Source organism: Sminthopsis crassicaudata, chromosome 3, assembly GCF_048593235.1.
Source record: "Sminthopsis crassicaudata isolate SCR6 chromosome 3, ASM4859323v1, whole genome shotgun sequence".
NCBI lineage: Eukaryota > Metazoa > Chordata > Mammalia > Dasyuromorphia > Dasyuridae > Sminthopsis > Sminthopsis crassicaudata.
In genome coordinates this window covers 257,939,895-258,228,252 of record NC_133619.1, presented here as the reverse complement: position 1 = coordinate 258,228,252, position 288,358 = coordinate 257,939,895, and the positions used below count along the sequence as shown (strand labels likewise).

The following is a 288,358-nucleotide window of genomic DNA, read 5'->3' as shown; positions in this document are numbered from 1 at the left end:
CATCTGTGTTAGTAACGGCTGACTTGCAGTTCATTTAAGTGTGTTTTGATTCACAGCTTTGAGGGCTTTAAGAAGAACTTATCACCCCTTTATCGTACTGTCCACTTTAACCCTTTACAAGCTTCCTGGGTTTCCCATTTAGGTGTGGTCCTCAATAGTTATATTTTAAAAATATTAATTGAATGTTCTCTAAATAAAAAGCTATTTTTAAAAAAGAAAACTGAATGGGAATAGAAGAAAATATTAATTGAACACTATCTTTGAAAAAGATATTAAGAAAATCATAAACAAATTCCTTAAAAACAAACTTTAAAATTAGATAGACTTACAAGTGAATTTTATGAAATATTTTAAAAACAGTTCATTTTAGTACTAGGTAAACTTAAAAAAAAATTAGTTAAAGAAGGAGTACCATAACATTCCTTCTATTTGACAGACATGATCTTGGTACCAAAGAGAGTCAAAATAGAAAAAGAAACCATAGACCAATTTCCCTAATGAATATTGAAGTACAAGTTAAAAAAAAATGCTAGCAAAGAACAAATATGTATCTTAAAGAGCATACAATATAACCAAGCTGGATTTATATTAGAAATGCTAGACTGGTTCTGTATTAAGAAAAATACAATCATAATTGATTACATTAATAAAAACATCATTAAAAGTATATGATTATTTTAATATATGCAGACGAATAACATTTCTGTTAAACAACAACAACAGTAAACATTTGGAATAAGTGGAACTTTCATTAAAATAATGAGCAGTATCTATCTAAAGCCAAGACTGTTGGAAATTTTTCTAATAGAATCAGGAGTGGAACAACAGTATTTATTACAAATATTGTACTAAAGTGATACAGGAAAAAGAATTAAGCATAGATAAAAGGAAAAAATTATGTCTTTTTTGCAGATGATATGATAATTTCCTTAAAGAAACGTAGTCAACTAAAAAATTAATTGAAATAACAATTTCAATAATGTTGCATGATATAAAATCAATCCCCAGAAATCATCTCCATTTCTAGATATTATAAACAAAATTCAGTAGGAAGAAATAGTAAGAGAATTCTATTTTAAATAGCTACAGACAATATGAAATGCTTGGTAGTCTATGTCTCAAGAGACAAGGAAGTAAAGGAACATACTACATACAATGAGAAAACAGGTTTGTTAATGTTCTATTAACAGATGTGAACTAGTTCAACTATTCTAGCAATCAATTAAGAACTATTTCCCAAAAGCTACTAAATTTTGTGCATTTGATCCACTGTTACTAGGTCTAAACACCAAAGAGATCAAAGACAAGAGGGACTTGTGTCCCAAAATATTTATAACAGTTATTGTTGTGGTAGCAAAGAATAGGAAACTAAGAAGATGATTACTGATTGATAAATGACTAAACAAGGTATGGTGAATAAATATTTTTGTTCTATAAGAAATTATAAAGGAGAGAATTTGTTTAAAAAATTTAAAAATTTAAAGATTTGTATGAACTATTTCCATCACAGCAATATTGTAAAGGTAACCAACATAAAGGGTTTAGTAAGTTTGGCCAATCCAGTGATCCACCATAATTTTAAAGGACTTCATAAAAAAGTGTTATCCACCTCACAATGTATATAGAGTGCAGATTGAAACATATTTTTTTTCTTTTTCTCTTTTTTTCCCCCTTCAGAACATGGCTAATGCAGAAAAATGTTTTTCATGACTTTATATGTTTAAGGGATATTATATTTCTTGCCTTCTCCATGAGTGCAGAAGGGGTAGAGGAAGGGAGAGAATTTAGAATTGAAAACAAAACAATATTAAATTTAAAACAAAAATAATTCACTATTCAATAAAATCTCAGGAAAACTGGAAAGCAAACTAGGTATAAACTAACACTTCACACCATTACCTAAAGAAACACTCCAAATGCCTATATGACATGATAAAAATTAAAGGATGAAGGAAGATTTTTGTCAGATCTTTGGTTAAGGGAAGATTTCAAAACCAAAACAGAGATAAAGAGGATCACAGAAAGTAAAATGGATATTTTTGATTACATAAAATTAAAGCTTTTACACAAATAAAATCAGTTTAGCTAAATTTAAGGAGAAATAGGTAAATGGGGGGTAAGCTCTGCATTATGTTTTTCTGAGGAGTGTGTGTGTGTGTGTGTATATTTGTGTGTCTGTCTGTGTATAATTTAAATTAATGACTAAGAATTATTCTCCAATAGAATGAATAAGAATTCAAAAGATATAAAAATGTTCTAAATTACCCACAAAGGCAAATTGAAACAATTCTGATATTTTAATTATTTAGATATGACTTCATTGTGTGAAAAGTATCTTGTAATTGTTTTCATTCAGTCCCTAGGTTTGTCTTGGCAGATAGATTCCCAAATACTTTATATTGTCTACAGTTATTTTAAATTTCTCTATCTCTTGCTGTTGGGCTTTGTTAACAATATATAGAAATGCTGATTTATATGGATTATATATATTGTATTGTATCAATTATTTATTTTGTTAATTTTCAATTACATATTAATCTCATTGGTTATCAGTCAATAATATTGTGGGCCTCATGCAGTTCATGAATTGCATGTTTGATATCTTTGATCTATAGCACATTAAAAAACAACAACAGCATTTCCCCTTTTATCTCTTTTAATTAAATCTATTTTTATCACTTTGCCCATGATCACTAGTGATACTCTTTCATTTTTTACTTTTGTTGAAGCAGATTTCACTTCTGGATACTTATTTTACCTATCTGTCAATTTTTTTTTAAATTTTTCAAGTGCTTCTTGTAAATAAAATATTGTTAGATTATACTTTTTGATCCATTATGTTATCCTTTTCTGTTTTATGGGTGAATTCATCCCATTCACATTCACAATTGGAGATCATTAATTAGGTATTTCCCTCTATCTTATTGTTTTATATTTTTTTCTTTAATTTTTTTCTTGTCCCATCTTTATTTTTTTAAAAATGTGGTGAAAGAGAAGAAATATTTTTAGAACCATCATTCTAGGCTAAATGTAATCAGCCTCTACTATCCTACCCTTCTTCTCTTGCCACTCAGAACCCAATCACACTTAAATTCTCCTCTTGATTCAACGTTAATAATTTGAATTTGATTTGCTTAGGATTAATCTTTCCCTTAATCTACTTCCACTTTTATTCTCTATTCTTCCATCTCCCCTCTTCTTCTTGTTACCCTAATTTATTTCTATACCCAACTGTGGAATGTATTCTTTGACCAGTTCAAATTTTTGTCTTTTTCCTGACTCTTTGCTTATTTGTTAGTCTTCTACTTCTATTCTGTACCCTAATAATGTGAGGTAACTTTTAAGATCATGAAAAGAAAACAAAACCACATCTTAGCTATGTGGAACTTTCCTCTATGACTACCTCTATGACATGTCTTCTTCATCTCTACCTCCTAGCTTCCATGACTTCTTTTGTGCCTTAGATAGTCTCATTTTCTGTAAGTTTTTGATTGTACAGTTGATACCAATGCCTTCTCTTTCAGATTACCTCTGATGTACCCTGTATATATCTTGTTTGTGTATAGTTGTTTTCATTTTACCTCCTCCATTAGAATATGAGGTCCTTCATGTTAAGAGCTATTTTCCCCTTTTTCCATATCACTAGTTCTAAGTACAATACCTAATACATAGTAAATGCTTAATATATTTTTGTTGACTTGATTCCTATGAATAGAAATTCACATATTGGCAATACCTAGAACCACAAGGAAGGTCACAGTTTCAGAATAAATACTGACAACTGGGGAAAAACGCCTCCCAAGGCAGTCTGCTAACATTATGAATTATGAATACATGGTAAATAAAAAACAGAAATCTGGAATTAGTATAAGCACCTGGACCCTCAGGATAGGGTTCTTGGTCATTCCATTTACTGACTTTCATGGAAAATTGGGACATTTGACCCAAAAGTGCCCAGCAAGATTTCATTAACTGTGATGTAAAACACAGCATTTTACACTAGGGAGCAAGTTACAGCAAGTTCAATAATGTTGAAAGTCAGCCATATACTGACATTCTTACCAGAAAATTATGTGTTTAAGTGTGGTAGCAGTAGTATCTACTAGAGTATCTGCTACTGTGAATAACTGAATTTCCATATAATTATTTTCTTTTTCTTTATTTTGATGAGGCAATTGGGATTAAGTGATTTGCCCAGGAGTCATATAGCTAAGAGGTGTTAAATAGCTGAGGCTGGATTTGAACTCAGGTTCTCCAGACTTCAGGGGGGATACTCTATCAATTGCACCATCTAACTGCCCCTTATATAATTATTTTTCATTTTAATTTGTGCATTTAAAAATATTCTTCTGAAAAGGGGTCCATAGACTTCACTAGACTGTCAAAATGACCCAAAAGACATTAATAATACATGGAATGGAACATAAAAAGATCAATCCATGAGTTTCCCTCAGATCTGATGGGTGCCTTAAAGCTTTGCAAATTAACATAGCCCTTTCATCCAACACACCTTTTGGATCAACACTTTTCCATGTGGAAATGGGAAGGCGGTTTCTAATTAAACATGTACTATATTCTTGCTGAGTATCTTTTCCATGAAATTATTAATTTCTCTCTTCCTTCCCTCTTCTCTCTCTTTTGTTTGTCTCTCACATATTATCTATAAGTTTTTCATTTTATCCTGAGCAAAGATCTGTTCCACAACACTACTCAGGAGAATGATGAATCAAATATCTTTTTGGGGTGCTATAATGTTTTTTCTATTCTCATTGGTAAATTTCATTCACATTGGGCCAGCCTTCTTTAACCTATTAGGTAATCAGTAGCATATATATTGACCCACAGACATTGTAAGTTGGGGAAATTAAAGAAGAATTTTCCTTTTTTTTTTTTTTTTTTTGGCACTGAACACAAGAAAAGTCCAGTGTTATATAATTGTGGTCAGTCATAAAAGTGCATTTGTGGTAGGACTGACATAGTAGTATCTCAATCTAGTTAATACCTCTTATAATCACTTACTAAGCAGTACTAAAATTACATCATATAATTCCCTAGGCTCCATAATCTTGTGCCCTTAAATCAATGGGAAATTATTTTCTTTTCTCAAGAGAAGGGAGCTTGAAATGAAGATCCATCTTTGACCCTGGAAGTAGAAGGAACTTAAAACAAAGAATAGAATATAAGTATCATTGTTCTCACGTGCCTATTATTTATTGTTGTTGTTGTTGTTGTTGTTGTTGTTGTTGTTGAGGCAATTGGGTGACTTGCCCATGATCACACAGCTAGGAAGTGTTAAGTGTCTGAGGCCAGATTTGAACTCAGGTCCTCCTGACTTTAGGGTTGGTGCTCTATCCACTGCGTCACCTAGCTGCCCCTATTATTTATTATTTTTAAAAATGCTTGAATCCCTTATAGTACCAAACCAATTCTGTTTTGTTAAAGAGTTATGTGGTGATACCCACAAATTGAGGAATAGCTGAACAAATCGTGGTAAATGATTGTGGTAGAATACTATTGTGCTATTAGAAATGATAGTCAGGGTGTTCTCAGAAAAACTTGGAAGACTTACATGAATTAATGTAGAGTAAAATGAGCAGAACCAGAATAACATTGTACACAGTAATAACAGTATTGTAATGATCAACTATGAAAAATTTAGCTATTCTAAGTACTTCAATGATCCAAGACAGTTCTGAAAGACTTATGGTGAAAATTTCTATCCATCATCAGAGAAAGAACTGATTTTGGCCGATTATTTTCTGGAAAATGCTCTAAACAGTTCCTGAACTTTGAGATATTACAGCAAAATCACTTTTAGAAAAAAGAAAATATGAATTTTCTTATCTTTTCTTTGATAAATGGATGTCAATAATTTGCTACTTAGGACAACAAAAACAAAAACATCTTAATCTATCCTTCTAGTATAAGGTAAGATTTTTAACTAGGACTTGAAGGAAGTCAGAAGGCATAAAGGAAGAGGGAAAAAAATTCCAGTATGAGGAACAACAGTGAAAATGGTTTGAGGAGGACTGAAAGTTCATTTTAATCTCCCTGTTCTTCCTAATATTCTTCATATTCATTAATTCTTATTTTACAATCAAATTTTATACCATAATCTATTTAGTCATTCCCCAGTTATGGGCATATATTTCCTTTCAGTTCTTTTTCTGTTATAATAAAATTTTTCTATAAATATTTGTAGATAATATGTATCTTTCTATGTTTTATCCCTAGTATATTTGGTTCTATATCAAAGAGAATGGATATTTCAGTTACTATATTTATAAATTGCTTTACAAAATTATTGGACCAATTTTTATTTTCACCAAATATGTATTAGTGTACATTTGTTTTCATAACATAGCAAAACATTGACTTTTCCCACTTTTGGCCATTCTTTGTCAATTTGCTGACTATGAGGTGACACCTCAAAATTGCTTTGCTTTGCATGTCTTAGTGATTTGGAAGCAATTGTTCATGTAGTTGTTAATATTTTATAACTCTTCTTTTAAAAAATACTTTCTTTATATCCTTGTTTACTCATTCATTGGGTAATGATTTAAGGGAATTTCATATTTGCATACCCTATATATTTTGGATATCAAAAATATGTTTTAAAAATGAGTGAGAAAGAATCTGCTTTTTGGAAGAAATTCATGCAATATAGATAGCATTTTGGAATTGGATATTTAGAAATGTTTTTTATCATTATGTGATTTTGTTTCCATAAATGAACTATATTCCACCTATTTTTAAAAGAACCTCATCTGCACACTTTAAAAACATGGAAATATAATTTTCTAACCTATTTAAGAATTTTCCAATTTGTTAACATTTGTTAAAAATATAAACATGCAGCATCTTTAGATTTGTTTATAAAAATTAACATGTTAACATCAGAGATGACAAGAAGTAACTAGCCATATATATTTTTTTAAAAAAAACTTTGCATAATTTGTAGATGGGTTCAATCAATAATTATTTTGTAGTTAATGCCATATATCTTCTGGGAACTATTCTGTGAGTTGTAATTTTCAGATATGATAGCTATTGGCACCAAGTATCAACATACTGCTTGCTCATTTCTTTTACTAGTTAGACATGTGATCAAAAAAATTTGAAGATCAAAAAGAGCTCTCATGCTAATATTCTTTTTCTTTTCTATGTAGCCTTTAACAAGGATAAAAAAAGCATTTGGAAAAAAAATTAAAATTTCAAATTTTAAAAAGCATTTTTTGAGAAATAGTATTCAAATGGTTCTCCTAATTCACTTAGCAGCATATTTCATATTTTACTTTTGTCATTTTAATGCTTTTTTCCCTAAATATTATTTTGGAGATAATTTATAATAAGAATTTAGCCAACTGGCATAAAGGAACAGATATGAGCACATTAGCTGGTCAACAAGGATTTATAGCATATACATATACATATATATATATATATATATATCATATACATATATACATATATAGCATATACATATAGCATATACTATATGCTAGGAACTATGGTAAGCACTTAGGATATTAAGGATAAATAACTCCTATTCTCAAAGATTCTACAGTCTAATGGAGAAGACATTGTGCATAATTATATACATAAAATATACACAAGACAAATGGAGATATATCAGAGGAAAAGCCAAGCATTGTGGGGGGATTGGGAAAGGCATCTAGTAGAAGATAAAATTTTAGTTGTGACTTTAAGGAAGCCAGGGTAGTCAGTAAGAAGAGATGAAAGGGAAATATTCCAGGCATAAGGGATTATAGAGAAAGTCCAGAGTATTTCTTTTTTTTTTCTTTTTCTTTTTTTTCCCCCTGAGGCTAGGGTTAAGTGACTTGCCCAGGGTCACACAGCTAGGAAGTGTAAGTGTCTGAGATCAGATTTGAACTCGGGTCCTCCTGAATTCAAGGCTGGTGCTCTAACCACTACACCAACTAGCTTCCCCCAGAGTATTTCTTAAGAGAGGAATGAGGATGAATATCCTATGTAAATAATTTTAAACTTTTGTTTTCTATGCTTAAATGTCAATGATAGTGGACTCTTAAAGAGTCGGAGTTCGTGTTGTAGACCTCTTTGGTTGATGAATCCTAAGGACTCCTCTGCATCATGTTTTTAAATGCATAAAATAAAATAAATAGAACAAGAAAATATAATTTTATTAACATAATTATTAAAAAAAAAATTAAAAATCATAGACTCCAAGTTAAGAATCCCTTCCAGAGAACTGATCCAAAACTGTAACATATTTCACTAATAAACTAGCTGTCAGATCTTCTTGGGATAATTTATTATGACTGATTCATATCTATTGATTGTGTTGTCCTGCCATGATTCTCTTGAATGAGTTCCGTATCTCTAGACCTCATAAAAAGAAAGAAAAAATAAAACTAGGATATTTGAATACATGACCTCTCAGGTTCAATAAATGAGTATGGAGATGAGCCTTCTCTCTCCATAATGACTATTAAAAAAAAAAAAAAAAAAGAGGGGGAGTAAAGATCCTTAAAATTTGATTTGATTTGATCCTTAAAATTTATAAAGAACTTTCTTAGCCAAGACTCTTTGGGAGGGAGATATACTTTGAGAGTGTGGGTATTATTCTCATTTTACAAATGTGAAAACAAAAGTTCAAAAATTAAAGTGATTTGTCTAAGCTCACAAAGGTTGTTTCTTAACTTAGGTCTTATACTCTTTCCATTGTAGTTGCCTCAGTTATGCCTTTTACAATCTATTTAAGTTCAGTTTTCAGTTCAGTTCAATTAAATCAACTTTCAGTAAATCGCTATTTGCAATAAGGAAGACATTATGTGCTAGACGAAATTACAAAGATTAAATAAAATGGGATTTCTGATATAATGAATTGCCCAAAAGTTGCATGACTTGAAATTTTTTTAAGGTTTTAACTATTTTAAGTGTAGTAGAGAAGTAGGCTATTTAAAGGAAATTTGTGGTGAATCCCTTAGTAAAACAAATAATCATCTATGTTTTATATGAAGTTCAGTTTTGTATGTATGGTATTAAAATAACATATTCCTGAGTACATTCATTTTTAATGGTATTTTATTTTTCCAAATACATGCAAAAATAGTTTTCAACATTTACCTTTGCAAAACCTTGTGTTCCAAATTTTCTCTCTTCTCTCCTCTTCCATTTCCCCACAACAGCAAATAATCTGATATAGATTAAACATGTACAATTCTTCTAAACATATTTTCATATTTATCACACTGAGCAAAAAAAAAAAAATCAGATTAAAAGAAAAAACAAGCAAACAGATGACAACAACAACAAAAAGGGAAATGCTATGCTTTGATCCACCTTGAATCTTCTTAGTTCTCTCTCTGGATATGGATGGCTTTTTCTATCACAAGTTTACTGGAAATGCCTTAAATTACCTCATTATTAAAAAGAATCAAGTTCATCACATTTAATTGTCTCATAATCTTATTGTTTCTATATACAATGTTCTCTTAGTTCTGTTCATTTCATTTAGCATCAGTCTTTCCAAAAGGCTTTTCTGAAATCAACCTGCTCATTATTTCTCATAGAAAAATAGTCCATTAAATTCGTATACCATAACATCTGTAGCCATTCCTTGATCTCTCTCTCTCTCTTTCTCTGTCTCTTTTCCTTTCCCCCCTCTCTTTCTCTCTCTCCCCCTTTCCCTCTCTTTCTGGCACTCTCCCTGCCCCTCTTTCTCTATCTCTTTCTCATAAACACACACACACACACACACACACACACACACACACACACACACACACACACACACTTACACTCTCTGATGACTCCTCATCACTCCTAAAATCAAATATAAAATTTTTTCTTTGGAATTCAAAGACCTTCAAATCTGTTTCCCTCCTACTTTTCCATTCCTGTACACAAAGCCTGTGTAACTGGCTTCTTTATTGTTCCTAGAACAGGAAGACATGCCATCCTCAAACTGTAGATTTCTCTGCATACCTGGAATTCACTCCTTCCTCCCCCTCTGCCTTCTGGCATCCTTTACATCTTCCAAGCCCTATCTAAAATCCCATTTACTACAAGAATCCTTTCCTGATCTCCTTTAATTCTAGTGGCTTCCCTCTACTGACTATTTCCAATTTAGCCTGTATATTTATAGAGATAGATAGATAGATAGATAGATAAATGGATGATAGATTTATAAATCTATATGTATATATATATATATATTTATATTTTATGAGACATTTTTAACTCTTACATATGTACATTTAAAATGAATGTAGCACTTACAAATAGATTGAGCTAAGTGATGTTTCATTCAAGTTTCTTGTATTTTTCATACTCTACCACTGTTTTGTGTTACAGGTACAGGGCCTTCATTTTTATCTTGACCTTTTTGCTGTATGCAAGTTTCCACTTATCTAGGAAACCTATCAGCATAGTTAAGGTAAGAAACTATTAAATGAGTTTATTCTGTTGTCTACTATCTATGAGTCATAAAAGGAAGTAGTTGCCATCATTTGTAAGGGTTGAGGAAATAAGATTATTAAAAAAATATTTTTGTAAAGTTTTCCTGTTCTATACTTTTAAAAATTTACATTTTGCATATGGCTTACATAGTGGTGATAATATAGTGCTATACTGTAAGTGGAGTTGTCTGGGGGGGGGGTTAGTCTTTGCCTTTCATTTAACCTCAGTTTTGTGTGGGATTTGTTACTTCTTGTCAGCCACTGCCTTAGTTTTTCTCCTAGGTTTAATAACCATTTTTCTGCCACTACCTTGGCTCCCACCCCCATGGAACTATTTCCTAATGACTGTTAGGGGAGGGGAAGAATGGGAAATGGAAGTGTCCAAAACCCCATCTCCCACAACATTCTCAGATCTTCATAATTTCCCCTAGCCAAAGCAGCTGACTCATTTGCCTAGTTTATTTTTTTCCCCCTCTGACCTGAGTTATTAAAAATAAATTGACATTTGATAGCTCAAGCCCTAGTTAATCTCTGGTGAAATATATATCCTAGTTTGCTTGTGGCTCAGCTTCATGGATGTCACATAGAATTTTTTTCTTTGCTGAGATATCAACATAGCTTTGTTGTCAGATGGCCTTTTGGACAATATCTGCAGGCATTTTAGTCTTTCCTGGCTGGTAATAAATGCTGAATTCTGTAGATAGTTTGACTACTAATCTCTAGCAAACAGGATTAAATTTGGCCCTAATCAGCTATGTCAGAGCATTGTTTTTCCTCCTCAACTTGGAACTTTGCTGCAGGCATAAAGTGAACTCATTGACAGCCTTCTTCAAAGCCAACAACTCCAGGTTGAGGATAAAACAAGTTTCACTGTCACTTAAATTTCTGCTGGTAAAGGCAACTGTTATATTGTGACTGTCACAATTTTTATACAAACTGTTCCTGAGTCCTACCAAAATGTGTATTCACTCATCCCCAAAGGAATTTTTCAGCTTTAAGACAAAATCTTTTTTTGCCCATCAACTTCCTCTTCTATTTCATAAGTACAATTAGGATCAGAAATTTAGCAGTAAACTTGTTCTAACAACCACGAATCAAATTCTTAAAATGTTCAGAAGATTTAGAAGATATATGCATGACAAAAATTCTTCTGTCTTCTCTGGGGAGCTCACTAAGAAATGAACTCATGCACTAAGGAGATGCTATCATTTGGAGCTGGCTTAACAACAGCACCCTCTTTGAGTTTGATGTTGGGAAGAAATGAGGCATTCTTAAATCATTAAAAAGTTAAGAAAACAAGATTTATTTTCATTAAAACAGCAAATATTTTTTAAAAAAAGAATTAACAAAGAAGAGAATTAGCTTCTCTACAAGTGATCCCCCTTGTCCTTATGTGGAAACTCATTTGCTTTAGCAGGGCACTGTGTGACTATGAATGGCATAAGCATTGGGTAAGCAGAGGTCAATCAAATCCCACTATACCACTATACATGCTACTGTTTCTTGGAGCTACAGGTAAGAGTTAGGTGGATCTGGTGGACACCAAAGGTGGGAAGCAGCCCGTAAAGGGCTTGGCAGCCTTCACACCAGAGGTACTAGTCTTCCCTGAACACACTCCATGCCCCATTACATAGTAGATATTAATAAATGGTTATTAAATTAAATTGAACAAAATGGAAAGGCCCTAAGGACCTTCTATCATTTAAATTCTTTCAGAACTTTTATCCACCTAGCACAAAGGGGGAAAAAAAAAACCAAAAACCTACCACCAAGAATTAACAAAAAAAGACAAAGAAAGAGAAAAAATATGGAAACTCCAGAAATCTAAGCTTTTTTCTTTCACATTGGAAGATCCAAGTCTCAGATATCAACAAACTATTCCATAAGTTAGGTGATTTCATGATCTCTGAAGTTCACAAGTTGGCCTCCTAAGGCAAATCAGTGACACTGAGCTAATAAACCAGAGTAGCATCAGCAACATATGCGTCAGAATGATCTTTAGAAAAGTGAAGAAAAGATTACAAACCTCATATAGGTAACCTATTCCAGGATCCAAGTTCATATCAAGATTACCCCAATATTGCCATTCGGTATTCCCTAACTCTCCCATCAAAATCTCCTCCTCCTCCAAATTCTTCAACCTCTTAGAGACCTCTATAGAATGGTTGCCTTCTTTTGCTAAGGCTAAATAAGGACTTGCCTTCATTCTTCCAGTGACTTTACCACCCTAGTTAGGTATATGATCACCTTTCTTCAAACTAATTACAGATCCATCATAGTTATGCAGTGACAGTTTTACCTCCCCAATATTTTAGAAAGCAGTAATATCCTTTCTGGAAAGGAGTTGTTTCCTAGAAAAAAGGAAACATATCAATTAAGGGAGACATGAACTAATTCTCAAGAGCATGTAGAGCCCTCTGAGAGACCAAGGATCTTAAAGCCAAGATTATTCTGCACCAAGAAAGAAATAAACAAAGAATCAGAGGGTTGATAAGTCAACAAGACTTTAGGAGACTGGACACTTCCATGTGTCCAATGCAACTCTTGATTAGTTGGGCAAACTTCTTTCCTTGAGATAGGAGCATTACACTTTGCCAGTTGAGAACAAGTTGGAAGCTTCTTGAGTTAGGTAGTTACTCCAATGAGCAAAAGAAAGCCAAATGGCCAGGATTAGCTTCTTTGTGCTTAATGGGATCATTAAACCTAGCCTAAGCCTAGCTTAACATGGCATCATTACCATAATGTTCATATTGACACTGGACCTACTCACCAAAATCTATTTTGATTGTAGCAAGTCCAACATGGTTCAGTATATTATACAAATACCTGTATGTAGTTGATTGCCCAATCCTATGCTCTCCAGGCTCCAGATCATTTGGCCATAGCTGTGACCAATCTCCAGAAAATAATGCAGCTAAAGATCTCTGCTTCATCTCTCAGGTTCTCTTACATGCTATCTTTGGAGCTTAGAGCTCAGTCCACTGAGAAGATTTGCTAGGACCCTTAGGGCCCTAGGGTATCCTTTGTTACCAGATTAGTCTATTAAAGTACAATTAGGAATTCCTCTCCAGTATTGAATAGAGCCATTGGTAAACCAAAGAGAAGATCCTTAAGAGCCATCCCTTATAGGTGGGGTCTCATTTAGCCAGCAGAAGAAACAGGAATCTAGGGCCTAGACTAGAATTTTCAGTGTTTGGCAAAGTCATCATGTATGTATTTGTGCAGGACACTAATGCCAAAGAGACCCAAGAAAGCCTGTTTTTTTAAAGTTTAATCCTCATGCCCTCTACCTATCTTGTTAAGAGGATTATCTTACCATCAATCTATTAAAAAAAAAATGTATCCCCTCTCAAATCTGAATAGAGGATTGGGTGGGTCTGAACAAAATTGAGGAAAGTATATTTAATCTCATTATCTGAAATATCCTTCTAGAGACTAAAGTTTGAATTGAGAAAAAAATAGAAAACTGAACATGTTATTAATAATTATTACTCTCATAAAGCATAACAGACAGCTCTTAAAGAGTTGACTGCATGACCTTTTTTCATCTGTTCAGTTGTGACTAGGGCTCTGTAACAGGAAAACAACTGCTTTTCAAAAGTATTGTAACAGTTTTGCTTAGAGGAACTTGCAATTCCAGAAGACTAACTTGTCCTGATCACATTTTGATTCTTATCAGAGACTCCACTTCAGTTATTTTTTACAGTCAGATTCCTTGAGAAACATGATCTTTGCAGAATTATAAGGACCCACTGCTAGAATGTCTGAAAAATTTCAATGTTGTAACCTGTTCTGGTTCTTTTGAAAGAAGCAGATTTTTCAGCTGATTCAGTAAAGTAAAGTAAGTAGGATACAGGTTTGAAAATTTCCATATTGGCTCTCTTCTTATGACTTGGAGAAGTATCAGTAACTCATTCCAAACTGTGCCAGTAATCATCTAGGTCTTTTCCGTCTACTGTGGTCCCCAAAATTTGACTGAATGAGCTAAGATTCAGGGTTTATTAAGTTAATTTCCCAACTCTTGTTCTTCATGTGGACTACTACCATGTGCTCTGGGGCCCCTATAACTCTGATCTTATCTGGACTAGTCAACATTAAGTTATCAATATAATAGTGTAAATTAACCCTCTTTTGGTGCTGGAAAAAGTGAAGTTCACTTGATGTCTACTTCTCCAACTTTTTCCTGAGTAAACTTACATAGTCTCGTGAATTTGAATTATGAGAAATTTTAAGTTCTCTATTGTTTTTCTTCCTTCCAAATGAAAATCTGATTTTTCTTCCATTTTATTTCCATTCTGTCAGAACAGAATCAAATTCCCCATAGATCTTCTATTTAAATTCTTCATTTCTTTATGAAGGTATTAAGGTTTTAAAAGGACACTTCTTTCTCCTTTCCCATTAGATTGTTTATACTTTTTGTTTTTAGGCATTTTCAGTTGCTCTAAAAAAAAAAAATGTAGATTTTCCTGAACTCTTTTTTTTTTTTTTTTGTATTTCCAAGTTTCTACTAGCTCTGGTCTTTTTATCAGAAATTCTTTCTATTGCATTAAAATTTTTCCTTTTCTCTGCAAAATTATATTCCTCTTTACAAGGTACATTGTTTTTTGTTGTTGGACTTTTCTTTTAGCCTTTGTAGAAAATTTCCCAAAAGTTTCCTCTGGATTTGAATAGAATCTGCCACAACTTATATTATCTTGTTTCTGGTTCCATGGTATGTGAATATTTTTTTCTGGCTTCTTAAAGAATTTTTTATTTGATCTGACAGTTGTGGATATTTCTTAGGAGTTTTCATTTTGAGGTTCCTTCCCAAGAAGTAGTCATTGGATTCTGTTTTCACTTAGCTATGTAGAGATCTGGTCAGTTTTCATTTATTATTTTTTATATATGGTATCTAGTCTTTTTTATTTGATCGTGGTTTTCATGGAGTCTGGTATTAATTAAGTTTAAGTAGTATTGTGCTTGTTATTACATTGATAGAGCTTAATTTATCTTCTTTACATATAATGTTGGCGTTTATTTTTACATATATACTACTTGCCACATTAAGGAAAGGTCCATTTCTTTCTTTTTGGGGGGAAGGGGAACGAGGCAATTAAGGTTAAGTTACTTGCCCAGAATCATACAGCTAGTAAATATTAAGTGTCAGAAGTGGGATTTGAATGAACTCTGGTCTTCCTGAATCTAGAGCCTGTGCTCTATTCTACCCATTTTGCCATATAGGTGCCCTAGGTCCATTTACTTCTATGCTTTTTTAATGATTTGGGTTTTTTACACAAATAGGTACTGTATTTTGTCAGAATGCTTTTCTGTATATATTAATAAAAATCACAATTTTAATGTTCTTTATTGATTCAGTCTGATGTCTCGATTAATATGCTATTTATATTTTCCCAAGTATTGAACCAAATCAGTATTGATATTATAAATCCAAACTGATCATGGTGTATAATATTGTGATATTGTGCTATATTCTTTTTGCTTTTATTTATTTATCTGCATCACTATTTATTAGGAATATTGATCTATAATTTCAATTTTCCATTTTGACTCTCTCTGGTTTAGACATTAAGATCCTATTTATACCATCAAAAGAACTTTGTAGGATCTCTTCTTTTTCAAATTTTGTAAATAGTTTTATAATATTGGAATTAATTGGTCTATAAATGATGTAATTTGTAGTATGGGCTGGGGAGCTACAAACATTCAATGATCCCTATGTGGTCTCAAATCTTTATTTTTCTACTTTATTCTCCCACTTTATCATCTTGATCAGTCTCATGAATCTAAACCTTAAATTTATTTATTTATTTTTTATTTATTTTATTTAGAATTTTTTTTTACAGTATATATGCATGAGTAATTTTTTTAATAATATTATCCCTTGTATTCATTTTTCCAAATTACCCCCCCCTCGATTCTGTCTCCCCCCCTCCATGACAGGCAATCCCATACATTTTACATGTGTTACAATAAAACCTAGATACAATATATGTGTGTAAATACCATTTTCTTGTTGCACATTAAGTATTAGATTCTGAAGGTATAAGTAACCTGGGTAGATAGACAGCAGTGCTAACAATTTACATTCACTTCCCAGTGTTCCTTCTCTGGGTGTAGTTATTTCTGTACATCATTGATCAACTGGAAGTGAGTTGGATCTTCTTTATGTTGAAGATTTCCACTTCCATCAGAATATATCTTCATACAGCATTGAAATGTACAGCGATCTTCTGGTTCTATTCATTTCACTCAGCATCAGTTGATGTAAGTCTCTCCAAGCCTCTCTGTATTCCTCCTGCTGGTCATTTCTTACAAAACAATAGTATTCCATAACCTTCATATAACATAATTTACCCAACCATTCTCCAATTGATGGGCATCCATTCAACTTCCAGTTTCTAGCTACAACAAAAAGAGCTGCCACAAACATTTTGGCACATATAGGTCCCTTTCCCTTCTTTAGTATTTCTTTGGGATATAAGCCCAGTAGTAGTGCGGCTGGGTCAAAGGGTATGCACAGTTTAATAACTTTTTGGGCATAGTTCCAAATTGCTCTCCAGAATGGCTGGATTCTTTCACAACTCCACCAACAATGTATCAGTGTCCCAGTTTTCCCACATCCCCTCCAACATTCATCATTATTTTAAACCTTAAATTTACTTCTTATCAGGTCAAGTTTTTTTTTTTTTTTAATCACATATCTTAAATTTTATCAATCTTTTGATTTGTTTCCAAAATATTATCTTGCCTCATAGAGTCATTGATTTATATTTGGCATATCTTAATTTCAGAGTCTCTGTGTGAACAAGGTTTGCCAGTTTCTGCTTTGTGCTAGTTAAAGAATTGGAAATCAAAGGGATGCCCATCAATTAAAAAATGTCTAAAAAACCTGTAGTATATGATAATAATAGAATATTATCATGCTATGGGAAATATCAAATAGGATTAATTCAGAAAAACCTGGACTTCCGTGAACTAATGCAAAATGAAGTGAAAAGAATAAGAACATAATATACAATAATATTAATATTGTTCAATAAAGAACTATAAATGACTTAGCTAAATTAACTAATTAACTACTATTATGGTAGCTTGCTCTACCCATGAGAATTAATATTTTTCCAATTACTTAATTTACCCTTTTTTTTGTACAAAGAATGTTTTGTAATATATCCTTATAGTTCCTGTGTATTTCTTGAGAGGTATACTCTCAAGTATCTTATTCTGTTTGAAGTTATTTTAAATGTAGTTTCTTTTTCTATCTCTTCCTGATAGATTTTGTTTTTAATATACAGAAATGCAGATTATTTACTTTAGTTTCTAAGTTGACCTGATGGAGTTCTCTAAATAAATTGTTATTTCATCTGCAAAGAGTAATAATTTTGTTTTCTTTATTGCCAGTGCTTATTCCTTCAATTAATTTTACTTATTGCTAGCTGGCATTTCTATTACCATATTTAATAGTAATGGTGATAATGAATATCCTTTATGCTTCATCTTATTAGAAAGGCTTCTAGTTTTTCTCCATTATAGATGATGCTCCTCTTGTTTTTACATAAATAGTACATTTCATTTTAAGGAAAGTTTCATCAGTCTCTATATAGTCTCTAGTGTTTTTAATAGGGATAGAATTTATATTTTGTCAAAAGCTTTTTCTGTACCTATTGAAATGATTATATGATTATTGTTATTAATATGTTCTGTACCTCCCAAAAATATAGCTAAGAAGCCCCTTTGAGCTCTCTTTTAATAGATAGCCTATAAAAATAATTACCTCAAAGCCTAGGTATTTACTAATATGCTTCTTATGTATATGTAGTTAAGGCACCTTGTTTTTACTTTGAAATACATTTTCCCATAAATCTGCATGGTCCATGGAAAGAGTGAACACATTCTAGTACAAAGACTCTTGTAGGAAACACATGTTTGCACGCAAATCAGGTTTCTGATACTATAAGGTCTTAATTCTTTTCCTCCTCATGGAGTCCACTTGAACCCTCTCTTCCCTTACATTACACAGTTCTGCAGGTCAGCTCCTAAATGCCAAAGCTAATTTTTTGTGAGGTTTTTATGTTTTTATCTCTTCCCTGTTACCTAACTTCTTAAAGCTCCTGTTTATACCAGAATAGTATCTGTTATTGGACAAATGCAAAGGGATAGAGGGGAGAAAATCATATTCTTTCTGCTACTCTCTGATATAGAGGTCGTGGTCCCACTCCACAAAGTTGCTCTTAGCCTCAAATGATTATTAAACTGGTAAATTCAGCTTTTTAATGGTCCATAATGGGTAGTCCTATATTCTGCAACCCATAACTGTCCTCCTCCTAGTTCAGTCAAAGAAAATTCCTTCACACTTCTTAAAGCAAGGTTCCTTAACTAGGGGTCTGGGAGAGAAGAAAAGATGGTCTGTCAATAAATTTCAGGGGTCTGTGAATGTGAATTGAGAGGAAATTACATCTTTATTTTCAATAACCTCCAATTAAAGTTTAATATTTCTTTCAATTATTTTTAAATGGTATTCTAAGGATTTATAGGCTTCAGCAGATAACAGTCTGCTGGTTAAGGTTAAAGTTAAGAATTTTAATGAAAAAATATGATTAATTTGATTAAGAAAAGACTTTTTCATTTTTTATGAAGTGGTGCAAGTAATTACAGTTTATTAATATTCATTACTCATTGTCTCTGATATCTGCCTCTTGCCTTGTATGATTACTTGAGTTTTATCTCTTTGTAGGGAGAAAGGGGAAAGGTTTAATAAAGCTTCACACATAATGCCAGATTGATAGTTGCATTTATATTACTATATATTTTCTAATTTTTCCTTTGTACACATTTTCTACTCCTTTACATATTCTTTCCTTTAATTCTCTAGGGTGAATTACATAAGCAGTGTGCTTCTCATAGTAAGGATAAACTCAACATTCTTAATGAAAATGCCTTCCGTGATTCTGCTGGGAAAATATCAGATAATGAAACTCACTGCGGTTGGGCACCATTTGGTAAGCTCACTATTCTAACAGTTCCTTACTCATCTATTTTATTTGTCATTTGTAATAGCTTGATTTTGCATATGAAGTAATGGCAAAAATTACATTTCTTTTCTATCCTTACTGTATGCAATAAGTGTGGTTGTTGTTAAGTTAAAGTGATGTACTTTAACTTCAAATACAGAGGGAAAAAAAATCATCATTTTAGACATTGCAGCAAATAAATATTTCATTTGCAATAATTTAGGTCTAAAAAGTCTAAATTTTTAGTTGTCTTTTAAGAAATGTTAATTTTAGAACATATCCCTTATATTCACCTCTGCTTGGGGTACTTTCTCCAAAGGTTTTTTGAAAGAAAAAACCAATCAACACATCAGCTGCATTTGACAGCAAATACAGTATTCAATATCCATAAACCTCCATCTCTACAAAGAATGTTGGGGTGAGGGACACATTTCTCAAGTCTTCTTGGAGGTCAAGCTTGGAAGTGATAATTAAAATTTACTGTTTCCATTTATTGTTCTTTCTATTTACATTATTGGAGGAATTATACATATTGTTTTCCTAGTTATGTTTCCCCCATATAAGTTCATAAAAGTTTTCTCATGTTCCCCTGAATTATTTAGATGAATCATTTTTAGGACATAATAATCTGCAGTATTTATATGCCACAATTTGTTTAGCCCTTCTGTATTTGATGGATACCTATTTTCTTTTCAGTCCTATATTGAGATAATTTGTATTGCAATTAGTATTTTGACATATCTGAAACCTTTTTGTCTGTCTTTGATCACCTTGGAATAATATACCTAGTATACTGGAGAGATACAATGGTACTTATATATCACTATTCATAGTGGCATTTGGGGGCTCCAGATATAGATGTATCATTTTCTTCAGGTAATTCCATATTGCTTTCAGAATGATTAGACAAAATAACAACTTTACAATCAATATATTAGTATTAGAATGGACCTGACACCAATATTCTGTTAAATTTCAATGCAGTAAAGAGTCTTTACTTAGCCTAAAATATAATTGATTTTTCTATCATATGATAGTATTTTATTTATGAAGACCAAAGATTTCACCACCATCCCTATTTTCACATGGAACTATAATTCATCTACAGAGAAGTATATGATAATAAGCAGGTAGAAATTTCAAGTGAGATCTCAAGTGAGGTACTTTTGAATAATCCTGGTTGACCTGTAATCTATATCAACATAGCTTTAGGCCACAAGGAATCTGTATTGGAGGCACAGCTTGAGCTTTCCTGCACCTCCAAACTAATCAATTCTTGACTATATCATTTTTTCTTAAAGTATGTTAGGTTAAGGAGGGAAAGAGAGAGTAATGGAGAAAGGGGAAACCTGGTAGATATTCTCTCCTTTCTGTTCTAGCTTAGCTTCAATGTTTTAAGTATCTTCCAGAGCAATGGTGTCAAACTCAAATAAGAATAGATCCCTTCATGGGGTGGGATGGAGAGCATACTAACTTTAAAAACCACAAATTTATATTGTATTTTAATTTATTTTGTTAAACATTTCCCATTTGCTTGTTAATTTGGTTCCAGCCACGCTGAGAAGTCTAGGTCCTGCTGGCCAGTACTCTATCAACTTTCTTCTAGAGGACCTTCATCTATTTAGGATTTTTAATTTCTAATTAACATCTAATTTAGGAATTTTTAGGATTGTTAACTTTTTCTTTTAGCTATAACCTTCCTATTCCCAAAGAGTAAAGAAAAATAAAAATAAAAAGAGAAAATATGAAAAACAAAACCAAGAAATCTTGGGTTTTTTCATTTACCATTCATATCTCAACAACATGATCCAAATCTTTGCAATTCTTAGTGGATCTCCTAATGAAAGATAAAGGTAATAAGCCAGAGCAGCACCAAGAATATCTAGAACATAGCATAGATGATAACATTTCTGGCACAGACACAGATTCTTCATCATTCACAGGCAAGTTGGTTTAAATGAGCTCTTCAACTGTCTTAAGAAACCCAGTTGGACAGAATTAGCTACACTGTTCTTAGCTAGATCTTAGGAACCCATGTCCAAAACAACATTGTATTATTACCCACAATGTGCATATTGACTCTGGAATAATTCCCCAGCCTCTATTATTCTTGAAATAGTTCCAACCTACTTAGTAGAAGATATTTACAATGGGTGCTAATATGGCCCACAAACTTTATAGTAATTAATGTAAATGATAGAGAAATATCTTTTTTATGACATCCTTCAAGGCTCTCTCTCATTTGCAACATGGAGCCTAGCCCAGTGGAAAAAGTTACTAAGATCTTCATTATTCTGTTAATTAGCTTAGTAGATCAATTATGTATGCCTCTCATAGTAGTTGGAGCCATTGATAAACTAGGCAAAAAGCCATTCTTCTGGAATTAGGTCCTTAGAAGTGAGAGTTCTTGGACCAAGAGAGAAAGTAAGGTTCTAAGACCTAGATTAGAGAACTCAGCTTCTAGCATAGTAGTCATTTGTTAGTGATGAGCATTTACCAAAGAGAGACCCAGGAAAGTATGGTTCTTAATGTCATTTCCCCTTAACAATAGAAGCCTCCTGAGCTCAGCCCAACTTCTTGGAGGGACAATCAAATATTACCCAATTCGTAATTCAGATTTATGGACAAAGGTTGAATTGTATGATCCTGTGTCATCTGTTAATATCAACAAAGGCCTAGTAACAAGGAAACAACTGCTTTTCTGAAGTGATGTATTAAATGCCTGCTTTCAGGAATTTGGAGGTCCAGTAGCCTAACAGTAGCTTATTCTTGCCACCTCTTAGTATCTGCCAAAGATTATATTTAGGTTAGACTTTATGGACAGACTTACTGTCTGTGGGTTTTATGGAATCAAAAGATACCCAATGGAAGAACCTACTGGAAATCCTTTTTTTGAACTTGTGGAGCTGAATTTATTCTGAAAGAGATGAATTTGCAGTTGACTTGTAAAATAGGTTCCGATAGGAGACCCTGATAGAGAATATTCTTTCTTTAAAACCTGAAGAATGTGATAATTCTCTGAGCTTCCTTTTTACATTATAGGGAAATGTGAATCAGTAGTTTATTTTTAGCTGTTCCTGGAATCCTCTGTGAGTTCCCCCCCCCCCTATTTTTATACAAACGAAATTGGACTAGACTAGATTTTATTGGGTTGATTTTCTACCTTTATCCTTCAACTAGGCTACCATGTGATCTAGGGCCTCTGCCATTGTGGCCTCATCAGAAATGGTCAGATGTAGTGGTATATATCAGCACCCTCAGGAGGGAAAGGCTTTTTCAGATCTCTGCTCACCATAATGTAACAGTGCAGAGAGAGAAAGACAGAGACAGAGACAAGTGACAGAGAGAGGAGTATGGCTAGCCTTGGGAAAGAACAGTGAAAGTATACTGGACTCTATCCCAGTGAAGACAACCTCTTCCGGGCTAATCTCATTGAGGTCAATAACCCCATATTACTTTACCTGAATCTGTCTACTTGGTCTGTAATGCAGATGAGATTAAGGACAGTTGTAGTGATGAGTATGATAACTTTGTTCTGCTCCCTGCTATCCACTTTAAGCTGCTGGATATCTTGTATCTTTTCCTAGTGAGCTCCCACCTCTAAGGACCTAGTTCCAGAAAAATGTCATTTTGCCTAGTTTACGAGGGGCTCAATTGCTATGAGAGAGACATACACAATTAAACTACTAAGCTAAATAATAGAGGAATGAACTTTTTCCAATGGGCTGAGTTACATGGTACAAGTAAGAAATCCTTGATTGAAACAGAGAAATATCTTCTGTTATCTATACAGAGTTTCTATAAGGGAACTATTATAGTGAAGCACTTTAGCTTCCCTTATCTTCATCACTAAAGAAATATCTTCCAGCCCTTGGAGACTTAATATTGTTAGACATTATTTAAACAGGATAATTTAGGCACCTCTAAAGATTTCTACTTTGACCTACTCATAATCTCCAGCAAAGAAGTTGTTGAAAGGAACTCACAGTAACTGACTTCTAAAAATGTAATTTATTTAGCTAGCTTTGCAATACTAAATGCTCAGATAGCTTCATAAGCTTATGAAACTAAAATGCAGAGTGCCAGTGTATTGATGCCATCAGGCTACACCTTCATAAAAGCTATTGATCCAGTAATTCATCAAGTTCTGTTTGAACTTCTCACATATTCATCCCAGTTCCTTGATGGTGAAAGGCTGCTCACTCCTCTCAGGTGAAAAAACCCTCACCCTCAGAGCAGTAATAAATCCAGAAAGTTTTACTATTAGTGGTGATTCCCAAGTCTCTTCCTCATTTCTATTATTATTTTCCTGGTCCACTTTCAATGGAATGCAATGAAACCTCTGGGTCAGAGAACATATTGTGAGTTGACTGTGGTCTGTCAGTTTGCACCCGCATCAGGAGAGATCTCTTCACTGCTATCATCAATTCTATTAGCTGTCCCTTGGCTTACTCTGCACCTTCCCTAAAAGTTAAATGAAGCTCTCTAGTTACTGAATGTCTGGGCCAGTTCACTTCCAGTCTTACTATACTGGCAATCCAAGTTGGTTAAAAAAACAAACAAAAACAGGTAAAGCTAAATATGGTACCTTTGTTACTCTCTTGGGCAACTTCTTCCAGCACTCACTAAATGTGGAAGAAAAAACTTTTCCATCAGGACTTTCTATGCTTTTTCTTTAAGATGATTCCTCCTATGTCACCAGAAGGGTCGTTGACAGTGAGTGGGTGCTACAATATCTGACCATCTGATCACCTCACACTCCATATCTGCAGTAATCTATCTCCAACTCAACCATGAGCCATGAAATTGTTTTATCTCAATTGTTAACTATAGTAAATGTATTTGTTCCATATCCTTGCTATTTTAGAACTAGGTTAACTGTTCACTAATTTAGATGTGTCTCATATAGTCCTAAAATTAAGCCTGAAGTAAAAGGGTACCAAAATTAGGCTTTACAAATAGATATTTGTTTGCCTTCTACTGCTATTGCAACATTTTCTATTTCTGTCTTTTGTAATTTTTGCCAATTTGATGTATATAAGGTGAAATGTCCATGTCATTTTTACTTGTTTTTCTCTTATTATCAATTTGGAGTAACTTGTAGTTGTAAATAATTTGAGTTCTTCTTTTGAAAACATTTTACTGTTTTGTCTATTTGTTATCACTCTTGGTGATTACATATTTATGTTTATATTTTGTGCTATATAGATGTGTGGCATTTCAGATTCATATCAGAAATATATGATGCAAGATTTTTTTCCTATTAATTTTCCTACATTATTTAAGCCACTTCTTGAGGAATGAGACATCCTAACAGCATTTGAGGGTCCCCAGGGTTGTCACAGGTTTTGGGAAAGAATTTGCAGTTCCAATCTCCCAGTGAGGTTTTGGGAAAAATGGGTTTATTGGGGGTAGTTAGGTGGTGCCGTTGAAATGCCAGAAAAATTGAGGCAAGATAGAGATTAGAGAGTTTTTAATATTTTATTTGAAATGGAGAGATTTACAGGGACCAAATGGATCCATGGTTTGGTCCCAGGGCTCAATGAGACTATCTTCTCTAAGAATCCAGCACGCCATGGAGTTCTCAATGACATATATACACATGGCTCAGCTACAGGGATAGACAGAGAGAGGGGCAGAGTCAGAGCGCTGAGAGTGGGAATGGGACTATCAATTCGGTTTTGACCGGGTGGGGGTAGGCACCGGAGTTGGAATGGGGAGAGGCACCAAACATTCTGATGATATCTAAGATAGAAGGTCCCTCTCCTTATCTGGATCATCAGGATTGAACAGAACAATTAGGAACTGAGGCAGAACAATTCTGGGAAACCGAGGCAGGACAATTAGGGAAACTGCGTCAGGACAATAAAAAGGAATCCACAACACCGTGGATAGGGCACCACCTGAAGTCCGGATCAAATTTGTGTGACCCAGAGCAAGTCCCGTAACCCCATTGCCTCAAAAGAAAAAGGGTGGGGTGGGGAGTGGGGTTTATTGACTTTGAGCAGCTCTTTCTCTCAGTGGACTCCTGATTAGAAGATAGCAAAGATTTGGGTTACAGGATTTGATTTTATTTAGCTTTCTATGGCCTGAGGCTGGGGGAGTAATCTCCAGATGAATTGAGGAACTAATTTGCTGGTTAATAATGGGTGGTGATTATTCCTGAGGCCAAGTGAACCCTTAGGAATGGGGAGGGGTTGATATTCAGGTAAGAATTATTTTAAGAGTTTCCTGAGGCCAAATGAAAGGGTTAGGAGGGGTTTTCTGAACCAGGCCCTCCCCCACAAAGATCAGAGGACCACAGAGCCCTATTACATTACACTCATTTCAAAGTTGTGAATTGTAGCTCATTTTTTTTCTTTGTTTCTTTTGTATCAATTTTTTCCTATGTCTTTTAAGTTATATTTTCATTTCTGGTATTACCTTTGCTTACACTACTTCAACGAATACATATTTCTAAAGCTATTTTCCTTCTTGTTAATCTACCCCAAATTGTATTCCTTTAATTTAGATAACTTTCTCTTTTTTTCTTTTTTTCATCCTTCACTTTTACCTGTTTCCTTTTTCCCTCCCTCTCTTTTTTTTCCTTCTGTTTCCTTCTTTTGATCTTTTCTTCTTCATGGTCTTGCCAAGTTTGCATATTCAGGTATGTGCTAGAGCTAGCTCATACAGCTCATGAAGCCAATTGTTAATATACTTTTGTACTTTATATTTATTTTTTTAAATTCTGAATTCCAAATTCTTCCACTCCTACTTCTCCTACAGCACGGAGAAAGCAAGTAATATTAGGTCAATTTTACATGTGAAGTCATGTAAAGTACAATTTTTCTAAAAAAGCAAGAAACATAAAGTTAGGAAAAATATGCTTCAATCTGCACTCAACAACTTATTTTTATAGTTCTCTCTTTGAAAGTGGATATTATTTTTCATCATGGGTCATTTAGAATTTTCTTGGCTCACTTTTAAGAAACAAAATAATTGTCCTTTAGAGTTGATAATTGTTATAATATTACTGTTAACCAGATTTTTCTAAAATAGTTCTTCGTGTCATTTCTTATATTGTTTGTATACATAGATATATGTGTATTTATGTATACATATTATGTTATGTATGTCACTGTATTTATGTATGAAATGATTATCTAAAATTATGGCACAGATATGCAAATTCTAGATATATCAATTTTATCTTTCCTTACTAAGAAATCAAGGAGATATTTCAAAGTCACATTTCCTAGGCTCACACTCACATCTTTCAGACTCAAGTGTTGCCCAGGCTTTGATGAGGAGAAATTTTTGTACCTTTTAAAAACTATCTTTTATTTTGAGGATGGACACTAATAATGAATTTTATCTCAATGTTTAGATAAAAAGAACTATCAGCAATTACTGGGAGCATTGGATTATTCATTCCTTTGTGCTTATGCAATTGGAATGTATTTAAGGTAAGTAATTTTTAATTTTTTTTTTTTTTAAGATTCTTCTCTATTTATAACTGACATTTCTGTTAGACCTCATGGACCTCATCTATCCTGTAACCACAGCCTCTGCAGAAATAGAATTACTTGGATACTTCATGCTCTGTGATACAGCTTTATTTGCCCTTGAGAGATAAGAGCAATGCCTGCCCTATACCTAATTCCAGTCTTATTCACACAATGGACTCCATTCTCAAATGCATTCTGCCCTTTCTTTTGTCCCTGTCCCAGCCAGAAGACAAATCTATTTTCTACACAAGGAAAATTCTTTTTTAAAATTGTGGCTTTGATGTGATCAAGGATCACTGCTTATCTATATGACTCTTAATATTTTTTCACTGTAAATAAGTGTTATTGAGTAGGAAAGTGACAAGGTCAAAATTGAGGTTTAGAAAAATAATTTTGCAGTTGCTATGATCTATATCAGATTGTTTGCTCTAGGGAAGAGGGGAGATAAGGAAGTGAGGAGGGGAAATGGAACTTAAAATCTTACAAAAACGAATATTGAAAACTATTTTTACATGTAAATTGGAAAAATAAAATACAATTGAGATTTTTTTTTTTTGAGGCTGGGGTTAAGTGACTTGCCCAGGGTCACACAGCTAGGAAAGTGTGTTAGGTGTCTGAGATCAAATTTGAACTCGGATCCTCCTGAATTCAAGGTTGGTGCTCTATCCACAGCGCCACCTAGCTGTCCCCACAATTGAGGTTTTAAAAAGTAAAAAAAAAGAAATCTTTTTGGCAGCTCAGCCCAGGATAGTTTGGCATAGGAAGATGCTGGGGAATCAATTAAGTTATGTCAATAGTCTAAGTGAGAAGAAAGGAGGGTCTAAACTAGGCTGATAGCATTGCAAGTGGAAAAAATTAATTATGGGAGAGATTGTGGAGATAGAAACAATTTCACAACTAATTCAATATATAGGATAAGAAAGTGTGGGGAGTAAAGGATAACACTGATGTTGAAAGCTTGGGTGAGAGCTTGGGAAAATTGAGAAGATGTTGTTGCTCTGGATAATAATAGGAAACTTGGGAACAAGGGAAGCTTTGAGGAGAAAGATAAGTATAGTTTTAGAACATGTTGAGTTTGAAATACCTTTGAAACATGCAACAAATGTACAATAAGCTGGAGATGATGCAAGAGGTTTCTGTGGGGTATATGAAAGCTTTATTGGTATTTTTTAACCTCTTAAATACAGAAAAAAAGATTCTTTTTGAGAAAAAGAGATGTTCTGTCAGTTTTTCTAATAATTCCAGGCAGCCCCGCCAGACCAGGAATACCCAGGGTTATAATCTATTTGTCCAAGGGTTGGCCTTTAGTTTTAAAGGAATTGGAAGTAAAAAAAAATGTGAAATTTTAAAAAACATTTTTAGAAATTAGGAAGTAGTAATGAGAGGACTTAAACAGGTACAAAATATCAAGTTGGGGAGTTAGTTGCTAGAAAAATATTTTGGCTGAAATGCTAAAGTTTTTAACTCCTGAGCTCTAAAATATGTAAACAACAAAAGAAGTTTTAAATATCTTGGAAGTTCTTTCTTCTGACTGTCTGTATATATCAGCATCATCTTTCCTTGAAGAATTGCAAGTATTTCTTCCCCAGAGAGTCAGTTCCATACAATTCAGGAAGAGCTTCATACATGTTGTGTAATTCCAAATACCCAGGGGCTATTTCCTTTCCCCTTCCCTCTTGCAGTCATACATATATTTCTACTCTCCAGCTTCTTGAAACAGATTAGCACTGCTGCCCATTTACATTCTTTTTCTTCTTTATGTTCTCCTTAATCACTTACTCCATTCCTTCCTGATCATTTTTGCTTTCTTCTCATATTGCTATAATAACTTGCACTCTGTGTGTATGCATTCAATACACATATAATTTTCATTCACTTGTTTAGCCCTGTATTCTCATCCAAAATATTAGGATGTTGGATTAGATTGATGCTCTTCTAACTGATTCTGCATGGTACTAACCAAATGTTTGGGGGCAGGGGAAAAATTTGATAACCCCTAAACTTTTTTTCTCAATTCTAAACTAGGCCAGACACCAAACTCAAGGTAGATTTCTTTTATTTTAGAACTCAAAAAACAATCTGTTTGATAAACCTTTCAGTGGGTTTATAGACTAAAGAAAGGATTGGAATTCATTGTGGAATTGTGGAAGTCATCCACAACTGAATAGAACTACACTGCTTTTCCTAGATAGATTGTTTAATCTCTCTTTTGTTTGCATTATTCCAAGCATTTTAAAAGCCTTTGGTTTTTGAAAAGAGTTTAAACCACTCATTAGTTTTTCTGCTTTCAGGATGGAACATAAGGTGATAATTTATTCAATAAGTAATTTAAAATGGTTCTGTATTCCTTAAGGTTTTTCTGGTAATGTTACTCTGTAGCACATTTGGCAAGCACTAATTAAAGTAAATTGAATGGAATTAGTTCCCTGGAAATATATTGTGTTGTGTTTCTGTGTCATTATATGTTCCTTTAGTTATGATAGTCTGTATTTTAAAATGTACATCTGTTATATACTATTAGCACTAAAAGATTACCTCCTATTAAGATACCTATTTTATTTACTAATTAATAAACAATATTCATGATAGTTAATGTTTCACAATTAAGTTTCATGGAGAAAGTATCTCATAGCTTACTATCATTTTTTGGTTAATAAATGTTTTATAGGAAAAGTTATGATTTATATCCTTAAAATTTATTGTTTCATAAAGATCAACTAACAGCTTAAAAATATTTTGAAAATTATTGCTCAGTGGTTTGTCTTATGAATTTTTTTGCCCTCTGCTTCCTCATTTCTTTTTCAGTGGCATAATAGGGGAACGTCTGCCAATTAGATATTACCTAACATTTGGAATGTTTGCCAGTGGAGCCTTTACAACCCTTTTTGGATTGGGGTATTTCTACAATATTCACAATTTTGGTTTCTATGTCATAACTCAGGTAAGCAATTCAGCTTAAATTTGATGCTATGTAGATTATACACATAGGTATATATATTTATAATACCTCCTGTATTATGTGCTCTGGTAACTGATAAAAGTGAAGTACTTTAGTTATTCTATAGAATATATATGTCAGTATATATTCTATGGAATATATACTAAATCCTAGTAGTGTTGGAACTGAAGACAAATGCTGCTTTTAAGTTTCTTGGTCCTATTCTGAAACTAAAATGATCCCTTCAGCCTTTAAGATTCTTTTGATTTGGGGCATTTGTTCTTCAAGAAATTTCTTTCAAAATGAAGAGGTCCTTGGCAAAGGAGTAGTAATATAGCTAGAGAAGGAAGGTGGAAGTAAAAGTAGGCAAACCCCTCTTCTTGAATAAATGATCCCATTGTCTGCTCCAAAAAATTGCCTCCTGTGTCATCTCTATTCTCTCACTAATTTTCAATCATTCCCAATCCACTGAGTGCTTCTCTACTTTTTAAAAATCTACCTATATCTCCCCCCTCTCCGTTGATCCAGGTTTCCCCACCCATGTCTCCTCCCTTTTGTGACTAAACTCCTAGACAGGCTTTCTATCAATGTGAGTCCATTCCTTTTCAATTTACTTGCTTAACTCTTTCCCGTCTGACTTCTGACCTCATCGCTCAACCCAACCTGTTTTCTATAAAGTTATCAATGATCTGATCTCTTAATTGCCAGGTTTAGTAGCACTTTTCTCAGTCCTCATTCTTTTTAACTTCTCTGCAGCCTTGGTTATTTATGGTCCATCATTCCTTGACATTCTTTTCTAAGTTTTCATGATACTGCCTTTTCCTGATACTTAATGATATTCTCCACTCTTCCCTGTCTGAACATTCCTTTTCTATATTCTTTCCTGGGTCATACATGTCTCTTTACCATAGGAGTCCCCAAAGTTCCATCCTCAGGCTTTCTTCTGTTTTTTCTCTATATGATTTCATTTTGGTGAATTCATCAGCTCCTGTGGAATCAATTATCTTCTCTTTGTAGACGATTCTTAAATTCACTTGTCCAGTCCTAACCTTAACTAGATAGAACAGTAAATAGAGGACTGGTCCTAAAGTCAGGAAGTTCTGAGTTCGAATTTGACCTCAGATACATACTAGTTTTAATCTTAGGCAAGTCATTTAAGGTCTTTCTCCCTTAGTTTCTTCCCTTGTAAAATGGGAATAATAATAGAACCTACCTCACAAAATTGTCTGTCGTGATGATCAATGAGATAATATTTATAAAGTGCTTAACATAGTGCCTAGCACATAGTACACACTTAATAAATGTTTAATCCTTTCTCTTTCTTCCAATATCCAATCTCATATTTTAAATTGTATATTAGATGTATATTAAATTGTATATTGGATGCCCTTTAGACATCTTAAACTCAACATGTCCAAAACAGAAATCATTATGTTTTGCCCAAAATCTTTCCCCCTTCCTAACTTCCTGATTACTATTGAGCTTGCAAGCTCAGTGTTACCTTCAATTCCTCACTCTCTCACTCTCAATTTCTAGTCATTTGTCATATGCTGTCATTTCTATCTGTGTAATTTCTCTTGTTATGCTCCCTTCTTCCTCAAATACTAAAACCACCCTGATGTAAATCCTCACCCACAAATCTGAACTAGTACAACAGCCTACTAGTCTCCCTGTCTCAAGTTCTGCCCACCTCACTCCAATCCATCCTCTCTATTCAGCTTGATCTTCCTAAAGTATATATGTGCATATATGCATGTCTGTATTTACACACATAACAATTTAAAAGCAAAACCCAAACATGTATACATATATGTATGCATATGGACATGCATATGTTTATTGATAGAGGGTGTATAGTATAATAGTGATATACTCCTGGTCTCAGAGTCAGGAACCTTGGTGCTTCTGAGGAATATTAGTTTTGACATTATGGATAAATTACTTAACCTCAACTGTCCCTAGGTAACCTAAATTTTTAATTTTTTTTTTTAAAGTGAAAGTGGTAAAATCACATTAGACAACCAAAAAAGAGAAGAAAAGAAAATCCAACACTATATGTTTGATCCTAAGTGCTGGACTTGGATTCAAGAAAACTTGAATTTGAATCTCACCTCAGACACTTGCTATAGCTATGTGACACTTCCTCCCCCATATCATGGTCACACAATTACATGGGCAGCTATTTACCTTCTTGGCATCAGTACCTGGTCTATAACATAAGGACTTTAGACCATGTGCTCACTAAGGAACTTTTATCTTTGAATCTATAATCCAATGACATATAATTATATAATTATAATATAATAATAATATAATTATATATACATTAATTGATAGGTGTTTGAATGTATATATTATGTATTTATCCTATGTTCTTAGGTTTTTTCTAAAAATGAATAGAAGAAATCAGTATTCTTTCAGCTTTTCATTTATATGCTGTTTTTGTTATTTTCGGTTCCTAGTTTTTTAGTAAGGAAGATAATTGCTACAAACCTATTGTAGTGTTTCAAACTCAGAAAAGTTGAAAAATCACTATTCTTATGTGAAATAATCTTTTTTGAGCATTTAGATATTTAAGCATCTGTGATCTAAAAGTTTTTTTTATTAAATACTGAGCCAAAATTTATGGGGTTCTGCAAAGCAAGATGAGTTAACATAGTCCCTGCCTTAAAAATGACCGTATTCTAAAACAGATTGATATTGACATTGACATTAAGATCTCAGATATTGCTCTAGAGCCAAATAAACCTAAGAGATATAGGTGTTTCTGGGGAATTCTTTTGGGTCAAAAGTATACTGGGAGAAGCTTACCTTGTATGGATTCTAGACATCCTGGAAAGGTGAAACACTTTTGATAGCATTTTAATCTTGGTAACAAAAAGAACCTGATCAAATTCTGCTCTCCTAATGAAAAACATTAGGGGAGCAGAAACAAAAATCAAAAGCAAACAAAATGTGTTTCACTTAACATTAAACAAACATTTGTTAAGATTACTTGGCAATAAACTTACTGAAATTATTAACAAATAAATAAGCTTACTGGAAATTAAGCTCAGGGTACTTTCCAAAAGATAAGAAAGGTTGTCTAAATTTTCAGATTCAGTGATGTATCTGAGTGACCAACTAGAAATTCATAAAAAATACAGTTAAAATCAAGTTTTCTCCCATGCTACATGCAAGAACAAGCTATCTGTCTATCTATCTATATCTTCCTTACCCAAATTTAAGAAAAATAGATAACGATAATCCTATAATAAATCATAAATCATTTTCTTCTTCTTCTTTTTTTTTTCCAGATAGCTAATGGGTTGGTGCAGACCACTGGCTGGCCTAGTGTGGTGACCTGCATTGGTAACTGGTTTGGAAAAGGAAGGTAGTAGAAATAAATGGTATATTATTTATTAAACTCAAATCAATCAAATATTTACCAAATTCCTACTCTGTGTAAAATACCATGCTAAGTTTTAGGGCTACAAAGACAAAAAAATTAGTCCTTGCTCTCAAAGGTTTTTCCACTGGAGGGACATAAATAAACATATAGATGTAAATAAAAAGATAAATAATGAGATGGAGGAGGGGGAGAGGAAAGTGATAGAGACTGACATTCTATAGGAGAGTTTGAGAAAGCCACTGGGGAGAAATCAGGAAAAACTTCATAGATAAGGTGAACTTGAACTAACCTTTAAGGGCAGTCAATATATAAAACTATATAACCAAGTCCATCCAAAGACCAGCCTAGGAAGAGTAGCATAACATGATTAGGAGTACTGAAATAGATAAGGAACCACTGAATTAAATTGAATCGGAAGAGACATGATCAAGCAAACCTACACTTCAAGAAAATCAGTTTGATAAGTGGATGCAAAATGGATTGGAGTGAAGAGAGACTTGAGGCAAGAAGACCAATAAGCAAGCTCTTTTGACATTGAGTAGATGAGAGTCTGTACCAACATTGTGGTGGCTTCAGAGGAAGGGTAGTGGAATAGAAGAGATGTATAATTAATTAATAATTTAATCCATGGGAATTGATAAGATCACTACAGCTGAAGAGGAAAAGGAAAAAGGATACAGAACAGCCTTGGGGGATATACATGCTAATCAGGCAGGTTTTGGCTTAAAATTTAGCAAAAAAAATTGGCACTAAGAAAAAGTAGTCAGACAGGTAGGAGGAGAAACAGGCAAGCACAATGTAAAGAAAATCTGGAAAACAGAAAGAATTAAGGGGAAGAAAATGATCATTGTAATCAAAGCTGTAAAGGGGTTAACAAGGATAAAGATCCTTCTATTGGTTTGGACACTTTAAAAATCAATGGAAATCTTGGAGGGAGTAGTTCTCTCTGTTGAATGATGCCATTCCTACCAGACTGGAGAGGAAAAGGAAATAGAGGTAGGTAGTGATTATAGATGCTTTCTCAAGGAATGGAGAGGAGAAATGTAAGATGAAATCTGCTAACAGAAAAAGCAATATTTTTTGAGGATGGGAAACATTAGTATGTTTGTAGATAGAAGGGAAAAAGAAGAAATTGAACATTAGTGTAAGAGTAGGAATGATAGAGTAGGCAATCTGCTTGAAAAGATGGGATGAAATGGGATTGATTATTTGGGTTTCTGTCAAGAAGAAGGAGTACCTCTTCATGTGAGACAGGAGTGAAGGAGGAGATAGATAATGTTAGAGAGAAGGAAGTATCCCCAAATAGTCACAATTTTTTTCAGTTAAATATGAGGCAAGGTTCTGAGCTGAAAGAGTAGAGAGAGGGGAAACCATAGGACATTTGCAAAAAGAAGAAAAGATTTGGAAGAGGTGCTCTGCTGAATGGGATAGGGAGTTCTAAAGATTGTCTTGAAGCAGAGAGGACCCAATAAGGTTATAATATAAGAAAAATTTGTAGTGAACACAATTAGCAGTTTGATGATCTTTGTTTTCCAGTTTTGTTCAGCAGTATATGAATAGGAGCAAAAGCAACAGATGGTAGAAGTAATTCAAGACTGAAGAATGGCAATACAAAATTTATAATACCATAGGGAGCCAAGAGACTTGAGAGAAGAGTTCAGTATAGAAATGACCTGGTTCACTGAGGAACCAAGATGAAGAAGGGAAGAAAGAGTAGTCACTGTAGGGGTGACAGCATAGGAAAGGACTTTGAGGTATCCATTTCTCCATGTAACTTATATAACTTGCTTTCAACATTTAGTTGCTATGATAGTTAGAGACTACATGTTTAGCATTAATATTAATTTATATTCTGTGTTACCTTTCAATAATGTATTTACCTTGTTTATCTCTTAATCAAGTCTATTTTTGGTGGGGGAAGTTTTTGTGTGAAACTGTCAATGCTACCCCTGCTTTTATGAGTTCAGCAAAAGCAAATAGATTTTTTTCAGTATTTAAGATATAAATATATTTCTTACAAACTATATTGTTAGACTTTTCTTTCTAACCTATTCTACTATACAGAATTCCTATTTTATGGTAGAATACATTGCATTCACGTTATAATTTTTTTCCCCTTCATTTTATTTTATCATATTTTCCCTTCTCTTCAAGGGTAGTGAGGATTATGTTCAACACCAGTATTTGAGGTTTTTTACATACAGGTGTATTCTTTTGCCTTTTTCCTCTTTCCATCATCTAGAACTCAATTTTAATCTTTTCTATCTTTTTAAAATCTCTTCAGGATCTACCCTCCATAATATAAATAATTTTGTTATGAATAATCCACTCCTTAATATACTTTCCCTTTTTTGGTTCCTTCTTCTCTCATTTATCTTCTGTTTCCTTAAAGAGTTAAATGTTTATCTGCCCCAAAATGTGTTTATACGGATCTTTCCCTTATCTGACTTCTGATAAAAGTGAAATTTAAGTCTGTCAGTCTGTCTGTAAGCATTCATTAAGTTCCTTCTATGTTCCAAAGATTGTGCTAAGCATTAGGGATACCAAGAAAAGAAAAAGGCAATCCCTGCTCTGGCAGTGCTCTCAACTGAATGAGAAAGACAATGTGAACAATTATGAATATACAAGATGCATATAGGATAAACAGTAAATAATCAATAGAGGGAAGGCACAAGAATTAAGAGGGATTAAGAAAGGGTTCTTGTGGAATATAGGAATTCAGCTGAGAATTGAAGGAAGCCAGAAAAGCCAGGAGGCAAAAATCAGGAAAGAGTGCATCACATACATGAAAGACTGCCTGTGAAAATGCTTAGAGCCCCAAAATGAAATGTCTTATTTGAGAAACAGCAAGGAAATTAATGTAACAGGATTGAAGAATCCATGGGATAGTGTAATGTATAAGGCTGGAAAGACTGGAAGAAGAGACTACATTATTATCGAGGACTTTGAATGCCAAACAGAAGATTTCATATGTGATCTTGGATCTGATAGGAGGTCATTGGAGTTAAATATAGGTAGCATGTACTTTAGAAAAAAAGCTAAAGGAAGGATATAGTGGACGAAGTTAAGAAAGATTTATGGCATATAGAGCAAACTGCAGATTGTTGCATCAATATAGGTATTACACAAAGTTGGTAGCATTATCAGAGAAGAGAAAGGAAGAATTTGAGAGATGTTGCAAAGATGTAATCCATAGGCCTTGGTAACAGATTAAAAGAAAGTAAGAGCTAGGTTGCAATTAAGCTAGATTGGAAGCCGTGGGGACTGGGAAGATGATATTATCCCCAACCATATTAAGAAGTTTGGAAAAGAAGAGGGTTTCAGAAAAAGATAATTAAGTTCATTTTTAGTTATGTTGATTTTCAAATGTCAGTAGAATATTTGATTCAAGACATCTAAGTACATCTAAGACATCACCCATTCTTCCTTAACACTTCCTTCTTATTTGCATATTATTTTACTTGGGTCTCTTGAATGGAATTTCTCCCCTACTTCCCATCACTTTTTTCCTTTAACTATTACTTCTTCCATTCCTGCTTCCTTTCTTCTATTATTATCATCAAATTATCACAAAACCATTTGCAGGTTTTATTTGGTTTCTTCTATGATCCTTGATAATTTTAGAGTTCTGATAACTCTAATTTACTCCAATTTTTAAACATTTTATCCTTGTTTATTTATTTATATTTGTCAACTCATTTACTTATTTATGTCTTGTATTTCAAGAGTTTTGCTTAGTTCTGATCTTTTCATCAGGAATGCTTGGAAGTCCTAGGGTTTCTTTGAAGTTCCATTTTTTTTTTTTTAACCTGAAGGATTATATTCAGTTTTTGTTTTGTTTTATTCTTTTTTTTTTTTCAATTCATGGAACAAAACAAGCATTTGCATAACACAGTTCAACAAAAAAGAAAATTGCATATAAAACTACAAATCTGCTGGATTTTCCTCCCAACTGTACAGCAAAATTATCTTAAATTTCTTTCTCCCCTCCCTTTTTTTCCCTGACATCCTAGAGATGTCTACCTTTAGGCATAAATAGTTGTGTGTATATATAATGGAAATTATTATACACATATTCCTATTTATTAGTCCTTTCTCTGGATACAGATAACACCTTTCTTCATATATCCTTACATTAATTTTTATTTGTATATTTATAATAGTCAAAATGACTTAGTTACTAAAGTTATTCTTAAAACAATAATGTTTTCACTATCTACAATGTTCTCTTAGTTCTGCTCACTTTATTCTTCATTATTTCATGCAATTATTTCTCCATGCCTTTTTAAGATCATTGATCTCATCATTTCTTAAAGCACAGTGTTATTCCATCACAACTAGACACTCTGCAATTTCCTACAATTTCAAAGAATCTCTAATTTCCAGTTCTTTACAACCACAAATAAAGCTGCTATAAAAATCCCATTCACATTCAAATTTTTTTTGAATTACTATTTTTGACTTTCTCTCCATCTTGTTTTTATTCACTATTTTCTTTCTCAACATGTCTTTTTAATTCTATCCCTGTTACCATATCTTTTTCTTTTGACTTTATTTTAATTTTCCTTGTAGTCTTATAAAATTACTACCTTCTATTTGATCCTTTCTAATTTTCAAATAATCTGTTGTTTGGATAAGGTTTATTTTTAACCTATTGTGCTAAACTATGAGTTCTATTTCCGAGTCTTTTCTCCTATACTTTCGATTCTTTCTCTCACTGCCCTAATTTCATTTATAAGATCATTTTAATTATTAAAAAAAAAATTCTTCCTCAGTTATTCCTACAGTTCTAGTGAAACATGCCCAAACTGTGTTTTTTATTGAGGCTTTACTTTGTGATGTTTTGAAATCATTCTCTTCTTGATTTATGAATAGTATAACCTATTCTTCATGATGTAAGTTGGTTTTGATCTTCTTGCTTACTTATTCTATCCTTATTTTCATACTTGGGACTTTGCACTAAGGTCAGACTGTGAATTTCTGCAAGGAATGTCTAAGGCCTACTTGGTTCTATTCTCTTTTCCCTTAAGTCTCGTTTTTTGTTTTGTTGTTGTTGTTGTTGTTGTTGTTGTTTTTTTAATAACTAAATGTTGCATTCTTCAAGGATATCAAATAAAGTCCAAAGTTGTGCATCTTCAAGCTTTTAATGCACCTCACATATTCTAATTCAGGCTGACATCTGATTGTTTTCCTCCCAATTTGGGTTTTGCAATTTTCAACCTAGGTTTGGGTCTAAATAACAGAAGTGTATGATTGCTCTTGATTGAAACTTCTGTTTGACCCAACTACATTTGTCTACCTAGAAAACTCTGCAGATTCAGAGGCACAGAACTTTGAGTTTCATTTGGCTTCAAATTCCTGCCCTTATTTTTTTCACTGTAGACTTTAGATGAGGGTTTATGGCTAGATCTGAGACTTTATTCTACTTCAAGGATCAGAGGTACATAGTTGATGCTTCTTTCTCAGTTAACAATCTCTCTGCTCCATCATCAATTAACACTGAATCTTTGTTCTCCTTGTTGTAGAGATTGATTTATAAGAATTGATCTTCCTTAGGAAATATTGATAAATAAGGCAATATTTTTCATTATCAACATCTTTTTTACATGGGGCAAGTTGTAATTGTGCCTAATTTTATGCCTTTTTTTTCTCCTTACTATCATTTGAGCTTGAAATAAATGTTGATGATCTTTGCTAAAATAAATCCACAAACATATGAAATTCTGATATAGAAATAATGTCCAGTGTTTTTGTGTCTTTTCATATGTAACCAATAATTTGTATGTTCACATATGAGAGAGAGACTGAGAATTTTTATTTAATGCTTGAGATTTGTGTCTACTATTTCCCCATTTTCTTCTTGAAAACAATGTTTATGATTCATAGATAGTTCTGTGTTGGTTAATTAGATTTTGGCATCTTTTGCTTATAAATCCCAATCATTCATCTTTGCATTGAGTGTACATTTAATTTGAGAGATCTTCCTAAATTATTCATAGAATTTCACTCATTTTGTCTCATACAGTAGATGTTGGTAAACAAAGTGTAATTGTCTTTATGGCAATCTTTTTACCAATATTCATTTTTGATATAAATTAACTAGATGTCCAAAAAATAGGTGTCTCTTGGAAGTTTAGAAAGGTTATTTGCTGATTATATGATGATCAATTTTGATGGACATGGCTCTTTTCAACAATGGAATGTTTCAGGTCAATTCCAATAGTTTCGTGAGGAAGAGTCATGTGCACTCAGAGAGAGGATTATGGAAACTGAGTATGAATCACACCATTGCATTTTCATTCTTTTAGATGTTGTTTGCTTGGATTTTGTTTTCTTTCTCATTTTTTCTTTTTTGATCTAATTTTTCTTGTGCAGCATGATAATTGTAGAAATATGTATAGAAGAATTGCACATGTTTAACATATATTGAAATGTTTTCCATCTAGGAGAGGAGATGGGAAGGAGGGAGAGAAAAAATTTGGAACACAAGATTTTGCAAGGGCAAATGTTTAAAATTATCCATACATATGTTTTTAAAATAAAAGCTTTAATAAAAAGAAAGAAAGGTATTTACTTATCCAAGAAGGTCTTATAAGTCTTATAAGTCATCTTTCCATTTAGTTCCTTAGTTTCTTTTATATGCCAAATATAAGTCCCTCTTTCTCAGGACTTCCCTATTCTTTCTTAATCCAATGCTTTCTCTCTGTTAATTATTTCTTATTTATCCTATATGTAGCTTGTTTGCACATATGAATTAAATAGTCTGTTTCTTGAAAGTAGGGACTTTCTTTTGCCTTTTTGTATACCCATGGCTTAGCACAGTATCTGGCACTAGGTCCTTGAGGCTTATTGATGAATTAATTGCCACTTCCTTTTGTCTTTATTTGTCTATTATTTGTAGTGATAATGTAAATATCAATATGATTCAGTTCCTCTCAGATCACCCTTTCTGTCCCTATCTCCCAACATTCTGCTACTATCCTGGCAGAAATTAAAGGGGGTTACACAGGATTTGCAAAGACCAAAGAATTTATCACCTAGTCTTGGTGATCACCATCAGCTTACTGAAAATTTCAGTAAGTATTTTTTTTAACAAAAGCTATAATTATATTCTAAGCTCCATTAAAACATTTTAGCCAGCATTCCTTTATCTTTGCTAATTGTAATATAAATACATTTCTATTGAACAGTAGCTTTGTTCAGTCCTGAGAAATGTACATTGTTGCAATTGTTTAGGTACTTTTTATACCTGTATGTTTTATGAAATTGAATGTAGGATTGTTCTTAGGAAAACACACACAAATACCAAATATCTTGTCAAAATAAATGTATGTATTTGTAATATATTGTTTTCCTTTTTTCTTTTAAGAAAAGCAGTAACCATCTTGCTTTTTTTGTTTGTTTGTTTTCTCTTTCAGGAGAGGCTTAATTATGGGCATATGGAATTCTCACACCTCTGTGGGGAATATCTTAGGATCTTTGATTGCTGGCTATTGGGTGTCTACCTGTTGGGGACTATCATTTGTAGTACCTGGTATCATCATTGCTTCAATGGGGACAGTGTGTTTTCTCTTTCTTATTGAACGTAAGTATAGAGTTCCATGAAATATAAGTTGTACAGAAAAGCACTTCATAAGTCTAATCATAGTTTAATTTTACTTGTAAGTCTTCCTTTGATGGTTCTTCTTCCTGGTCATGCATTGGTCTCCAGAAAGTCTCTGTTCTAAATCCTCTTCTCTTCTTTTTCTATGCTATATTTCTTGGCTATATCCCTCATCAACTACCATGTTTTTAATTATCATCTTTCTGCAACTGATTCTCTGATCTATATATCTAATGCTTACCTCTCTTCTGAGCTAATGTCAAGGTATCATCAGTTGCTTTATGGACATCTTTAATTGTTTGTCCCATAGCATTTAAATCTTAACATGGCCAAAACAGAAATTATCTTTTATCCAAAATCCTACCTTCTTCTGAACTTTCTTCTTACAGTCAAGTGAACCATAATATTCTATTCACCCACACTGGCAGCCTGAGAGTCAGCCTCAACTTCTTATTCTTAATTTATCCTACAGAACCTCTCTTGCCAAAAACTTTCATTATGACCTTCATGACTTCTTTAATATGTGCCCTTTTCTTCATTTATACAGCCACCATCTAGTACTACTCAAACTACCTAGTGCTTGAAAATTTTACAGCAGTCTTCTAGGTTCATCTTCTTGCTGCAACTCTTTGCATTCTATTCTATCCTTTATCTGGGCTGCCAAAGTAAATTTCTTAAACCACAAAACTGAGCATGTCACTTCCTTGCTCAATAATCTCAACTGATTCCTTTTTACTGCCAAAATCAAATATAAAAATTTTCTGTTTGACTTTTAAAGATTCATAAAAAGTTTTATGAAGGCTAGCCCCTTCCTATCTTTTGACTCTTCTTACACATAATTTCCCCTCACATACTTTAATATCTATATATGGTGACCTGCTTGCAAATTCTTAAATACAACAAGCCTTCTTCTGACTGTGCACACTTTCACTGGCTGTCCCTCTTTGCTTCCCCACAATATTACCTTTTTTACCTCACTTTCTAGCTGTCATGGTCTATTCAGCACTCATATGGGATCTCAATTTCCCAAGAGACTTTCTCTGTTGCCTCTTTTGCCCTTCTTCCTAGGATTGCAGTTATTTTTCATTAGTACAATTAATGTAGTTACATTATTCAGAGTCACACTACGTATTTCTATTAGGCTGTAACTACACCATATTTTACATAATGATAACTTTCAATAGTATTAATCTGAATACATGTGGCTCCTATAGGAAATTTATTATTTTGCACTAATTGAAACCTATATAGATTTCCAATTTACTTTATATATCTTGTATGTACATATATTGAGTGTTGTCTCTCCTCTTAATAGATGAGTTCATTGAGGGCAAGGATTGTGTTCTTGCTTTCTTTGTCTAGTCAGCACTTAACTGTCTTTATAATAAATGCTAATTTCCATAGCACTATTTCCATTTGCTTAAAGCATATAGTAATCTTATTGTTTCTCCTATACTTCTGTTGGGCAAATTTTTCCTTACCTATTTGCAGACTTTCTCAAATTTCTTCCAAAAGCAAGTGGAACCATTAAACAGATAAGTAATAGAGCTTTAGTGGTATCTTTACAAGGAAAATAACCAGAAAGGATGAGTAAATGCAAATTTGCTTTCCTCCTTGTGAATCACCTTAAGCCTAACTATTTTGGCTTCTATTTTTATTCTCATCATTTTTAGCTCATCATCTAGCAGGCAAATCTAAGGAAATGTGATTGGCAAATATTAAGTATTACTAAATATTCATTGCTCTCTATATACTGAAGTTTATAACTATTTTCATATCATTAAGGATAGCCAAACTGATATTCCTTTACTCTGTGATGACCATTAAAGTAACCTTCCAACCTCCCCTTCATGCCCACAGGAGCCTCTCCTCTTTTTTTTTATGTTCTGCCCCTTCCAAGCCCCATGCGTACCACATTTTTCACATTTCACAAATCTCACATTTCTCTGGTTACTTTATTACTAAGTGAAAATTATATTATACACCTGCCACTTTCTAAGATGTACAGTATCATAGACTTGCAGATGATCTGATTGTAAGCTGTTTGAGGTCAGAAACTATTGAATTTTATCTTCAATCAAATGCAATTTTACTCTTTGTGGTGCCTACACTACTTCATATCATCCATCCCCCCCTTCGAGGCAACTGTGGTCAAGTGACTTGCCCAGGGTCACATAGTTAGAAAGTGTTAAATGTCTGAGACTAGATTTGAACTTAGGTCCTCTTGACTTCAGGGCTGGTGGTCTATCCACTGCGCCACCTAGCTGCCCCTTTCATATAATTTTTTAGGTTCTGTTGTTTGGATTAATGATTTCATTGCTGTATGGAACTTCTAGGAAGGAAATTCTCTCTACCAATGTAGATCAACCTTTTTTTTTTCTGCAATTTATAGACTTGAGAACTGAAAAAGAGACTGAAAGATTAAATGACTTATCCAATATCATATAGTCAATATGTATCAAAGCTGGATCTGGAGTCCTGAAGCTAAAGCAGATTTTCTATTCATTATATCAGTAGGTCCCAAATTTTTGTTTTCAGCATATACTATTAAAAATTATTGAGGATCTGTCAAGATTTTCTGTTTATGTGTGTTATATTTATGGATATTTACCATATTAAAAATCAAAACTAATTTTTAATTTGTTAGACCCTCAGAAAGGTTTTGGAGACTCTGGGATTCACCAAACTACACTTTTGATAATCACTGCAATATATTACCCTGCTGCTTACCTTGAAAATGAGTTTAATGATAGTAGTAACTTAACAGTTTGTTGTATTTTTATTTATATATACATGAAATACATTTAATTAAAAATAAAAATAAGAATATGGAAAAGTATACCTTTCTCCCACACTGAAATTTCAAAAGATGCATACAAGATATATTTAACTATCATTTATACACAGACATGTTGATAATTCCATAATACGAGACAGATATAGATAGATACATAGATAGATAGATATACACATATACACATTGATAATTCCGTAATATTTCCAGGAGACATGGGTAATAAATATGTTAACAGAAAGGGAGAGTAATGTTTTAATTACCATCGGTAAAAATTTAACTCATCATTTATTTAGTTCTTTAATATAATTCAAAGTAATAATATCAAATGCAACTAGAAAGCTTCCTACTGACTATTGCAAATGAGAATTGATCAAGAATAAAAACTCCCTTGTTTCAGTAATATTCCTTAGTATTTCAAAAGAACTGAAATATATTTCTAATTAAAATGACAAATGAAACTTGTGTCCATTGTACAAGTTCAGAGCTTATTTCTCAGGCTCTAATCTATGGTATGTATACTTGAATATTATTTTTTTTTCAATCACAAAATAAGGATTGGTTCTGAAAAGAACAGAAATAATGAATTATTTTTGTAGTTGTGCTTAAATTTAAGATTTCTTTTCAGCTGTTACTATACTAACTACTTATTGTAAAGGGATTCTTTACATCTTACAAAAGAAAAAAAAATAGTTTCTTAAGAAGCTCTTAAGAAGCTTATCATCCAACTAAGGAAACAGAACACAAAGTATAAAATAATTTTTAAAAGTTTATGGAGGAATGTATCAACATTAGAAATTGGTTATATACTGTAGCAGTTCAGTTTTGTGTTGCTTCTAAGTAAAGGCTACAATTGTAAAATAAGGTGTTTTTTTATTTTTTTATAGCTTTTTATTTATAAGATATATGCATGGGTAATTTTTTAGCATTGACAATTGCAAAACCTTTTGTTCAAACTTTTCCCCTCCTTTTCCCATCCCCTCCTCCAAATGGCAGGTAGACCAATACATGTTAAATATGTTAAAGTATAAGTTAAATACAATATATGTATACATGTCCATACAATTATTTTGCTGTACAAAAAGAATTGGACTTTGAAATAGTGTACAATTAACCTGTGAAGGAAATAAAAAATGTAGACAGACAAAAATAGAAGGATTGGGAATTCTATGTAGTGGTTCATAGTCATCTCCCAGAGTTCTTTTGCTGGATGTAGCTGGTTCAGTTCATTACTACTCTATTGGAACTGGTTTGGTTCATCTCATTGTTGAAGAGGGCCACATCTGTCAGAATTGATCATCATATGGTATTGTTGTTGAAATATATAATGATCTCCTGGTCCTGCTCATTTCACTCAGCTTCAGTTCATGTAAGTCTTTTAAGGTTTTTTTCTGAAATCATCTTGTTGGTCATTTCTTACAGAACAATAATATTCAATAACATTCATATACTACAACTTATTCATTGATTCTCCAATTGATGGACATCCACTCAGTTTCTAGTTTTTGGCCACTACAAAGAGGGCTGCCAGAAACATTTTTGCACATATGGGTCTCTTTTCCCCCTTTAAGATCTCTTTGGGATATTAGCCCAGTAGAATCACTACTGGATCAAAGGGTACGCACAATTTGATAACTTTTTGAGCATAATTCCAAATCGCTCCCCAGAATGGCGAATTGTATTCACAATTCTACCAACAATGTATCAGTGTCCCAGTTTTCCCACATCCCCTCCAACATTCAGCATTATCTTTCTCTGTCATCCTAGCCAATCTGAGAGGTATGTAGTGTTATCTCAGAGTTATCTTAATTTGCATTTCTCTGATTAATAATGACTTGGAGCATGTTTTCATATGGCTAGAAATAGTTTCGATTTCTTCATCTGAGAATTGTCTGTTCATATTCTTTGACCATTTATCAATTGGAGAATGGCTTGATTTCTTATAAATTAGAATCAATTCTCTATATATTTTGGAAATGAGGCCTTTATCAGAACTTTTGACTGTAAAAATGTTTTCCCAGTAAAATAAGGTGTTTTTGAAAGGGGAAAAATACACTTTATATTGTCATTGTTCAGTTGTTCAATCATCTCAAACTCTTTGTAACCCCATAGACCATGGCACACCAAGCCATTCTGTCCTCTGCTATAGCTGTTGAAGTCTGTCCAAGATCATGTTCATTGTTTCTATTTTGCTCATAGTTTCTGTAATACCTCATCAACTGCCATTCCTTTTTCCTTTTGCTTTTAATCTTTCACATCAGGGTCTTTTCCAATGAGTCCTGTCTTCTTATTGTGTGGCCAAAAAAGCTTCACCTTCAATTTTGACCTTCCAGTGAGTAGTCTGAATTAATTTCCTTTAAGGTTGACTGATTTGATCCCCTTGCCTATACAAGGGATTCTAAAAAGTGTTTTCAAACACCACAAGTTGAAAGCATCAGTTCTATGGCTTTCAGCTTATTTTATAGTCCAACTCTTATAACCATGCATTGCTACTAAAAACTATAGCTCTGATTATACAGAACTTTGTTGGCATGGTGATGTCTGGTTTTTAGTATACTGTCCAGACTTTCCATAGTTTTCCTTCCAAGAAGCAAGCATCTTTTAATTTCATAACTATAGTCACCATCTGCCGTAATCTTTTGAGTCCAAGAATATAAAATATTATAATGCTTCCATTTCTTCTCACTCTATTTTCCAGAAAGTGATAGACCAGTTGCCAAGATCTTAGTTTTTTTTTGATGTTAAGCTTCAACCAGCTTTTACATTCTCCTCTACTCTTATCAAGAGGTTTCTTAATTCTTTTTCACTTTTTGCCTATCAGAGTGGTATCATCTGTATATCTGAGATATGAAGTCTTAATTCCAACTTCTGGTTTGTCCATCCTGGCATTTTGCATGGCATACTCTACATATAATTTAATGGTGACAATATACTGCTTTGTTATACTACTTTTCCAATCTTAAAACTAATTAGTTCCATGTTCAGTTGGTTTTTAACACACTTATCAGTTCCTTAGGAAATAAGATGATCTAATATTCCCATCTTTTTGAGGACTTACCATAGTTTGTCTTGTTCTCTATAATATAGTCAATGAAGCAGAAGTAGTTTTTTTGTTTTGTTTTGTTTTTGTTTTTTTTCCTGGAACTCTCTTGATTTCTTGATAATCCAATTGGCAAAATGGTCTTTAGTTCTTTCACCTCTTTAAAAACCAGCCTAACTTGCAAAATCTTAAGCATAATTAATGGGGTGTGAAATTAGCACAATTTCAGTTTTTTTCAATATTAAAAAAAAATAATTTCAACATCTTTGCTGTTGTCCTTCTTTAGGACTGGGAAATAAATCAATCTTTTTTCAAAATCAAGTGACCAAATTTGCTAGCTTATTGAGTACAAAACTTTAATTGCATAATTTTTTTTTAAAGATTTTAAATAGCTCAGGTAGAATTCTCTCACCTTCACTAGCCTTATTAGTAGCAGTGCTTCTCAAGGCTCTCTTGACTTCATTCTCCATGATGTCTGACTTTTAAGATCAATAACCATATCATCTTGGTTATCTGAAATGTTAAGATCTTTCTTTTATAATGATTTTGTGTATGCTTACCATTTCTTCTTAATCTTTTCTATTTTTACATTTTTGTCTTTTGTCATATCTTTTTTGCATTAAATGTTCCTTTGATATCTCAATTTTCTTGAAAAGGTTTTTTGTCTTTCTGATTCTTCTGTTTTCTTCTGTTTCTCTGGAATTCTGCATTCAATTGAGTATCTTTCCATTTTTCCTTTCCCTTTTGCTTTCATTCTTTCCTCAGCTATATGTAAAACTTCATGAGATGTCCATTTTGATTTCTTGCCCTTCTTTTTCTCTGGGATTTTTTTTATTTTTGCAAATTCCTTTGTCCGTAGTTCTTCAGGCACTCTCATCTACTTTTATTGATTCCTTAAATCTATTTTTCACTTCCACTTCATCTTCATAAGGGATGTTATTTGTATCATTCCCATATGGTCTGATGGTTTTCCCTACTTTCTTGAATTTGTCTGAATTTTTCAACAAGAAGCTCTTGATCAGAGCCGCAATAGGGCAGTGATGCAGCAGTGCAGTTTTTATAAGCATCAAAAAATAATTATGCAAACTTTCCATATAATACATATATATGTATGTCTTATATCATAAAAGGTTGTTTTTAAATATTATGTTCAACAGATACCAATATTTTATTCATTTTATAGGTACAAAATAATTCTCTTAATAATTCCATTGTCCTTTTCTGACTAAAAGCAAAATAACAAACCACACTTAGTTTTTGCATAAGCAAGATTCAGAAGAGAAATTACAGTATTTGGATCCATATTGTAATTATAAAAGGGATTTTTAAAAAAAACCCTACCTTCTATCTTTCATATACCCTTTAAGTGGCTTAATTTAGAGCCTCTTGGAACTAACCGATTCACTTCTTCCTAAAAAGGTAAAATTTCCCTTCTAAAATTAGCAGTATTATTAAAAAATTATAACCTAGTCTTTAAATATTTATAATGATTTTTCTTTTTAAAAAATTATCCTCTTTGGTCTTAAAAGAGATGTATGCAAATGAACTTAATAGCATCTCAGCCTCTGGGGTGTAGGTTTAGAATCTGGCTCATTTCCTACAGAGCATTGTTCCTGTGAAGTTCATGTTCAAAGATAACATCTCTCTGCCAGATGAGTCCTTCTTTAGGCCTTGACAGTGTGCTGACTATAAAATATGGATTAGGCTCTGAACCCCAGGTTCCTGTGGCTTTCCCAACTTTTCAAAACCCGAAGAGGGTCATTACAGTCTCTTTCACCTAAAAGGGAAAAGAACATAGTCCAAAGACTGAAGTCTGTTTCTAAGGCCTATATGACTTCAGTAGGGAAAAGACCTCCATGAAGTCTCTTCTCTTATGGGATAATATCCCATGGATCACTGTGAACCAAATGGATCACAACAGAACCAAATGAAGCAAAAGAGTAATGGACTGAATATAAAGCCAGTCAAAGAGCCTCTTCAACAGGTGGTCACCCAACTCAAACCAATAAAAGAATCTTCATATATGATCCAGTTTCTCTAAAGAACTTCCATTCTATTTCTTTACTACTCTCACCAGAAGCAAAATCCTTAGCTCCTCCATCTAGAGAGGTTGTATCAATAAAGCAAGCTTATGGGATTCCACACCATTCCATAGCAGAGTCCAGTTAAGATATAATTAAAATTTTTACAGGAAAAGTCAACCCATAAAGATTGAATAAATCAAGAATGAAATTCTAGAAACTCGGTTTCAGTAAGGGAGGGAAAGTGTGGCAGAAAAATCTACTCTTGAATTTTAGACAAACTATAAAATATATATTTTTAAATTTATGCACAAGTATTTTGCTCAAAGAGAGAGCTTCTTAGTTGGCAGAGTTTCTCCTTCTGAATCAGAAAAACTTCCTACCCATGAAATTTTTGGCTTACTCTTTATAGTAATTATAAAGCAAAAGTAAAAATTCTACACACAAAAAAAGAAGAATTAAAGAAAACATAAATATAATTATATGTTCATAGTTTGTGGTGTATCAGCTACAACAGTTGTACTGCTAATTACAATATGCCCTTGGAGAAGGATCTGACTTGCTAGAAAATTAAAGCTAGATGGCACAGTGCCTGGAGTCAGAAGGACTAGTTTTCAAATTCTGCCTGAGATACTTACTAGCTATGTGACTCTGAGCAAGGTACTTAAACCTATTTGCCTCAGTTTCCTCATCTGTAAAATGAGCTGGAGAAGGAAATGGCAAATCACTTTAGTATCTTTGCCAAGAAAACCCCAATTGGGATAATGAAGAATAGGACATGATTAAGCAACTTAATAATGACATTCTCTTGATCAAGTTTAGTTGTTGTTCTAGCCACTAGATGGTAAACTCTTTGAGAACAGGGATTATCTATTGCCCCTTTCTGTATCCTCAGGTCTTAACACAGTACCAGGTACTAATAGGTGTTTAACAAATATTTACCAACTGAACGACAGTAATTCTCAATTTATTAGGTTTTTAATAAACTAAAGAAAACTCCCTCTCTGAATTTTGTTAATAAGACATTTTCACTTTTATTTTGATCAACAATAAGTAAGATGTTTCTATTGCTGGTATAGTAAATTTCATCTATTGACTTTATTTTCTGTTTTCTCATTGCTTCTCTTAAATTAAGATTTCTATTCAAGGGAAACTGAGTGGGTTTTTAATTCAAGTATTCCAACTGAGTATACATTAATTCCTAATTTTTTATGGCAAATTGAATTCTTAGTCCACTATTCTTCCATAAAACAGAGTATTTGAAAGAGCCATATGGAATTCCATAGCAAATTTTGATTTTCACAAGATATATATACATATACACATATACATATATATATATGGACAGATCACAATATGAATACATTAATATATGCCCTGTAAGAATAGTGTTGAAGGAGGATTCTGGGAAGATGGTGGAGTAGGTCAGAAAATTCCAAGCTCTCCAAATTTCCCCCACAAGTGAGACGAAATGCAATTCTTGATAACTATAGAATAATTAAAAACAAATAAAAGTTGGGGCAGAACAGTAGTCCTCCTGTGACAATTGGAGATCTGAAAAAAGATTCCAGGACTCAGGTTTGGCTTGTTTGAAGTTTAAACACCACCAATGTAGTTCCACTGAAACAGCTAGAAATGAGTCCTGGGGCTACCTGCATGGAGAGGTAGCCTCAGTCCTAATCACAGAAATTTTCACCTCCCAGACAGTTTCAAGAGTTGGACATCTGAATCAGAAAAAAACTGAAGGAAAATCTGTTGATAAGGAATACCAGGCCTGACTGTGCTGTTAAGGAATTCTGGGTGAGAAGGAACCAGCACACACCCAGCAGTGGGGCAAAGATACTGCTGGCTGTGGGCACATACAAGAAGGTGGAGTTTTTGGTTTTCAGTTCCAGATCAGAGGGGAAAACTGAAGGACACCAAAATGTACCATCTCCTATGCCTCAGGACTAGAGGTTATCATACCAACAGTCTGTTTAAAAAAATTTTTTTTAATGACCAGGCAAAGGAGAAAGAATCTAATAATAGAAAGTTACTATGAGAACTGGGGAAGCCCCCCCTTCATTTTCAGAGGAGAATACTGAAGTGTAAAGAAAAAAGTTTCTCCTACTCCAAAGAGTAATATCAAATGGTTGCTTGCTCAAAAAAAATCCATAGAAGAACTTAAAAAAAAAAACTTTAAAAATCAAACCAGAGAAAAAACAGGTGGAGGAAAAAGAAAAAAGAGAAGAGGAGGAGGAGAATCATCATCTTAAGGAATCCTGGGAAAGGTAGTGTAGTTATAAAATACCAAGAAATAATGAAATAAAATATAAAGAATGGAGGGAAAATTGTTCTGAAGTATTAGAAAAAGTGGGGAAAACAAATGGGAAAAATCTTTTATCACCAACTGAAAGCGCTCCTATGAAGAAAATCTTCGAAACATCATAGCCAAATTCTGAAACTACTAGGTCAAGAAGAAAATATTACAAATTCAAATACAATGGAGCCTCAATTAGAATCCAACAAGATCTTGCAGAAGTTACATGAAAAGACCACAGATCTTGAAACACTATATATAGAAGAACAAAAGAACAGAAGGCCAAAAAATATCATACCCAGCAAAATTAAATATAATCCTGAATTGGAGAGGGGGGAATTCATATTCAAAGAATCATTAGATTTTCAGGCTTTTGTTGCAAAAAAAGACCTAAATTTAATAGAAAATTTAATATATAAGATCCAAGAGAAATCAAAAGGTAAACATCAAAGACTAATTTTAAGGGACTCAATAAAGAAAAACTATTATATGTGGAAATGTAAACTCATTTCTAAGATTGTCATTAATAGTTGGGTAGTTCAAAAAAAAGATTGAGGTATAGTTGAATATGATGTGATTCTAAAAACCAAAACCATGTAGGGAAAAGTAAAAAAATTAGTTATATTAAACAAATGAGGCATAAGGAAGAACTGAAACAGAGGAAATAGATGGGGGAAGAAATCTGGTAGTTATAGAATCCTATTCACATCAGCAATGGGTTAATAAGAGAACAATACATATATCTAGAATCTTCTAAATTTATAAACAAATTATAAGGAGAGGGAACAAGATAGGATGGGGCATAGAATTAAGGGAATAAAATAAAGAGGGAGGGAAAGGGTGGATGAAGAACATAAGGAGAGGGGAATCCTTGGGCTATGGGGGAGAGAGAGAAACAGGATAAGTCATAGGCAGGCAAAGTAACAAGTAGAAGTAAAATAGAAGAGCCAGCATGTACAGGAAATAAAGATACACACAAACACAATGATCATAAGTAGAATTTATTATAACAAAAGCAATGATTAGTAATAATTGATCTCAAGGTCAAGGCTAAAATAGATTTAATTAAAAGAGAAAAATAGGGAAACTATACTGTATGTCAGCCACATTAATATTGTTTTTGAACTACTTAAAATTAGATGAGGTAAGAGTGGAATGATACTGTGGATGTAGGAAACGATGAGTTAATGGATTTAGAAAACCATGAAAAGATTTATTAAGGATGATGTTATCTACAAACACGGTACATACCCTTACATAGATATATTTAATGTATGTGTGCATATGTGGGTAATTCTATATAATATATATGTTTGAGGGGTGTATGTATCCATGTTTAATTATAGTATTTTTGTGGGAAGTGGAAGAGGGGAGGAAAAGGAAATAAAAAAGAATAAAGTAATAAGTATAGGAGAGAACAAAAGAAAAATAAGGAAGCAAAGAAATTATGGACAATTCTGAGCACAATTACATAGGCTTTCTTGAAATGGAAATTTTTTATCTCATATTTTGAGTACTCATATTCTGCTTTGCACGTGGCAATGAGGACCAAAATAACATCATTCTGTTGGAGTAAGATATGGTGTGACCAGCTGTGACTGATTAAGCTGTACAAGCTCAGAATACTCTACCACAGGTCAGTCATAAATAGTTTATGTGATGATTTTGGGTGGAAATGTAGCTCATTTCTTTTTGGAGTTACTGAAATTCTTTGCTCATAGAGCATTCCATGCTGTGTGGTCCTTTGGAAGTATTTCCCATGACATGCAATTGATTCTAAAGATCTTCAGAGACAACTTGAGAGAATCCTTATATTATATTCTGACCACCTGTCTTGTGTAGGTTCTTCATGAAAAAGTCTTTTAGCCAAATATCTTTTTTTAAATTATTATTAATTTTTAATTATTAATTTTTATAATTATAACTTTTTTTTGACAGTACGTATGCATAGGTAAATTTTTTTTTTTACAACATTATCCCTTGTACTCCCTTCTGTTCCAAATTTTCCCCTTCCTTTCCTCCACCCCCTCCCCTAGATGGCTGGCATTCCCATACATATTAAATATCTTATAGTATATCCTAGGTACAATATATATGTACAGAACTGAATTTTGTTGTTGTTGTTGTTGCAAAGGAAGAATTGTATTTGGAAGGTAAAAATAATCTGGGAAGAAAAACAAACAAACAAACAAAAAAAAGCATCTCTATATTCTCCTGTTGGTCATTTCTTACAGAACAATAATATTCCATAACATTCATATACCATAATTTACCCCACCATTCTCTAATTGATGGACATCTATTCATTTTCCAGTTTCTAGCCACTACAAAAAGGGCTGCCACAAACATTTTGGCACATACAGGTCCCTTTCCCTTCTTTAGTATTTTCTTGGAATGTAAGCCCAGTAGTAGCACTGCTGGGCCAAAGGGTATGCACATTTTGATAACATTTTGGGCATAATTCCAGATTGCTCTCCAGAATGGTTGGATTCTTTCACAACTCCACCAACAATGCATCAGTCTCAGTTTTCCCACAGCCCCTCCAACATTCATCATTATTTGTTCCTGTCATCTTAGCCAATCTGACAGGTGTGTAGTGGTATCTCAGAGTTATCTTAATTTTCATTTCTCTGATCAATAGTGATTTGGAACACTCTTTCATATGAGTGGAAATAGTTTTAATTTCATCATCTGAAAATTGTCTGTTCATATCCTTTGACCATTTATCAATTGGAGAATGTTAGCCAAATATCTAGGATTAAACTGTTAGTTTCTCTAGCTCAGGGTTCACACCTTTAGTTCACTCCTTTAAAAGGAGTTTACACCTTTAGACTTCTGAAAAGGAGTTTACACCTTTAAAGAAGCAAATTCATTGGCTGTAGGAGTTCCCACAAGCTCCTGGGAGTACTCACAAGCCCATTCTCTGGGAGGATAAAAAGAGGCAACATTAAGCCTGGAGAGCAGTCTAGACTGGGGAAGATTGAGTTTGGACGGCAGTATAGACTGGGCAGTCTGGATTGAGTCAAAGAGAAGACGTCCCATGGATTCGCAAGTCCAGCAATCCCACACTTTTGGAGGGATAGGCTCCAAAAGCCTCCCAAGAAACTTGCTCACAGAGGAAAAGATTATACAGAAAAGAAACCTCCTCCCAGAGAAGGATTATAATTGAGAGACAATCAGAACGTTACATTAAACAATGTGGCCAGTCCATTCAGTCTCTGTGACAGAGTTTGAATGCTTGGCGGCTTAGCTCAAGAAAATACCTCAATGTCAGGTACCTTATCTTGCCAAGAGATCTTTTGAATCTTCCTAAAATAATTCAAATGGAAGTGATTCAATTTCCTGACAAAAATCTGATATACTGTCCAGGTTTCACAGGAGTACAACAAAAAAGTACAATGATTCTGTAGAACTTCAGTTTGATAGGCAGTCTAAAACATCTTTTCCTTTCCTCTGGAACCTCCCAAACACTGAACTAACTCTGGGAATGCCTCATCATTTGTGAGGACATCCCTGGAAAGTATACCGCCAAGATCAGTGAAGTTATCCACAGCATTTAAAATTTCTCTATTTGCCTTAATGGTTCCTGGTTTCTAGGGGAAGGAGAAGGGAATTTCATAGCCATCGGGAAATAAAGAATATTATGTACAAGAGAGATTAGACTTATTACTGATTTCGGCAGGCAAAACTAAAAGGAATGGGAAAGATGTTGGAAAGAGGCCAATTTAGACTAGAAGTGAGAGAATTCTTCCTCTTTAAATATGACTTTTTATTTTTCAAAATATATGCAAAGATAGTTTTCAAAATTGCAAAACCTTTGTGTTTCAAATTGTTGTCCTTCCTTTCCCACCTTTCTTCCTCCCTCCCCACCTCCCATCTTCCTTTAAACAGCAAGTAATACAATATAGATTAAACATGTGCAGTTCTTCTGAACATATTTCCACATTTATGATGTTACACACACACACTCTCACATAATCAGATCAGAAGGGGAAAAAATGAGAAAAAAGCAAGCAAACAACAAAAAAGATAAAAATACTATATTGTGATCTATATTCAGTCCCCATAGTCCTCTCTCTGAATGCAGATGGCTCTCTCCATCACAAGTCTATTGGAATTGGCCTGAATCACGTCATTGTTGAAAAGAGCCAAGTGCATTACAATTGATCATTACCTAATCTTGTTGCTGTGTACAATGTTCTCTTGGTTCTACACACTTCACTTAGCATCATGGAAGTCTCTTCAGGTTTTTCTGAAATCAGCCTGTTGATGGTTTCTTATAGAACAGTAATACTCCATTACATTCATGTGCCATAACTTATTCAGCCATTCCTCAACTGATGGGTTTCTACTCAGTTTCCAGTTCCTTGCCACTACAAAAAGGGCTGCTATAAACCCTAAGTGCTAGGTTACCTTGCATCTAGGTTAAATACATCTGCTCAGTTCTAGCCCTTTACACATGTGGGTCCTTTTTCCTTTTTATGATCTCTTTGGGATATAGACCCAGTAGAAACACTGCTGGATCAAAAAGTATGCATAGTTTGAGAGCCCTTTGGCCATAGTTCCAAATTGCTCTCCAGAATGGTTAGATCATTTCACAATTCCACCAAAGTCCCAGTTTTTCCACATCTTCAACATTATCTTTTCCTGATAATCTGAGAGGCGTGAAATGTTGTCTTAATTTGCTTTTCTCTAATCAATATGACTTTAATTTCTTCATTTGAAAATGGTCTATTGATAACCTTTGCCCATTTATCAGTTGGAGAATGGCTTGCATTCTTATAAAGTTGTGTCAATTCTCTATATTTTAGAAATGAGGCCTTTATCAGAAATCTTGGATGTAAAAACTTTTCTCCAGTTTTCTGCTTCCCTTCTAATCTTGGCTGCATTGGTTTTATTTGTACAAAATCTTTTAGATTTAATATAATCAAAATTATCCATTTAGCATTTCATAATATTTTTTAGTTTTTGGCCATAAATTCATTCCTTATCTATAGATCTGAGAGGTAAACTAACCCTTGTTCTGATTTGCTTATAGTATCATCATTTACATCTAAATCATGAACTCATTTTGACCTTATCTTGGTATAGAGTGTCAGATGTTGTCCAGTATCTGGTTTAAGCCATGCTATTTTCCAGTTTTCCCAGCAGTTTTCATCAAATAGTGAATTTTTAACCCAGAAGCTGGAGTCTTTAGATTTATCAAACACTATATTACTATAGTTATTGACAATTATGTCTTATGAATCTAACCGATTTCACTGAGCCACTACAGTATTTCTTAGTCCCAAATGATTTTGATGACCACTGTTTTATAATATAGTTTTAGATCTGGTACATTGAGGCTACCTCCATTTGCATTTTCCATTAATTTCCTTTTATTCTTCCAGATGAATTTTATTATTTTTTCTAGCTTGTAAAATAATTTCTTAACTGTTTGAGAGAACTTTTTTTTTTTTTAACAATTCTATCTATGCACAGTCAAATAGATTATCTTAAGATTCTTTAATATGAATGTGTTCAAGAATATGCTTGCCAAGTTATTGAAGAATGAATTTTGTTCATCATTGAACTGCATGGACATTGAAGTCGCTCCCAGCTATGAAATTCAGTGATCTGCCTGTCCATCTTTAAGGGCGGTTGATGTCTTTTAAATAGTGCCTGAGACAAACATCTATCAGGAGACAATTGACATTTAGAACTGAGTTCAATGGGACCAATGCAATGTAGAAACTTGCTATATAGAAATAGTATAGACAAACTAGGCTAAATCTAATTCCATTCTTCCCAGAGACAGAGGTAATATAGGGGACAGTTAGCTGCAGATATCTTGGCGGGAAATGTTCATGCTTTTGTCATTGCTGCATCTTCAATATTCCTTTGTAATATTTCATTTATAATAAGTGCTGAAATCTAACTGATGAACCTTAGTTGGTATATACAGCTGCTTGGGACTTGGGCTGATAGAAGTAGAGAAAAGATACTCCACCATCTGAGGGAGCCCCTAGTATCTAATTCTGAAACAGTGAACTCAGAGTATACATGTTATATCTGGTTTAATGTAAACTTGGTTTTCTATTGACTTTTTATATTATTTTTACACTCTTTACTTTGAAAACAGTGATTTTAATAAATAGTCTCTCATTATAAACTTTGAAAAATTCATTTCATGTTTTCATATTACAGATCCTAAAGACATAAAGTGTTCTTCCACACCATTAATTGTGAGTACAATTGTTTCATTTCTTTCTTTCTGTGAATTAAGGTTCCTGGTTTCTGATGACTCCCAGTAATCAAAAAATTCTATTCCCATATTCAGAGAACTATTGTGTGTATTTAAAGAATTATGATGAATGGCTGTTATTATTAAGGTATTCTAATTTAAATTAATTAAGGTAGTCTAATTTAAATAGTTAAGTTCTTAAAGAAATCTATAATCTCATTATTTTGCATATTCCCTTCATACTTTTCTTGGCTTGCACAATTCTCAACCTAGTTTTCACTCAATTCCTTCCAAGAGGATTAAATCAAAATATTGATGCTTTCCTCCAGGTCTTTCAACATTCTCCCAGTACAAAGACAACTATTTGCATTAAATATGACAACCTTACTATCTTTATCAGTCTTCTATATAACATGAAAAAGTGGTGTAGCCAAGTCTGAAAGACATATGAGTGTTTTAGTGAACTACAAATTCAAAATGTCAAAAGTACATCATGGCAATCAAAAAAACTAATGTACATTTACTATCCTTTGCAAAGTATAGTGTCCACAGTGAAGGAAGTGTTCTTCCCAATGCACTCTGGCCTTCACTGAACATTATGTATTATTAAGTTCAGTTATGTATGCCACATTTCAAGTATACAGAAGAAATGATAGCCAGGATTATGTAGGACCTCAAGAACATGTCATACAAGCACCAGTAGAAATGACTGAATGTGTTTAGCCTTGAAAAGAAAAGGCTTACAGTGATTTCTTACCTATCTTCAAATCTATGAAGGACTGTTATTTGAAAGAGGTTTTAGACTTATTCCACTTGGCTCTAGACAACAAATCTAGGAGTCATAAGAAAATGTTGCAGAAAAGCTTGATAAAATATCTTTTTAACAATTTAACTATACAAAAGTTTTGGATGACCAGTTTGGGGAAAAAACTATTTTAGTACTGAATGGAGATAAATCTTGTAGAGTTGAATTTCAGTCTGATACTGATTAGCCTAGAAGGCCTCTAGAGTCCTTTTAATCTTTGAGATTTGGGGACATGGACACTAGAGTCAAGAGATTGTTTATACATACATCTTTATTTCATTATCACTTACATATTCACTACAATAGGGCAATCCTTTTGCAGCTGCCAATAAATATATTATTCCATTCACCACAGCAGCCCTTCTAAACCTTTTCATCTCTTATCAGGTCTTCTTTAGCATCTCACCTCCAACAGAAAACATTGTCTCCTTTAATTATTAAATTAATAACAATACTAAACACATAAGCACCAAATGATATAGCATTCAAATACTCAAAACAAAAATCCAAGAGTTAAATGGAAAAAATCAATATCTCCCCAGTTCTTCCCCAGTGTCTCACCTTTAAGCTGGCTTCTCTCTCTCTCTCTCTCTCTCTCTCTCTCTCTCTCTCTCTCTCTCTCTCTCTCTCTCTCTCTCTCTCTCTCTCTTCTCTCTCTCTCTCTCTCTCTCTCTCTCTCTCTCTCTCTCTCTCTCTCTCTCTCTCTCTCTTTCTCTCTCTTTCTCTCTCTCTCTCCTTCTCTCCCCCTCTCCCTCTCCCTCCCTAACTGACCCTATGATTACCCAGTTTTACTCTACATTGTTCTCTTGAGAACCTTGGTCTTACAATCCTGAGCCTATGATTTCTTAACAGGCATACCTTTTGGCTAATTCTCAATTCCCATTCTTCTTTGACATTTGATCACCCTCTTCTCTTGGATATTCTAAACTCTTGCTTTGTTTGGAGAGGCGGATATGTGCATGTGCAAGTGATTTTGAGAGAGAGAGAGAGAGAGAAACAGAGACACAATGAGAGCAAAGAGAGAGATCTATAATTTAGGTGATCCCATCCAATCCAATAAATTGAATTATCTTTTCTATATAGATGATTATGAATATTTCTCTAACTTAATTCCTCTTCACACTTCTACTCTTACATTAATAACTACCTTTTGACATTTTGAATTGGATATCCCCAAAATAACAAATTTAATATCCAAAACTGAAATTAATATCTTTACTGAAATCCTTCCCCTCTTCCTAATTTCCTTATGATTGTTAAGGGTATCACCATCCTTCCAGTCACCTCTGCTTACACCCTACATATCCTATTTGACTCATCCCTCCCTCTTATCCCACAAAATTCTGTCAGCTATTAAATCCTTTCTTTTTTTGTAACACCTCTCATAAATGTGCCCATCTCTCTACTCACTTATCTTTCTATTATTGTAGTTCAGGCCTTCATCAATTCATTCTTGAACTATTACAATAGCCCTTTGGCTCATCTTGCGGCACTCTATTCTGTGCACTACTCAGCTGCCAAAATGATGTCACCCTACTACATACAATGGCTCCCTATTACCTCCAGGATCAAAAATCCTTCTTGGCTTTTATGGCTCTTTATAATTTGCTCCTTTCCTATCTTTCTACTCTTAACTTTGTTCCTCTAAATGCTATTCCTTGATAATGATCTTTCATCTCCTAAATCTGTGTCTCTTTACTGGCTATGTTTGCAATGTATACAACCTCTTCATGTTACCACCTGGATTCTCTGACTTCAAAACTCAGCTCAGCTTCACATTTCATAGATCTTTGCTGATACCCTCATTAGTATTGCCATCTCTCTGAGATTTTTCTCCCATGTACATTATATTTATCTTGTATATGCATAACTATTTGCATGTTGTCTCCCCCATTAGAAGTTGTGCTCTCTGAGGACAACATATCAGGTTTTTGCCTTTCTGTATATAGCCAGAACTTAGCACAATGTCTCATTCTTAATAGATGATTAATACGTACTTATTGATTGACTTACTGGACAGCATTTTTTTAAATTTTCAAAACTATTTTATTTTTCCAATACATGCAAAGATAGTTTTCAACATTCATTTCTGCAAGTCTTTGTGTTTGATTTTTCTCTCTTCTTCCCTTACATACTCTAATATAAGTTAAATATCATGCAATTCTTTTAAGTATATTTTTATATTTGTCATGCTGTGCAGAAAAGAGATCATGTTAAAAGGGAATAAAACATAAGAAAGAAAAGAAACAACTAACAAAAGGTGAAAATATTATGCTTGGATCTATATTCAATCTCCATAGTTCTCTCTTTGGATGCAAATGGCATTTTTCATTCCAAGTCTATTGGAATTGCCTTTAATTTCCTCATGCTGAGAAGAGTCAAATCTATCACAGTTGATCATCCCATAATCTTGTTGTTATTGTATACAGTATTCTTTTGATTCTGTTTACTTCACTAAGCATCAATTTATGTAAATCTTTCCAAGTTTTTCTGAAATCAACCTATTCACCATTTGTTATAGAAAATAATATTCCATTACATATAAATATTGAAAGTACGGTATTTTTTTAAAAGATCACATTATTGTTCTTTCTTATTTTCCCTTGTGGCTATATAGTGTTATAGTTGTCTAAATCCATGTTTTTCTTCCTTTTTTCTCCCCACTAGTTATAGAGGGTTCATATGCCTGCTTCCATCTACACTCCACTTAATTTGTCATGTAACTATGGGCAATTTATTTTATCTTTGTGGACCTCAATTTTTTCATGTGTAAAAGAAAGGGATAAACATGTTAAGCTCTAACTTTTATTCTGACTTCAAATTTATGTTTCAGTGTTTCATTGGTAAATCTGTTAAGCTAGTTTGAGAAGAAGCTTATACTATTCTATATAAAGACCAGTTTCCAGGGCCTCAATTCCAATCCCTTCCACTCATCTTCTTTCTTATCCAATAAGGAATTTGCAAAAGTATTAATAAAACAACAAAACAAAAAATTATAGATGACAAATATTATATTCATTGGGAGACTGGTTTATATACATGGATTCTTTTGAAAGGGTAATTATATAATATATAATTTGCTTGTTATTTTATAGATTTCTAAGTATTTAATATCAAACAAATGTCTTTTCTCATTCTAAAATGGCAATATTTATCTAAATTGCAGTAAATGTCTACTTCATTGATTTGATAGTACCTTATAGCTAATACTTTAGGGAAAACTGAACTTCCAGAAGAGAACTTAATATAGGGAAAAGACCATTTGACTGTATAGAATTATAATAACTCTCTTCCCAGCTCAGTCACTACCTTATTTGACCAAGTCACTTCAAGCAAGCAAACAAGCAAATCATAAGCATTTATTAAACATGTAATGTGTGTTTCACATATTGCACTAAGCATTAGGAATATAAAGACGAAAGAGAGACAATCTCTGATGGTTAAGGTGCTTACATTCCAATTGAGGAGACAACATGTTTATACATAATATTTAGAAAATAAGTCCAAAGCAATTTGGAAAAGGAATATACTAGTAAGTAGATTGATGAGAATAGACTTCATTTAAAAGATGATGCTTGAACTTAGTTTTAAAAGTAATTGGAATTACAAGCAGTAGAGGTAAACAGATATGTATTGCAATTATGAGGGATAGTTGGTACAAAAGCAAGGAAAAAAGAACATGAGTGTTGTGTGAGGGGTATACCACAGCAATCAGAAGGTCAGAATAGGTGAATCATAAAGTGCAAAAAGGCAATTAATATATAAGAAGTTAGTTCAAAAGGGAACAAAACGTAAAGATTTTTTGTATGTAAATGTAAAGATAAAATTAATAGCATCTAATCGCTTCTAGAATAAAATGTAAGCACTTCTGTTTGGTATATGTATATGTGTGTTTCTATATATCTATATATATAATAAAACATCATTATAGCGTATAATTATAACATATATAATTATATGCCAAACAAAAGTGCTTATATTTTATTCTAGAAGCAATTAGGTGCTGTTCATTTATGTTTTTAAAATTGTTTTTATTGCTGTCTTTTATTTTTACATTGCCTATATTTTCTTCTGTATCTTCATCTCCTGTCAATGAGAGCTATTTCATATATCAAGGAATTTTTTAGGAGAAAAAGAAAAGAAAAAATTAGAAACACTGTTTACTACTATAGAAAAAATCTAACACATACATTTTGTATCTATGAATCCTCCACTTCAATAGATAATTTTCAGAAAGTATTTTCTCTCCTTTGAGGCCTAGTTTTTAATCATTTATTTTTTATTGTTTTTTTGGTTTTCGTATTTCCATTTACACTGTTGTAGTCATTGTGTAAATTTATTTTCCTGGATCTGCTTGCTTTACTTTATACAAATCTTTCCATGTTTTTCTATTTATTGTTTCTTATGGCACACTAATATTTCAATACCATCATGTACTAAAATTTGTCTAAGTATTACCCAATTGACAGGCATCTATTTTGTTTTCAGTCCATTTCTATGACAAAAAGCACAGCAAAAGAAATTTTGACATATGGAGCCTTACCAGTGACTTCCTTAAGGTTATACCTAGCAGAGGATTTTCAGGTCAAAGAATATAAATATTTAACCGCTTCATTTGCATAATTATAAACTACATTCTGGAATGGGTACACCAGCTTATAATAGAACCAAAAATTCATTAATCTTTCCACATTCCCAGTTTTGTCATCTTAGCTAATTTGTTGACATAATCCCATGATTGTATTGATTTACATTTCCCTTATTATTAATCATTGGGAATTCTTTTTAGAGCTATTTATTCATATTCTTTGACAATTAATCTATTAAGGAATAACCTTTCATCTGTTTGCCAATTTCTGAATTTCTATATATTTTAGATACTAAGTTTTTATCAGAGATATATGATATAAAGATTTTTCCCTTTCTTTTTTACTTTCCATCTTTTCCTGGATCCATAAATTTTGTTTTCAAGTTCCATTTATGCTATTTTTTGTGCTTGCTTTATTTTTCAAGTCCTAAAATTGGGGGTACCTGAGTTCATATCTAGACACAATAAAATAGAGATAATAATCATAATTATCTTCCAGAGTTATTGTGAGAATGAAATAAGGTAATATTTATAAAGCACTTAGCACAGTTCCTAGAACATTGTAGGTGTTTAACAAATGCTCATTTTCTTCTTACCTTCCTCCTACCCATGGCTGTGAAAAGTATTATCTACCTCTTTGCAATTATTTTATAGCATGATCTTTAAAGCACTGAAACTTATTGAACTGAAGAACGCCAAAACAGTTCTGTTCTACCTGACATATATAAAGAGGGGAGAAAGGCTTGAGTCAAGAACACTGAATTGGGAGCTAGTTCAGTAGTTCAAATGAAAGGTAATGAAAGCCTTAGTAAAAATAGTTTCTGGGTGAATGGAGAGGAAGATACATATGTGACAAATATAGAGGCAGGTCTTTAGTCCTCAGTTTTTTCATCTGGAAAAAAGAGATCATAAAGGCAGAGCCTATTGAATACTTCCTTCTAGTTAAAATTATTTGCCTTTGTTAAGAACTTTGATTGATTTAGTCAATTGGAACTGAATGGGAATAGAGCTTATATCCCAGCTTTAATGTAGGGATTTAGCTATTCCCTGAGGAATTTATATTAGGGGTGGGGGGGAAGAGAAGAGATTATTTCAGAACCAATGAGATTTAGAGAGGAAGTAATAAAGAAAACTTGAACTGAACAGAAGGTACCCAGAAACAGCTAGTGGAAGAAGAAAAGGAAGGAGAAGTGAATTATATCAAAGGAAATATTAATGGTCATAGGTCCTGTAAAGCATCTCAGAACAGAAAACTTGCAGTGATTCTACCAGTTTTATGTACTTACCCAAGAATAAAGGAAAGTTCCTAGAAAAGGTCTGCTCTCAGAACAGAAGACACAGTAATTCTACCAGTTTTATGTACTTACCCAAGGATCGAGGGAAGTTCTTAGAAAATGTCTGCCCCATCCCCACTTCTCCCACAATACATGTTTATCAATAGAAACTACAATGTCCTTTGTTGCTTTGTTGCCCAAATGTTTCCAGTAACCAGAATTTTGCTTTAATCTTAAAGAGGAAGAAATATATAACTAGAGGAAGAAATAAATAAAAATGAAAACAGGAAGCCAGACCTGTATATGAATGTTAGGAATTTTCCTAACAGGGGATTCAAAGTGAATCTGACTATATGCTTAACTTTTCATCTAAAACAGGGTAAAGCATTTGGGTGTTAGGGGCCATTATTTTGTCTATAGACCTGCAATAGGTTACTGTGAGAGACTCTCATGTCTCATATTGTAATTCTCTCTGAAATCATAAGAGAAATTCCTTTCTGAAAAAAGTTGGTGGTTCAAGGAAAATTGTCCTGCTGTGCCCATATTATTAACTTCAAAACATCTTAGACAATATCTTAGGCAGAAATATTTGAATTATTTGCCAAGTGAAAAGAAACAGCCATACTGCTTTTAGAACATAAAGACATTTATAAATCTTACAGAGAAGAATAACTGATCAGTACAAGCAGTACCATCTCATTAACCAAAGAAAACAGTGGAGGGTAGAACCTGTTTGGCAAAAACTTGGCAAGAGAGCCAATGAAGCAAAGGCATTTAAGCAAAGGTTATTTAAGGTCAAAATGGGAGAACAATAAACAAAATGAAAAAGATCTACAAAGATGATTATAATAAATTTTTTTTTCAACAATGAGAAAAATAGGACTACCTCAATTTATTGGGTACACAATTCAAATTGTTCTTGTAGGGGAGTTAGGGTACTAAAGAGAACAAAGATAGAAAAAATAGGCAAACCGGACTAAGTAGAAGTAGAAGAGATTCATGCTGGAAAGGATGAATTTGTAAAGGTGTTGAGTGATTATAGTATTATTTATCTGAGGAGATAGGCTTAGAAAAAAATTCAAAAAGCACGTAAAACAAAAGCAGACCTTGTTAAAATTATAAAATGAGTCTGAGGAAAAGATCAACAATTACTGACCTAAATGTGTGCCCAATTTGCAATACATACAAAATCTTGATCTTGATAAGAGTCATCTATACATGAAGAATCCTCTTAATGATGCCTAAATCTCTAAGGACCAGGGAACAAAATGAAACTAGACATAATCCATTTGCCTCATCCTGAAAAAAATCTCAAAATGAAAACTCCTAGAAATATCATAAGTAAAATAGAAAACTTCCAGATCAAAGAAAAAGCTTATAATCAATCAAGAAGAAAGAGTTCAACTTCTACCAAGAAGCAACAGCAGTCACTACACAAAAGCAGCTCTGACTTTTGAAAACAGGAGACTATAGTATACCTTTTGAAAGGCAAAAGAAAAAACTTATAACCAAAGAAAATTAATAATCCAATGGGAGAAATGGATGTTTCATGGAATAAAGATGATAGATTTATGGAAATTAATAAAGGGAAGTAAAAAAAAAAGTTTACATACTGCTATACTATACATTACTCCTTTACAAAAGTTGATGATGTATTGGTGCATAAAAACTTCACCAAAAATGTAGAAAAGTAGAAACATGTAATACATGATTTAGTGATCACAGTGCAATATTAGATTCAGTAAGGAACCTTTAAAGAACTAAAAGTTGTTGGAATCTAACTTTAAAGACTTGGTGGGTCAAGAATAAATATAGGAATCATAGAGAGTTTCATCAAAGAAAATAACAATAATGAGATAACATACCAAAATTTTCAGCATTCAGTTAATGCAGTTTTTAGGGTAAAAATTCATGTAATCAAACGTATTCATTAACAAAATAGGGAAAGAAATCAGTTTATTGGGTACACAATTTTAAAAAATTTAATGACAAATCAAAAGTCCTCAACTGAGCAACAAAGAAAAATTTGAACATTGATAAAGATTTTAAAAATTGAAGACAAATCTATTTAATTGATAATCTATAAACTTTTTAAAGAAACTAATAAAATAAAGAACTAATCTCATTTTTAAAAAGGGAAAAGCTATAGTTATCAAAAAAAATTAAAAAGAACTCACAACAATTGAAAAGAATATAAAAAAGCATTAGAAATTATTTTGTCCAGTGGTTTCTTAATATTCTTATTTTTAGCTGTTCTATCTCTTTCATAAAATAGTTGACTTAGTTTTTTATTTGAAGACCCTAGTCTTTCCAGCAGAATATAACCTCATTATGAGAAGATTTTGTTTCATTCTTTGTATTTGTCCCCCCAGCTCTTTACATAGTATTTAGCATATAATTGGCATATTTGATAAATACTTCCTAATTGATTGTTTGATTATGCCATACACTGCCTTTCAGGCAAATATTATTTTCACTGTATAATACATGAGCGAGCTGAGGCTCAGAGACATGTAAATGATGTATTTAGTCATGCTCATAAGAAAAGTAAGCAATAGAACTGGAAACTGATACCAGGACTCTCCTGACCAGAAGTCCTGCTCTCTTTCTCCTATTATGTGAAGCCTCTCTTGAAAAGAGGCTACTCTGTATGTATATCTCAACTTCATGTTGGGTGTTATTACTTTCTTCATGACATTACATCAAGTTTATGGATAAAAAAGGGCAGTATCATTGAGATGGAGTTAGCAAAATGGTGTAGTAGATAGAATGATGGGCGTGGAGACAGAAAGACCTATGTTAATTTCTGGCCTCACATACTATCTGTGTGAACCTGGGAAAATCATTTAGCCCTATTTGCCTCAGTTTCCTCAACTGTAAGATAAGCTAAAGAAGGGAATGGCAAATTACTCTAGTATGTGTGCCAAGAAAACCCTAAATCAGGTCACAAAGAGTTGAACATAACTAAAACAACTGAATAAGAATGTCAGTAATTTAAACAAATATGGGGAAACAAATGCATAATGATTCTCTATTTGTTAGACCTTAATTTTTATTTTAAGAACATACACATAGATAATTTTCAACATTCACCCTTGTAAAACCTTGTGTTCCAAATCTTTTCTCTCCCTTTCCCCTACTTCCTCCCTCAGACAGCAGGCAATCCAACATATGTTAAACATGTGTAATTCTTCTATACATATTTTTACAATTATCATGTTGCACAAGAAAAATCAGATTAAAAAGGAAAAAATTAGAAAAAACAAAATTCAGAGTTTACATTCTATTGGAGAGTAACATGTACACTAACTATACAAGGCAAAGTGGGGAGACAAAGAACTAAGAACTAGAGGTTGGAAAATGCTTAATTGAATAGATGACCTGAGTTGAACCCTGAAGGAATATAAGAATTCTCAGAAGTGGGGATAAAGGAGTCCATATGACTTATCCAGGGAAAAGTAGGCTATGAAGTATTGTGTATGAGTAATGTCTAGTAGTTCAATTTGGCAAGAATATAGATTGTAAGAGGATAATAGAATAAAATAAAGTAGTATCAGCTTGTAGTGTGCTTTAAATTCCAGGCAGGAGACCATTGAAAGTAATAAAAAAAAGTCCCTGGAGACTTTTAGGCAGGAAAATGACATGATCAGAACACTATCTTTGGAAGATTATTTTTTGATGCTTTTGAAAGATATATTGGAGAGTGAAGAGTTTAAGAACAGGGAGTTTCATAGTTTTATAGCTTTAATGTAATTGTTCTCATTCTTATGCTGCATGATTGATTGTGGATCTTGGCAACTCTTTAAAGTATAAAAATAGTACTTGACCCAAAAGGCAAAGGGTAAGGCATGAGGTACCTCCCTTGTAAGTAGAAGTTAACATTTTTAATGATGAGCACATGAAAGTGACATAAAAGGTATTACTAAGAGAGTGTATGGGTGCCAAAGACAAAAACATAGGCATGTGGCTTTTTTCCACAATGGCCTGAAATGAAATAGTGGACAAAGACATAAGGAGCTATTTTCCTGTCCCAGTTATTGTAAAGCTTTGGTTCCCAAGATTTCAATACTTGTCACCAAATCAAGGAATAAAGGGAAGTGACCACAAAAAGAAAATTTTAAATCCTGACTTCTAACATTAGGCTCAGGAGTTTAGAGTTATATAGCTTTCTCCCAAACATTTCATATCAAGATATAATTGGAAAGTATTTACAATTTGACTCAATACTTTTTTAGTTACTTTGCACTTTTTTATTATTAAATGCTTTTTGTTAAAGGGTCATGTCACCTTTCTCAATCTGGCAAAATATCATAATATCATAGGATGTGAGTGGGAGGAGAGAGTTAGACTGTGACTAGATACTAATCCAAACTATGACATCAAATATGGAAAATAGTAAGTAGTCTTTGGAACTAAACAGGAATTTGTGAAGAATTTGTTCATTTGATTGTTTTATTGATGTTAGTAAGTTTAAAATAAAATGGGATGATATGAGCAAGAAAGAAGACATTTGAGAGTTTGTGGATGATTGGTGATCTGCAGCAATGTCCAAACACCTTTATCAATTTGATGACTATCTATTAAGATAATATGACTTTAACTGTCTCATTACTCTCCCTATCCCTCTCCAGTACAAACAGATTTAAAGTTCTGTTTTCTATTCATGGCCATATATTTATATACACTGTTCTTTTAGAGCTTAATGTTCTTAAATCATTATTGTATCACTTGTAAAAAAAAAAAAAAGTGAGTTTGGCTTGAATTTTGTTTATTGGTTCAAGAGCTGTTTTAATTTAACATGTAGAATGCAGTGTTTTGTTTTGTTTTTCAGAGCTCAAAAGGCTTTGAAAATGGTACTAATAGATTCAGAGTGCAAAAACAAATTCTGTACACCAAGGAAAGTAGTAAAAATCTGGTAAGTCATGAGTTATATTTTCTCACCACTCTGCAGCCGACTAAACCAAATCTATTACTGAAACATCCATTTTTAAATGAGTAACACTGTATTTATTTGTCAGAATGAAGTTTTAAATTTAACAATAAATATCTATTGAGTACATACCATGCTCCTGTTCATTAAGCACTCAGTTCATCTTCTGGGGAAAAGATAAAAGTTGAGGAAAGAATATTCTTGTCCTCAAAAAGTTTGCATATTGGAATGAAGAAGGAGTAAAACAAGTCAAGTACAGAAGTAAAGGACAGAATATGATAAGATCCATGATAAACATTGTTCTGTGAGAGAATAAACTCCAAAATCTGAAACCTTTTTAGAAAGAAATTTATTAATTATTTGGTAAAAGAGAGCTAGCTGGAAAGCGGGTGTAGTTCTAGAAAATTTACATTGGAAAGTACTAACGATAAAATCATGAAAAATAAAATTAAACAATTTTGTTGAGAGAGCAACATCAAAGCAAGGTAAATTGAAACAAATATGAGTTACTGAAAACATCCAATAAAATTTGGGCAAAAACAAATCACAAAGGAACCTAAAACTTGAATGAATTCTAAAAAGACCTAAGGAAGGGGGAAGAGAAAACAAATGCTTTGGGTGGATCTAAGACCTAGGATTACCCAAAATACTTAGCTATCTCCAGCATTCCTAGAGTTACTGGGATCAGGTTACATTCTGGGTGTGGATAACTCTTAATCACATAGAATTTGATTTTAAAAATGTAGTAAGTTTTCCCAAAGAATATAGAAAATAATTTTTTCACAATATGCAGAAGTTATATATAGAGTAGAAAAAACATGTATTAATTATGGTTGGGGCTATAAAATTTTTTTTAAACATTGGATTAAAAGCCAATAACAGCTGTGTCAAATGCAATTAGAAGCCATACATAAGGAATGTTATTGCTGCATGGTGACTTTGTTTTAAAATATGTTACCAAGATTTTAATTCTCTTACTCTAGTCTGTTTTCATCTTGTGTTTCCATTTAAGTAGGAAACTTGAAGTTTCCATATACTTAATAAGTCTATATTTATACATGCAAATACTCCATTTGTAAAGGAAATTTAAGTGTAATGGCTTTTGCACATTTTGAAACTGAGATCTAAAGCGAGTCCCGGTGGTGATTTGTATCTCAAAGGTGATTCTGATTACAAGAGATTTAAATATTTAAATCATTTGGTCAGAAAAGGAAAAAAACAAATAATAAAATCAGTTTTTCTTTTAACTGCTACTGCTTTATTTAATGCTAAAGTTAGATATTTTTTTATAATATACATAAATATTACCATAATATTTATTATGAAGCTATTTAGAATAACACCCGCCAGACTATTGTGATTTTTCTAAACTGTAAGAATATAACTAATTTACCTTTATACTGTAATATAATTTCTATGCTTAAACTAGAAACCATGTCTTACTCATCCTGATAGCCTAGCATAGTGATCTGCACATAGTAGGAGCTCAATAAATATATATTGAACTAAATATACATGTTATGTTTTAAAGGACTGCAGTAAATATTTCATAAAGATCATTACATAAGATTATCTGAGGCAGCTTAGCATTATACAGTTAATGAAAAGAAAATCTGTTTCATGGGCTGTATGACACAGTATAAATCATAATTTTTCAGTATTCTAGAAAGCTTTCAAAAATGTTACATAATAACTGAGAGTATACATTGGTAACAGAAGTTCTCTACAATAAATCTCTAGAATGATGAAATCTTAGGTCCAAGAAGAAAAGAAAGAAAAGAAAAGTAAGCTATTGAGAAAAATTTAGGTTCTATTATGAGACTACTGCTAAAGAAGTTTACTCAACTACTGCATTTATTAAGCATTCACTATGTGCTAGGCATGAGGATACAAAATGCTAAGAATAAAACAATTCCTACTGTCAGAGAACTTGCATTCTAAATAAAGAAAAAACATGGATAAGTCTGGAATATAAAATGAGAAAATTCAACATAAATAGCTAAGGACTCCATCATCATGGAAGAATCAGGAAAAGTTTCTTGTAGAAAGTTGTCCATGATCTGTGACCTAATGGAAGAAAGCATCCTGTGAGAGGAAAATATATTCCTGTCATAGGAGACAGTCAATGCAAAGTCCCATAGAGGGGCATATATGAAAATCAGAAAGGTCCCATTTGCCAAATTATGAATATAAATTATGAGGTGGTATACTATGCAGCTGGAAAGATAGATTGAAATCAGGTTGGGTAGCTAAGTGGCACAGGGGATAGAGCACTAGTCCTGGAATTAGGAGGACCTGAGTTTAAATCCAGCCACAGATAGTTGATACTTAACTAGCTATTAGCTATGTAACTAAACCCTGATTGCCTTGCCAAAAGAAAAAAAACAGAAGGAAAGGAAAAGAAAACAGGTTGGGAAGGACTTTAAAAGCTAAATATTTGATCCTGAAGGAGTTACAATTCATTGAACTATACAAAGATGTTAGTGTTTAATTAGAAAAATATTTATATGGAATATATTTAGAAGGGGAATGATAATAATCAAATTCGTGATTTAAGATCCTCACTGTGGCTTTTGTGTGGGAGATAGACTAGAAGATAGAAAAGACTTGAGGCATGGAGACCAATTGGGGGAGTACTGAAATCATCTGAAGACTTGAATAAAGTGAGGAGTTGAGTAGGATTCCTGGATTATAAACCTGAGAAAATGAAAGAATAGTGATGTCATTGACTGAAAGAGGGAAGTTTGGAAGAGGTATGAATTTGGAGGCATTCCCAGATAATTAGTGAGAAACCTACAAACCTATTTTGAAATAACAGATATATCTTGCATCAAGCCCCATAATAATGGAAAAGCTCCTAAGTGAGATTTAGTCATGCAAAAGAATTATGCCTAATTACCCAGGTTGCAGAAACCAAGAATGTAGAAAGTATATTTTCTAGATAGAATGGCTATGGATAGAAAATTAATTGAAACTCACTTTTAAAAAATGAACAAATTTTTTTTGGGAAATCAACAATGTCAAGATTTCCTTGAAACAAAGGCTCCAATGTTTTCCTAGTAATGATATAGTGCTACAAAGCATAGACTACCAGTTTGTGAAAATTTAAAGTTTTAAGTCACCTACAGGGCAATAGAAAGATTTAAGACAGAAGAGAATTTTATGGAACATTTCAATAAGAAATGTTGTAAACAATATTATCCAATAAAGGTATGGTTAGAGAAAAAAGTTTAACTAGTGTGAAAGGGAGGTTTCACTAATGTACCACCTACTTGTACTCACACAAAGCCAAGTAGAGGAAGATTGCCAACATATTAGATAGAATCCTAATAGAGGATTTCCTGGAAGATATGGACGAGAGCCTCAAAAAATAAGTGTATGTATAGATCATGATGTTCATGTTTGAAGAGAGTTTATGGAGTAAATCATGAATCCATAGCATTATAAAATTATTCTAATATAGAACGGGCTACTTCCTTAGCCAGCATTTGCTTTAATATTCAAAAGATCCATTCATTAACATTGTTATATAGTTTATACTCCATCCCATCTCCAGCACTATTAAGTGCTGAATACCCATCACTCAAGTAGGCTGCTTTGGGGGACATGTAATTTATTGCCCCACCTATACTCAATCTTCATAGATATTAAAATTTTCTAACCTTTAAATTCTACACAAATAGTCCACACAAAAAAGAAGGTAAGGCCACTTCTACCCCATAATGAGATATTTAAAGGGGAACTTTAATGATAGAATCAATGTTTGATAACTATTAACTAGAATATCTTTTTTCTTTAAATTGGATTTGTAAACAGGATCCAGAGATTCAGAGTTTGTTATCAGATGGTGAAAATGGTACAATTCAACCAAAATTTGTCACAGTGTTACATGGTGATGGAGGAAATACGATGGCAGCAATCAGTTTCCTAGGTGCCTTGAGAATTCCTGTGAGTATTTTTCTGAAAGGGGTCAAAATCTATTCATCTGATATGATTTTATGATGCACATTAATAAAGTTTTGTCCTACTAAAATTCATATTTTATGAATTATGTAGAACATAGAAAATCATTTTAAAAATAGCATATTATAGTAGTTAGACACACTCAAATGCATGTAAATATATATACTTAAGCATTTAATTTTATTAATGTAATGTTTAAAAAGGAATATAAAATTATTAAATAACAACTTGAAGAAATGTTTAAGCATTCAGCATTTTTTTTGTCACACTTATTTTTCCTTGCCATCTTAGAGCACAATTTCTATTTCTTTCTTTATGGCAATTGGGGTTAAGTGACTTGCTCAGGATTACTATGTACTTTGACAGAGGCTGGACTTGAACTTAGGTCCTCCTAACTTCAGAGGCAACACTCTATCCACTGTGCCATCTAGCTACCCCTTAGAATACTATTGAAAAGAAATAGGAAGCTATGAAGTTGTAGATAAATTTAAGAAGGAAAAAAATTCTAAGGCAAGAAACCATAGTAAAAATGTTTTAATTAGTATTGAAGCCTAATAAATACCCTCAGATTCTTTTGGCACACTTCCAAAGGAAAATTCCAAGGGAAGCAGATGAGGAATGGAGTAAAATAATGAGGCAAAGCAGGATTCTTTTTTTAAATCTTAGTAACTTTTTTCCTTGTACATACTGAGGAGCTCTAAGAATGGGATGAAAAGGAATAGGGAGGAGAATAGTTACTCATATATCAGAGAATGCGTTTCTGGTGGCTTAAATTTTTATTTTTCAGAGCTCTTTAGCTAGATCAACAGAAATTTCTGGGATCAATAAAAAGACATTTCAACATTATTCAAGTACTATAAACTAGAGAATGGGGAAAGAGTCAAAGACAAAAATGATACATAGAGGACTAGCATGCTTTTTTGAAATCAGCAGTTAGATGATAAAGGAATTTACTTCATACTTCATACTTATATATTTACAAAAGTTCTATTCTTTCCTTTGGGAATTTAACACATTTAAATTGGGGAAAACATTAACATAAACTGGGAAAACATAAAAGATTCTATTTAAGAGCAGAAAATTCTTTTCATGACAAATTGAAGCTAGAGATGGATTGTTACTTTTTTCCTTATAAATATTTATTGAGGACCTCATTTTTGCTAGGCACTGTGCTAAGTGCTGAGTATGGGGAGAGGACAGAGACTCTGTTCAGGGAGCTTATAGTTGATTTGGCTTTATTATGACAGGTACAGAAAAATACAAGACGCAAAGAAATATGAACATAATACTCTAAAAATAATCAAAGATGGAAAACACTTTCAGCTAGTGAGGTCAGTGAAAGATAGATAAAAGAGATCACATTTGAATTGAACTTTAAAGGAAGATAAGGTAGTAATGAAGAGGACAAGCATTACAAATTTGAGGGGTGAATCTGTACATGAGAAGATTGTAGTCAAGTTTGAGAAATAGCTGGTGGTTCAGTTAGATTAAAACCTAGACCATATAAAAGAGAATAATGTGAAGTAAGTGAACTAAATAATAAAATACTCATAAACAGGTTTTAAACCTATATATATTTTTTTTCTCTATATTGACATTTGTCTTTCAATTCCTAACAATTATTTCTAGGTCTTTTTATCCATTTAGGCTGTCTGTTGAATAAACTCAGGTACCCTGTGTGAAGTTATATAGAGATCAGAATTTAGGTCTTATCAGGGAGAAGAGAAGGTTGATTATGTGTATAATTTTTTGGTCATACTCCATTGAAGGAGTATGATTATTAGGAATATATTGTACATTGAGTACTGTTAGGCATTGGGGAAGACAGAAAATCTAGAGAAGCCTTCATGAAGTTTATAGTTTAGCAGGAAGAAGACACAAATACTAAAACTATAACATACAATATTATAAAATAACTTAAAGCATAAAAGTGAAGTTATATATGATGTTCGAAGGAGAAGGCTTCAGCCAGAAATGAATTTACATAAAAGGTAGCATTTATATTAAAATTTAAAGGATGGATAGGAGTTCTATAAGAAAAACAAAGGTAGGATATTAGACGTAAAAGAATAATCTTAGCAAAGATATATTCTGAGAAAAAAGAATTATATAATTTATTGGAATATTGAGTATATGAAGGGAATTTATATGCGATAGGATTAGACCTCTGATTTCATTGGTATATAGAAATCTTAAATGAGGTTATATTCTCATCTAATACAAGTCAGCACCTTCTCTGCAATTTGCAGCTTTAGAGAGCTACCTGGATCACTGAGAGGTTAAATGAATTGCCTAGTCATAAAGCACTATGTATTAAAAGTAAGACTTAAATCCAGGTCTTCCTGGGTCATAAGCTAATTCTCTTCACAACACTTAATTGCCTCTCTAAAATGAAATAAAATTGAGCTGTGCCTAATTAGAGAGTACCTTCAATTTTCATGCAAAGAAAGTTTAACTTTACTTGATAGCCAATCAGAGACAACCAAATATTTTGAGCAAAAGTTTAAAAAATGATAGCCAGAGCTATCATTAGAAAAAATTAATGTCAGCAACTTGAAAACAAAATTGGAACGGGGTTAAGTGAAAGGTGAAATATCAATTGTCAGATTGTTGAAATAGTCCAAATAATAAAGTCATATACTAGAGTAGTAGACATAAAAATATGAAATATGTGGAGATATAATTAAAAAGGCTTGATAACTAATTCAATATAAGATATGAGGAAGAAGAGTAAAAAACAATTCCCAAAAAACTGGATAAATGAGTGATCCGAAAGAAGATATAATAAGTTTGAAGTCCTGGATAGGAAATTGTAGTAGAGATGTCCTTAAGTATTTGGCCATATAGATCCAGAGCTCAGAAAAGAGTTCATAAATAGAAGGAGTTGTCAAGGAAACAAAGAACACTTAGAGAGATAAAGAGAGAGAACCAGAAGAGTCTCTTAAACCAAGAGAGGACAGAATTTCCAATAGCAATTAATGATCATCAGTGTAAAAAAAAAAAAAAAAATAGAGATGGGAGCAGCTAGGTGGTATAGTGGTTAGAGCATCAGCCCTGAAGTCAGGAAGACCTGAGTTCAAATCTGGATTCAGACACTTAACACTTTCCTAGCTGTGTGACCCTGGGCAAGTCACTTAACTACAATTGCCTTAGGGGGGAAAAATTAGAGAGAGAGAGATCAAGGAGGATAAGAATAAGAATTTAAAAAATATTATTTCATTTGGTGATTTGAGGGTCAATAATCACCTCTCATGACATCTGGTGGAAGACTTGGAGACATAAAGTATACAAAAAATTAGGAAATTAGACAGGGAATGGGGATAGTGATAAACTGTTAGCAAGATAATGTAGAAAGGTCAAAGAAGACTTTTATTGTTCAAGTATTTCATGATCAAAATGTAATATCCATTGAACATATAATAAGTAGATTTGATTCTCAAAGACTAGAAATTTAGCTGATAGCAAAGTTTACATACAGTTAATTGAAATGAAAATTAGGGTTACAATCTTCTATAATGATATTGAGACTGGTCCCTTAAAAGTAGCAACTAGTTCAATGTTAGCATATATCATCCTTTGCTTGTTACAGTTTTCTGCATAGATTTATGCTATGTTTTGTTTGTATTTGTGTGTATTTGTTTGTATTATTGATTTATAGAAAGATGCTTTAAAATCAAATCTCAGAAGAAATTATTTCCCCCCCCCGAGGCTGGGGTTAAGTGACTTGCCCAGGGTCACACAGCTAGGAAGTGTTAAGTGTCTGAGACCAGATTTGAACTCAGGTCCTCCTGAATTCAAGACTGGTGCTCTATCCACTGTGTCACCTAGCTGCCCCACAGAAGAAATTATTAAAGGAGGAAAATAAAAATGTTATTTACTAAATTTATATAAACCTGCTAAAATGCAAGAAAAATACCATTAGTTTTCTCTTTTTCAGGGAGTCATAGAGTTTTCTCTTTGTTTGTTATTTGCCAAGCTGGTGAGCTATACTTTCCTATTTTGGCTACCACTCTATATCACAAATGTAGGTAAGTATCCATTTTGCTGAAAGTAGACATTTTTTAAAGGCATACATCATTCTGATGAAACATAAATTTGAAATTAAGATGTTTCCAATTCATGGTTTCTGCATAGAGGATATTGCTAGGACCTCTCAATGTGAATTTGTAATACTAAATATTTAATGAGTTTGGCATGGAGACTAGCCCTTGAGAATAGTATAATTGATCTACTTCCTTGGCTAATATTTTTTTGAGTAATTTACTCTGATTCTATTCTTCCATGTGCAACATATTTTTTTAAAATTTGTAACTTAGATTGATAGTTTCAATTTAAAAAGTAGTCTTGATTAAGTCAAGATAAACAATATAATCTTAATTTCTATATCATGCTTGTAAACCAAGAAAATCCACATAGCTCTAAACATTGATGGGTTTTTAAGGACTCCCTTGTTATGAATTCACTCTTTGATTTTTGAAAGTCAGCACATTAATCAAATGTTCTCTCTATTATTTAACTAGATCATTTTGATGCCAAAAAAGCTGGGGATCTCTCTACTTTGTTTGATGTTGGAGGAATCATTGGTAAGTTTGTTGGTGTCCCCCCACCTCTTTGGTGACTAAGATGACTAAGAGACATTTTATGGTCTCTCTTTGTGTTAGGTTTGGTATTAAAGGAGTGAATGGACTTGGGATGAAAAATATCACCTGCATCCCAGAGAGGATAGAGACTGAATGTGGTTTAAAGGATAGTATTTTCACCATTTTGTTTGGATTTTTTCTTTCTCATTGGTTTTTTTCCCCTTTTGGTCTATTTTTTTTTTTTCTGCAACATGACAATATGGAAATATGTTTAAAAGAATTGCATATATTTAACCTATATCAGATTGTTTGCTGTCTTGGGGAGGGGAGAGGTGAGGGAGGAAGAAAAATTTGGAATGCAGTCTTACAAAAATTAAAGTTGAAAACTAGATTTAAATATATTTGGAAAAATAAAATACTATTAATTTTTTTAAAAAGCCCTTTCTAAAATTCAGATAATAAATACTTCAAAAATAATATTAAAGGGGTGAATGTTTTCCTTAATATTCTGTACTGTTGAACTAGTATCTTAATCTGATTGTACCAGAAAGTACTCAGATGGTCTTGAGAATGATTTTTTGTAGGATTTCTTGGAACTGAGAAACAAAGTGGGCATAAAATTTTTCTGTGCTTTAAAAATATTTCATTCTAAGTTGCACTAGGACAAACATGTGAATATTCATGCTTAGCCTATTTTGAGGATTTATATACATGAGAGTAAATGTTTCCCCAAAGTTAAAAGCACTTTCCATTTAATGTACATTTAAACCAACTCTGAGTGTCCTACCAGCTTGGAATATAAAACCTAATCTACTTGATCTTTATATATTTTCAAAATAAACTGGCTAGGTATAACATGACACAGTGGGGAGGGGGAGGGGAGGAAGAGAAGGGAGGAGCACTCAATTTCAAGTTGAGGCATAGGTTCTTACCCCTCTTTGCAACTAACTAGAAGTGTGAAATTAGGCAATTCATAGCCTTATTTTCTTTACTTGCCAATTAAGGAGATTTTATTAGATTAATTTAAGAATTCCTTCAATTTTCAGAAGTCATATTTCTATTATATCCCAACATAAATGCCATCTATGGTTGAGTGTCTAACCACTAAATTTAATAGAATAAAAATAGAAGTAAAAAAGCAAATAATAATGGAGGGCAGTTGGATTCCTACACAAATCCAATTTTTTAAAAATTATATTTCAAGTAAAAATAAAATTATTGCATTATTAATGACCTCAAGTAGAGATGTTAAACATTTGGAGATCTACTATCCCACTCCTGAGCATGGGATCAAACCAGATCAAAATGTAATCAAGAAATATTTAACAACATAAATGAAAATACAGTAAAATACAGATAGCATTACATTTTAAAGCTTAAGTCAATGTGTGGCCCTCAGACACCCTTATGTATAGCTTGGTTGACCCAATCCTATTTGAGATTGAAATCACTGTTCCAATGCAATTGTTTTAAGTTGGGTAGCAATTTTTTCCTTCACTCAGAAACTACATATGACTTGATTTAGCCAGAATCAATAATCCAATTTTCAAATTGCTGCCAGATTATTTTTTCTAATTCATAGATATAGTCATGCTACTTTTGATCAAAATATTTGGTAATCTCCATTTGCCTACCTAGTAAAGTTCAAACTTCTTTGCATGGTATTAAGAACTCTAAAACCTGGCACAACTCAACTTTTGTGTTTCAGGGGCAACATAGTGTTGTGAAGAAATTTGGGTTAGGAGCCAGGAAGACCTGGATTTGAGCTCTATCTTTAACACATAGTAGCTATATAACTTGGAAATTAATTTAATCTCTCAGCTCTCTATAACTATAATCTATGTTAAGAATTGTATGCTTTTAGATTACTAGGTAGTTCTATATAAATTTTTTTTTTCAGGGAATATATTTGGAAATGAAATGGATATTGGAGTATTTTTTAAATGTCTGCATTGTCAAAACAAAATTCATCAGTTAAAAAAAAAAAGAATGTGCTTAATAAGAGCTAATTGTCCTAAATAAAGGTTTGAGGAGTAAAATCCAAAAGATTTATTAAAATAATTTCAGTGACTTTTTCTTCTACTTAGTTCTGGATTTAAATAATCCAAATGTGTGAATAACAGTTCAGTAAAAATAATTGTTTCACCAGAATTGATTCCCTGCATCTTGGCTTTCCCATTTAGAACACCTCAATTTCTGTCATCCTATAGATTTTTGTTTATACCTACCTTTAAACTTGAGCATTTTAAAAGTACATCTGTAACTACATAATGGAAATGTATCCATGTAGGAATGAGGAAAAATCTCATTTTAATGTGGTATATTTCCTAACATCTCTAATCTACCCACTTTTTATGACACCTCTACATACATTCTCCAATTAAATCATTCATTGATTCACTCAACAAAGATTAAGTACCCATTATATAACAATAATAATAGATAGCATTTATTTAGTGTTTGAAGGTTTGGAAAATTTCATTTCATACTCATAGTAACTTGAAAATGCCTGCTGTTATTATCTTTATTTTACATCTGAATGAACCAATACAGAAGTTAAGTGGCTTACCGTAACAAGGTCACATAACTAGTAAGTGTCAGAGGCTCTGGATTAGAACTCCTGTCTCCCGGCTCTGTGTTCAGAACTCTATCCACTGTGCTGTTTAGCTGCCTTAATATGTGTGAGAAAATGTAAATTCTTTTGGTTTCATTCCTCAGATCTGCTGATCCTGCTTCTCCTCCTGGGACAGTAGAATTGTTCTTATGCTACAACATCAATTTTTTTCTCAGTAAATAATTGGTGATTTCATTTATGTAGAACTCCCAAATGAGGATATCTGCTATCAAGGCAGATATAACTATTATATCTATAACTAATTATGAGCTTGTTGTCTTTGAATTGTCTGGGGTACCAGGAAGGTAAATGATTAGCACAGGAGTCACATCCAGTGATATGGAAGATAAAATCTTCCAGGATAAACATCCTTTCATTTGCTCCTCTTTCTTTCATGCTCAGTCAATCATTAGCAATCTCTTAGAGTTGACTTATTGGGCTGACTCTCCAACGTTGGTCATCCTTTCCAGTCTGCATTGCTCCTAACTCATAAGTCATGGTGGGATAGTTGGAATAATCTTTGGGTTTCTTTGCCACTTTCAGATTTTCTCTCCCATCATCATTCAGCAACTTCTCCTTTGAGTTTCATTATATCCAAATTGGTCAACTATTTCAAATGTTGATAGTCTTTCACTTTGCCTTCTTTTCTCAATGAGTTTGAGATTCACAATCAATATTTGATTGACAATCTGTCACCACTACTAATACCCACAACTCCTGTCCTAATATAAGGAAATTTTGACATACACTTTGATGTTTCTTTGAGTACTCTATCTTCCCTATTCTCCATTCTATGCATTTGCCATGATTTACTCCTCTACTCTAATTACAGACAAGAGTCACAAGGTTGTGATCTTACTATTAGACACAAGTTTTATATTCACTTTTATGAGCTGACACATATTAATTATGACTTAGGAATGTTTTAGGGCTCTATACAACTTATTAAAATCAGAAATTCTTGGGAAGATGGAAGCCTACAATGGGTAAAATGAATTCTCTTATTTGGGAATTTCTATACCAATTAAATCACAAATCCAATCCCAATTCCTAATGGTTCGTGTGTCTGTGTCTGTTTATACACCTATACACGCATGAATACACATGTGTACATACATACATATGCATATGCGAAACACATAAAAAATAGATTCCAGATAAACTTAAGAGAGTAAGGTACTACAATGATAAAAGGAATTCTCTTACTTAGGAATTTTCTATACCAGTGAAATCACAAATTCTATCCCAATTCCCAATAGGTACATGTGTCTGTGTCTGTTTTATATGTGTGTGTGTGTGTGTGTGTGTACCTAAATACATATGCATATATGATGTAAAACACATAAAAATAGATTCCAAGTAAACTTAGAGAGTAAGGTACTGGCCGCTAAAAAGACTAAAGCCTCCTATAGAATGGGACAATGATTTCTTTTTTTTTTTTTTTTTTTTTTTTTTTTTTGAGGCTGGGGTTAAGTGACTTGTCCAGGGTCACACGGCTAGGAAGTGTTAAGTGTCTGAGATCTGATTTGAACACAGGTCCTCCTGAATTCAAGGCTGGTACTCTATCCACTGTGCCACCTAGCTGCCCCCTGAGGCAATGATTTCTAAAGGAAATTAAGAATTCTAAGAGGTGAGGAGAAGAGAGAGGGGCATGGAGTACAGCTTGTGCAAAGACAATTGAATGGGATATAGACTGTTGTATCTGATTAACAAATAGGCCATAATTATATTGCTGGAACATAAAATTGCTGGAGTATGGAGGGAAGTAAGTTTTCAAAGTTACAAATAACTTTAACTGATATAAGTTTATATTTCAATAGGAAGTCAGTGTTTATTGAATGGGAGTATAACATGGTCAGACTCATGCTTTAGGAAAAAATCACATTAGCAACCATATGGAGAAAATACTGGAGTAGGGAAAAGTTGGAGTTAGATCCATTAGAACACACTTGTAATAGTCACATGAGAAATTATGAGGGTCTAATGAAGTCTGTATAAATAACGAGAAGAGAGTATAAAGAAAACATGTTATTGAGAAAGAAACAACAAGTTTTGTGAATTTTTTTAAATATGTGGAGTCAGTAATAGTAAGGAGTTAAGGATTACATTCAAGTTGTGAACATGGGTGAATAGAAATATGTTTGTGCTCACAATAACCAGGAAGTTTGGAAGGGGATTATGAGTAAAAGATGAGTATTGTTTTAGACATGTTAAATATACATTAGCAATGGGATATCCAATTCAAAATGTTCAAAATGTGTTTTGGAATTGTAGCTTAAGAGGAAGACTAAGGATGAAAATATGGATACAGTGATCAAATCTGAGTTGAGATGAGTGTTGAATTATGGGAGCTGATAAGATTACCAAGTGAGAAATTATAAGAAGAAAAAAGAGAGGACCTAGACAGAGTCCTGGGTCAGTGGGAATGGTATAGATGAGAATCCAGCAAAGGCTGACAAGACAGAGTTGAAATAGGTAGGAGAACAAAGAAAAAGCCAGGGAAGTTAAAATAACCAGGAGAAAAAGATGACAGTGTCAAATGCTACAGAGAGATCAAGAAGGGCAAGGATGAGAAAAGATATTTGACAGTTAAAAGACATCATTGGTAACTCTATAGAGAGAAATTTCGGCTGAGTGATGAAAACAAATTATAGTCTGGGAAAGAGTGAGAGGAGAGAAAGTAAGAGCAAGCAACTTTTTCAAGCTTAGTTGGAAAAAAAGAAATATGACTAACTAGAATAGATGATAAGAACAAATGACAATCTTTTAAAGATAGAAAAACACAGAGCATGTTTATAGATAAAAAAAGATCTATTTTAGAAATCATCAGACAGGGAGAGATTGAATGGTGGGAGGCTAGGGAGAAATCCATGAAGATCTATGAGGAATCTGTGGAGAACTCAGATAGGAAGAGATTAATGAGAAATTTCAAAAGTGCTATGTTATCAAGAAACCTTATAACCTAATAAGAATTATATGAAGAGTGTTGAGGGGCTGGCAAGTAGGATGTATTTTAGAAAGAGAAAACAAATATAAGGGCTATGTGTATTGCCCAAGTAAATTAGGGCAATGTAAATAAGCAAAGTAAGTAAATGTCTGCCCTGTTCTCCCTTAAGAAAGGTACTAGAGGGAAGGTGAGAAAGAAATAAGCATTTATGCAGTACTTACTATATACCAGTTATTCTACTACTAATTACTTTTATATATATTATTTCATTTTATACTTATAAGCCATGAAACATAGGTGCTATTATTATCCTGAGACAGAGGTTAAGTAACTGAGCTAGTGCCTCATAACTAGTAAGTATCTGAGGTCAGGCTTAAAAATAAAACTTCATGATTCTAGGATCAATGCTTTAATCACTGTGCCAATTAGGCTAAAATTTCATTTATTTTCACAACTCCACTTAAATAAAGCCAGTCAAGGGGAATTTTTGTTTAGGTCTAACCTTTTTTACCAGTTGCTTTTCCTTGTAAGAGAAGGAGAACCACAAACTTCTATCCATAGGCTTAATTCTTGCCCATAATATGGCACAAAAAGTCTACACAGTAGCTAGGGAAGAAAGTTAGAAATTAGGGGAATGTTGAGAAGCTGTTTTCCCCTATAGGTTCTTTGTCTCCATGGGTATCTCCCTGAAGAGGGTCTGGAACCATGTGTGTCCTCTCTTGAAGGAGGAATCAAGAAGAACGTCTCTCCCTCTCTAAAGCTCGGTGCCAACTTTATCTTTCATGTAGGTATACAGCATTGGTTCACCATTCTATTTATCAGCTACAAGCCTTATGCAAATGGCTTAAAACCTGGGTTACACAAGGCCAATCTAGGATACTTTCTGAGGGTTTAAACCCTTATCATGAAGACAAATATTTTTTTCAAGACTTGAAATGTAGCATGATGAATAACTTGAGATTGTGTTTCCAGACAAGTGAAGAAGAGTCATATATTGTTATATTGAGAGTTTGAAATGGTTCAGTCTGTAACACTGGTCAAAGCCAAAATAATGTGAATGATTATATATATTTGCTTTCTTTTTGATTCGACTTAATAGATTTTAGACACTCCACAAGTTTAACTTTGGAAAAATAAGAATGTTACTAATGGAAATTTTTCCCAAACTAAATAGCAATTATTTAATGAACTAGAATGGGAGCATGAGCTAATTAAGTAATTGATGAGAATGAGATTGAAAATATATTAAGAAGAAATAAATTAGCATAAATACCATTAATCATTTAAAAATCTCAGAAGGTTAAAAGGAAATAAGAAAATGATGTGACAAGCTGAGTTTGGATAGCCTACAAATAAGTATGGTTTGACCTCAGACCTTATTTAATCTTTCAGTGATAGCTAATTGTAATAATAACGTGTCAGGCACAACATTAAGTTCTTCATTTGAAACTCATAACTATATCATGGAGTGTAGGCATTATTATTAGCTCAATTTTTAGAGATAAGAAAACTTGCCTAGGATGTTGAGATTTGATCATACAGCTGATAAATGTTTAAGGTCAGATTTGAACTTAGCTTTTGTTGAGTCAAAGCCTTATGATCTATCCACTCTGCCACCTGCCTGCTCTATGTGAAGGGGTTGCCCAGTACATATTTCTAGTAGTGTGTCACACTTTTTTTCCTTTTTTTCCAGGTGGAATCTTGGCAGGTGTGATCTCTGATAGGCTGGGAAAGCGAGCTTCTACCTGTGGATTAATGCTGCTGCTAGCAGCTCCAACGGTAAGACTTTATGAACCTATTCTGCTTCTGCTGTCGTGGTACCTTAGTAATTGAAATACTATACTTTTTCTTTACAGGTTTTTAGTATAATTGAGCATAATTGGCTATAGACTCTAAGTTGATATACTTAAAGGCAAAAGCAAGATGATGTTTGAATAGTTTGCTAAGTTACTTACTAAGTAGGATTTTTTCCTTATAGTTTATTGCCATTACAAATGACAATTGACATATAGACACAAATTAAGAAGAGGTTCAGATCACATTGGAATAGCTTGCCAATAAAAGTGGTATTCATAGACTCACAGCATCTAAAAATTTTAACTCCTCAGATAGCTTATAAAAGAATATACTAGTCGCCACATGTCTAGGATTGCATAAGTGTTTCCTTTCAATTGTTTTTCTTTGAATTTCACTTAAAAGTATCTATTTAAAATAGAAGTAAAAACTATTAATGTTTAACATAGAGGGGAAAAAAAGTCTTACAGATTTTTTTCAAATACAGACTGTTTTCACTTTACATAAATTTGCATTATGCAAATTCAATTTTACATAAAGAAGTTGAAAGAAATCCACATTCCAAAAAAACCCCACAAAACTATGTTAACTTTATTGTACAATATTGTAGTTTCCCTTATTCTGCCCCTCAGCTCAGCAGTCTACCATGTCCCCCAAAAATAAAAATAAAAAACCCTTAAAAAATAAACACCTCAAGTAGAAGGGAAAAAAAAGACACACAGAGAGACTGCCATTAGTGCACCACATTAAAAAAAGATACCTTTCCCCTGTTCTACTCACCTGCTCATATGACCAGTCCCCACATGTCTGTATTCCATTTAGTCCATATTTGGTACCATGTGTCTTTCCCCACATCTCTCATGTCACTTGTACTCTCCTATCTGTGTCTATGTCTGACCTCCACATTTCTTCATAGCCTCCCCCCCTTCTTCCTCTTGGTTCTAATCAAGCCTTCATGTGACAGACACCAGTCCCCTCATCTCCCACCTCCTACTCTTTTTTTCTCTGTCTCTCTCCCTCCATGACCTTAAACCATATGTCAGCCCCTTTATTCCACTGGAACCTGCTTCTCTTCCTTCCTCTCTGCTTTCTTCCCTTCCCCACATCCAGATAAATTTACATTACACAAAAATTGCTTCCTATAAGGGTATGAATAATGGTCCACTTATATAAAGCAAGAACTGTCTGTAGTTAGAAGTTTTTCACATGAAAGAGAATGAAGATTTTGAATCCCCAATATGAGACTATAGGACCTTACATATATTGGGTTTGCACTTAGTAATCACACTTTAAGTTGATTCAGATCAGAGTTGTTTTTCATAACACAGTAATTATATCATGTTTTAGGTTTCAGCTATGAAACATAACATTAAGAAAACAATCCAAAAAGCAACAAGAAACCCTAAAATTAAACAAACAAATAAATAAAAACAACCAAAAAATGAAAATAAAATTTGGCAATGTTTCTCATTGATTTCCTCTTGTAGTAATTATAAATGAGTGCTCTTCATAAGTAGTCAAGGTTTCATCATCATCTTGCGTAGCTAGCCTATTTTAAGTGTTCATGATATATAACAATATAGGAAGGATGTTAGAAAGAATATAAGAGTTTAATGAGTCTCTGCCTCTGTAAACTTCCCCTAGCTACTGAATGCAAATTTAGGGGAAGTCCATAGATGAATTGGGGATGTGGACTGAGAAAGAGAAAGTCTAACAATTCAATCTGTCACATCCTCACTAATTGGTCATTATCTTAAGCTTATGGATATAATGCAAATCAAAACCCCTCCTTACCTTAGCAATTTCATAATTGAGCGAGTCCAGAAAACAATCATCACCTCATGGCTGTCTTTTTGGTGGTAAGCTGAGAGTCTCTCCAGACTTGTCTTCATCTAATCTGAAAACTACAAACACATAGTCTGTCTCATACTCAAAATTAGAAAAAGAACAAAAAAGTGGCTTGTAAAAGGCATCATGAATTTATTTTTATAGCTTGGTTTCTAAAATACATACACATATGTATTATTTAAATTTAGCACAAGAGTTCCAATGCTTCTTTGCTTCTTTAAGTTTTCTTTTGAAATTCTTTCTCCTGTGTATGCTTTTAATATTTGACTTTAATTGATATAAGGCATCGTATTTTTAATTATTATCATTATTCCCCCACTCCCGAACTCCCCCCCAATTCTCTGCTTTCCAAAGAAAAAGAAAATCCTTTCCTTGTAGTATTGTCAACTAAAACAAATCCTTGTATGTGCTAAAAATGTCTAAAAACTCATGTTACCTTTCATCTGTCTGCCAAGATATAAGAAACAGTATTCCTTATCAGTCTTTTATAAAGTTTGTATAAATTTAAAAAAGGAATAAAATAGCTAAAACATAATGACAAAGCCATTTCTCTTCAAACCATCTCTTCAAATAAACTTCAGTGGCCATTTAGCCTAACCTGTAGCTGACTAAGAATCTCTTCAACATTACCAACAAATTGTAATCTAACTTCTGAAAGACAAATTACATTGAGAGTCCATCTACTATCTTCTGAAGAGGTTATCTTTTGGATAATTCCTAATTTTTAAGGAAAATTCTTTTTATATCAAACTTAAATTTAATCATTCTGTCACTTTTTAAAATCCCCATAGTCATTTTCAGATTAACTCTTTTCTAGTTATGCGTCTCCTATTTTATATGTAAAGTTGATTTTTAAAGGTAAAATGAATAATTTTACATTTATTCCCTTTCAATTTAATCTTATTAGATTTAGCCTATCATTGATACTTACATGTAAATTTAAAGGTTACAAAGTATATATATACTTTAAAATTGTAGCATGGTGGGAAAAGTCCAGGATTGGTAGTCTGATGGCCTGGATTCAAATCCCAAATATGTCACTACTACCTATCTGACTACCTAATCCTTCTGAAAAATTAATTTCTTTATTTGTAAAGTGAGGGTGTTAGATTAAATAAGCCTGTAAGGTGCCTTCCAGCTCTAAATATGTGATCTTATGAATCCTAACTCTTAACTTTTCGAATCCTAAATCTATTATCCAACAGTTTTGGATATCTTCTCAGTTTGGGTATCATCTCAAAATTTAATAAGCATAGCCACTTGGTCTCCATACAATTTCATTAATAGAAATATTGAATGCCAGAGTGCCAAGGAGAGAGCTCTTGGCTATTCTACTAATTACCTTTCTTCAAGTTAATATAAACTCACTAAGCACTATTCCTTATGTATAGTTATCCAAAGAGTTATAACCCTATCTAATTATGTACTATCATCTATCTGAAATGTTTTCATATTTTTTACAACTATAACATAGTAAATGTTATCAAATGTTTTGCTGAAACAGAATATCAGCAAGATAGCAGAAAAATATGTTGTGTTTTATTCAAGTATACCTTCAAAACATAAGAAATTGTTCAAATGAAGCGAAGGAACAATCAAAAAGGAGAAAGAAAAGGAGCTCTGAAACAGGAGAGAAAAAAAATTTATGGCCTCCACACTATGAGTTCTTTGTGCTCACTCACACTACCCCATCTCCACAATTGGCAAGTAGAGGTGGCACTAGTGACTCTGGAAACAGATGAAACATAAGAATAACAACATGTGTTATCCTTCACCAGTGACCCTGTTTCTAACTGATCATTCTTTTTGTTCTAGTTCTGCATGTTGGTCTTTCTGTTCCTTTTTATCTCCTTTTACCTATGATTTTAGACCCTTATGCAATGGACTCCATGTGATGGTATCTCCCATGGTTCTAAAGACTGTGAAGGCCAAAATGAACAGCAAGTTAGTTGATCACTCACTAAGGGCTTTTCCTAGTCATTCCAACATCAATCATTACTGCTGGCTCCTTTACCTCTATGCCCTGAACTCTGGTCTCTTACCTCATCCTACTCCATCTACACTCCATGTAATAGTAATTCCAAAAAGAAGTGAAGTCTGGAACTAAAAGCTGGGGATATATATTTACCAAGCTCTTTACCAGTTACCTCAATGTCTTTTGTAATCCAGATTCCACCTCTCAAAAATTTAGGAGGGAAATCCCAGGGTAGGGGGATGCACATAGAATAAAGCTTTTAAAAAATGATTCAACAGAAAAGACTACTAGTACAATGCGGACAAACTGTAGGTAAAAGTAAAACTAGGATAAAATTCTGAAGTTTTTTGTCTTCCCAAAGCAACTCATTTCATTTTTGGATAGCTCTATTTCTTAGAAGTTATTTTTTATATAAAGACTTTGTCCAGTCTTCTGATTGCATATAGATATTCAAAGTCATGGCTTTTTGTTGATTTTTTTCCCTTAGGTAATTTATCCTCAAGTTCCCAAGCAAATATATTTTTATTGTTCTTTATTAGCTATATTCTCTTCTTGCCGAGAGGCTTTCATTTCTATACTTTAAGCCAAAATCCAGTACAATGCAGGATATAAATGTCATTATGCCCATTTGAAAATATTTTTTCAAGATCACATACTTAAAAAGCAACAGAGTCACTGCTGAACTTAAATCTCTTGAACAGAAAACTAATATATTCAAATGTATGTAATGATTAACTGTCATAATATTTCATTTTGTACACCCTAAAAATGGCAAATTGATTGAATACATACTATCTCTTCTCTCACAGTTCTAATTATGAATTCTATTCCTTTGCCATAAAATAACTTTGAATTTTTTTTTTTTTAATTTGACAGCTCTATATGTTCTCTATGGTCAGTAAAATGGGCCTAGAAGCTACAATAGGTGAGAACATTATGGTATTTTTCTCCTAAGCTTTATTCGTAAGTTTGGAGTGCTGTTCACATGGGGATAAAATTTCAAAATAACAAAATCCAGCAGTTATAAGCAAGGAAACAACTCTCTTTAGTTTGAAGGACACCAAAAATTCATCTCCTAAATTTATTCATTTTCTGAGAGTTGGGACATCTATACTATTAGAATAGATTGCGATAGCTATTGTGATACATAGAACATAGTCCAGGACAGTTATGAATTCGAGTGTCAGATGACCAAGGGAAAATGTGGAGTAGAGATACTTTTTTATTTAAAGGGGAAACTGAATTTTTTCAGAGTCAAAAAGTTAAGCTTAGATTATGAACGGTATTTTTGTTTCTTCCTAGACTGTAGCTCAGTACTATATGAAGGTAAATTTATATCAGTTAGTATAATTAGTGCATCATTTGGCTCCTGCAGTATGGCCAGCCTTATCAGGAGCCTCAGGGTGTGACTTCTTCAAGAATCAGGACTTCTACACTCATTGTTCTTTCGGTTGCTGTCATCAGTTTCTAGTCTACTGTATGCTGTTCATATTCAACATTCTGAGCCAGTTATATAAAAAGAAAGCTATTTTTAACTTTTTGCAGGCAATAATATCAAATTATGCCTCTGTCACTTCTTAAATATTTCTCTGTTCCTAATGGGGAAACTTAATGAATGTTTATGATTTATTATTAAAGAACAGTCATTAAAAGTCTTCTGAAAAGCAAATCATATGATGTTATATCCTTGAGTAACCCTGCTTGACCAATGTTCAAATCTCCAAAAGGCAAAAATGAAGTTACTCAAACACTTGCCTGTGGTAACCATTTTTTCTTCCTTTTACATTACTGTCCTTTAGGTTTTTCTACCACTAAGTTATCATAATAGTGGTTAGAATAATATGCAATAATAGAATATTACATAGAATTTACATTATTTTTTGTTGCTGCTATAGTTTGCTCAATTTCAATAAAACTCCAAACTTATAAAAACCTCCATCTGACAAATAAATATATTTTGGGGTGATGGAGAGGAGTATTCATATTATTAGATTGTTCAGAGATACTACCATTTAAAAATCAGAATGAGGGGGAATGAGAGTTAATTTTTTTTTACAACACAATTTTGGTTAAATGATTTGCCCACAAACACATAAATAAGAAGTATTAAATGTCTGAGTTTGTATTTGAACTCAAGCATTCCTCACTCCAGGACTGGTGCTCTTATAATTTCTACAAAGATAATCCTCCTCTTATTTCGATTATATACATAATATGCAATTCCACTGCAGAGAATGAATACTGTATGTTAGAGATAAAAAATGGTTAATTTATGGAATTATTACAAATTACACATTTCAATTGGGAAAAGGCTTTCCCCTCCTATTTTCTAATTTGTTCTTATTGATTTTTTTTTATCAGTTATGCTTCTTATTAGTGGAGCTCTTGTTAATGGTCCTTATGCATTGATTACTACTGCAGTCTCTGCTGACTTGGTAAGTTTTTCTGTGCATCTCATACAATTGCTAAGTCTCAATTATGTGTAGCATTTGAGAAAATGCTAGTTTTGTGGTTCCCAGAAAAAAAAAAAAAGTAGTTATGAGTAAATTAAATAAGAAACATAGTTGCCTTTTATTTCCTTTTTTACATTATAAAAATTACCTTTAAAATTTATCTTATAAAAATCTTTTCATTTTTCTTCATAAAAATTTTGTAATGTAGAAAAAAGAAAGAAGTTATGATTTATCATTTTCCAAAACAGGAAGATTAGGCTTTATGAAGTGACTTCTTAAAATCAAATGACCCTTTTCTGAATACAAATCTGTACAAAACTAACCTGGTTATCTTTTATGTTATAGGGACAAAATGGCCAGCCTTGAGACTGATATTTACCATCCATGGAATAGGTATTCCACAAGACTAGGCTAGATTCCGTTCCATGATGCCTTATTATAGAGGTATCAAAGTACCCCTGGGAAGGGGTACCTAAATCTTTTTGACATAAAAGACAGTAAAATTGGATATCACATAGATCCACTCATATAATCTCTCAAGCACTACTCTACTTTTCATTGATTATATCCCCATCCATATTCTGAATTCTTAGGCTTCTCTTACAAACCTCATTTCCTTTGTGGAAATCACTAGAAAATCAAAGCCATGTTGATAAAGATGTGTCAATCTATATCTGTCAGGAGATACTCATCACAATCCCAAAGCTTCCTTGGTGACCTATCTCAACTCAAATATATACAAATTGACTCCATATTTCCTCTTCCTAATTCCTCATCTCCACCAAGGGTTAAGTTGCTGAACTGAAATGAGGATATGGATCTAGTCATTGTCTCTATGCTACTAGATAGACAAGGATTACTGCTTCTGCTTTATCCTAGAGCCCATTCTCCATGCCCATATAGCTTAAGATCCATTCACTCACTTTGATCATAGAACAGGCTGTAAGATCCTTCAGTTAGAAATTCTTTTTCTTTCATCCTCATTTATAGTCAACACTTGTTCTATATGACTTAATAAGTGATTCACAGCCCATTGCCCTTTCCCTCCCTATCCTTTCTCTTCTTAGTCTTCATTCACTCAGTAACCTTCTCCATGAGTAGTCATAAATCCACTCAAGGCCCCAGTTCTCATATTGCTATACCAAACAACTACCAATATCTAGAAAACATCTTCCTACTTTTCAAATGAACCATTGCAAACAGTTATACAAATGTTATTATCTTCTTCATATCATTGTATATCTTTACCAAGGTTTGTCATTCCTAACAAGATACCCACAGAGTTGTTTGGAATGCAGGATTGAACTATAGTACTGTGCTATAAGAGGCAAATTTTTTTTTTTTTTAACGAAAATATCTCATTTATTTTTTAAAATATTTAAATGTTCCAAAAAGTATTATGCAAAGTCTATATTCTATTTTGAATATCTGTGAAGGTAATGGACTACAGGTCTGATGGGAGATTTCATGCTGAAAGTATATTTGTCTTAGTCTTTGTTTCATTACTAGAAGTCTACAAGAATAACTTGCTTTTATTTTCCATTGGGTTGGACATCTTTGACTCATGCCCAAGAGCCTAAAATTGACACATTTATCCCTCTCACAACCCATGACAAATTACCTCACCATTTTGTCAGCCAGTGATAACTTCATCCTTTGCATAATTCATTCTGTCACCCAGCAACTAGCTATTTCAATTCTTCCTTCGTTATACTTAATATGCCTAACCTTGACTCTAAAGAAAGTAGAAGAGGAAGGAAAGAAAAGGAGAAAATATAGGATACAGGAAAAGAAGACAGAGAGATTCAAGGAAATAAAAAACAAGAAAGGAAAGATGAGAGGTAGGGAGAAAGAATGTTAGTACAAAATCATAAGAAAAAAAGACCATAGTAAGACCAAAATTGGAAGGAGATAAGTTTAAAAAAAAAAACCTAGTAAAAGGAATGCTAAGAGAGAAAAGCAACCATAGGAAGAAACAAAATAGAAAAATAAGAATAAAAGGACCCATTTGCAAGGAGTAGAACTGATCAATACAAGAATGATAATCTAAAACAATTCAAGATCCAAATTAGAAAAAGGAATAAAATTTTATTGGGTTTAGTGAAGCCATTTAAGAATAAGAAGGAAATTGCCCAAAAAGAATAGCTTCCGGAAAAAAAGGGTCCACTTTTGATCAGCTGGTTGAACATTGTGATTTTTTTTTTTTACCCTGAAAAAGTTAATTCTCTGCTACAGACTGGATTAGTAAGGAGTCCTAAGAATTCATTTAATCTTGCTTTTCTTCTAAGAGATCTATAAACTTTGAAATTCTGGGTTTCTCAAGTAGTTAACATTTTCATAGATTATCATTTAATATTTCCTGATATTGGAAACTGAACAAACTCTAGATTTCATAGCAATGTCTTTGATTAATTGATTAATCAAAAGACAACACCTTTCTTAGCAATTTTCAACAAGTTTTTTTACAGTCTGCAAACATATTACATATGTCACTAGTAAAAGATGATATCATTTTAATAGATAGGAAATCTTAATGAAATTTGATGATTTCAGCATATGGCAACCCCAGCTATGAAAAGTTCCATAATTGTCCCATATTTGGGACTCTACTTTTTTTTCCTCAAAACTCATTTTATTTTCTCCTCACAATGAGAGAACTTAAGAGTTCCATTTAGAAGAACAAATTGCTTGATATTTTCAATAACCTAGATTGACTCAAAGCTTAAGTTTTTCCTTTTCTGTCAAATGTATATTAAAATTATCAAAAATATTTATATGCAGTATTATCTTTTGTAAAGTTATTTACATGTATAGTTTGATTTTTTTCCCCCTCCTGAGGCTGGGGTTAAGTGACTTGCCCAGGGTCACATAGCTAGGAAGTATTAAGTGTCTGAGATCAAATTTGAACTCGGGTCCTCCTTAATTCAGGGCTGGTAACCTATCCACTGTGCCACCTAGCTGTCCCCATATATTTTGACTTAATGAACATTTATTAAGCATCTGCTGGGTCTAAGATATTGTGCTAGGGATAAAATAGAGACGTTAGTTTTGATATGAGAGTTTTGATATAAGATAGTGAGGACAGAACATAAACATAAACAACTCTAATCCAAAGGTTAGTGTGATAACATCTAAGTGGAGGTCTAGGCAAAGTGCCTTGAGTACTTTGATGCAGAAGCAAGTTTTGAGAATATTGGTTTGTTTCTCACTTCACACTTTGTGGTGACTTATAATGATAAATTATTTCTCCCCCTGTATTATAGGGTACCCATAAAAGTTTGAAGGGGAATTCCAAAGCCCTTTCCACTGTGACGGCTATCATTGATGGAACTGGCTCTGTAGGTAAGTTGTCTTTTTAGAGTTGCAAAGTTAGGTATCTAATAGTGGGTCTGTGGCTATCTGTCTTATATGATAATTCACAGATAATAAAAGCTAAGTAAAGTTTGAAAAAGGATGATCTGATGAAAAATAATACTGAAAAACAATATATGGTCCTTTCATACACAAATATTCCCAACTGTTATTATTTTTGCTTGCTAGGTTCTAGTTTAGGCCCTATTTATTTTTCAGAGGTTGTGGAATTTTTTGCAAGAAAAGAGGATGAGAGGAGAAATGGAGGGAAAAGAAAAAGGAGGGTCTTCAGTTCCATTTGGAATTTCATGTTTTTAAAAGTGAATTAAGCAAATATATGTGTTATTCAATTTGTAGTTGTTTTAAATCTTTATAATTGAACCTTCTCTAAACCCAATTCCATTTGTGACCAGTGCAGATATAGAAAAAACATTGTCTTTCTAGAAAGTTATTAGACTAAAAAATTGTTTGGCCCTTTTTATATACTGCTCAATAAAACATCTCTATTTCAAAGAATTAGTGTTCATGTATTATTTTTGAAGATAAATATTCCTATAAATGTTTTAGATTTTAAAACTATTATGAAGATCTTTTGGAAAAAAGGTCTTTCCTGTTGGAAATTCATCTAAACTAAAATGGTACTTATTTGTCAATGCAAAATAATAATTCATCAAGTCAAAATACATAAATCCTAATTAAAATGGGTTAAATTAGAATACTTGACAATAAGTAAGAACCTTAATATTTCTGTGGGGGGAAAAGATAATGTAGACATCTGACTACAAAGTTATGAAACATATATGAAAAAATAGAGAAAATTGATAGGATAACTTCACATTCATGGTATAATAGAAAGAGCATGAATGTTAAAATCAGGAGACTGAATTTCAAGTCTTAGAAACAAAAGTTATAAGCTAATGAGTTAGTCACAACTCCTAAGACTCATTTCCTCCAGTTGTAAAATGGGTATAATAATGCAAAAGCTAAATGTATGTTGTTTTGATTTTATGAAAACAATAGCATTGTATATGAGAACAATTAAAATAATAAAAAGTAAAAATCTTTAAAAGTACAAGATAATACTATGTAATTTCTATTGGTAGAAATCTATGAAATACAATCTATGCTATTTTGTGGTATTTATTATTTTCTCATTGCTCCAAAATAGGTGAGTGTTTTTCTTTCTTTCTTTTTTTAATAGTTTTTATTTACCAGATATATGCATGGGTAATTTTACAACATTGACAATTGCCAAACCTTTTGCTCTAATTTTTCCCCTCCTTCCCCACCACAGATGGCAGATTGACCAATACATGTTAAATATGTTAAAGTATAAATTAAATACAATATATGTATACATGTCCTAACAGTTGTTTTGCTTTACAAAAAGAATTAGACCTTGAAATAGTGTACAATTAGCCTGCGAAGGAAATTCAAAATGCAGGCGGACAAAAATAGAGGGATTGGGAATTCTATGTAATGGTTCATAGTCATCTCCCAGAGTTCTTTTGCTGGGTGTAGCTGGTTCAGTTCATTATTGCTCTATTAGAACTGATTTGGTTCATCTCATTGTTGAAAATGGCCACATCCATCAGAATTGATCATCATATAGTATTGTTGTTGAAGTATACAACAATCTCCTGGTCCTACTCATTTCACTCAGCATCAGTTTCATGTAAGTCTCTCTAGGCCATTCTGAAATTATCCTGTTGGTCATTTCTTACAGAATAATAATATTCATATACCACAATTTATTCAGCCAAGTATCTGCTTTTCTCTGCAATGTGTTCATTTTATGAATTGACCACATTATCCTCATTCATCATATATTATCTATATTCATTTCTCCAGTATGATCATCATCTACCATCCTAAATAGCACTGTAGCAATCTACATAGGAAAAAATATGAATTATTGATTTTTTGGATGTTACAAATGATTTTTATCCTATCTAGAAATAGGCAATAAATTTTATTTTCTATGTTCAGAAGGTGATAGCAGATATTAATATAGAAAACACAATATAACAGTTTTTCAAATATCATGAAACAATTTACTTGAATGCTGTTGGCAAAGAAATAATGAACTGATTGTTGATATAAACATTGCTTCTCAAATTTCAGTAATGATAGAAAATGCCTCTGATTATATAAAGAGATTTTGGTGATTTTCCTACTCTGTTTAAAGAAGAAAATAATATTCCTAAAATTCCTCAAGGGTATTGGGGGGAAGGGGTCAATGGAGAAGTTCTTAGGACAAATCACTAAGTCTTAGTGAAATTTAACTTCTCTATTTATACATTTGGCTTTGTAGCTTATTTTGATAATATCAATATAAATAAGAATTTGGTTAGCTAAGAATATGTTTATCTTCATTTATTAGCATTCTCCTAGTTCCCTAAATTCATATTCATATTTCAAAGGCCAGCTGGTTTACACAGCAAACAAAAAACACAATTCTTAACCAAGTAGAATATAAAATTAGATGGCAAAAGTGCATGGAACCCACTTGAAGCAGGAATCCTTGGAGGGTCTTATGTTGACTTAATGCAGTATCTAAAGGAAATGAGGCATAAATTGTCATCGATAATCTAATATAGCCAATTTTCATTATCATAGATCCAATGCCTTTATTTTACAGGGGAAGAAACTAGATGCAAAATCATTAAGTGCCCTTCCCAAAATCAGAAATGGAATTGAAACCAAAGTCCTCTGTCTATACATCCAGGATTCTTTTCACAACAAGAAACTCTTTTTCTCTTTATATTCTTCTTATAGTTATGAAACAATCCTGAAACTAAAAGTATAAAAATTAATTTCACAGGAAACCTATATTGACCTCTTCACTCCAATGTATTAAATAACTATTCTTTAGTTGGGTCATTTGTATTTAGAAGTAGTAACCAATAGACCCCCCCCCAAAAAAAAAAAAAAAAAAAAAAAAAGGAAAAAAATTTAAATTTAAATGTACTGGAACAAGTCCATTCAGAATAATCCATTGTTTATTATGTATTATAAAATGTATTAGTCATGTTTTGTTTAGATTGAAACCAGCTCTTTCTCTGATCACAAATTAGAATTTAATGTCTTCTCAGTGAATCATAAAAATACCAGATGGTTTCCTGATATTGAGAAATATCAGTCTAGTGCAGTTTTAAGTACCATTTCTGCTTCCTGCTATTACAGAATTTGTAATTTCTATACTATGACTGAGTAAGAACATTTATATTAAACTTTAAAAGTAACTATCTTTAAAAACTCATTTTTTTCCATGTTCTTGACTTTCAGGTGCTGCCTTAGGTCCTCTCTTAGCTGGGCTTATCTCTCCTTCTGGCTGGAACAATGTGTTTTACATGTTGATGGTAGCAGATGCTACTGCCTTATTGGTAAGTTCTCTCTGTGTTTTTTATGATGCTTAGAATTTTATTAGCTTCTATATAGCTTAGTACTGTAGTTAAAGTCTCAAGCAGACTCTCAATTTAATTAAATTTAATTTAAACAAGCTCCCAAATTATGACAAGATAGCAATCTGAATCAATAGAGATTATCTTCTCACCAACAACATTATATAAGATGTCCCCAAAGACCTATTTTTAAGCCTCAATAGCTTAAACTTACATAAGACTTCAGGGAACATCGTGTGTACAGCTCGTTGAGTGAAGGAACTATGGAAGGCGCTGTGCAAAGGACTAGAATAAAGGTTAAAGTTCCATAAAACAATTCTTGATTTCATGAAACTTTAAAAACTCAATGACTATGAAAACACTCAGGAATATGAAGCAAGCATTAAAGTTTCCAAACTCCTCTAAAAAGTCCAAGATGAAAAGGTCAGTCACGATAGGGATTGGGTCTGGGGAATCTGGGAGTTTCACAAAGGGATCATAAGGGATGGATTAAGATATAGAAAGTGAAATAACAGTGGGGAGAACATTCCAGGTTTAAGGAATGGTGTGAATAGAAGCAAAAGCCAGGAAAGTATTTTAGGGAATAAAATAGCGCAGTAGAAAACTACTGAATATATTGAGTAATATAAGAAATAAGGCTCAAAAAACCAGGGTATTGCCAGATGATAGAAAACGAAACAAAAGCAGTTGCATTTTACTATTTACTTAGGCAATAAGGAGTTATTGAAGGTTTTTAACAGATAATGTGGCATGATCAAAACATATCTAAGAAAAATGCCTGTTTAAATAATTAAGACCTTAGAACTAGACATCTCCTCATGCATATTCTGAATGCCTTTTGTGATTGATAATTTTTTTTCCTGGATTAATAATCTTATTATTTGGGGACAGTTCTTACTGCGCCTCATTCAGAAGGAACTCTGCTGTACAGGATCTATCCCTGGAGAACAGCTTCAGTAAGTCCGGAACCCATTATCTTTTTCATTAATATAAGTAAGAAGATAATTCAAAATAGTTTACTAGCATATGTTTCTTATATACATCACCTTCCTCTTTTTAAGAAGGAAAGAGAAACTCTCCCCAGAAGTTCCTTTATCATTTATTACTCTTTTTTAAATTAAATATCCATACTAAACTTATTGATCTCTCCTTAAATTATGAAGCAAGAATGCCAGATGAAAATCTTGTTCATTCTCTTTAGGCTGATATAGTTTGATTAAAAATGATGACTCTCAAAACCTGACTTCCTCATTTCCTATTTCTTTTCTCTCTGACTTCTATAGTGCTTAGGAATTTGGGGAAATTACATTCAAAAAGCATTTATTTTAGGAAGGAGTCTTAAAAAACAGGTGTATATATATATGCATGCATATATATATATATATAAAATATTGAAAACATACTTGATATATTTATAATTTAAAATGAATAAGTAAATAACAAATTTTCTATCAAGTAATTACTATAGGCCAAATATTAGGCTAAGCATTCGAGATACAAATGCAAAAATACTTTTATGAAGCTTACATTCTAATGGGAGAGATAAGGCAATAGTAACCCAGAAAAGGAATTATTGTCTAGAAGTTTACAAAGATGATGAGTGTTCTATTGAGTTGTGCATTAATATATCTATTAGTCAACTGCCTAATGTTTAATACTTTCTCATATTTTCACTTTCTTGCAGGTTTAAAGAACACTAGCCATTTCAGACACATTTGGGAAGAATCTATACTCATCATCCAAAAATAATTGTTCAAGATGCAGTAAAATGTAAACAATTCCATGTTAAAAAACTTAGTTTCTCCCCATGCATTTTGCACACATATCTAAAAGAGATATAAAAGCAAATGTTACAGCCTTTTTTTTTTTTTAAAGATATATAGAATCTCGGGATTATATTTCTCAAAGATGTGAGAGCTGCTGAAAACTTCAAACTAGCTACTTTAGTTAAGGGCACAAGGGAAAGATACTAAGTGCCTGGCAGATTCATTTTCATTTGATTATTTGAACATAACTTGAGAGTAGAATATAGAACTGATCTGGCACTTAAATGAAGAATGAGTCACTCTCAGGTTTCTTAGTAATGGAATATAATAACAATTTGAACACTATACTGGGAAGAATTTCAACAAGTATCATTTATTCTTTAACAAGAAATGATGTCATTTTCAAAAAAATTAATATGTTATATTAAATGTTATAGCCACAAATTGACAAAGTTGTCATTGATATAAAACAAATAGTTTAACTCAGATTTGAAAAAGAAATTGATTCTCTGAGCTTCAATCAAAACTGAACTTATAGTATGTTAATCCCAATAAAGTATTTTCCCAGTTTTTCTCTATATGTTGTCCTATATCCAAGTGATGTGATAAATTAGTGTAGTACAACAAAGCAGCCTGAATCAGTTAGCTGAGATAAAGTGAAAAGGGCTATCTAAATCATATCAGAGAATACCAGTCAAGCAATACTGATGTTTCTAAAAGGTTTATATTTGTTTGAAATACTCTGGAATGTTGTTAAAGGCCCTGTAAAATGTTTATATGTAAGTTGAAGCTGCTAGTCAATACTTAGAGCCAAATTATATGTTAGGATGAACAAAATGAAAAAGGAAAATCCATAGGTTTGTTATTTAAGAAGGTCAGTTGATTCACATGCATATTATGGATACAGTTTCTTTATAATTACATCAATAATTTTTCCTTTTCATTCCAATAGAGATTGTTTTTAGTTGTACAGCAACACAACAAATTTTTAAAATGTGAATTGTGTTATATTCAGGTTAAATAAAATTAAATGGCATTTTGTTATTTATTAAAACAAACAGGAGTTTGTTTTGTGAGTTTTTATTAATACATGGTTGGTTTTGCAAAATATCCACCCGATCCCTTTTAAAATAAAATGTTTTTAAAAAACAAACTAATATATTGGGAAATTGTGATCATTGTGTCTTACAATTTTCGGTTCCACTGAATTTAAATCAGGGTGGGTGGGGGGGAGGGGAGAAGGAGGAGCTTGGTATACTCTTTAAAATAAAGTTGCAGATGGTTTCCAATTAAAATAGTGTATATCCTTTGGCATGGATAGGATCCTAATTTTTTTAAATAAAAACAAATTAGTGTAGGCTACAACAAATAGCTGCCTTTTAAACTGTTTGGATTTTAGAAAGCTATGCAATTTAAATTTAAGTAAAACATCAACATGTACCAGACTTGTAACAAAGAATGTGAGATATGGAGCATGTTTAGCAATAACAATGAGCTCCCAATGATCTTGAATAAAGACAAAAGGATCTTAATGATAAAAGAATCTTGGACTGTGTCCCACCTATAACATGTCCAAATATATTACAAAAAAATCCTAAGTGTAAGAATATATACATACATAGCCTCATTTGCTAGGTATGATAAATTACTAGGTTTGCTGCTAGAAAGCTTTCCAGCACTAGGGACAAAATGGAAAGAATCACCATCTTCAGCAACCTCATGGTCAAAAAGATTGGGTGGCAAACTGCAGCAGTAGTATTTTAATCTAAGTTGGCAAAAAGTCTCAATAACTTCAATGACAGACCCTCAAGCTTACGCTTTTATGTCTAGGGTTCATTTTTCCTTAATGTGTTTTTTCACAAGAGTTTGTATTGATAACATATATTTTACTCTCAGGATCTTCTTTCCCCATTCTCATTTCACTTCCCATTTAAGGATAGATTCAACTATCCTAGATCTTTTTAAGGGCAAACCCTCTTCCTATATTTGTGCACCTTCTGCTAATTATAATTTGGTGGCCACTAATTTGGGTTTTCTTTTATGCAATTAGAATAAGGGATTGGAAAATGATTTGGAATGGCTGGGGCTATAGCTGGTGGCAACAAAATAAATTGTCCCCTTCCACCCTCCCTGTTAACTTAGCTCCTCTCTGGAGAAAAAGAGTATGTACCAGAAAGTAATTATCTGAATATTTAACAGAAGGCTGTTTCCCTGACAAGAATGGGGGGAAGGAAAAAATAAAAATGTCAGATTATTATTTTGTGTGTGTGTGTGTTTTTGTGATTCACCAGCCCACTCTACCATTAGCTGTTTCCACTGTTGCTACTTACAACTCTCAACTGAAATTGTCTCCAATAGCAACCTACACAGCTTGGAAAAGAGGTGTGACAAATCACCTAGGGAGCCAGGCCAAACATTGTGATTTCATACTTGGCCAAGATGGACTATCCATGTCATTCTTCCCAAAATCCAAATCCTGTGTATTCAAAGTAAAAGTTTTATCTAGTGTCCAGATCCTTCTTGGCAACTTTCTAAATCTGACAAACTAGGGTTCATCAATGATTTCCAAAAATAATGTCACTTATTTTAAAATATTAGGCAAAAAATAAACTCTTAATGATAAACTAAGAAAAAGGGCTAGAACTCTGCCAGTTTATGACTACAGTCATGAATTCTGGTAAGTTATACTTAACTGAATCAGTGCTTTATCATAGATGAAAAATGATTTTGCACCTCAGAATACTCCTTCTAGGGCTAAGTAATGTTATGTTAAATGTTAGCTGGAAAATTGTTTTGTACCTAAACTACCAAGGGATTAGTATTCTTTCTTGGTTTCAGTAAAGTATTTAAATTATTATGTGTACTTTTCAAAAAATATCAATAATTATGGATCAGTTTAGTTTCTTTTGTAACCTTACATATTTTATTTTATATACTTAAACTTATATATAAACTTATAAACTTAAATATATTGGCTTCAACAGATTGTCAAAGGGGTCCTTGACCTAAAAGTTAAGTATTCCTGGAGTTTTTTGATTGGCCATCCAAACAAGATGACCAAAATTTGTAGAACTTTATGGAAGAACTTGATCAGTTGAATCCTGTGGCAAAACAGTCAAGCAATAGAAGATCACTGGCTCAAGACTGGACACTGTAGTGGGTGTTAGGACTAATTTGTTTTTTTCCCCTACAACTAATTTTAAATTGTCACCACATATGCAAGTCTTCATGTCCAAAGGAAATATAATTTTTCCCCATTTTTTTATTATAGCTTTTTATTTACAAAATATATGCATGGGTAATTTTACAGCACTGACAATTGTCAAGCCTTTTGTTCCAATTTTCCCCCTACTTTCTCCCACCCCCCTCCCCCAGATGGCAGGTTGACCAATACATGTTACATATGTTAAAGTATAAATTAAATACAATATATGTATACATGTCCAAACAATTATTTTGCTATACAAATAGAATTGGACTTTGAAATAGTGTACAATTAGCCTGTGAAGGAAATAAAAAATGCAGGTGGACAAAAATAGAGGGATTGGGAATTCTATGTAGTGGTTCATAGTCATCTCCCAGAGTTCTTTTGCAGGGTGTAACTGTTTCATTTCATCACTGCTCTATTGGAACTGATTTGGTTCATCTCATTTTTGAAGATGGCCACGTCCATCAGAATTGATCATCATATATTATTGTTGTTGAAGTATATAATGATCTCCTGGTCTTGCTCATTTCACTCAGCATCAGTTCATGTAAGTCTCTCCAGGCCTTTCTGAAATCATCCTGTTGGTCATTTCTTACAGAACAATAATATTCCATGATATTCATATACCACAATTTATTCAGCCATTCTCCAATTGATGGGCACTCAGTTTTCAGTTTCTAGCCACTACAAAGAGGGCTGCCACAAACATTCTTGCACATACAAGTCCCTTTCCCTTCTTTAAGATCTCTTTGGGATATAAGCCCAATAGTAACACTGCTGGGTCAAAAGGTATGCAGTTTGATAACTTTTTGAGCTTAGTTCCAAATCGCTCTTCAGAATGACTGGATGTATTCACAATTCCGCCAACAATGTATCAGTGTCCCTGTTTTCCCACATCCCCTCCAACATTGCACATTATCTTTCCTTGTCTTTTTAGTCAATCTGACAGGTGTGTAGTAGTATCTCAGAGTTTCTTAATTTGCATTTCTCTGATTAATAATGATTTGGAGCATCTTTTCATATGGCTAGAAATAGTTTCAATTTCTTCATCTGAGAATTGTCTGCTCATATGCTTTGACCATTTATCAATTGGAGAATGGCTTGATTTCTAATAAATTAGAGTCAATTCTCTATATATTTTGGAAATGAAGCCTTTATCAGAAACTTTGACTGTAAAAATATTTTCCCAGTTTATTGATTCCCTTCTAATCTTATCTGCATTAGTTTTGTTTGTACAAAACCTTTCCAATTTGATATAATCAAAATTTTCTATTTTGTGATCAATAATGATCTCTAGTTCTTCTTTGGTCATAAATTCCTTCCTCTTCCACAGGTCTGAGAGGTAAATTATCCTATGTTCCTCTAATTTATTTATATCATTCTTTATGCCTAGATCATGAATCCATTTTGACCTTATCTTGGTGTACGGAGTTGTGTGGGTCAATGCCTAGTTTCTGTCATACTAATTTCCAATTTTCCCAGCAATTTTTGTCAAATATTGAGTTCTTATCCCAAAAGTTGGGGTATTTGGGCTTGTCAAACACTAGATTATTAAAGTTATTGACTATTTTGTTCTTTGAACCTAACCTATTCCACTGATCAACTAGTCTATTTCTTAGCTTATACCAAATGGTTTTGGTAATCGCTGCTTTATAATATAATTTTAGATCTGATACAGTTAGGCCACCTTCATTTAATTTTTTTTTCCTTAATTCCCTTGAAATTCTTGACTTTTTGTTTTTCCATATGAACTTTGTTGTTATTTTTTCTAGGTCATGAAAATAGTTTTTTGGGAGTCTGATTGGTATAGCGCTAAATAAATAGATTAGTTTAGGTAGAATTGTCATTTTTTTATTATATTTGCTCACTCTATCCAAGAGCATTTAATATTTTTCCAATTGGTCAGATCAGACTTAGTTGTGAAAAGTGTTTTGTAGTTTTACTCATATAGTTTCTGATTTTCCCTCGGTAGATAAATTCCTAAATATTTTATGCTATCGGTAATTACTTTAAATGGAATTTCTCTTTGTAACTCTAACTGTTGGATTTTGTTGGTGATTTATAAGAATGCTGATGACTTATGTGGGTTTATTTTGTATCCTGCAACTTTGTTTTAATAACTTATTAGTAGAATCTCTGGGGTTCTCTAAGTATACCATCATATCATCTGCAAAGAGTGATAATTTGGTTTCCTCATTACCTCCTCTAATTTCTTTAATCTCTTTCTCAACTCTTATTGCCAAAGGTAGCATTTCTAATACAATATTGAATAGTAGTGGTGATAATGGGCAACCTTGTTTCACTCCTGATCTTATTGGGAATGATTTCAGTTTATCCCCGTCACATATGCTTATTGATGGTTTTAAATAGATGCTACTTATTAGTTTAAGGAAAAGTCTATTTATTCCTATACTCTCAAGTGTTTTTAATAGCAATGGATGTTGGATTTTATCAAATGCTTTTTCTGCATCTATTGAGATTATCATGTGGTTTTTGTTAATTTGGTTATTAATATGGCCAATTATACTGATAGTTTTCCTAATATTGAACCAGCCCTGCATTCCTGGTATAAATCCTACTTGATCATGGTGTATTATCCTGGGGATGATTTTGTGTAGTCTTTTTGCTAATATCTTAAGATTTTAGCATCAATATTCATTAGGGAAATCGGTCTATAATTTTCTTTCTCTGTTTTCAACCTACTGATTTAGATATCAGTACCATGTCTGTGTAATAAAAGGAATTTAATAAGACTCCTTCATTCCCTATTTTTTCAAATAGTTTATATAGCATTGGGGCTAATTGTTCTTTAAATGTTTGGTAGAATTCACATGTAAATTCAGCTGGTCCTGGGGATTTTTTCTTAGGGAGTTGATTAATAGCTTGTTTTATTTCTTTTTCTGAAATGAGACTATTTAAGCAATTTACTTCCTCCTCTGTTAATCTGGGAAACCTGTATTTTTGAAGGTAGTCGTCCATTTCACTTAGGTTATCAAATTTATTGGCATAAAGTTGGGCAAACCAACTCCTTATTAAGGAAATACAATTTTTAAAAACAGAAAAACATAAAATAATCTTCTTAACTCAACCTTAAATCGATGGTTCACTATACAGTAAGTGTATTAGTTGCTGAGAAACAAATGGGGAAATGTTAACAACAAATGAAATTGATACAGAGTTTTAGGGATTTCAAAATGCTTTATAGACATTTCATTACCCAGCTATAATGAGTACTAACATCACATTTAACTCTGAAAACTGCCTTAAATAGCTTGACTCTTAATGAATAATGCTATAAAATAATTTAAAAACTTTTTTTAAACTGTTATAAGCAAAAGTTCTTAAGAATGGAGAGAAATAGGGAGAAGGATTTTCAGAATTTTTTATTGTATAAGAGAAAAAAGAATAAACTAGATTTTTAAAGGATTTTTCTCAGGTAGAAATTATATGAAAGTCAAAACATGTAGATAAATATTATTCAGAAAAATAATAGTAATGGTTCTTTCAGGGTAGCTGCCTTTATGTGGGTGAAACAAAATATTTAACATGTGTCATGGGCTGGCTCATTTTCTAGTGGTTACAAATTCCCATCCCTCTTACTCTTCTAATTTCATTAATACCCTGCCTCAAGTATCTTCCTACTCCAATCCTCCACATTTCTGCCAATGTAATTTTCCTAAAGCATAGGTCTAAAAACATTATTCCCCTACTCACTAAAATATGCTATTACTTTTCTGATCAAATAAAAACTGCTTTTGACATTTAACATTCTTTGCAATGTGGGCCTATCCTACTTTTCTAGTCTTCTTATGCATTGCTCCTCATCCTATTCTCTAATGGTCCAATTATACTGGTCAATTTGCTTTTATATATAACCTGGCTTCTTCTAGGTCCCATATTTTTACATTGTCCTCTGCATCTAGAATACTCTGCCTTCCTTGCCTCAGATAGAACTGTTCATTTTTTAAAACTTTTTTTTTTTTTTTTTTACAACTACCAACTTCTACATGGGGCTTTTCCTTTTCCTTCTAGCTACTAGCATCACTCAGTTTATATGTGCTTTAATTACACATATTTGTTATGTGAATCTGTAGCAAGGTATTGGAGATCTCCTTGATGGGAAAAAGAATTATTCAATATGTTTACTTTAAGCCCATGAAATCTCATGAGACTGACTAATCTCTGTAACAGTGGGGAGAAGTCTTACAAGAGGAATGAAAAGTAGAGATGATAGATTTGAGCAGTCTGGGGGTCCCAAACATGGGATTGTCACGGTACTACAGCTACCAATCAACGGGCAGAAAAGAGCAAAGCTGAAATCTGAAACCAGTAAGTGTAGAAACTACAGGGAACAGAAACAAAGTCATTTGGAATAAATTATGCTGCTGTGAATAATGTTGGTAAATATGTATTTTCCTGCTATTTTTTTCACTCCCATTTTCTTGAAAGAGAAATGAGTTCCTTTCTTGATCCCAATTTCTTAGAAATTTGTTTTGGTTTCTGGCTTTTGGTTTCTCTGAAATGAAAAAAAAATAGTTAATCATATATTACTGGTATCTGTGTGTTTCTGTCTGTGTATGAATATCCTTATGCAACAGTAATTTGGGAGAAGTAGTAAAGTATCCAGCAAAGAGTTTTTTTGTGTGTGTATGTGTGTGTGTGTGTGTGTGTGTGTGTTTGTTTGCATTTATAAATATAGAATATATAATGAAACTTTTCCTGGAAAACTACACAAAAGAGAAATATTAATGATTTATATTTTTCAAATATCCCAAAGAAAGAGAAAGGATATCTGGAAAAGCTAGTCCTAAATAAAATGAATTGATTGGTGTCAGTGAAGATTTAGAGAGTTGAAAGTTTGACATTCTGAGGTGATTGCCCACAACTAGGTGGAGCACAGCAAGAGATCATCTATTTAGTCATCTCACCAGCACATTAACTTCTTCTCCAACAGATTGCAATACATATGTATGTATGCATATGCATATATACAGACACCTATATATTTGTTTATATATATATATATATACATATAAGTATGTATATGTATAGATATAGATATAGATATGTCTCCTCCTTTAGAAGATAAGCTTTTTAAAGGCTCAAGGTTTTTGTTTGGGGTTTTTTTTTGTCCTTGTCTTTCCAGAACCGAATATAGTGGCAGCCACAAAACAGTCATAATAAATGATTGATTGATGAGGTGCTGTTGCCTTAATCCTGGTATCCTGACTTCCAATGTATTTCTGTGCCTAGGGGATATGTCCAGCCTCTCTTTTACCTTTTTACTATTTTTTAAAATTATGTTAAAAGGATGCAGTTGAAAGTAATTGGAGGAAGGAAAACCATTTATGACAGGAGCCTAAGAAGGAAATAATGAAGTCCTGACCTAGGAAGATGATTTGGGGAACACTATAATGTTGCATTACAATGTGTGTCATTGTGCTCCTCTGTTCTCATGTGATATTTTCTCCACTCCCTGGTAGAATGTAACCAAGTTAGACAGAATCAGTATTACACAGGTCTTAGCAACTGCAACATTGAAGGTTTGGAGATCATAAAACGGTAATTCTGAAAGGCAAAGGAGCTAAAACTACTATCAAGAATGATTTGCCTGGGGCAGCTAAGTGGCACAGTGGATAGAGCACCAGCCCTGAAGTCAGGAGTACCTGAGTTCAAATCTGGTCTCAAACACTTAACACTACCTGGCTAGTTGACCTAGTGTGACCCTGGGCAAGCCACTTAACCCCAATTGCCTCAGGGGAAAAATATCACAAAGAATCATTTACCTGGCAAAATGAAGCATAATAGTACAAGGGGAAAATTGTCATTCAATGAAATAGGATTTTAAGCTTTCATAAGACTAGAATTAAACCCCCCCAAAAATTTGATCTTCACTATTAGACCAAATAGAAGCCTAAATAAAAGAGATAAATGTACCATAAACAATGAAATAATATCAATACCAAATCCATGTGCATCAAGTGATACAGCATTCAAATTCTAAAAGGAGAAGTTAAGTGAGTTATAAGAAGAAAATAGCAAAACCATACTAGTAAGGAAACTCAACTGTCCCTTCCAAAAACATGATAAATTCAATGAAAAAATAAACAAGAAAGAAACTAAGGAGGAGAAACTGAATGGAAGCAGAACAGAATATACTTTTTTCTCAGCAGCTTATGGCACTTACACAAAAACTGACCATGTATCATGGCAGAAAAATCAAATATAGAAAGGCAGAAATATTAAATGTATTCTTTCAAGATCATATTGCAATAAAAAATTTCATTCAACAAAAGGCAGTGGAAAGATAAAGTAAAAATTAATTGGAAATTAGTCTAGCTCTAAAGAATAAGTGAATCAAAGAACAAATTTAAAAAAACAGTAATTTCATAAATAGAATGACAATAATGAGACAATGTATCAAAATTTATGGGATACAGCCAAAACAGTGTTTGGGGGGAAATTATTTCTCTACAGTAGGTGAAAAGGAATAAATAATATGTAATAAGTCTGGAAGGAAAGGCTAAAATAACATTGTAAAGAACCTAATATTTTATCCTAGAAGAAGTAATAAGCCACAGAAACATTTTGAATAGGAATCATATAATAAATTATCACAATCATTTGTTAAGCACCTATTATTTGCAAGGTATGGTGCTAAACCCTGGAGATTAAAAGAAAGGCCAAAGTAAAAAAATAACAAACAGTGTGTTCTTAAGGAATTTACAGTCTAATGAAGAGAAAACATACAATTAACTTTACAAATGAGATAGGGGGAAGAGAGAGAGAGAGAGAAAGAGAGAGAGAGAGAGAGAGAGAGAGAGAGAGAGAGAGAGAGAGAGAGAGAAGAAGAGGGGGGAAGAAGAGAGAGAGGGAGGAAGAAAAAGAAAAAGGGAGGAAGGGAGAGAGAAAGAGAGAAAGTGAAAGAGAGATACATTATGTAGAGACATGCAGATACATGTATGTGCATATATGTGTCTGTGTATGTCTGTGTGTATGTGTGTATGTGTGTAAAGAGAGAAACAGAGAAAGAGAAGCAGAAGATAAATTAGAAGATCAATTTAGAATACTAAAGACTATTGGGAAAAGTTTGTTGCAGAAGGTGGAACTTTATTGGAGAATTCTAAAAACCTTATCAGACCATAATCTATTGGCTTTCCATCTCTTCCTCTGTTTTATCTCACTGAACCAACTTCATCCACACTGTGATCTTCAATCCCTTGAATCCTCAGATATCTCACAGACCATCAATCCATACCACCTTTTCTTTCCTCTTTTCCTATCTCCAACCTTTGGTGAACCAGGTCACCTCTATACTATAGCATTGACTTGATTCTTTGGGTCCTTTATCATACTGATGATTAAGTTCCAATAATCTTAACCTTTGATGATTCCCACTGATAAGATTAGGGTAACTGGTGGTCAGGGAGTTAAATGATGAGGTTAGTGGCAGGTTCGGGGTTCAGGGAACCAAATGAAGAGGTTTGGCTCCCCTAAATTCCCTTTGGATTCAGGGCATGTTGTGGGAACCCCTTTCTTGTGGTACACAGGTCCTTCATAAAGGAATTTATGACCTGGAAAGCTAGACTGATAAAAAGGAAGTTTATTATAGGCATTGGGAATTCAAACTTTGTTATGCATGAATAGAAAGACTGAATTTCTTAGTGGCAAGGTCTGACAGAGAAGTAAAGTTTCTAGTAAAGAAATTCTGGCAGAGAGGTGTAGAGTCTTGTTAAGGAAATAGGTAAGAAAGATAAAGAGGGGATCGTACTGAAAGAGAATATCATTTCAGCGGGCAGAGGTTTGCTGCTATGCCAGGGAGAGAGAGAGAGAGAGTTTCCTTGGCATGGCATATTAGGTCCTCTGCAAGGACTGAGCTTAAAATTGGCTCTTTTTTAATAGAAGCCTTGGGTACAAGCTGGGATTTGCTCTTGTTGGGGGCTGGGTGGGCTTGAACTGGAATGGAATGAGTCTTTCTTGATTAATCTTTAATTCAATAGGGTTGGAATTCTCCAGCTCCTGACTCAACTAGCCCTACCTAGATGAACCACTTTTGTCTTGATTCCCTGGGGCAGAGGCAGGGTTCAAGGAGAATTTCTCCTTCAAGGAGCTTCTCAAGTGCTCTGCCTCATGGCTCATTCCCAATGTCATAGAGAGAGAAAGAGAAAAAGTCTCAGGGCTCCCCTCTTCACCACCATCCACTATCTTTGATCATACTAATGTGCTATTGAATGAAGGTAGAGAAAAATCTCACAACCCTGGATTCTGATGGTCCACTACCAATTTATGCTACACAGCTTCAACTAGGTTGCTGCTACTGGGCAATCCCTATGTGACTCCCATATCAACTCACTGTCTTACTTTCCACATTGACTAGTCTCCAGATTTCCAAAAAGAAAAGAAGAGGTACTGCTTTGATGCTGCAAATGTCACCTTTTCATCCTTCCTCACATAGGTTCCCCTCTCTAACACTGTCTCAGTGGAGAACCTTACCTCATATTTTATAGGGGAAAAAATTAAGGCCTTTCTCCATGCATTCACTCTTCTCTGCTATTCTTTATCTCACATTATTCAGAAGTCTTCTGCTATTATCTCCTCCTCCTGTCTCACAGAAATATGTGGTCCTATTCCTTACTTTTACTTTTTATATATTTCAAGATTTCCTCTTATTTGCTGTATAATCTTCTATAATCCTGACTGTTTCTTGATTACTTGTTCTTTCTTCTGGCTGTTTGTAGTAATTTTTATTTGTCCAAAAAGCCCTGGCCCTGGAGCTATGACCAAAAAATTAGAACTTTTCTATTAAATAGAGATTACTAATAAATAATAAACTAGACCTGTAATTGCATTGGTTTTAAGAAATTGTACATTATTTTTAATGACCTAGTTTGAGGTCATTTGTTTGTTGTTTTAAAAACAACATCTTTACTATGCCCAAAGAGCTATACACACACACACATATCTATCTTTCACCTCTAAAAAAGAATTCATCCTTTTCTCCTTACTGCTAACTACACGGTAAATAATTCAACAGATAGCCTGGTGCTTTTCTTGGCCAGCAACTTTATCAAAGGATGTTGTTTCAAAACAAGATGGGGGGGGGGGGGGAATCCAAATTCTTCCACCTGGTATCACCAGCTCCCCCTTACGTTTTGTCTTCTCCTTCAGAATGTAAACTCCTGGAGAATAGGAACCATGTGGTTTTCTTTATTTTGTGAGAAACTCTTTGCATCAATCTTCAGATCTGACTGGATTTATGCTCAGGATAATTTAAGTCCTTAGTTAAAGGTCTCTAAACAGTAAGTAGAGATAGTCTAACTTCCCAGCTACACAGGGCTAGGTTCAAACAATGTGATAGTTTTCTCTCAATTCCCACACCTGAATAAAATTTTCTCCCAAGACAAAAATTGGACTACATCCATAATTGAATAGAAAGGACCAATGGAAAGAGTTTATTCCAGAATTGAGTCACAAGTTGGAATTAACGTGGTTCATTCAGTTCCCACTATGACTTAGAGTTCTAATCTCCTTAATTTCCTTACACTAGAGTCTTCAGTGAGGAAGATCTAATTTCAAATTTGACATCAGATACAATTGGGTGACCTTGCTAAACTCGTTTCACTTCTGCTTGTCTTAATGTCCTCCCAAAACTCACAAAGTTGTTTTGAGAATCAAATGAAATAATAATTGTAAAATGCTTAACACTGTACCTGACACACAATAAGCATTATAAAATTCATTTGGTGAAAAGATATAGATCTTTCTTTCTTTCCTTTCTTTCCTTCTTTCTTTCTTTCCTTTCTTTCTTTCCTTTCTTTCTTTCTTTCTTTCTTTCTTTCTTTCTTTCTTTCTTTCTTTCTTTCTTTCTTTCTTTCTTTCTTTCCTTTCTTTCTTTCTTTCTTTCTTTCTTTCTTTCTTTCTTTCTTTCTTTCTTTCTTTCTTTCTTTCTTTCTTTCTTTCTTTCTTTCTTTCTTTCCTTTCTTTCTTTCTTTCTTTCTTTCTTTCTTTCTTTCTTTCTTTCTTTCTTTCTTTCTTTCTTTCTTTCTTTCTTTCTTTCTTTCTTTCTTTCTTTCTTTCTTTCTTTCTTTCTTTCTTTCTTTCTTTCTTTCTTTCTTTCTTTCTTTCTTTCTTTCTTTCTTTCTTTCTTTCTTTCTTTCTTTCTTTCTTTCTTTCTTTCTTTTTGCTGAGGCAATTGGAGTTAAATTACTTGGCCCAGGGTCACACAGCCAAGAAGTGTTAAGTGTCTGAGATCAAATTTGAACTCAGGGCCTCCTGACTTCAGGGATGGTGCTCTATCCACTACACCAACTAGCTGCCCCAGGGCAATAATTTTCTTTTAAAAGATAGGAACGAATGGGGAATAATGCTTCTGAACATTGGATTATTAAGCAACAGTCAATAAAGATATTTAATGTTGCCTTTTCCATTAAAAAAAAAAAGAGTAGAATAATAGAACAAACTAGAAAAAAGCAAATCAGAACTAATGGAGTTCATTAATCTAATATTCAATAAACTAAATCCTATAGACCTCTCAATCCAAGGTGTTTTTTTTTTTTAATTGAAGCTTTTTATTTTCAAAACATATTTTCAAAACACATGTAAGGATAATTTTTTACCATTGACCCTTGTAAAATCTCATGTTCCAATTTCCCCCTTCCCCCACCCCCTCTCCTAGATGTCAAGTAATTCAATATATGTTAAACATGGTAAAAAAAAAAAAAAATATATATATATATATATATATATATATATATATATATATAAATCCAATATAGGCATATGTATTTATACAATTATCTTGTTGCACAAGAAGAATCAAATCACAAAGGGAAAAAATGAAAAAGAAAATAACATTTAAGCAAACAATAGTAAAAGAAGTGAAAATGCTATGTTGTGACCCACACTCAGTTCCCACAGTCATCTCTCTGGGTTTAGGTGGCTCTCATCATCACAAGATCATTGGAACTGGCCTAAATCATCCTATTGTTGAGAAGAGCCACATCTATCAGAATCGATCAATTTATAATCTTGCCATTGTTGTGTACAACGGAATACTGATTCTGCTCATTTCACTTAGCATCAGTTCATGTAACTCTCTCCAGGCCTCTCTGAAATCATCCTGTTGATTGTTTCTTATAGAACAATAATCCTCCATAACATTTATATACCATAACTTATTCAGCTATTCTCCAATTGATGGGAATCCATTCAGTTTCTAGTTTCTTGTATTACAAAACAGGCTGCTGCAAATATTTTTACACATGTGGGTTTCTTACACTCCTTTAAGATTTCTTTGAGATATAAACCCAATAAAAACACTCCTGGTTCAAAACTGATAATCTTTTGAGCATATTTCCAAATTGCTCTCTAGAATAGTTGGATCATTCATAATCCACCAACAACGTACTAGTGTCCCAGTTTTCCCACATCCCCTCCAACATTCATCATTATCTTTTCCTGCCATTTTAGCCAAGCGGAGAGGTGTGTAATGGTATCTCAGCATTGTCTTAATTTGCATTTCTCAGTTCAATAGTGATTTAGAGCACTTTTTCATATGACTAGAAATGGTTTCAATTTCTTCCTCTGAAAATTGTCTGTTCATTATCCTTTGATCATTTATCAATTGGAGAATGGCTTGAATTCTTATAAATTTGAGTCAATTCTCTATATATTTTAGAAATGAGGCATTTATCAGAATCCTTAAATGTAAAAATGCTTTTCCAATTTATTGCTTCCTGTAATGTTCTTTTCTCTACATTGTAATTGTTCTCTGGGAGCAGGTTTCTTGGGGAGCTTCTGGAGGCAGCCTTAGTTTCAGTTCAGTTCAACAATCCCAAATGCAGCCAGGAGTCCAGATCCTTTACTATCTCTTTCCAAATCTATCTCTTTCACTTGGGGCTCAGCTAGTTTTCTGGAGGCCTTCCAGATCTTTGTTTCAGTGTTCTCCACAGGACAGCTTGCCACCACTTCTCTGTCTTCCTTCGTTCTGCCTGACTTGTGAATCTCCTTGACTGAACCCTGACTCTGAATCTCCAGAAGTCCTCTTTGGCCCTGAGAGCTTCTTGCTTATATACTGCACCCTGAGTGTACACCAATCATTACCTCACTAGGAAACCATTATTTGTTGTAGGATTAAATCAATGTTAATTTAACCATTGTCTCCTCAATTCTACTCAGTACCTTGTTTCAAGTTCTGGCCCATAACATTTCCTTGTAGGATCAGATCAATCATGCTAAATTAGATAATCATTGTAAGAATCCTAACAGCTTCCCTTCTAATTTTGTCTGCATTAGTTTTGTTTGTACAATAAAAGGTTGTTTGTTTGTTTTTTTTTTACAAACAAAACTAATGCATAATGAATAAATGCATAATTTAACTTAATATAATAAAAATTACCTATTTGGTATTCAATAATGAGTTCCAGTTCTTCTTTGGTCACAAATTCCCACCTTCTCCACAGATCTGAGAGGTAAAATATCCTATGTTCTAACTTGCTTATAATATCACTATTTCTAAATCATGAACCCATTTCGACCTTATTTTGGTATATGGTGTTAGTTGCATTGACCTAAGTTTCAATCCAGTATTGAACTTATTACTTCCTCCTAACTGGATGTCTGAAGGGCCATTCATCTTGGCCTGGTCACCAATGTGAAAAATAAGGAGAAACAGAGAAGATCTCTGATCCTACTTGATAGTTTTATATAGATAAAGCATGGTCAAAGTACTCATTCAACAATCATCAACTTAAAAGGAATTTTAGTGTTTTTTTGTTCCTATCCTCTTATTTTATACCTGGAGAAATTTCAGAGAGTTTCAATAGCACACCCATTTGAATCAAAATGCCAAGAATACAGAATCAAAAGAATTACAATATATAAGTCATTATTACTATATATCAATCACTTACTCACCATACATAAACTCACAAGATAATATGAAAAAGCATATTTACAAATAAGCTTAAAGTGTTGTACTTTAACATCTTACAATATGTTTTACCACTGCATTACAGAATTTCAAGGGAGTCATAGATTTATCAATTCACAAAGATTCAACAAGCATTTATCAGTGTATTACCCCTAAGAGAAAGGCACTATATTTCATAAAGGGAAAGATAACAAAGACAAATGATGTGGGACTTCTCAAACAGTTTAGGAAGAAAAATATTAGCAAAAACTGAAAACTTAAGCAGGCATCTAAATCATTCAGGTAGCTATAGTGCCCAAAGAATAAGAATTATTTTCTGATTTAGTTGAAAGAAAAAAAGAAAATTTATAGGATTATACAATACAGAATTGGAAGAGCTTCTTGCAGACCACCTAACTTACATTTCATTTTATAAATGAGAAAACTGAAGACAAGTGACTTGCTTATGTTTTATAGATAGTAAGTTAGTAAAACCAATATTCAAACCTAGATCCTGTGATTTCAAATCCATATTCTGAATCAATATATTAGCATCCACTATATGTCACGACCAAAATTTTAAATCTCTTCTAATGATCAATTTCAGTATTCTCTAACTCCAATAATTTACTACCAATCGTGTATGCATGTTACTATATTGGACATTATAAAAGAGATTCAAATCCTGTTCTCCATGTGTCTTAATATGTGACTTAATAGAGTTAGTGTTTTAATCAACTACTTGTGCTTCTGCACATTTGGTTATGCAACTGGTTTTAAGTTAGTCAAGCAGAATCATGTGACATTCTCAATTGAAAAAATTAATTTTTTCCTACAAAAGTACCATGCAATGATGTCTTCAGGGGAAAAATGCAAAGAACTTAAAAATAGTATATTCCATGCTGTGGAGGGGATAAAAAAATAACAACTAACATTTATTTATATGTGCTTGACATTATCCCATAATATGTACTCCAAATCAGATGCATGAGGGTCAAGTACCAAGCCCTGGAACAATTTCAGCAATGTGATTTTTCCAGCATTCTCAGGATGTAGAGTCCATCTGTATCTGTCTCTGCACAGGTTGTTTCACTCTGAGGAGGAACTCAACAGGTGCTGCACAGTATTAAAGACAAAATTAGCATGTGAGTCTATAGATATGGCATCCCCTGAAACATCTGAGCTAAAGTTTGTATTCATTCTCTCCAAGTGACATCTGCTCTTACCACTGCCTTTGCAGCTATCTGCCTAAGACTTTCTGACATGCCCATCACTTGATCAACCTCAGGGATCTTTCAAAATCTCAGGCCCACTTTTGTGGGTCCAACTCAAATGTCCCAAGATTGTTCTCTTTGGGGAAATGGTTCTATCAATTTGGAGTATATGGTCTTTGTAAATCATACAAGGTATAGTCTCTGCCTTATTCATTAATGAAATAGAAGTCCTCAATATAATTGTGATATTCAATCTCCATAGCAATGTCTTCTTGGATTAGAAAGGCTACAATTTCTTTAAACAGTTCCTCATCCTTAAAGCTTGGACAAGTCTGAAATTCCCAAGAATAACTAAATTCATATTGTTAATTCCTCAGAAATATCTCCATGGTCAAATTTTCAGGCAGAATTATAACAACTTCCTGTGCTACCTCACCTTGCCTTCATATCAGTAGTTTTTAATTGTATGATCATCCAGCTCTTTCAACTTCCTGCTCAATATCCTTAAAATAGATCTATTTCTGTTATTAAGAGATTTCTTTGCTTTTCAACTGCAAAAGAAAAAAAGTACTCCTGAAGTATCTTAGCTCATATCTCTTCTAAAAATTGTACCCACATTAAATAATAAAATTAAATTAAATAATAAAACATGTACCCACAGTAATACACAAATATTCATGCAGTTAACAAATGTACACTGTTGAAGCAATAATGGGCTGTTCAATTGGTATGCTGTGCTTAAATAATTTTATTTTGTTACAATATTAAGTAAAAGATATGAATTCAAATCACAGAAACAGTCTCAATAAGTTTTTTATTTATCAATATAACATTAGGTTGAAGCCAAACTATTATACCTTGAGAAATATGATATAAAGAAATGAAAATTACTATGAAAAAAGTATTCAGCATATAATCAAGAAGAAATAAAAGTAAGACTCTAAAAAAGTTTTACTTCCTATGATGAGAAAAATAAAAGATAATGTAAACAAGTTTTTTCCAAAATGGGAAAACAAAAAATCTCACTTCTGAAATAATCCTAGCCATAGGGAAAAAAAATGCCAAAGCTTTCTTTCTAAATCAGGGATAGTTTCCAAATCTCAGTTTACTTATCTAAGGCATTGGGCATGCAATCCCTAAGGATTAGATAAGATTGAGACAAAAGAAGATGACCTTATGATTCACCAACACAAAAATATTAGTATGCAAAGGGAAGATCCTTCAACTTTCTAACTAAAAGGTTAGTATAAACAACCGCAGATTTTAACTTATTCAAAGCCTTAAAATTCTGAACAATTAGCTCGAAAAGGCTTGTACTGGCTTTTATGGATCATTCAATAAAAATCTAAAGTGATTTGGGGTTATAGGTGTAATTAATTAGCTCCATGTGAAACACAAAAGGCTGATCCAAGGGGGAGGGGGGGAACATAACTGAAGGAATACAGGACAGAAAGTAAATTGTTTCAACTTTAAGAAAAAAAAATCTAACTACCAAACCCAACAATATTTTGCAAAAATAAGTGACCAAAAATAATATTCCAATGGAGAGAGTCTACATATATCAGAATGAGATAGTGGGAGTGGGGTGGTTTACAGGAAAGCAAGAGACTCTCTAATGTTCTCTCTCTCTCTCTCCCACACACACCTCAGTCTTGCCAGAAGGTGAAGCAGAAAGTTAGGGCTGAATGCGACTCTGCTCTCCCCTCAGAAAGAGGAGTACTGGGCAGATCAGAATTATATATATTGTTCCATTAAATATTGTTTATCTAGGGAATATCTAATTTTTTATTGCTTTTGTCATTTAATGAGAAAGGAAGATCCCAACCTCTATATCCAAAGCTTGACCCCATCCCACCTAATACCAGTTCCACAACAAATATACATAACAAATAATGATGATTATTATCCAAATTGTAGCAAAACAGAAATGAGAAGAAATGTGTATAAAATGATACAGAATGAATGAGTTTTCCCTTTGGAATAATTTAGCTCAAATAAGATGAAATACTTTTGATCTCATCTAAGTGGAAACTCCTTGAAGTTTCTAGAGTAGCAAGTTGGGGATCAGGGATGTGTTGGAGACTATTGACTCCTTTCATGTTTTCCCAGTCTTTTCCTTCAGAAACCTGAACTGGTATTGGCATCTTAAATCCCCTCTCTTGAAAGTACCTTAATGATTAGTCCTCCAAAGTGTACTGGCTGAAAAGTAAAGTTCAGCTTTTCATCCAACTCCACCCTTCCCTTTATTCGGGGCATCATTTTCACCAATGGGAAGAGAATACAAGGAGAAATTAAAAAAAAAAAAAAAAAAAGCCTGTCTTCAAGGACTTTACATAGTAATTGGGGAATAACATCAATGAAAAAAAAAAATACTGTTTCAGGGGCATGGTAGAGAAAAATCTGAAAAATCAAGAGTATATTCTGGAGAGGGAAGGCTGCAGGAAAAACCAGCATGAGTATAGAACATGAGTTCAACCTAATCTTAAGAGACCTAATGATCTCCTTATTTTTTTCCATTGACATCAAAACTTCAGAACCTTGGGAGATCCTGGGCCACTGACAGAGGTATTGATTCCAGACTCAATTATCACAGGATCCCAGAAGGTAAGTGGCCTCTTTTAATTGATCAACTCCTCTGCTATGGGGATCAAATTCCCAGTTACTGTTCTCCTTATCAGAAGCAACATTTATACAATGAAATCTTTTGCCCTTTCTACTTCTCCATCTCACGATTACCCCTTCTACTTCTCAATCTCATGATTTCCCCTCCATAGCCCATATTCTCTCCAGTCTTCCTATTCTATTGGGGCCACTGGAATATGCATCTTATTGATAACAAATGTCCCATGACCTTGACTCTCATCACTTCTCAATCTTTCCACATTCTTGGACTAGAAGAAATACACATCTTCCTACAAAACACTATAGTTTTGGCTATCCTGTCCTGATGTCCAAAGTTCCTCTCTCACGATCCACAATAGAGTGAATGGAAAAGGGAGAGGAAAAGAAGGGAGACTAAGAAAAGGAAAAGAAAGAGAGAGAGAGGAGAGAGAAGCAAGTGGTCAAAATACAGGCTTGATTGAGTAGGGGCCATAAGCACTGAACTCTCTATTATATAGAGCAGAAACACTAAGAAATCCGGCTGTGGTGGCTCAGCTCTGGTTGGTTAATCTTCCCCAACCTCCCCCCGCTTTCCTTTCTCCCTCCCACTCTTTCCCTTTAGACTGCTGGGGCATTTGGAAAGTACAGTAAAAAGTAGCTGCTCAGCAGAAGATGGGATCTGGCTTTTCAACTTACCGGCCCAAGGCAATTTATTTGGATATTGATGGAAGAATTCAAAAGGTACCCTTACTTCTCTGTCCTTGTCTTTTTGGCAGAAAGCTCTTCGTAAATGTATATTCCCCCTTCCATATTTTCTGTGTCTTAGCTTTCTGAGTGCTGTATATTGCATCTGCTGCTTACCGATTAGGGGTGACTCTCAGGGTTTGAATGGTCCTGATGGCAGATGGCCCAGTACATTGGGTTGAAAGGGATCTGCCACTCTGTGCCTCCCCTGGGTTTCCAAGAGGGAAGTGATTCTTCTTGGAAAGAATAGCAAGGTCTTCGTGCTGCATGAACTCCTGGGTCAGCATGCAAATGCCTATGATAATTGTTTTCTTGGATTCTTCCCCAGGCTTCTGTATAGTGCCAGTGTTTTCACTTCTGTGCCAACTTTAGCATGTGGAGAGAGAGGTCTTTTTTCCAGTTTTCATCCTTTACAAAAGAGACTGTTAAGTGGTGGTAAAAATATGATGTATTCCTTGAGAACGAAGATTATAGGGACAAAGCTTTTCCCTCTGCTTCTAAAGCACCCCCCCCTTTTTTTAAACTAATAGGTTGTTGCTTTAATGAAATTAATTTTAAGTTTACTTTCAGGTAAGACAAGCAATTGCACAGAAACATGCACATATTACATACATATGATTTGGTATATTTGTGTATTTCAATATCTGAGCTATGCTGCATCCTCAGTAAGCCAAGAAGCAAGTATTATTTCAAATACACTTAACAGGAGGTAGCTTGGGAGATTACAGATCCAGACTGTTGGAAATGGAAAGGACTGTTCCATCCCTGTCTGTAGGGTAGGTAATCTCCAAGAGAATTTATCTTTGTAAATTACTATTGATATTGTGCTACTTTTGCTTTGCCAAATTCCAAACATCTATGTTAATATATTTTTCTAGTTTGTTATTTCATTCCCTTCCCCCTCTACTTGAGCATGTGCCCTTCATACTCACTTAGAAAAAGAATCAAGAACTGCCTTCTCCCTATCTGAAAATGAACTCTAACGTGAACAAGCATTTATGATATCCTTTGTTTCATTCTGATTGGCAGGAAATGCCCTCCTCCCATCCCCAAATTGTGTTTAAGGTTGAGCAGATTGAAGTACCTTTAAATTTTTTTTGAGGACAAAAATGTGAGGTAAAATTATACCCTGGATAAATCTTTAGATTTTGCAGTGAATCAGATACAGCTGCCAGGTCTTCACTGATATAAAAGGAATAGCATTGAAAGTGGATCATGAGGATGGGGGGAGGGGGAACATGATGCTCTACTAAAACTGTATGGTTTGAATCACTCCCAAAAAAATATATATAGCTTGCTTTCTGTTGAGACAGAGCTAAAATCGAAGCTTAGAGTGAAATGAAAAGTATTGATGTTTCCCTCTCCTTCCCCCAACAACATACACAAACACACACACACACACACACACACACACACACACACACACACACACACACCCTCTTCCCTTGCTGTTTGAAGCGGCATTTGCCATTCTCCTTTCTCCAACAAATAAATGACATTAATATTCTGCTGAACTCCACAAATGACTGATTTAATCAAACCTGATCAGCGTGGGTCTGCCTTTCCAATTTTTTAAATAAATGACTAAAGGAATTTTTATTATGTTAAACTAGACAATAAATATTTCCTAATGCTAATCCTGTAGGTATCCTTTTCCAACAAATGAAGAATAAAGCTAAAAAATAACACAGAACCTGGCTATCAGGAAGGATCTAAACTAAGGTGAGATAGATTTTGTTTTTATCAGGGTGATTAGGAAAAAAAAAAAAAAAAAAAAAAAAAAAAAAAAAAGGAAGTCTGACTTTTGGAGCTAGACTACTATTTAAAATCTTGGTTTTAAAAATCATCTACTCCAATCATTTTATAAATAACAAAAGTGAAAATTTCAAAAAATTAAATAGTTTACCTAAAGCTCACACAATAGAAAGAGAAAGGTATAGTAGAAACATTGGCTCTATAGTCCAAAAATGTGGTCTCAGATCCTGACTCTGCAACTTACTAGGTTTTTTACTTTGAATCAGGCATATTATCTACTCTTAGCTTCTTTACTCATCTGAAAAATGAAGATGTTCATGCTCTAAAACCTATGGAGAAAAATTCTTAAAACTCTATCAGTAGGAAATGACTAGATCTTCTTCTAAGTCAAATACAGTGTAACACACTGCCATTTATTGTACCTGTACCACATAGTCTAGTATAATAATTTTTACTTCTATAGCACTTGTGCATATACATATGTATATATGTGCATGTAGATAAACTCCTATAAACTCCTATATAGGCACGTATATGTATATGCATACATGTATGTATAGCATATATTGTATAAGTATGTATGCATACACATATAAACACATGTATGTGGGTATAAATACACACACACACATATATATATATATATAAAGCTGTTACTCCTAGTTTATCCTCATTAGTTTACAACCTGAAAATACTATCAATAGTAGTCATACTTCATAATTACACAATAAAATCTTTAAAAGCATATTGAAAATGATATATAATTAATTCCCACCAAGGGAAAAGGGATTATTTCCTTATATTTTGCTCTATTACTATTATAAAAATGGAAACAAGGCCTGGATCCAGACAAATGTTTCCTGGATTAGCAAGTAATCTCATTTTAATATTTATAATTCAGAGAGTGTCCAGAGTAGTTTAACCAGGATGGAAAGATCCTCAAGATCACCATAGTGTCATATAACCAAGATCAAGTGAAAGAACTGGGTATGTTTAGCCCAGAAAAATACTTCCATAAAGTATTTGTCACACAGAAGAAGCATACTTGTTTTCTTTGACCACAAAGGACAAAATTGGAACCAGAAAAGTGAGCATGGTAAAGAAGCAGGTTAAGATTTGATACAAAAACAGCATCCTAATCATAAAAGCTCTTTACAAAAAGCTTCCCCCTCATCAGTGATCTTTAAATAGAGGCTGGATCTTCATTTGAAAGGTATGTGGTGGTGGAGATTCACTTTTGTATATTTCACCATATGTTCTATAGAGGGGCAATTGAAAACATTAATAGGATAATCATGAAAATTACTAGGATGATCTTATATTTTCACTTTTCATCATCCTCAAAAATATCACAAGCTCCTGATTTTACTTTATACTTCTTATACTAGGTACCAGAGAGAGGTATTCTTACTTAGGCTGGATTAGATCACCTCTGAGATCCTTTCCAGATTTGAAATTCTGTTATTCTACATTTTTAAAGAAACTTTTTTCTCATAGATACAATTGTTCTGGTATAGTTGATTTAATTCTCTTCTTAACTATACCTCTGTGCCCAGAAAAGCATCAGATTTTCACCTGTATTGTACCATTAATTATCAGAAAACACCTCAGTTTTCTCCTTTTAAAAATGAGTGTGATTTCCTTAAACACAGGTCTGACAGTTTCAGTCAATAAATTCCAGTGACCCACTACTACCTCTAAGACAAAATATAAGTTCTTTTTAAAGTTTTTCATAAACTTTCCTTTTTCCTTTCTAGGCTCATTATGCACCATTTTTCTTCTCACAACCTACTATCTAACCAAAATTATTTTCTTGCTATTCTTAACATGTGATTGATGTTCCCTCTCCTATCTACACCTTTGTACTAACCATTGTCTGTGATATGCCTTTTTATCTCTACTTCAGAGTCCTTTATTTCCTTCAAGACTCAACTCAGTCAGTATCTCCTACATGGTGTCTTTTCTGCCCTCCCCCATAAACTACTTTGAATTTATTTTTTATTCAATCTGTATAGACACAAATTTAATTGTTTCTGTATACTATTTTGTCTGATAAAATACAAGATTCTTGAGAGTAGAAACAATTTCATTTGTATCATATCTCTAAATTCTTGCATAGTGCATGATACAGAGTAGGCATTTATTTAATGCTTGTTTGTTGATATATTGATTGGTATTCTGAGGTTCATCAAAATAATAATGGATAGCCTTATAACTATTTTAATTTTATTTTTAAAATTTCAAATTGACATCTTTTGTTTTCAAATCGCCTATGTTCCCAGTATATTCTTCACAAAGAACATAGAAAGGAGGAAGATAACAATCTCAAATCTCTTTTATACTTATTGCTGACTTAAAAAAATAGGAAGGAAAAAGGAAAAAAAGAAATAAGAATGAAATTAAATTCAATAACCTCAAGTTCAATAAACCTAAAAACATATGTTATTTTTGACAAAAATTGCTTTAAAAAACTGGAAAGGAATTTGATGAAAATAAGAATTTGACCAATAAGTTATATCATATTCTACAGCTAAAAATTTATATATGACCTAACTATAAAAAATTACACATTTAAAAATATAGTAGAAGATTAGAAACTAGAGGTGGAAAGGAGATTATATCATAAAAAAGTGTAAAGTGGTGGTACTACATCTCATGAAGAGGCAAAGGTAACCTATTATATCTGAGAGAAAGAAAGGAGGGAGATGAACATAGCGTGTATCAATAGACATATTCGATTTATGGTGAAACTTCTTCCACTTCATTGAAAAGTGAAAGGGAAGGAGTAAGCTATGGGGAAGGGAATACAGTAATTTCGAGGAAAAGGGGTAAAATAAGGGGAGGATCTTTAAGGTGGGGGAGGGATCCTAAAAAGGGAGGGCTGTGAAAAGCAAGTGGTGTTTACCAGTTTAATACTGGATAGGAGGGTAAAAGGGAAGGAAAGGGGAAAAGCATAAGCAGGGGTTAATAGGATGGCAAGCAATATAGAATTAGTCCTTCTAACCATAAATGTGAATGGGGCAAACTGCCTCATAAAGAGGAAGCAGTTAGCAGACTGGATTAAAAGTCAGAATCCTACTATATGTTGTTTACAGGAAACACACCTGAAACAGGATGAGACATTCAAACTAAAAGTAAAAGGGTGGAGCAGAATCTATTATGCTTCAGGCAAAACCAAAAAAGCAGGAGTAGCCATCCTCATCTCAGATCAAGCAAAAACAAAAATTGATCTAATTAAAAGAGATAAGGAAGGGCATTATATCCTGCTAAAGGGAAGCATCAATAGTGAAGCAGTATCAATATTGAACATGTATGCACCAAGTGGTGCAGCATCTAAATTCTTAAAAGAGAAATTAAGAGAGCTGCAAGAGGAAATAGATAGCAAAACTATAATAGCGGGAGATCTCAACCTTGCACTCTCAGAATTAGATAAATCAAACCACAAAATAAATAAGAAAGAAGTCAAAGAGGTAAATAGAATACTAGACAAGTTTGATATGATAGATCTTTGGCGAAAGCTAAATGGAGACAGAAAGGAATATACTTTCTTCTCAGCAGTTCATGGAACCTATACAAAAATTGATCATATACTAGGGCATAAAAACCTCAAAATCAAATGCAGTAAGGCAGAAATAGTAAATGCATCCTTTTCAGACCATAATGCAATCAAAATAACATTTAATAAAAAGCCAGGGGAAAATAGACCAAAAAATAATTGGAAACTAAATAATCTTATACTAAAGAATGATTGGGTAAAACAGCAAATCATAGACATAATTAATAACTTCACCCAAGAAAATGACAATAATGAGACATCATACCAAAATGTGTGGGATACAGCCAAAGCAGTAATTAGGGGAAGTTTTATATCTCTACAGGCCTACTTGCATAAAATAGAGAAAGAGAGGGCCAACGAATTGGGTTTACAACTAAAATTGCTAGAAAAGGAACAAATTAAAAACCCCCAGACAAACACAAAACTTGAAATTCAAAAAATAAAAGGTGAGATTAATAAAATTGAAAGTAAAAAAACTATTGAATTAATTAATAAAACTAAGAGTTGGTTTTATGAAAAAACCAACAAAATAGACAAACCCTTAGTAAACCTGATTAAAAAAAGGAAAGAGAAAAAGCAAATTGATAGTCTTGAAAATGAAAAGGGTGAACTCACCACTAATGAAGAGGAAATTAGAACAATAGTTAGGAGCTACTTTGCTCAACTTTATGCCGATAAATTCGATAACTTAAATGAAATGGAAGAATACCTTCAAAAATATAGCTTGCCCAGATTAACAGAGGAAGAAGTAAGTAGTCTAAATAGTCCCAACTCAGAAAGAGAAATAGACCAAGCTATTAACCAACTTCCTAAGAAAAAGTCCCCAGGACCAGATGGATTTACAGGTGAATTCTACCAAACATTTAAAGAACAACTAACTCCAATGCTATGTAAACTATTTGAAAAAATAGGGATCGAAGGAGTCCTACCAAATTCCTTCTATGACACAGACATGGTACTGATACCTAAACCAGGTAGATCGAAAACTGAGAAAGAAAACTATAGACCAATTTCCTTAATGAATATTGATGCTAAAATATTAAATAAGATATTAGCAAATAGACTTCAGAAAATCATCCCCAGGATAATACACTATGACCAAGTGGGATTTATACCAGGAATGCAGGACTGGTTTAATATTAGGAAAACTATTAGTATAATTGACCATATTAATAATCAAATTAATAAAAACCATATGATCATCTCAATAGATGCAGAAAAGGCATTTGATAAAATCCAACATCCATTCCTACTAAAAACGCTTGAGAGTATAGGAATAAATGGACTATTCCTTAAAATAATAAGGAGCATATATTTAAAACCTTCAGTAAACATCATATGTAATGGTGATAAACTAGAACCTTTCCCTGTAAGATCAGGAGTGAAACAAGGTTGCCCACTATCACCATTACTATTCAATATAGTACTAGAAACTCTAGCCTTGGCAATAAGAGCCGAGAAAGAGATCCAAGGAATTAGAGTAGGAAATGAAGAAATCAAATTGTCACTTTTCGCAGATGACATGATGGTATACTTAGAGAACCCCAAAGACTCTGCTAAAAAGCTATTAGAAATAATTCAGAATTTTAGCAAAGTCGCAGGATACAAAATAAATCCACATAAATCCTCAGGATTTTTATACATTACCAACACAATCCAACAGCAAGAGATACAAAGAGAAATTCCATTCAAAATAACAGTCGATAGTATCAAATATTTGGGAATATATCTACCAAAGGAGAGTCAGGAATTATATGAGCAAAATTACAAAACACTTGCCACAAAAATAAAGTCAGATTTAAATAATTGGAAAGACATTCAATGTTCTTGGATAGGCCGAGCGAATATAATAAAGATGACAATACTCCCCAAACTAATCTATTTATTTAGTGCTATACCAATCAGACTCCCAAGAAACTATTTTAATGACCTAGAAAAAATAACAACAAAATTCATATGGAAGAATAAAAGGTCGAGAATTGCAAGGGAACTAATGAAAAAAAAGTCAGAGGAAGGTGGTCTAAGTGTACCTGATTTAAAGCTATATTATAAAGCAACAGTCACCAAAACCATTTGGTATTGGCTAAGAAATAGACTAGTTGATCAGTGGCATAGGTTAGGTTCACAGGACAAGATAGTGAATAAAAATAGCAATCTAATCTTTGACAAACCCAAAGATCCCAAATTTTGGGATAAGAATTCATTATTTGACAAGAACTGCTGGGAAAACTGGAAATTAGTATGGCAGAAACTAGGCATAGACCCACATTTAACACCACATACTAAGATTAGATCAAAATGGGTACAAGATTTAGGTATAAAGAACGAAATCATAAATAAATTGGAGGAACATGGGATGGTTTACCTCTCAGACTTGTGGAGGAGGAAGGAGTTTGTGTCCAAGGGAGAACTAGAGACCATTATTGATCACAAAATAGAACATTTTGATTACACCAAATTAAAAAGTTTCTGCACAAACAAAACTAATGCAAACAAGATTAGAAGGGAAGTAACAAATTGGGAAAAAATGTTTACAGTTAAAGGTTCTGATAAAGGCCTCATCTCCAAAATATACAGAGAATTGACTTTAATTTATAAGAAATCAAGCCATTCTCCAATTGATAAATGGTCAAAGGATATGAACAGACAATTTTCAGATGATGAAATTAAAACTATTTCCACTCATATGAAAGAGTGTTCCAAATCACTATTGATCAGAGAAATGCAAATTAAGACAACTCTGAGGTATCATTACACACCTGTCAGATTGGCTAAGATGACAGGAACAAATAATGATGAATGTTGGAGGGGGTGTGGGAAAACTGGGACACTGATGCATTGTTGGTGGAGTTGTGAAAGAATCCAACCATTCTGGAGAGCAATCTGGAATTATGCCCAAAAAGTTATCAAAATGTGCATACCCTTTGACCCAGCCATACTACTACTGGGCTTATACCCCAAGGAACTACTAAAGAAGGGAAAGGGTCCTGTATGTGCCAAAATGTTTGTGGCAGCCCTTTTCATAGTGGCTAGAAGCTGGAAGATGAATGGATGTCCATCAATTGGAGAATGGTTGGGTAAACTATGGTATATGAATGTTATGGAATATTATTGTTCTATAAGAAATGACCAACAGGAGAAATACAGAGAGGCTTGGAGAGACTTACATCAACTGATGCTGAGTGAAACGAGCAGAACCAGAAGATCATTATACACTTCAACAATGATACTGTACGAGGATGTATGCTGATGGAAGTGGATTTCTTCAACATATAGAAGAGCTAATCCAATTCCAATTGATTAATGATGGACAGAACCAGCTACATCCAGAAAAGGAACACTGGGAAATGAGTGTAAACTGTTATTTTTACCTTCTGAATCCAATTCTTCCTGTGCAACAAAAAATTCGGTTCTACACATATATATTGTATCTAAATTATACTGTAATATATTTAACATATATAAGACTGCTTGCCATCTGGGGGAGGGGGTTGGGGGAGGAAGGGAAAAAATCTGAATAGAAGTAAGTGCAAGGGATAATGTTGTAAAAAATTACCCATGCATATGTACTGTCAAAAAATGTTATAATTATAAAATAAAATAAAAAATTAAAAAAAAAAATATAGTAGAAGAAAACTGGGCCATAAACTTTTAACAGTTATGGCTAAGGGAAAACTTCTTAATTATAAAAAGGATAAGTCAATTACAAAATTACTATAACAAGACAAGAAAAGTAGTGGCTGGAAAAATTATTAGTATTAAATATATCTGCTAAGAATCTGATATCCACAATATATAATAAATTAGCACAAATATATAAGATCAAAAATCATTTTTTGGCAGCCCAGATAAGAAAACTAGCCTTTGATTTAGGAAGATTTCAGTTCAAATTTGGCCTCAGGCATTTATTAGCTATATAATCCTGAAAAGGAGACAGCAAAGTGGGACAATGAATCCAAGTCCACTGGACTGGAGGAAGGAAGACTCATCTTCCTCAGTTCAAATCATTGACCCTGGACAAGTCACTGAACTCTGTTTGCCTCAGTTTCCTTATCTGTACAATGAAATGTACAAAGGAAATTTCAAACTACTTAAGTATTTTTGCCAATAAATCCCATATGTGATCACAAAGAATTGGACATGACTAAAAATGATTGAATGAAAAACCCTAGAATAATCATTTTAATTCTGTCTGCTTTAGTTTCCTCATTTATAAAATGGGAACAATAACAATTTTATTCCCATTGTATTACTAATAAAATAGGAAACATCCTGGGGTTGTTGTTATGATAAAATAAGATTTGTTAAGTTCTTTCCAAACATTAAATCACTATATAAATGCTACTTATTATTTTTCTTCAAAGAATAACTAATCAAAGAACATGAACTCCAGAAAAATTTTCAAACGTAACAACCATAAAACAATTACTAATTCATAAAGAAAAACAAGATATCAGTCAATGAAATTCTAAAGTTTTATCTTACATTCAGCAAACTAGCAAAGATGACAAAAAACTGAAATAGTTGGAAGGATTGTTGAAAGACAGGCACACTAATACACTGTTGTTGAGGTGGCAAATTGATCTAACCTTTTTGGAAAGCAATTTGGAATGATGCTAAGAAAATGATTTTGTGTCCAAACTTTTTGATATCTCATTGGTAGGCATAATTCCCAAAGAGGCCAACAATGAAAAGAAAAGTATAATATGAACCAAAATATTTATAGTAGTAGTTTTTGTAGAAGCAAAGAACTAGAAACAAAGTAGAAGATCATCAATTGGTGAATGAATAAATAGAATATATACATTAATGTTACTATGCTATTAGAAGCCATGGATATGATGAAAACAATAACATAGTTAGATCTTATGCGAATTGATACAAAGTAAAATAAACAGATATCAATATTGATGATTACAAGAGTGTAAATAGATCATTTACCAAACTATTAAAATTCAATGCTATAATTATATCAAGAGATACAGAAAAAAAAAATTGGCAAAATACGACAATGAATTTTTTGCCTGGCCCAAAAAGAAAATTTTGATGTGCTGAATAGAAAAGAAAGGAAATTATGTCTTCTTTTATGGCTTATTTACAAAACTATTTGCAATACTATTGTACATATATAAATATGTCTTACATATTATTACATGTATTTATGTGCATATGTGTGGAAAGATATAGAAATAAATTTTATGCTATACACTATATACTATGTCATATTCACAAATATGTTTGTAGTTTGTAGTTATATAATTTTTTTCCTGAGAAACAATTATAAACTCTAAATAAATGCATTGTTTCATTAAAAATTGGGGGAGGGAGGAAGGAAGTAGCTCAGTAAGCTAAATAAGATTCTATGTTTCTCAGAATTCTGGGAAATTAAAGGATTAGTTAGAAGCTCTTGAAGTTTTTTTTCAAAGTCTAAATCTTTGATCCTATAATCCTAAATTAGAGTTGCCTTTTGGACAAAAAACGAGCCACCAATAACTCCTATATTTGTAATTTTTGAGAAACTTCTAAGACAGACAAGTAGAACTGGCAACTACTAGATTGTTCAATCTAAGTTGCCAGCAAAAGGGAAAAACCATAAGAAAGAAAAAGAAAAAAAACAAAAAAAAGGTTAAAATATTATGCTTTAATCTGCATTCAATCTCCATAGTTTTCCCTCTGAATATGAATAAAATTTTTTATCCCAATAGAAATTATCTATTGTAATTGTCTTGGATTACTGAACTGTATTGCTGAGAAGAGCTAAATCTATCAGAGATGATTATCACATAATTTTGCTGTTAATGCATATAATATTCTCCTAGTTTTGCTCCCTTCCTTTAACATCGATTCATGTAAGTTTTCAAGGCTTTTCTGAAATCATCCTGCTCATTATTTCATATAGAATAATAATATTCCATTACATTCATATACCATAATTTATTGAGCTGTTCCACAATTGATGGACATCTATTCAGTTTCCAGTTCCTTGCCATTCACATAAAAAGTTGCTGCTAACATTTTTGCACACATGGGTCTTTTTTCCTCTTTTAAGATCTCTTTGGGATACAGACCCAATAGTGACACTGCTGGATCAAAGGGTATGAACAGTTTTATAACTCTTTGGGCATAGTTCCAAATTATGGCCTAATATTCCTTATTCTTTGGTGTTGCACTTAATAGAGTCTTTGGTACTCCACAAAGGGATCTGACTTGGCCAGCTTTGTCAATTACTTTGTCTTTCCTTTTCTCTATGTTTAAAGAAGCACAACTCCCTCCAGTTAAACATATACTATCCCTAGAAACAATTGATTTTGTCTACATACTAGTTTCAAATGCTAATAGCTGCCTAGTGACCACAAGTCTAAGATATATGCATATTATGTGTACATGTAATAGCAGTATTTACCTATAGATACCAATAAATATGCCTAAAATTAAATGCAATAGTAGCACAAGCAGAACTACATAATAACAGATTATATAACTTATGCATGTGAATGGTATATGCAAATAAACAGCAAAATTATACCTACCTGATGATAATATGCAGAAATTATCACATACATTAATGACTATATGAAATGAAATACAAGTCACTGTTCAGATTTATATTATCTTTTGGCTATACAACTAATTATTTCTTTTTCAATTGCCATTTCTACTCCTCTGTCAAGAGTTTATGAGATAAAACAATTTTCACTTGTTAAATGCCTGCATGAGCCCGACCCCCCTTATTTCTTTTAATTATTTTTCTATGAGGTACTGCCCATGCCAACTCCAAGGTCAAAAAATGCCTTAGACCTAGAGGTATACAGATTCTTTCACACTGCCATGGGTGGACTTATACACAATAGAATATTGGATTTTCTTTTTTTTTTTTTTAATCTACAATTGTTTATCAAGAATATGCTTTCATATGGCTACGAGTTGTGGTGGTTCTTGCATTATGGTAAATAAAATAAACCTTGTCTCTCTCCTAGTAATAGTCCTTTAAGTTCTTCATTACCCTCTTCTGTGCTTTATAAATGTTTTTATATTCTAATTGTCTTTGGCTGTCATATGACAAAGTAAGCAAGTTTTGACTTTGTGAGGTTTTAAGGTTCTTTTAGCCTACTCATTTTCATGAATGATTTATATCATTTAAGGTTCAATAAAAAATGGTAATAGTCTCAACTGACATTGGTTTCTTCATCCATTTCCTATTTTTCAGTATTTAGAGTTTCTTTAAATATATTGAGTTGAAACTTTCTGAGTTATGTGACCAAGATACCCTCTAAATCAAATTTTCCCAAAAGAGGAATTACTAGTGTAGAGCAATGATTACTAAATCTACACTATAAGAAAGCAAGAAGATTTCCTCAGAAAACTACCTTTTCATATTCTCTGATTACTTATCAACTAAGGAATATCTCTTAATCTTATAAATTTGAAACTATTCCCTATATATTTGACAGAAGAATTTTTTTATGTCTTTTATTTTTTTAAAATTTAATTTTTATTTTATTTTATAATTATAACTTTTTTTTGACAGTACATATGCATAGATAATTTTTTACAACATTATCCCTTGCACTTACTTCTGTTCAGATTTTTTCCCTTTCTCCCCCAACCCCCTCCCCCAGATGGCAGGCAGTCTTATACATGTTAAATATATTACAATATATTCTAGATACAATATATATGTGTAGAACCGAATTTCTTGTTGCACAGGAATAATTGGATTCAGAAGGTAAAAATAACAGTTTACACTCATTTCCCAGTGTTCCTTTTCTGGATGTAGCTGATTCTGTCCATCATTGATCAATTGCCATTGGATTGGCTCTTCTCTATGTTGAAGATATCCACTTCCATCAGAATACATCTTCATACAGTATCATTGTTGAAGTGTATAATGATCTTCTGGTTCTGCTCGTTTCACTTAGCATCAGTTGATGTAAGTCTCTCCAAGCCTCTCTGTATTTCTCCTGTTGGTCATTTCTTACAGAACAATAATATTCCATAACATTCACATACCATTAATTTACCCAACCATTCTCCAATTGATGGACATCCATTCATCTTCCAGCTTCTAGCCACTATGAAAAGGGCTGCCACAAACATTTTGGCACATACAGGGCCCTTTCCCTTCTTTAGTATTTCCTTGGGATATAAGCCCAGTAGTAGTATGGCTGGGTCAAAGGGTATGCACATTTTGATAACTTTTTGGGCATAATTCCAGATTGCTCTCCAGAATGGTTGGATTCTTTCACAACTCCACCAACAATGCATCAGTGTCCCAGTTTTCCCACAGCCCCTCCAACATTCATCGTTATTTGTTCCTGTCATCTTAGCCAATCTGACAGGTGTGTAATGATATGTCAGAGTTGTCTTAATTTGCATTTCTCTGATCAATAGTGATTTGGAACACTCTTTCATATGAGTGGAAATAGTTTTAATTTCATCATCTGAAAATTGTCTGTTCATATCCTTTGACCATTTATCAATTGGAGAATGGCTTGATTTCTTATAAATTAAAGTATATTCTCTGTATATTTTGGAGATGAGGCCTTTATCAGAACTTTTAACTGTAAAAATGTTTTCCCAATTTGTTACTTCCCTTCTAATCTTGTTTGCATTAGTTTTGTTTGTGCAGAAACTTTTTAACTTGATGTAATCAACATTTTCTATTTTGTGATCAATAATGGTCTCTAGTTCTTCCTTGAACACAAACTCCTTCCTCCTCCACAAGTCTGAGAGGTAAACCATCCCATGTTCCTCCAATTTATTTATGATTTCATTCTTTATGCCTAAATCTTGGACCCATTTTGATCTAATCTTAGTATGTGGTGTTAAATGTGGGTCCATGCCTAGTTTCTGCCATACTAATTTCCAGTTTTCCCAGCAGTTTTTGTCAAATAATGAATTCTTATCCCAAAATTTGGGATCTTTGGGTTTGTCAAACGACAGAAGAATTTTTTGCAAAAATTTTCCTCAGTTTCCTATTTCTAATTTTAGCTGCATTTGCTCAAAAATTTTTTTAGTTTTTGTTTAATCAAAATTCCCCATTATACCTTCTGTAGACCTTTCTATCTTTTATTTGGTCATGAAATCTTCTCCTAGTGAAAAATCTGCAGATATTTTGTTCTCTGTTCCCTAATTTGTTCATAATGTTGCCCTTTGTGCCTAAAACATATCCATTTGGAGTTTGTCTCATCATATGGTGTGGGATATTGGTCTATAATTAGTTTCTTCCAGATTGCTTTACTGTTTCCATAACAGTTTTTATTGAATAGTAAATTCTTGCCTAAATAGCTTAGATCCTTGTATTTACCAAACATTAGGCTACTGTACTCATTTGTTTCTGTATATTGTGTTAATCTGTTAGCAGCTAATGGAACTCCCCATTGATATTCCCTAAGTGCAAGAGGAGGCAAAAGACCACTTCTTGCACTTAGGGAATATCAATGGGGAGAGCTAGAACTATTTACAAAGTACCTAAATTCCACCCCATCCCCCCATGACCCTTTTAAAAGTACTAGAGAATCTTAGAAGAGAATCTTGAAATGAAACATATCTCCTACCTGGCCTTCAGGTGGTGGCAACCAGGATGGTCTTTGTTACACTATTATATTGTAATCTATAACAGAGATTTTGGCTTTTATGTGGCAATATTGATTTTCAAAAGCATCATTACAACTTATATAGACTTATATTGCTGGTCACATCTTCCTGTTTTCAATCCTGGCTCCAAAAAGAACTTTCAGATTCCATAAGGATCACCTCTGGCACGTGAACCTGAGGAGGATAAAGAGCACAGAACAGAAACAAACATTCCCAGGCTTATTTCTCTGAGCCAAAGTAAAAGAACAAGAGCAGAGGAATGAAATACTTTCCCTCTTTACCAACTCATGACATTAATTTCTATAGGTGAGTTAGCTGCAGGAAGGGAGAATACAGGAAAAAGTGTCTAAGAAGAGAATAATCAGGTCAATATGACTAGTTTTTAAAATGCGTGCAGCCAATTCAAGGAGCCTATCCATATATCCATAATAAAGAACACAGAATCCCTTCATATTAGGCAGTAGGGACATGCTCCAAATGTTAGGCAAACTGGATCTGCCCAGGTAAGTCTGGATTATATCTATCTTCTATAGATCTTTCCTGATTTCCCTCTACTGCCCCCCAGTTGCTAATGCCTTCCCTTTTCCAGCTTTCCTTCCACCTACTCTAGCTTGCATGCCTCCCCCTTTAGAACTTAAACTCCTTCACAAGATAATTTTTGTTTGCCTTTTTTTGTATCCATAATACTTAGAAAAATGCCACACACATAGTAAGTTCTTACTAAATTTTTGTTGACTGTTAGCTTTCTCTTCTGGTCATTCTGGTTCTGGTCTGCAGTATTCCAGAGAAAGCTAAAGTTCTATCCAAATTACTATTACAAAGTACATAGAAATAATAACTAAGGCACAGTCTTGAGAATGAACCATTACTAATGAAGCACTGATAAAAATTATCTTTCCTTTTCTATATTGCAATTTAATATCTATATATATACATATATATTCAAATTAATTGCCTATTTAGTTTCTGGATTGGCTCAGTCAACTCAACCTTTTCTCATAATAGCAGATTTAGAATCTAAGAGAAAAACCATCCACAATAATGCTACTCTTTATTATTATCAAATTTCCTAAGAATTATATCCTCTGTTAAGGGACAATTCACCCACCTTCTACATTGGCTCTTATCCTCCTCCAATGCATTTCTATTTATTCAACCAACCATTCAAAATGTAATACACCCACATGGTCAGTGTTATTTATATAACTAGCTACTTGTAATAATAACACTTTTAGATTTGAAAATTTTACTTATCTATAAGGCAAAAGAAATACTACAAATACTTATATTAAAGCAAGTACATAATTAATAAAATTCATAATTTGCATATAAATTTCTTCTATATATAAACTTCCATATAAAAACTCTTCTACCAATGCATTCTCGGAGGAAGTGGATACACACTTATAAGAAATTGCTAGAAAAAACTGTTTATGCTTGGCTTTCTTTCTTTTTTTTTTTTTTAACTTTTTTCTATTATAGTTTCAGTCAACAATGCAGACCTTGATGAAACATCTCCAGGTTTATAATTCCTTCCAATATAATATAAGATAATATAAGGTTTATTTTTGGAGGATCCCCAAGGATGCATCAAACACCATCATTAAACAATATTCAGCTAAAAGAAAAAGTCCACAAGTAAAATTCTCTTCATTTTGGCCAGTAAGGTAACCAATACCTTACATGTACCTTACATTATCAGTAAGGTAACCAGTACATTACAGTACTACTCATATGTCTTTAGCTCCCACTATATGTTCCTTCTTTTCTTAAATAAATGAAAATGTATTTATTGAGTATTTATTATGCCAGGCACCATGATAAATTCCTGAAATATAAATATACACAAGATAATCCTTACTTTAAGTAATTCCTATTTGTAAAATAATCTCTACCTTTAGATGCAGACAACATTAGATGGCACATATTGGAGACATATGTGGCCAGAGTATATATATGTAGAGGCACATATGTAGAGGACACAGGTCTTTAGGGTGAATGCATAGAAGAGCGTAAATATGTGGCCAAAGGAATTTCATAGCATTCATGGAAGAGCAACTCCTACTTCTGATGCTATTTAAGGCTCCTATTTTGTCCTCAGTGATCTCAATGTTTCCATATGGCCTGCTTCCAGATGGTTTCATAGTTTATTATGGACGTTGCTCATATGGATTTATAATCTCTGCCTGAGATTGTTCTGCTGCCCTGTGCTCTTTTGGATAAAGCTTTGTAGATTCATCATCTTGTTTTGATGCTACTTTACTAAACAACTAGTTAACAAGAATTTCTACCAGAAACTCCTCTTCTAGGTACTCTATTGATTTCTTTTCATTCAGCTGAAACTATTAGATAGCTCTTCAAGGAAAAAGTAGATGCTGCAAGATTCTCTTAGCTTAAATTAAGTCCATAAGTTTCATCTTTTTTTTTTTTTTTTTTTAAATAACAAGTAGAAATGTCTACTAAGCAGTAATCAAAAAGCCTCTTTTCTGGTGATCATCTTTTGTGTCCTTCTGTCTTAAGTTCTAAAATCTTTTATCCTTCCAGCAAGAAATTCTTCAACCCAAATGTCAAACTTTTTGATCAAAGAAAGGGGTTGTCCTAAATACCTAAAACTTGGTGTGTTCTCTGTATTCTTTTTCCTAGTCCAGGGATTTATATATCTCTATCAGAAACTCATCCAAGTTTAAGGCAGGCATTCAATATACTTACCAATTTTCAAACTCTGAACACTAAACTATGCTCTAAGTAAAGGTGATTTGCTCCCTATCTCCCAACCACATTGGGCTAGCAGGGTCCCCATATTCAAACCCAAAATATCTTCTTTTACTTTATATAAGTGTGTTTGTTGGGGACGTGTAGGTAGTTATTGAGACAAGCAAAGTTTTAGGAGTAAAGTCATTGACTCTTCTACCAGCCTAATTTTCCCCTGTCTTTTCATGTGGAGATATAGCCAATCAAAATCTGCATGGGCTTTTGAAATATTCCTTACATTCGTGTAGCATATCATACTGTAGAAAAACCAGAAAGATCAACTGTGAGAAGAATGAAAAATTGTTTAAAGAGTTTGTCACTGGATATGGAAAAAAACAAGCAAACATCCCAAATCTTGGGAAACAAAAACTGTAATTTAAGCTTTCAGTCTTGCCTGTGGTAGCCAACTTTTTGCATAAATAATAACTGAGTCAGATATGAAGCCAATTCTATAAGTAACAGATATGAAGTGGATCTGGGAGAAATTCCAATTCCTTTTCACAAATTCTCATGAAAAGAGTTACATTTTTTGACAGGGAAATAAAATTTTTGTTTTCTAAAGAAAAACTCAAGATAAAGAGAGGAAGGAAGAAGAAAATAGAAGGGGAAAGAAGAAAGTGGGGAGGGAAGAGGCAGAAAAGGAAGAAGAGAAAAGAGTAGAGGAGAAATGTGAAAAAATGTGGATGAAGGGAAGAGAATAAAGTAGGAAAGAAAGGGAAAAGGAAAAAAAGGAGGAAAAGAAAATAAGAGAAAGGAAGCATGAACAGATGACTATCATTTTGTTTAATTAATCTGTTAAACTACTAAAAAGTAGATCAAAGCCCTGAACCCTCTTATTTTTTTATTTTTTATTTTTGGAGACTGGGGTTAAGTGACTTACCCAGGGTCACACAGCTAGGAAGTGTTAAGTGTCTGAGACCATATTTGAACTTGGGTCCTCCTGAATTCAAAGCTGGTGCTCTATCCACTGCGCCACCTAGCTGCCCCCCTGAACCCTCTTATCAAAGAAATATATGATTTTAAAAAATTGGGCTAATCATGCAAGGAGAGAGTTGTATTATTAAAATAAAAGAGAAATGTTCCCTAGAATTTGGCTAACTTATGAAAATATATGGATAATATTTCTGCAAGGATAATATTGAAGACAAGTAAATCATGTACCAGGCTACAAGATGTGAGATGTTTTGGAAATCCCACCCTGCTCTAACATACTCCAAGAATGTGTCACATGGAGCTCTCCCTCTGGAATTCTGTGGAATTACTTCTTCTCTGGCTACTTTTAAATAAGAGCTACAACAAATGTTGCCTAGATAAGTCTGAATCTGCACTTCAGACCACCAGTTATCTTTTCTGCTCCATGTTTCTTTCCTTGAACATAAATAACTGAACATCCATGACTCCTTGGAAGTTCATGAATTTATAAATTCCTCATCAATGCTTATTACATCATATGGATACTGCAGACACTTGAAAACTTCTCAGAAAATGACCAGTGGGGCCACTAGGTAGCGCAGTGAATAAAGCACTAGCCCTGAAGTCAGAAAGATCTGAGTTCAAATTTGGTCTCAAGACATTTAACACTTCCTTCCTGTGTGACCTTGGGCAAGTCACTTAATCCCAATTGCCTCAGGGAAAAAAATGAAGAATAAACCCAACTCCTGTTCCTGATTTGGCAAAAGATATGGACCCTGAGGATGTTGTTCAGACAGTGCAGAATCCAAGTGAAAGTCATATCTATTTAAGGTGTTAAGTGCCTCATATTTTAATATTTTAAATATCAATCTCTAGTGAAAGGATAATGGGAATTAAGTTATTATAGTGAATTTTAGAAGAACATAATTGGGCGGGAAAGTGTTGCAGTAATTAGAGCACTACATGTTTAATCAGGGAGACCTAAGTTCAAATCTGGCTTTAGACACTAAATAGGCATGTAACTCTAGGTATGTCACTTAAACTCTGTTAAATCATTTCAGGCAAGTGATTTCACTTCTTTGAGCCTCATTTTTCTTATCTGCAAAATAGGAATAATAGTAGCACCTACTCACAAAGGTTGTTATGAGGATCAAATGAGATATTTATAAAGCACTTTGACAAAGTGCATGGAACATACTTGTTTCCTTCTCCTTACTATATGTTACTATATAACTAAATGTTACTATACAGTATTTAAGTCTTTGTCAATTTGTACATATGGGCATTTTGTGTTTTATACACTTCCTTTGTGTGGAGTAAATACCTATACTATATCTGATCTACACTGTACAATGAATACTTTAATATTCCTTTTCAGGGAAAATTTTAGCTATGAGCCAAACTTCAACCTTAAGTGATTTTCCTCAGGGTTCTAAGGTGGGGGCAAAAAGAGACATAATCAGAGCTTCTTAGCTTGCTCAGATCACCTAGGAGTAAGGGAAGAAAATCCTTCTCTTATTAATTTAATTCCTGGCACTACCTGAATCATGGATGAACTGTGATCTCTACCTTTTGCATACAGAAGAAAAAGTTTTTTGTTCTTGTTCTCAAAGACAACCATGACATCAAGGAGGTGTTGCTATATAGTGCAAATGAATTGGATTTGAGTGAAGGAAAGCTGTGAGAGGTCTCCAGTTTCATTATCTCCTCTGGAACCATCTAGGTCCAGTGGCCCATTCAAATGATCAGCTATCCATCAGGATGATAGCCTAGATACAGTGGAAGATCTTGGTCTTTTTGAGGTAAGGTCTTTAACAAATCTCAGTTTGATTGAGATAAGTACCTTTTCAGTGAATAAGACTAGAAAGAAATGAGGTAAAGAATAACCCTTTTTACCTAGCCCCCCCAAAAAGTAATCTATCTGGAAGGGGAAGGCCCTCAGGGTTTCTGATCAAAACAAAAACAATTGCAATTTACTTTAACCCTGAGCCAAACTGTGTCAAAACAAAGACCAAATAAGTGCAGTCTCAGACTTTTTGTTGGCTGATCAATGAAGGTCACAGTGGTTTGAGTTTAAGTCAAGGTCATCCAGAGTGCAAGGACAAAGGAATCTGAGACTGAAAGAGCAGCAGAAAAATTGATAAAAAAAGAAAACAGCCATTTCGGTCCTGCCAGGTTTAGAGACATTATTTTCTCTATGTAGCCTGTCTGAGGAGGCTTACAACTACCGATGTGATAGAGGGTGCAGAGGCTGCTTTGTTAGACAGTATAGACATATTCCCAAAGTACCTCAGAGAGCCTCCCTATTAGGCAATCTGGGCAAACCCAGACAAACCCAAATTGCCAAAAAAGAACTTGACCCCTTTCTTTAGATACCAGGTTCCCTCATCTCCCAGACCTGAACCCAGAATTAACAGTCTTTTAGTGGGAGAGAGTGATTATTCCTTTTTCTCTGGGTGCACCATGTCTGTTGCTACATCTAATTTTATAGTTTCTCTTCAGACACAATAAAAGGAAAACAAAAAAGAAAACATACAAGAAAAATTACAAAACCAGTTACTACATCAAGGATAATTAAACAGATTTTGAATTATGAAACACAAAACATCCATTGCAGATTGCAAAGTATTGTTTAATATACTCCTGAAAATCACTAGTCCAGAAAAGACAGTAAGATTCAGCAGATAATAGTCTGGATGAAAGCAGTTTAAAATCCAAAGCTAAAAAATAAATTGCTCAAAGACTCCTGAAACTGTTTCAACTGATTGTAAGTCAGATTCTCAGTCTACATAATCTGTTCCCAAGCAGTGGTATCAAAAACCATGTTGTGTTCTAAGCAATATGGATATATTCCAGGCATTGCTATCTTTGAACTAATTCATTATTGATCCATTATCCAGGAATTTATTTAAACTATTGTTGAGTTATTAAGCCCACTTATTAGTATTGTAATTAAGAGATGTCATAGTTGATGGGCCACTACTAAATAAATCACCATCTTTCCAACATGGGGAGGTAGTGTTTAATTAGGGTTAGCAGAAGGAACCTGACTATTGCAAGTGGATATAATTAAGTATAGCTTTTTGCCTTTGGTTAGGATTAGGCTGTCAGTTGATGCATCAAGTACTCAAAACATGGAGAAATGGGGCATCTGGAAGATTTTCTAGTTCTCTAATATTGTCAGCTCCTTCCTTATCTTGTTGCATGATCATGACATAAAAGGGATTTGACATGGGGGGGAGGTTAAAGGAAGTAAAGAAGAAGATGCAATTTTTGCAAAAAGATATTGCTCTTAAGGACAGAAGAACATGATGATGACAACCCCGCTTCCCCTTATCTTTATCTATGATGGACTAGCTTTATCCTAAGATTAGAAATTCCTGACATGATAACCTAGAATCTTTGTGCAATCAAAATTGTCCATTTTTGCCTCCTATCTATAATTATTTTGAATAGTTAGATGGCACAATGGGTAAAGTGCCACTCCTGGATTCAGGAAGAATCATCTTCATAAGTTCAAAACTGGTTTCAGACACTGGCTATTGACTCTAGACAAATCATTTATCCCTGTTTGCTTCAGGTTCCTCAACTGCAAAATGAGCTGGTGAAATATATGACAGACTTTGCTAATGTAAAATCCTAAATGGAATCACAAAGAATTGGACATGATTAAAACAACTTAACATAGTTATTTTAAATGGAATTTCCCTTTCTATCACTACCTGTTGGATTTTTGTTAGTAATATGTAAAAATGACAGTGATTAATGTATGTTTGTTATATCTCCTACAACTTTGAACAAGTTAATAGTTTCATTAATTTTTAATTAAACCTGTAAGATTCTCTAAATTATCATATTATCTACAAAAGTAATAATTTTATTTCTTTCTCTGTCTATACTTATTACCCTAAATTTCTTTTTCTTTTTATTATAGTTAATATTACTAGCACTATATTTAATAGTAATAAAGATAATTAATATTCTTTTTTTACATCTGATTTTAGTGGTAAGGCATATCTATGGCTTATCCTCATTACAGATAGCAATGTCTCTTGGTTTTTGACAGAAGCCATTTATTATATTAAGGAATGCTCCGTTTGTTCTATGCTTTCTAATGTTTTTTTTTTTGCCAAAAACTTTTTCTACATTTATTGATATAATCATATAGTTTCTGTTGTATTTCTTTTATTGACTAATTATCTTAATAAATTTCCTAATAGTGAGCTATCCCTGCATTAATGGTATAATTCCACTACATTTATATATACAGTCTTGGGTGATGTGTTGTTGTAGTCTTCTGGATAATATTTTATTTAAAAATTTTTCACCAATATTCATTAAGGCTATTTATTGTTCTATGGTTTTCTTTCTCTGTTTTGACTCTTCCTGATTGAGGTTACCAAAATGGTAGAGAAGAATTTCCTATTTTTTCAAGCAGTTTGTATAGTATTAGAATTTTTCTATTATTATTATTATTATTATAGCTTTTTATTTACAAAACATAATAAACATAGGTAATTTTTCAACATTGACCCTTGCAAAACCTTATGTCCCAACTTTTCTCTTCCTTCCTCCCACTCCTTCCCCTAGATGGCAGGTAATTTAATCCATGTTAAATATGTTAAAGTATATGTTAAATCCAATATGTGTATACATATTTATATAGTTATCTTGCTGCACAAAAAAAAATCAGAACTAGAAAGAAAAAAATCTGAGAAGGAAAACAAAAATGCAAGCAAATAATAACAGAAAGAATCAAAATGTTATGTTGTGGTCCACACTCATTTCCCATAGTTGTCTCTCTGGGTGTAGCTGATTCTCTTCATTACTAAACAATTGGAACTGGTTTGAGTCATCTCATTGTTGAAGAGAACCACATCCATCAGAGTTGATCATCTTATAATCTTCTTGTTGCCATGTATAATGATCTCCTGGTCCTGCTCACTTCACTTAGTATCAATTCATATAAGTCTCTCCAATCCTCTCTGAAATCATCCTGCTGGTCGTTTCTTACAGAACTATAATAGAATTGTTCTTTTTGATAGAATTCTCTTGTAAATCCATCTAATCCTGGATGCTTTTCTATAGATGTTCATTTATAGGTTGTTCAATTTCTATTTCAAATATAGCACTAAGTACTCAATTTCCTGTTTCATTACTCTAAATAAATGTCTTTCTATTTCATTTAGAGTAAGACTTTCATTAGCATAATAAAACTGGCCTTTTGGGGTATAAAGCAAATGTGGGTAAAATAGCTCCAAATAATATCTTATTTCTTCTTCATTATTGTGATTCATGTTTTTCATTTTTAATATTGGTGATTTGATTCTTTTTTCATTAAGTTATCTAAAGCCTTAGCTATTTTATTGTGTTTTTTTAAGTGTTTAGTTTTATTTATTAATTCAGTGGGTTTTTTGTTTTCAATTTTGTTCATCTCTCTTTTGATTTTCAGAATTTCTATTTTGACATTTAATTGGGAATTATTGATTTGTAGGTGTTCTAGAGGGCAGAGAGTTTGTTGCATGTCTAATTCACTGATATGTTCTTTCTCTTTTTATTGATGAACATTTTTAAAGACGTAAGTTTTCCCCAAAGTATTGTTTTGGCTGAATCTCAAAATTTGGGACATGTTGTTTTGATTGTTTTCATTGTTTTCAATTAAATTATTGGGTTTTTCTATGATTTATTTTTGATCCACTTATTCTTTAAAATTAACTTATTTTCTAAATAGTTTTTTATTTTCCAAATAGTTTTTAATCTTTGCTTCAAAGATCATTTATTGTTGAAGGCCACTTAAAATACATTTAATAATTCTGTTTTTCTGAATTTGTTTGAAAGGGTTTTTTCCCCTATTTCACGATGAATTTTTGTGAAGGTGCTATGCATAGATGAGAACCCAGTATTCTCCTTTCTATTCTCATTCAATATTCTTCAGAACTTGACCATATGCATATTTTTCTAAAATCCTAGTCAGGTCCTTTCTTTCTTTCTTTTCTTTTCTCTCTCTCTCTCTCTCTCTCTCTCTCTCTCTCTTTTTTTTTTTTTTTTTGGTAAGATTTATCTAGATCTGAAACGGATAAACTGAGATCCTCCACTATTATAGTGTAACTGTCTCTTTTGCCTTGAATATTGAATATTTAATATTTCCTTTTAAAATATCATTTGGTACATATGCATCTAGTATTTCTGTTACTCCTTTATCTATGGCATCTTTTAATAAAATATAATTTTCTTTATGTCTTTAATTAGTTTTTTTGTTCTTGTTTTTTCTGACAATATGATTGCTAACCCGCCTTTTTTATTTCTGTAGAAACATTATAGTTCCAATCCCACATTTTAATATCATGTTTATATTTCTGTTTCAAGTTAATTTATTTTCCTTTAAGAGCTGAATTTTTGTATCAATAGCTAAGTCTTCTTCTGTTTAGTATGATTTTGTATATTATGTTTGTATGATTTCTTATATATAGCCCTCTTCTGATTTATGTATGAGCTCATCCCAGTTACATTTATGGCTGTGATTGTTAATTGTGTATTTCCTTCCTTTGCATTTACTAGAATTTTTTAAAAAGTTCTCTATTTCAAAGTCTATTTTTCCCCCTCTAGCATTATACTTAGGTTAGTTAGGTCAGTTGGTCTTGATTGTAAGCCTAGATCTTTTGCTTTATGGAATATCACATTTCAAGTTCTCTACTTCTTTATAATATTGGCAGTTAAATCTTATATCATTCTGACTAAATCCTTAGTACTTGCACCTATTCTTTCTGGAGACTTGTAATATTGTTTCTTTGATCTAGAAGCTCTGAATTTAGACTATAATGTTCCTAGGAATTTTCACTTTGAAGTTCCTTTCAACATGTGACAAGTAAAGTCTTTCAATTTCTATCTGGTTCTAAAATAATTCAGACAATGATCTTTTATGATAGAATCCTTATTTTTATTATGTATTTGTCTTTTGTTTGTGTAGGATTTTCTTTTGGTCATAGCTTTCAGATAGATTAGATTCACTCTCTTAAATTTGCTTTCCAGGTTAGTTATTTTTGCTATGAGATGCATTCCCTTTTTTCTACTTTTTTCAGGCTTTTGGCTTTGTTTTAATATTACTTGATATTTCATGGAGTCATTTTCTTGTTCCAACCTTTCAATTCTCTTTTCATATCTTTAATAACTTCATTTTTCTCATTTTTTTCTCTCATTTGGTTTATGAAATTATTTAATTCGCTTTATCTCTTTCAAAAATTCCAATTGAATTTGTGCTTAGCTGCATTTTTTGGAGATTTTGCTTGCAGATCTTTTGAAGTCATTCTCTTCTTCTTATATGTTGAACTCCCCTTTCACTATAACAGCTCTTTATGGTGATTTTCTTTGTTAATTTTTTCAGTCTATTTATTACTGTGGTCTTTTAGTTAAGATTCTAATTCTAACTCACTAACAAAGAATGAGGTAAGGGTGAGGAAAATGACTGAACGGAGCTTCAGTTCTCTTGCATCCTTTTGCTATGTTCCTAGCTTTGACATCTTCTGTACCATGAAAAATTCCTCAAAAGAATGAATCTTTCAAATTTATATATCTTCAAAAACACTCCAATATTCTTTTAAAATACAGCTCAGCCTCATGATTCCTGATCCCAAAAAATTAGTGGGAACCATCCTTCATGCCTTTATTGTGAATCTCAGTACTAATTAACTTTGAGAATTACTACTCCACATCCCTCCTCCAAGAAATAAAACTTGGAATGGGAATACTTGCCAAAAAAAAAAAAAAAAAAAAAAAGGTTTGGATGCAGTTTCAGACAGTTGACTCTTGAACAAGTGACTCAGTGGAACTCAATGGAACTTTGCAGGGATAGAGATATAAAGCCACAGAAAATTTAAAACACTGTTGTTGTTTTTTTAATTATACTTTCAGTAGCCAATACAGGCACTCTGCTCATTCATACTCTCAATATGTTTCTGTATAATTAGCACTATCTCTTCTTGTCACCTAATTTGCTAGAGGAGGAGAAAAAGCTCCATTGAACCTGGGAAATTTTCCAATTTCTTTTAAAGTGATGTCATTTAAGAAAACTAAAATTTCCTATTTTGGATAGAGATCTTCTTTTCTCTTGCTCTGATCAATCAGGAGATTTGAAGAGATCATGCAATTTTATTCTCAATAACATTTTATTTTCCTAAATACATATATAGTTTTCAACATTCATTTTTGTAACTCTTTTTGTTCCAAATTTTTTCTTCTTCCTTCCCTTGATTCCCCCTTCCTGAGACAATATACAATCTGATATAGGTTGAACAAGTGCAATCCTTTTTCCACATTTGCCATGTTGAACAAAAAAAAAAAAAAATCACACAAAAAGGGGAAAAACCACAAGAAAGAAAAAACAAACTGAAAAAAAAAATTAAAATATTGTGCTTTGATCCTCATTTAGTCTCCATAATTCTCTCTCTAGATGTGGATGGCATTTTCTATCCCAAGAATATTGCAATTGTCTTAAATCACTGCATTGATGAGAAGAGCCAAGTCCATCACAGTGATTATACAAATTATAGTGGTTACAAAAATGAAAAAATTCTTTCAGCATACAGAAAATTGTCAATTTTTTCTAGAATTCATTCCAATTTTAGACTTTCAGAATCATTTGCTCTGGATTAAAGTTTTTTTTTTTTTTTATCTTTGTCATGTTAGCTTTTTAATATAACTTTTTCAGTCATTTTCTGTTTATATTTAGCTAATTAAAAGAAACTCCTTTGATCTACCCACAGTCAGACATTACCAAACACCAACAAAATGATGATGAACTGTTTAAATCACATTTACAAAGAAGATACAAGAAAAACTCTGTGTTTTAGGATGATTTTGTTTTGTTTTGATTATTTTAAAAGATTTAAGAAAAGGAATGGAAAATTAATGCACTGAGAAAGAAATGAAAAAGTAGGATGAGGAACTTACTGTTTCTCATAATTAAGGAACACAAGAAAACTATGAAAATATTCAGGAAGGGTGAGAGGAACAGGCATCTTATGAACCTCACTCTTATCTGAACCAGGCAAGGGAAAGTAAAAACCAAAAACACATACAGTGCAGCAATAAATTAGGCTCTAAAGAACAATAAGAGGGGGAATGAAAAGAGGAGGAAGTTGAATTTTAAAAGACAGATTAAAGTATGTCAGAGAATACACAGAAGCAAATTTTTTTTTCAGTTGGTGAGTTTTAATAGAGATATATATTTTTTTTTCTATAATTCTTTTTTTTTATTATATATATATATATATATTTTATAATATTATCCCTTGTATTCATTTTTCCAAATTACCCCCCCTCCCTCTATTCCCTCCCCCCGACGACAGGCAATACCATACATTTTACATGTGTTACAATATAATCTAGGTACAATACATGTGTGCGAATATCATTTTCTTGTTGCACAATAAACATTAGAATCCGAAGGTATATGCAACCTGGGCAGACAGATATTAGTGCTAACAATTTTCATTCCCCTCCCAGTGTTCCTTCTCTGGGTGTAGCTACCTCTGTCCATCATTGATCAACTGGAAGTGAGTTGGATCTTCTTTATGTTGAAGATTTCCACTTCCATCAGAATACATCCTCATACAGTATTGTTGTTGAAGTGTATAGTGATCTTCTGGTTCTGCTCATTTCACTCAGCATCAGTTGATTTAAGTCTCTCCAGGCCTCTCTATATTCCTCCTGCTGGTCATTTCTTACCGAGCAATAATATTCCATAACCTTCATATACCACAATTTACCCAACCATTCTCCAACTGATGGACATCCATTCATCTTCCAGTTTCTAGCTACAACAAAAAGAGCTGCCACAAACATTTTGGCACATATATGTCTCTTTCCGCTCTTTAGTATTTCTTTGGGATATAATCCCAGTAGTAGCGCTGCTGGGTCAAAGGGTATGCACAGTTTGATAACTTTTTGGGCATAATTCCAGATTGCTCTCCAGAATGGCTGGATTCTTTCACAACTCCACCAGCAATGTATTAGTGTCCCAATTTCCCCACATCCCCTCCAACATTTGTCATTATTTGTTCCTGATAGAGATATATTTTTAAAAAATAAAGAATATATATGATTGGCACCAGGCTATCATAAAAAGAAGAGAGATAATACAATGACATCAGCCATTTATTTATAGATATAGCAATATTTCTCACAGTCCTATTTCTCTATCTTCTTTGTAAAAGATAGCAGCAAAGAAAGAAAAAGAGAATTTGATGGGGCTAAATACACAATTAATGGTCATAGTCATGATTGTAAATGGAATGAACTTAACCATAAAATGGAAGAGAAATACAGAAGGATCAAAAGAGGAGTTCAACAATATTTTGTTTATAAGAAATATATTTAAAGTTTGAAGACTCACAAAGAGTTTGGGAAATAATGTGAAGTAGGCAACTGTCCTTAACCCCTAAGTCTTCAAAGGAAAAGTCATAAATCTTTTTGAAAAGAATGTTGCCACAATTTTATACTTATGTGGATGAATGTGATAGTCAAAAAAGATTATAAAAGACTAGCCAAGAAGCTTACACAATTAATAGAAAGCTCAGTTCAGTGAAAAGAGCATTGCTCTGTAATAATAATAAAAAAATCCCAGGGTTTAAATACTGCATGTGATCAATACTATATGGCCTTGGGCAAGCTTTTTAACTTCCCTAGATTCCACTTTTCCAATCTAAAAAAATGAAGGTATTAGACCAGTTTTTAAAAATTGACATTACGCCAAAATGTTTGTGGCAGCCCTTTTTATAGTGGCTTGAAACTGAAAACTACATGGCTGTCCATCAATTGGAGAATGGTTGGGTAAATTATGGTATATGAATGTTATGGAATATTATTGTTCTGTAAGAAATGACCAGTAGGATGAATACAGAGAGGCTTGGAGAGACTTACATCAACTAATGCTGAGTGAAATGAGCAGAACTAGGAGATCATTATGCACTTCAACAACAAAACTGTATGAGGATGTATTCTGATGGAAGTGGATATCTTCAACAAAGAGAAGATCTAATTCAGTTCCGATTGATCAATGGTGGACAGAATCAGCTACACCCAGTAGAAGGAACACTGGGAAATGAATGTAAACTGTTTGCATTTTTGTTTTTCTTCCCAGGTTATTTTTACCTTCCGAATCCAATTCTTCCTGTGCAACAAGAAACTCAGTTCTGCACACATATATTGGATCTAGGATATACTATAACATATTTAACATGTATGGGATTGCCTGCCATCTAGGGGAGGGAGTGGAGGGAAGAAGGGGAAAATTCGGAACAGAAGTGAGTACAAGGGATAATGTTGTAAAAAAAATTATCCATGCATATGTACTGCCAAAAAAATTATAATTATAAAATTAATAAAAAAAGTAAATTGGTATTAAAATTTTTCTTGCCTCAATGTGTCTCCTACTGATATGAGTCACCATGATCAATAAAAAGAGGGAGAAGAAATTCCATTCCATCCCCTTCCTAAGAGACAAAGTTATTTCATAGCATATTCTCTTCCATTCTGTCAGGCCTCAAATTCCTCAAAACTGACTCCTATTTCAACTAATGATTTAAAGATTATGTTTCACTTTTTAAAGAGCTATTTGGATCATAGCTATTCAGTCAATGAGTAGCTGACCATTAATTCCATCAATTTTGATGAGAGAATTTCATACTTTTTGAAGTGCTATCAATATGTAATCCTTTAAATAATTATTTAAGACCTTAACACCCTGTTTTCTTTAATAACTATTTCCTCAGCTTCTGGGATTTTTCTTAATTAGACTGTGAGAAAATCAATTGATCAGGAATATCCCAATCATTTCTTCTCTACCACCACCATTCACCATAACCACTACCACCACTATATTAGTTTCATGTTTCTTAGCTTAGAATGCTAAGATGCTCCCCCTAATATTAATGATAATTAGAGTCATATTTTATTATAAGTAGCTATCTTAAGATTAGTTTACCTTTTTTTCAAAAATATATTTATACTACATACAATATTTTGCTACATAATACTTATAGAATAAAATTACAGTATAATTTAAAATGTATCTAGTAACATAATAATATTCCAGTATCCACAGATATTTTACTTGCTCAAAAAAATGAACTATTAAATTGTAACTATAATAAATGCACATAGAATTTGATATCACCAGGAAACTAATTGGAGATTTTCCTGCCCTGCTTTTTATTGTTCTGTTACTATTCTATTTCAAAGGTGGTGTTTAGCAAATATTGCAGTTCCAGTGACATCATGGATCTAGTTTGCATCGCAACTGGTTTACCACGGTAAGTTCTCCAGAATTGTTGTTTTTTGGACCAAGTATTTTGTCTTGTAAGTTTCCTAAGTTCAAATTTATTGAAAAGATAAGGCAGATAAAATCATCACTATGAGGAACAAGAGTATTGCTGAGAATAAGGCAGTATTAAAGAAATGCCCAAAATGGATCACCTCTTCTGCCTTAAGAGTTCTTTCAAGTCAGCAAAACTTAAGCATTGTCATCTAGAGATAGGATGGCAAAGAAGGATTGAATGAGGACTAGGGACTTAGATTATGACTTAAAATTCTGGCTTTTCCCTTGGCTTGCAGATAGTGTTATGGAAAATAAGCTTTTCCCAGTTAACTACTTAATATTCACAATAACAATATCAAAGGACAAAAGAAGACACAAGTTTTATATAAACACAAATATATTTGGAGGACAAAACAGTCATTTTAATTTGATTTGGTCAATATGATACTAAATAAAAAACTGAGTGACTCTTCTAATTGTTTTAGCCTTTTGCATGTATGAATATAACATCAGGCAAAAACACGATAAAAAATGAAACTAAAGGTCAAAATATAGTTTCATAACCACTTATTGCTATATCAGTCAACTAATCAGCATTTATTAATTGCCCACTTACTGTGCTAGAGAGTACCTATTCTCATAGAGCATGAAATCTAATGGGACAAACAAGTAAACAGATTTGTATAAACAAACTATATACAGGATAAATAAGAAAAAAATTAAGAGTAAGAAGGCATTAGGAATAAGGGGAATTTGGAAAGGTTTCCCCTAGAAGATAAGATTTTAGTTGGGACTGAAAGAATGCCAAGAAACCCTATAGCCAGAGATGAGGAAGAAGAACATTCTGGGTATAGGAGACAGTCAGATTAAATGCCTGGAGTCAAGAGATGAAATGTCTTATTCATGGAACAGTATAGAGGTCTATGCTATTGCATTAAAGAGCATATAGTAGAAAATAAAGTGTAAGGACACTTGAATAGCAGAAGGGATCTAGATTATAAAGGAATTTGAATGCCAGAGGATTTTGCATTTGATTTTGAGGCAATCAGGTGCTATTGAAATTTACTGAGTACTTTGGGTGATATGGTTAGAAAATTACTTTAGGGAAATGATTTAAGTAGCTGAATGGAGGATGAAAAGATTTAGCAAGTAGACCCAATAGCAGATTATTGCAAAAGTCCAGGCATGAGATCAAAGGAAAGAAAGGAAAATGTTCAGCAGAAGTTAAGAAGTATTAAGGATGCTACTTAAATTGTGAGCCTGAGTGACTTGGAGAATAATATCATCCTCTATAATAATAGGAAATTTAGTAGAAAGTGGAATGTTTAGGGAAAAAAATAACAAAATCAGTATTGGATACTTTGAGTTTAAGATGTTTGTTTATTGGACATCCAGTTTGAAGTTACTGAAAGGCTGTTGAAGATATAAGATAAAAGTTCAATAGAGAGGCTATGGGGGAAAAGTTAGATTTGAGAATCATTAGCATAGAATTGTTATTTAAATCCAGAAGAGTTAATGGATATACTAAGTAGTATAGCTGAAGAAGTGAAGAGAGTCTATCATGGAACCCTCTGACTGATATCTACATTTAGAGGCATAGTCTAGATGAATAGCCAGCAAAGCAGATTGAGGAGTGGTCAAGTAGAATGGAAGTAAACCAGGAGAGAGTGGTATCCTGGAGACTTAGAGAGAAGAAAGTTTGAAGGAAGAAAAAATGATCAACATTTTCAAAATCTGAAAAAAGTTGAGGTGAATGAAGATTGAGAAAATGCCACTGGATTGGCAGATATTCTCTGGTAGCTCCTATTGGTACTTTCTTCACAAATTGTCTGTTTTAGTAAATGAATTTCCTAATGATATTTGCCAACACTAAAATGCATGTCTCCTCACTCTCAGTCTCAGACACTTTCTATTCATTATAAAATTGTTCATAAGTAAGGAACAATCAGTTAGGAAAGAATTCTGATATCATACGATGTAAGAGTTGTAAACATACTTGAAAATCATCTGTTCCATTCCTGTCAGATGAGAAATTGATTGCAATTAAATTGACTAATAATTTGAATAATATTCTATAGGTAAAGGTTACTGATATTTTCTACTTTACATTTTTAAATTTTCCTGATATAAGAGATTCTCAAAAATTGCATGACTACTGCTAAAAATATATGTAAGAATTTGTGCATATATGTACTAGTTGAAATGAATGTTGGACTCATGAATGAATGAACAAATGAATATTTATGGAAGCCTATACATTAGCAAGACCACCTTCCATACAAAACTATACTAATGGAAGTACCCATGCTTGAAAGTATTTTTACCTCTTAGAAATATTTCATGCACAACCTTCATATGTATGATAAAAGGGAGAGATTTTATTCTCAAACCAAGGCGAACATGTTTACTAAAACCAAAAGCTAAAGTAGTTTAGGCTTCTCCCTTGCAATTTAGGCTTTATTCGGAAACAAAAACCTGTAAGGTCCCAAGTTAGCAACTAAATCAGAAAGCAATATACTTTATTTGTAAAGAGAATCTTGGGAAAAGGCTTATATTATTTCTGTATTTCATATTATAAGTATATGCCGACTCAGATTTCTCCTGGGAGAAATGTGAATAGAATAGAACAAATATGGTTTTATTGACTCTCAAAGTAAATGTTGATTTTAATTTTCCTTTTAGTTTTTGTCTCTCCCCTCAGTATTTCAGATCTTAACTGAAAAAGAGGCATTTTTTGATTATTCATGTAATTTGTTCCCTACAAATTCATTTGTAAATTTAGCTCATTAATTTGAAAATTTTAGAAGCATTTGTGTGCAAGATATTGAAACCAATACAAAGGTAAATAAAATGTGGGGTTCCTGTCTTTCTGGAGCCTAATGCTAGATTTATACACAAACAAATTTAATACAAATGCAAATAAAAGCACTATAAAGAACCATGATCAAATCAGAAATAGATTACCTTTTCTTGGGGGAAAAAACATCCCACTACACATAATTTATGAGATATATTACATTGATTAAATTATAACAATGGTCCTTTTGCAATCAGGAATTAAACAGTTTTGTTTTTTAAGAAGAACTTAGCCTCCTTTCTCTCTCACATATGCTTCTATCCAATACTCATTTTAATTTACTTGTCATGATTAGGATATTTACTTCTTTTTGTTTGTTTTGCTGAGCACTTGGGGTTAAGTGACTTGCCCAGGGTCACACAGCTAGAAAGTGTTAAGTGTCTGAGATAAGATCTGAACTTAGGTCCTCCAGATTTCAGGGCTAGTGCTCTATCCACTGCGCCACCTAGTTGCCCTGTAAAGATATTTACTTGTGAAATTAACAAAATAAATTTAATATCCAATTATTTCAATTTTTATGATATTTACTTACATATGTAAAGATGTAGTAATGTTATTTTTCTATGAATGCAATTGTAATTTTTGTTGATTCTTTTTTATTAAATGATATTTTTTCATATCCTCCACTATTCAATCATTATCCTTATTTCAAAATTCCAGAGTTTATAAATTCTAAGGATAGAGACTCTGCCATTTCTTTTTGAATTTCCCTTAAAACCTAGGATAGTTCTTCAATAGTATATGCTTAATAAGTGTTTAATTGGATGCATATCATATCTTGAGCTTAAAGTGGTTATATTTCCTCTAAGTTAAAAAAAAAAATCTTTAACATGATGTATTATGTTTCAGAGATCTTCAAAAACTAAGGTTTGAAAAAATGTATTTAATATATCTTTCAGGAATACAACAATATCACTTTTGACCATAGATGATGCTATGGTTTCTATTGATCCAACGATGCCAACAAATTCAGAAAGGTAATCACATTTTCTTTTTTATCATACTATGTGACCTAACACAGTGTTCTGTAATTAAAAAAAAAATTCCCCCCCATTCTCTTTTTTAAATGTTCTATTGAGTTTTTGTGTCACTTTCATTGCCAAATATATTTCTTGTCCAGCACCCAGCAAGGTATGCCTTATAACAAAAAATAAAAAAGAAAGAGGAACAAAAGCAATCCAACAAATTTACCAACATATCAACCTTGTCTGACAACATGCGCAATATCCCACACTTCTAAATACCAGATTTTGGAGAGAACAGATACATGTGTTCTTAATTTTTATTAGTAGACAAATTTTGTTTCCCAAATAATTAATATCTAGTAGTTTTAAACTTGCTTGAAGCAGACCCAGATCAGAAACTGTATTTTTATAGCTTATTATATTATTTATTTTGCAGCAGTATAAAAAATATTCTTTTTTTTTCCCTGAGGCAATTGGGGTTAAATGACTTGCCCAGGATAACACAGCTAGGAAGTGTTAATTGTCTAAAATCACATTTGAACTCAGGTCCTCCTGACTTCAGAGGTGGTGCTCTAGCCACTATGCCATCTAGCTATCCTGAAAATATTCTTAATAAAATTCCTTTAAACAGGAAATTTCACTAATTCATTTAATATTAAAAAAAAACCTAACTAGTTCCTCTAATTTTCCTCTCATCCTCCTCCTCATTCTGCTCTGTGTATGTTATAGTTTGCCAATGTTCTTCTTAAGTTATAGTGTCTAAAACCAAAAAACTTTGTTCCTAATGTGGTCTATATTTTCTTCTCCTCTTATTCTCCAACCCTCATATATATATATATATATATATATATATATATATATATATATATATATATACTGACCTATAGAAAGTCTACCCACTCATCATTCTTCAAGAGCAGCAAAAATTCACCTAATCTGTAAAGACTTTTCATCATCCTACATGAGTTTTCTTTTCTGTGAACTTTTTTGAAATTATTGTTTTAGGGGCAGCTAGGTGGCACAGTGGATAGAGCACCAGCCTTGAATTCAGGAGGACCCGAGTTCAAATTTGGTCTCAGACACTTAACACTTCCTAGCTGAGTGACCCTGGGCAAGTCACTTAACCCCAGCCTCCAAAAAAAAAAAAATTATTGTTTTAGAAGTTAATCTAACATCTTTATACTACTCTGTGATATCTCTCCTGTTGTCCTGTTGTTTAGAAGTGTTATTTATATTTTTTAATATTACATTACTGTTGTGTATATATTATCTCCCTAAATAAATTATAACTTTCCTAAAAGCATTGCATTTTTTGCATAACTGCCTATACTCCTATGACATCTAGCATTGTAGTTAGCTAATGGAAGTTGATCAATTAATATTTGTTTTCAATGTTAAATTTGGTCTTGTCTCAAAAAATTGGTAAATTCTGTGACAGCAAAATAGCATAATATTATTGTATTGAATAAATAAATGAATAAAGCATATATTAAGCACTTATATATCAAGCATGGGGTTATATTTTGGGAATACAAATAGCAAAAGCAAAGACCATCCCTAGTACTTTTTTGTATACTCCTTTTTGAACCTGCATTATGTTTATTCTAAATAAAAATTGGTTGATAAGGTTGATTAAAGTTAAATTGAATGCCTATAATCTACATAGATAACAAAGTGTTCTCTAATTCCCCCAGGATTGGTTCTAAAGATGCTGCTTTCTGTAATGAGAGGGGAGGCAGCATGGTTCATTGGAAAGGATATTATCTCTGAAGATATGTGTTCAAATCCTACCTCTGATATTTATTACCTGGGTCTACATAGGCCTCAAGTTCCTCATCTATTATCATTGTTGTTCATTTTTTTCCATCTTGTCTGACTTTTTGTAACCCCATTTGGGATTTTTCTTGGCAAAGATACTGGAGTGGTTTGTTATTTCCTTCTCCAGCTCATTTTACAGATAAGAAAACTGAGGCAAACAGGATTAAGTAATTTGCCCAGGATCACACAGCTAAGAAGTAACTGAGGCTACATTTGAACTCAGGAAAATATCTTCCTGATTTTAGACCTGGCACTCTCTGCACCATGGTATCTTACTGAACACACCTACCCTTTTCTATAAATAAGGGAATTGGTCTTTAAGATTCCTTTCAATTTTAGATAAAGGTCAAGTGACTTCGCTGCCTCTTAGATATTTCCTATACACACACACTCTGATTCTCAGAAATATTCTTCCATCATACCCTATAAAGACATGGGGCTATCATGGGAATTGAGCAATAATATATCTTTCATTCTCCTTATGCTATTGTCATATATCTTTCTTCCTTTTCTCAGCTCAACTCATTGAAAAAGTTTTTTATAATCTCTTACTCCTTTTCACTCACTTTTCATTTTAAAATCTTTCTCATATTTCATCAGAAAACTAAAACTATTCTCTCCAGAGTTAGCATTTTTCTCTTAATTGCTATATCTGATGGTCTTTCCTCCTAATTCTTCTCAGCCTAATTGCTGCATTTCCCTTTGTTGACTATCTTTTCCTGGATACTCTTTTCTCTGAATTTTTGTGACAGTATTCTCTCCTAGTTTACCTCCTTCCTCTCCTACTAGACTCTTGCTGGCTCATCATCTACATCATGCCTTCTTCTGTGGATGTTCCCCAAGGCTCTGTCCTGGACTCTCTGCTCTTCTCTCTCTTTACCCTTCTCTTGGTAGTTCTTTACTCCTTCTCATTAGTTCCCATGCTTATAATTTGTTTGCAGATAACTCCCAGATCTACAAATCCAGTGTCAATCTCTATCCCAAGGTTCAGTCCTATGTCACAAATTGTCCATTCAACTCTTCATACTGAATTTCCAACAGACAGCTTAAACCCACATATTTATTTATTTATTTATTTAGTTTTTATAATTTTTTTCATAGTATATATGCATGAGTAATTTTTTAAATAATATTATCCCTTCTTGTATTCATTTTTCCAAATTATCCCCTCCCTCTCTCTACTCCCTCCCCTTGATGACAGGCAATCCCATACATTTTACATGTGTTGCAGTATAACCTAGATATAATATATGTGTGTAAATACCATTTTCTTGTTGCACATTTAGTATTAGATTCCGAAGGTATAAGTAACCTGGGTAGATAGACAGTAGTGCTAACAATTTACATTCACTTCCCAGTGTTTCTTCTCTGGGTGTAGTTGTTTCTGTCCATCATTGATCAACTGGAAGTGAGTTGGATCTTCTTTATGTTGAAGATTTCCATTTCCATCAGAATATATTTTCATACAGTATTGTTGTTGAAGTGTATAGTGATCTTCTGGTTCTGCTCATTTCACTCAGCATCAGCTCATGTAAGTCTCTCCAAGCCTCTCTGTATTCCTCCTGCTGGTCATTTCTTAGAGAGCAATAATATTCCATAACATTCATATACCATAATTTACCCAACCATTCTCCAATTGATGGATATCCATTCATCTTTCAGTTTCTAGCTACTACAAAAAGAGCTGCCACAAACATTTTGGCACATACGGGTCCCTTTCCCCTTCTTAGTATTTCTTTGGGATATAAGCCCAATAGCAGCAATGCTGGATCAAAGGGTATGCACAGTTTGATAACTTTTTGGGCATAGTTCCAAATTGCTCTCCAGAATGGCTGGATTCTTTCACAACTCCACCAGCAATGTATTAGTGTCCCAGTTTTCCCACATCCCCTCCAACATTCATCATTATTTGTTCCTGTCATCTTAGCCAATCTGACAGGTGTGTAGTGGTATCTCAGAGTTGTCTTAATTTGCATTTCTCTGATCAGTAGTGATTTGGAACACTCTTTCATATGAGTGGATATAGTTTCAATTTCATCATCTGAGAATTGTCTGTTCATATCCTTTGACCATTTATCAATTGGAGAATGTTAAACCCACATATTTAAAAGTGAACTAATAATCTTTCTCCTTAAATTCTTCTCTTATTCTGTCAAAGGCATTACTATTCTGTAACCTCAACATTATCCTTGATTCTTCACTCTCTTTCTCCTACCCCATCTCCATCAGATGCAGTACTTTCATGATATGTCTTGAATTCTACCTCTTCTCTTTACTCCAGCTACCAGCTATACTCAGATTTTCATCACTTTCGATATAGATTTTGCATAATCTACCAATGTTATCCTCATGTGAATGTCATTCTAGCATTCTAGGAAACAGTTTTCTAGTAGAGCTTAGACTAGATATCCTGTGTTGCTAAAAATCCTGAGAATTGTATTTCTTCTCAGGATGAAAAGAGAGGAAGATATATTGGGACTGGAATTTGAGGGAGGAATTGGGTTTTTTTTCTGCTAAAGTGGGATTTTAAATCTTCTGAAGAAAACAAGAATATTAATTACTATATTTAATTACTAACTATTTAACACAGCTTTTTCTGGAGATTTCTTGGCAGAAGGCTCTGGAGAATATATTTAAACCAGATAATATAGAACCATATTAGCACTGGTGCCTTAATTAAGTGAGAGCATAAGCAATCAATCACCCAAAATACCTTAGTCTAAGTCTCTGAAAACTTTTAGATGAAGTAAAATAATGCCAGATAGGAAATTGTTCCAATATGCTGAGGAATTTGCTCACAACTCTAGGGGTTATCTATAAATTAAAAGGAAAAATTCAAGAAATGGGAATTGTAGCATTTTACTTTCCAGCACACTTTTAAGGAATAAAGGTATCAGAGGATGAGTCAGAGAATGACATATTGAGGAAGTTCTTCAATTTTACAGGCTGCTGAGAGCACTTTTCTAGGGTGAAAGAAATCACAAGAAAAGGTCAGGTTTTTTTCAACATCTTGATGCCTGTCACACAGACATATATACATATTTATATATGATACATGTGCATAGTCCATGTAGGTTATTTATATATATTCCTTTGTAGAATTCCATAGGTTAGATATAAAAATAAATATAAATGGAAAATTAGTTTAAAAGTTCAACCTTTGCCTAAATATTTTTCCTTAATTTTCTTAACTTGGAGCTCAGAGGAATGGTGATTTAAATCATGGTGTTTTGCTTAAAACACACTCCCTAAAACTGAAAGAGGAAACATATGGACATTAGAATGCATTATATTGTAAGAAAAGTTACCAGGTTATTTGATCCTTTGACCTAGTGCTCCCACTATTGGACATATGACTCATCAAGGCTAAAGATAGGCAGAAAGAGCTCATTTATACCAAAGTATTCACAGCAGCATTTTTAGTGATAGCAAAAACAAAACCCTCAAAAAACAAGAATTTTTAGAAACAAAGAAACATACATTTTGGGAAATGATTGAATAAATGTGGTTTTCCTGCAATGTACTAATTATCTCTACTTCTTAGATTCTAGCTTTATTCAACAATGTTCAGTACTGGCACCATCTCCTTTAGGAAGCTATTCTTGATCCTTTTATCTGTGCTTTTCCCCTCCTCAAATTGTCATGCATATATTATATGTTTATATATCTTCTCATTGTAATAAAAGTTCCTTATTGCTTTGTGCTTCTGGCATTTAATACAGTGTCTCATGCATAAGAGACATTTCATAAGAGGCTTGTTAAATTCAAATGGAATATAATATTTTTTGTTATAAGAAATGACAAATATGAGAAATTTAGAAAACTTGTCGGAACAGGAACATATGTATGTATATGCAAAATATGTTTAAAGACATCAGAACTCAGATTGAATGAAATAACCAATATTGTTTCTAGAGAACTAATGATTTGACACACTCAGTAGAGAAGTCATAGATAACAGAATTGGAATGTAGCATAAACTATTAGAAACTTTCACTGTGAAAATTTGCTCTATCTCACTGCTTTTGTTTGTTACAAAGAAGAGTTCTATGTAGGGAAGAGGGCAGCCAAAGGGATTATTGGAAAGTGACAGCTATATATTTTTTTTAAAGTATCAATAAGCCTTTTTTTTTTTTTTTAATAGAACTGGCATACTTGTTTTGCTTTCTTAAATATCCCAGTAGAACAATTAAAAGATATATTAATAAAGTCTAGAATCGGTGTAGAAAAAAAAATACATTTTGAGGTTCCATCCAGTACTTCATCACAGTTCTATCAGGATTTATAAATTAACACTATATATAATTGAGAAAGAATGGCAAAATGTATACTTGAATAGACCTGTGATCTCATTAACATGGTTAATTCCTTACCATACTGCAAATCACAAACTCATCCTCTCCTGCCTCACCTATACAGTTCTTGCCTTAAATCCAAAGTGTCCACCTTGTTGATCTCCATTGTTTTCTTTTGATAACCTACATATACCAGTGGAGAACATAAGCTGTCCAGTTCTTACTATCTGATTGATCCATCTTTTTTTTTTTCCTATACATTTATTTGATGATATACTTTATTCTGGTTCTTCATAGTTATTTATTTTGTATTGCAGCCTACTCACACCCACTTTAATTCTCTCCATTTGCCTTGTGGGTGAAAGTCATTTTCAATTCTTTGAAAACTATAGAATTCTATGACTCACAGTCTTATGATACTACCACCAAAATATTGATATTAAAATATGTTTTTGATTCTAGAGGATGTTTAGCATTTTTAAAGGAGTTTCACAGTTTCTCAAAGTCAATTCAGCGTGTTCTGTCTTTCTGGTTTAATTTTGAACCAATGTTGCCCATTTGCAGTATTTGTCCCAGATATATGAACTGATGAATTACTTCTATAGATTATCCAACAAACTGCATGTCATAATTCTGAAACAGACATTGTTCATATATGCTGGCATCCTCAAAAATTTAGGTTAATCTTTTTTTTTTTTTTAATCTGAATTTTCCCCCTGTATATATGGTTAGGCCAAACTTTTGTAGTTAACATAGAAAGAGGAATAGGAACCAGTGCTGCTTCCACTTCTGACCTCTCTATCCATCATCTAGGGGAGTTCGCCAACCACTACACCCAGCTTCTACTTAGTAGGTGAACCCAAGAGATCTAGGACTAGCTGCATTCCTCTAAATGCATCCACTGCCTCTAGAATGCCCTCTGTAGCCATTGGTCATGGAAGCAACCTTGTAAAGACCATGGCCATTACTACTAAAGTTGTTATCCATTCTACCTCCTCAGCAGCCCTTGCTACTGAAAAACTAGAACAGAAATTGTTCACCATCCATGTCCTTAGCATTGTCAAATGTTTCAGCAGAGATAGCTTAAACAATGGAAATGTCACTAAAAAAAAAAAAAAAAAAAAGAAGAAGAAGCTTTGTAATGTTTTGCTGGAGAAGTTTTGCTCCTCATGCATAAAATGTGCTCCTCATACATCAGGAGAGGAAAGGTTTTGTAGCCTTTTTGTTGTATTATAGCTGGAAAAATCTCCTATCTGGTTTTCTACAATTCTTTCTCCCTATTTCTTGCCATAGTTACTGATTACAATTCCACAGATCCTTATTGCCTAGAGCTCTTATGCTACTTCTGGTTGATTCCACTTCCACAATGTAATGTTCTAAAGTACTATCCAAAGCTGCTGTTTTCTCCCTCTGAAGCTTCTATGCATTGCTTCTCTATTGTTTCTGTGGTACTATTTGTTGAAGTTTTTGCTCTGTTCTCCTGAAACATCAGCATGCTTCTTGCCTGATACTTCTTGCCTCTCCTTTTACTGCTTCGGGGAAGCTATCATTCTCTTAGTAAGAGATGTCCAAGGCCACATGCTTTAGATTTAATCAATGAATTTTCAGATATTTTGTAAACTATTTAGTGGCTCCACTTAGCTAGTCAATAAAAGGACCAGTAGGCTACTTAAGTTTTTGTTTATTGTCCCCTCTTAATTAAAGATAACCGGCCTTTACTCTTAGCCGACTCCGGATGTGTGAATTGCTTTCACCTCCTTCCAAAAAGGATAGAGGTAGTATTCTGTTCTTGTGAATAGCTTCTCTAGGTGGGGGACAGAGAGGGATTTACAATTTTTAAATTTAAATATGTGGATATAATACAAAGGTACTGCATAGCAAAGTGAGAAATTACCTGGAATTCTAAACAAGCATCAAGGAAAAAAAAAAAAAAAAAACTGAAAGCAACAAAAATCCCTGGAAATAAAGTTTAACCAATGAAGGGAGGAAACAAATATTTTTTACAGGAACTCATCCTAGGTGTGCTTGTATGTTAACTATTCTGCCAAATTTGTTTCAAACTTAATAAATCCTTTTAAATTAACTGGGGATAAAACCAGAAACAAGGAGATAGTTACTACTCTCAAGCTTACTCTTTTAGGAAGACCTAACACATAAAATCATAATAAATGGAATAATTAGAAAATCCCTAGGATACAAGGGTAGGGTGGGTAGTGAGGCCCTAGGATCTTTAAGTTACATCTATAATTCAGATAACTGCTAGAGAAAGGGTAGATGATTAGGATTCCTGATTGCCATCCATCTCAATGGAAGGAAGAGTTGCTTAATTTCATCTCATCCAAGTAGTGTCAGCAGTAAAGCAGCTAATTGGGTTAAAGAGTAGGGTAGCTTGACTAAAAAGGAGTTAAAAGGAAGAAGGATCCTCCTTTCTTCCTGCCCCCTAGATAGCATATATTATTTCATGATTATAGCTAACTCCCAATGATGAAATTCTTTCTACCAGATTCTCTCTACTCATTCTTAGAGTTGTTTAAAGGCATTGAGATGTAAGTGATAAATGGTATGTTCTTGCTCACATAGCCACTATGTTTCAGAAGCAGGAATTGAATCTAGATCTTCTGCATTTCAAGGCAAGTTCCCTCTCCATTATTCTACACTGCCTCTCAAGCATTCTTACTTTCCTTATCCCCAGGGAGAAGAAATTAACTAGGTATTCTTGAAGGTCTCTTCTAGCTAGCATTCTTACTTGAGGGACAAATATCATTTTGCCAATATAGTTTCATTTCTTATCTTTTTTTTTTTTTTTGGCAAGGCAACTGAGATTAAGTGACTTGTTCAGGATCACACAGCAAATAAGTATTAAGTATTTGAGGCTGGATTTGAATTCAAGTCCTCCTGATTTCAGGGTCAGTATTCTATGCATTGTACCATCTAGCTGCCTCAGTTTCATTTCCTTGAGACATGAAGGCTTATAGGTCTTTAACAACACATATATCTGGAAAGTGTTATAACTTAAGCCATTATCAAATAATATCTTACTTAACAGTTAGGAGGAAAGGGATGGAGGTATTTGATGTGGAGGTCTAGGAAAAGGAATGAGATGCATATGTTTAAAAATGCTTTTATAAGGGCATGGTAGTAGGAGTTCATACTTTTTGTGTTACTTATTACTGATGGGTTTCTATTTTGAGAATTCTTGATGACACATTATTGTAAGGAATCTTTTTTCAGATTTAATCATTCTTCCAACCTTACACCCTGAATTGAGACTTTTGTTTGAATCAGGTGCTGAGCACTTTTAAAGAGAAAATTGGGGCCTTGTTTGGTCCTGCTTTATATTGTCTAGGATCTTGTTCCTGCTTTCTCTCTTTACTGAGTGCTGTGTTCCTCAGGAATCATAGGGCAGTTCCAGCCAAAGGACAGTAAATTCACTGAGATTGATCTAGACAGCTTCCTTATCAGGGCCTTCATGGACTTTCCAGGCTCCAGAGCCAAATATGGGGTAAGACAGCATAGTTGTAGAGCTGTACCTCTAGTAGACAATTGCTAGACATAGCTTACCAGTTGACTGGAAGACCATAGATTCAGAGGTTAAAGCTGCAGGCCTGCATAAGGGACTTTTAAGCTAGATCTTGAATCAGGATTATAATATCTAAATCTCTCATCCTTTTCTGGGGTCAAAGTGATAGAGCTGCAGATTCATTCCTGTTCCAGTTTTGGCCCTAGTTACTTACCTAGGGTGTGAAGTCAAACTTGTTTGAAGTGTTAGGAGGATGTATATCCTAGTATGTTAATATTTCCCCTTGGTAGGATAGTCAGATGAGAACAATTGTTCCAAAAGCATGAAGACAGATGAACCAGTTGATATGGAGTGTATAGAGCTTGGTCAGATATTAAAGACCTCGTAGTCATCCACTGCATCCTGGGGCACCACCAGATATCCTCACTTTTTGTAGGTGCTGTAGGTGTGGAAGAGAGAGCTTGTAACTCTGTCTAGTCAAATCCAATTCATGGGCAAGTCAAAACATCACTCCATGATATCAATGATCCTCATCTAAAATGAAGGATTAGGAATGAACTCAGTCTGATATTCTTCTTAGGTCTTTTACAAAGTCATTATGGGGGAGAATTAGAATGTACTGTTTCCCCTTACTCCTCCATCTTTGCTGGGGTTGTTATCTTGAATAATTATAGGTCAGTGATCATTCTCTGAAAAGTATGCAAGAAAATGGCAATCTAACTGCTATTTTCTTATGATTTAATGGGAACAGCTAGAATTTAATTTATCTATGAGAATTCTATAGGGACAAATAGCTTTAAATGCTATTTGAAAAGAGATTGAATTTTAATTATTTTACAGAAACTGAGTTTTAATTCTCTTCTGTAAAAAAAAAAAAGTTTTAAGTTTTTATTGTGAGCTATAAAGAAATCTAACTGTCACCTATGAGTCAAATGTTTTCCTGTCATTTCTAAAGATTAACTATGAGGTAACAGAAAGAATAAATTTATTCCACCAAGTGATTGAATTTACCTTTATATTATCAATAAATAGAGTATTCTTCCTCTTTATGAAAGGCTTTGATTGCTCTCTATAAAGTTTGAATGGTGAGACTGTATTTGAGTAATAGTGATTGTTAGGGGTGACTTGAGATGTAATCTATCTCACAGCTAAATATTGTAATTATTTATATCTTTGTATTATTGGATGCTCTATTAATAAATTGCATAGATCAGCTAGATGGATTAGTATATATGCCAGGCCTGGAATCAGAAAAACTCTTCTTCCTGAGTTCAAATCTGGCCTCAGACACTTACTAACTGCAGGACCTTGAGCAAGTCACCTAACCCTGTTTGCCTCAGTATATCATCTATAAAATAAGTTGGAGAACAAAATGGCAAAACTCTCTAGTATTGCTGCAAAGGAAATCTGAAATAGGGTCACAACGAATCAAATATTGTCTGTATCCCAAAGAAATCATTTGTAGCAGCCCTTCTTGTAGTGGCAAGGAACTAGAAACTAAGTGAATGCCCATCAGTTGGGAAATGGCTGAATAAGTTGTTATTTGTTACATACTTCTAGCATGTGCTATGTTACTATGTATTTATGTAATTTATGTAATTATGTGTAATACCTCCCATATTGATGTATTTATGTTTCAAGGTCATGACCACCCTATGTTCTAAATCAAAAGAAAGGGGGAGATGTTAGGATTATAAGGTGAGAACTCAGGTTGTCTAAACAATTCTCTAGCTTAGAATTCACGCCTTTGGTTCGGGTCTTTGAAGGGAGTTTACAACTTTGATCTTCTGAGGTAGAGTTTACATGTTTAAAAGAAGTTTGCACCTTTAAGAGGAGTAAGTTCATTGGTTGAAATATTTCCCCAGGCCCTGTTGAGTTCTCACTACAATCTCTGAGAGGATAAAAGAGGGCAGCATTGGGTCTGGAGAATTAATCTAGTCTGGGATTGAGTTTAGACAGCACAGAGGAATTTTACAGAAGAAGATTTTACAGAAAAGAGATCTCCTCCCAGAGAAGGATTATAATTAGAGACGACAGGACCTTGACAATCATAGATGAATATTATGGAATTTTATTGTTCTGTAACAAATGATAAGCAGGTTGATTTCAGAAGGGCCTGAAGAGACTTACATGAACTGGGCTAATTGAAGTGAGTAGAACCAAGAGAACATTATAAACAGAAACAAGATTATGTAATGATCAAGTCTGATGGATGTGGCTCTTTTCAATAATGAGTTGATTCAGGCTAATTCCTATAGATTTGTGATGGGAGAGAGCTATCTGCACTCAGGACTATGGGGACTGAATGTGGATCACAGCAAAGTATTTTCGTCTTTTTTTGTTGTTGTTTCTTTGCTTGTTTTTTCTTTTGTTTGTTATTTTTTTCCCTTTTTGATCTGATTTTCCTAATGCAGCATGATAAATGTGGAAATACATATACAAGAACTGCACATGTTTAATACATATTGGATTACTTGCTGTCTGGAGGAGGTAGTGGGGAAGGGAGGGAGAAAAATATGACAAGATTTTGCAAGATCAGATGTTGAAAACTATCTTGGCATATATTTTGAAAATAAGCTTTTTTTTTTTTTTTTTTTTTTTTAAGAGTCAGAGATATTACTGAAGTGGCTGAACAAAAGTTGTTTTTCAAGTGTACTAACAAATCAGTATTCAATTAACTGAAGTGGTGACTATTTAATGAGAAAGTGTTAGCACTTTTAATGATTAAATAAGAAATATTCAAACATATTCTTGGATTACCTTTAGAACCTGGGATTATAAGAAGTCAAGTAAAAGCCATATAGTAATTACTTCAACTGATACATTTGAATGAACATGGTCAGTTCTAAAATTGGTACAATATTGTTTTGCTGGTCATTTATGAGTTTCATGAATGATTATTAACAATTATTTTAAAACATTTAGAATTCATCAGTAGAAGAGATCAGAACTTCCTAAGCAACTTCTCAGTCTGTTGAATTTTAACTGACTAAGTATAAATCTCTTATACTCAACATAAGATAAGATTTTATGAGCCAATAAAAAAGGAACTATGTTCTTTTTTACAGCACTCCTTACAAAGTGAGACCTGTAGCCATCAAACAATTCTCTGGTAAGTTCCTATTTTTATTTTTCAAAAGGGCTTGAATAATGCCACACTTTGGAATATATTCTTTCAGGAATTTAAATATACATCTAAATCCATGGAAACTTTTGATATGTAAAATATGTAAATAAAAATATTCTGTAGAAAAATCAATAACCAAAACTGACAAATAACAGGATTTGATAAAAAAATGATTTAACCTATGTTTAGCTATGTTGATGATGAATTTGTAAATGAAGATCTTAGATTAGCTGTTACTCTATATACTTACATTTTTATGTGTCCCTGCCCAATGGACACATTTTACATGTCCATTGATGTGAATAATTTTTCTTTTTAAGTGGAAGTCTTTCTAAGCCTTCTCATTCTGTGTGGTCCTTTTAATGTTTTCACATAAACCTTATATGAAGTTTATATCCAGAACGATTAAAGCCTTCCACATATTTTAGCATCTAATTGGCCATCTTTTGATTGTCATTCTCACAATACAAATGAAATCAATCAACAAAAGAGTAAGAATTGAGCATTTAACAAGATGCTTATTACTGTGCTAATCTCTGAAGATACAAAGAAAAAATTGAAACAATCCCTGTCCTAATAGATATACAAATCATATAATAAGTAACTGTGAAGGGAAAGACACTAATAAGTAAAGGGTTACTGAAAGGCCTCATGCAGAAAATAGTTCTTAAGCTGAGTTTTGAAGAAAGTTGGGAGCTCCAAGCAATAAGGGCATGGATGTCAGGAAAGCATTATAAGTCTGAAGAACATCCAATGCCAATTCTTTGCTAATGCACAGAAATAGGAAGTGAAGATTTAATTGGGAGGAATAGCAAGTATACTTGTCTGTCTTTTAAGAAGATGTGTAAGGAGATTAAAGAGGTAGAAAGGGGCCAGATTTAAAAAAAAATAAATGATACTTAAATTATGATAAATAGTAAATGATAAATTAAATTAAACTCCTGTTTGTATGATCTCACAGCATGCCAGGTACTTTACTAAATCCTGGGAACCCAAATTCAAAAAGGTAATCTTTGCCCTCAGAAAGGTTATATTCAGAGATGTGTTTGGAGCTAGTTCACAGCAGCTTGCAAAAATCAATTGTTAGACTTTCAGACTTGCAAATACTATAAATCAGGACTTGATTTATTGAAATCCAATGACAATAGATATAATTGTAAAGTATAGGGGAAAAAAAGGTGATTGTTCAACCCTATGTCTTCTGTTTAGTATTAACTCTATTCCATCAAGCAATTGCTTTTCAAAAGTTCTGTTACCTTGGCTACCTTGAAGAACTTGAAGGTCCACATGCCTAACAACACTCTTTGATGATTGTTAAAGGCTCTATTCAGCCTAGTCTTTATGATAAAAAATTTCTAGAATGTTGGCCTTGCAGAGTCATAATAGTCTAAGAAGAAAGACTATTATATATCTGTCTTTATAACTTTTGAGGTTATAGCCTACTTTGGGCCCCACTTTTTTTTTAAAAGGTGGATTTGTAGGTGACTTGGTAAATGACTACCATCAAGATACTCAAATGGGAATAGTAAGTACTCCAAATCTGAAGAGTCATATAAATCTCTGGGCTTTTTTTATTAAGTAGTGGGAAAGCAAGTATCAATGGTATATTCTGGACTATGCCTGGAACCATCTGAAGCCTTCTCCATTCATTATTATATTCAACTTGAATGAGTAAGGTGAACCCTGGGTTTTTTTAGGGTTGATTTTCCAACCCTTATCCTTTATTTTCTATCTGATCCAAGGTTTCTGCCACCATAGCCTCTTCTGGTTCAGCCAATATTATATTATCAATGTAGTGGAATATATCAGTGCCTTCAGGAAGAAAGACTTGTTTCAGGTATCTGCCTACTATAACATGGCTTTATGAAGGAAAGATCAAGTAACCATGGAGAAGGTATAGATGACACCTTCCCAGATTAGTCTTGACCATAGGAATAGAGAAACAAGCATTGGTAAGGTCAATGACTTTCATACTTCCCTACCTTCCTTACTCTAGGCCTGAATTAGCTGTTCTACAATTTTTGGTGAAGTCAAAATCAGCTTTAGGAATGGGTATGCTGAGTTTGTTCAGTTCTCTATAGCCCACTGTAATATATCAGGCACTATCTGTCTTCCTATAAGGATAACACATGGTTGTAATGTTCGGGCTAACTTTCTGGAGGTCCTTTGGATGGGCCTTGGTCTCATCAGCAGGATAGACATCACAAGAATGGTCAGGAGTAGAGTCTAGAGTCTTTATTGTGGCCTAGTCTTGATCTTAGTGGAGGAGTGCAAGGAGGCAGGAGAGCCACCAGGAGGATGGTCAAAAATGGAATGTCTCATTTCCAGTCCTCTTAGCTTTTAAATACTCTATTACAATTACATCATTACAACATACTCAATATGTGTGAACTAGAGAACCATTATATCACCATGCTAAGTACTAAATATATGTATACTAAAGAACCATCATCTCATAAATTCCCCTGAGTTAACACCTTGTTGTAAGTATCCTTTTTTTTCAAGTATACTTCTCCAGAGTTCTGGCTCTCTACAGGAGCTGGTATAACAAAGTATTCCAACTTCCTTCATCTGCATCACTAGAAATGAAATTTCTTTCACACTTAATATTCTTTTCAGTGTTAACTACAATTCAGTTGACTATAAGGATTTCCATTTTCCCCTACCCATAGTAACACATAGAAGTTGCTGAAAGGTCTCACATATATTCTGTCTCCTTAAAATATGTAATATGCTTTTCTCCATATTCTTCCTTTTTTAATCTCCCCAGGGTGATCCAAATGAGCCTAAGATTTTAGAGATTGTCTTTAGTTTGGACATGATTCAAGAGCATCTACTGCCAGGGTACAGAATTTTCCTATAAAGTTTTGCTAGTATCCATGAGGACTACCAATCAATTCCTTTCTTACCCCCATGTTTCAGGAATCACACAGTAAATAGAATGCCAAGACTAAAGTCAGGTGAACTTCTCTTCCTTCAAATCTGGCTTCAGACATTTACTAGCTGTATGATCCCAGGCAAGTCACTGAGCAAACTGAAGAAGGAAATGGAAAAACACTTCAGTAAGTTTGTCAAGAAAACTCCAAAGGAGGTTACCGAGTGTAAGACACAATTGAGATGACACAACAATCATTGACTTCTGCCCACCTGGAAGCCTCGTGGACTCCATGACTCCTCCATCATTATCAATGCACCTATTCATATTGACAGCAGCATTTTTCCATGCCATGGCTGTCTCAACATCTTGTTCAAATTTCACCAAATGATCAGTCCACATCAGAATAGTTTTGTGATAAAGGATCCCAAGACTAAATTTACTCCCTTCCTTCCCAGTAGACAGCTACAATGAAAATTCATCTTTATGGAGCCAAATGTGAACAACTCCTATCTTAAGTACCTAAGAAGGCAATAAGAGTGATCCTTTATGTAAGCTTCAATAAATTTATGAAACTGTAAAATTCAGACATTAGATTGTTCCTGAAGTCTATGAAATGAATTGTGTAGAACATTTCAGCGCTGGCTCCTTTAGACCATATCTTAAAGAGCTTCATCATTTCATCAGTTTTCTATTTGAACTATTCATGAAATTTCCGAAGTTTCTTCACTAGGAAAGCCCTTCTTGCTTTCTCAATAAAGGGAATCAACTTTCTAGTGAGCATTAATAAAATTAGTTTTTTCCATCACCAGTGGGAGTCCCCAAGTCTTTTCTTCACTTCCACTTTCATTCTCTTGACTCATGGCTCCAATCTCAAAGAAATGCAGTAGAACTGGAATCTTTGGGACAGAGACCATATAGTAGGTTCCTAGATGTAGTCTGTTACCATCTCCATTATGTAGCCTTCATCTATCATTGCACAATCCCTAAAGTTAAAATTTGTATTTCTATTTGCCAATGAGCTGGACTAGTTCATTTGTTAGTTTTGACATATTTTCAGACTAATTTCTCTGCAGGATGGTTAGTAACAATGAAAAAAAGTTGGATGTAACCTTTATCTTCCTAGACAACCTCTTTCAGCACATACTGATTTATTTGTTTTTTTGTGGTTGCTTCCTATTCCAGATGTTTCTGGATTGGACATATATAAGCCATCATTTCTCATTTCAGTTGCTGTCTTTGCCAAATATTTACAGTAAGTCTAATGCTAGCATCCTATTAATCCAAGTTCAGTTCTGGAATAAAATAAGTCATTGGACAGTCTTTGAACATAACAAAATGGTATTTTTATGCCCTAACATAGTAAAAATATGGGGGAAAAAATACAGTGGCATTTAGTTTCTCTGGACATAGTTTCTACCTTCCCCCACTTTGTCTCCATGGAAACCCATCTGGTCAGCAGAGCAAAGTCTAATAACTAACTCACCTATTTTCTAGACATTTGCCAAGTTAAAGAAAGCCTGAGTCCACATGGATAGGACTTGGCATGCCCTCACATGATCAGTAAGCTTTATCAGGGGAGGCAGAGGCCATTCAAGTCCCAGACAAAGTTTTGTTGGCTTTTAGGGAAAACTAATCCCAGTTTTAGGGAAAACGGAGAGAGAAGAACCTTGATCCTATAATACTAAGTCAATAGATTGAAAATGTGAATAAATCAAACAGAAGTTAATGACTACACAAGACAATAAAAAAATATTAAAGCAAAATCAAAAAATGGAAAAAAAAATAAAAGTATAAACAAACCAATTTTTGTCATAGACAACTAACCTGGACAGGGGTGGGGAGGAGGAGGAGGGAACTAAATTGGAAAATACATCAAGGAAAGAATTTGAGAATCATTGGTCTACCTGAAACTTGTGATTAAATATAAGTCTGGATATCATATTTAAAGAAATCATAAGAGAACAAGTGTCTTTACATATTAAAATTTAAAAAAATGAAAACAGAAAGTTATTTTCTGAAGCTTAAAAATGAAAACTCCCAGGAACATTATAATCAAAATAAAAGTCTTCTAGGTCAAAAGAAAAATAAAGTAAACAGCCAGGAAAAAAGAGTTCAAGGACTAAGGAGCTAGTCAGGGTCAGGCAAGATTTAGCAGCATTCTTAAAGACCAGAACTGAGTAGAAACTGAATACAAATATTGGAATCAAGAAAAACACAAAAAGGTAAAATACATCTGAACAATCAGAAACTACTTTATAAAAATGAACAATTTATATTTTAATTATATATGTCTCTTCAACCCTAATGTCTTCAGGGAGGCCTTAGAAAGAATCAAATTTAAAAAGAAGTTAAAAAAGAATAAAGTTTTCTTATTGTGTTTTAACAATCTTAGAAGAAGAAATAAACAAAAAAAAAAGAAAAAAGAAATTGTACACCAAAGTAGAGATAGGAGAGAAAAAAATGGGAGAACATATCAAAAGCAATGGTGTAATTGATTATCATGCCTAAAGAAGATGAAATAGGATAGATGATAAAATGGTTTGTCTGGTTAGCTCATTTGGTTGTGATGTATGATCTGATCTAGCTAGCTAAAATAGACTTGATAAGTCTAAAGTAACTATATCTCAATCAAGATGATTCAACTCCAGAACAAGAGCTTTAAAGTAGAGTGGATTAACAATCTTACCTATTGATTCTACCTATTGATTAACAATCTTATCTGGTAGTAGGCTGGGATGAGGAGGGAGAGTATAGGGGTGAGGGTAAACCAGAGAATGCCTGGAGTCAAGATATAGAATTATATTTGAGGAACAGCCAGAAGACCCCTGTCACTGGATGAAAGTGTATGTGGTGGGAAGTAAAGTCTAAAAAAATGGATAGGTAGGAGGAGGCTAGAACATGAAGAGCTTTGAATGCCAAATAGAGAAATGATAAGCAGCTCCTGGAGTTTATTGAGGGTATTAGAGGTGGGGGAGGAGGGGAAAAGGTGAGCCAGAGTAATGTTGATATGATCAAACATGTAATTTAGGAAAAATGGGTTAACATCTGAATAACATCTGGATAATATCCCAGTCCAAAGGACTGGGAAGAGAATGTTGCCATCTATAATTTCATTGGGGAAGTTGGGGGAATCAGGGAAAGAGGATGGATTTAATTGTGAATATGTTAAGTTTAAGATATCTACTGGACAGTCAGTTCCAGATGTCTGAATTAACTGGAGAGCAGTTAAGAGATTATGGCAAGATGGGTAAATTTGCAAATCATCAATAAAGAGTTAGTATCTAAATCTATGGGAGCTGATAATATCATAAGAAGAGGTTTCAGGAACTATAAGACATTTACATTCCAAAGAGATGATCTGGATGAGAATCCAATAAAAGAGACCTGAGTAATGGCCTGATTATAGAGGAACCAGGAGGAAGTGGTACTCTGAAAAACCTAGAAACAATAGTAAAAACAAACAAACAAACAAACAAATCCCAGAGTGATCAATTGTGTCAAGGCTATGGACAGGTCTAGAAAAATGAAGATTGAGAAAAAGCCATTGAAGTTCACCATTAAGAGATCACTGGTAATCTTTGGAAAGAAAATTTTTGATAGAATGATAGGGTCAGAAATTAGATTGTAAAGTGTTAGGAGAGGTTAAAAAAAAAATGGAAGCATCTGTTGTGGTTCCTTTGAATGGAGTTTATTCACAAAGAGCAGAAAAGATATAGGACAGTACTAACCATTTTACTTTCTCTTACACCCTGAGATCACAATATAAATGATGAATAAGGTTAATTGCTATAAGACAGAAGAAAAGAAGAAATGATAAAATTGTATTATCAGAAAAAGGAATTTCAGAGTACCTTCCAGATGGCACTAGATACCCTTTCCAGCAATGGTTTTACTTTCAAAATTTCATATCCTTTCTTCATTAATAGCTATGCTAAAGAATTTGGAATACTCTTCGTCCCCATTGCCATTTCTAAATTCTCCCTCTATTGCCATCACTTAGTGACCTTCCCTCCTTTAATATTCACTCAATACATATTTAATACCCAATTAAGATTCCAATAACTATTACCTACCAATCTCCAAGATTCTCTCCTCTCCCTAATGAATTCAGTGTCTGATTCATATTCTTTCCCCCTCAAATCCTACCTTCATACTAGAGGTTCCTAGTGGTAGGAATCTGTGGTAAATGGAATAGTAAATTAGTCAAGGAAGAGTAAAAGAATTGTGAAAGTTCAGTTGAGATAATATATCATATGTCAGTGGACCTAGTCAGTGAAGTTTTGTGTTTTTTTCTACAATTTAAGTTAGCAGTATATCAATATAATCATGTATGGAATAATTCAAGGTTAGGGTTTAGAATGACATGTTAGGCAACAGAATAAAATGGCAAGAGACTTGAGGATATCAAAAGAATCAAGATGGAGAAGGGAGGACAATGTAACAAATGCAGATAAATGATCTTGAAAAGAGCAGAGGGGAAGAGGAGTAAAAGATTACAATGGTGAATAGGATTGTGGGATATGAGGCTGAGGAAAAGAAACAATGATAAATGCTTGTTATCAGATAAAAGAATTTCATAGTTTATAAACATGGAAGTGAAACACTCACGAGTAATCAAAAGATAAAAGCTATGTCCATCGTTGTATGAAGTTTAGCATTATGTGTAGATTGGTGATCCTCAAAGAAGGAGATGTTGCTAAGTGATAGCAGTAGAAGGAAAGTCTGAAAGTAGTAAAGAGTCAAGAGCATGACTTGGAAAGGGTGACCAGAGAAGCTATATCAGTGGGAGAGTGTCAGGTTCAGGGAGTATAAAAACATGAAAGAAGCATATTAAGGAAAATGTTCAAGGTAAAAACCAGGTTTGGTTTTTTTTTGTTTGTTTGTTTGTTTGTTTTAAACGATAGGATAAGGATTCCAAAGAACACAATAGAAGGGGTAGATCTCATCAGAGCTGAATATTTGGGGAGGGGTTGGATTGAGGAGGATAGGAATAAAAGAGTGGGAAGTATAGAACTTGAAGTGCAGTTTGAATAATGACTGCTGGGGCAACCATTAAATGGATGGAGAGAGTTTGACTGGGTAAGAATTTGTTAATCATTGAGAGAAGTTCAGACAGATTAACGACCCTAAGAATTCAGCCTAAGTGTGGAGACTTTTCAAGTTATCAAGCTGTAACGTAGCTGAAAAAAAATAGAAGTGGGGAAGGTACCCACACAGTAACAAATTCAGGCAGATAATTGTAGGGAAAGAGTGGTGTTTTCTTCCTTTCTGAAGAAGTACAATGGAATAAAATTTCCCTCTTTGCCTAACAAGTCCAACAGTCTAGTGTAGGGAATCATAATGTAATGTAATGAAACGGTTGCTTTCACTGGGAGGTTGATGTTAGAGATTATATTTATGGTATTGATGAGGTAACATGATGAGGTAAATACCTAATAAAGAGGTATATGCCTCAATAGGATTAAGTGAGGTCTAGTGGCAGGATTCGGGGCACAGGGAGTCACATGGAGCTCCCCTGCAACCCCCTTAGGATTCAGCACAAGGATACAAAGTTAAATCAGGTATAGTGGGGGCGAGAGTCCCCTGTAAATGAATATACAGGGTCGAAAACCTAGATGGGTAAAAAGATGTTTATTGCAAGGTTTGGAAGCAAGGTTAAGGTCTGGTTAGTAAAAGGCATTAGATAGAGGAAGATATACACCGACAGCAGCGGTGGGGACAGAGGGTCTCTGATGCAAAGCAACTTGGCTGGCATCTTTCAACTCTGACCAATGATGATTCTAGCTTTGCTGTTTTTATCTGCTTGAAGAAGCCATATGGGCGGAGCTCAGGTTGATTCCTGGAAGGCTAGATTTTTTGGTGGGCTTTTCAGATAGTTGGGGGTTGGGTTATCCAAGCCAGCTCAGATCCGGTGCCCGGGGTTGGGGGCTAGGGGAGGGCGCTGGGTACAAGCCCAAACTGGCTCAGATACTGATCTCTCCCCTTGGGGTTTTGACCAGATCTTGTAAATCAAAGGTACAAGAAATCTTAAAGGGGCTACGCCCACATCAGTATTATGTTCTCTTTTAAATCATCAAGATATAATAGTGTCAAATTTATATTAGGTGGACTTTTTCTATTAATTTCTAAATTAGATGGACTTTCCCTAAAAACAATTTGTTGATTACTATAGGGAATCATAATGTACTATAATGTAATGGCTGCCTTCCCAGGTAGGTTGATATTAAAGATTATGTTTATGGTATTATAAGTTATAATTATGGTCACCAAAAACCATTGAAAACCAGAGTTCTTTATTCATTCATTCACACACAAATCTCAGTAAAGTAGAATTATTCTTTGAAGATAAAACACACTCAATTAATCCAATCAAGTTACAACAATGGATCTTAGGTCTAATAAAATGTAAATGTTCTCTCTTTTAAATCATCAAGATACAACACTGTCAAATTTATATTAGGTGGACTTTTCCTATTAGTTTCTAAATTAGGTGGACTTTCCCTAAAAACAATTTGTTATTACTATAAATCATACTGCTTCCAAAAAAGAAAGTCTTTATTTTTTACAACAAAGGAAAAAAAAAATTCCCATTCCTCAAATTCAATTCCTTCCTGATGTTTTGAAGGTGCTGGATGAATTCATCAACTAGCCAATAAGGTAGCACAAGCCAAAGAAAGATTTTACTTCCATTTATTCACCCAGAATAAAGGTGGTACTGGATAACCATCTCTATAATAATGTATGTCCTACATAAATATCATTGGGTCCTTTATAGCATTCAGTTGCATAAGCAATTTAAAGGGGAGTGTTCAGTAGACTTTTATAGATAACAGGAGGGGAAGATAAATATTATCCCATGAGGAAAAACAGGAACCTAGTAGGTTAAAAAACTGGAACTGTGGTTCAAGTCTCAAGCTTGATTTTGAAAACAGCAGGATACATGATGTGCTTGCTTCAAGCAAATGACATCAGGAAGTTCAAGATGGAGCCTAAGCCAGAGTTTTTCTTATCACAAGGAAAACTGAGATTTGAGGAAATTCTTTAATAGAATGTGGAGGAAACTCAAGAAACCAGATTGGAAGGCTCAGAATCAAGACAACCAATAAGCCTGAAGGTTACTATTTTACAAAAAAGGAGAATTCAGTTTCAATTATCAGCAGTTTATTGCAGGTCTTTTAGGGTATAATGCTTAATGACATAGAACATATCCACATTTTTCAATTGGCTAAAAAGTCACAGGCATTTTTATTCACCATTTCCTCAGAGAAAAATGGGAAAAATCAGCATTTCAAGATGCTATACCAGAAGAAAGGAATGCACCTAGGATTTACCTTTTGCATCATCCAACTCCATTTCAATGTGTTCATCCCTGATTTTAATCTTGCACAACTATTGACAAATATCATGAGCTTGACTTGACAGTCCAGTTCCTTGGTAATTTAAGTCTGAAATTGGAATGAAACAAAACACTCAGAATCCACTTAACAATTAACAAGCAGAGATTTACTTAGTTATGACAGGAGAAGGACATTCAGAGCATGTAAAGGATGTTCATTGTTGGATAATTTCTTATTAGGTTCCTAGAGAAATCCAGAGAGAATCTTGCTCACCAGATGATCTACTTGACTAGAGGTCAAATAAATTAAAGGAAAAGAAATTTATTACTGTTCTAAGGGAGACCTCCTACTAGTAATAGCAACCCTTCCTCTCACCCCACCCCCAATGTACATATTTGGTTTATATAACTCTTCTAGAATATACAACCAATGACTAACATTCTGCTATATTTAACTGGATGAGTTATTCTACTGCACAAAGAAAGCTGATTAATGATCTTACACGAATAGGAAGCTCATCAGTTTATTGTACAACCTACTTGCTCTATCAAACTTTTGGTGTGACTGGGAATCCTTTCCAAGAGAAAAGCTGTCATTTAGTTGAGCAAAAATATTGACTTTTACCCTTCCAATACAGGCTAAAGCACAACTGAGTACAATTTCCACTATTATTAATGTTACTGAGCTATGGCCACAAACCTGAAGAAGAAATCTCAATCCCTTGTGGTCTAGATGTTTTGTACCAGTGGGCCATAAAGCTACAGTAGTAGTCTATATTAGTTCTTTAATCAAAGTAAATTTCAAAGATACTTTCAATACCTTTTAAAGAACAATTAGTTTGCATTGGGATTGGGGAGCTTAGAATACTGTTTCCACCATCAGGAGAAACAGGAAATTTATAAAACTGATTCAAATTAAACCATAAGGGATTGTATTGTTCATGTTCACTGTTAACAGCTCAAAACATCTTGAATAATAAGAATGTTAGTATAAAATAATGAGTACAAGTTATTAAGGTACTTTATAGTCATTCTCCTAAAATAATCATGACATGAGAAGGAAAATATTTTTGAAGAAAACAGTTTTTACAGAGAAAGCAAAGCTGAGTGGAAAGTCATGGTTTAATTTGTGTAGTTCATATGCTGAGGCAACATATTGTAATAACAAGAAGACTATAAAAATATTATTTCACAGTTTACCTTTGATATATACTACCCATGTGACTCTGCCCATCCCCATCATATTCTCTCCAAAGCCATCTTTACTGCAGCTCTTCTGAGACTATAGTTTTCCATGTCTTTCAGCAATAAAACATCACTGGAACAATAGTGATATTAAAAAGAAAGTTCTTTGTTTCAAAAAGGGGCTTAGAGCCAATGAAATTACTTTGCAAATTATTAAAGGTAATCTAATCTACCCTACTATACTATTCAATTCAGAGCCTCACTTATTCTCAATTTATAGTATTTGAGATAAATAAATAGATTGATAAAGACAGGTGATAGTAATAAATGAATAGAGAAATGATAGAGAAAGATGGTGATACTCATAAATAACGTTGCTAGGTTATCCATCCAGCTATATATCAATGATTGTTTTCTTTCATATATTGTCAGACCAAATGCTTTTGAATAATTATGAATCCCATTAAAAAGACTGAAATGTTCTAGGGTTTAACTAAATCCATTCAATGTTATCCACAAACAGAAACATGGTATATATAGAATATTTTCAATTTTTATTTTACAGTGGATGTCCTTATGGCTCCCTTCATATTATTAAATGGGATGTAACATGGTGTATATTTCAAACTAACTTATTGACAAATACTAACACCAATTGGACTTTCACTTCCCAATCCATGCAATCAAACTTCATTAATCAATACATACAAAGCAATATAAACCAATCCCTCCAGAAACAAAACACAGCCTGGTTCCTAAAGGTTAATCAATTAATCCATTAAGCAACTACTATTTGCCAGGTACTGTGCCAAGATCTGGAAATATAGAGAAAGATAAAAGAAAAGTAATTCTTGCTCTCAAGGAGTTCACAGTCTATTGAGAGAGGTCGCATGTAACAACTATGTATAAAAAAAAAGATACAGACAGGATAAACTGGGAATAGGATCTTATAATAATTATTATTATAATGTAAAATAATAAACTGGTCTAATAGGAAAATTATTAAAATTAAAGAGGTCTGGAAAAGGTATTTTGGGATGTGAGCTGAGGTGGGACTTTTACTAAGACTGGTGGGACTTTACTGAGACTCAAGGGAAATCAGAAAATGTAGGAAGTAAAGATGAGAAGGGAGAGCATTCTAGGTATGAAGGACAGCCAATAAAGATGCTCAAAATTGGGAAATAGAATATTGTGTTTCAAGAAGAGCAAGGAGACTAGTGTTACAGGACCAAAGAGTATGTGGAGAGATATAAAGTATGTGGAGAGATATAAAGTATGTATGAAAACTGAAAAGGAAAGAAAGGGACAACTTATGAAGGTCTTTGAAAGTTAAATAGGATTTTACATTTGATCTTAAAAGTAACAGGGAGGCACTGGAGTTTGTTCAGTAGAGAAAATGACATCGAATGCATTTAAGGAGATCAATTTGACAGCTGATTGGAGAATGTGTTGGAGTAGGGAGGAATTTGAGCCAGGGAGATCAATCAGCAGGTTACTGAAAGACTTCAGGTGTAAATTAATGAAGGTTTGCACTAGGGTGGTGGTGTCAGAGAGAAAAAATGTGAAGAGCATGTGAGAAAACTTATGAGAGTAAAATCATCAGGGACTGACCACTAATTGAATATGAAAAATGAAAGATAGTGAAGAGTGAAATATGTCATGAAAAACTGGAGAGAATAAAATAGCAAGCAGAAAAGGGGGAATGACAGTGATAAAGGCTGTTGAGAAGTCAAGAAAGATGATGATTGAAAAAAAGGTAATTGGATTTGGCAATTAAGCAATCATCAGTAACTTTGAAGAGATTACTTTCAGATGAATAATAAGGTCATAAACCAGAATATAATCAATAATATAAGTGAGCTAGGAATTAAAACAAAGAACAATATGGAGTTGGATTGGGACAATAAAGAGTCAAAAAGAGGAAGTGGCTAATGCTAAAGAGTTGACCAGCTAGAGAATTGAGGGATCAAAGAATTGTAGGTTGTAGTATAGATGAAAAACCCTCCTTTTTGGGAAGAAGAGAGAAATTGTGAGTCATACACTGAACTCACTGAGGAAAAAGAAGAGTAATCTGGTAGAGAGAGAAGCAGTCAGTAGATAACTACCAGGATATTGATTGGGTGGTAGATATGAATAGCATTCAAAGGAAGAGAAGGTCACAGACTAATGGAGGTGAGGAAAGAACCTGGAAGTAGCAATGTGAAACAAGAAATATTTCAACTCCCTTGTCTTGACTAATGAGCTGAGGAAAATAAGTGAAAGTACAGCCTGTACTGGAAAGAATGCCAGGGAGACTGTCACCTGGGGATATATAGATTTCAGTAATATCTAGTAGATGGAAGGAATGAGAGATTAAAAAATTTAAGAAGAAGGAAACTTTGTTGCCCATGAAATGGTCATTCCAAGAAAACTGGCTGATGTTTGATGAAACATTAGTGTAGGAGAGTTGACGGGGGATAAGAATAAGGAATTAGGTGATGGGAAGAGTGGGGAATGGGATTTGGAAATTTATCTTCAGAGGTTCAGAATCATTGGGGAGTGAAAGATATGATAAAATATAAGAATGTTCATCATTAAATTCTTAATTTAAGTTGGCAATAAAGCTAGAGGCAAATGCAATGTGAAAAGGGAGCAACATGGTCAGATGGAAGGCTTTACTTCACTATCCCTCTTTCCTCCAAAGGGTAGAGATCAAAGGGACAAGCAGGAGATGGAGGTATTCTCCAAAAGTCTATCATATCTAACTTTTCTTTTTAATTATAGCTTTTTATTTACAAGATATATGCATGGGTAATTTTTCAGCACTGACAATTGCAAAACCTTTTGTTCCACTTTTTCCCCTCCTTCCCTCCACCCTTCCCCCCAGATGGCAGGTAGACCAATATATGTTAAATATGTTAAAGTATGAAGAGAATTGGGGTGAGGAATCCTCTCTGGTCCACACAGGTCCACACAGGTCCACACAGAATTCACAAACCCGAAAAGTCTGAATGGCAGAAAAGGAAAGTTTATTGTTCAATAAGAAAGAGTTCTCTTAGTGGGCAAATTCTTAATGAGGAAATTGGCAAGGGGTGGATGATAAATCCATGATTATATGGGATACATCTTGGCCTGGGGCTGGCAGCTATCTGGACTAATCAATAAAGGACCATCAGACAGATATCTCCAATTGAATAAAATTTTGAAGGTTTTTTTTTTCGGTCTGGGAATTCCTGGAAGGAGATCCAGGCCATCCCCAAAAAAATTCAATAGAGGGTGATTTGACCAAGATCTCCAATTAAATGACCCAGCTTAACTTGGGAAGGGCTTGTCATGAAAGTATGCTTTCTCAGAGTTTGAGAGTACCTGGGGTTCCCCTCAAAGGTTACATCATTTTTCCCACAAAGAACTCAGTTTACATCATTTTCAGAACCACACTGCTGCTGTAATTACCATCCTAGGGCATAAAAACCCTCCTTAGTCTATGCTGGATCTATGAGCCAGAAGTGGGTAGTAAGCAATAAAGTTGCAAACTGGCATCTTTTCTCATATTCTGTTGCATGCAAATTGATGATCTACATGACTTGGGACCTCCCCTTGTTTTTGTTTTGTTTTGTTTTTTTCAGGGAATTAGAGTACTTCATGCAGTTTTGCTCCTGACCAAACCTGCTTTCCCACTGTCTCCATAACTCTATCTCCCTATGCTGATATAGACTGGGGGAAAAGCTTCATTGTAACTTTTTCTTTGATTTTTCTTATCAGGATTCAGTTTGGTACTTTTTCTAAATTTAATTAGAAAATTTGATGGGGGACAGAGATTTAGGAGAAAGACTTGTTATATTTCTTCCAGCTATTCTGCTATCTTCAGTCTGGTGTACTTTATAAAAATTTGTGGAAGAGACATAGTGAATGAACTAGGCTGTATTTCCTCCTAGCACTTTGCCATCTTAACTATGCTTCTCTTACAAATACTTCTCATCAAAATATATATTGAAGTTATATAATATGAGGTCCAGAATTAGGGGAAGAGAGAAAATCTATCTTCCAGGCACAGAACTCACTGAATAAAGAAGGAAAATGTCCTGGAGATCTGACAAGAGCTACTGGAAACCTGATTAGGTGATAAGCATGTATTAAATGAACTTTAAAGAATGAATGTCTACTAAGTGATGGTAGTAGAGAGAAAGTCTGGAAATGAGTAATTCAGTTCTCCCTCCTTGACCAGTGAATTTGGGAATATGAGTGAAGTGTGACCAACACTGAAAAGGGTAGCCAAGAAATTTGTATCATTATGAGAGAGCTAGAGTTCTATAAGTAAGAGAATATGATGGAATGAGAAGGGAAAGGGGAAAAGAGGAAAAGTAGTTTGTTTCAGTAAGTGCCTTTCATATCAGCTCCCCTGACAAAGTTCCTCTCTGTCTAGCCAGAAGCATGTATGTCTGTAGAGGTAGCATTTTGGCAATTCTCCTTCAACTATCTGCATTATCAAGCAAAAAGGGTGCTCAAATCCCTGAGCGAAGGGAACTAGAAGTCAGTTCTGATAGCCACTTAAAAAGTAGCTTAATGACCAGGACCTCCAGGTTTTTATGATTCTGACTAAGTATGTGTACAAGTTATATCTAAATTCTGATTAGTGGTCAATTATCTGAATTTATGATGAAAAAAATTATTAAAATTAAAATCAGTGGCAAGTGCATACTATTTGTTTACCAAATTTGGAACATATCTACAGTTCATTAGTAGTAGTTTATCAAATTCAAGACATATTTATTAGAAAAAACAAATTTACATAATAGCTACTTACTTGCACAATGATAAATTAAAGCAAAATACTTATTCATCCTAAATTAATATGTAGTCCCAATATGAGAGCTCTTAAATAAAATACAATATTGACACATGCATGGAAGATATCCATTTGGTGGAGAACCTTCAAGTAATGTATTTACATACTGAATCAGTTTTTAATAAGAATATGTATTGCGGGTTTGTTTTATTACCTACATTTTTCCAGTTAATTGTTGGCTAAATCAAAATGTTATCTACTGTATAATATTAATTGCAGGAGCCTCCATTTCTTTCTAATATCCACAGCAAGAAGAATATTCATTGTGTATGTGAAATATTTTCTTTTCTTTTTTTATTATTATAACTTTTAATTGATAGAACATATGCATGGGTAATTTTTTACATTATCCCTTGTACTCACTTTTGTTCCAATTTTTCCCTTCCCTTCCTCCACCCCCTCCCCTAGATGGCAGACATTCTTATACATGTTATATATGTTATAGGATATCCTAGATACAATATGTGTGTACAGAACCATTCAGTTCTCTTGTTGCACAAGAAGAATTGGATTCAGAAGGTAAAAATAACATGGGAAGAAAAACAAAAATGCAAACAGTTTATACTCATTTCCCAGTGTTCCTTCTCTGGGTGTAGCTGATTCTGTCCATCATTGATCAATTGGAACTGAATTAGATTTTCTCTTTGTCGAAGATATCCACTTCCATCAGAATACAGCCTCATATTGTATTGTTATTGAAGTGTATAGTGATCTTCTGGTTCTGCTCATTTCACTCAGCATCAGATCATGTAAGTCTTTCCAAGCCTCTCTATATTCATCCTGCTGGTCATTTCTTACAGAAAAATAATATTCCACAATATTCATATACTACAATTTATCCAACCATTCTCCAATTGATGAGCATCCATTCATTTTCCAGTTTCTAGCCAGTACAAAAAGGGCTGTATGTGGAATATTTTCAATAAAATTTTTATACAATTGGGAATGTAAATATGTGGATCACTAGTTATTTTTTTTCTTGGTGATTTTTTTTTTATGTCACTAATAAGATGGATCAATAAGCCAAAACTGGGTAATAAGCAATAAAGTTGCTAATTGGTATGCTCTTTGGGCTCCTTGATAATCCCTCAATCATTTTAAAATTATTTAGCTTTGACTTCTATTCTACATAACTACTATCAAAATAGTAGATTATTCATTTTCTCTGGACTGTTGTAACTATTCCAAAAAATAAATAAAAAGGAATTATGTACCAATTAGAAATTAAATTTCTGGAATAAAGAAGAATGAACCCATAATGAGGTCGAGGTAGCAATATCTAGTTTGAAATAAACATATATAAATTTATAATGGCCATCCTCTTTAACAAAAGGAAAGTTTATTTAGGAGAAGAGTTTACAGACAATATAAGAGATAAAATAGGCATCAGAACTGACCAATATGAAAGAGTTGAGAGAGCATGTAATTAACAAGGAAAAGGCAAATTGTTTAGAGATGCATAGAGGTTTGAGAGATAGACAAAGGAATTCCATCTTCACAATCATTCTGTACCAACTGAATAGTCTGAAAACTGGTTTTATCTGATAATTTCCAGATGATCTTCTTCCTGACAGGGATAGTTTACATCACCAGACAAGATAAAATCATTATAAATTAATACACCAAAAATGTATTAATATTAAACCATTCACTCAACAACTCTCCCCTACTGCCAGTTTCTGTGGTTAGCAGCACAAGCTAACTTAAATGTTTATGACTGGGTCTCATTTTGGAATTCATACACATATATCTCTACTGTGGAGATTCTTATAGAACACTCGTCATGCCTAGTCACATGAATATGAGGAAGAAAAGGGATGCTTAAAAAAACCCAAAAAAACCTGCCTTTTGACCATGACCTGAGAGACCTGAAGAAACCCTCCTTCAAATACCTTTTGTGCCTTTTCTCCCTGTGTGGGACAGTAGCAACCATAAAAAAACAGCCTTTCAAGGTAAGAAAAGCAAAAAGGGATTTATTATGATCTCAAGAGAAAGGGCAACTACTAAGAGATGAGGTTTTAATAGGTGAGTGCAAAGAACAAACTGCAAAACCCAAGATTAAATAGACCCTAAACACAGAATCCCCTTCTTTCCTGCCATTGTCTGGGAGAGTATAGACTTACATTCTAAACATGGCAGTCTATCTCAGAAACAAAGGAATATTAGTAAATAAAAACTCTTAAATTTTCCCTAGAAAACTGCTATACAAGCAGATAGTCTTAGATGAGAGAATTCTCTTACCTGAATTCCCAAAGCCATCATCACCTTTAAAAGAAGTACTTAAATACTAATGGGGGGAGGGCAGTAGGATAGCTGTTCATCCAAGACAATCAAACACCTGCAGCTTTTTAGCTACAGCTCAGCTTATTATTGCAAAGTCTCAAGGCCATATTCCCATGAGAGATCTTCACTCAATTTATCCCATATATCCCCCATATAAAAAGAGGAAGATTCTGATTCAGCCCAGTCAGGAGAAGGAAAGGAGATCCAAGGAAGGGATTTAGTGGGGGGAACAGACAACGGAGAAAAGAAAGGGAGAGAGAGGTCAGGGGAAGGAGAGAGAAATAGAGAGATTACATCAAAGGCGATAAAAATGTAAGTATCATATAAAGACATAAGTGAAGAAAAGCTCAAGGAACAGAACTGAACTACCATAAACAAAATTCTACAACTCCTCTACAAGAGGGGAACAGAAGAGAATGGATAGTGCATACTTCTGACAAGGGAAGCCCTGAAATTAACACTCACACTTTCTCTCTCTCTCTCTCTCTCTCTCTCTCTCTCTCTCTCTCTCTCTCTCTCTCTCTCTCCCCTAGAACCCTTCCCTTTGCAAAAGATCTGCCTCAGGGAAACAAGACAAGTAGTTTCATTCTCTTAGACCAGCACACCCCCATTGATAACACTCATTACTGATTATACCCTCTATTGAGTTGAAGATTGATCTAGGGCTACTCATTCAATTGGAAAATTCTCTATTCCTATTTCAACTCAAACTGCCCCAGCCTCTAGCCAAAGTTTCAATTATAAAAAGAGGCAATTGGGCTCAATTCCTTGCAGAGGGCCAAAACAGAAAATCATGCCAGGCCAAGGGACCTCCCTTGGCCTAGCTGCATGAGACGGACTCTCTGCCCACTGAAAAAAATTTTCTTTTCAGCATTAACTTCTTTTTGTCTCTCTCACACATTTCCCTAACAGGACTATACCCTTATTTTTCTCTCTGTCAGGATTTCTCTCCTAGGAACTTTCTCTCTCTCTTTGCCAGGACTTCTCTGGTAGACCCTTACTTCTCTGTCGGGACCTTGCCCCTAAGGAAGTCAGCCTGCAAAACTGACTTCCCAGTGCCAATAAATTTCTTTTGCCAGTCTAACTTTTCAGGTTTGTAAATTCATTTATGAAAGACCTACTCTAACCAGGGGTTTCCACAACTCTTTGCCCTGCGCCGAACCTCATCATTTTTGGTTCCCTAACTGGGAATCAAGGGACACCAAACTTCATCATTTTCAATTCCTTCAGTGAATAGTGAAGAACTGCAAGGAAACTTGTTATGAGACTGAGAGAAATAATTAGGTCCCAAACTAGGGTTGCAGTTGTATGAGTGGAGTTATAGAAATATTTTTTAAAAGAAATATCATGAAGATAGGAAGAAAAAAAAATAAGATTTAGAAATTAATTAGTCCTTTAATAATTCTTTCCATAACTTCTCCTTCCTACTTGTTAGCTCTTGAGAAAAATCTATAATTACTGGGTATAACATGGATGAGAAAACAGAAAAGGAAGAATAAAGTTGATAGGAGAGTTAGGAAAGAGTCTCATGTTATGAAAAACTAGAGAGGAATAAGTATCTGGATCTGGGGTCAGAGAATTCAAATTGAGCCTTACATATATTACGATCATTGACTTTGGGCAAATTACTTAATCTATGTCTATCTTAGGTCCCTCATTTATAAAAATGGGATAATAATATTACCTACCTTCCAGGGTTGTGGTATGGATCAAATGAGTTACTATTTGTAAAAGTAATAGTTTTAGAACACATAAATACATTACACACACACACACACACACACACACACACACACTCATAGAAAGGTATATAACAATGAATACACATACATATATATATAAAACAAGTCAAATCCCAGTATGTGTCCAGAAAGACCATTTTATGTTAAACCTACTTGCCATTTTTCTGTATGGGAATAATTGTACACTTGCTATTTATAAAATTCTATTTTGTTTAAAAGTTTATCTTTTTGTTTCACAAAATATAATTTAATTCAATTCACAAAACATTTATTAAACACACACTATGCTCAAAGCACTGTGCAAATCCTCAGGATACAAAGTTAAAAAGGAAATAGTCCTTCTCCAAAGAAGATTACATTCAATGAGAGGATACAGTCAAGTAACAATTACAAAGCACTGACTAGATGTTAGGCACTGTGCAAAGGATACAATTACAAAGAATGAAAACTATCCCTTTGGGGAGTTTGATATTAAATCTTTTCAAAAGCAAAGGATCAACAACATATTCTCTAATGTAGGACATATCACACATATATAAGTATGAAAACAAAAAATACAAATATATATTTAAATACAAGAAGTTGGATATGGTGGGTACTAACAGTTGGAGAAACTGGGAAAAGCTTTGTTTAAAAAATTGGTGATTGAAGGAAGAGAGGGATTCATGAGAAATTGAAGAGGAAATGCTCATTCTAGGTACAACCATCAGGTGTCACTGTAAATCAAGATGACTGCATAAGGGCTTTCCTTTCCACTATAAGGATTTGGGAGTTAGAGACCCAAGTTCAATGACATCTTCTTCTCTCAGTGGACAGAAGGTTCTTATGAAATAAGAACACTCCTTTCTACTTGCTACTCTGCCTTAATCATTTCTTCCATTTCTCTGATACTGGAAAAACTTCCAAATCAGGCTTCCCTGAATCCACTTTAGAATATGAAAAGCTTATAATTTTTAAAAATTTTATTATCACTATTTAACTGTGCCCTTTTGTATGCCTCTGCACAAACCACATAGATGATCAAAGTAAACAAAAATTTAATCAAAGCTGCTTGTTCTCAAGAATTTTCTAATATAATAGACAGGAATAGGTTACGCTTAAGAGTTCAACTCTGACATGAAAGTTGCCTGAAAGTGGTCACTTTCACCTTACAAGAGATGTCTGTTCTTTCTCTCTGTTTCTGTCTGTCTCTTTTTGTCTTTCTCTATCTCTCTGTCTCTCTTTGTCTCTCTCTGTCTCTCACTCTTGCTCTCTTCCCTCCCCTCCACCCAGTTTACCATTTGTAAAGGTCTCAGTTCATTTTTTCCCAACTTATCCAAAGGAATGGACTTCTGATATATATACTCCTTTAAATACTGGGTTTACTCCAAAAATTTTTCTTGCAAATTTTTGCCTTGAGCTAGATGGCACAGTGGATAAAGCTCCTAGTTTGAAGTCAAGAACACCTAAGTTCTTAACATATTTAACATGTATTGGTCAACCTGCCATCTGGGGAAGAGGATGGAGGAAAGAGGGGAAATGTTGGAACAAAAGGTTTTGCAACTGTCAATACTGAAAAATTACCCATGCATATATCTTGTAAATAAAAAGCTATTAAAAAAAGAGAAGACCACCTAAGTTCAAATCCAGTCTCAGACACTAAGTGATATTAGGCAAGTCATTTTCCCTATTTGTCTCAGTTTCTTCGTCTACAAAATGAAATGGAAAAGGAAATAGCAAACCACTTTAGTTCTTTGCTAAGAAAATCCCAAATGGAGTCTCAAGGAGTTTTTTGTTGGTTTGTTTGTTTGTGGGGTTGAGGGTTTTTTCTGCCTGGGTTTTTTTTTTTTTGTTTTGTTTTGTTTTTGTTTTTTGCTTTTTTTTTTCTTCTCTTTTATGTTTTGTTTTGTTTTTTGCTAGGTTGTGCAGTAGATAGACTACCTGCCCTGGAGTCAATAAGACTCATCTTCCTAAGCTCAAATCCAACCTCATATACTTACTAGCTCTGTGATATGGCAAGTCACTTAATCATGTTTGCCTCAGTGTTCTCATCTGTAAAATGAGCTGGAGACATAGATGGCAAAACATTCCAGTATCTTTACCAGTAAAATTCAAAATGAGGTCATGAAGAGTTAGATACAACTGAAACAATTGAATAATAATAGCAAAAATTCTGGAAACCAGCCAGTAGTTCTCACAGTTGATGCAAAGATTTATGATAGTTACTAAAATCCTTTTAGGAGATACACAAGCTCAAAACTGTTTTCATAATAATACCAAGAAGCAAAATCAAGGAGGAGGCTTTAGAATCTTATTTGGAAATCCCTTGCCCCCTATATTATTGACAAAAGTCTAGACAACACAGCAGACTGAATTATGATTGGGAAAGCACACAAAAAATTACAGTGAGCCATTTATGCAGTTCAGAATAACTTCAAGAGAAGACAGAGATCTGTGAATCTTGGAAATGGGATCCAGTCAGAAGTACAAGAATAGAATGGCTGGGAAAGTGGGTCATGCCAGCACACTAGGGAAGGAAGTACTTGGACAGAAAGAGATCTCAAGGGATCCCTGAGCCAGTGAAGAAATAGATGCCATTTGACAATTCTATCAACCACTAACTAGTTCTGAATATTCACATATCCAGGGTAAAGAGAAATGGATGTGAGCAATAGTCTTAGTTGATACTGTGCCTGGAACAAGTTCCAGAACAAATTGTAGCTATGTGGGTGGCTCTGATCTCAGGAATAGAGCACAGCACCCTGAATCAAAGAAGAGCAAGCACCTCAGTGATTCTATATTTGCAGAGTTTCATTGTGTATTCAAGAGTTTAAGAAGGAGGTGAAGTCACAATGGTGGATCAGAGAAGATAAAGTGAATAGTGGTAGAGAGTAATTCTTGGTATTGACCCTGTCACTTGGATGCATAGAAGAAAGTAATGACTTCCTAGCTCCCCAACTATAAATGATTCTGACTTATAATGAGGGTAAATAACTATATATGTCACTTTATTTGCTAAGGCTCTGATATTCCTGGTCCTGTTCCTGCTCATGATCCCCTTTTTGTACTACTGTGAACTATAGATATGTGGCATCATCCACCACATGAACTAGAATTTTTAGATCCATGACTCAATCCTTTTGAAGTAGAGAAACAAGAATTGCCAGTATTTTCCCCCCCTATTGAGTCACCCCTTCAAGTGGCTACTGCATTCTTTGCTGTTTTATTCTTGCTTCTTCCAGTTTTAGTCTTTTTTTTTCCTCCTTCAATAGTGCTTATGCTATGTTTCTTGCATTCCTGAAATTAAAATTATCCAGTTACAATCCTAGAGCTAAATAAGTTGTAAAACAAAACAAAACAAACAAACAAACAAACAAAAAACACCTATTCAGGTCAAGGGATAGTAAGAGATATAATTCCTCCACCATACAGACTTAAGATTTTTTAAACTGTTCTTGAGCCTTTATTGGCCTCTAGAAACTCCAAATGGGCCTGAGGCTTTGGATGACAAACATAACAACATGATAAATAGAGATGCTGTGTTCAATTGAATTTGTTACTACCTTTATTATTACACATTTCTATTCAGGAGTATCAGAGCTAGAAATTCAGGGCTAGAAAGAATCATGGTGATCTTTACTTGAAGAATGACATGTTTAATATCAAATATTTTTCACATTTTGGTGGCAGCATGTTTTAATAGAAACCAATTTATCATGTAGAAATCAAGTATAATAGCATTTTATTATATATTTATATTTAATACATATTATAATTTTATATAATAAGAACTACATACAAATATTATATATAGTATGTTCATTTTATTGAATATATATGCAAATGCCATAATATGTTTATATATAGTTTCCATATTTGTAGTACATTATGAATGCAGAATTGAGTCAAAGACTTTCTAATAGTCAATAAAGAAATGTTAGGGTACTTGCAGTTTACTTGGCCCATAATTAATGAATTGATATTATTTTTCTTTATACTCATGAAACTTTGGGGTGTACATTTTCTCTTGTATGACAATATATTGTTTTATTTAAGTGTTTGTAAAATATTTTTAGGAATACATTTTTTTCATTATTTAAGTTAAATACATAAACATGTAACTGGTCTATATTTATAGTGATCACTGACGTTCTCCTTTGATCATATCTTTGGTTAAGAATGAATTTTAAAAAAAGGATTATTAATCACTTACTCTGTGCAAACTAAGAAAGGTAGAAAACTCACATGCATCTGAGGAGGAAGCTAGTAAAGTGATTTAATAATAATGTATTTGCCACTGTGAAACCTCTGAGCCAACAATCATGGAACTTAGTTCTGTTGCTTTCCAGTTTTGCAAAGAAACTTGAGTGTGAAACCTTGTTATAACTGTTCTGCCCTTCATAATAATAATGAAATATAAACTTTCTTTTTCATATTAAACTCAGTTTGTATTTATATTGTGTTGGAATTCTTGTGACCAAGTAGATGACCAGACATTTTCTACATCCTCTTGCCTAGTTTCTTTCTTTACTCTGATTTTTTTTTTACCTTTTAAGCCTCTGTAGCAGTTTTTATGTGGAATTGAATTGTTTATTTTGCTCTCCCTACTGCTTTGTCTCTTGCTATTTCCTTAATCTTTTTATTTTTGTTTTCAATTGTTAAAGAAATCTAGAATTTTTGACACCTTTTTGTTTTCTATATTCTTTTAGCACGTTTCTTTTTGTTGCCTTTAATTTTTCTTTGCCCTTTGTTTTCTCCGTGCTGTTAAGCTCGAATTTAGAATAGTTCATGGCTCACAGTAGATATTTAATAAATACTAGTTAAATGATTGATTGACTAATTGAAGAACCAGGTGTTCATATTTTCTGCCGCATGTATCAGCCAGATAATGATATAATTTTCCCTTACTTTTTTGAGGATCTTCTAACCATCTTCTTCACTCCCCTACTACTTGAACATGGATTCTGTCCTTGGAATACTGGGCTCTGATAGGAGAGCTCTCACATTATCTTGACTATAACTAAGTCATTACATAACTTTTTGGACATTTCCAAAGCATATCATGTACAATCTAGCCATCTTCTTCATCCTCCTCCCAGTGGAACTTAGATTTTGCCTTAGATAACCTGGGTTAAAACAGATTTTCACCTTAATTTTCCTAAAACCAAGACACTTCACCAATCCTATACTTCTGACCAATCCTATACTATGCTGTGGCAAACAAGCTTATCCTTTCTGATTTCTAGTTCCTCTTTATAGGTTGTCTTCCCCATTTTAATATAAGCCCCTTGTTTGTCTTACATGCATTTGCACTTTCCTGTGCTTATCACAGTGCCTAACAAATAATAAGTGCTTCATACTTGCTTTTTCCTTCATTTACTTCTCCTATTTTGGTATTTGATGAAATATTCCTCAATAGTTCCACCTTTCCTCTTATCATTCTTAGTATTGCTATGTCTAAGTCCTGAAATAATTTTATAATTTCTGCCAGGTGTCCAGGATGAATGTAGCAAATGACAGATTCATCCTGTCAAATTCAAAAGGAGCTTTTTGGTGTTCCAATTTAATATGTCCATCTTACATTGAAAATTATTTCACATTGATATTATCTTCTTTATATACTTCTTATTATTAAATATAATTTCTGGAATTTGTATTAAGTGTATATTTTCAGTGACCTCAGGCCTCAGGCTCTCCATCTTTTCCCTTTCAGATTTTAGTAGCTTCTCAATTTCATTTCTTATCTAATCTAGCTTTAGGGAAGAAGGTATTTCTTACTATTGCCCAATAGTAGTTAGCAATACATTATTGTGTGCCTTGCAACTGAAAGTTCCACTGAAAAAAAGAAGAGTATACAACCCTTACTTATAACTGTTAATATAGTCCCAATTTTGTTATGATATACTACTTATGCACAATAAAAATATTCATCCATTTCATGTACATGTGTGATTCATCCTTTTTAATGGTCAATGTCATCTTCACTGAAGTATTTCTACTAGATGGGTACTGGTATTTCTGATTTGATCTAATGTGCATATCTGTCTAGTGGTATCAGAACAAAGTATCACAACTTACTTTGTTATCTTTCATGTTGAACTAATCTTTGCAATGATTTCTAGTAGGGTTAGCTTATATTCCTCTACTATGTTGACTATATGATTTTAGAAATAATTGTGTCATATAAACAAGTGTGATATCCCAATTAGTAGAATAACAGCAGTTCATTTTCCAGTTTCAGCATTCTTGCCAGGTCTTCACAGCTGCTATAATGGTCTTTGGGCACAGAAAATCCCCATTATGTATCATCCTCACCCTTATGACCCTATTCTGACATTCTTCCCCACCACTACCACACACATTACATGTTGAATTTTTGAGGGGGGTTATTATCCTTATATTTTAATCTAGTTAATTGAAAGGCAGTAAGATATCGTGAATAATAGACTAATTTTAGGAAGACATGAGATCAGATGTCCTGTTGGGTAATGATTAAACAAATTGTAGTACAATTTGTGATGGAATATTTCAGTGCCACAATAAATATTAATTTCAGTGCCATAATAAATAGGCAACTTCAAAATATATAAACGAAGAAGAGTACAGTGAGCAGAAATAGAATATTATAGGGACTATTTAAAACTCTGAACACAAGGATGGAACTTAAACCCAAAAGAATTAAAATGAAATATGCCACCCACATTCTGATAAAGGGAGGATGAACTTAAATGCAGAGAAAGATGTTTCTGTACATGGCTAATAGGGGATTTGTTTTGCCAAAGTCTAGCTTCATATTTGTGACTTTTGTTTTGTTTTTTTTTTTGTTCTCAATTTGCTTGGCAAGACAAAGGGGAAAAGGCAAGGGACAGATTAATTTAAAATGTGTTCACTGAAAAATAAAAATGACAAGCTATTTAAAAGGAAATGTAAGTAATGCAAAAACAAAATATGTCATTAAAATTTATTTTTCAAAAGACTTTAGTTAAGTCCTTATAGCTCTGTTGCCATGGAAAAAGTCACCTAAATTCAATGCCTTAGATAGCAGTAAGAATCTAAATGGATTGAGGAGTTACCCCACCAGGAATTCCCTACATTAATAAAAACATAGGCCTGCATGAAAAATATTCAATCAATATTAACAACTTCTTAATATTAATAACTCAATTGCTGAAAGATCACATTTTGTCCCATTGAATTTTTCCTTTTTTAATTCTTAACTTAATCACAAAAAACTAGTTTCATCACATAGAAGTATAATTTATCACATGGATTAACATTCAAATTAAGTATTCATTTTACATATATTTCATATTTTTTCCTTTTTGATATTTTCTATCATTTAATATCATGTGATTCTATTTAGAAGATAAGAATAGAATTTAACTCTACTACTAATTACTACTAATTAATGTCTTCAATGAGTCTTAGTTAAAGGATTGAAGTTTTAAGAACTTTGATTCCTATCTTTAATTCTCTGCCCTTTGAGAATATTTGTGTAACAAACAAGTATTTATATAAGGAAAATCAGAACTTGGAGTAGGTCAACTTTTCCTCCTAGGGAAGTGGGTGGGGAGAGAATCCTGGTGAGCAGGAAGCTGCTAAAAAGGACAGAGCTGTGACAAAGCTGAGAAACTTGTTCACCTCCTCCTCCCATATTACTTTGAAACTTCAGGGAACTTTCTTTTTCTTTTCTTTTACTATGCATAGGATTAGAGGCATTTGGTTATTGCTAACTCAGACTCAGAAGTTTTAACTAACTCTAGGGAATTAAAGTTCTCAGATCAAGTGGAAGGTATGTCCTTAGCCCAAAGGAAACTTCCTATCAGCCATTCTGGCAGAAAGCTGACAGCATGCTGAGTAGGATCCAAACTTTTATCTGAAAAGAAGAGGAAGATTTGGAAGCACAGAAGAATTGGATCAGACTAGCAGCCAGAGCAACCCATCAGGAACCAGCATGTGGAGAGCACAGATAAAACAATAGTAAGAATAGTTTCCAAAAATCTTTGTAATTAATAAGGTAGAGATATCTTATGAATCCCCAACACTACTTTCTGTACTTGTGCCTACCAGCACTTACATAAGCTTATAACCCAGGACATTACCAGTAGCATAACCCCCTTTTAAATCCCTTTGGTGAGTTGTAATAGCAAGTAGTGTAGGAATGTTCCTCAGGTACTTCAAAAAAGTAAGTCATTGGAAAATGATTTTGAGACAACTGGGCAAAGTGCTCTGGAATAGAAAGTTTGATAGTTTCTTTGCAATTTTACTTTACTATTCTATGGCTACAGAAGAGTTCATTGCCTGTATATTGTCAACATCTAGTGTTGAAAGAGAGCTAAAAATTTCTCAGACTAACAGAGATAGCAATTCTGGAGCTATAAATTATAAATCTAATAAAACCAAAACCTTAATAATCTCAAACAATAATTTTGTGACATGCCAACTGGTGAGAAAAACCATAAACTACACTCCTTTTCTGGTATAAGGTTAAGGCACACCTTGCCATGAGCAACTATCATTATTTTAGCACTCCAAATGCTGCCTATGATGCTCATAATATAGATAGATATAAATAGATACATATATATAGATAGATATTTAGATATAGAGTAAATCTTCACAACAGTTCTAGAAATGTGATATCACTTTGTATTTTAGTCTTATAATTCTTCTGAAAGATGCAAAAAACTTTGATACAGCAAAAATTTTCTCATAAGCCTAAAAAACAAGAATTGGGTTCCTTATGCTTCACTACAGGCACACTTAGTTGATAGAATACATGCAGGGATACAGACCATCTTTTCTAATATAGCCCCTGTTGCACTTTTATCTAAAATTATATGAAGATAATTACTATAAAACTTTGTGCCTAATTTTTCCTTCAGACTCCATCCTTGTAGACAAAGAAGATTGTCAAAGATCTCTAGAGGCATAACTTTGAAAGTATGTTGCTTTTACTTTTCTATAGGAAAGAACAGCTTTACCCTGCCATAGCTGGGTATAATACCATTCTGAGGCAGTGCAGTAAGGCACATAGTCCTGAACTAGAAAGGACAAAAAAGGCAGTTAGCCAAGGCAGAGGTGGAAGTACAGAGAAGTAACAATTTCTTCAATTTTGCATCTCTTCTCTTCCTCCTACTCTACAACAACTTCCTATTTCCCACTCAGAGAGCAATAGAGGAATTGTAGATAGAGAGATTATAGAAATTAAGAGCTTCAGAGTTATGATTCTTTTGTCAAATCATGCGCTAAGAAAGAATCTAAGAGAATATCAGAGTAAAGGATCCAGGTAGAGAGGAAAAATCATATGCAAATAGTTCAAGTCAAATTAAAAATAGGGGGAAAGGGGAAAAAAAACAATTCCTCAAAAACAGAGAAGTCTTATTCCAAAACATAATTGAAGCTTCTGTGAATTGTGGAATGACCCTATAATTAGTATTGGCCGTTAATATTTTCCTTCATTTTGCTCCTGAAATCACAAATAAGTTATGCTAAATAGATTAACCTGAAAGCCTAAACAGGTTAAACACAAAAATAGATTAAATTGAAAACATAAACAAATTTAGGCATTAATAAGGACATCAGAATTAAAAGATATTCTTTCATTTTCTTCATTTTCATTTGTTTCATCTTTGCTTTCCTATTTAAACAAATTATTTGAAAAAATAGGCCTTTGTCTCTTTAAGAGAAAAGTTATAACCATATAATTTTACAACATTCTAGAGTTGTAAAGACACATATCTTCATTTTAAATTTTATTTTTATTACACCTATAAAGAGTAAACTACCAATGGTCATTCCTTGTATTAAAATATACTGGTACTTTTAGAGTGTTTTGATTGGTTGTAGGATAGGGACAGAGTGAAAGTAGAACAGAGTTTCAGCTGCACATATGAACAATGAGACCTACTCCTCTTCCTGTAACCACCATCATCGTGATGGAGAAACAACAAAATAAACAGAGACAGAAAAGGCTCTGTGCTCATGCTTAGCACCAGATTTCATGGTATCCAGTGTGCTGGGAATGGTAAGTGGAACTGGAGTTTTCCTAAAAGTCTAAAATAACAGCTCTTGCTTAGGTTGCCTTTGTGTCGATTCTTTCCTATTGTACAAGTGAAAACTCTTCCTGTTCCCTTTTGCGGAACTTCTATATTCTCATGTTTGGGAAATGTGGGGTCAGAAAATGACAAAGGAAACAAATTAACTCTTAAGCTTTTAGGACTTAAAAAAAAAAAAAGTATATTTTGTTTGATTATTTGTTTGTTGTGGGTATGACGGGAGGGGTGACATTGAGATCTTCCAGTTGGATAAATCAGATGTTGAGGAAATGTAGACTGACACGGCTCATTGTCTCTACTACAGCCTTATGATAAGGAGATTTATTATTTTTTTTTAATGTAGTAGCTTTAAGCCATTCGGAAATGTTTGCAATATCGTAGTTTATTTTGATTGAAAAAGTGAAACATCGTAAAATAGCATGCAATACTCACATATCTCAGACTTATATAATAGTATTCAATGTACAAAACAATAGATTTTAAAATTATGCTTTTAATTACTCACCTAGATTTATATGTTTTGAATTCAAGGTCCATGTTGCTGTTGCAGAACTGGGAGGGAATTTAGAGGTCATTGAGCCTAACACCTCATTCTATAGAAGAGGAAACTAGAGCAGAAGTTATTTGCACAGGGTCACACATAATAAATGATAAATCTATAATTTGAACCCAAATCCTCTGACTTCAAATCTTGTGCCCTTTCCACTATATAACATCACACTATCTAGTTTTTTTTTAATATCTGAGAAATGCATTTTATTTCTTAAATTACAAATTAAAATTATTTAGAAATAAATTGATAAACTAATCAATATATACAATCAAACCAGGCTTCCAGGGTCAGAGCAACATAATTTATCTGTCTAGTGTAATCAAATAAACCAATTATAGTTATTTAATTTATGTTATATAAAACAGCCAGTCATCTAGATTTAAATGGATTTTAAAAGTTTCTAGAAGCATTTATTCTTCCAATTCTATGAAAAAGAATCTGTTGGTAAACTGGATTTAGTGTTAGAAGATAGAGGTTTAAATTTTTGATCTGTGATATCCATGGTTCTATGATAAGTTATTTTAAATCATTTTTCATTTTTTTTTTTTTGCAGACTAGGAAATCAGATATTAACAAAAAACAAACAAATTTAACTATGTGCAAATGGCATGGTGGTAAAGGAACAATTTTGTAATGACCTAATTGTTAGTAAAAGCAAGCTGACAAAACAGCAGGAGAATCAGTGTCCATCTGCTTCCTTCGCCCCAGGGCCAGGTCAGATTTGAAGCACTTCAGAATAGATACTGGGATTATGATCTAATTTAAACAAATTTTAGATTATTCTTAGTCTAGATTTGATTCCATATCCATTATATCCATATCCATTAGTCTAGACTTGATTCCATATCCATTCTGGTTTGTTTTCTGGGAACAAATTTAGAGATAAGGAGACTAGATATTATTCTATCCAACAGTAAAATGGTATCTCTAATATAGCATACAATTTTTTGATTTCCCAATAGTTCCCTGAAATTGAGCTAACATGGGACTAAATTCTTTCAGTTTCTCTCTGGAATTTTCCCAAAAGTAAACTGACTTCTTCCAAGGAAGAAATATTAGGGACATTGATAATCCTAATAGTCACCTAGTCAGGTTTGCCAAATAGTAATATTTCCATAACATTGTTGTTATTATTGTTCAGATGTTTCAGTCTTTTTCCCATGTGGACTTTTCTTGACAAAGATATCAGAGTGGTTTGTCATTTCCTTATCTAGATCATTACACAAATGAGGAGACTGAAGCAAACAAGATTAAGTGATTTGCCCAGTCACACAGTTAGTATCTGAGGCTAGATTTGAAGTTGGGTCTTCCTGCCTCCAGGCCCTATCCATAATTCAGTTTCTGGACTCATATAGTACCTAAAAAATATCCTTGACATGAAGAACAATTAGTAATCAATTATTTCATAGTTTGTTTTCTTGTCCTCACTGATTATTATTTGTACCTTAAGGTAAAAAAAGCCATCAATGTCCTTTAGAATATATGCTTAAATCTTACCACTTGAATGTCATAACAGGGATAAAATAAGAGTATGTGGTCTTAGAGAAAATCACTTTCTTTTGATCAAGAGGCAAAATGGAAAGCAAATAGACTTTAATGAATAGGGATTAATAAAGCAGACTCATCTCTCCTTGAAAGAGAATGAAAAGGTGGGGGAAAGAGACAAAGAATGGAAACATAGACTTCAGCAGAACTTTACATAGATCAATATAGCCTCTGAATTACTCTGCCTGGTTTTCCCCACTTCTAATCACATAGTGCTAATAGTAAAGTCACAGCACCCTCTGCTAAAGGAAATATTATCTAGTAGAAACTGTGGTGGTAGATCTGGACTCAGAACACCTGGATCCAAAACCTTTCTCTGTCAGCTGTGTAATGTCAGAAAAGATACTTAACCTCTCTGGCCCCACTTGTCTCATCTATAATGAGGAGTTTTTAGCACTAAGTCTATGATTTTCATTTCCCATGGGTTTGTGGTTGAAGACTTCTATCCACCATGGTTGTACTCTCTTTTTCCCATTTCTTTTGGGGTGACATTGAAGTTTTAGGGATACTGCTGTTTCAGATGGGATCACAGTTCCTTTAGTCTTTGAGTCAGGATACACTAGAGATTTCCAAACTGAACTGTAATCATCCAACTCCAATGTCCACTCTACCAGTCTTAATCACTTTCAAAGGGGGTATTACACTTGCTGTTATTTGAACATTTTTCTCTGCTAACTTCAAAATCAATATCACCATATTTCTTTGTAGCATTCTTTAAAAAAAAAAAACTTTTAAATGACTTACAGACAGACATTATAAATACCTTTCACTGGGAGGTCTTTTTTATTCTTCCTCTCAGTTTTAATTTGGTGGTCTCTATGGGACTTTTAAAATTATTATTTATTTTTAACATTTTTTTCTTTTTTAAATTTTGAGTTCCAAATTCTCTCTCCTCTTCTTCTCAATCCCAGCTCTACCCACTAAGAAGACAAGTAATTATAGTAATTATCCATTTAACTCATACAAAACACATTTATATATTAGCCATATTGTCCAAAAAAACAATAAAAATAAAGTAAGAAAATTATACTTCAATTTGAATTCACAGTTCACCAGTCCTCTTTCTGGAATTTTATAGTGTTTTTTCATTATGAATCTTTTTGAACTGACTTAGATCATTGTATTGATCAAAGTAGGCAAGTCTTTCACAGTTAATCAGAATTATAACATTGATATTACAATGCATGGCAAGCTCTCATTTTTTTCTCATTTCTGTTTGCACATTTTTCTGAAACCACCCCTCATAACACAATAGTACTTCATATGCCACTATTTGTTCAGTCATTCCCCATTTGATGAGCATCTCTCAAAAAGAGCTGCCATAAGTATTTTTGTATATATAGGTCCTTTTCTTTTTCCTTGAGATTTTGTTATAGAAATCTACTGGTAGTATTGCTGGGTCAAAGGTTATGCATAGTTTTTATAACCGTTTAGGTATAATTCCAAATTGTTCTCCAGAATAGTTGAACACATTCACAACTTAGCAGTGGTGCTATAATATGCCTATTTTCTCCCATTCACTTCAGTATTTATCATTTTTTGATAGGTGTGAGGTGGTATCTCAGAATTGTTTTAATTTGCTTTTTCATATGACCAGAAATAGTCTTGATTTCTTCTGAAAACTACCTGTTCATAGCCTTTAATCACTTAACAATTGAGGAATAGTACTTATTATATTTTGACTCAGTTCCTTAAATATCTGATAAATGAGGCCTTAAACTTGATGTAATTTTTTTATTTTCATTGACTCTCGTACCTTTCAGCATTTTGTTGTTTCCCCAATTATCTCTTCTAACTAAGTCTATTTTTGCTTTTGCTTCATCTGAGATCATGGATGCTACCCCCCCTTTTTTTTTTTTTTAAACTTCAGCTAAAGCATATTAAGTTCTGAGCCAAACCTTTGTTTTAATTTTGTGTCTTTCTGTTTCAAGAGTGTCTCATAAACAACATATTGTTGGATTCTGGTTCCAATCCATTCTACTATTTACTTCCATTTTTTGAATGGGCTCATACCACTCACATTCAGAGTTATGATTAACTGTATTTTCCTCCATTATATTTTCTTCCTTTATTCTCTTCTTTTGCTTTTTATCCCTGTCCCTCAAAAGTCTGTTTTATTTTCTTCGTTGGGTAAAATGGATGTCTGTACAAAATTGAGTGTGATATATATTCTTTCCTCTTTGAACCAATTTCAAATGAGAGTGAGGTTCAAGCATTGCCCACCACCTCCCCCTATTTTACCTTCAATATAAAAATTCTTCCTGGTTTATTTCTCCATTTTATCTCTCCCTTCTTCCTTCTCTCAATGCATCTCTTTCTCTTCCTTTCTTTTTTTTTTTTAAGAGAATCCCAATATAATTGACTCACATTCATATCTTCTACCTATTTAGACTCCTTCCAATCATAAACAAGATAATGTTCTTAAGAGTTACATGTATCATCCTCCTATGTAAGAATGTAAGCAGTTCAATTTTATTGAATTTTTTATAATTATGTTTTTTATGCTTCTCTTGAATTTTGTGTTTAAATGTCAAATTTTCTATTCAGTTATTTTTTTTAAAATCAGAAATGTTTGAAAATCCTCTAATTCAGTAATATCCATTTTACCCCAAAGGATTACATTGTTTCCCTGAGTAGATTATTGTAATCCTTGCTCTTTTCCCTTCCAGAATATCATATTCCAAGCCTTCTACTCCTTTAATATGGAAGCCATTAAATTTTGTTTGTTCCTGACTGTGTTTCCATGATATTTGAATTCTTTTTTTTCCTCTCTGCATATAGTATTTCTTCTTTGACCAACAGCTCTAGAATTTGACTATAATATTCCTGGAAGTTTTCATTTTGGGATCTCTTTGAAAAGATTATCAGTTAATTCTTTCAATTTCTATTCTATTTTCTGCATCTAAGACATCAAAGCAGTTTTCCCTGATAATTTTTTCTTTCTTTGATCATGGCCAATAATTCTTTAAATCACATTTTTTGATGTATTTTCCAGGTCAATTATTTTTCTGATAAGATGTTTCATATTTTCTTCTATTTTTTTTTCATTCTTTTGAGTTTGTTTTATCATTTCTTAATGTCTCATAGAGTCATTAACTTCCACTTGCACAATTCAAATTTTTAGGCAATTATTTCCTTCAGTGAGATTTTGTTCTTTTTCCATTTAACCAATTCTACTTTTTAACAGATTCTTTTCTTCAATGAATTTTTATGTGTCTTTTACCATATGGCCATTTTTTTAAGGTGCTATTTTCTTCAGGATTTTTTGAGCCTTTTTTGTCAAGCTGTTAATTCTCTTTTCATAATTTTCTTCCATAACTCTCATTTCTTTTCCTAATTTTCCCTCTATCATTATAATCTCTTTCTAGCTTTTCTAGGAATTTTCATGGACTTATGTCCAATTAGAATTTTTCTTTGAGGCTTTGTAGCCATTTTCTCAGTCTTTTCTTCGATTGATCTTATTTTTAGTCTTTCTTACCTCCATAGTAGCTTTTAAAGATCTAGTTCTTTTTGTTGTTATTGTTGCTCACTCATTTTTCTATCTTGTTTTTTGACTTTGAATTTTTTCTTAAATGTGGACTCTGCTTACCCAGGGATGGCAAAGTTGTAAAGTTTTTCTTGCTGCTATCATCAGAGTTAGTTCTGGGGATCTGCTAGTTTTTATAGCTTTCAAAGTGGTGTGATGTGGGGAGAGGTATGGCCACTGCTCTTCTGATCTACATTCTGATCTTTACCCAAGAAGAGCCTCTGCTTCTCTGCAGCCACAGAAAATTAACACTACTCTCAATCTTAGACCTGAGGCCAAGTCCCACATTCCCCTAGAGTTATACGTGCTGCTATTTCTCTCCTTGAAACTGTGAGCAGGACCCTTATTTCTTTCTGGCAGATCAGAAGTGCTTCTCTCTGCCCTGGAAATATGATTCAGGCTTGAATATGGGTGATAGAGTTGTCACTCAGAATATGCTGTACTTCTTATCAGTAAAGGGTCATGTGTAATGTCTCTCTGAGAAGGTATCCAACTCCCTTACTATGCCAGAATTAAGATCTCCTGAAGTGACTGCGGCTGCTGCTTCATATTTGAGATGTAACAAGACTGTCAACTATTCATCACACCCTGCCCTGCTGATATGAGGCAGTTCCACATGAAGACAAAGGAAGCCACTACCAGAGCTAAGTCTGTCATGCCTCAGTCTTACGCCTTTTGTTAATTATTAGCTACAAAGGTTTAGGGTTTCATTTCATTCCAGATGACTAGTCTGAATCAGGCCTAACCTGTAAATACCAGTTTACTTCCTTACCAAAAAAAATCTAATTTTCCCCTATTGCTTCTAAGATAAACCAGACATCCTTAGACTGTCATTTAAAGCCCTTCACAGTCTGACTCCCACCTACCTTTCTAGTCTAGTTCTAGTCTAGAACACATATTAGTTCTTTTCCCACATTTTTGACCCTAGTCAAATTGGCCCAATGGTTTTCTTGTATATAATATATTTCATCCTCTGCTTCCATGTATTTTATAAATGACCCCTCAAGCAGAGGATGCATTCTCTCCTCATTATTTTCTGTCTCACAAAGAATCCTAGAACCTTCAAAATACAGATCAATGACCACTTCCTATGCAAAGCCATTTCTGGTTACTCCAATTACTAGCATTCTCTCCTTCTCGCTATTACTTTGTATATATTTTGCATTTGCATGTACATGTGTGTCTCCATTCTCCACACCCTAACTCCTGAATATAAATCCATTATCTTCACAATACCTTTCTCATATTTACTTAGCTTTCAAATTGGTCTACAATTGTTTTTGTTTTACTTATATATATTTAAGTGCTTATACTTAGTGCCTAGCATAGTACATACTTCGGAGTGTAATATTTGTTCAAATAATAAATTTTCACATTTATTATTTTCGTTGAACAGAACTAAATGAATTAATCACCAATCAGGTCATATCTATTTTTTTAAATTAAAGCTTTTATTTACAAAACATATGCATGGGTAATTTCATATCTTTTTGATGATGTAGACTTGCACAGAGTAATTTTATGTGTTTCTCTGAGGCATATGGTATTGAATATGAGTGGAAAACAACAAACCAGAAAAGCCATATCTTAGCTATATTATGTCATTGACCTGAAACTCATAAATTCATTTTAGCTGCAGGTCTTCTTCTGTCTAAGCCCACTCTTATGATGAACTAAAGTTGTTCAGTTCAACTTTCTGTCCTTTTTTTGTTATTTTTATTCCATCTAAAACAATTTAACAGGAAGTTATTAAATTCCCATGATATACTATACTGTTCTAGACTTTGGGAATGAAAAAATAAAACTTAAAATATTTCTTGCCTTCAAGGAGCTTATATTCTGCTAGGAAGGTAAAATATTTAAACAGTTATGTAAATACATGCTAACTTTAAGGAGCGTATTAATAACTAAGGATATATGATAATAGCATATGAGCTGACTTTGAAGAAAACTAAGATTTCTAGGAAATGGACATGAGAAAGAAGTGCTTTCTAGACATAGTGAATAAAAGAAGATAAAGGAGACATTTCTAGAGCTAAGTCTGTATCCTTGTTGATACAGGAGGATCGCGGCATGGCGGCAGGAGATGAAGATAAGTTCCCAGCTAAGCTTCCTATTACTTTTTCTTCAACAACCAGTTCTTCCTTAGTGAAAAATTAAAGTCAGATTATCAGGTTCCTTCATGAGTTCCTCTGTCTTTGAAAGAAGATAGGATGACTTGGAAATTCCAGGAAATTTCCCTTACATTGAATCTAAATATATAGCATAACTCGAACTCTTCAATGTGCTGAATTGGTTTGCAAATGTCGATGTATTCATAATATATTGAACTTAGGATAGAGAAGTGTCTGCTGATTCTTTTCCATTGATTTTCCTTTTGTTTTTTAGAAAAAGAGGAATTATTCCAGAGCGTGTTGACACAGGTTGCTGAGCAGTTTTCAAGGTAAAATGCTTTAAATACATATCTATATCCATATATGTGACATTTGTATCTAGTTATCTATCTATCTAGATAAAGATATATACAAGTGCCATTCATGAACCAGCTTAGCTAAATTTACGAAACTCTTAGGTGATGAAACTCACAGCAATTTTCAAAGAACATCTAAGCCATATACAAGCTGCAAGTATGTCAATGGTAAGAGTGTTTACAATGAAAAATAAAATATCAGAGACATATAGATGTATGATATAATATATTCTTTTTAAAAAATAATAATAGTTTTTATTTACCAGATATTTGCATTAGTAATTTTACAACATTGACAATTACCAAAACTTTTTTTTCCAATTTTTCCCCTCCTTCCCCCCCCCCTCCAAGATGGCAGGTCGACCAATACATGTTAAATATGTTAGAGTAAATATTAAATACAATATATGTATACACGACCAAATGATATAATATATTCTTAAAGAAATAATTTGTGCATATGTTTAACCTATATCAGATTGCTTGCTGTGGGAAAGGGAGAAAAATTTGGAGCAAGCGGTTTTGCAAAGGTGAAAGTTAAAAACTATCTTTGCATGTATTTGGGGAAATGAAATACTATTTTTTAAAAGAGAAATAATTTGTTTGAGGAGAAGAGGAAAGTAAGAATAGAGACAATCAAATAGCTTAGTTCTAACAAGATATAGCATACAACCATTAAGATTTTTAAAAAATTAATATAAAGTGATGTTATTTTTTTCTCAAGTTCACATAAAAATTATTTTTTAACATTTTTTTTCTTTTTTTTTTTTTTCGATTTTTTTTTCCCCTGAGGCTGGGGTTAAGTTACTTGTCCAGGGTCACACAGCTAGGAAGTGTTAAGTGTCTGAGACCAGATTTGAACTCAGGTCCTCCTGAATTCAAGGCTGGTGCTCTATCCACTGCACCACCTAACTGCCCCAACATTCTTTTTTCAAAAAAAATTTCCCCCCCCTGAGACTGCAGTTAAGTGACTTGCCCAGGGTCACACATCTAGGAAGTGTTAAGTGTCTGAGACCAGATTTGAACTCAGGTCCTTCTGACTTCAGGGCTGGTGCTCTATCCACTGTACCACCTAGCTGCCCCATTTTTTCAAATTTTTAATTCCAAATTTTCTCTGTCCCCTCCATCTTCATTGAGAAAGCAAGCAAGTTGACAGAGGTTAAAATTCATGGGGCAGCTAGGTGCACAGTGATTGGAGCACTAGTCCTGAAGTCAGGAGGACCTGAGTTCAAATTTGGCTTCAGACACTAACGCTTCCTAGCTGTGTGACCTTGGGCAAGTCACTTAACCCCAATTGCCTCAGAAATCAATCAATAAATTAACTAATTAATTAATTTTAAAAAATACATGCCCTTGTTGTGAAAGAAAACACAAACAAAAAAAAAAAAATAGAGGATTTTTTTTTTTTTTTAAGTATCTTTAATTTGCATTCAAACTCCACCTGTTCGTTCTCTGGTGATGAGCATCACCTTTAATCATGTCCTTCAGAATTGTCTTGGATCACTGTATTGCTGAGAATAGCTACATTATTCACAATGTATTATCATACAATATTGCTGTTATTGTATACCATGTTCTCTTGATGCTGCTTATTTAATTGAAAAATGTATAAATTTTATTTATTTTTTTATGAATTAAGAAATTTTTATCTGATTGGGATAGTTTTCTCTAGTAATCCTGTAAGTCTATGAAAAAGTGTTCTGTTTGTGTGTCCATAATAATTAAGATTGACCATGTCTTGTCTACCAAATACATGTTTTCTAGTTCTCTAAAGTTATGTCTGTTTTCATTGGCTCCATGATTTTCAGAAAGTATTTGCCTTTGCTACCAAAAAGATATCAAAGGCAGTGAAAATGTGAAATATGGTAGATCTATATTTTAATGTTTTTGATGGATTTTTCTTTTTTCATTCTTAGGGCTTTCAAAATCAATGAACTGAAAACTGAAGTTACTAATCACTTGGCAATGCTGGAAAAACGATTTGAATGTAAGTGTTTCCCTGACACCCACATTATTAAAATGAACAATATAGTTCAATGAAGAAGTTAATATTCTCTGAATTTGATTAAGTGATAGGAGTTGATCATACCTTTCCTACTGAAATGTTTTGTAAGAAATATCCCTTTCCACTTGAATAAATATTTCAAAGCATAATATACATTGTGGTTGTATACATATAGTATATAGTGAATATAAATCTATATTTTAAACTTTATAACTTCAAATTTTGTCCACTTTATGTCATACCTTTCATATCAGAAATCAGGAAAATTTAAGTTTTTATCTTGCTATTTCCTGTTGTTATTACATTATTAATGTGGTGCTATCCAGAGTACCTTCTTTCCCCACCTCACATCAATGGATACTCAAAGGAAATATTCCTGGTTGAATGTACTTTGTGAATCTGCACAAGCACAGACCAATGCATCCCTTTTTAATATTCAAGTAATTGATAAAAAATATCTCAAAGCAAAAAAATAATGTATTAAAGTGAAATAGCAATAGCAGTAATAACAAAACATTTCCCTCACCAGTCTGAAGTATACATTCCCAAATATATACAAAGCATCAATGAGATGCTTTTATTCACGGTGCACACTTAATACAGACTTACCATTACTTAGGCTTATTAGAAGTGACATGCCTAATAAGACACACTTACTACACTCAACTAAACCTTGTAGATTATTCAATAATATAAATTCAAACATATTATGAACAAACCACCAACCTGATTCATAAAATCCAGATAAGCATTTTTTATGCCACTATTCATGACAAGATTCCCTCTGGCACAAGCCAGAGGCTGTGTGTCTCCCTTTACGATGATAGTCTCTATCAATAAACACTGTTCTTGAGTAAAAATAAGGTATACAGATTTCCACATTTGGAGAAAATAAGAGTCTACCCAAATAATAGCCCATCAGTTAACTGATGGGTAGGGCTTCTGGTGGATTTTTTTTATTCTGATTAGGAATATTTACAAATTGTGTCTGTATTCTAATTAGCAGTTGATAACCTAAGCTTATGATTAAAGGGAGAGGGGGGAAAGAGAAAAAGAGGAAGAAAAAAATCACTGCAACTGAGCAATACGTTGAAAAAGTATGAAAATATAATGTACAACACCTGTGGACCTCTTACCTCCAGGGAGGGGTAATGTCTTCCCATTTTTTATTTTTCATTCAAGTCATGCTTTATAATTGTTAACATTCACTTTTTATTTGTGTCTATGTCTATATTGTTCTTTCCATTTCCAGAGGTAAGAATCTTCTGACATTACTCTGTATTATTTTTTATACATCTTTTCATACTTCTCTATATTCATTAGAAATATCATTTCTTATAGAATAGTATATTCCATTACTTTTATTTGTTTAGACATTCCCCAATGATCATCTTCTTTGTTTTTAATTCTTGATTCTCACAAAAAGTTCTACTATAAATATTTTGGTATATATTTGAATTTTCTTCTTATTGATGCACTTTTTGGAGTATAAGTCCAGGAATAAAGTCTCTAGTTCAAAGAATATGGTCATCATAATCCCTTTCTTTGCTTAATTGCTTTCCAAAATGATTGACATTTAATATCTCCACCAAAAATGTATTAGTGTACTTACCCTTCTATAACCCCTCCATTACTATCACAAGTTTTTCTCATCTTTGTCAATTTTCAGGGTACTAAGTAAAAGCAAAGACATGTTTTGTTTTTTTGTTTGTTTTTGCTGAGGCAATTGGGGTTAAGTGACTTGCCCAGGGTCACACAGCTAGGAAGTGTTAAGTATCTGAGAACATATTTGAACTCAGGTCCTTCTGACTTCAGGGCTGGTGCACTATCCACTGTACCACCTAGCTGCCCCTCCAAAGACTTGTTTTGACATACATCTCTTTTTACTGCTGATTTAGAGCATGTTGTAAATATTTTGAAATTCTTCTTTTGAGAACTATTTGTGGTTGTGAACATTGTGATTGTGAATATTTTCAAATTCTTCTTTTGAGAAACATTTGTTCATATCCTTTGATCACTTATCTATTAGAAAATGACTGTTACTCTTTTATATATTTGTTAATTGTTTATGTATCTTGGATGCCAAACCCTTATTGGAGAAAGGCAAAATAAATATTTTTCCCATTCAACCATTACCCTTCTTATCTTAAACAAATTAATTTTTACTTTCTGTAATTGCCTCTCTCATATTTAATTAAGAATACACCTCCTAACAACGCTCAAAGGGCTATCAATCTATGCATACCCTTTGATCCAGCAATATGTCTCCTAGGTCTGTATCCCAAAGAGATCATAAAAGAAGAAAAAGAACCCATATGTGCAAAAATGTATGTAGCAACGTTTTTTGTAGTAGCAAGGAGCTACAAATTGAGTGGATGGCCATCAGTTGGGGAATGGCTGAATGAATTATGGAATATGAAGATAATGGAATATTGTTGTTTTATAAGAAATGATTTCAGAAAAGCTTAAAAGACTTACATGAATTGATGCTAAGTGAAGTAAATAGAACCAAGAGAACATTGTGCACAAAAACAAGAATATGTGATGATCAACTGTGATGGACTTGGTTCTTTTTAACAATGAGATGATTCAAGGTAATTTCAATAGACTTGAAATGGAAAGGGTCCTCCACATTCAGAAAGAGAACTATAGAGACTGGATATGTATCAAAGCATAGTATTTTTCATCCTTTTTTGTTGTTATTTGTTAGTTTTTCCTTTCTTGTGCATTTTTTCTCCTTATGATCTGTTTTGTGTGTGTGTGCATGACAAATATAGAAATATATTAAGAAAAATTGTATGTTTAACCTATATTGGATTGCTTGCTGTCTTGGGGAAGGGATTGAGGAAGAGAGGGGAACGATTTGGAACACAAGGTTTTGCAAAGATGAATGTTGAAAACTATCTTTGCATGTATTTGGAAAAATCAAAATATTATTAAAATTAAAAGATTACAATTTCTAGCAAAGATGACAGAGTAAAGGCAACAATTTGCCTGAATTCTCCCTCCACTCTCTGAACACTTTAAATAATGCCATAAAACAATTCTTGAAGCATCACAACCTACACAAGGACAGAATAAATAATTTTCTAGCCAAAGACAAGTTAGAAGCTCTGCAGGGATAGTCTGCTGCACTGGGAAAAAGTGGAGCACGACAAAGCCACAGCAAACCAGAAGCAAGCCTTGGGAGCCATTGAATCTTCAGTAATAGTAGTTGCTTCTGGAGCTCTCAGTCCATAGATAGTAAGGAGTAAAAAAAGGACTCAGAAGGAGATTATAGGAGGTAACTGGGACAGGACTCTGTTGCTTTGCCCATATTCAGATTTGATTGTAGTCGTAGGTGGCAGTCCTAGGACAACTGTACACCAGAGCTTGTGGGCTACAGTAGAGGAGGGACCCTTCTCACAAGTGCCAGGGTAGAAAAGATTGCTTGTGGTCCTATCACCTTGCAGGAACTGAAAACTTACAAATTCCTAGAAGTATCTCTGAAAAACAGCTGCACAAAACCCTTGAAAATTGAGACATTACATCCTCAACTCTGGAAACAAAGCCCCACTTTAGCAAAGAGTTAAAAGTCAAGAAACTGGAAAGATGAAAACATAACATGAAAAAATTATGACTATAGAAAGTTACTATGGTGATAAGAAAAATCAAAACACACACCCACAAAAATCAAAACTTCTATATCCAAAGCTTCCAAGAAAATTATGAAGTTTACTCAGGCCATGGAAGAGTTCAAATAGGATTTTGAAAATCAAGTGAGAGAGGAGGGGAAAAATTGGGAAGAAAAATTGTAGTGCTGCAAAAAAAATCATAAGAAAAAAAGTTAACAGATTGGTAAAGGAAATGCAAAAATATGCTACAGAAAATAACACCTTAAAAAAGACTTAAATACCTTAAGATTAGGTTTAAATGCCTTTAAAAACAGGCCAAATGGTAAAAGAAGTACAAAAAAAAACCAGTGAGGAAAATAATGCATTGAAAAAAAGAATTGACCAAATGGGAAAAGAGACACAAAAATTCAGTGAAGAAAAGCATCCTTAAAAAAATAGCATTGGCCAAATGGAAAAGGAGGTTCAATAGCTCACTGAAGAAAATAATTTCTTAAAAATTAGAATTGAGCTAATGGAAGCTAATAATTTTATATCAAATCAAAAAAAAAAACAATAAAATAAAACCAAAAAAAAGAAAAAATAAAAGACAATGTGAAATATCTTGTCAAAAGGACAAAACCAGCTTCTAATCTGTGGATAGCTGAAGATGAATAGAGCAGGCTAGGACAGGAGAGTCAGAAATCAAACCTAATTTTAATTTCAAGGTGAGGGATATGGCTTGCAAGAAAGGACACAGATTATGCATATGCTGGTGAACTATCCCTTTTGGGGGGAATTACTTTGGTGTGGCTGAACTTTAATTTATATATTTGTGGCTAAATAGTCAAACAGTATAATGTAGCATCAGTGGCAAGGCACAACAACAACAATGAGGCAAAGTTGTCAAGTGACAAAAAAAAGTCCATTCATAGTATAGTTTAGTGTCTGGATCTGTTAATCCTTGTCTGAGTACAGGGACCTTCAGTTCCAGAAGGTGAATGAGAAAGACTATTGTTATACCAAACTCAGAGCACAATTTGCTTATTGGGTCTTAGCTTTGAAAAACAGGGTGTTTCCTAATATCTGGATAATCTTATTGGAAAAATAATTGACCTAGAAATTAGATCCAGGAGATATCATTTAAAAAATATTGGACTAACTGAAAGCTATGGTTTAAAAAAAATTATCATTCAAGAAATTATCAAAGAAAACTGTTCTGAGAAAATAGGGTTAAATGACATTGAAAGAATCCAAAGTGAGAACTCTGAGAAATGTCATAGTCAAATTCCAGAGCTTCCAGGTCAAGGAGAAAATATTATAAGCATCCAGAAAGAAACAGTTTAAATATCATGAAACCACAGACAGGATAACACAAAATTTAACAGCTTCTATATTAAAGAATCAGAGGGCTTGGAATATGACATTCCAGAGGGCAAAAGAGTTAAAATTACAAACAAAAATAACCTGTCCAGAAAAAACTGAGTATAATCCTTCAGGGGGAAAAATGGATATTCAATGAAATAGAAGACTTTTAAGATCTTCCTGAAGAGACAGAGAGCTAAATAGAAAATTTGATTTGCAAATACAAGATTCAAGAGAAGCATGAAAAAGGTAAAACAGGAAAAAGAAATCATAAAGCCTTTAATAAGGTTAAACTGTTTATATTCCTACATGGGAAGATGATATTGGAAATCAAAAACTTCCTCATTATTATGGCAGTCAGAAGGAGTATAGATAGAGAATGTAAGTGTGAATTGAATAAAAAGGGACACTATCTTTTAAAAAATAGAATTAGGGATTGAGAGAGATTGAATAAGCTGAGAGAAAGGGAAAGATACAATAGGGCAAAGTATCTCACATAAAAGAGACAACAAAAAGCTTTTATAGTGGAGGGGAAGATGGGGAAGATGAGAGGGAATGAGTGAACCTTACTCTCACTGAATTTAGTTCAAAGAAGGAATAACATACACACATAATTGGGTATAGAAATCTATTTTACCCCACAGGAAAATATGAGAGAAAAAGATATGAGAGTAGGGGATAACAGAAGAGAGAGCAGACTAAGGGAAGTAGTAATCAGAAGCAAAATACTTTTAAGAAGGGATGGAGTAAAAGGAGAAAAAGAATAGAATAAACAGAAGGGAAATAGGATGGAAAGAAATACAGTTAGAAATCATAACATGAAAAAAATTTGAAACAAGTTTCTCTGATAAAGGCCTCATTTCTCAAATATATTCAGAACTTATTTAAATGTATAAATAACTAAAAGATATGAACAGTTTTCAAATGAAGTTATCAAACTTTGTATAGCTATGTGAAAAAAAATTTAAATCACAATTAATTAGAGATATGCAAATTAAAACAATTCTGAGATACTACCTCATGCCTATTAGATTGACTAATAGAACAGAAAAAGAAAATGACAAATGTTGAAGAGAATATGGGGAAAATGAGACATTAATTTACTGGTGGTAGTTGTAGCCTGATTCAACCTTTCTGTAGAGCAATTTGGAAATATATACCCAAAGTACTATAAAACCAAGTATTTCCTTTGTCCTAACCATAATTAATTCTGTATCTAGATGTATAAAAATATCTAGGCAGCTCTTTTCTAGTGACAAAGAATTGGAAATTGAAGTAACATCCATCAACTGAAGTATGGCTGACAAATTGTGGTATATGATTATGATGAAATACTATTATGCTATAAGCAAAATGTTCTCAGAAAAAAACTGATCCAAGAAAGTTACGACAGAAATATGTATAAATAAAATATATACAAATAAAAATGGAACATGCTATCCACATTCAGAGAAAGAACTAGTGGACTCTGAATGTAGATTAAAACATACTATTTTTGCTTAACTTTTTGGATTTTTTCCCCTTTTGGTCTACTTCTATGACTAATGTAGAAATGTGTTTAACACAATTACACAGATATAACCTACATTAAATTGCTTACCATTTTAAGAAGAGTGGGGGAGAGAAAAAGAGGGGGGAAAATTGGAATTCAACATTTTGTAAAAATGATTGCTGAAAATTGTCTTTACATATAATTGGGGAAAATAAATGGTAGTTAAAATATAATGCCTCAAATAAAAGTCTGGAGCAGTAGAGTGAACAAAAGGTTGGCAGGAGACATTTTTTCCAGTCTAAGAAAATTAAAGGGATCAGCAAGAGAAGTCTGTAGCACCAAAGTGTAGAACACAAGCACAATGGCAGTAATAGCAGCAGCTTCAGTAGTTCTCAGCCCAGATGTTGCAAGAGAACTCTTTTCTGGCACTGGATACAGCTGGCATTATTGGCAACTCTATGCCTATAAGGAGTCCTAGATTACAGTTGTAGAGGGAAGAGAATGCTGGATTGAAATTGCAGGGAGATGAGAGTGCACAGTCTCAAGGGATCAGGTGCCTGGGCACAGTACCAAAACAAAGAGGAGCACTAGAACTTGCAATCACAAGAGATTCTGAGTCCTTCCTGACTATAGACCACATAGACCAAAAGAACAGTGACCACATCTCTCCTCACATCTCACCATCTTGGAATCACCAAAAACATGTAGAACTCTAATTCTAGTTCTGAAAATAGCAACAGAAAAAAACCTAAAGCTGGGGATAGTTCATTTCTACCCCAAGGTGAACAGATTCCAATTTTAGCATGAAGTTCAAAGTAAAATAAAATATGCTAGAAAAATGAAAAAAAAAAAAAAAACCCAGCAAAACAGAATTTGACTACAAAAGCTTCCATAGTGGCAGGGAAGACTGAGACAAACTCAGAAGATAATAATGTAAAAACAAATACAAAAAAAAGTCTTAAAGAATAATATTAATTGAATTCTAACCAAGAATTATTGGAAAACATCAAAAGAGAGTAATTAAGAGTGGTAGAGAAAAAATTAAAAAAGAAATTAAAACTTTATAAGAAAATTATAGAAAGAGAATTAACAGTTTGGTAAAAAGAGGCACAAAAAATTTCTGAAGAAAATAAGATATTAAGAAACAGAATTGGCCAAATAGTAAGAGAGTCACAAAAATCCTACTGAAGAGAACTCCTTAGAAAGCAGAATTGGTGGAGTGGAAAAAGAAATAAGAAATCTCACTGAAGAAAATAATTTCTTAAAAATTATAATTGAATGTTGAAAATTATCAATGCATAGGTCTTAGAAAATGAAAAGCTTTAAAAGATTTACACGGGGGAAGCTAGGTGGTGCAGTGGATAGAGCACCAGCCCTGAAGTCCGGAGGACCTGAATTCAAATGTGGTTGCAAACACTTAACACTTCCTAGTTATGTGATCCTGGGCAAATCACTTAACCCCAATTGCCTCAGGGGTGGGAAATATTTACATAAAAATGAAAAATTGTCATCCAAATAAAATCAGAATTAAGTGGAAAAAAAAAGAAAAAAAGAAAAGAAAATTCGTTAAAAAATATAATTGGGCAAGTGGAAGCTAATGACTCCATGAGAAATCAAGAAATGATGAAATAAAGTCAAAAGCACGGGGAAAATAGAACAAAACATGAAACATCTCATCAGGGGAAACAAACTGATCTGGAAAAAATAGATTCAAGAGAGAAAATTTAAGAATTATGCTACTACTTGAAAGCCATGATCAAAGAAAAATCCTATTTCATGAAATTGTCAAGAAAAACTGCCCCAATGTTTTAAATCAAGATTATAAAATAGATATTAAAAGAATTCACCAATTATTGCCTGAAAGGGATTTCATGATGAGAAATGAAATGGTTCTAAAATCAAGAGCATTTCCATAAATTGGGGAACATGAAAAAGTTGTGGAATATGGTCATGATGGAATACCATTGTGCTATAAAAAATGATGATCTCAGTGATCTTAGGAAAAAAACTAAAAAGAGATAATTTTATTATTTTATATTTATATTTTATTATTTTATATTTAAAGAAGCCAGAGATCACAGCTTCTTAAACTTTTTGCACTCAAGAACCTTTTTTGCTTGAGAAATTTTTAAGTGACCCCAAGTATACATGTATATAAAATAGTACAAATCAAACATTTACTGATAAAAAATAATAATAAAAAATTATCTTAAAACAATTCTTTGGCATACATATACTTTTACCATTTATTAAAGATAAAAGCAAATTTGCATAGTAATGAGATATTTGTGCTTGTTTATTTTTACATAAAGAATTAAATCTTGGCAAAATATTTGATACTGCAGGATATAGAGCATTCAGAAACCTTTTACTATTGCCACACATGCAATTATATAACTCCACAGTTTAAGAAACTTTGTTATAGAAAATTATAAGAAAAATATTTTTACAAGTTTTTCAACAAAGGCCTCATTTCCCACATATATATTAAGTATAGAGTTAAGTCAAATTTCTAAAAATAAGTGCCATTCCACAATTGATAAATAGAAAAATCTACCAGTTTTCTGAAAAAAGAAATCAAAGGTATCTATAGTCATATAAACAAACCATCACTATTAAAACAAAGTTTTAATTAATTAAATTAAAAGGGAAAAAGAGGAAAAGTAGTGAACTAGTGGTGGAGGCATGAATAGGTTCAACCATTCTGGGGAATAATTTGGAACTATATCTAAAGGGCTATAGGACTGACATACTCTTTGATCCAACAATATCACTACTATATCTGTATTTTAAAAAACAAAGAAAAAGGAAAATGACTTATATGTACAAAATATTTATATTAGATTTTTTTGAGATGGCAAAGGATTAGAAATCTAGGTGATGCTCATTAGTCAGGAAATGGCTGAACATATTGTAGCATAAGATTGTGTTGGAGTACTATCATGGTGTGGAAAATGATGAAGGGGGTGGTTTCAAGTAGGAAAAAAACATAGTAAGATATATAAGAACTGATGCAAAGTAAACTGAGAAAAACCAAGATCATTGTGCACAAATAATAACAATGTTGTAATGATAAACTTGGCACTTGGGTACTCTGATCAATACAATGATATTTGTATTATTTTTATCATGCTGTCTACATCCAGAGAGACAGTGAATGAACTCTAAGTGGAAACTAAAGTATAATTTTCTCACTTTATTTTTCTTGATTTTTTTGAAATATGGATAATATATAAATATGATTTGCATAATTTCACTTTTATAATTGACATTACATTGCTTGCCTTTTCAATAGGTAGAGAAAGGGGTAGGAAAAGGGGAGAAAATTTGGAATTCAAAATTTAAGAAGAAAAGAATAAACAAATAGTAAATTTAAATGTGAAAAAAATGGGGGCTATAAACATACTTTCTTTACTCCCATATTTATTGGAAGAGGATCTAGTGTGTTACCTATTTAAAGCTTGTTGTTTATTTTAGATTAAAATGGTTTTACATTTTTAAAAAAGATCCCTCTATGCCCATACTTTGCAGGGTTTTTAGAATGAATGAATATTATGCTTTGTCCAAGACTTTTGCTATATCTATGGAGATAATTATATAGTTTGGGATATTTTAGATTTTAACACAATTAATAATGTTAATTAATGTTGACTAATGTTGAAACGTCCTTACGTCTCTGGTATAAATCCAATTTGTTCATAATGAATTACTTATTTTGCTTATACTGTCTGAATCAATATTCACTAATGACATTGGTTTATAGTTTCCCTTTTGTTTTTATCTTTCCTTGGTTCAGCTATTAGGATCATAGTTGTATCATAATATAATTGCTATAGGGGCTTTCTTTGTCAGTTTTTGAGAATAATTTGTGTAGTGCCCATGCTAATTGTTCTTTAAAAATTTGAAAAAATTCTTCTGTGAATCAATCAAAAGTAGGAGTCCTTTTCTGACTAGAAGTTTCTTTAACTTAGTCTTATTTCCTTTTCTTAGATTTGGTCTTCATCAATTTGAGTATTTTAGATTTTTCAAACTATTCTATTTTTTGTGTTTTTAGTTTTATTAGCATTTGATTGTGTATAATGGATTCTGAATGTGCTTTTTATTTCTTCTGGTTTTGTTGTAATTTCACCTTTCTCATTTGCTATTTTATTGTTTTGACTTTCTGCCCTCTTCTTCTTAATTATATTGGCTAAAGTTTTATCAATTGTATTAGTCTTTGCAAAGAACCAGCTTCTAGTTCTATTTATCATTTCTATGGGAGTTTTTTGCCTTTCAGCTTGTGTATTTCTCCTCTAATTTTTAATGTCTCCTTTTTTTTAGCTTATTTTAAGGTTACTTGTTGCCTTTCTAGTTTTTCTAAAAATATATACAGTTCATTAATCCTCACTTTTTCTATTTTGTTAGCTACTTTCCAGAAATTTTGGTATGTTGCTTCATCATTATTTTCTTTCACATAATTATTAATTGTCCTCATGATTTGTTCTTTGACTTTTTCCATTTGATTTCATTGGTAAGTCATTTGGGTCTATTATTAACTTGGGTCTTAAGCATTCCATTAAATCTTTCCATCATTCAGGTCACTTGGGGATTATATGGTAAATCTAAATTCCACATAATTCTTTGGACTTCAGCCTAATTCTTAACCTTTTGAGCTGTGATTCTTAATCTCTATTAATCTTCACTGACTATTATAGTCCATTAATAAATTTAACCACTTTTATAGTAAAGTTGGCATCAACTCTTGTACAGGTACACACAAAAATGAAATTGTGCAGGTATAGGTCACTGTTAGACAGTCATTATTAAGTTTATCATCAAATGGGCCACTTACCCACTTGTAGTCCACTTGCCATTCTGTTCTCAGAACCTAATCATTAGTTATCTAGCTTTTGAAAATGCTATAGGGTAATATAGGAGTTTTTTATTTGTTTGTTTGTTTTTACTGCTCTTACTCATATTTTGTCTTCTATCCAAGATGTCATGGACATATACCCAAGTGTCCAATTTTCTGCTCTACCCCCCATGATTCTATACCTTTCTCTATCCTCTTATACCTCTCTCTTCCTTAATTTACCACCTTCCACTTTACCTCATTTGATTTTTCTTTAGTAGGAGTTATAACATGCTTCAGGGCAGATAGGTGGTACAATGTATAAAGTACCAGCCTATAGTCTGTAAGACTCTTCTTTCTGAGTTCAAATCTGGCCTCAGAAACATAATAGCTCTGTGATGCTGGGCAAGTCATTTAATCCTGTTTCCCTCAGTTTTCTCATCTATAAAAAAGAGCTGGAGATGGAAATGGCAAATCACTCTAGTATCTTTGCCAAGAAAACTCAAATTGGATCACAAAGAGTTGAACACAATTGAAAAATGACTCAAAAAAAAAATAACACCCAGCCTAAAATCTTACATTGGGCTTAACTAGGTCCTGCAATAACCCATTTACCCATACCTTATTTTTTATTTTCCAATTATCTTTCCTTTATATGACTAATCTATTAGTATTACTGACTAAGAGTCAATATTGATTACATCATTATCCAGGTTCTCCCTTTCAGTTCTCATGACTCTATAAACTGACACCCAAAGCCTTTTGGTATGGAAATCTCTCCTCATTCATAATGTCAAATCTATTTCAAGTTGCAAAAGGGAGAATAAGACTCTGGGAGCAAGGGAGCTAGCAGCCTCTATCTACCCTGTCCCTATTCCTAACTTTCTATACTATAGATTTCAGAGAATTTCCCCTTGGGTGAAATATGGGTCTCTGTCTCTGTCTCTGTCTCTCTAGTGTGTCTCTGTCTCTCTGTCTCTCTGTCTCTGTCTCTCTCTGTCTCTCTGTCTCTCTCTCTCTCTGTCTCTCTCTCTCTCTCTCTCTCTCTCTCTCTCTCTCTCTCTCTCTCTCTCTTTTCTCTCTGTCTCTCTCTTTCAATTGAACTGAGTTACCTCACTCACAATGGGAGATCCCTTTTCCTCTGTATTATGTAGTATTTGTTTTCCTATGTTTATTTTATTTTATTTCTGTTTTGCTATTAAGTCAATAGCAAGAGAAGTGAGTAATTGTGTTTGGATAAGTGAGTTTCTTACTACTTGCTACATGTAGTAGCAAGGGATGCTTGCTACTGATGGGAAGTAAGTCAAACCTTGGATAAAAAACTAATTCAGTAGGGGGAAGAGAATAAAATCCTTCTCTTCCCATTAATTGTGACTAGGACTTTATCTTGAACCTGAAAATTATATCCCCTAGACTAACAATATTTTTTATATTTTCTTTTTATATAACTTTTTATTGACAGAACATATGCATGGGTAATTTTTCAACATTGACCCTTGCAAACACTTCTGTTTTGACTTTTCCCTTCCTTACCTCCACCCCCTTCCCTAGGTGGCAGGCAGTCTCATACATGCTAAACATGTTAAGGTATATCTTAAATACAATATATGTGTACATATTTATACAGTTCTCTTGTTGCACAAGAAAATTTGGATTTAGAGAAGTAAAAATAATCTGGGAAGAAAAACAAAAGTGCAAGTATTCCACACTCATTTCCCAGTGTTCTTTTGCTGGGTGTAGCTGCTTCTGTTCATCACTAATCAATTGGAACTGAATCGGATCCTCTCATTGCTGAATATAGCCACTTCCATTAGAATTGATCCCCATATAGTATTGTTGTTGAAGTGTATAATGATCTCCTGGTTCTGCTCATTTCACTTAGCATCAGTTCATATAAGTCTCTCCAAACCTCTCTGTATTCATCCTGTTGGTCATTTCTTACAGAACAATAATATTCCATAACATTCATGTACCATAATTTATTCAGCCATTCTCTAATTGACGGACATTTATTCAATTTCCAGTTTCTGGCCACTACAAAGAGGGCTGCCACAAACATTTTTGCACATACAGCCCCCTTTCCCTTCTTTAATATCTCTTTGGGATATAAGCCCAGTAGTAACACTGCTGGATCAAAGGGTATACACAGTTTGATAACTTTTTCAGCATAGTTCCAAATTGCTTTCCAGAACTGCTGGATCCTTTCACAACTTTACCAACAATGCATCAGTGTCTCAGTTTTCCCACATCCCCTCCAACATTCATCATTATCTTTTCCTATCATCTTAACCAATCTGACAGGTGTGTAATGGTATCTCAGAGTTTAGACTAACAGTATTTAAAAGAACAGATAGATATAATTTCAGCCTAGCATCCCCACTCTACAAATAGTTCAGAGTGGCCAAGTTTCTATTCCCCAATTTCCTGCTACCTATTCTGGCAGAAATTAAAGTCTCCTTTGGAAGAAGAAAGGAAAAGTGAGAAGAACCTGCTTTCGTTGGAGCCACACAAAATGCCTTCATATAATATATGGAGAATAGCTTCACAATACCTACTAACCACACTGCTTTTAATTCAGAATATTGGACCCATTTTCCATTCTCTTCTAAGATGATTTGCTCCCCAGTGAATGAGCTTGGGATGGCAAATTGCCACTTCATACTTTATGGAATGAAAATAGCACTCTCATTCATGACACATGCATTGATTCTGTCCATTAACTCTTATCAATCACACAGGAAGTGTTTTAACTGATCTGGTGAAATCACTGAGTTGGCATGTTAACAATATGGATGGGCTGCTATCTTCTCATGGAGAAAGTTTTGTTCCTGTTTTCTTGAACTGGCTCTCTCAGGGCAAGCAGAAGCAAGAAGCAGCCAGCTCATACAAGCTAACTCTAGTTATAAACAACTTCTGCTTAAGCACTGACTGAATGGTTTCTATCCCAGTCATGAGGGGTGATCCTGGCCCATTCTAATATAGTAATCAGTATTTTCAGTTTTGGTGGCATACCATGAGTCATACCATGTTATAATACACTTACAGGGCCGTCCTTTCCATTACAGTAAATCTAAACTGAAGTCAACTCATTTGGGGGAGGGGGAGGGCAAACTCTTAACATCATACATGGAATATGGTTTCTCCAGGAATCAAACAATCCAAGTAGTCCCAAAATGTCCTTCTTCATTTTAAGTTTTCAAGGATAAGATACTTCCTACTATTGGTTGTAGAACTCTTTTCAAAGTCCAAATCATAGCTAGAAACAACAGATCATTCCCCTTTCTTACCTTTTGTGGGACAACTGCCCATTTTCTCTTGGTTAATCCTTCAATAATTCTTTCTATAACTTTCCTTAACCTCCTGCCTGTCAGATTCCCTCAAACTAAAATATCATTTTATAATATAAATTTCTTGAGGCCATATACAATAGGGGCTTCCTGTCTTTCTCCTCTCTTTTCTCAGTTCTCTCTCTTATGAGCTTCTAATCTCATCAAGCCACCAACATTGTTCTCTCTACATTTACCAAATACAAATTCTTTTTCTTCTTGATCTCTCTGAAGCCTGTGACACTGCCCCTGCAAGTTGCAGAATCAAAATTTAGTTGCATTTTAAAAAGTTTAATATTTCTGAGAATATCTTTTTATAAAACCTCATAAATTTTGTCTTAAAAATAAGGTTTTATTGATTTCTATTTTTTATATAATCATGGATATCCCCATTATGCCTCCCTACCCTTTCCATAAAGTCATCTAGTATGACAGTGTTCTTAGAGAAGAAATAATCAGCATAACTGACCAATACATGGGAAAAGTCCAAAAAACATTGCAATGTGTAGACCTCCCACTTCAACAAAGAGGCAGGTTACTGGTATCTTCTCATATCTCTTCATTCTGGTCATGATTGAGCTTTATAATTTTGTTACATTAACTTTTTTTGTATGAATTTATTCTTTCCATTTACATTGTTGTATTTTCTGTATATGTTGTTTTATTGGGCTCTACTTATTTTATTCTGCATCAGTTTATATAGATTTTTTCCTTGTTTCTCTGGTAATAAAAATTATCTACTTTATCTTTTGTAATGTCCTCTATCCCTTGTTTAGGTAAAGTGTAGCCCACCCATTGCTGTGAGAGCTATATAATCTGTTACTTTTCTAATTTTTATAATAGAATTTTTAAGGTTAAGGTCATATATTAATTTAGAATATATTGTGGAATGATGTGTAAAGTGTTGGTCTAAGTTTAATTTCTTCCAGACTATTATCCAGTTTTCCCAGGAGTTTATCTCAAATAAGTTTTCCCTAGCTAATTGATATTTTACATTTTATTAAACTCTGAGATATTAACTTATATTGTTTCTGATTCTCCTTTATCTAGGTTGTTCTATTGTTCTATCTCTCAGTTCTTTAGCCAAATTCCAGATGGTTTTTGATGGCTTTTTTATAATAAAGTCTAAGGTCTGCAAGCACTATTATCCTTTCATTCCTACTTTTCATTATTTCCCTAGATCTTCTTTAACTTTCATTTTTTAAAATAAATTTTGTTATCATTTTGTCCTTTTATAAAGTATCTCTTTGATAATTTTATTGGTGTCATATTAAATAAATAAATGAATTTTGGTAAATTTGGTCATTCACACAGCCTAGCCATAAACACTGAATATTCCTGAAGCTATTTAAATTGTACTCATTTCTTTAAGGAATACTTTGTAGGAATAACATGTAATAAGTCATTTGTATGTTTGAATACATAGATCCTCATATTTTATATATTTTACAGTTATTTAGAATTTGGTTATCTTATTACTGCTTCTTATGTTCATTACTTTGTAAAAATATTGTTCACTTTTGAGAATTTATTTTATAGTCTGCAAACCTGTTAAAGATTTTATCTCAATTAATATCTTTGATGATTTCCTAGGATTTTAGAGGTATGCCATCATGTCTTCAGCAAACAGAAATAGTTTTATCTCCTCTTTGTCTATTTTTTTATAACTTTAACATCTTTCTCTTGTTTTATTGCTATTAGTAGCATTTTAATAGCTATATTAGATAATAGTTGGAGGAGTGGGCATCTTTGCTTCACTCCTATATGTATTAGGAAAACTTCTAAGGTGTTCTCATTGCCTAAGATGCTTACTTTTTGTTTTACATAGAAGTTTTTTATATTTTTGAAAGATCCCTACATGCCTATACTTCACAGGGTTTTTGTTGCAGAAGAGAGAGTTAATGCTTTGCAAAAATCCTTTTATGCATCTATTGAGATGATCATGTAATTTGGAATATTTAGGCTTATAATGTCATTAGTTATATTGGTCAATTTTCTAATATTGAATCCTGGTATACATCTCACTTGGTCATGATGAATAATTTCTCAGATAAAATACTATAGTCTCTTTGACAGAATTTTGTTTATTATATTTTAAGTCAATTTTTATTAATGACATTGGCATATAGTTTTCCTTCCAAGTTTTATTTTTCCCTGCTTTAGGTATTAGAACTACATTTGTTTCATAAAAAGATTCTGGTAGAGTGCCTTCTTTTCCAATTTTTGAGAATAATTGTTAAATATGCTACTAATTGTTCCTTGAAAGCTAACTGTAATTCTGTTAATCCATCAAAACTAGGAGCTTTTTTCCCCTGGTAATTCCTTTACAACTAGATCTCTTTTCTTATCTGATTTCTTTCTAAATTTGGCTTTTTTAGTTTTGTTTGTGCAAAACTTTTTCTATTTTCATATAATCAAAAATATTCATTTTATTTCCTATAATACTCTATATCTCTTGTTTGGTCATAAACTTTTCCTTTATCCATTGATCTGACAGGGAAAATTTCCATGCTCTTCTAGTTTACTTATCATACAACACTTTATTGTCTAAATCACTACCCATTTTGATCTTCTATAGTGTGAGATGCAGATCTATGCCTAGTCTCTGCCAAACTGCTCTCCTGTTCACCCAGCAATTTTTATCAAATGGTGGATTGTCACCTCCAAAGCTTAGATTTCTGGATTGAGCAAACATTAAATTGCTGTAGTCATTCACTACTGTATAATGTGAATCTAATCTATTCCACTGATTCACCACTCAGTTTCTTATCCAGTACCAATTTTTTTCCACCATAATTATTGCTGATACTTCTGGTACTCCTAGGTTGCCATCCTTGACATTTTTTCCCTTGAATCCCTTGATATTCTTGACCTTTTGTTCTTCCCAATAAATTTTGTGATTATTTTTTCTAGCTTTATAAAAATAATCCTGATGGATATGACACTGAACAGGTAAATTAATTTAGGTAGAATTGTCATTTTTATAATACTGGCTTAGCCTATTCATGAGCAATGAAGATTTTTCAAATTGTTTAGCTCGATATTTGTGTAAAAACTATTTTGTAATTATTTTCATATATACCAGGATTTAACATGGCAAGAAGACTCCCAAGTATTTTCTATGGTTTACAGCTATTTTAAAAGGAATTTCTCTTTCTATCTTTTCCTGCTAGGGTTTTTATTGTTTTGTTGTGGGGGGGTTGTGTTATATATTAAAACGGAAGATTTATGTGGATTTAATTTTTATTCTGCAACTTTGAGAAAGTTGTTTCAATTAGGTTTTAGTTGATTCTCTTAGATTCTCCAAGTATGCCATCATAACATCTACAAAGAGTTTTAAGAGTGTTATGTCCTCATTGCCTACTAAATTCCTTAAATTTCTGTTCCTGTCTTATTGCTATAGCTAACATTGCTAGCACAATACCGAATAATAGTGGTGACATTCTTGTTGTACCCTTGATCTTATTGGGAAGTCTCTTAGTTTATCCTCATTGCAGATAATACTTAGATATTAGATATACTTATCTTATAGATATACTTAGTCATTTTAAGAAAGGCTCCATTAATTCCTGTGCTTTTTAGTATTTTTAATAGAAATGGGTATTGTATTTTGTCAAATAACTTTTCTGTAGCTACTGTTACTATTATATGGTTTTGTTGCTTTTATTTGATGTGGTTAAGCTATTTCTTTTAGTTATTCTTGTATTTCTTTTGTATTCTTGATTTTTGTAAAATGTAACTGCTTATTATATTTTGATTATTCTTATTTATTTCTTCTGGTTTTGTTAGAATTTCACCTTGATCATTTGCTATCTTCTTGGCTTGATTTTCTGCTTTCTTCTTTTTAATGATTTTAACTAAGATTTTTAATTTTATTAATCATTTCAAATAACTATCTTTTAGTTTTATTTATTATCTTTATATTATTTCTTTGCTTCCAATTCATCCTTTTCCCCTATAATTTTAAGTTTGTTTATTTTTGGTTTTTCTAATTTTTTAATGTATATCCCTTCATTAATTCTCTCTTTTTCTATTTTGTTAATGTATATTTGTAGGGATATGATTTTTCCTCTGAGGACTGCTTTAGCTGCATCCCAGAAATTTTGGTATGTTGTTTCATCATTATAATTTCCTTTCATATAGTTATTAATTATGTCTATGATTTGTTCCTTGACTCATTCATTATTGAGGATTTCATCATTAAAAATACATTTGGTTCTGTGTCTTTTGTTTATAGTTATTGAACCAATGATTATTTTTTTTACTGTATCATGGTCTGTAAAGGATTTGTTAACCATTTTTGCCTTTTAAGATTTGTTAGTAATCTTTGTATCCTAGTACATTGTAAATTTTTATTGTTGAGAAATAATGTACATCCTTTTGCAGTCCCATTTAGAAACCAACATATAACTTTCAATTCTAGTTTCTCCAGAAATTTGTTTATTTCCATATTTTCCCTTTTGTATATTTATCTGTTAGACTTACTCAAAATTGAGAGGGAGATATTAAAGTCTCCTATCCTTATCATGATAGTGTTTATGGTTTTTTAATCTCAAATAATATTTCCTTTATGAATGTGAATGCTAACAGATTTACAGAATACAGAGTTGATATTGTTTATGTTTTTTTCCCAACATAATGTAATTTCCTTGTTTTTTCCTATTTCTTTTTTTAATGTTTGGTTTTGTTCTGTCAGATAGCATGATTGTACCTTCTGCTTGTTTAGATTTGTTTCATGAATTGTAAATTTTTTACCCAGACCTTCAGTTTTATTTTGTCTATAGCTTTGTTTTTAAATATTTCTTGGTAAGGAAGAAAATGTAGGGTTTTATTTTCTTACCCAATATACCATTTTTTTGTTATTTTTATTGGATTGTCTAACCCATTCACATTTAAAGTTATGAGATTTTTCTCTATTGCTTTCTAATTATAGAGTTTTTTTTAAAAATTGTTATCTTTCTCCTTCTTCTGCTATAAAATTGTTCCTTCAGTTTCTTTACCTTAATCTTTTTCTTTAAGTTATCTTAATTTCATTGGTTCTCTTTCTCTCATACTTAATCCTCTCGTCTTTTTTGTTAACCCTTTTCTTTTAGAGTTTTCCTATTAGTTCTCTTCTTTTTATCTGATCATATAATTCTTCTCCATCTTTTTTTTCCCCTCTCTGTCAAGTACATTCCTCTTTCTCCTCCTACCCTTCAATGAGCCCTGTTCATTAATTTTTGAGTTTCATTCTTTGGGCCCCATTTCAAAAGGTATTTATCTCCCTTACTCTCTTCATTATTCATTCTTTCTCCTATATATATCCTCATTCTCCTCCTACAAACTTTCATGATTTCTATAATTATGATCTCTCTATTCTCTGTATTTTTATTCAATCAAAATTTCTAAAGTATCCATTCTAGACAATTTCTGACACTGCCTTGTAGAATTCACCCATGGATTCTTCTTTTACACTCTGTCTCACTTTGAGAACAATACCGATTATGTCAAGTGTCAAAAAAAAGACATGGTAGGGTCTCTTTTCCACTATATCCTTATTATACCACCCACCATTAATCTATACCTTCCCCTATTTAACTTTTTTTCTCAATTTGCCTCAAAATTTCCCCCTGGGTTTGCTTGCACAGATACTGAGTGCCCCCAAAATTTTCAACTTTACTTTCCCAAGATAGAATGAATGGCCTTTTGAAAAACTAAATCACCCAAATCATATCCAGTGCTCAATCCCTATATTCCTTCACAGAAGATCTTTCTTCACCCATAGAAGCATTCATCAGTAGAACCCTGTTCCACCAAGAAAGTCCTTTTTTCCCCTTCTTTTCAGTCCTCCTCCCCTGATTCCCACCCACTTTCCTACAGGTTTTTATCTTACTAACATCACAAGGATCATCTTCCCCTTATTGCTAGTCCTTGATTTAACTTGTACAAATCACAGACTCCCTTCTACCCACTCTCCCATCTTTATTCTTTCTTTTTGTAATGTTCTCCCATCCAAAGAAAAAAGCACATCAGTTCACCTGTGTACAGGTTCTGTCTATAATGTCCCAGGTCTATCTCTTTACTGACTTTTACCTACCTGACTTTCACCTTCACTTCTGACATTGACTTCCAAACTGAATACAAATTCTTCAAATCTGACTTATCCGTCTAATCATCAAGCAAATAATATTATGATGCTGTAAAGCTATTTACCAAAGAACCCCTCCGCCCCTAACGTCTTCCATTTTAATATTTATTCTCGCCCCTGTCCTAGCCCTCTCCATTGATCTAACAATTTGAACCCCACTACCTATACCCAAAACACTTCTAGACCTAAATCTAGGACTTCTTTACATTTGAAAACAGTTTCTTACTGGACCCTCTGCTGTCATTCTGTTGCTATTTCTGCTGTTGTCCTTGGTATCATATTTATTCTTCCTGCATTTCTGATGTAAAAGATTTTCATCCTCTTTTATTTTTCTGGGTGACCTTTGATCCATAAATTGTTTCTAAACATCTTGTCTTTGAAATTTATATATTATGTTTACATTATGAATATATTTTCTTTTAAAGTTATTGAGGAATTTTTGCTTCTCTTCTTGTACATCGTCCTTCACTTCTTACATTTTTATCATTCTCTTTTGATTTTGTTTTGGTTTGATTTTCCATTACGGATCCCAATTTTCCTATTCTACCCATTATTTTTTACTATACAAGCCATTAATTCTGCTCTCATCACACTTATTTCTCTTCTGAATCACTCAGGAATGACATGTTGTAGTTCCAAGTTCTCAAATTCCACCACATCCTCTGATTCGTCAGGTGTTGAACAATTTTCCTTTGTTTTTCAATGTTTATTCATAGATTTCTGAACTTGCTTACTATGTCTGAAGGCCATATTTCTTTCTTCTGTTGATTTTTTTTTGTTGTTGCTCTATCTGTTTATGTTCCAGGGCTCTTGAGTTTTCATCTTCCTGAGATCTTTGGTAATTTCAGTCTTTTTTCCCCTTAATTTAAAACATTTCAGTTTCTTCCCATACTGGGCAATTCATGGTACACTAACCTAGATCTCTGCCCCAAGTGATTTTTTTGGGGGGTGCACCAAACTGACAGTAGCTGAATGCTGTGTACTTTTTTTTTTTAGGCTTAATGGAATGCTACATAGCTTCCAAATATATTGCATCCTGTTCTATTACCTCTATTCCTCAGTTCTCTGAACTGGCACTGATAATTCAGAGAGCACCTATGCAGGTGCCATTGGACTGATTTGTATATTTTTGGTTTTTGAAGCTCTAGAAAGATATGATAGAATTGAGGGTTGAAGAGAATGTGGTGTTGTGCTCTATTTTCAGCCCAGGCATATATCTGACACCTTTCCTTCTTTTCCTGATTCTTCTGCAGTAATATTTTATAGCACAGAACATACTGCTGACCACTGAAGCTCTGGCTGTTGTTCAACTGTTTCAATAGTGTCTGATTCTTTGTGAACCCATCTGGGATTTTCTTGGCAAAGATACTGAAGTATTTTGCCATTTCCTTCTCCAGTTCATTTTATAGGTGAGGAAACTGAGGCAAATAGTGTTAACTGATCTGCATAGAGTTACATAGTAAATGTGGTGTGAGGCTGAATTTGAACTCAGGTCTTCTTGAGTCCAAATCTAGTTCTCTATTCCCTGTGCCATCTGCTCTACATACCCCCAATAACTTTCCATCGTCTGGAATGCTGCAGATTCATGTTAGCTCTGTCTTAGTCTGAGAAGACTTCCTCAGCCTAAAGCTAGTACCATCACAATACTAAAAAGAGGGAGAAAAAAATCCGACTATGTTTTGGAGATTTTGTGATAAATTTGATATGAGTCAGCTGTAGAATGAAGTGAGGAGATGGATGCTAAGTAGGTCATTGTAGAAACAAGTTTATTTCTTTTCCTTATTTTGAATTCCAAGTATCCTATATCCTAGAGACAGCTGTAATTTCTTTATCTTTGCTAGATGATTTCTGTTTTGAAGAGTTTTAAGAGGTTGAAGAGATCAGAGAAATATCTGTTCCTCCATCTTGTTTATCATTTCACAAATTCCCCCTCATTAATTTTTAGTTGAATTTCAAGTTTTTTCAACTGAAATTCATGACATTAAACACACAAAAGAGTTTTGGTAGTATTACCAAATCATAATAAAGAGATCGATAACATCTAGACTAGTCTAATGGCACAGACAACTACATACATGCAAAAAATGTACAAACAAAATAATATAAAGAATAAAGTGGAAATAATCTGAGAGAGAGAGAGACAGAGACAGAGACAGAGAGACAGAGAGAGAGACAGAGAGACAGAGAGAGAGAGAGAGAGAGACAGAGACAGAGACAGAGAGAGAGAGAGAGAGAGAGAGAGAGAGAGAGAGAGAGACAGAGACAGAGACAAAGAGAGAGAGAGAGAGAGAGAGAGAGAGAGAGAGAGAGAGAGAGAGAGAGAGAGAGAGAGAGAGAGTGAGAGAGAACTAAGATTAAGGATTGAGAAAGGCTCCCTGTAGAGAGGGCGTCAACAGAGATACTAAGAAGCTGGGGATGCCAGGAGTTTGAGGGAATTATGGAAAGAGTTACAGGTATAGGTACATAGAGTACTGAAAGTGATAATGCTTGCTGCAGGATGGAGTGTTTTATGCAAGGAACAATAAGAAGGTCATTGTCACTGAATCACACAATGAATAAGAGAGAAGATGTAAGAAGATTGTAGACAGGGCATGGTTAAGAAGAGCTTTAAAAGTTAAGAAAGATTCTAGTCCTAGAGTCAACAAGGAGTCATTGGATTTGATCAAATAGTGGAGTAACATGATTGTGTTTGACATGACATGACATAAGAAAATCAATTTCAGTGGAGGATGGGTTGGACTGGGAAAAGACTTGAAGCTGATCAACCACAAGTCTATTGCAATTGACAAAGCATGAAGTGATAAAATCTTGCAGGGAATTGGGGGAAGCACTTTCAGAGGATAGATTGGGGGAGGGAATATACTAGAGATTCTACAAATGTGAAAAGGACAAGACTTGGCCACTATTTGGATATGGAGGATGAGAAAGAATGAGCCAAGGATGACATCTAGGTTGCAAATCTGTATGACTGGGAGGGCAGTGGTCACCTTGACAGGAATGAGTGGTTAGGATGAGAGGACATTTATTTCCAAAAGGCAGTTGGAAATGTGAGATTAGAGGCCATGAGAGATATTAGGATTGGACAAATAGATCTAAGAATTATGTGCATAAAGGTGGTCAATGAATCCATGGGAATTAATAAGACTATCAAGAGATTAAGTGGTATATAAAAGCAGGAGAAGAGGGCCCATGACAGAGTCATATGGGGGGATACCCACGTTTAGCAGCCACACTTTGATAAAGATCCAGCAAAAGAGTCTGAGAAGAAGCAGACAGGTAAAAAGAAAGTCAGGAGAGATTATTGTTATTATAGAAAAAAAAAGAGAAAGGAGAAGAGGTTGTCCACAGGTCAAAGATCTTCAGTGAGGTCAAGGAGGATGAGAATTAAGAAAACTCCATTAGATCTGAAAATGAAGAGATCATTGGTAAGTTTGAAAAGAACAATTTCAGCAGAATAAATTCTAGAACCAGAATGCAGAGAATTAAGAAGGGAATAAAGTCATGGAAGTGGAGTCATCTTTTGTAATTGCCTCAAACCATTTGTTTGGTTAAGGATACATCTACCAATGTTGTGAAAGGAATTATCTGCATCTTTTCTAATTTTTTATATTATTATCTTTAATATTAAAGCCATGTCTATTTAGAATGTATTATGGAATGTGGTGTAAAATATTGGTGTAAGTCTAATTTCTGCCAGGTTGTTTTCCATATTCCCTAAAATTTTCATCAAATAAGGAGCTTCTTCCTCCAAAAAATTATTTTTTCTAATTTATCAAATACTGGGTTATTGAGTTCCCTCAATTGCTATTTTTTCCATGTCTAGATAAAATTTCTATTTTTAATCCGTGCCAAATGGTTTTGATAACTGCAGTTTTATAATATAATTTGAGTTCTCAATATGCTATTCCCCTTTCTCTTTACCTCTTTTCAGTAAATCTCCTTTATATTTTATTTATCTGTTGATTTGTTTGTTTATATTTTAATATTCCAAATGAATTTTGTTGCCTTTTAACATTCTATAATGTTTATTTTTTATTATATTGGCACATCATAGACATATGCATTTAATATTACTTCAGCTATTTAAATTGGGTTTTTTATTTATTAAAAGAGTACTTTGTAATTGAATTTATAAAAGCATTTTCTGTGCTTTGGTAAGTTGATCTTTAAATACCTTTTATAATTATTTGGAATGGAATCCCCCTTTCTATTATTGCCTCCAATTTTTTATTATTGATACCTCTATTTCAATATTAATTTCCTTTGTAATTCTATGTATTTTCTTATGTATTTAAAACATTCTTCTGAGAATGACACCAAGGTCTGTACTCACTTCCAAGAAAAGGTATATAATGCTAAAAATTTCTTCTCTGCAGTTTCTAAATTGTTTTATTCTCATTACAAATTATGCTATGTATGAGGGAGAAGTTGCTAACTATTGTTTAATGAACTAATAAACTTATACAATAATAAATTTCCTTTAATTTCCTAAATATCAATATGCCTACTGGGATTCAGTTCAATAAAAAAGCAACTTGTAATCAACTCAACCTCAATAACATAGACTTTAAAAGCCTCAAGTTTATATATTCTTGAATGCAGTGATAAAAAAAAAAAGGGCAGGAAGGAGATAAATGATCCCTGAACTATACACAAAAGCTCTCCAAGCTTCATAGAATTAAATATCATGACAATTGAATGTGGAACCTGAATGTCAAATTTCTTCACAAATTTCAACATTCCATCTTAGCAGAATGAAGATTTTCCAAACACAATAAATTACTTTAGCTTCTGATTCCAAAAACTCTTAGAAATTTAAAGGAAGAACTATATGGTATAATTATAAACTAATAAAACTTTAAAATTTCATCAATATCTTTCATAGTAAAATCATTTCAATATAAATAAACTAGAACATTTTGTTTCATAAAATTAAATAGCTTTTCACAAACAAAATTCATGCCAAATGAATAAAAAGAGAATCTATCAAGTGGGAAAAATATTTGCATCAAATATCTCTGAGAAAAGTAGTATTCAAGTTATATGAATGAAATTAATGTTATCCCTTTAAAATAGTCTTTGATAGGCCATACATTTATTTTAATGATACAGATTGCTCAAAAAACTTTTTTAGAGCTCCTCCTCTGAAGTTGCTTTCATAATCTATAGAACATCATTAAAGCCAATCTATATCTTTTGATAGTTGATTTTATTTTTAAAAACTAAAAAAAGTCATTGAGAGAGTATATGAAATGAATTTCCAATTTATATTTCACTAGAAATAATGGGGTATGTTTAAAAAAAATTAAACTAATGCCATTTGTTGTAAACTGCTTATATTTTGAGTAAAGATATACTCAAACATTATACTTATATGATACTCTTAATACTACTATTTTGATATAATATTCATTTAGATATGTAAATTATGATGAAACTATTTTTAAACCCTTTTAGGTCATGCGTATATGAAATAATTTAATACAAGCAAAATTAAGTCTAATTTGCAAATCCTTCATATTGCTTATTGGCCTCTCATATATTTTAAAACAGCAACATTCCCTGGTTAACTGCTCCTCTGTGGAATAATCCATTAAACGAGAAGTTTTTATCTTAATTATTTTCATAGTAACCTTGTGTCATGCTGCCCCCAAATATTTCATTTCATTTTAATATTCCTTGGGGACGTGAACTTTCTCACAAAATACATCTTCATCAGATGTCCAAAGGTCTTCAGGTTTGGAGAAGACAAGAATTAGAGCCAGAGATGTTAATATAATTAAGGACAGAATTCTGAATGTGAGGAGAAAAGGAGATGGGGCAGGCAGCTTTATGGCACAGTAGATATAGCATCAGACCTGGAATCAGGAAGATCTAAGTTCAATTCACCTTAGACACATATTAATTATGAGCAAATCACTTCACCTCTGTTTGCCTCAGTTTCTTCATCTATAAAATGGTAGTGAAAATAGCACTTACCTTCCAGGATTGCTATGAGAATCAAATGCAATAGTAATTGTAAATCACTTAGCACAGTGCCTATATGTAGTGCTATATAAATATTTGTTATTTGAATAATTATTATTATTGTTACTATTATCATTCATATCATCATCAGTGTTATAGGGTTTACATGTACAGGTGTTTTAAGTAATGATTCAAAATTGGTAATAGGACTTTGCTTACGGTTGTTGGACTGAGCGTTGTGCAAAACCTGGATGATAGTGGTTGAGTCTGAAGTCTTAGCATCATGAGCATATATGGGAATAGAAGTCAATGCCAACATGTCTTTGTAAGGACCTGTTTAGCTTTGAAACCCTTTAGAAGCCCTTTGAGAGTTATTGCCATTACTAAAAAAAAAAAAAAAAAAAAAAAAAAAAAAAAAAGATGCTTCAAGTTTCTACATGGTGACACTTGTTATTTCTCTTTGTTGCCAGTGGAAGGACTAAAAGTGGTGGAGATTGAAAAATGCAAGAGTGACATCAAAAAGATGAGGGAAGAGATGGCTGCAAGAAACAACAGGTAACTGATATCAGTTTAATATTCAGGCAAAAAATATCTGCTCAGAGGAGGCTTGTTTGTTAAAACTGAAGAAGTTTGTAGTCCGGTTTTTTCTCTAAGGTTCAACAAAGGTAGTAGATAGGTGGTCTAGTGGATGGGGCTGTAGCCCTGGAGCCAAAAAGTTTAATTTTTCTGAGTTTAAATCTGGTCTCAAAGTATTAGACTGTGTAATACTTCAGTATTTTAGAAGAAGGAGGAGGAGAAAGAGAAGGAAGAGAAGGAGGAGAAAAAGGAGAAGGAAGAGAAGAAAAAGGAGAAGAAAAAGGAGGACAAAAAGAAAAGGGAGGAGAAGGGGAGGAGGAGGAGGAGAGGGGGGAAAAGAAGGAAGAAGAGAAGGAGAAAGAAGAAAAGGAGAAGGAGGAGAAGAAAAAGAAGGAGGAGGAGGAGGAGAAGGAGGAGGAGGAGAAGGAGGAGGAGGAGAAGAAGAAGAAGGAGGAGGAGGAGGAGAAGGAGGAGGAGAAGAAGGAGGAGGAGGAGGAGGAGAAGAAGAAGGAGTAGGAGGAGGAGGAGAAGGAGGAGGAGAAGAAGGAGGAGGAGGAGGAGAAGAAGAAGGAGGAAGAGGAGAAAGAAGAAGAAGAAGAAGAAGAAGAAGAAGAAGAAGAAGAAGAAGAAGAAGAAGAAGAAGAAGAAGAAGAAGAAGAAGAAGAAGAAGAAGAAGATATATCTTAATTTTATAAAAAAATCATTCGATCTCATTGTTAAATCATACTTTAGAGATCATGTCATCCAAACCCTAACTAAATTCTTTCATATTTCCCAGAAAAGTGATCATCTACATATTCTGTCACTTGACCTTCCAGTGCTTTGGGTTTATGTAAAATTCTTACTTGAAACAATCATTTTTTTGTCATCAATCTTTTTTACTTTATGTAATTGGAATAACTGGAAATTAAAATACATAAATTTGTGTGCCAGAAAAGTAATGGGACTGACATCTTAGTTTTCAATCATTTCGTACAACAATTATTCTAAGAAACAAAATTATTTCCTCAGATTTATGGTTCTTTGAACACAGAAATAATAGATAAAACTTTTAATCCTTAATGATTTGTTACATATTGTCTGTGCTATTATTTTCACTTATATTATGTGATATATACTTAGAAACTGAACATTGATTTTAACATTTTAATTGCGCCTAAGCAAAATAAAATTAGAAAGTTAAATTTGCAGACAAAATATGCAATGTATATAAGCACATATTATATATATATATATACATATATATATATATATATATATACAGGTATTACATATGATGCATATATGTGTGTGTTTTCATCACGTGTGTTCCAAAATTTTTTAAAAATATTTTTGTATTATTTACTCTCAAATTAACCAAATGTCTTAGAAAATATAGAATATTACTAGCAAGAAAAAAAAAAGGATTGTCCTCAATCTCAGACTAAGAATTACAAGGGACCTCTTTTGGGCCACAACTAAAAAGAATTCCTCTACAATTAAACTGAACATTGATTATCCATATTTTATTTGAAAGTATCCAGAAAAGAGAATCCTGCTTTAGGAGAACTCCAATTATTAGAAAGTTTCAGTTTGCATCAAACCTAAAACTGCCTATCTAAACTTTTAACCACTGCCCAAAATTCTTCAAATATTTTAAGTCAACTTCTTAGTCCTCCTTAAATCTCTTTTTCTAGAGTAAACAATCTTTGTTCCTTCAAATAATCCTCCTATAGTTAGATATCAAGGTCTTTTCCCTTCCTGGCTTCTCACTTCTGGATACTTTCTAGATTATCAAAATCCTGTATGTAGCACTCAGAATTGAATGGATGGAGCACCACATTTTAAATTCAATCTAACTGAATCAGAGTGTGGTCCCTAATCCTAGATACTATGCTTCATTAAATGCTGTCTAAATTTGCATTAAAATGTTATTTTGCTGCTACATCACACTATTACCTGGCCTCAATATTTCACCGATACTCCATCTCTTGGTGATGAGGTCTAGATAAGGTATACTTAAATAAAATTGGGGTTAATTGAGGTCTAGTGGCAGTGAGAGTCAAATGGAGCTCCCCGGAAACTCCTTTGGATTTGGCACAAGGATACAGAGTTAAATGTGTTCTAGTAGCAGCGCAGAGTCCCTTGTAAAGGAATTTATTTATAAGCCCGAAAACCTAGATTGATAAAAAAGGATTTATTGTAGGGTTTGGAAGTAAGGTTAAAGTCTGGTTAATAAAAGGTGTTAGATAAAGAAAAGAATACACCATAAGTGGCGGACAGAGAGTCTGTGATGCAAAGCATGTTGCTTGCATGTTTCGACCCTCTGCAAAGAGATGATTCCATCTTGGCTCTTTTATTTGGTAAAAAGGGGCCTATGGATGGAATCCCATGTTGGATGCTTACTGAACCCGGTGAAGGCCAGAACCTGCCAGGTGGGGGTTGGGAAACCTGAGCAGATCATTAGATCATTAGAATGGGGGCTGGAGACAGCCCAAGTTAGCTCAGATCCGGATATCTCCCTTTGGAATTCAAAAGGGTGCTTTTGACCAGGTCTTGTAAATCAAAGGTCAGCCTTGGGGGTTGGGGATCAGAAAGGAATCTTAAAGGGGCCACCACCCACATCATTGGGTCCAGAGAATTTCACTGCTTATCCCCCAGGCCTAGAATGCTCCTTCTCATCTATTTTTTTTATTTACCTGGCTTCCTTCAAGCATAAGCTAAAATCTCACTTTCTACTTAATTCTAGTATTTTCCTTCCTTTCTTGTAGTTCAAAAGAATAACCATTCCCTCTCATTTGAGATTTGAGATTACTGCAGTCTTGTAAACAGAAGATATACTTGCATTATAGTAATTTGTAAACAAAGGAACACATATCTTCTGTAAGAAAAAGACTGAAAGAAAGTAGTGAGGACTTCCAGAGGTAAGGAGCAGTTATTGGGAAACACTATATGCACTTCATCCATGATTTAATGAGCTGAGGCAGAAAGAATTGACAGCACAAGTGCAACAGGAGAAAGGAAAAACAAAAATGTGACTAAAAGGGAAAAGTGAAAGGAGGGCTGAGCTGCAGTAGAGGAGAAAGAGAAGAGTCATCAAAAGTTAAGGAGATCACTGAAGGCTTCATGGAGAAGTTGGTGCTTGTGGTGAATCTTAAAGGAAGTGTCCTTTGCTGAAGAGGTGAGGGGTGTGTACATTCCAAGCATAGGAAGCAACTTAGATCAAAGCACTGAGAAAGGAGATAGAATTCAGGGGAGGAGGGAGGAGCAAAGGAGAGCAAGTTCAGATGAATCCTATAATGTAGGAAGGAAAATAATCTAATCTAATATATTATGTAACATACAATAATGATATTTTCCTGTAATATATGTATTATATACTATGATAATATATAATAAAAATTAGTAATATATAAATATAAAATGATCAACATATTTATATATATATATATATATATATATATATATATATATGTTGTCTGTGTGGGAAGGTTGAGATAAACAGGGATGAGGGGAGAGAAAAGGGGGATAGAGGAAGAGGGAAAAGAGAGAGGAAGAGAGAGAAACAGAGAGAGAGAGAGAGAGAGAGAGAGAGAGAGAGAGAGAGAGAGAGAGAGAGAGAGAGAGAGAAGAGGGAAGAATAGTGAAGGGAAGGGAGGGGAGAAGAGAAAAAGGGAGGAGAGGAAAGGAGAGGGGAGGAGAGGAGAGGAGAAAAAGAGAGATCCCAATAAGGGGCCTGCCTACCTACACCCACATATGATGCAGAATATATTCAGTCATATGGGGAGCCTGACTTAGAAAGGTTACACTCTTCAGAGGAGGAAGATTTCTGAGAGTTAGCAGTGAAAAAAGAGTCTAAGTCACAGTAGGGAGAGTAGCATGAAAGAAGTTCATGTAGGGTCATTTTGGGAGAGAAGGATCTCTGGGAGTATAAGCAGCTAAAGGGAATGTGAGAAGAAAATGTTTATAATTAATAGAGATTGGTTCATTATGGTATGGGAATTCAAGACTTCACAATAGAAAGGAGTGTTAAGCATAACTAGAGTAATATATGAGAAGGGAAGGGTAGGGCATAAGAGAGAAACAGATTAACTGTTGCAAAGCTAAAGAGAGTAACTGAGGATGAGGTAGCAGGGAATAAGAAAAGCTCTGATAAAGGCAGAAAATCCAATTCCAATAGACTTGTGATGGAAAGAGCCATCCATATCCACAGAGAAAAATGGACACAATGTGGATCAAAGAATAGTATTTTCACCTTTTTATTGTTTGTTTGCTTGCCTGAATTTTTCTCCCTTTCTCATCTTTTTTCCCCCTCTTTATCTGAGTTTTTTTTTTTTTAACACAGCATGATGAATATAGAAATGTGTTGAGGAGAATTGCACTTTAAACTATATCAGATTGCTTGTTATCATGGGCAAGGAAGAGGGGATAAGAGGGGGAAACATTTAGGACACAAGATTTTGCAAAGGTGAGTGTTGAAAACTACCTTTGCATGGATTTGGAAAAATAAAATACTATTAAAATCAAAATAAACAGATTAAAAAATAAAGATAGCCCATCAGAAGATTAAAAGTATACAGTTCTCAGGGTCTTGGCAAGAAGATTGGATATACTCACTAGAAGGCATGTCAGACAGAACAAAGGGCACAGAGAAGGTGTTCAAGGCTGAAGACAAAAAGTTCAGCTCTCTTCTTCATGCAGGCAGAGCATTGTAGCTAGGTCCCCCAGATGACAGGTTTAGAGAGACGTTTATAAAGCTAAGTACAACTAATACTACAATTTCTGGCTCTTTGTGGTCTTAGCTTCAGATCATAATCTCAATTCCAGGTTTCTTTTTCTCTCCCATCCTAACACTCACCTGATTCCATTTCATTTTTCATCTCTTTTGATCCTTGTTAGTTAATCATTAGCAATTTGGTACAGTGACAAAGTCACTGGGCATGGAGTCTGGAAGACCTAAGTTCAGATATAGCTTTAGACACAAGTGATGTGATCCTAAGCAAGTCATTAAACCTCAATTTCTTCACGTATAGAATGAGGATAGTAATGATACCTACCCTCCCCCAGGGTTTTGTAAAGAACTTAGCACAGATCCTGCCATGTATAAGTGTTATTTATTGTAAACTATTATTATTATCTAGCCTGTTTAAATATTTCTGGATACTGATTGAATTGCTTTCTTAGGAGATTGTTCTCAAAAATTGATGAATTAACTTACAATTTATAACTTATATTCACAATATGAAATGTCCTCAGTTTTCTGCAATGTTGATAAAAATATAATTTTCCTCACATAATATAAACATATAATCTCCACATAAGAGCACAAAGATCACAAATCCCTGAAACATACAACCACAGATTTTTTAAAAGTTGGCATCAAGCTATTAATAACTATTCTTTAGATCTAGCATTCAGCTATTTCTGAATCTACCTAAATCTAGACTATATCTTTTCATCTTTTACTCAAGAATAGTATGAAATACTACATCAAATGTTTTGTTGAAAAATATATGAATCTCAGTTTTCAGTTTTTGAGGAAGTCACGTTGATTTTTTGTGGTTACCAGTGTATTTTCTATTTATTTACTATCCTTTATCTAATTTGATATAGACTTTTACCTAGAATCAAAGTCAAGTTTATTGTTCCATAATTTGAAGATTCCATTTTCTTCCCTCTTTTCAATAACAGTGCATATTTACTTTTATCCAGTTTTACATCTCCTAAGATCATCCAAATATCGATGATAATGCAAATGCCTACCAATCTTCTAGTTCTTTTGATATTCTGGAAATTACTTCACCTAGACCTAGTGTATTTTCATTTTTCTTAAATATAATGGATATGACTTGGGGAAAGTTATTATTTTTTAAATACTAGTTTTCCTTTGACCATTTGGTTTTGCTCAAAAAAAAAAAAAAGATTTACTTAAGTCCCCATATCAAAGGAGTCTTTGGTTATTCATCAGAGAGTTTGCATGGCTACACAGGTTTGTTTACTAGGAAAAGTCAAAGTCCTTCATTTGAATGTTGCTGGGTCTACCATTTTATCTCAAATTAAAAATTCTTTTTTAGACCTGTGGAAACATAATACCTATTTCTCTGTGTGATGATAGCAATAATTGACATTTGTATAGCATTTTAAGCTTTTAAAATTACTTTTCTTCACTTCTTCACAATAGCTCTTAGACTGAGAAAAAATTACACATTTATACGATGACTTTTAGTAAGACTTATCATTGAAGCTATAGTTTACTTCAATTATCTGTAGCACAGGACAAAAATAACAGATTATAATAAAAAACCTAAGGTAATGAAATTTCTATATTTAAAATATTTACATATGTTGTAGACTATCCCTTGCCTGCCTAACCTTCTAGAGATGTACTCCTCCTTATTTAGAACCTTATAGACAAAAATCCATTCTTACAGAAGATAAATTAAGTGATTTTCCATGTTTAAAAATGATATGCATATTATAACAAGATCATTGCAGAGTTGTTTCATACTAGCTAAAATAATAGCTAATAGATGTGTATATGTATATGTACATATATATATAATATTTAATATAACCTGTGCAGTATAATACTAGACTTTTTAGCTATATTTGATTATAATAAGGCAATTTTAAAATCCCTTAAAGTTTCCTTTGAAAAAATTCTGGATCATGTGACCAAAAAAAGAAAGCATCCAATTCCTACTAACAATTTTTTAAAAACCTCTCTAAATTATTAATTATGCTTCAAAGGCAGAGCAAGCTGGCCTTTTCCATAGAATTATAAAATAAGAGGCTCAACTGAAGTCCAATTTCTAATATATATACTCAACATGTCTCACCAAACCTATTATCCCTGATACATCATAGCACAAAAACCCATCCAAACCTAATGTTTTGGGTATCTGATAGTGCTCCCTTATCTTTTTCCTTAGCTTTTTGTTACAACAAATAGAAAGTCTTAGTCTCTGCCCAGCACCAGTATAAGAGGAGAGATACAGGTGGGGGCAACCATTTCTTACTTGATTTGGCCCTTAATTTAGGGAACACCAAGATAGCAGAAACTTTCCTTAGAATACTTTGTCTCAGACCCGCAAAAAAGGGCAGACAATGACTCAGCCCAGTCAGATTCCTAGAGAACAGAGAAAGACTTGGGAAAAGGCCAGTATAGAGTGTGACTGACAATCAACTAGTCCCTTCTCTCCAAAACTGAACTGAGGTCCATGAAATGTTAATTTCCCAATGTAGGAGAGGCTGAAACAGTTTTGCACCCTCTTTTTCTGTAATTTAGTCCCACAAAATATTCAAATTCACTAGTAGAGATTATTTGAGGTTTTAGACCATGGTGTTTCAGGCCTATTTATCCTCTGTTTTTTTCCCATTTCTCTAAATCTCTAAATTCTGCTTTCATTTTTATCTTTTTATACTTCATACTTAAACTTTAAGAAAATAATTCCTTCATGGTCCCAGTTTTGCAATTTCTTATTTTATAAAATATATGTTTTCTTTTTTTAGTTCTTTTCTTTAGATAATCTCTAGAAATGGAGAAATTTACTTTGTGCTCTCCTGGATAGCTGTACTTATTTAATTTTTTTGTATTTCTGTTGTTTGCAAGTCAAATAATTTGCTCCCTTTTTTTTCAGGAATGCTTCAGATATCTTTCTTTTCATAAATATCCATTCTTTTTATTGGTAATTAGGCTTAGATTTACAAAATATGCCGATTTGGGTTGCATATTAAGATCCTTTGCTTTTCAGAATATATTTTTTCCAAATTCTGGTTTCTGGTGGATGATGAATAGTCTTGATTTATTTGAATTTCCTTTCCTTTTCTTGCAGAATTCAATGTTTGTCTTTGGAATTGTTGAATTTCTCCACTACGTGTCTTGGAGTTTGAAGCATATTATTTTTTAGAGGTGATCTGTGAAATCTCCCTTCCCTTCTGCTTTCTACTGCTAAAATCTCAATCAAATCAATACTGCCATTGCCACTTGAAAAAGTGTATCACTCTACTCTTTGGCTCCTCTTTTCATCCCTTTAACTTTCTCCTTTTTTTCCCTATAATTTTATAAATTATAACAAACTCTGGGCTCTACTTCCCCTTTTGGGCAGGGACTGTCTTTAATTTTGTTTTTGTATTTCAGAGCTCAGCACAATACTTGACACATAATTTAATAATGCTTTTTAAAATTTATTCATTCTTGTTCAGGTATGGATTGGATTAGATAATATCTAAGGTTTTATTCAACACTAAGATTCTACAATAGATTCAATAAACTTATGAATGAAAATCTGCAGAAAGAATAATGGCATATTTTTTCCTATTTTTAGGACAACTTGTCCCTGTAAGTATGGTTTGTTGGATAACAACAGGAAGTTGATACCACAAAGAGATATCCCAGCCTATCCAAAGGTAAGACATAAAACTCTAGCCAAGGAAAGAATCAGCAAGTCTGTTGCCTTGTCATGATATAAAAATGACCCTGTCTTCTTGACAATTTATCAGTGGATCATAAGTTCTGCCAGGTTCTGCCAGACTGCTAATAATCAAGACAATAAGCTGCATTAGCTTTCTGAAGACAAATCTAGCTATATATGGAGAGATATAGCACATGTAGGTCATGAATTCTTTGTCCACAGAAATGTGTGAAAAGAAGAAAAACACAAAATGTTCTTCAGCACTTTGTTTTCCTTTGGTTTCTCCAGTCACACTGAAAGAATAAGAGAAAAAAGAAGCAGAATATCCATGCTGAAAGGTAGTTTTTCTCCCATTTATATCCATCAACCTAATAAATGATACTCTAAATGTAAAATTCTTGTTTACTGATCAATGACTGGATATACTACTGGATGAACAAAGGAATGCTCAGCACCATTTTTTTAGAATGCATGTAATGCATGGTGCATTCATAAAACTCATTTGCTGTAAACACATTAATGCATGCAACCAAATTTTATTGACTATTGAAAAATACAGATATCAACACTTCTAGGAACAAGCCACCAATTTGATTCCTGTCATATGTGTCTTTTACTCATGCTCAGGACATGTGTCTCAGCAGGAAGCTCTGTGTCTCTGAGATGGCATTCTGGCAAATGTATCAACTGCATTACATAATTTTTAAATAAAAACAAACTATTCAAAGCTCTAAGAGAAGTAATCGCAAGATTCTAATCCCCCAGAAATAAACTGATGACTAGGATCTCTGGTAGTTTTTTATGTCCTCTTCAACTCCTCATTATATCTCATCCCACTTATTCAATTTGTTTCCAAGACCTATCAACTTGACCTATCAACTTCACCTTTGCAAAATTTCTCAAACATGTCCCTTTTCTGCTCTGATATTGTCACCACTGTGTAGCCTCCTTAAGCCTAAACTACTGCACCAGCCTTTTGCCACAAGTTTCTCTCCACTCCAATACACCCCCTCATTCAGCCCCCAAAGTGATTCTTTTCAAGTACAGATCCAACCATGTCACTCTCCTACTCAATAAACTCCAGTGGTTCCCAATAAATGTTCAGCACAGTATTTGATATATAATAAGTGCTATATAAATAATATTTATCATCATCAGGATAAAATTCAAAATCCTCTATTTAGCCTTCAGTGCCTTTCATGACCTGTTCCTCTCTCTTTCCTACCTTTTCAGTTGGTCTGAAAACATTTTATACATTCTACTCACAACCCTTCAATCCAGTGACACCAGCTTTCTGGTTATTCCATGAACAGGATATTCCAACTCTCTGCTCCATGCATTTCCTCTGGCCCATTCCTGGTACCTAAAATATCCTCCCTTCCTCATCTCTGCTTCATAGCTTCCTTCAAATCACGTGTGTGTGTGTGTGTGGGGGCAAACAATTCGGAATAGTAAATAAGCTGAGTCCAAAATTCTATAGAGGTTAAATATAGATTGAGTTATATTTGGAAACATGCTTAGGTGCTTTTAATGTTCCTCAAATTTCTTACAGGAATAGAAGTTTTTAGTACCAGTTTTTACCACCAATATTTCTCCAATGATAGGAAACATGATGCAATGGATAAAGAACTTGCCTTAGAATCATGAAGATCTATATTTATCTCCTATACTTTGAATACATATTGACTATGTAACTGTGGGAAAATTATTTAACTCTTAGTATCCTCAAGCAACTCTTCCAAACTATCACTGAAGAGAAGCTACCAATCTGTATCAGTTAAGGACGTTTTCTCATTGAAAATTCCCTATACCTGTGAAATCACAAAACTATTTTCCATGCATAAAATTTTCAGTCTAACTATGAAGCTCTAAAACATGGAATTAAAAGAATTAAATGAAGAATTAAAATTTCAAGTAACTAAAAGGCAAATGGCAGGCTTGAGTGGGATGTAGTATTTTACCAATGAAGAATCCCACAAAAAAAAAAAATAAAGTAAAATATATTATTAAAGAAATGTAGCCCTGAAAAATGAAATGGACTAGTCATATAGCCCACTGGTATCAATTTAGTAGCAAGTAATCTAGAGGAAGATCCCCAATAAATTAAAAATATTTTATATGGAGAATTTCTAGGAATAAGTGCATATATATATATATTTATATATATATAGGCACATAAACATGTGTGTATAAAAGAATTGCACAGAATGGTAAGACTGCATGATTATGATATGCTCTATTGAAAAGAGTGCCCTAATAATAATAATAATAATAATAATAATAACAATAACAATATTGTAGAGTGCTCACTACATGCGAAGCACTATGCTGAGCAGAATTTCTCATAGTCTTGTTCTTCTTTAAATGTGTAGTCTATCTACTAGATAGTTTTCTCAAGTTATATGCTCAGGCACATAGTAATGTTCTCATTATAAGTATTATTATTAACCTCATTGTACAGATAAAGCCAAGCAACTAAGTGGCACAACGGAGTGAATGCTGAGTATGGAGTCACTGAGACTCATCTTCCTGAATTCAAATTTGGTCTTAGACACTCAGTGTGAGACCCTGTGCAAGTCATTTAACACTATTTGCCTCAATTTCCTCATCTGTAAAATGAGCTGGAAAAGGAAAATGGCAAACCACTCCAGTATCTTTGCCAAGAAACCCCCAAATAAGGTCACAAAGAGTCAGACACAACTGAAAAATGACTGAACCAAACAGAAGAGGAGGCTGAGCCACAGGGAGAATAAGTGACTCATATTTAGTCACACTGAGAGAGCCTGAATCTTGGTCTTCTGATTCAATATATTTTCCAGTATGCCACACATTATATAATGGACTGGATATTCAAATCAAATCTCTCCTATCATATTTTGCATTACATTGCACTGTCACCATGTGTGATACAGAGAAAGAATAGAGGACTAACTTTCAAAAGACATAGGTGCTAATCCTGGCTCTTCCAGTTACTAATTGTGTGACTAAGAACAAATAGCTTAATTTCTCTGTGCCTTGTTGTCCTCATCTATAAAGGAAATTTTAAGATCAGATCTCTGCTTAAAAAATAACTTTGACATCTCTGTGGAGGATGAATTAGGGTAAGGGGAGAGTTGGTACATAGAGACCAATTAGTAAGCAATTGTAATGATTTGTGTAGGAGGTAATGAGGGCCTGAACTAGAAGCTTGTGGTTATGTGAAGAAAGAGAAGGTGTCAGATGCAAGAAATATGGTGCTGGTCACAATAGCAAGATTTATTAATTAATTTGATTTTGTAGGGTGAAGAAGAATAAGAATCAAGGTATATCTTGGTATACCAAGATAATAAACCTGGTTTACTAATTTAATGATGGTACTTTTAACAAAAACAAAGAAGTTTGGATGAGTGATAGGTATGGAAGGGAAAGTAATGAGTTCTGAGTTCTGTTTTAAATGCATTGAGTTTGAGACATCTATGGGATTGTTTAAAATGTTTGATAGAAAGTTAGTGATGGTGGGTATATATCTATTTACCTAAAAAACTATGTGTATATACATATATATTTGTATGTATATGTACATATATACTTATACATATATTCACACACACATAGGCACACACACATTATATATATATGAATGTGTTTCATGAATCCTATGATAATTAAAATCATAAGAGTTGACAAGGTCACTAAAAGTGAAAAAACACTCCAACTTGATGTAATCAAACTTTACCTTTTTTAATTATTATTTTCTCCTCTATTCTTTGTTTGGTTAGGAACTCTCCCACTGTCATATGTGTGCTGGTTCTTTTTTTAGTTTTTATGGTATGAATTTAATGTTTTGATTGCATATTGATGTAGAACATTTTGTGGTAAGATGTTAGCTAAAGCCTAATTTCTGTCAAACTGGTTTCCAATTTTCCCAATAGTTCTTATCAAATACGGATTATTTCAAAGATTATATATGTTCTTGTGTTTATTAAAAACTGTTTTGCTAAACTGGCTTTGATTCATCCTTACCTAATCTGTTCCACTAATCAATATCTGTTTCTTGATCATTACATAGTAGTTTTGTACTACTGCTTTGTAATATAATTTACATCTGGAAGTTTTATTTCTCCTTTATTCTTTTTTCTTTTTTTTTCACATTTTCCCTTGAGATTCTAGACCTTTTCCTAAGTATCTCTTTGCTTTTTGAATTAACATAGCAATTAATATATAATTGTATTTAAGCAGTATTTTCATTTTTACTATATTGGTATGATCCAGGCATGAATATAACAATCTCTCCAGTTACTTTACCAATGCTTTATTCTTCTAAAGTGTATTGTAATTAACTCTATATGGCTTGAATGGGAATGCAGTCATAAATAATATTGAATCTTCTTCTTCAGTACATGCTTTCTCAAGAGACTATAGAAGCTCTCAAGAAGCCTACATTTGATGTCTGGCTCTGGGAGCCCAATGAGGTGAGTGGAAAACCAATATATTTAACATCCTCAATTAGTCACTTAAAAACAATCCTAAGCAAAACTTATTCTCTTATCTAATCCTATGGTCCTAATGAAGATTACAAAAGAGATAGTTCTATTTAAGGTGACCTTCCCCAGCCTCCTCTTTTATTTTTAATATCCAGGCTGCTAGTTTAAATTATATATTTCATACCTAAGTGATAGTGAATCAAAAATAAGGATACATAATCTAATGCAGTCCAAAAGAAAAAAAGAAAAAAAAAAGAGCATTTGTATAGCATCATCAGGCAGCTACATGGTAGCATCATCAGGCAGCTACATGGTATAATTGATAGTGTTGGGCCTGGAGTCAGAAAGATTCATCTTCCTGAGTTCAAATCTGGCTTTGGATACTAAGTAGCTGTACACAGCTTGCTATAGCAAGCCTGTTTGCTTCAGTTTCCTTATCTGTAACAGGAGCTAGAAAAGGAAAGGGCAAATCACTCCAATGTCTTTGCCAAGAAAACCCCAAATGGAGTCCTGAGGAGTAGAACATGACTAAAAATGATTGGACAAAGACAACATAGCATCATTACTTCAATCATGCAAAAAGTAGGACCTTGAAACTAAAGAATTTAGTAATAATGCTAGCATTACACAATACCTTTCTCCTGAACTTTTCTTATATCTAATTTGTGTATTATTATATATGCATATGTTATATCTGCCAATAAAATATAAGTTAGTTAAAAGCAGGGACGTTCATCTTTGTGTTTCTATCTCTAGTACCTACCCCAATGCCTGACAAAAAAAAATAGGTGCATAATAGATGCTTGATTAATGATTGATTGATGGTTAGTATTGAGCAAAAAAGTTTTCTTTTCCTCAATTAAGCTTGATCTATTAAATTCTTTAGATTTAAAATGATTTGGCTATGATACTGCACAGAAAGGACACCAATCCTGCATGCTTCAAGGGAGCTATGTAACAACAATGGATCCCAGATCCAACACCAATGAAAGATCAAGGGAATTTGAGTCATTTTCTGCAATATGACTAAAAAATATCCCCTTTTGATCTGCTCATTGGGCAAGCTTTTGTCAAATCTGAAACTGACAAATAGAAACAAACTTATATGAGGTAATTCTTCTTCCTGTTGAAGAAGAAGAGTTTTTGGTTTTGGTTTTGGTTTTTGTTTTTCCAGGCAGGGAAAATTCTGAAGACTGTCTTCTGTGGGGTGATGAAGATTTTGCACAACAAAACAGATTTCACTTAGCAGAGGTTTAAGTTCTATCTGGTCCATGGACAATGAATAGACAAGAGTGTAAATGATATTTGTGGTTCTCTACTACAAGAAACTACAGAAGATGAGTTACAAAGTTAGGCAACATTTGCTAGTTTCACTGCTATATTAGAAAAGCTCTGCAAAATTTGAGGATCTACAATGAAATGCAGAAGTTGGGGCTAAGAAGAATCATAGGAGGATCGATGTTAGAATGGAAAATTATGTCATAGGAGATGAACTTGTCTTAGCACTGTAAATGGCCAGGAACTGATTTCAATTTGGGGGAGAAAATGGTTGTTTAAGGGTTTTCTGTTTGATTTACAAAGGTTCTGTTTTATTTTCTTTCACATTTCAATTTAAAAGTTCTCTAAAGAAAAAAAAATATTCCTTTTTTGAGTAGCCTTGGTTTGACAGGCCCCAAGATGATCAAATAGATGTGATATCAGAGTTCACCAGGTGGTAATGTATGTGGAACTTGGATTTCTGGGATAATATTTTAGAAGCATCTAAGAGAAAGAAGCCAGAGGCCATTCTCCTTCCCTGCTATTCAATAAAAAAGGCAGCCAGAGTCAGGTGAAGCACAGGATCTCGGGATGCCAACTTCCCTCCCCCTTCCTCTATCATTTCATAAGCTTCACTTGCAAAAAATAGGAATAGGAAGCTGAGAAGTGACTTACTTTTAAGCTAAAACCTAGTAAAGTACTCAGGATAAAATTATAGATCAACAAAAGAATATTTGTATTTTCCCTCCCCTGTCTATTAAAAAACAAATTTAGTTCTAAGCTAGTATTTCCATTAAGTTGTTTTATGACTTCTTCTCCCCTTGGGAGAAGGCCAACCTCAGAAGGGGAAGCTAATTCTATTTCAGTAGCTGGCAGCACAAACCATTAGCTTTGTTTCCAAATGGACTCTCTAACACCTTCCTCCACCTTGCTCACTACTCTTACAATAATAATGTATTCCTTACCCTCTTTAAACAAAAGAAAATTGGATAAACATTAAATCCTTATCTAGAATGATTAGTGCTAGTATTCATAGAGATTTGGTGTTTTGGATCTCTGTAGGACAGAAGTCTTCCCCACTTTAGTATGTTTGAGCACAAGGGAAAGGAAATCAGCCACTAACTCTATTTTTGAATTCTAAAATGCAATGGAGGCACTTTAAAATCATGACTCCTGGCACACACAATTTTCCATAAACAAAATATCTATCTATGATAAATCAACCATCTATTTATTACATATTTATGTGTTTATGTATAAATCTATGTATGTATGCATGTGCATGCATATTCACAGATGTACATACATGGCAGCATCAGGAGCAGTGGCAAATTTTTATTTATGTATGTGTGCATATATGTATATGTGTACACATGTGTCAATATACACATGCATACACAAAGTAATTTAGTATCACTCCTGGTCCAAAGTGAGATTAGATTTGATGGCAAAAATAAGCCAAGTTTTTTTAAAAAGAGAATTTGCATGTGAAATCTCCTGCTTCAAGGAAAACTTGCTTTAAATACCCTACATTCTTTTCAAGTTAAAGGGACCTTATACCCAAAATATGAGCTCTTACATCCAACCCTGTTCCTATATGCCATTGCTGTCATCAGGGTTACTAGTGGGACATCCTTAAAAGGAAATGCACTTCCTACCAACTTCCCTATATATCCCTTACATATGGAAGCCTCTTAATGCAGTATTACATGTATATGGTGATTATCATATATTTTATTGTTATTTTCATGAGCAAGACATATATCATCTCTTGCCTGGTGATTCAACTCCTAATTTATACTGGATCAGATTTTTCTTGGAATTTTAGAGTTAGGAAAAGAAGAAAAATTGTGCTTAGTTTTCATTTTTAGGTGATTTTTTTTAATGACTATGATTTTTCCCCCTGCAAAAAAAAAAAAAAAAAAATCACCTAAAAATGAAAACTAAGCACAGTTTTTCTTCTTTTCCTAACTCTAAAATTCAGAGAAAAATCTTATCCAGCATAAATTAGGAGTTGAATCACCAGGCAAGAGATGATATATGTCTTGCTCATGAAATTGTAAGCAAATTGCTACAAATTCATAAGTACCTGATCGAAACTCTTTCTTCCTGGACAGTTCCAAAGTTGGTGGCAATGATATTGAAAGATAAGTGTAGGGCAAGTCTAAAAAGGAAATTCCAAGATCTTCAGTTCTTGATCACCTTCTATTTTCTGTTTCTTTTCTTGGTGACAAATCAGAGACCAGACTTATCTAAGAATGTACTTGCTATATCCAAGACATGAGAGTAGTCAGGACATTAAAAAGAACCCCCAAACAAACACATGGCAGAACTAGATATGTTCATATATGATCTGCTTATAGATATCCCTGTTTTCACAAGGACTGAAGGGAGATATATGAAAATTGGATTTTTTTTCCGCTCTCAGTACCACTTTATGGATAATCCCCAAATCAAGAGTTACCCAATCAAATAATTCCTGAATTCAAGTGTTTGGGCATTGACAGCCTTGAGAGCTAGCCTTTATGAACTTTTCATGGAAAGAGAAGAAAAGTCTACATAGCCCAGAGGGAAATAATATGAAGAATTCAACTTCATGAGCAAAGCTAGTAACTTAGATGATATAGGTCTGAGTTAAATAAAGGTCTCCAACAGCCCCCAAAATATGTTTACTTCTCAAGTAGAGTTTAATGGATTTTAATTTTATGTATTTGATCATCAATTGCTATGAGTCCTTAGCGCTTTATCAATTTTCCATGGGAGCAAAAATAAACAGTGCCTTTGAGGAAGACAGGGTCTTGTTACCCACATTTGGAGAAACTGACCTATGCTTATTTTATTTTGGAGATCAGCAGAATAGAAACAATAGAGTGTCAAGAAACTGACGCTCTACCAGGGTCAGATGTGGCCAGCTGAAGATGTTTGTGTGCCTTGCTGGCTTATGGCAAATGGGCTGAGGGGCGGAGACAAAATGTGAGTTTTTGTTTTTACTATAGTCCAGCCCTCCAACAGTCTGAGGGACAGTGAACTGGCCCCCTATTTAAAAAGTTTGAGGACCACTGCACCTAGGGTCAAATCCCTATCAACATCAATTTAACATGAGGATGCTTGAACCAAAAGTCTTTGGGGAAACTATGAACCATAGGTTATAATGGCAATGAAACAAAGAAAAATAAAAGAGAATTAAATCCTTAAAGACCACTTTCTGCTTCAACAATGACAATGATAGGTGGCAGAATGGGAGTCAGAGTGCTAAAAGTAAACACTTATTTAATTGCTAAATGTTAGATCCTTATCACACTCTGTTAATTCATATCCCAGTGCTTATAATGAATATTTGTTAAAGGATTCCCAAGAAATTAATTGCAATTTTTATTCTAACAACTCTTACAAAGGATATGGCAATAGAGAAATTATATAAAGAGTAAGAAAATAACTTCAAAATTAAATCAGTTTAATACTCAGTAATTTCTTTTTTTTTTATTATATATATATATATATATTTTATAATATTATCCCTTGTATTCATTTTTCCAATTTACCCCCCCTCCCTCTATTCCCTCCCCCCGACGACAGGCAATACCATACATTTTACATGTGTTACAATATAGTCTAGGTACAATACATGTGTGCGAATATCACTTTCTTGTTGCACAATAAACATTAGAATCCGAAGGTACATGCAACCTGGGCAGACAGATATTAGTGCTAACAATTTTCATTCCCCTCCCAGTGTTTCTTCTCTGGGTGCAGCTACCTCTGTCCATCATTGATCAACTGGAAGTGAGTTGGATCTTCTTTATGTTGAAGATTTCCACTTCCATCAGAATACATCCTCATACAGCATTGTTGTTGAAGTGTACAGTGATCTTCTAGTTCTGCTCATTTCACTCAGCATCAGTTGATTTAAGTCTCTCCAGGCCTCTCTATATTCCTCCTGCTGGTCATTTCTTACCGAGCAATAATATTCCATAACCTTCATATACCACAATTTACCCAACCATTCTCCAACTGATGGACATCCATTCATCCTCCAGTTTCTAGCTACAACAAAAAGAGCTGCCACAAACATTTTGGCACATATATGTCTCTTTCCGCTCTTTAGTATTTCTTTGGGATATAATCCCAGTAGTAGCGCTGCAGGGTCAAAGGGTATGCACAGTTTGATAACTTTTTGGGCATAATTCCAGATTGCTCTCCAGAATGGCTGGATTCTTTCACAACTCCACCAGCAATGTATTAGTGTCCCAGTTTCCCCACATCCCCTCCAACATTCATCATTATTTGTTCCTGTCATCTTAGCCAATCTGACAGGTGTGTAGTGGTATCTCAGAGTGGTCTTAATTTGCATTTCTCTGATCAGTAGTGATTTGGAACACTCTTTCATGTGAGTGGATATAGTTTCAATTTCTTCCTCTGAGAATTGTCTGTTCATATCCTTTGACCATTTATCAATTGGAGAATGGTTCGGTTTCTTATAAATTATGGTCAGTTCTCTATATATTTTGGAAATGAGACCTTTGTCAGAACCTTTGTTTTTAAAAATATTTTCCCAATTTGTTACTTCCCTTCTAATCTTGTTTGCATTAGTATTATTTGTACAGAAACTTTTTAGTTTGATGTAATCAAAATCTTCTATTTTGTGATCAATAATGATCTCTAGTTCTCCTCTGGTCATAAATTCCTTCCTCCTCCACAAGTCTGAGAGGTAGATTATCCTCTGTTCCTCTAATCTATTTATTATCTCCCTCTTTATGCCTAAATCATGGACCCATTTTGATCTTATCTTGGTATATGGTGTTAAGTGTGGATCCATATCTAATTTCTGCCATACTAATTTCCAGTTTTCCCAACAGTTTTTTCCGAATAATGAATTTTTATCCCTAATGTTGGAATTTTTGGGTTTGTCAAAGATTAGATTGCTATAGATGTACCCTTTTTTGTCCTTTGTATCTAATCTGTTCCACTGATCTACCGGTCTATTTCTTAGCCAATACCAAATGGTTTTGGTGACTGCTGCTATATAATATAGCTTTAGATCAGGTACACTTAGACCACCTTCCTCTGAGTTTTTTTTCATTAGTTCCCTTGCAATTCTTGACCTTTTATTCTTCCATATGAATTTTGTTGTTATTTTTTCTAGGTCATTAAAATAGTTTCTTGGGAGTCTGATTGGTATAGCACTAAATAAATAGATTAGTTTGGGGAGTATTGTCATCTTTATTATATTCGCTCGGCCTATCCAAGAGCACTGAATGTCTTTCCAATTATTTAAATCTGATTTTATTTTTGTGGCAAGTGTTTTGTAATTTTTCTCATATAATTCCTGACTTTTCTTTGGTAGATGGATTCCCAAATATTTTATACTCTCAACATTTGTTTGGAATGGAATTTCTCTTTGTATCTCTTGCTGTTGCATTTTGTTAGTGATATATAAAAATGCCGAGGATTTATGTGGATTTATTTTGTATCCTGCCACTTTGCTGAAATTTTGAATTATTTCTAGTAGTTTTTTAGCAGAATACTCAGTAATTTCAATAAGAAGTGGGAGAATGATAAAAAAAAATGCCAAATAAATTTGGCTCAGGAGTAAAGTACAAAGATAGAAATCTAACACCTATATTTTATAAATTCTTTCTTTAAAAAGAAGAGTTAGGACACTAGACCCAGAATTGGACAGAAGTATAGTTATATAAGGGAGGAGGGAAAACATAAAAACAATCATACTGCATTATGGAACAACAGTTTACATAGTATTTTTCATAAAATTCATAATATCAAGGACATGAGAAACTTTCTCCCTAGCTCTAGCTCCAGCTCAGGTCAGTATTTGAAAACTAAACAATTCTATCCCTCATTAATATACAAAGATCACAGAAAGGTCAGATCACTCTTTGGCAATAAAGACCACCACCAAATTTTAAAAATAATCAGGATACAATGTAAGAGACAAAAGGCATTAAGGCTTCTAAAAGACAAAAGTGATTCTTCATAAACTCTCAAGATAGGATGTTATCAAAATTATTTAACAGATTATATACAATACAATTTATATAATTCTTAAAGGTTATAGGAGCTTCCCTTATTCAATGGGCTTCAGTAGATGACTACTATCAATGTATCTATGTAGATCCAACAAAGACAGGGCAAGGCAGAATTCTTCATTATTCATTTTTTTTCTGCTGGGGGGAAACTTCTCATTTGAAAAATCCAATCCTTTGCCTGAATTCTAAAGAAATTATAAAAAAGGAGAAAGTATCAAATGTTTGTAGCAGCCCTATTTGTAGTGGCAAGGAGCTAGAATTTGAATGGATACCCATCAATTAGAGAATGGCTGAATAAGTTATGTTATATGAATGCTATGGAATATTATTGTTCTTTAAGAAATGATCAGCAGGAGGATTTCAGAAAGTCCTGGAGAGACTTACATGAACTGATGTTAAGTGAAGTAAGTTGAACCAGGAGATCATTGTACACAACAACAAGATTATGTGATGATCAATTCTGATGGACTAAGCTCTTTTCAACAATGAGGTGATTCAGGCCAATTCCAATAGACTTGTGATGGAGAGAGCTATCTGTACCCAGAGAAAGGACTGTGGAAACTGTGGATCACAACATAATATTTTCACCTTTTTTGTTGGTGGTGGCTTGCTTTTTATTTTCTTTCTCATTTTTCCCCTTATTGATCTGATTTTTTCTTGTGTAGCATAATAAATGTTTCCACATGTATATATACATATACATATTTATTATCACATATACTTAACATATATTGGATTACTTGCTGTCTAAGAGAGTGGGTGGAGCAAAGAGAGGGAGAAAAAATTTGGAACACAAGGTTTTTGAAAAATTGAATGTTGAAAACTACCTATGCATATATTTTGAAAATAAAAAGCTAAAAAAAAAAAATCTAATCCTTCCCAGCTGTTTTGAACATAAATTGAGTTTAGAGAGAATCTCCTAGTAGAACTTGAAAATTAAAAATTAGTAAAAATTAGAAAGCCCAAGGTCAACACAGCTGATGAATTTGAAGATAATTATCATACCTCTCCATTTAAAAATATGCAAATTCAATGCATGATATTTCTGCTGTTCCCTTCAGGGTATAATTATTGATGAAACTGAACATAAACATAGTTTATAAACACTAGTTACTGAAAGGTCAAACTGAAAAGTCCCTCAGGGATTATGGAACAAACCTTACATAAAAGGCCACCCTACATTGGAACTAGCAGAAGAATCATCAAAAGCACAGAGATCATCTGGGGCTCATTTTAAAAACTGTCAACTGTTGCCACATGTCATAGACTGAGTCTAACTTGTGCTAGTCCTCCTGTATTTTGGGTATGAAATTAGAATGAAAAGAAAAACTCATATTCCATCTAACAAATTAACAAAGAAAGTTTTGCTTAGTCCTTCGGAGGAAGGACATTCAGAGCAGGGACTATATATTCATTCAGGATATAGTTTTGATTCAGCTGAGCTAATCTCTTCTAAGTCAGCATTAAATTATCCTACTAGTCTTCAGTCAGAAACCTAACAGAAAATGGTCTAGCCCCTTAAATGTAGAAGGCCAGAAAACTATGTCAGTGTCCCAAGTCTTAAATATCCTGAGCCAATAAAATCTCACAGATAATTCAATAAATTCAGTCCCAGTCCCTCTCATGAACTCCAGTTCTGCATCACTAGTTGCCTTCTGGACATTACAAATTAGATTTCCCAACGCCATTTAACTTAATATGTCAGAAACTGAATATATTATCTTTCCCTCCAAGGGAAATTTTTTTTTGCCAAGGCTCTATCATTCCTCTAATCTCACAGGTTCATAATCTCAATTTTATTCTCCACTTCTAACTCTCCCTTACCTCACAATCAATTAACAAATCTTACCATTTCTAGATATACACATGTAGGCATCTACACATATAGATATACATACTACCCATTCTTCTTGTGTGTGAATCCTCACCTTGCCTCTTATCTTAGATTAAGTTATCCTCACTTCATGTCTAGATGAACTCTTAACTAGTCTTCTTGGCTCAAGGTTCTCTCCATTCCAGTCCATCCTACAGATTGCTGTCAAAGTGATGTACTTTAAACACAGATTTAATTAAATGACTCCCCTATTCAATTAATTCCAGTAACACCTTGCTTCATCTGTATCAAATATTAATTCCTTGATTTAGCTTTTTTTCTTTTTTTGGTAAGATAATTGGAATTAAATGACTTGCTCAGGGTCATGAAGCTAGTAAGTGTTCAGTATCCGAAATCAAATTTGAACTCAAGTTCTCTTGACTCCAGGGTCAGAGCTTTATCCATTGTGCCATCTAGCTGCCCCCATTTAGCTTTTTTAAAGCTTTTCTCAATCTCAACTCAACCTTCTTTATAACTTTAGACAATACTCACCTTTTTGTCTTCTTCAATCCAGCAATACTTGCCTTTTCTCTACTTTTCACACATGGAATTCCATCCTCTATCTTTATGCCATTTCACTAGCCATCCCAAGTGGCTGGATTACACTCTCTCCTTACCTCTACTTCACAAAGTCCTTTTCTTCCTTTAGGAAGCATCTTCCTTTCCTGATCTTTTGTTCTCTCTATCAAATTACCTTATATTTGATTACTTTTGGCAGTTAGAAGAGCAATGGATAAGAGTTCTAGGTCTGGTATCTGGAAAACTTGTCTTCCTGAATTCAAATCTGCCCCCATATTTGTCTATTACTAGTGATTACATTGTCATTATTAGGTGACACTGGGCAAGTCACTTAACTCTATTTGTATAAGTTTCCTTATCTGTAAAATAAGCTGGAAAAATAACAAACTACTGCAGTATCTTTGCCAAGAAAAAAAATCTCAAATGGAATCAAGAAGAATTAGACATTACTGAATTACAACAAAGTATATTTTTATTTACTTTATATTTATGCTTTATATATTTATGTGTACCTTTAATCCCTTCTTAATTATACCTTTGAAGTGTTTTTATAAGAGATACAGAACTTGGATTTTGCTTTCAATATTTTTATACTGGAGCTTGAGCTAAAATTTTAGTTAAATAGATGGTTTTTCTTTCTTTTTTAAAAAAATTTCTCAGTTACATGTAAAAATGCATTTTTAAAATTTATTCTTGGAGTTAGTAATCTTAACTGTGAATGTGAATGGAATGAACTCTCCCATGAAACAGGAGATAGCAGAGTGGATTAAAAACATTTGTTTTTAAACTTCTGAGTTCCATGTTTTTCTCTTCCTCCCTCCCTATCCACTCTCATTGAGAATACAAGCAATTCAAGATAGGCTTTACATGTGTAGTGATGCAATTTTTTTTATAATAGTCATATTGTGAAAGAAAACATAGACCATAAAAAGAGAAAGAAAGAAAGAAACCCTTCAAAAAAAATAAAGCAAAAAAAAAACCTATGCATTGATGTGCATTCAAAATACCATCAGTTCTTTCTCTGGGTATGGATAGCATTTTTCACCTTAAGTCCTTCAGTTGTCTTTTGATCATTGTATTACTAAGAGCAGTTATGGTATTCACAGTTGATCATCTTATGATAGTTACTTTATTTATACCTAATACATATCCCTTTGCATCAGCTCATGAAAGTCTTTCCGGATTTTTCTGAGAGCATCTAACTCATCATTTCTTATAGCATAATAGAATTCCATAATAATCACATATCACAGTTTATTTAGCCATTCCCTAATGAGATAATTTTCTAAATACACCAAAAAATAAACATAACCTTGAGATGGCCATTTGCTATCCCACCTGCATATTTTCCTATTGTTTACCCCATCTTCTTTTATAGAATTCCTCTTGATTTCTGAAACAAAGAATTCTTTATGATGTCACCAGATTTATATTAGTAAGGCTTTAAACAACCCATCTTTTTGACACCTTGAATATGTAGACAATGCAAGGGAAATTTATGCTGTATTCAAAGCAGGAGGTTGTTGAAGAAACTAGTACACAAATGTTTAAAGTATTGCCAGGAAAAAGGGTTTAGACTTCTCCTGTTTGGCCTCAGAAGACAGAACTAAGCTAGATGAAAGTTTTTAGAGGCAGATTATGATTTGACATCAGGAAAAACTTGCTAACAATTAGAACTACCCAAAAGTGAAATGGGAAGTTTTAGGTAGAAGCAAGATGACCACTTTCAGTGATTTGTAGAACAGATATTTTGTCAGGAACAAGAATCTGCTTGTTCTGGAAGTCTTATCCTGTAAGGTTCCTTTCCAATCTTAGATTCTATAATAAGGGAGCATGTTTTAATAACAATTCTTTTCTCAATTTCCTTACAGATGCTAAGCTGTTTAGAACACATGTACCATGATCTTGGTCTAGTCAAAGATTTTAATATCAACCCTATCACGCTGAAGAAGTGGCTGGTAACTATTATGCATATAATTTGTCTCTTGTTTGGAATTACAAATGTTTTGATTCTTCAGATACTTTTCCGACAAAACTGGGCTTCCTAAAATTGAAGGGTGTCCTTAGGAGTGCTATTAAAAACTTGATTTTTAACTCTCTACCAAGCTGAAATAACTTATATATAAGCTATTGTTAAGCATATTATATGAAATAGCAAATTATTCATAGTTTAATAATATATTCATATTATATGAAATAAGAAAAATTAGATGAAATTACATATATAAACATATTATATGAAATAGCTTATAGTATATAATGAGAATAGAAATTGATACAGTTGCAAATCCAACTTGCAAAATTTTTTCTGATGTGATGGCCTGAAAAATTCAAGATCTAAGGAAAATGTTAGCATCCAGAACCTCAAGAAAAGTCTTGGGACCACAGAGATGAGACGTGTGTGTGTGTGTGTGTGTGTGTGTGTGTGTGTGTGTGTGTGTGTGATGTTTCTAATTCTGAGTTGGTTTTTAAAAAATGAATTAATTTATAGATTCTATTCAAGACCACTTCTGAGACTACCCTTCTTCACTGAAATTACAGTTTTAGACAAAAAATAAAAACAAAGCACAACTGAACTAATTGGTGGCGCAACTCCTAAAGCCTGTTTTTACTGTAAATAAACAATATTCCTTGCATCTTAAACTCTGTATTTGATGAGTTTGAAAAAAAATGAGTCAAAGAAAAAAATGTACAAACTAACATAAGCAAAGTGATATGATGTGTTCTAATGGGTCTTGCTTTAGAAGATCTAAGTTCTATTCTCTGCTTTATTGCTGATTTCATACATGTCTCATGGAAAGTAATTTCATTTTATGGGAACCAATTTCCCCATGTGTTACAAAGGTAATCTTAATTGCTTCAGGTGGAATCTATCAGTTCATTTTAGTATCTTCAGAGATAGGCACCTAATATTTTAAATAAAAACTATTGTTATTATTTTAAAAAGAACTGGTGGAGGGGAGATGGGAAGGAAAAATAACAACAAAGTCTGAAGTTAGTGTCAGAAATGGAGAGGGAAGATGGATAGTCTTCCTCAGTCTAGAAAAGCATAAGTGCTTAATAGTGTCAAAAATTCAGCTCGTGTGTGTGTGTGTGTGTGTGTGTGTATTTTTTTTTTTTTATTTTGGCAGCTCTGCATCCATGATAACTATAGAAACAACCCTTTTCATAACTTTCGACACTGCTTCTGTGTGACCCAGATGATGTATTGCATGATATCTCTCTGCTTTCTCCAGGTGGGTACTTGTTCTGCCTCCTCTAGGAACATAAATCTCCTTCTTCCTTTCAGTCTGGGGTCTCATCACAGCTTCATAATGCTGAGAAAGGAATGAAAACAAGATCCAGATTTTATCTGGGAAAAAAGGTGTCCTTTCTTGGGCAGAAGAAAAGGGGAACACTCTATTAGCAGCCCTTGGCTGACAGACATCTACCTTTAAATTTACCCCAGGCTAAAATTAAAGTTTAGAGTTCCAAGCCATTAATGTTATATTCTGTTGTTTTCTTATCCTCCTATACATTGACTGTCAGTGGACTACACAAGACTCTCCTATGTCTACTATTCATATCTAACCATCATGTCCCAGAGAGCCCCAACACAGCACTACCACCATTCCTACTGCCTGAAGATAAGACCTAACCATTCATCTCACATCTTGCAGCTTCCAGATTCTGTTGGCTCTGGTCCTTGGTATAGAACCTGAACAGAAGACAAGCTCCCCCTATGTGCCCTCTGTCATCATATCACCAGTTTTCTAGCTTCCTTCAGGGCCACCTTCAAAGCAGAACTCAATCAGGACCACTAAGCCAAGGTTAGGTGGTTTCTATGGCCTCTTAGATATCCTCCAGCTTTAAAATAAGAGCTCTTCTTCCATTTACACACACACACACACACACACACACACACACACACACACACACACACACACACAGGTACTACTGCCTCCTGAATCTTTCCTCCTGGATTGTAGATCTCCTGAGGCCTCACTGCCTTTAGCATCACTACCTGCTACAAGGTCCATCTCAAGGAAGGATCTCAAATAGTCTTTATCATCTGTCTCCTTCAAGGCAAGACTTCTCTCTAACAAAATTCACCCTAGCTGGACAAACTTCTCAATATTTAGCACATTCCAGCTTCCCATTTCAGGAATTCAGAATGCTCACCTAATGATATCCAAACACTATTCTCCAAAACCAGCTTCCCACTTGCTTACTCCCATTTACCTCAACCTTACTCATTAATGTTCCACTTTTGATTTGGCTGCCCACTTTGTCCTCTGATATACCTGCTCCAAAATGAACAAACTTCTTTTAATCTTAAACTTTTTCCTTTGTCATTCCTTCCATTTTCTCAAACTTAACTCTTTGGTGAATTAGCTTAACACTACACTATTTTTTAACCTTACATCCTTTGCTTTCTTCTCCTATTTGAAAATAATGCTTTACTAAACCCTAACCCTAAATTATTTCCACCATCTACCTCTTTCTCCATTATTCACATCTTTCTAAACAAAGAAGCCAGGAGTTTAATATCAAATTGATGGAAATGGGATGGCAAAGTGGTTTGTCCCAGTCACATCTTGACAGAAAGAGTTGTAGTCTCTGAATGGTCCACAGTCCTAGTGAGAAAATGATTGGTTTTTCCTACTCTAGAATCCCTAAGGAAGAGGCAGGAAGTGGTTTGTCCTTATCTGAAAACCTAGTGAAGAAAAGTTTGTACCAGTTTCTCCTTATTACCTTCAAATAGGGTCTGGCCATGTTGTGAGGTTCACAAGACTGGTATAAAATGGGAAGTACACATGGCATAGATAGAACACCAGGCCTGGAATCAGGAAGACCTGAATTCAAATGTGACCTCAGACACTTATTAGATATGTGATTCACTTTTTTGCCTCAGTTTCCTCATCTGTAAAATGAAATTAATAGTAGCACTTCTCTCTCAGGGTTGTTGTGAGAATCAAATAAGATGATAATGACACATAGTAATAGCTATTTAATTATTATGATTATCTTTATTACTTTCCATTAACAATCAATTTAGTAGAGTAGACAGAGTATTAATTTTTAGCAAAAACATTTACTAAAATGGTATAGCAAAAACAATAATTATAAAACATTCTCATTTCACCTCCACCATGACCACCTCCCTGCTACCCTTACCATAACTCTGAAGGTACATTCTCTTGAAAGTACATATAGCATCCATGGAAAGAATAAGCATAAACTTGTACAATAATAATGAGACACACATAGATAGAACACAGATGGCTAAGGTTATTTCCTTGTTGAGTTCTTCCAGGTGCCAAAGTCATGTCTTTCTTGGGCTTACCTCTCAATATTTTGGACCTTTCTTATGAATCCAAAGTGAGTTTTTTTTTTAATAGGTTGACTTTTGTCCCCATGTTCCCCTTTCCAACTTAGAAATAAATGTTAATATTTCATAAACAAATTAACAAATATCAGAGCCTTTTTACTGCATCAGTACTTCATCACATGATCAATTCTGACAGTTGTGGCTCTTTTTAACAATGAGATGATTTAGGCCAATTCCAATGATCTTATGATGATGAGAGCTATCTACACCCAGAGAGAGGACTGTGGGTACTGAGTGTGGATCACAACATAGCATTTTCACTTCTTGTGGTGTTGTTTGCTTGAATTTTATTTTCTTTCTCATTTTTCTTTTTGATCAGATTTTTCTTGTGCAGCAAGATAATTGTATAAATATGTATGCCTATTAAAAATATAATACTTCATCATATGTGACTGACTGTATTCCATAAATCAATTATATCAACTAAATCAAATCTGCTTTCTCCAAAACAAACATAAAAATAAAACAAACCTCAAAAGGTCATTTGCCAAGAAACTCCCTTTTTTCTTACCCTGCTCATTTCATATCACTCAAACATCTTCCTCCCCACCCCCCCTAAACTCTTCTTTTCAGTTTCAGATGAAAAAAAAGGAAAGAAAATGATTCTTTTCCTTGTCAGGGTCAAACCCAGTGAATGGTCTCGATTGTTCTGGTGAACTATGAGGCAAAGTCCTCAGTAGAGAGGGTGGTAAGAAGCACAATTATAGGAAGTTTGATAAGAGCGGGGAACGTTTGTAACAGATTTTTATGAGTCTTTTAGAGAATCTATTAGCAGATATGTACTGGGAACATGCAGTATGTATACAAAATCAAGATTACAGAAGGTCTGAGGTCCATCATACACCCTTATTGGCCATTTCTAAAGTCTGCTACTTAACTTATTTATATATTTAATATCATCCTGAATTCTGAATTAATCTAGGGGAATGTTTGGAACTTTATTAATTAATAAAATTGTAACTTATTTCTCATTAATTGTTAACTATAATTTTCACCCCAGTTCATTAGAGCTCATTTCTGGGCTCCACATAATTTCATAATTCAGTTTACTATACATAATGACAAAAGTCTTTTTTTAAAAAACACTTCTTTTATTATTTTTATTTTTAAAATTTATTTTGATACACATTGCTTTATGAATCATGTTGGAGAGAAAATCAAAACAAAATGGAAAAACCATGAGAGAGAAAAAAAAAACAGAAAAAAAGAAGTGAATATAACATGTGTTTATTTATATTCAAGCTCCATAGTTCTTTTTTTCTGGATGCAGATGGCAATTTCTATCCCAAATCTATTGGGATTTGCCTTGGGTCACTAAACCCCTGAGAAGAATCAAGTAAAAGTCATCCATTCTTTTAAAAGGCCTCTTTTCAAAGTGGAGAGGATAATAATAGGGAGGGAAATCTGGGGAAGGCAGTAGTCAGAAACAAACACTTTTAAGATTCCCCTTCACACTTTTCCTCAAGATGAGAGTTAAATTCGTTGTTTGTTTTTTTTTTTTTTTTTCAGGGAAAAAGGTTAGTTACAATAGTCTTTTAAATTTGTCCTTTCTTCAGCCATTACAGGAAGCAATCTTTCAGAAGATACTGTAAACTGCCCATTCCTCATAGACTTCTTCAAATATAGCAGTTAAAACAGTTTTCACGAGAGATAAGTTTCATCTCACTTCCTTTCTATTTTCTCCACACTATGTCATAGACTTCAAAGTTAAAGTACACATCCTCTCTGACTCCATGGGATGGAATGCATCATAATAAGAAATAATAAATTCACTCCCAGTTGCCAGCACAAACTACTTTTTCTGCAGCATTCTGTTTGGCTCTTAAAGATTCAGTAACAGTATATAGTCTCTGTAAGGGAACTTGTAGAAAGAGGTGTGATATATAAGTAAATACAAAGAATAAGCAAAACAATTTCAAGAGACAAGCAATCTGTTCATTGTAGGGGTAGGAGAAGCATTTAGAAAGTCCTTATACAAATAGTACCTCCTAAGTATCCTTTGAAGGGAGTTCTAAGAAGTCAAAGTAAGAAAGGAATGCATTCTAAGTATGTGAGATTGATCTTTCACTTTCATCAAATATCATACTGGTTTTTTTCTGTAAAATGAGAGTAAAAAGCTGAATCACTAATATTGCATTTTTTTTTCTATTGAAGGAAAAGTTTTCTCAAATGGATATCTTAGTTCTAATGACTGCAGCTATCTGCCATGATCTGGATCACCCAGGATACAATAATACGTATGTTCACAATTGTTTTTTTTTCATCTTTATTTTAAAGGATAAACTTACAAACAAAAGAGAAATGATTCATTGTATCAAACAGATCATCTGATATTTGTAACAATTTAAAGTTGTAGCTATAAGATTAGACTTTCTCTTTTTTTATATTTGACATAGATTTATAATGAAACTGTTAGTGTCTCTCCTTAAATATCTTATCATCTATAATATGATTTTCCAGTATGGCAGATTTGAAAAAATAAAAGTAAGTTCCATTTTCTTCTAAGAAGACTTAATGGTTATTTTGGGAAGGTCATGATTTCATTTATGAGGATACTCTTTTCTTATCTTCTCATTTTATCCATTATAATCATGGTTTCTCACAAATAAAAAATGTACTTACCTCCTTAGAGGAAATTATAAAATTTATGTTCTTTCTTTGCACATTCACACTCAGCAATATATGCTCAAACATGAATATGAAGCAGTCTGACAAGATAAAAACATCACTGACTATAAATTAAAAAGACCTGGGTTCAAATTTCAGCTCTGATAAGCTGTGTGAATTTAATTAAATCATCAATATGTCCTCAGTTTCCTCTGATACACCTGAGTTCTAATTTTATTATGGTCATGCAAAGAATTGAGAGGATTGTGCTAAAACAGCTTTTAAAATTTCTTTTAGGTGGATGATCTTTTAAAATAAGAAATAAATTCAAAACTGTTTGACTTGAAAATATATTTTAGTTTTATTTATTAAGTAATTGCTTTTAATTTGTTGAAAATGTTAGCATTTTTGTAAGACCTTGTAATGGAATACATTTTTCTCAAAATTCAGTATTAAAAATCTATGAACAATCCCTAACCACACACACACACACACACACACACACACACACACACATTTTTTTTTTTTGTCACAGACATATTTATACATGTATAGATGGGGGAGAGGCAGATAGATTGTGAAAGCTAGAGCAAGTTCATAAATATATAATAAGATATAAAGTAATGAAATTAGTTTCAGAAACTACTCATAACCATAGACTTCTTAGCTTTATGATCAAACTTGACACATACAATTGGTCTCTAATTTTCCCTCCTATTAGATTATAAGTTCTTTAGAGCAACTACGTTTTCATCTTGTATTGTCATGCCTAGTACAGTGTTTTGTATGTAGGAGGGATAAAAAAAGTTTGCAATATATGGCTTTAACATATATTCCACCATGTTAAACATATATTGAACTACTTGCCATCTAGGGAAGGCATGAGGGAAGGGGGGAAATGGAGCACAAGATTTGCAAGGCTAATGTTTAAGAACCAACCATCCATGCATATGTTTTGAAAAATAAAAAACTTTAATAAAAAAGAGTAACCTTTTTAAAAACTTTGCTAAATGAAATTGAATTGAATATGTGAAAAATTCTGCTCCAAAGAAAATAATTACAAGGCTTCAGTGTTTTATATGTTGAAATTCTTACCTTACATGTGGGATATAGTCCAAAATACAATCTATTTAGTCAATAGAAGGTCTGAATCATCTCTTCCATGTAATACTCATGACCTTCTCTGAATTATAATATCTTCATTTCTAAAATGAGGATAGAAAAATAGGGAAACTATTTACTTAACAGTGTTGTTAAATGGGTAAAGTAAAATTAAATAATACATATATATATATATTTAAGATAGCATAGATTTTTGTTACAGTATATATAACTATATATATATATACATCACATATATATGTATATATATATATGAAACATCTGTATAAACTGTATATGATATTTAGATTTCTCACTCTCTTCTTGATATCAGTTACCAGATTAATGCACGCACAGAGCTTGCAATACGTTACAATGATATTTCACCGTTGGAGAACCATCACTGTGCAGTGGCTTTCCAGATCATTTCCCAGCCTGAATGCAATATTTTCTCCAATGTAACATCAGAAGATTTCAAAAAGATAAGGCAGGTTTGTAAATAGGGACCAAATAGCTACTCTATCTGGGCTGTGGGAGCAGAGGACACTTTTCTGTGACATTTTCTTTTTGTTATTACAATTAATTTTCAAAACTTTATTTTTTCTTTTTATATTTCATTTTTCTTTCATTTCTCTTTCCAATTTTTCCTCTCCTTACCTTACTTAATTTATTTTATTTTATTATTATTATTATTATTGCTGAGGCAATTGAGGTTAAGTGACTTGCCCAGGGTCACACAGCTAAGAAGTATTAAGTATCTGAGAACAGATTTGAATTCAGGTCCTCCTGACTTCAGGGCTGGTGTTCTATCCACTGCATCACCTAGCTGCTCCCATTACTTGATTTAAAAAAATTTTTTGAGCTCTTCCACAGCCTCAGACCAACTCGTATTTTTATTTAAGGTTCTGATTGTAGCAGTTTTGATTTTTGTTGTCTTCTGAGTTTGTATTCTGAGCTTCCTTGCCACTAGTAATTTTCTAAAATCAGGAACATTTTTTAGTTTATTTCTTGACTTTAGATCTCTGCTAAAGTGGGGCTCTGCTTCTGGAGTAGAAGGGGCACTGTACCAAGCTTTAGGGGTTTTGTACAGATATAATTCTGGAGACCTATAAATTTTCAGTTCTTCCAAAGTGGTATGATATAGGAAGAGGCATGTTTCTACTCTTCTGGCCTATGCATTGGTCTGTGTGTACAAGCACTCTTCTGCCCTGAATTCACGACAAGAATTTGTTGCAACAAGCTCTACTATATTGTACTAAGGTTCCTTCTAATCCTGGGACTAAGACCCAGGACTATAACCCAGATCCAAATAGAGACAATACAAAAGAATTCTGTCCCTGGTACCAATAAAGGGACCCATATAGTCTCTTTCTGATCAATTGTTTGATCCCCTTAATGTCTATGGGCTGAGAGATTCAGAAACCAACTCTGCCACTACTGATTCTGTTGCCCTCCTCCCCAAGGCCTACTGCTGGTTGGCTGCAATATATAATCACAGAGAAAATGTTTAATGGACACATAAATATTGTATATTTATAAATGTATTTATAAATATTTTGATAAATTATTTGATTCATGCATCTTCATTTCAATTGTTTAGGGGATAATTACATTAATCCTGGCCACTGACATGGCAAGACATGCAGAAATTTTGGATTCTTTTAAGGAAAAAATGGAAAATTTTGACTACACAAATGAGGAACATATGATTTATGTAAGTAGGCTTCTGATGTTTCATTCTTTCAGTGACCACAATCCAATAAGGTCTTTTGTTTATATTATCATATTTATGTTCAGGATGCAATGCCTACCACCTTGCAAAGTCATAATTTTCCTTGTGAACTTATAACTGTTAAGTGGCTATCAGAATTTTGTTCATTGTCAATTCTGTGAAATGCCATTTATGCCCCAAATGTGATATAATCCATAACAAATACACATTGATAAAGTAAAAGTTAAAAAATCACAGAAATAATTAAAGTGTCCTTCTGTTAATGTATCACAGTGTTCCTGCCTCCCAAGAAAACTAACCAAGAAGACAATAATGTAAAACTTGCTTTTGAAAGATTATGTGACTATATTAGCAAATAATACTGATTTATGAAATCCCATTTGGTTTCTAAACACTGAGGTCTTCCTATTACTGAACAGCCTTGTTCTCCAGTTTCTATTATGTGATCTGTTTTGGAAATGGAGGAAATTAATTAATTTTGTTCTGCATTCTTGTTACTATAATGAACTCTCTACATCTGGCACTTTATTATATTGAAATTTATTTAAAACAGGAAAATTTGCACATCCATAGTAAAGAGAAAAAGATTACTCTTCAACACTGCAAGAACTTCAAATAGATCATCAGAGAAAGATTAATTTATGTTCCTAAACTCTTTGGTTTGAAATGGATTATGAGCTATAATTCAAATAGACTAGGATTCAGAAAAAAACTAAGCCCATGTCCTGGCTTTGCCATTAATATAAACTGCATGGTTTTGTGCAAGTCAATTAATTTCTCTATCAGTTTATTAATATAGAAAATGGACATCATAATATGAATACACCTAGTTCATAGGATTAATGCAAAGTACCCCTAGAACAATGAAAGGTACATATAATAATAGACTTGTTCTGAGATTGTGACCATAGAATATTCATTATTTTGAAATCATCTTTTTTAATATAAATGTACACTTGGCAATATGATTTGATTGTGAATCTTGGATTTCCATCATCTCCAAGGAATTTAATCTATTTGGAGCTTCCACAATCTTCCAACAGACATAAATTACAGGTGATATAAAAGAGATAGAGAAATCCATGGTGAATATAAACTACAGTATTTTCTCAGTAACGACCCATGTGTGAGGAGTGATGTAAAGGATATTCAAAAGGAAATTGATGATTTAGAAAAGAAAATGTACTGATCTTATAGTACTAGCAAGGAATAACAACTGGATAGACCAAGTTTTCTACTATTACCTATAAAGTAAAAACATCTAAAGATGACATTCAATGTGTGGATTCTTTCAAAAGATATATGGAAGAATATTAAAAAGATCATAGAAGATAAGAAGCCATGGATAGGTTGTGGTATGTATTGGTGGAGAGAGAACTTTCATTGATAAGATTTCAGATCCACTGAAGTATTTGAATGGATTTATAAACGATGAAACTAAGGATGAGTAATTATGACTTACATAAAGAAACACAATCAAAACTCATTCTCTCTTGACTTCAAGTTGAGTGTTATTTCCAGTAAACCATAGCAAAGACTAATGGATAAGAAGATGAACTCTCCTAATCAGTCAATACATTTGCTATTATCTGCTTTCTAGAAAATAAAAAGTATGTGAAAAGTCTACCAATCAACCAGTGAAAAAGAGAAGACAAATAGGAATGGGAAATAAATCTTTTATTTCATTGGTGTAAGGAACTCTCGGGTAAGAAAACTCTATACAACAAGACAAGGTCAAAACTTTTTCTGAAACTTAGTCTTCAGTAAGTTGCCTAGATCATTGAGAGATTAAGTGACTTACCTGGAAATTCTAATTACTGTAAATGCCAGAAACTGACTTGTAAATCCACATGTCTATGGACATTTATCAAAATTCTTGATACTAAAACATCTTCTTTCAGCTAAAGATGATATTGATAAAATGTTGTGATATATCCAATGAAGTCAGACCAATGGAAGTAGCAGAACCCTGGGTTGACTGTTTATTAGAAGAATATTTTATGCAGGTAAGAATGTTGCAAAGTTAAGCTTTATATTATGGCATTTAGTCATGTTTTTATCAATGGTCAGTAGTTGAAAAATCTATATAAGGTATAATGAAACATTACATATCTCCACAGATGAAAAGAAGCAATTTGATAAAATTAGATGTGATTATTGCTAGCCTATGTTTGAAATAAAATTGGCTAAAATTTTTGAAATCAAAGACAATGACAACCCACAAATGCTAATATAATTGGATCACAATACACTACCAATGAATGCTCCCCTGATCTAACTGGTCAAAAAAACTGCATGGGAGTCAAAATACAATGTCAAAAATGTTTAAAAAGCTTAAAGCTCCTACTGTGTGCTAAGCCCTGTGTTAGGCATTGGGGAAATAAAAACAAAAGCAAAATAGAGTCTTGAAGGAGTTAAGGAAGATTACTCATTCATTCACATGCACACATACACACACACACACACACACACACACACACACACACACTATGTAGATACTGATAGATAAATAGACAGACAGACAAACATCAGATAGCTGGATGGATGGATGAACAAAGTAAATACCAGATAACAGGGGGGAAGACACTAGTATCTGCAGTTATCCCTTCAAGGAAACCAGGAATTCTATAAAGCTGAGGTGAAAAGAAATTCATACTGGAGATAGGAGATAGCCAGTGGGAAGGCATGACATCAGAAAACATGTGTCATATATGGAAAAAAAGGGTAATTTAACTGGAGAATAGAGTAAATAGATGAAATAATATGAAATAAATGAAGACTAGAATTTGCAATAACTGGATAGTGAGCTCCTTGGAAAAAAAAGGTCTTTCTTCTTTTATTTGAATCTTTACTGCTTAGTATAATGTTTGGTGATGTTTGGTAAGTGTAGATAGATTGAGTCTGCATTCTGAAAAGTTTCACATGCTAAGCAGAAGAATTTATATTTGATCTAAGACATAATAAAAAGTCACTGGAGGCTATTGAGTAAAGAAGTCATCTGGTGAGAATCATTTCTTAGGAAAATCATATTGGTGGCTCTATAGAGGAAGAGTTGGAGCAGAAAGAAACTTGAAGCAGGGTGGCCCATTAAAAAACAATTATAACAGTCGAGATGAAAACTACTAAATTCCTCAACTATGATGGTGTGAGTAGAGAGAAGAGGAAGAATGAGAGTGAAGTTATGGAAGTAGAAATAACGAAATGTAGCAACTGACTGAACATGTAGATTGAGTGAAAAGTGAGCATTCAAAGATGACATCAACATTGCAAACCTGTAATTAGAAGTACTCTTTGAGAGTAATAATAAAGTTTGAGAGATGTATGGATTTGAATCAAAGACAATTAAATTTTAGACCTGTTAAGTTAGAGATGAATGAAAGAATTAAATGAATGAAAAAAAGATTTATTAAGTGCTTTCTGGGTGCAAAGGATTGTGTTAAATGCTGAGGATGAAAACAGAAAAGCAAAATAGTCCCTCCTCTCAAAGAACTCATGTTTTTTTTTGTTTGTTTTTTTTTTTCCCTGAGGCTGGGATTAAGTGACTTGCCCAGGGTCACACAGCTAGGAAGTGTTAAATGTTTGAGACCAGGTTTGAACAGAACTCATGTTCTAATGGGAAGGTAACAAATATGGAAGGTTTGAGAAAGTAAAATGGAAAGTTTTTATGATCCTTGTTGCTCAGTCATTTCAGTCACATCCAATTATTCATGATTACATTTGGGGTTTTCTTGGCAAAGATACTGGAGTGGTTTATCACTTCCTTCTTCAGTGGTCCTTAAAATGCAAAGATAAAGCACATAGCTATGCAATTTTAATGTAATTTCCACTGATGAAATCATGTAAGTTTCTGATTTTGGAACATTTTATAAGCTCAGTAGAGAAACTAGGACTGGCTACATAGATCTGAAAGTCACTTGTACAGAGATTGAATCTATGGGAGCTGATAAGATGACTGAGAAGTGTAGAGAAAGAAGAGTTAAGTATCCAGAACAGAAACATATTAAAAGTGATATCCTTATAGCCATTCTCTCTTGCTTCCTTTCCTTATCTAACAACTCTTTCTTAGTACCCTTTCCTGGCATTTTATCCAGGTCATGTACATTAACTATGGGTGTCCAACAAAACCCTATTCTGGTTTCTATTATTTTCTTCATTCATAGCATTTTACTTAGTGACCTAATCAACTCTCTATGGTGGTGGTGGTAATTGTTTTCCTGACCTCCAATTTTGCAACTCTAACTGCCTATTGGATATCTAAAAATCAGATATTCTGCAGACATTTTTAACTAAACATGTTGAAAATTGAATTCATTATTTTTCCCAAAAAACTTCTAAATTCCCATTTTTATTGAGATTGCCACCATCCTCCCAGTCACCTAGGCTTACAAGCTAGATGTCACTCTCAAGTCTTCACTCTTTGTCACCACTACCCCTATATCCAATCTGTTGACAAGTCCTGTTAATTTTCCCTTTGTAACATCTCTCACATATGCTCTTTTTTTCCTTGTGATACTTCCACTATTCTGGTACAGATCCTCATCATCTCATACCTGGACTATTGAAATAGTCTACTATGTGGTTTCCCTGCCTCAGATCTTACTACACTCCATTTCATTCTCTTCTCAGCTGTCAAATAATCTTCTTAACCCACAAATTTGACCATGTCACCTCCACACCTTCCACTCAGTAACCCCTATCACCTCCAAGTTCAAATTAAATCCTCTCTTTGGTATTTAAAGCCATTTATAACCTGATCCTCCCCTACTTCTGTTTTCTTATGCCTTACATCTTTCTCCTATCATGTACTCTGTGATACAATGACAATGGCCTCCTTGGTAGTCCCTGCACAAAGATACTCCATCACTTGGACATTTTCATTGGTTATCTCTCATTCCTGGACTTGTCTTCCACATCTCTACATACTGACTTCTCTGGCTTCCTTCAATCCCAGCTAAAATCCTACATTCTATATTCTACAAGATTCTGTGGCTGATTCTATGGTCTTCAATTCTCTTCTAATTCTATGGCTTTTACTCTGTTAATTATCTCCAATTTATCCTAAATATAGCTTTTTTGTACATAGTGGTTTGCATAGTGGTGTACAAGTGGTTGCCTTCTTGATTAGACTATGAAATCCTTGAAACTGTCTTTTGCTTTTCTTTGTATCTTCAGCAATTAGTGTGCTATCTGACACATAGGAGCTACTTATTAAATGTTTTTTGAGTGATTGCATAGTAGAGGAATTGGACTGGTAGTATGTTCTCTCCAGAAAAGAGTAGTACACACACACACACACACACACACACACACACAACAGAGAGAGTATACAAGAGGTGGTCAAAAATGTAAGATGATATAAAGATAGATCAAGAAGGAGGACTGAGAAAATCCACTAGATTTGGGCCCTAAGAAATAATTCTAGATAGAGGAGTTTCAGCTGAGCAATGAGGTCTGATATGAGATTACAAAGGAGGGAGACATAAGTGGAAAGAGAACAGGTACCAGGTTTATCAAGTATCCCATCCACTACCATCTCCATTTGAGAAACGAAGAAGGTGATACCAAATCACTTGTTCAAAATCACAGCTATCTAGTTAAGAAACAATCTTATTTTCTAGGACTTTAACTAAGAAAGAGAGAAGAGACAAAGGACAATAATTTGAGGCAAAGGTGAATATAGTGGAAGATTTTTTTAGAATGGAAGAGGCTCAAGAAGCATAAAAGGTAAACAGGAAAGAGAAATTACATGAGATTCAATAAGGTTAAATTATGCATATTCCTACCTGAAAAGACTATACTTATAAAAACTTTCTCATTATTAGGGCAGTTACAAGTAGTATATATAGACAGAGGATACAGAGTGACTTGAATATGATGGAATAACTAAAAAAATAAATTTAATGAGTGAGAAAGAAGAATGCACTGGGAGAAAGAGAAAGGGAGAGGCAGGATAGGGAGGAGGTGGGGAATGCTTGAATCTTACTCTCATTGAAATTGATTCAGAGAAGAAATAACATACACACTCAGTAAGGTATAGAAATCTATCTTACCCTGCAGGAAAGAAGGAGAGAAAGGGGAAGAGAGAAGGGAGTACTCATAGAAGGGAGGATAGAATGGGGAAAAGAAGCAAAACACTTTTGAGAAGGGACAGGTTAAAAGGAGAGAGAAAAATAGAATAAACAGTATGGAAGGAAATACAGTTAACAATCATCATCATGGAAAAAACATTTTGAAGCAAGTGTCTCTTATAAAGACCTCATTTCTAAACTACATAGAGAACTGGGTCAAATTTATAAAAATAAGAACCATTCCTCAAATGACAAATGATCAAAAAAAAATGAATCATTTTCAGGTGAAGAATATAGAACATCTGTAGTTCTAAATAACTATTGATTGGAAAATACAAATTAAAATAATTCTGAAGTATTACCTCATACCTATTAAATTGGGTAATAAGACAGAAAGGAAAATAACAAATGCTAGAGGGAATGTGGGAAAACTGAGACACTCATGCCCTATTGGTAAAGTTGCAAACTGATTCAACCATTTTGTAAAGTGATTTGAAACTATTCCCAAATATTTATAGCAGCTCTTTTCTGGAGGCAAATAATTGGACTTTGAGGGAATGCCCTTAAATTAAGGAATGGCTGGACAATTTGTGGTATATGATGTGGTATGTGATAGAATACTATTGTACTATTAGAAATGATGAGTTACATGCTTTCAAAAAAACCTGGAGACACTGGAGGACACTGGTTATAAGTATTCTTTTTATAATTCCACAACTGCATCAAATAACTCAGTTTTTCATGTAGCTTTGGTAGAGAAATCTTATAACAAACATTTAGGCTTTATAGACATGGAAGATCTAGGGAACCCTTTAATTGCATCAATGAAGAATGAAAGCATCTTTGATAACATTCTAATTCCTGGGAACATGCTAACTACAAATCTTCTTTATTCAAAACTTCATTATGTCTAAAATCATATAAAATTTAATTTGGTCTTCAGTCCCATCCATTACCATCTTTATTTGGGAAATGAGGAAGGTGATACCAAAAGAGATTAAATCACTTATTCAAAATCACAGCTATTTGGTTAGGAAACAATCTTATTGATTCTTTTTTCTGGTACCCTTTCCACCGTACAACCAAGAGATTTTCAAACAGTACCTATCAAAACATGATGTATCAATTTGAGATATTAATAGTAATATATCAGCTTTATTATTTAGAGAGAGTAATTTGTTTTTAAACAAGAAATAACAATTTATGTTGCTGAAGCTTATTATAATCTATTTGACTAGGAAGTTTTTAGGTCATTGTTCAGATGGTTAAATTATAAGATATATAAAAATCAGTGACACATTTATTCATGACTATGTATTAATAGTCCTGTATGGGAGAAAAAAGACCTGCATGGAAAAAAAAAACAGTTTCCTTTTGTTAATCAAAGTACAGTTGCAATTAGAATATAAGTTTAACAATTATAGTATGTTCTATAAAGCACCAGCCCTTAAGTCAGGAGGACCTGAGTTCAAATCCAGCCTCAGATATTTAATACTTCCTAGCTATGTGACCCTGAGTAAATTATTTAATCCCAATTGCCTCAGAAAAAAAAAAAAAGAATAGTATATAAGAATTCAAAACAACGTATCGTCCTCAAGAACATTCATAGTTCAGCTACCTAGAAAATAAAGCATTTCAGAATTGTTAAAAAAAACAAAAAAAAAAAAAACTGGGGATTTACAAGAACTGATGCAAAGTGAAATGAATAGGACCAGGAGAACATTATATACAGTAACAGCAATATTGTAAGATGATCAACTGTGAATGACTTGGTTATTTTTAACATTACAATGATTAAAAACAACTGAAGATCTATGATGAAAAATGCTATCCAACTCCAGAGAAAGAACTGATGGAGTCTGAATACAGATACAAACATATTATTTTTAAAAATGTTAAACATGTCAAATTCTTTTAAACATATCTCATATTTGTCATGTTGTACAAGAAGACCAAAAGGGAAAATACCATGAGAAAGAAAAAGCAAATAAACAAAGAAACAAACAAAAGGTGAAAATACCATGATTCAATCCACATTCAGTCTCCATAGTTCTCTCTCAGGATGCAGAAGGCAAGTTCCATCCCAAATCTATTGGAATTATCTTGAATGAGCCAAGTATAATCTTTACTTTATTTTTCTTGGGTTTTTAATCTCAGTTTTTTAATAACATTATTTATATGGAAATGTTTTGCCTGACTACTCCCATATCAAATTGCTTCTCAATCAGGGTGGGAAAGAATTTGGAACTCAATTTTTAAAAAGAATGTTGGAAATTGTTTTTTCATATAATTGGGAAAAATAAAATACTATATTAAAAATAATGGAGAAGATGGAGATGTGTTTGTAGGCAACAGAGAATGAACTAGTAGATAGGAGAAGGCATTATTAGGAAGAGAAGGGAAAATTGAAGAGATAATCTATAAGAAAAGATTCAAGGGAGTGAAAGGAAAGAGAAGGGATAAAAGCCACTTCATTAGAAAGTGGAGTAAGTGGGGAGAGAAAGTAAAGAGAGCAGAAAGTAAAGAAGTAATAAGATGCAGAAAAGGTGGGGGAGGAGATTATATAGAATAGCTTTGTTTTTCTCAGTAAAATGTGATATGACTTTCTTAGCAGTGAAGTTGAGAGGAGAACTTTATGGGACACTTAAGGAGAGAAAAGAAAGTTTGAAATAATCAGGATGATAAATGAAATAAAAAAATCAATTAGGGTAAAATGAAAATATTGTCTTATAAACATCCAGATGAGATTAAATAACATACATTTGTTGTGGATTTAGCATAGTACTATAACTTCAGCTCTATTCAACAACAGATTTGTAGTGGATGAAGTGGTGGAGGTGATATTCCAGAGTTGAGAGATTGGCAAAGTCCAAATAAATGATGTAGGAGTTTAATCCAACGGCTTTGAAAATGGAAAATAGGATAGAACTTAAATTGCTAAATATAGATCAAGTGAAAGGTAAGGAATAGGAAACCAGAAAAAGAATTATGGCCTGATAAAATAATAAGGAATGAATAGATTATAGGTCACAATTAAAATGAAGAATAGGTTTAATAAAGTAAGATCTAGGGACAAATGAAATTATAGAAGTCTATTATCAAGAGTTCTTCATCATGTGAATAAAAGCCCATAAATCAATTTTAATTTATTAAAAGGAAGCACTCAGCCTATGATCCCAAGTGACCATGGCAGTAAATAAATTGAAGAGTTTTGACTAGATGATTGGATCTATAATGGCCAAATCTTGATCGATGAGTCTATGCTCTAGATGAATGGCTAGAGGGAATATGAGTTTCTAGTTTGAATGGCCCAGTCTAGGACTAGCTAGATATAGTGAGCTATGTGAATTTATAACCTCTCATTCATTAATCACTGACAGCTTCAATAACAGAATATTTATAATTACTTAATATTGAGCACATGAATAGAATGATTGCAATCCTTTCAAATTTCCAAGAAATTTAACAGTTTCATACTTATAACTGCTATTCAGTGATATATTGGACCAGGCATGCCAATTGATTTAATAATTTTAAAATAATTTTCTACCATCTTATCATAGTTTGCTATAATTTCTCCTCTATGTAAATGTACTTTAAATACAAATAATTACAAGTAAATATTACAATTTTACTTTAAAATAAAATTTTCCATCTCTAGAATGTATAAATGCACTGTGGTCCTCTGAGATAGTCTTAAACTCTAGTCTTTAGTACACTGCTTCTTGCATTTACCTTAGAGTGACAGAGAAAAATCTGAAGGACTTCCAGTGGCACCTTTCATGGACCGAGATAAAGTGACCAAACCTACAGCCCAAATTGGATTCATCAAGTTTGTTCTGATCCCAATGTTCGAAACAGTTACCAAGGTAAATAATTGGCATTGGAATACCTACCTACCTACATATTTTATATGTACATTTGTGATTCTCACTGTATATATATGATATATATGTATTATATATATAAGTCCCCATATATGTGTGTGTATGTGTATGTGTATATATATATATATATATATATATATATATATACATGTATATATACTCTTTTCAAGGCAACCCATGCCTTGAAAATGATTTCCCCTAAAATATATCTAACAAGGGGTCAACCATCCCTTGCCTTAAAGCCTCTAGTCAGAGGAGACCCACTACTTCTTCAAATGACATAATCTACTTTTGGATAGCTCTGATTATTAGAAAGAAAAATTTTTTTGTTAAGCCTAAATTTGCTTCTTTGTAACTACTACCCCATTGCTACTCATTCTGCCTTCTGGACCCAAGCAGAAAAGTAAAACCTTTCATTCAAATAATAAACTTTTCATAACCACTCTGAGCCTTCCTTCAATTAATCCTCCTGGTATGAACTTGAAGGCCATCTATGCCTTCACCTAGAAATCTATTAATGTCTATCAAACTAGGTGCAGTAATTCCAGATGTCGTCTGCTTAGCTCCTTTTAAAAAGAGGAGTAAGATACATTTATTCTTGATTACTTTTCATTGTTTTTGGAATAATGAAATATTTAAACGTATATTTATTTCTTCTAGCTTTTTCCTATGGTTGAAGAATTGATGCTTCAGCCTCTTTGGGAATCTAAAAATCGTTATGAGGAATTAAAAAAAATAGATGATGCCAAGAAAAAGGTAAAGTATTTTAACACCTTACTGATGACACCTAAGTGCCAGCTAATTTTTCTTGATCACATATTGAAAAACTTTTAAAATGATCATAGTAGCTGAAAATAACAACACTAACATATTCTATATAAGAATAAGCAAAAGCATATTTCAATTTTCCTGAAAAGCAATATGTTAATAGATAACTCTCAAGTATAGGAAGAGTCCTTCAAATTCCTATTCATGCTGTATATCTTTTTTTTTTTTTCCCAATAAGAAAAAGAGTGCAATATGGCAAATCCAAAGGTTATTCTCATCATATCAAGCATTCTGATTATAGCAATGGTAAATGGTATTTTTTTTTTTAATTTTTTTTTTAGGCTGGGGTTAAATGACTTGCCCAGAGTCACACAGCTAGGAAGTGTTAAGTGTCTGAGACCAGATTTGAACTGGGATCCTCCTGAATTCAGGGCTGGTGCTCTATCCACTGCACCACCTAGCTGCCCCTTATTCAGTTATTCTTATTTGCCCCCACTTACCCTACTTTTTTTTTTTTTTTTTTTTTTTTTAGCTTTAAATCCCCAGCCAGAGAGAGCATTTTGGCAATAATTATCAGTGTTAGATCTCTCTCTCTTTCTTGGATCATGTTCTCTACTCAATTGCCTTCTCTCAGCTATATGTCTAACAAATAAACCCACACTAGCAAACATCTGTGGTAAACATTACAGTGAAAACAAACTACATATTTAAAACAAATAAAGTAAAAAAAAAATACTTTCCCCACACCCAAAGGGAATTGTTTCAAGCTTCTGCAAGTGAGCCCAATTGACAAAAGCATTGTTAATTGCTATTAATAATAACTAACATTAATATGTTTGCAAAACATTGTACATGATAGTTCATTTGATCCTCACATTAACCCTGTGAAATAAGTGCTATTATTATTCTCATTTTGCTATTAGAATATTTGTATAAAGCATTTCCAAGCAAAGCGAAAGAACACTTTGCTTTGTTTCTCATGCCCTTCAAGGACCATTTACTGGGCTCTCCACATATGCCACAGATCCCAGATATAATCGTATGGATTTTAGTGTTGATTTGGAATTTTGAACACACACACACACACATCACTGAAAATATTTTCTTTTTCCTTTTTCAGGCCATTTATGAGGAAGATTAGAAGACTGTTGAACTCAGTTATGGACTGGTCTATTAGATGTTTCGGGATTCTTCAGCACAGAACAAAGATGATACTTCCTGAAGTCTTACAGAACCTTATTTTCTAAGAACTGAATTATTATTAATGGAAAAACTAAGAGAAGAGGGAAGGAAGATGTCAAAGGAAAGGAGAATTGAATTATCATAGTCTATAGAATTTTATTTTTAAACTGTCTTTTAAATAACATATTCTTATACAGAAAAAGAGGTACTGTTCTTACTTTGTACATTGTGTGTAAAATAGCTTACTTTTGTTTCAAAATAAATACTTATTGAATAAATGTTTAACTGGAAATAGGAACCATTTCTACTATTCACATATGAAGGAAAGGAAATTTATACTTTTTTCTAGAACATATTTTAGAACAATTGACAGATATGATGAGATATATATATATATGAAACCTAGTTATAATATTAAAACTTGGAATGGTATATATATGTACAAGCAAATAGAATGTGTTTCTGAAATGTTTATGCAGTAAGACTTAGACCCATTCATGTGTATCATGTGGACATATACGATATAATGTCAGCCAACACAGTATAATTGTGGGTGAGTTGATTCAGTATCCTATGAGTATATGTAAACATGTACAATGATTGTGAATGAAAACAAAAATATACCCATTTCCAGTGAAATGATGATTTAAACGTTTGCTTTAAAGATTAGGGAGGGCAACAATTTCAAGAAATTTGGCATTTTTGGAAGGCAAAACTACGGTTTTTGACTAGCTTCTTATCAAAATTATCTGATAAACGATCACTTTAAATGTTCTAGAAATATTTTGTTTAACAAGATACCCATAGACTTTGAGGATGAAGCCTATAATTGTTTATATTTATGCTTTAATTCTTTCTGGAAAAGAATTAGATATATACTAAGCCATATGTTTTCCAACTTCAAGACTTTTTTTAAAATCTAGATCATTATTTTTTTTAAATAGTCAACAATATCTTCTATGTGAAGTGCAATTTGTCTTTATGTAGTGAGGTTTTCCTTTCAAGAGGATTCATAAAACAGAAGTTGGAATGATTGAAAAACATTTCTTTTTTTAAATAAAATTTTATTGATTTTTTGGGATTTTTTTTTTACATCACCACAATTTTCCCAATATCTCTCCTGCTTTCCCTTCCATAGAGTCATCTCATATATAACATACTATTTTTTATAAACTGAAAAAGAAGAAAAAGATGAAAAACCTGCATAACTGATCATTACATTTTTAAAGTCTGAAAATATGTACAATCTGCAATGCCTGTGAACCTCCCAGCTTTGCAAAGGAGTAGAGTGGGAATATCTTCTTATATCCCTTTGTTCCAGCTATGCTTGTTCTTTCTAATTTTGCAACATGCCCTTTTTGTGTTTATGGTTATTTCTTTTTTTTAATGCATATCAATGTAAAATATTTTACTTTATTTTTATTGTTTTTTCTGATTATACATGTTTATTAATTTTTAATACACATATCTTTATGAACCCTGTTGAGAGAAAAAAATCAGAACAAAAGGGGAAAACCATAAGATAAAAAAAAAAAAAAAACAGAAGAAAAAAAATGAAGACACCATATGTTGATTTACATTCAGTCTCCATAGTTCTCTCTCTGGATGCAGATGGCATTTTCTATCCAAAGTTTATTGGGATTGCCTTGGATCACTGAAGCACTGAGAAGAACCATGGTTGATCATCTCACAATCTTCCTATTATTATTGATAATGCATTCATAATTCTGTTTGTTTTGCTCAGCATTAGTTCTTGTAAATCTTTCCAGGTCTTTCTAAAATTAGCTTATTCATCATTTTTTATAAAACAGTAATATTCCATTACTTTCATATACTATAGCTTATTTAGCCATTTTCCAATTGAGGGACATCTGCTCATTTTTTAATTCTTTTCCAGTTTGTGGTCATCATGTATATGGTCTTCTTAGGTCTGCTCACTTCACTTTCCTTAGTTCATATAGATCATTCTATGCTTTTCTACATTCACCCATTTTATCATTTCATAAAAAACTAATATTCCATTATATTTGTGTACCACAATTTGTTTACCCATTCCCCAACTAATGGGCATTTAATTTGTTTTCTTTGCTATTACAAAAAATGAAGCTATAAATATTTTGGACATTTTTTTTTATCAGTGACTTCCTTAGGGGAGAAATTCCAACAATGGAACCTATGGATATAGACATTTCAATCACTTCATTTGCTTAATTTCTAATGCTTTCAAAATTGGTTATACTGATTCATAGCTCCATCAATAATGAGCTAATATGCATATCTTTCCACAAACTCTCCAAGATTGACTATTCCCATCTTTTGTCATTTTTGTTAGCTTGTAGTGTTTGAAGTGAATTTTTGGATTATTTTGATTTACATTTCTCTTATTAGATGTGTTTATTAATAGTCTGCAATTCTTTTGACAAGTGTTTGTTTATAGACAACTTATTTATAAGGGAATAGGTAAAAAAGTAAATACTTAGTACTAAGTACTATGTCTTCATCACTGTGTTAAGTGCTGATGACACAAAGAAAATTGAGACAATTCCTGATCTCATGAAGCTTACGTTCCAATTAGGAAAGACAATACAAAAGGATTCTGCTGCAGATCTGACAGGATGCAATGGTGATAAACTTTAAGAGATTTAGAGTCAGGGAAACTACCCAACTGCATAGCAGATAGTGTGGAGAGTTCAAAGATCATTTAGAGTAACTTCCAGGTGAACCACAACTTTGAGAACAAAAGAGAACTTCCCCAACAAAGGATCATTCTTCCTAAATGTGACATCACCACAGATGAAGAACTCAATTCATCCTGCTGCAGCCCATTCCATTTTAAATGTATTTCAACAAAAATTTATTCCACTTTTGGATTGTTCTAATAATTAACTAGGCTTTTTCCCTCATATTTCCCCTTATATATAGTCTTAGTTTTACTCTCTACAAAGCAAAAAAAAGATCTATTCCCACTTCTCTAAAAATCATAATGAACTCCTAGAATATCTCAACATTGAAAACAGTTTAACATTTATCTATATTATAACAAGCTTGGATAAACATTCATTTTTCTTGTTTACTATTTTCCAGTGAGTGAACATATAATTCCTTCATGGTAGATATTATAGTGTTGCTGCTGCTTCTCATTTTAAACTGGAAAATTGTTCATCATTTCTTTAATCCTTTTCTATCTCAATCTTTTTATCTTCCCCACTAATGTTAAAACAAATAGCAGAATGGAAACCAGGCTTATTGCAGTTATTGACATTTTTCAACCTCTTGCTCCCTCCTCTATGGCAGCTCATTTGTCTCTCCAAGTACGTCAAAGGGTACTTCATAAAGTATGTAGAAATTCAGAAAATGATGCTTCTAATTCCTGCCCTAACAGGTTCAAAATTCTGATTTATTGTACATATTTCCCCCTCACACACACTCACACACATACACTAATATCCTGTTTTCTACCCTATTTCCCTCTATTCCTCATTGTAGCACTAGGCGTTGTCACACTATAGTTTTAAAAAGAGCAAGCATCTGGCTTTTGGCTTTTCCTGATACAGGGAGGGAAGGGGTAGAGTTGAATTCTTTTGCAAGCCCTTTGTTCTTCTTGGGCAACCCTACAAGAATTATATGTCTGGTAAGGGTGCTAAGTCAGCAAAAAAGGGATCAGCTTTTTCTGCTATCAATCAAGTTGATACCTTATTAGGGTTCTTGATTTCTTAGCTATAATTCTTACACATAATTCCTATTTCAGAGATGCTTAAGGAGTGAAAAATGTGTCTAGCTCAAATGACTGCTTGTCTATCCCATAAGAATGTAAGCTTCTTGTGATGATTATTTCAAACCTTGCACAGTGCTTACACACAGGTGCTTAATTTTTTAAAAAATGTGTTTATTGATTGAAAGAGTCCTCCAAAGAGATGAAAATGGGGGGAGGCTGTAAATTTGGGAGTTCCCATCTCAAGGTGGGCTTTTGTTAGCTGTCTGAAGGTACTAGGTAGCTATGCCTATCAGATTAAACCAATTTGTGATAGGCTCTGGGAAAAACAAACAAAATGGCTTCTTAAACTTCCCTTTAGATGAATTCTGGAAAGACCCCATTTCTGATATATGCCTATGATGTTTTCTTCTCTTCCAAGAAATTTTGGGAAGCAAAAATTGTTTTCTCTCAACTCTGTTTTTTTATCTTATGTGTAACTGCTGATTTATTGTTCTCATAGGTTTAGAGGGTTACTTCTGTGGCCTTGGTTGAAATCTGACCAACCTTCTCAAAGATTCATTATTTAATAGTTCATTAGGAGCTTCATGACAAAAAAAAAATTCTAATAAGTTTGATCATAGAAATAAATTCTGTTATCAATTCCATTCTTCTGAACTGATCTCCAGACTCTAAAACTTGCTCAAGTTCAATGAACAAGGAGTTTTCATTCAGTGCCATTTGTTTAGTACTTGATATTTTGGGGCATCTTGAATCTAGAATATATGCCAGTAGAAAAGTATTGATGGCTAGAACAGATCACATCATCCTGATAGAACATCGGGGGTTTTGTTGAATTGCTCAAGTAAGGATAAATCTAAACTAAGGAAGTCTTTCCAAGTCAAAAGAGACCTCTCTGAAGTTAAGCTACTACTTCTACTTTTTTGCAGTCATGCAGTCAAATAGGATAGGTCTAATCCCTTTTCCATAAAAATTCCTTTAAAACACTTTAAGGCAGTTAAAATTTTTATTTCTTCTCTGCTTCCAGGTTCATCATTCAACCACTTCTCATATGATAAAATCAAGAGGCCCTTTGTGGTCCTTCTTAGCTACCATTTTCTGGCTGATGTTCATTTTTATCAAAAATCCTTCCTAAAATGTGGTGCTACATAGTAGAGCAGATATGTTGCACATAACCATGTCTCCTATTTTGAACTTGTGAAGTTGTTGGGTTTTTTAATGTTACTCTTTTTATAATTCTTCTTACAATGTTAACTCTTATTTCTCTGTTGAATTTAATTGTGTAACCCCCCCCCCCAGAATGGTTTGAAAATACCCAGATGGACAGCCTTGTGACAATACATAGCTCTAGGAAGATGTGACTTCTGATTAGCTAAGATCTTTCTGGAAAAGAGAAACAGAAAAGGGGAGAGATGAAGTGAGGAAGGAGGCATGGAACAAAATCTAAATGGTAGACAGCTGTAGGCATGAGAGGAAGAGCCAGCACTCCATTATTCCCCCTTGATGCCTGTATCTCACAGAGATTAATAAGAGTGAACTAGTTAAGTGAAATAATTTTCTTGCCAGTTGAAATAAGATTTCATCTAACTCCTGTGTCATAAAGCTACTTTCCTTTTTTGTATTCTATTGCCTAACCTAATCTGCACAGCTTCCCCGATTAAAGTTTTATTTGCTTGCTCAAATAAAAAAATGTATTTTTGTTATGCATGACTCTCTTTTGTATAAGATTTGTGTAAATCTTTTTCATTTTGTGGGAAAGAGACTAAACTAGTAGAGATTAAATCAGCTGTTAGTAGAGGAATATTAGTAAATGTTGTTTAGTAACTAGGTCTCTGAAAATGCACAAGACATTTTTAAGTTTAATCTGCGTTGTTAAAATTGTCTTTGTCACTTTCTTAAATCTAAACAATCCACAAAACACTACATCAAACTCTGTTATGTAAAGCTTGCCAATTTCCAAAATGTAAAAACTCTCACTGATTAAGAATTAGCTCTTTTGGGCATATGTAAACTTCAGTACCTAGCATCTTTACCCAATGACCAGGGAAAGTAGATTTTATCTTGACTCTTTCAAAAAAGATTGTACCATTCTTCCTCTCCCACAGAAGGCCTTCTGGATTCCAGAGCCCAGTGGTGGCAAAAATGAATAACCAGAGTAGTAGCTCTGGGGAAGAAAAGTCCTTGCATCTGCCCCCTCAGGAGGGAAATAAAATTGTATAATATTGCAATCATGGAGTCCATGCTGAATAAATTGAAAAATGCTATTAGAAATGGAACAGTTAATGTCATCAACGCAATAATGCAAAATTCAGTCAAAAAGAAGTTTGACAGTTTACATATAACTACAGGTGGCAATGGGATAGTTCAGAAATTTTAAACACAAACAAGGTCAACCAAACATGAACTGCTTGAGAATTTGTACAAAGCCAGTATGTGCAAGCTTCGCCAACAATCTTAGCAACTGGAAAACAGGAGACAGTGTCTCTTGACATTAAGGATTATAAACTTTATGATGTAGAAACAATATATGGTTTTCTTCAAATTTCCAAAGAATTGCCATTTTTACATAGCAGTGTGAAAATGGTTCATAGAAACCTACTCTAGAAAAATATATTGAATAAAACTGGAACTGGAAACTAATGGGCTTAATTTATATACTACCAACCAATACATAGAAGACTATTTCCTTATAATAAATGGAATTCATATTTGTTGTCATTATGCCTTTTCAAATTCTGAACATTTGGTTCCTGAATACATATTTTCTGTGAATTGTTAGCTTTAGGAGCTACTGTTTATATTATATTTAATTTATTTACAAAATATATCTTTGAAGTCAACAAGCAAGACATATATACACATATATGTATATATGTGTGTGTTTCAGTAGGCAATTGAATCAGCTAATTCATCTAGGATCCATTTCTTTATAATATATATTTGAGAATTGGCCAAAAGGGAAAAAAGATATAAAAGCTCACTAAAAAAAAATAATTCCTTAAAAATTAGAATTAGGCAAGTAGAAGCTGACTCCATGAGACATAAAGAAACAATAAACTAGTCAAAAATGAAAAAAATAAAAAAAAATGTGAAATATCTCATTGAAAAAAACACCAACTTGAGTAGATTTATCAGAGACAATTTAAGAATTACTGGATTACTTAAAAGCCATAATCAAAAAATAGTCCAGATATCATATTTCAAGAAATTACAGCCCCACATAAAGAATGAGATTATAAATAAATTAGAAGAACATAGCATAGTTTACCTCTCAGACCTGTGGAGGAGGAAGGAATTTGTGACCAAAGAAGAATTAGAGGTTATTATTTATCACAAAATAGAAAATTTTGATTATATTAAGTTAAAAGGCTTTTGTACAAATAAAACTAATGCAGACAGGATTAGAAGGGAAGCAATAAACTGGAAAACCATTTTTACAGCTAAAGGTTCTGATAAAGGCCTCATCTCCAAAATATATAGAGAACTGACTCTAGTTTATAAGAAATCAACCCATTCTCCAATTGATAAATGGTCAAAGGATATGAGCAGACAATTTTTGGTGAAGAAATTGAAACTATTTCTATTTATATGAAAGTGTTCCAAATCATTATTGATCAAAGAAATGCAAATTAAGACAACTCTGAGATACCACTACACACCTGTCAGATTGGCTAAGATGACAAGATGATGATGAATGTTGGAGGGGATGTGGGAAAACTGGGACACTGATGCATTGTTGGTGGAGTTGTGAAAGGATCCAGCAGTTCTGGAAAGCAATTTGGAACTATACTCAAAAAGTTATCAAACTGTGCATACCCTCTGATCCAGCAGTGTTACTACTGGGTTTATAGCCCAAAGAGATTTTAAAGGGAAAAGGACCCGTATGTGCAAAAATGTTTGTGGCAGCCCTTTTTGTAGTGGCCAGAAACTGGAAATTGAATGGATGCCCACCAATTGGAGAATGGCTGAATAAATTGTGGTATATGAATGTTATAGAATATTAATATTTCATAAGAAATGACCAGCAGGATGAATACA

General features: G+C 33.3%; 2 protein-coding genes across 7 annotated transcripts in view; both read left to right on the top strand.

Annotated features, from left to right (window-relative positions):
- The window catches only part of SLC37A1 (solute carrier family 37 member 1), a 132,783-nt gene extending 32,085 nt beyond the window's left edge, over nt 1–100,698 (top strand). Inside the window, exons 3-20 of the mRNA XM_074300567.1 lie at nt 10,339–10,420; nt 19,315–19,441; nt 26,820–26,898; nt 29,746–29,881; nt 33,175–33,251; nt 40,688–40,854; nt 57,213–57,250; nt 68,748–68,831; nt 72,663–72,794; nt 76,747–76,837; nt 77,330–77,392; nt 84,644–84,729; nt 89,444–89,492; nt 90,929–91,002; nt 94,284–94,362; nt 97,660–97,757; nt 98,667–98,731; nt 99,460–100,698. Coding sequence (XP_074156668.1) covers nt 10,339–10,420; nt 19,315–19,441; nt 26,820–26,898; nt 29,746–29,881; nt 33,175–33,251; nt 40,688–40,854; nt 57,213–57,250; nt 68,748–68,831; nt 72,663–72,794; nt 76,747–76,837; nt 77,330–77,392; nt 84,644–84,729; nt 89,444–89,492; nt 90,929–91,002; nt 94,284–94,362; nt 97,660–97,757; nt 98,667–98,731; nt 99,460–99,475 — 1,543 coding nt within the window. The 3' untranslated portion in view covers nt 99,476–100,698. The remainder of the gene's footprint in view (nt 1–10,338; nt 10,421–19,314; nt 19,442–26,819; nt 26,899–29,745; nt 29,882–33,174; nt 33,252–40,687; nt 40,855–57,212; nt 57,251–68,747; nt 68,832–72,662; nt 72,795–76,746; nt 76,838–77,329; nt 77,393–84,643; nt 84,730–89,443; nt 89,493–90,928; nt 91,003–94,283; nt 94,363–97,659; nt 97,758–98,666; nt 98,732–99,459) is intronic.
- A 19,396-nt stretch (nt 100,699–120,094) lies between these two features.
- PDE9A (phosphodiesterase 9A) lies at nt 120,095–281,681 on the top strand. 6 transcript variants are annotated; one of them, XM_074300558.1, is made up of 18 exons: nt 120,095–120,215; nt 151,027–151,097; nt 154,859–154,936; nt 167,626–167,669; nt 205,983–206,037; nt 207,981–208,051; nt 235,238–235,322; nt 243,650–243,731; nt 248,113–248,187; nt 259,764–259,850; nt 261,024–261,128; nt 265,418–265,500; nt 267,306–267,462; nt 268,572–268,685; nt 270,605–270,709; nt 278,512–278,640; nt 279,319–279,414; nt 280,547–281,681. In XM_074300558.1, the coding sequence occupies exons 1-18, from the start codon at nt 120,147–120,149 to the stop codon at nt 280,565–280,567; spliced, it is 1,527 nt and encodes a 508-aa protein (XP_074156659.1). In that variant the 5' UTR covers nt 120,095–120,146; the 3' UTR covers nt 280,568–281,681. The 6 variants fall into 6 exon arrangements, with proteins under 6 accessions (XP_074156659.1, XP_074156660.1, XP_074156664.1 ...); XM_074300559.1 differs by lacking the exon at nt 261,024–261,128; XM_074300563.1 differs by lacking the exons at nt 120,095–120,215; nt 151,027–151,097; nt 154,859–154,936; nt 167,626–167,669 and adding an exon at nt 169,192–169,209.
- Nucleotides 281,682–288,358: the final 6,677 nt, after the last annotated feature.

Coding starts and splice junctions, on each gene's coding strand:
- PDE9A (XM_074300558.1), top strand. CDS start 120,147: ATGGGATCTGGCTTTTCAACTTACCGGCCCAAGGCAATTTATTTGGAT. Junction 151,098..154,858: donor ATCGCAACTGGTTTACCACG/GTAAGTTCTCCA, acceptor TATATCTTTCAG/GAATACAACAATATCACTTT. Junction 167,670..205,982: donor AGCCATCAAACAATTCTCTG/GTAAGTTCCTAT, acceptor TTTGTTTTTTAG/AAAAAGAGGAATTATTCCAG.